At 38.5% G+C, this 239,974-nt stretch overlaps 3 protein-coding genes, 1 long non-coding RNA gene and 1 pseudogene across 15 annotated transcripts; 2 read left to right on the forward strand and 3 right to left on the reverse strand.

The window, feature by feature from the left end:
* Positions 1-371: 371 nt before the first annotated feature.
* On the reverse strand, positions 372-48,677 carry NUCB2 (nucleobindin 2). 11 transcript variants are annotated; one of them, XM_078058341.1, is made up of 16 exons: positions 48,546-48,677; positions 46,261-46,378; positions 45,366-45,593; positions 43,426-43,578; positions 23,244-23,387; positions 22,556-22,663; positions 18,747-18,873; positions 10,310-10,413; positions 9,087-9,272; positions 8,805-8,895; positions 8,143-8,201; positions 7,954-8,046; positions 6,804-6,893; positions 1,827-1,997; positions 1,242-1,323; positions 637-749 (listed from the first exon to the last, which is right to left on the reverse strand). In XM_078058341.1, exons 5-16 carry the CDS (start codon positions 23,385-23,387, stop codon positions 742-744), a joined length of 1,263 nt encoding a protein of 420 aa, XP_077914467.1. In that variant the 5' UTR covers positions 43,426-43,578; positions 45,366-45,593; positions 46,261-46,378; positions 48,546-48,677; the 3' UTR covers positions 637-741. The 11 variants fall into 11 exon arrangements, with proteins under 11 accessions (XP_077914461.1, XP_077914470.1, XP_077914467.1 ...); XM_078058340.1 differs by lacking the exon at positions 46,261-46,378; XM_078058342.1 differs by lacking the exon at positions 46,261-46,378 and having other exon boundaries at positions 45,428-45,593; positions 48,527-48,677.
* A 36,520-nt stretch (positions 48,678-85,197) lies between these two features.
* LOC118553295 (uncharacterized) lies at positions 85,198-87,824 on the reverse strand. Its single transcript, XR_004925937.2, has 2 exons — positions 87,528-87,824; positions 85,198-85,440 (listed from the first exon to the last, which is right to left on the reverse strand). It is a non-coding gene; the product is annotated as an uncharacterized LOC118553295 (long non-coding RNA).
* Positions 87,825-121,188: 33,364 nt separating this feature from the next.
* PIK3C2A (phosphatidylinositol-4-phosphate 3-kinase catalytic subunit type 2 alpha) lies at positions 121,189-216,326 on the forward strand. 2 transcript variants are annotated; one of them, XM_036098635.2, is made up of 33 exons: positions 121,189-121,327; positions 147,033-148,164; positions 160,301-160,404; positions 165,806-165,963; positions 167,852-167,972; positions 168,704-168,815; positions 170,722-170,801; positions 170,932-170,995; positions 175,124-175,267; positions 176,432-176,480; positions 176,561-176,771; positions 178,508-178,630; positions 179,771-179,938; positions 184,590-184,701; positions 185,067-185,212; positions 187,004-187,192; positions 188,036-188,129; positions 188,569-188,663; positions 189,014-189,194; positions 192,710-192,814; positions 194,196-194,288; positions 196,259-196,388; positions 200,103-200,239; positions 202,704-202,873; positions 204,282-204,438; positions 205,084-205,193; positions 207,916-208,123; positions 209,331-209,455; positions 210,595-210,712; positions 210,798-210,870; positions 211,211-211,320; positions 211,405-211,530; positions 213,174-216,326. In XM_036098635.2, the coding sequence occupies exons 2-33, from the start codon at positions 147,091-147,093 to the stop codon at positions 213,354-213,356; spliced, it is 5,070 nt and encodes a 1,689-aa protein (XP_035954528.2). In that variant the 5' UTR covers positions 121,189-121,327; positions 147,033-147,090; the 3' UTR covers positions 213,357-216,326. The 2 variants fall into 2 exon arrangements, with proteins under 2 accessions (XP_035954528.2, XP_077914472.1); XM_078058346.1 differs by lacking the exon at positions 121,189-121,327 and adding an exon at positions 144,735-144,849.
* LOC118539805 (peptidyl-prolyl cis-trans isomerase NIMA-interacting 4 pseudogene) lies at positions 190,925-191,333 on the reverse strand (annotated as a pseudogene).
* A 7,275-nt stretch (positions 216,327-223,601) lies between the features above and the next one.
* On the forward strand, positions 223,602-226,852 carry RPS13 (ribosomal protein S13). The gene is made up of 6 exons (XM_036098651.2): positions 223,602-223,758; positions 223,903-223,951; positions 224,136-224,214; positions 225,429-225,598; positions 226,057-226,157; positions 226,775-226,852. Exons 1-6 carry the CDS (start codon positions 223,736-223,738, stop codon positions 226,806-226,808), a joined length of 456 nt encoding a protein of 151 aa, XP_035954544.1. The 5' UTR covers positions 223,602-223,735; the 3' UTR covers positions 226,809-226,852.
* The last annotated feature ends 13,122 nt before the right edge of the window (positions 226,853-239,974 follow it).

The raw sequence follows: 239,974 nt of genomic DNA on the forward strand, positions 1-239,974 counted from the left end.
TGAGGATAGCAGAACAGAGAGGTAGGAACCTGGACACCACCTACCTACAGATTTCCTTTATGGAAGAGGGAAGAATTCCTATTTAGTTTAAAACACTGTTATCTTTGGTTTTTCTGGGTTTTTGTAGCAGAACCTGATCTTAAGCAATAGAGTAGAAAGCAAAAATATGAACCAAAAAATGACCTGAAGTGGTAGCAAAAGCTACTCAGTAGAAGAATTTCTAGCAGGTAAGGTTTCTGGAAGTAGGAAGAAGTTACCAGGAAACACTGGGGGAAAGTGCAATCTTCTCAGAAGAAGAATTATTAACATCAAAGAGAGACTTTTATCGAGAGAGGGGCTGATAAGCACCTATAAAAGACTATCTTTATGAGTAAGTGACAACAATATAAATTTACTTTAAAGGCAATACAGAACTTTTTCACTTAAACAGATACTGATAGTTTCATTAAATTATGGCATAATTATGGCCACTTAATTAAATCATTAAAGGAGAACAAATTAAAAAGAAGAGAGGTATGAAAGTGAGAGCAGATACTGAGTTTGTATTCTTCCTGGTTGTGGTGGACTTCAATCCTTAAATATCTGTGTCCTGAAAAGATGTGTTCTCATTTAAAAAGTATCTTCCTTTATTCCATATATGCTTTAAAATATTTATTGAGCAGAAAAAAAGGAAGGGTGGTAAAAAGATGACACAGATGTTGATTTAACAGTTTTCTTCCAAGTTCTGGTGGACTTCGGACTTTAAATGTCTGTTTGAAAAAAAAAATGCTCTCATTTTAAAGGTATCTCCCTTTATTCTGAATCTCCTTATATATATTATATATATATAATATATATATAATATGTATGCTAAAATTAGTAGATATATATATGTAAATATAAATATAAAGCATTTTTAAAATACGCTTAGCTAATCATAGATTACAATTAAGAAACCATGTTCTCTGACAATACCAATAACTGATTAGAAAGAATTGTGAATAATTTGAAATAAATCATTTCACATAGAGCTATCAAATTATATAGCTTTTGAAATGTGCTAATGCATAGACATTTTAGAAGGCTTGTTTCTGTACGTTTTTCTGTACTACATTTTTCTGTAGTATGAGTTGCACTAGTTCCACAAATATATAGTAAATACCATAGATATTAATGATTTGAAATTACATCTGTAATAAACGTAGATTTCAATTTATTCAATTTTTTAATTTCCTTAAACAAAAAAAAATAAAGTTACATACGTGGCTGGAACTTCAATTCTCCACCAGGCCCTGATGGAGGAAATTCTTGTTGTAATTTTTTTTGTTCCATCTGCAGTACGACCTAGTGCGTGGAAAAAGAATGTCTTAAAAGTAAGTATTCTTTTATTTTCTCATGACCTTTGACAAACCACAACAAACTAATTGAAAACTGTTTTCCAAAATGAGATATTCAAACTTCAAACTTTAGATTAATATTCAACAAAGCAGTTTTTAAAATACTAAAATTTAGGGGCGGCTGGGTGGCTCAGTCGTTAAGCGTCTGCCTTCGGCTCAGGTCATGATCTCAGAGTCCTGGGATCGAGCCCCATGATCCCATCGAGCCCCACATAGGGCTCCCTGCTCCACGGGAAGCCTGCTTCTCCCTCTCCCACTCCCCCTGCTTGTATTCCCTCTCTCGCTGTCTCTCTCTCTGTCAAATAAATAAAATCTTTAAAAAAAAAAAAATACTAAAATTTAAAATACTATAGCTAATTGGACATTGAAATATTCTATTACAAAAAACACACGCTTTTACCAAAACACCTAAAATTCTTTTTAATGCTGCAATCATTTTATAAATACCACCTGATGGTATTCCAGCTTCTGAGCCTCAAGTTGGTCATGCTGACGCTGTAGCTCTTCCTTTTGTTTCTGAAGTTCATCTGCCTTTTTCTTAAGTTCACTTTCTTGTAAAGAGATAAGATTTTCATATTCTTTCAGTTCTTCCTCTGTGAAGACCTGTTGCTGATCCAGTGTCTAAAAGGAAAAAAATTGAGGAAAGAATAATCTTGGCTATACAACAAGGTTTGATTCAGCTTTTAAAATTCTATGATTAGTAAAGTACAAGAGTCTCTATAGTAATACACCTTTTTGGTAAGAAAGGGGAAATAAAAAATATATATTTATGTATTTATTTGAGCAAAAGGAAAAATCCAAGGCTAATGAAATGGGTTACCTACAGAACAATGAAGAGAACTGGGTAGAAAGGACAGAGAGAATGTGGGAAAAGAAATCACATTTCTCTAAATACACCTTTTTCGTACAGGTTTGATTTTTAGAAACTTGTCAGTGTTTCATATACTCGAGAAAAGAGAAGAAAGAAAATCCACAAGGACAGGAAAACCCAAATTGACTATAAACAAAAGAAAATAAATTATACTTTTATTTTAAGTGAATAAAACAGAAGGGGGAAAAAAGAACTAATCAAGAAACTTTGGATCAGAGTATTCAGACTATATGCTCAGGTTAAAAACAACAACAAAAATCTAAACAAATAATAAATTCTTTTTTGCAGAGTTTAGCAATCTGAAACACTCTGACCATCCTAGGATTGAGGAAATAAGTGGAATAATATTGTGGAAAACAGGAGCCAGGTTTCATATGAAATATGGAAAGAGGAAGAAATAGGATGTTGTACAGGAATTGGAGGCATTGGACTGAAATTTCAGGAGGTAGCAGTGTGAACTCATTAAGTTTGTGTTTTGTTTTTTTAAGATTTTATTATTTACTTGAGAGAGAGAGAGAGCGGGCATGAGTGGGGGAGGGGCAAAGGGAGAGGGAGAAGCAGACTCCACGCTGAGCAGGGAGCCCCCACACTGGGCTCTGTCCCAGGACCCTGGGATCATGACCTGAGTCAAAGGCAGATGCCTAACCAACTGAGCCACCCAGGCGCCCCAGTGAGCTCATTAAGTTTTAATATATATTGATACCTAAATATACCAGGATGAATATGAATGTAAGTATATCTGTGTATGTATATAATACATGCATATACAGATAGACATAATACAAATATAAATATATATATATAAATATACACATACACACTTAAATGTTTTTGTTTGTTTGTTTGTTTTTAAAGATTTTATTTATTTATTTGACAGAGAGAGACACAGTGAGAGAGGGAACACAAGCAGGGGAGTGGGAGAGGGAGAAGCAGGCTTCCCGCTGAGCAGGGAGCCCGATGCGGGGCTCGATCCCAGGACCCTGGGATCATGACCTGAGCCGAAGGCAGACGCTTTAACGACTGAGCCACCCAGGCGCCCCACTTAAATGTTTTTTAAATTACCCAACTCTATTATCTGACAAAGCCTAGAAGCAAAGATTCTCTGGTAGCAAGGAACACATCCAGGGCCCCAGATCCCAGTCTGTGATAACGATCTCCACTAAAAGGGACCAGTGCTCCTCAGAAAAATGGCTGATTCCAGAGGCGGGATGGAGAAAGAACAAGATGAGCCTTGAACATCATCTTATTATGCTAATAAGAAAGGAAGTCCTCAAAGAATGATAGGTAACATGCCAAAAGGATACAAAAGTCAGTTTGAAGAAACTCCCACTAGCCAAATCTGGAGCAATTTGGGCATCGAAATAAGTAGTGATAGTAAGGTTCAAGCTTATTGAATAAAATAAGCCATGAATCTACACTCAAACAAACAGAAAGGGGGAAGGGATAGCTTTTCCTTACTGCAGCAAGCCAACTAATAAATGTAGAAGGAATGATGATTAGAAAATCACCATTTGTCAATAGTCATTGTAATAACTGATTCTGGCTAGAATCATCAAGTATGCTAAAATTAGTAGATAATGAATCTCAAAGTATACCCTCGAAGATGCTTTAAAAAAAAAAAACAGTGGTAATGATGGTAGTGTAAATTGGTACAATTCTTTTGAAAAATACTTTTACAAAATATATCAACTGCCCTAAAAAGATTCCCTTGGTCTTGGTAGTGCTACATTGAGAATCCATCCTATAAAATAACCCTAAACACATAATAAGCTTTATATAAAAATGTGTTTATAGCAGCACTACCTTTTTAAAATAAATAGTAAAAAAATGGGTGTCTGGCCCTGAGAAAACAGTTAAGCACTTCCATAACTATTAAAGTTATGCTTACAATTAATATTTGGAAATACTTTTGATATGATGTCAAGTGATATTTTTTAAATGCTGACTTCTGATTCTGGCAGTATGGTGGATTAGACAAAATAAGAGTTTAAGTTACAAAAGAGAAAACAGTGAGGAAACGTGGTAGACAGTCTCTTAACCAAATAATCAAAATTAACATTGCCAGTTATGAAATTAATCAGCAGCATATGCTTCATGATATGATGCACTTAGCATCACTTTGGTGGTATTCCTACCAAAACCAGAAATCCGAAAGCAACAGCAGACTGATTCAAACTGAAGGATATTCTACAAAATTACTGGTCTGTACTCTTTAGAAACATGAACGCCATGAGATACAGACTTGGGAACTGTTTCAGATTAAAGGAGATTAGGAAGACATTACAACTAAATTCAGTATATGATTCTGGATTTTCTTTTGCTATAAAGGACAGTATTAGGAAAATTAACAAAAATCTCAATAAAGTCTAGAGAATGGAAAAGAGTTTTTTGTGTGTAGCCATAGATAATTTTACTGTGGTTATGCAAGATAAATCCTTGTTTGCAAAAAATACACACTCAAGTATTTAAGGTTAAAGCAGCACCATGTGCCACTTACTCTCAAAAAAATTATGTATGTTATATATAAATACACATATGCACAGATTAAAAATAGAGAAAGAGATAAAGAGAATAACTGTAGTAAAATGAGAAATCTGGAGGAAGGGTATTCAGGAATTCCTTGTCTATTCTTATAACTCTTTTGTAAAAAAATCTAAAATTATGTTAAAATGAAAAAAAGTATGTAATTATCGATTGCTCTACTTCACCAGAAGCAATAATGGGAACGCATGTTCAAGCACCTGAGGATTCTTCTTCTTCTTCAACAAAGGGCAGAAATATTATAAATATTAGGGAAAAAATAACCAAAAAAGCTGATTTCTTTAATCTCGAACTAAGATGATAAACTGTCATACTGGGACTGTTCTCGTTTCAGCACTAAAAACTCCCACATCCCAGGAAACTCCTCAGTCCAGGCTACACCAGGACAGTTGGTCACCCTATCTCAAACTATTTTCTGAACAATTAAAAACCTAATTGAAATGGTAATCTTTTAGATTTTGTATAGAAAATGACAATTTTGGGCCGCCTGGGTGGCTCAGTCGTTAAGTGTCTGCCTTCGGCTCAGGTCATGATCCCGGGGTCCTGGGATCGAGCCCCGCATCCGGCTCCCTGCTTGGCGGGAAGCCTGCTTCTCCCTCTCCCACTCCCCCTGCTTGTGTTCCCTCTCTTGCTGTGTCTCTCTCTGTCAAATAAATAAAATCTTAAAAAAAAAAAAAAATGACAATTTTTTTTTCAATCTCTTCTGGTTGCTACCTCTCAACTATTCTTTTAAAAATGTGTATGCACAGTAAACTATGGAATAAATTGGTATACCTCTCGGGAGCAATTTGACAAGACGTATTTAGAAACTAAAAATGGTCATAAACCTTGAGAATAGTTCTATTCCTAGGAATTAGTCCCAGGGAAATTATTATAGATGCTCAAATATGTATGAACAAGTAGAGTCATCATAGTGTTAATTATTACAGTAAAAAAATTGGAATTGACCCAAATGGCTAAATCTGTTCAAATGGTTATATAAATTATGCTATAATCACACAACTGCATGCTAAGGAGTCATTTCTAAACTCTGTTTTTTGAGGAATGGCATCATGAAATATTGTTAACATTAAAAAACACAGAATTTCCCAAACATACAAAGACATTTATACAGTATGAAGCCATTTTAAGACTATATAGACAGGATGGGGTGCCCGGGGGGCTCAATCCAGTAAGCCTCTGACTTCGGCTCAGGTCATGGTCTCAGGGTCCTGGGATTGAGTTGCATCAGGCTCTGAGCTCAGCAGGGAGTCTGCTTGTCCCTCTGCCTCTCCCTCTGCCCCTCCCACTACTCATGCTCTCACACTCTCTCTCAAATAAATACATAAAATCTTTTAAAATATACATAGAGAGGTAGGAGTTTATGTGTATACGTAAATTAAAAATGGGACAGGGGTGCCTGGGTGACTTAGTCGGTTGAACACCTGGCTCTTGATTTCGGCTCAGGTCATGATCTCGGGGTGGTAAGACTGAGCTCCACATCAGACTCCATGATGGGCATGGAGCCTGCTCAAGATTCTCTCCCTCTCCTTCAGCCCCTCCCCCTCATTTGCTCTCTCTCTCATAAATAAATAAATAAATAAATAAATAAAATAAAAATGGGACAGTACACTCTATATTGTGTGCTATATATGCATATACTAAAGATACAAACTATTTCCAAATTGTCATAATACAATGCATAAATTAAGTGTCTACCTCTGGATGGTAGAATTATAGGTAACTTCTCATTTATTCTTTAAATGTATCTATATTTCTAATTTTCAAGAACGAACACTAGAAAAAGTAAAATTTTAAAAAGACTTCTAATTATATGTAACATGATTACAAATAAGAGGTCAATTGACACAAGCTTTCCAAAAAATCAAGTTCATTATTTTATAGTGACATTTTATTGAAAAGCCGAGACAGTAAGGCTCTACATGCAAACATAATGGGAAATAAAAGTTAAAAGTAGAATGAACTGATGTAGAATTTCTTGAACCATACATCCCATTTCAAGTAGGTTTTATTACCTCCCAGCTATCTGGCTCCAAGAATTCCTTTTTTTCTGTAGCTTTCAAAAACTCGTCTAGAGTCACTAATCGGTCTTTGTTAGCATCAACCTGATTAAAAAAAAAAAAATGTATATGTAAAATAAAATAACTCTCATATTACTAGAAATTGTCTTCTAGACAATTGCTATATATTTGTGTGGATGGTACTACACAAATGTACAGCAATTAAGGCTAGCCTAACATCCACAGAAAGGGGGGTGGAGGGTTGGAAGGAAGAAAACCAGAACACTCAACATTATAGTAGAATCAGAAAATAGATACTGCTATCTTCTGGATTATTCAGATTTGAAAATACAGTGAGATATCTATACTCCTGATACTCAAAGATCATCACGCTTGAGTCTGCTGATCCGACTGGTTAGGCTATTATGGTCTTCCTCCCTCACCACACCGTGTGGAATCCCAAGAAAAATAACCTTTCCAGAAAGAGGACTGTGTTAGCCAAGAGTAAAGGAGTTTACATTAAAATGCTCTCAACATTTTTTCTTAAAAACAACTAATAAATCAAAATTAAAGTTGACAACCACTCCCAATCCTCTTCAGTGGCTCTTACAGCCATTCAGTTGCAAAAGTGAACTCCATAATGGCCAAAGAAATTCATTTGACACTTGGGATGCCAGCAGTCAACAGAAATCCCAATTCATCACCAATAGCTCAAATATCAGGTGAAAATCACTGACGCAAAACAGTGGGTGTTAGTTACTGGCCTCTGATGTCTATGACCAAAGTTCTCAGCTTAACAATGTCAACAAGAACTAAATACGTTGTTATAAACCATTACTGTATTAGATTTTTTGGATTTTCTTAATAAAAACACAGCCTTTTAAAATATCAAATCTTGGACTACATTATCTTTTACTTCTAAAAGACATGCAACAGCATCTTAATCTCTTAAATAAAAACCTTTTAAATTTTAAAATATTTTAAAGTAGTTACAAAATAATTTTATCTACACTAAGGGAGTCTACCGAATATTCTGGATCAAAAAATGCAAAATTCAATTAAATAACTACTTTGTGTATTTATTTTCCACTTTATGGTAAGATTTATTGCAAGAACTTGAATAATCCATTGAAATAACATATAATCTTAAAATTTTAAAACATACCTCATTCATTACATGTTCCCTCATTCTAAGCCGTTCTTCCTCCATTTCTACCATATCATCCTCCTCATTTTTGGGGTCATATACTTTCTCCAACTAAAAAGAAAAGTTTAAAATGAACATAAAAGGAAGGAAAATAATAGAAGGAAAAAAGAGAGCAAAAATGCTGAACACTTAAATGAACTCATTTACCTCTTTAGTAAATAGGGCTTCTAATTCTTGTTCATCCAGGAAGCCATCATTATTGACATCTGAAGTTTAAAAAGTCACAAATGCAAAAATTGATTTTAATGCCTTCGAAAATCAATAAATAAATTACAACTCTTCACAACTGCCTTGCAGAAGTGATACTAACATGAAGCATCCATGTGCTACATAAAGATGTTTCCTCCTTTTTTATGAAGCCTCACATCAGTCCAACTGATAACAATTTACTATTAATTTATAATTCACACTAGGTTTTTTTTTTAGAAAAATATATCTTAACCAGTTTTTTCAAAAATATAAAGTGAAACAATACGCGACAGGGAAAAAAGTAAATTTTAGTATTATAGCATAAAGTGTGCTAGATATAACCTAGCTAGTCACAGAAATACCTTCAGTTTACAGAGAACCTTACAGTAAGTCGTAATGAGTCAGCAGTTAAAGCAGGTAAAAGACACAGCTACTGACTTAAAGTATTTTATGCTGCAGGTCAGCAATAAAGACTATTCTATTACCCTAGAGAAAAATTCTAAACATTTAGTGTCAATAGGACTCAATAGCAGACCTTGACAAAAACCAGTTAAGAATAAAGCAACTATAATCTTTCAAACAGCAGACATAAATATTAATATTTGTATCAAATCTGTTACCATGTAATTTGAAAAATGTCTTGGGGTCAAAGTCATTAGGATCCAATCCATCAGTCTCTTCCCATACCTCTTTTAGTTGATCTTTGCTTCCCTGTGAATCAATTTTTAAGAAATGCTCAAAACAAAATATAATCTATGTATATAGACTGAAAATAAAACACAAATTTGAGAAACTATGCAGAATTAAGATTCTAAAGTACTAATAACTTATGATAAAATTCTATCTGATACTCAAAGAAGTATCTTCATCTAATTATGGTTTCTTAAAGTCATAATTCTTACTGGATGATTAACTTTGGGATGATTTTCATGCTTTTTCCTCATTTCTTCAAATTTAGATTCTTCTTCTTTTCTCTTTTCTTCATTCAGTGTTTTTAAATATTCTCTTCTTTCATGTTCCTTCATCATTTCATATTTTTTAAATTCTTCATGTCGAGTCTTATCATAGTGTTCCAGATCACTTGTGGCCTATAATGGAATATTTAAACTAAATAACAAGGAGTATTTGAAAATATAAATAAGGGCTTTCTTGCATACAGCATATTCTAACAGAAGGTAGTATAAAAGGTCCAGAAAACACTGGACTCCTCTTTTAAATTCTGCCATTTTATTTTAGTCATTATTATTATTACCAGAATGTAGGCATTAAAAGAAACTCATAGTTCAAAGCAAGCCTCAACTTTAGAGAGTTCTTCATAAGTAAGTAATATATAAATTGATTTTAAAAAGAAGGAAGGGACTATATCAAATCTATACAGTATAGAAAACTAGAATTGTTTCTTTTTTTTTTTTTTTTTTAAAGATTTTATTTATTTATTTGAGAGAGAGAGAATGAGAGACAGAGAGCACGAGCGGGAAGAGGGTCAGAGGGAGAAGCAGACCCCCCGCTGAGCAGGGAGCCCGATGCGGGACTCGATCCCGGGACTCCAGGATCATGACCTGAGCCGAAGGCAGTCGCTTAACCAACTGAGCCACCCAGGCGCCCACTAGAATTGTTTCTAACTACTTAACTAAACTCGTAGCCAGGCTACAACATGCATTTTGGTAACTCCATACAGTACAACATGAGAGGCCTACAAACTCTTATCTAAAATCCCAGAGCCCAGATATGTTTCAGGATTTTCTAGTTTTCAGAAAAAGAATATGGCATTTATGCCATATTGTGTAATATCCTTGCAGAGTCTATAATCAAACAGATTAGTACTTCCTCAGCAAAGCCTATGAATATTCACATTATGTAGGCTAAATAAAAACTATAAATAGCCTTACTATAACTGAAGCCAGATTTCAGCTTTTATAGTGCTTTGGATTTTGGAATTGTGGGCAAGGGGTTACAGACCGTTATGGCCATATTATTATCTGTAGTAATAAATGTTAAGCTATCTCCCTTTAAAAATATTCTTGAGAGTATCTAAATGTTATATTACCACTTCATTGAATTTACTTATCAAATGACAAAACCTCAAAGGCACAACAATGACAACATTGTTTGGAATTATTCTCACCGCTTTGATGAGCATATCTAAATCTGTAGATTCAAACTTGTCAGGATTCAGGTGGTTTAGGTGATCAAATTGTTTTAGAAGAGCATGGTGGTCTATGCCCGTATCTGAAAGAAAATGAGAAAACTGTAAATGATAAAGTACTAAAAGCTAGAAACATTAATATAAATGATATATAAGCATAAGTATTCATATTTATTCCTATAGGATTTTATAAGAATATTCAAAATTTTAGATTAAGCATTCATATTTTTTTAGAATATTGTACATATTGTTATTCTAGGCAATAGTGATATCCTTGAATCCAGAAAGGAATACAACATAATATGTACACTTTAATATTATTTCTAGAGGGGTGCCTGGGTGGCTCAGTCGTTAAGCGTCTGCCTTCGGCTCAGGTCATGATCCCAGGGTCCTGGGATCGAGCCCCGCGTCAGGCTCCCCGCTCTGTGGGAAGCCTGCTTCTCCCTCTCCCACTCCCCCTATTGTGTTCCCTCTCTCGCTGTGTCTCTCTCTGTCAAATAAATAAATAAAATCTTTAAAAAAAAAATTATTTCTAGAAAGGCTAGTTGACTATCAGTATAATTAATAGTAAAAACTTTTTTATTATTGTAAAACTACCATATTTCCTACTTTTAATTAGATAAACTCTAATATACTGCCCTCATCAGAGATCTAAGTAGAGGGGCGCCTGAGTGGCTCAGTCAGTTAAGCTACCAACTCTTGGTTTAGGCTCAGGTCATGATTTCCCGGGTGGTGGTATTGAGCCCCACACTGAGCAGCATGTCGGGGCTCTGGACTCAGTGAGGAGTATGCTTGAGATTCTCTCCTTCTGCCCCTCCCCCAACTCATGCTCTCACGCTCTCTCTTTCTCTCAAATAAATAAATCTTAAAAAAAAAAAAAGGACCTAAGTGGAATTTCCCTTTTTTTAGTATTTTATTTTTAAGCAATCTCTACACCCAAAGTGGGGCTCAAACTCACAATCCTGAGATCAAGAGTCGCATGCTTTTCCAACTGAGCAACTCAGGTGCCCCCTACATAGAATTTCTAAAAAGAATTGCTCTAAAATTTATATGAAGGAATTTTTTGTATGCTGCTCCAATGAATCCTTTATGGAACAATAAAAATATAATTTAGGTAAATTCATTTGGATTAGGACTTATTTTTAAAGACATATCAATTATTTTTCTTTGTGAACATTTTTTTTAAAACAAGCTACAGTTTGGGGCACCTGGCTGGCTCACTTGGTTAAGCATCTGACTTTTTTTTTTTTTAAGATTTTATTCATTTATTTAAGAGAGAAAGAGAGAGCAGGAACAGGGGGAGGGACAGAGAGACAAGGAGAAGCAGACTCCTCACTGAACAGAGAGCCCAACAACATGAGGCTCAGTCCCGAGCCAAAGGCAGCCATTTAACCTACTGAGCTACCCCAGGCGGCCCTAGTGTCTGACTCTTGATCTCAGCTCAGGTCTTGATCTCAGGGTTGTGAGTTCAAACCCCATTTTTAGGGGCGCCTGGGTGGCTCTGTCATTAAGCATCTGCCTTCGGCTCAGGTCATGATCCCAGGGTCCTGGGATCGAGCCCCGCATCGGGCTCCCCGCTCAGCAGGAAGCCTGCTTCTCCCTCTCCCACTCCCCCTACTTGTGTTCCCCCTCTCACTGTGTCTCTCTCTGTCAAAGAAATAAAATCTTTAAAAAAAAAAAAAAATGGGGGGGCTCCACGCTGGGCATGGAGTCTACTTAAAAAACAAACAAACAAAACAAAAACAAAAAACAAGCTACAGTGTATTGTAGTTGAATAGGTAGAGTGAGTCTGGACTATTTCAGTTGGATTATAGAACTGAGCAAAATAGGTACATGTGTTGATTTGTTTAAAAGTCAGAATTCTCACTTAGGAAAGAGGAATGTACAAGTATGGAATCATGGAAGGCAAGAAAAAAATCTCTGACTTGGCATCAGGGAAATACAAATCAAAACCACAATGAGATACCACCTCACACCAGTCAGAATGACTAAAATTAACAAATCAGGAAATGACAGATGTTGGTGAGGATGCGGAGAAAGGGGAACGCTCCTACACTGTTGGTGGGAATGCAAGCTGATGCAGCCACTCTGGAAAACAGTTCCTCAAAAAGTTGAAAATAGAGCTACCCTATGACCCAGCAATTGCACTACTGGGTATTTACCCCAAAGATACAAATGTAGTGATCCAAAGGGGCACCTGCACCCTATGTTTATAGCAGCAATGTCCACAATAGCCAAACTATGGAAAGAGTCCAGGATGTCTATCGACAGATGAATGGATAAAGAAGATGTGGTTCATATACACAATGGAATACTACTCAGCCATCAAAACGAAATCTTGCGACTTGCAACGATGTGGATGGAACTAGAGGGTATTATGCTAAGCAAAATAAGTCCAATCAGAGAAAGACAATTATCATATGATCTCACTCATATGTGGAATTTAAGAAACAAAACAGAGGATCATAGGGACAAGAGGAAAAAATAAAACAAGATGAAATCAGAGAGGGAGACAAACCATAAGAGACTCTTAATCATAGGAAACAAACTGAAGATTACTGGAGGGGAGAGGGGTGGGTGGATGGGGTAACTGGGTGATGGACATTAAGAAGGGCACGTGAAGTAATGAGCACTGGGTATTATATAAGACTGATGAATCATTGACCTCTACCTCTGAAACTAATAATACACTATATGTTAATTAATTGAATTTAAATTTAAAAAAAAGAAAGAAATCTCTGGAAATAGATGAGAATTAGCACTGTGTGAACTTATTTCTAAAATATGAATATGTACATATATATGTATGTATGTTTTATAGGTACACATACGTGTGTGTGTGTATACGCACATATATTTACACATCCAAAAATGTGTGTGCATGTATATGTCGATGTATATAGACATACATAAATCTCCTACCTCTGTCCAATGAAAATGTCAATAAGAAAATATATTCCAGGGGCACCTGATTGGCTCAGTTGGTTAAGCATCTGCCTTCGGCTCAGCTCATGATCCCAGAATCCTGGGACTGAGCCCCTCGTCAGGCTCCCTGCTCAGCAGAAAGTCTGCTTCTCCCTCAGCCTCTGCCCCTCCCCCCTGCTTGTGCTTCTCTCTCTCTCTCTCTCTCAAATGAATAAATAAAATCTTAAGAAAAAAAAAGAAAAAAAATATATTCCAGAAGCAATGAGCACACCTAGTGCCAGTCTTTGGTCTGGAATATCATTTCCCACTAAAAAGAACCAGGAATCCTCAGAGAAATAGCGCATTCCAGGCCTGGGGCAGGATAGGTACAAGATGAGCCTGGAACATTTTGTTATACCAGAAAGTAAGAAACTGCTATATTTAGTTAAATTAAGATTTCGCTGAATTCTTTGTATGGCACTGTACAAATTTTACCTATGACGAAAAGATTTGTCATAAGACCCAGGCCTAAAAGATACAACCGGACAGTGAAATACATGAAAAGATGCTTAACCTCACTCAAAATAGGAGAAATGCGTATTAAAACTATGCTATTATACTATCTAACAGAATGGTAAAACTCTTAAAGTCTGAAGATACATACTATTAACAGGATGTGAGAAATTATAACATAAGAGTATGTAACATAAGAGTATGTATTGATACAACCTCTGTGGAGGTGGCCATATCTATAAAACTTACAAATACATATATATAGTTTCTCCGTGGGGAACGTGTCCTACAGATAATTTTACACAGATATACAATGATATATGTACAAGACTGTCCACTAGAAATAACCCAAATACTCATCACCAGAGGCCTAGTTAAATAAATTATGGCATATCCATATAATGGAAATCTATGCAGCTATAAAATAAACTTTTTTTTAATGAAGATGGTCTCCATGTACTAATACAGAAAGATCTCCAAATATGTTGTTAACAGAAAAAGACAAAGTACAAAATGTGTATTATATGCTAACCTTTTGCATAAAAAGAGAGGAAAAATAAGGACTTTTATTTGTATTTGCTTATATAAGAATGAAGAAACAGAAGGATCATGTTTGGGGGAACTGAGAGGGCACAAAAATATCAGAGCACTTTTGCTATATGCCTTCTGTAGTTTCTGGTTTTCAGCCATGTGAATGTATTACTTACTTTAAAAATTACACCAAAAAAAAAAAAAAAAAAAGACCCTTTAAGTCTTTCTTCAAATTATCAGAAATTTCAATTCATAAATTCTGAATCAGTAAGAAAACATTCATAAGTTTTCTAAGCATCAGACAGTTTTCTTTAGATAATGAAATTCAGCCCCTATTTGGAATAAAGAAAATATTGCCAAGATTGAAGGGATGGAGGTTGTCTAAGAGGAAAGTAATCTCTAAACACCTTAGGCCCAGGGGCACCTGGGTGGCTCAGTCGTTAAGCGTCTGCCTTTAGTTCAGGTCATGGTCCCAGAGTCCTGGGATCGAGCCCCGCATCGGGCTCCCTGCTCCGCAGGAAGCTTGCTTCTCCCTCTCCCTCTCCCCCTGCTTGTGTTCCCTCTCTCGCTGTCTGTCTCTCTGTCGAATAAATAAAAAATAAAAAATTAAAAAAATTAAAAACACCTTAGGCCCAGCTTTAAGGATGGAACCTCCTTCTATGTCTGACCACCTGAAGTAGTAGGGTATGCGCTCACCTCTCATTGATTTCCTTAAATCTCAGGATAAGGAATACTTAGTACTTGTTTTCTATGTCTATTCACCAGCAAGGAGTTTAATGCTCTACACAAACATTTCTCCAATATGATCCACTGACCAGAGGCACATGTTTAAAATGCACATTACTCACCCCCAGAATCAGAAACTCTAGAGGTAAGATCCAGTTAACTGCATTTTTAACTAGCTCCCCAGGTGATTCCTATGCAATCTGAAGTTTAAGAACTACTGTTCACCAGGAGTAAATGTTGAGATGTTGATTAAAATGCCAATGAACCACCCGGATAACTAGCCTATAGGGACATGTCACAAAGACAGGTCAGCCAGCTGGAAGGGTCTCCCACTTGTCAAATCTAGCCTCTTGATTTTGTTTCATAATTAGAAAGGCCATTCCAAGATAATAAAGAAATTCACCTATGTCATCATCTAGTGCTTTTATGGTATTATTTTCTACACCGATATCTTTGATTCATTTGTACTATTCTGATGTAAATGAGATAGAGCTCTAACTGTACCTTTTTCCAAATGGCTACCCAATTGTACCAACATTATTCTTTTTAAAAATCTATCTTGATCCTACTAATAATGAGATACCACCTTTAATTCAAACTAAATTCTAAATGTATTTACTTTTACTTCTGGTATTTCTATTTAGTTCCACTGGTCTTTCTACTTATATGCCAAAACTATACAGTTCTAATGACTGAGGCTTAGTGATATATTTTAATACCTAACATATCTATCTAGCCCGTCATTGTTCTTTTTCTGAGGTATGTAGCTTTTTTACTTCTTTTTTCATATGAACTTTAAAATTAACTTGTCTAGCAGAAAAAAAAGTACATATTTTTCTTTGGATCATGTCAAATTTATAAATTAACCTAAGGAAAACTGACATGTTTATAATGTTGAGTCTTTGTATCAAAAAGATGTTATGTCTTAAATCATATGACCTCACTGATATGAGGAATTCTTAATCTCAGGAAACAAACTGAGGGTTGCTGGAGTGGTGGGGGGTGGAAGGGATGGGGTGGCTGGGTGACAGACACTGGGGAGGGTATGTGCTATGGTGAGTGCTGTGAATTGTGTAAGACTGTTGAATCACAGACCTGTACCTCTGAAACAAATAATACGTTATATGTTAAAAAAAAAAAAAAGAAGATAGCAGGAAGGGAAAAATGAAGGGGGGGAAATCGGAGGGGGAGATGAACCATGAGAGACTATGGACTCTGAGAAACAAACTGAGGGTTCTAGAGGGGAGTGGGGGGATGGGTTAGCCCGGTGATGGGTATTAAGGAGGGCACGTATTGAATGGAGCACTGGGTGTTATACGCAAACAATGAATCATGGAACAGTACATCAAAAACTAATGATGTAATGTGTGGTGATTAACATAACATAATAATAAAAAAATAAAACTGAAAAAAAAAGATGTTATGTCTTCTCATTTTTTTCAAGTCTACTTTTGCATCCTTCAGGAGCATTTTAAAGCTTTTTGTCTGTAAGTCCAATTTCTTAATAGGTTTAATCTGAGTATTTTATCTTTGTTGGTATTTGTAAATGGAGTCTTTTCTTCCATTATATCTTGTAACTGGCTGTTGCATATGAAAAATACTGATTTCTGGATATTAAGTTTACTTTGCTGAATTTTCCTGTTCTTTGTTATTTTTTAGTCAATTATTTTGAGTTTTCCAAGTATATAATCCTATCACCTGCAAACAGAAATGGTTTTATCAACTCCTTTTCAGTTACCTTATCTCCAGTTTTTTTTTCATTTATGTAATTGTTTTGGTTAGTACCTCCAATGCTATGCTAATTAGTAGTGGTGATTGTGGACATCATTGTCTTGTTCCTGATTTTAATTAGAATACACACTTGTATTTCCCCACTAAGTATGATGTGGCTGAGTTAGACATACCTGATCATGTTACAGAAGTATCTATTGATTACTATTTTATTACTTTTTTAAAATTAAGAAGAGGTGTTAAATTTTGTCAATTGCTCCTTTTCTGTAGATATAGAGATGGTCATATGATATAGGAGATTACTTTCTTATCTGTGGATATCTTCACATTTCAAAAATTCTACTTGATAGCTATTTAATATTCTCACAGTCTAAAATTAAAAGAATATAGGAGCATGAATAGGCAGAGCACAGAGGATTTTTAGGGCAGTGAAACTATTCTGCATGATATTTAATGGTAAATACATATCATTATAGATTTGTCCAAATCCTAGACTGTAAAACACCAAAGTGAACTCTTATGTAAACTATGGACTTTGTGATTATGATGTGTCAATGTAGGTTCATCAATTGTAACAAATTTACCATTCTGGTGGGTGATGCTAATAATGAAGGAGGTTATACATGTTTGGGGGGCTGGGGGTATATGGGAAATCTCTGCACCTTCCTTTCAATTTTGCTATAAACCTTATACTGCTCTAAAAGAATCAAATCTTAATTTTATTCATTTATTTGTTTATTTTTTTATTTATTTTAGAGAGAGTGTGTGAATGGGGGAGCGGGGCTAGGGGTGGAGGGAGGGGTACAAGGAGAGGGAGAGACAATCTTAAGCAGACTCTGCACTGAGCTTGGAGCCCCATACAAGGCAGGGCTCTATCTCACAACCCCAAGATCACAATTTGAGTCAAAACCAAGAGTTGGACACATAATCAAATGTGCTACTCACACACGCCAAATCTTAATTTTAAAAGAAGTTTCAAAGATTTATTCTAATTTATCTTGTCCTTCGACTTCTTGATTTCTTTTGTCACACCAAAATTTTTTCTATTACTATTCATGTGATTTATAGTATTAGATTTCTTAATATTAAGTCAATCTTGCATTCCTAAAATAAATCCACTTGCTATTATATGGTATACTTTTGACATAAAATAATTTTGGTTTTGGCATCAATACATATTAAGAGTATGAAAGCTTTCCTTTTTTTATGCTCTGGAATAGTTTAAATAGCACTGACAATCTGTTCTTTAAAAAAAAAAAAAAAAGATGTATTTATTTTTACTTGAGAAGGAGAGAGGGCAGACTCCCCACTGAGTGTGGAGCCCAACACGGGGCTCGATCTCACGACCCGGAGATCATGACCTGAGCTGAAACCAAGAGTTGGACACTTAACCAACTGAGCCACCCAGGTGCCCTGACAATCTGTTCTTTAATAGTTTAATAGAATTCCTTTTGACACTCTCTGGGCATAATATGGTTTTTTTAGAGCAAGCTCTCTGACGATTTTCTATTTCATCTATGGAAATTGTTATAATTAGATTTTCTCTCTTTTGGTTTGCTTTGATGTTATTCTTCCTCCTTTATTTTTTTTTTAAAGATTTTATTTATTTATTTGACAGAGAGAGACAAAGCGAGAGAGGGAACACAACAAGCAGGGGGAGTGGGAGAGGGAGAAGCAGGCTTCCCACTGAGCAGGGAGCCCGATGCGGGGCTCGATCCCAGGACCCTGGGATCATGACCTGAGCTGAAGGCAGACACTTAACGACTGAGCCACCCAGGTGCCCCATTCTTCCTCCTTTAAATCAGTGGCTTAATTCATTACTTTTCATTGATATAATAATTTAAGGCTAATCATTTTGATTTTTGAATGATGTGATTACCTATTTTAAAAATTAAGAGAACGCAAATCAGTGCTAACATTAAATTTTGACTAGGAGAACATGGTATGCGCCAATATAAGCTGACCTCAACAACCAAATACTGAAACTTTCCTACTTTTTTTTAGCACTTACCTTGAAGGGAATCCAATTTAGCTTTAATTAGCATTCTTAACCTTGCCACTTCTTGCCTTTTCAGTTCATCAAGTTTTGTCCTCACGTGGTGACTTACTAAATCCAGTTCTTTGCTTAGCCTCCCACTCTGTTAAAATTAACAAGTTAGTTTTATTTATTACATTCCATTTTTAGACCAGACACAATATATTAAAATTAGGGTTATGATGAAGTGATAAATACTTTTGACTAATTTAGATAAATTTGGCATTACAAAAAGCATTTTTTTCAGAAGATACTCAGTTTCTAACTCTAAAGTCAAGATGTGTAAAAACCATATATTATGGAAAGAGTCCAAATGTCCATCAAGTGATCAATGGATGAAGAAGATACGTATACATATACAATGGCATATCAGCCAGCCATAAAAAAGAATGAACTCTTGCCATTTGCAATGACATGGATGGAGCTAGAGAGTATTATACTGAGCGAAATTAGTCAGTCAGAGAAAGACAAATACCACAAGATTTTACTCATATGTGGAATTTAAGAAACAAAACAGATAAATATGGGGCGGGGGCAGGGGGGAAGAGAGGCAAACCAAAAACAGACTTAACTATAGAAAACACACTGAGGGTTACTGGAGGGGAGGTGGGCAGGGGGGATGGGTTAAACAAGTGATGGGTATTAAGGAGGGCACTTATTGTGATGAGCACTGGGTGTTGTATGTAAGTGATGAATCACAAAATTCTACACCTGAAATTAATATTACACTGCATGTTAACTGGAATTTAAAGAAAAATTTGGAGAAAGAAAATAAAAACCATATAATTGAAAGCATAATTAAAGCACAAAGAAGAAACTCAAAAAGTAACTTGAATTGTAAATTGGCACAGCCACTTTGAAAAACAATTTGGCAGTTCCTCAAAAAGTTAAACACAGAATTACCATATGACCCAGCAATTCCATTCTTAGGTATATACCTAAAGAATTGAAACATACGTTCACATAAAAACTTGTACCTGAATTTTCATAGCAGCATTATTCATACTAGTATAAAAAGTAAAAATAACCAAATGTCCATCAACTGATGAGCTGATAACCAAAATATGGAATATCCATAAAGTGGGATATTGTTCAGTCATAAAAAGAAATGAATGTATTAATATAAGCTACAATACAATGAACCTTGAAAAACATTATGCTCAAAGAAACCAGACACAGAAGGCCACATATTGTATAATTCCATTTATGTAGAATGTCCAAAATAGGTAAATCCATAGAGATAGAAAGTAGATCAATGATTGCCAAGGGATAAGAAGAGGGGAGAGCGGGGGAGTGATGGCTTAATGGGTACAGGGTTTCTTTTGGGGGGAAATGATATTGTTTAAAAGTAGATAGTGATAAATAAAATCTTTAAAAAAAAAAGAAAAGGGGGCGCCTGAGTGGCTCAGTCGGTTAAGCGACTGCCTTCGGCTTGGGTCATGATCTCAGGGTCCTGGAATCGAGCCCCACATCGGGCTCCCCGCTGGGCGGGAAGCCTGCTTCTCCCTCTCCCACTCCCCCTGCTTGTGTTCCCTTTCTTGCTGTCTCTCTGTCACGTAAATAAATAAAATCTTTACAAAAAAAAAAAAGTAGATAGTGATGATGGTCACATATAGATATACTACTGAATTATATGCTTTAAAGGGGCAAGTTTTAAGGTATGTGAATTACATTTCAATAAAGTAATTTTAAAAAATAACTTGGCCACCTTAAGCTTTAGTAGTTACATATATAAATAACTTTTCAAAATTCATCTTTTTTAGGTTGTCTCCTTTGATTACTTTTCTCATAGATGAGTACTTAGATAAATGTTCCAAAATTTAAGAAACAAAACAGCTAGTAGCTTACTTTCTCTTGTTTATAAATGCATTTGCAATCACAAACTGCAAATCTAACTAGCAATCAGGCAGACAGACCTTTTAGGACTGAGTCAACGGGGCTCACTGAGGAAGGTAAAGAAAAGAAACCCCCTACAAGGGAGACCAAGAAAGAATGTTCAGAGGTAAGAAGGCGAACTAGGAGAATTTGCTATTATAGAAGCAAAAAGAGTGATATACTCAAGGAGAGAGTAGTCATCATTATTACATACAACAATGGTTCTCAAAGTGTGGTCCCCAAGTAGAAGCATTAGCACCAACTGGGAACTTTAGAAATGCAAGTTCTGACTTACTGAATCACAAAGTCTATAGGTGGGGCACAGGAATCTGTGTTTCAACAAGCCCTAAAATCTGAGAACCACTAAGATAATAAAAAGGAGTCCAGTAAGAACAGGAATAAATAGTATTCACTGGATTTGGCAATTAAGAAGTCACTGACATCCTTCATGAAAGTATATTCAGTAGCGTGATATGGGCAAAGCCATAATCTTTCCAGTCAGCAATATTTGGGAAGTGAAGAAATGCAGTATGATTCCCCTTTCAAAATACTTGGCTGAGGGGCACCTGGGTGGCTCAGTCTGTTAAGCAGCTGCCTTCAGACGCTTCTGCTCAGGTTATGATCCCAGGGACCTGGGATGGAACCCCACATCAGGCTCCCTGCTCAGCTGGGAGCCTGCTTCTCCCCTCCCTCTCCCTCTGCCTGCCGCTCCCCCTGCTTGTGCTCTCTCCCTCTCTCTCTGTCAAAATAAATAAATAAAATCTTTAAAAAAAAAAAAACCTGATCAAAATATTTGGCTGAAAAGGAAAGGACAAATTTTAAATTTTTTCTCCCAGTTTTATTAAGCTAAGAGTCTTTGCGGAGCTATTTATAATGATACCATTGGCTTGAGTTTTAGTGTCTATTTTTTTTTTTTTTTAAGATTTTATTCACTCATTTGACAGAGAGAGACACAGCGAGAGAGGGAACACAAGCAGGGAGAGTGGGAGAAGGAGAAGCAGGCTTCCCAAGGAGCAGGGAGCCCGATGCGGGGCTCGATCCCAGGACCCTGGGATCATGACCTGAGCCAAAGGCAGACACTTAACGACTGAGCCACCCAGGCACCCCTTTAGTGTCTATTTTAATTCTTATATCTTTTTCATTGAATAACTGTTTAACTTACTACATTTTGTCTCCCCCTGCCCCAAAAGGGAATAGGATTGACTGTGAAAGGCAGACAGTTATAAAAGTATTCCCATACCAAACCAGGATTACCTCTCTATTGTACTTCCTATTATCTACCTTTTCTGTTACCCACAAATAATGTTCTTTTTTAAAAAAAAGATGTATTTATTCCAGAGAAAGAGAGAGAACAGGGAAGGGGCAGAGAGAGAGGGAGAGAGAGAATCTCAAGCAGATTCCACACTGACCGTGGAGCCCAACGCATGGCTCAATTTCACGACCCTGAGATCTTGACCTGAGCCAAAACCAAGAGTTGGACATTTAACCCACTGAGCCACCCAGGCATCTTGCCACAAATAATGTTCTTAATCCTAACTTAAGTAGATAAGAGACACTGAAAGTTCTACATTAAATATTATTCAGCCCAGGAAATTAGATCAAATTAATTCCTCAAAGGAAACATAAGATTACTCTCAAGATAATTCAGGGAAATTATTGGCATGATGCTCTTACCTCTATCAGGAAAAATGACTTCCACCTTTCCCCACTGCTGAACTATGTGTCTCCACTAGGCATCTCCAAAATATATTATATCCCCATCATATATTCATTCTAATAAACTTTTTCTAGATATTATTTATTCAGAATAAATAAGAGCTTGGAAAGAGTCTCATCTTTGTATTCCCAGTACTTAACTCAGTGTCTGGGATGTTCTAACGTTTGTTAAATAATTATTTAATTACATTTACCTTTATTTCCTCTATGTCTGCTTTCTGGAGCTTTTCTCTGAAATGATTATCTGTTTCCAGCACATCAATCACTTGCTTAAGATACTCGTCATAATAAAGTCCAGTATCCTTCAAATTAAGAAACAAACAATAATGTTTCTGAAAGTTTTTCTTCCCTGCATCTAAAGATCTCAATCCTAAAAAAAAATTTTTTTAATTAAAAAAAAAAATAGACTAGCAAAATGGCATTGAGACGTATCTACTTTGATAGCTGGGACAAAGTTAAAAAGCTATATTTCTCAAATGAAGAATTTTATATCAGAACCAATATAATGTTTTATTGTTACATAAAGGTACATATTCTATATGGCTTAGACAATGAGGACTTAACCAATAATATTAGTTGGTTGATTTTGCTCCACTGTCACCTGTCTCTCCTCATTGCTGTATCTCCTTTGAATATAATACAATGTTTTCTTGGCTAGTGAGCTCTCCACTGGAAATGTATTACGATTAATTCTCCTGTGCATTATTTAATATATGAACTACATTAAATAAACACTGTCTAATATTAAACAACATGTTTATCCAATATTCTTTTACTGCTATTTCCGAAATAGTTCCTAAATGTACAATTTTATAAGTAATAAATATTAGCAACATTTGGTTAAAATTCTTCCTACAAGGTTATCTTTATCATTTCACTTACTGGTGGTTCTATCTTTGCGCTGTCCACGGGTTGAATATTTTTTACTTTTGTCTTGTCTATGTCTATAGGCACAGCTTCAAGAGCAGTAAGTAGACAGGAAACCAAGAGAAAACAATATTGTAGTAAGACGGTCCTCCACCTCATCTGAAATAAAGGTATAATTATGGTAAGGTCCTGAAAAGATGTCTTCAAACTATATATACATGCATTCCCAATGCTATGTTAATAATATATCCAATTTCAAGAAATTTAATACAACAAAATAGTTCTAAAAAGAGGTTTAAAATAGACTATAGCTTATCAAAATAATGCTCAAAACAGATGACTAAAGAAAATCAGGGGAGAAATGCTTTTCAACTAAAATTAAAAAGAAAAGGAAACAAATTTTAAAATTTAAACAGCTTATAGTGTAAGAAAACATTTAGTTAATTATAAAAGCTTCAAATAAAAATGATAATAAGGGTCTCAGAATCTTAAAAAATTAATAGCCCAAATTTTAGAAAAGGAGAAGGAAAAACTCTATTTTTTCAATTAAAATACTAGGAAGGCAAAATTTTTTCTAGATATATTTAATTTAGCTTCAACCTAATTTTGAAAGTAAGTTGCTCCATAAATGTAAGTTGATTAAAAGAGACAACTAGATAAAATATTCTCTTAGCCTTATAAACATCATTTTATCATAGTCAGTAGTCGTTTGCTAAAATTCTTTTTGGTCAATAATTTTTCAAATAAATAGGTCAATAAAATATCAAGCTTGAAACAAGAGAGGAGCAAGTATTGTTATTTCCACAATATTATTCAGATTTTGTTTATTCCACTCCATACGGATCTTTAGTAGCTCTGGAGGATCTACTACAAGAATTAGAATGAGCAAAAATCTCATATTTAATTGATTTTATACATACAGACTCATGTTAGGGTCCAAGTCAAGAATATTGGTCTGACCAGCAGTGTGGAATATGCATTATTTAACTCAGAATCTCCCAAACTTAGCTGACTATGGACTTTTTTCTTTTCTTAAGTCACGTTTTTATCCATAGAACACAATTTGGAAAAGAGTATACTGCCTCATTTTTGTCACAAACCCAGGTAGTAGATAGGGCAGTGACTTGTTTTACAGATGAAGAAAATTTTAATTAAAACAATTCACTCACAGAGCATGGTCTTGCATTACAAAATCACTAGAACTCACATTTTAGTGCTATTTCTAACATATCAAATTTTTTAGCATCTCTATTGAGATATAACTCACATGCCATAAAATTCACCCAGTTAAGGTACAGGGTTTGTCTATTCTGTAAAGATGCTACTCAAAGTTTAGTTCTCAAACCTGAAGGATCAAATCACCCGGGAGCTTGATTCTCAGGCTGCACCCAAGACCTCTGAAATCAGAATCTCTGGGGTGACGTCCAGAATCTGTTTTAAGAAACTTTCCAGGTAGGGGCGCCTGGGTGGCTCAGTTGGTTAAGCGACTGCCTTCGGCTCAGGTCATGATCCTGGAGTCCCGGGATCGAGTCCCACATCGGGCTCCCTGCTCAGCAGGGAGTCTGCTTCTCCCTCTGACCCTCCCCCCTCTCATGCTTTCTCTATCTCATTCTCTCTCTCAAATAAATAAATAAAATCTTTAAAAAAAAAAAAAAAAAAGAAAGAAACTTTCCAGGTAAACACACTATGGGTTGCTGGAGGGGAGGAGGTGGAGGGATGGGGTAACTGGGTGCTGGACATTAAGGAGGGCATGTGATGTAATGAGCACTGGGTGTTATATAAGACTGATGAATCACTGACCTCTACCTCTGAAACCAATAATACATGTTAGTTAATTGAATTTAAATTTTAAAAATGTAAGGAAGGAAGGAAGGAAGGAAGAGAGAAAGCTTTCCAGGTAACTCCTACATACATATGCTCAAGCCCAAGATTCATCCTCCTCTAGGATACTTTAACATGATCACTGTGAGTAAACGTTTTTCAGGATGAAATGTTTGGGAGATGATGGCTCAATGAAGCTAAATAAAGTTTTCATCATTGCAAGACTTTCAGAACTTGTGATGGGCTACTATGCATTATGAATCTTTAATAGAAGGATGATTTGTTTCTCCACAGAAATTTTTCTCCTCTTCCCACAATTATTTTTTTATGACAACCAAAGTTTCTCATTCATGCTTCATGCCCATTACAGGTGTATCTTTCATTTTTGATTTTCGTTTTTTGAAAGATAATTTACATACCATAAAACTTACTCTCTGAAATTGTACAATTCAGAGGATAATAGTATATTCACAAGACTGTGCAATTATCACCACTATCTAATTTTTTAGAACATTTTCATCACTCCAAAAAGAGCCCCGTACCCATTAACAGTCCTCCCCATTCCCTCATTCTCACAACTAATCCACTTTCAGTCTGTATAGATTTGCCTATTGTGGACATTTCATATATATGGACTCATATAACATGTAGCCTTTTGTATCTGGCTTTTTTCATTTAGCACTGTATTTTCAAGGTCCAATTATGTTGTGACATGAATCAGTACTTCATTCTTTTGTATAGCTTTTGTATACATCACAATTTGTTTATCAATTCATCAGCTGATGGACATTTGGGTTGTTTCTACTTTTTTGGCTAGTTTGAATAATGCTACTATGAACATTTGTGTTCAAGTTATTGTGTTACCATGTTTTCAATTCTTTGTTACATACCAAGGAATGGAATTGCTGGGTCAATTTGGTGACTCCATGTTTAAGTTTTTGAGGAACTGCCAAACTATTTTCCATAGCACCATTTTACATTCCCACCAGCAATATATGAGGCTTCCAATCTGTCCACATCCTCAGCAACATGTGTTATTGTCTTTTTTATTATAGCCAACCTACTAGGTGTGAAGTGGTGTCTCATTTTGATTTTGATTTGCATTCATTGGCTAATAATGTGAGGCATCTTTGCATGTATTTATTAGCTATATCTTCACCTTTCTAAAAAAATTAAGTATCATTGAGTTAGTTGTTTTTCTTAAAAAACTCTAAATTGAAACTTTTGTTACCTTTGCAAGTCCTGTGGGTCCCTGCAAACAGGCTGACCATATGACCATTAAAAAGGATAATAGTTTCAAGTGCAATCATGGCCCAAAAGCCCAAATTATGACTTAACTGCTCAAGTCAACTTTGATGTTTTCTACACAATTTCTAAAGTTTAACTGAGTCTCCATGGTTCCTAACATGGTACACATGTAGTTGGAAAATGAATAAGTGCTAACATTATTTGAATAGTCTTTATATAAATGTGCACGCAGAAAGTCAGCTGAGTGATATACCTCTATAACTTCATTTTGCAGACCTCCTCAGGAACTGTGACTAGCCCTGGATATGGTCAACCCAGAGTTTAGAAGAATCTTTCACATAGACTCCTCCCCTCCACCCACAGTACCTCCACTATCCTATTCTCTCCTTCTACCACATAACACACACACACAGGGCAATTAATAAGCAGTTCTGTCTCCACAATTGGCAGCTGTCACATATTTTGAAATATGCTCTTTTTTTTAAAATAGTGTCTATCTTTACTCCAATATACAATAGAAGCCTGAGATTAATAAAAGTAAATTATCGTTAAATTGAATCTTGGAAGTGGAATCCCTTTTGCAATCTGTTTCTTCTCACACTGTTCTGCTAGGTTTCCCATAAATGAGAAGGAAAGGCAAGAAAGGAATATGTTTGTACATATGAATGTGTGTATGTGTGTGTGCACACACACATCTCAGCATCTCAAAATGACGAAGTAACAAAAATTGTCTCTGGGTATCTACTCTAAAGCTTTAACTGAATTTATGGTTCATTAACTTTTAATTGGGACCTTTTTTAAAAAGGTAAAGATATAGCTAATAAATACATGCAAAGACTTATTATAAATAACAATAGAAACCATCAGTTGAGTGTTTACTATGTACCAAGCAGTATGCTAATTTTTTTTACATTAAGTAATTAATTCTTACAATGACTCTGTGAAATAAATATTATTATTGCCATTTTAAAGTACAGGAAACTGAGAGGTGTCAGTTAAAAAACCTGATCTGGGGGGTGCCTGAGTGGCTCAGTCATTAAGCATCTGCCTTCGGCTCAGGTCATGATCCTAGGGTCCTGGGATCGAGCCCCGCATCGGGCTCCCTGCTTGGCGGGAAGACTGCTTCTCCCTCTCCCACTCCCCCTGCTTGTGTTCCTCTCTCGCTGTGTCTCTCTCTGTCAAATAAATAAATAAAATCTTTAAAAACAAAACAAAACAAAACAAAAAACCTGATCTGGGTCACACAGGAGTAAGTCACATAGCCAAAAGTTTGGGCCTGGGAATGACTGACTCCCAAGCCTAGGACTGTTTTTAAGCAGTGCTTCTCAAAGTGTGATCCCTGGGCCAGCAGCAGCAACATCAGCTGGGAGTTAGTTAGAAATGCAAAATATCAAGGCTTCCTCCAGACTTCTAAATTGGAGACTCAGGGAGGGAGGGGCATAATCTGTTTTAACAAACCCTGTAGGTGATTCTAAAGCTTGCTAACATTTGGAAACAGACTGCCTCCCTTTGCTCTATTATTCATGAACCTCCTCTGCAAAGAGAGACAAAAAGAATGCTTATCTGAAGAGTAAATTTAGATCCTCAAGGAACAGAGAAATGGGTGTTACATCTAAGAAGAGTAAGGCAAAATTAAATTTAGGTCTATATTCTAATTCCAGCTGCATCACTCACTTGCTATGAGATCATAGGTCAGTCAATTAACTTTTCCCGCTTGTTTCCTTATTTTTAAAAATAATGGATTTTTTTTTAAGGGGGATTTAACTAGACCTCAATATTCTTTAAGCTCTTAAATTCTATTACCAGGTTTTTTTCTTTTTGTTATAAAGATCTTTTTCTGTTACATCATCGGAAATGATGGGGCACCTGGGTGGCTCAGTCGGTTAAGCATCTGCCTCCGGCTCAGGTCATGATCTCAGGGTCCTGGGATGGAGACTGGAGTCAGGCTCCCTGCTCAGCGGGGAGCCTGCTTGTCCCTCTCTCTCTGCCCCTTCCACTCCCCACCCACCCCTCCTGCTCTCTTGCGCTGTCTCATGAGCGCTCTCTCTCTCTCAAATAAAATCTTAAAAAAAAGAAATGCTAATAAAATTGCTTGCACTCACACCAATTGTATGAAATGATTAAGTTATATGGTTTATAAGTCCTTTAAACTAAATATTGCGTATTCAGCCAGTTTAAAATTATATCGGTAGAGCAAGTAGAAGATCTGGGTGCTGGGATACAAAGAATACAAAAATTAACTACCAAAGAAACTTTCTATCTACATACAATAAAAATGAGGTAAAGCCAGAAACATTTCACTTTTGGATACCAGGTGCCCTCTGATCAAACTTACACCTTACTACTGGAGGAGAAAGTTCCTCCTTGATTTCAGGTTTAGAGATTGCCAGACTTGTATTTCATTCAAGCTGGATTTATTTTTACTTTTGCAGGAAGGAGATAATGACTTGTGGACTGCCATTTCAAAACCGAAAGCAGTTTCAATTTTTGATAATTTTAGAGGACAAAAGACTGAGAGTTCGAGGAGAAACTTATTTGCTTTCAAATCAAATACAACATAACTGATTAAAAACAAATATAACCAGATGCAAAACAATGCATATTATGATTCTATTTATATCTAATGTCCAGAATAAGCAAATCCATAGAGAAAGAAAGTAGATTAATGGTTGCTTAGGACTACTGGTGGGGGGGGGGGAGGGAGGGAGAAATGACTGCTAATGGGCATGGCTTTCCTTTTTGGGGTAATAAAAATGTTCTAAAATTAGACAATAGTGATAGTTGTACAACCTTGTCAATGTACTAAAAATTGTACACTTTAAAAGTGTGAATTTTATGACACATGAATCAAATTTCAATTTTTAAAACAGTAATGAAAAACAGCAAAAAATCTGAGCTTATAAAAAATGTGAACATAAGAGGGCACCTGGGTGGCTCAGTCGTTAAGCGTCTGCCTTCGGCTCAGGTCATGATCCCAGGGTCCTGGGATCGAGTCCCACATCGGGCTCCCTGCTCGGCAGGAAGCCTGCTTCTCCCTCTCCCACTCCCCCTGCTTGTGTTCCTGCTCTCACTATCTCTCTCTCTGTCAAATAAATAAATAAAATCTTTAAAAAAAAAAAAAATGTGAACATAAGAAAAAGAACAAATACAATTTATAAACCATCATTAACCTATGGATGTATGGAAGTATAAACTAGCCATTCACTTTTCATAATTATCCAATTTTTATATTCTTTTTTTTTAAGTGGGCATGGAACCCAATGTGGGGCTTTAACTCATGACCCTGAAATCAAAACCTGAGCTGAGATCAAGAGTCAGACACTTAACCAACTGAGCCACCCAGGCGCCCCTCCAATATTTATATTCTTAATAATTTTTGTCTGCTTAAACTATCATTACTAGAAAGTAAAAATCTTGTTGTATGATTTTGGATTTATCTGTTTTCCTTATAATCCTGTCAATTTTATTGAGAATTTTGAGGCTATGTTACTAAATGTACACAAATTTAAGATTTTCTAGCTTTTGGTAGATTTACTCTTTTATACCTTTGAGTCATCTTTATGCACTTTGCCTTAAGGTCTACTCTATTTGATAGTAATATAGCTAAATAGTTTTCTTTTCTTTTCTTTTTTTGAATTTCAAATTAAGCTCTATTTTTTTCAGCTTAACATTCTTATTTTTGTTTTTTTTAACTTAAATTCAATTAACCTATAGTATATTATTAGTTTCAGAGGTAGAGTTCAGCAATTCATCAATCTTATATAATACTCAGCGCTCACTACATCACATTTTCTTTTGATTAGTGTATGGAGATACACACACTTTTTAATCTAGCCTAATGATCTCTGTCGTCTAACTGGAGTTTTTTCTCTGTTTATATTTAATCAAATAATGTATTTAAGCAATTCCAAAATGCACAATTTCCTGAGTTTAACATCTCAGAAATCAAAGAGCGCTTTTCTAATGGAATATTAAAATCATGATTCACCAAGTGGCACCAGCAACATTATCTTTACTGTCTGTGCATGAAACTTATCATAGCTATTCTTACTCCCATTTCTTAGGATTGAGTTTTTCCATTGTTGGTGCCTCATAAATTAATCGCTATTTTTAAAGGTCTTCGAAAATAATTATGATTTGGCATGGAAATAGAGTTATTGCATAAACACAGAAATGAAGCAGCTGATATTAGTGAAGCAAATATTTGATACTAAAGGAATAACAGCAACTTAAGCCTTCTCGTAAAGAACAACTAAATGCTTTACCTGAGGTTAGACAGGAAGACACCACAAGTAGACAAAACTGTTATACTTTGTTGCTGAGATGCAGTAAGGTTACCCTTGAGTAGCCAAACAATGCAAATGAAGATAGTAGAAACTAACAATGCCGCCAAGAATTTTTTTTAATTATATGGAATATGAGGCTGATTTGATGGATTCATGCATGGCTAAGACAAATGTCAATTTGTCAGAAACTTGCTATGAATACTGAACAGAAGCTGCATGACTTCCATGAAATTTGAGGAAAAAACAAAGCTGAGTCAGTCTATGGAAAATGCTGACAAACCCGATGCTCTTTTATATACCTGAAAATGGTACACCAATGCTAAAGGCGCTAACAAAACTGATATCCTAAAAACGGGTTAGAGAGTAGCATATGTAACACTACGTGTAACCTAGTGTTATAACTGTAAAACTATGCATGGACACCTATGGCCGAAAGTCGCTGCCATATTAAATTTTAAACTACAAAATAATTTCCCCAAAAATGCTATTGTATGCATAAAAGGGTGGGAGAGGGGTGATGGCTGAGCTAAAGGAAGGCTGGCTAAATCTGGTTTGAATGTCCAAGAGCCCTCCATAACCTGCTAAGCGTATTCGTCTGGCTCTTGATACATTGTGAGGCCATGCATCTAATTATTTAAAGAACAGGATGCCTGAAAAGTAACACAACCTGATGTTATTCCTGATGCCATGTCTAGACCACCGCAATCCTCAGTGATTCAGTCAACAAACCACTGAAGGACGCGTGGGGGAAAGAAGATATATCTGAAAACTTTCCTTTGTCACCTTTAAGAAGCACTGGTATCAAAGCTTGCAAAGTGTCAGAGGCTTAGAAGAAATTCCAGGCAAAGGGGCTTGAAGAATTTCCCAGAAGAAAATCACCCTCAGTCTCCATAGCAGAAAGAACAATGTGCAGAAAAACAGACGTTGACAAGTGTGAATCAAGAAAGTGTTTCAAAAGAATCAGACTATGAATATGCAAAAGCCTTAAGAATACTTTAATCAATTTCATTATGTATGCCCAAAGTGATATGAGAAAAATCTCTATGTCTATGTGAATCTAAAAAATGCACTTTCATAAACATAAAATGAAGTTGTGACAGAGCATAGTGTCATAGTTTAATTGCCAGTATTTTTTTCTATATGATATGTATTGATGTGGCTTAATATCAGTGAAGTCTTAGAGTCAATGAGATAGCCTATCTTGGGTTTTAAATCTACCATCTTCTTTCAGATTTTCTATTTATTCTGCCTCTTTAATATTTATTTCCTCTTTCTTCCCTTTTTGTTTGTTTGTTTTTTATTAGTGGAGGATTTAAAAAATACTTTTTTCCTTCTGATACTTTCTAATCTTTTAGTATTTATTCCAGAAGTAATTAAGACAACTAACTGAAGTCTCTGAAGTCTAAAGCGAATTAAAACATTTACTTCTTTTAAAAAAAAATTTTTTTTTAATCCAGTATAATTAACATACCATGTTATATTAGTTTCAGGAGTAGAATATAGTGATTCAACAATTCTATGTATTACTCAGTGCTCATCATGGTAAATGTACTTTTAATCCTTTTTACTTATTTCACTCATCTCCCCACACACCTCCCCTCTGATAACCACCAGTTTGTTCTCCATATTTAAGAGTCTGTTCTTTTGTTTGTCTTTTTTTTTCTGTTAAAACATTTACTTCTTAATAAGGGTTCAAGAATATTAACTGTTATCATAACAAAAGAAGTGGAAGATGTTCTAACACATGAGGTAGAAAAGTAATGATACAAAAATTTCTTTAAATACCAAGATAGTGTCAAATGTGTCAGATATACATTTACAGATTTTCATAAACCTGATAATATGCAAATGTCCATACAAAATAAGGAGAGACAAGTATAAGGAGAGGTAATGGGAAGATGGGGAAACTAACCTACTTTTCTTCCAATATCTGGTCAGTAAAAATGGCCTCCTTTCCTTTATCACCCTCTTCTTCCATAAGAAGAAAAGAGATCCAAAGAAGACCCTGGGTGGAACTGTGCTGAAACAGTAGACTGATCCAACCAGGATAGGCAGATAATTTATGCTCTAAAGTCAAATGATCTGAAATTTTAAATCAGGTGATCTCAAGACTGCATGGAAAGCATTGCACCCAAGGGCATCAGAGCCTCAGGCAAAAATACAAAGCACAGTTCTGAAACCTCTTCTACCATTCAGTAGATACAAAATAGTTTCCCTAAATTTCCAAGTCCTAAAAGGAAGCTTATCTCTCTTCTCCTGTCTCCAACAAACCAAAATTCCCATTCACACAGAGGTGGATTTTTTAACTATTGATTCATACCAGTAGTTAACCAAATTAAGTTTACTTGGGGGGTGGAGAGTGTGCACGTGTGTGTGTGTGTGTGTGTGTGTGTGTGTGTATCAGAAAGTTTCCTGTTTCGATTGCAGGGAGAGATACTGTTAGTGGTTAAAAAGAATGGTCATGGGTAAGAGGGATGAAGAATACAGAAAACTGAGAGTAGCTTATTTCTTCTTTTCTTGTTTCTCTATTCCTCCTTCATCTACCTTTTTCTCTGCCTTTCAACCCTCCTCTTTTACTCTTCTTCGTTTTAAATTGAAGTGTATTTCCTTAAGCTATTGTATGTATTTATTAATTTAACAACTATTTATTAGGTACCTTCTATGTACCAGATATGCTGGATACAAAGGTAAAAACAAGAAAGACATGGCCCCTATCCTTATAGGCCTCCCAATCTACTGTAGAAGGTAGCCTATAAAATACACAATTGCAATTTGATACTACCCAAAGCAATCTACACATTTAATGCAATCCCCATCAAAATATCACTAACATTTTTCACAGAGCTAGAACAAACAATCTTAAAATTTGTATGGAACCACAAAAGACCCCAAATAGCCAAAGCAGTTCTGAAAAAGAAAAACAAAATGGGAGTCATCAAGATTCCAGATTTCAAGTTATACTACAAAGCTGTAGTCATCAACAGAGTATGATAAGGGCACAAAAACAGACACATAGATCAATGGAACAGAATAGAGAACCCAGAAATAGACCCACAACTATAAGGTCAACTAATCTTCAACAAAGCAGGAAAGACTACCCAATGGAAAAAAAGATAGTCTCTTCAACAAATGGTGATGGGAAAACTGGACAGCAACATACCGAAGAATGAAACTGGACCATTTCTTACACCATACACAAAAATAAATTCAAAACGGATGGAAGACCTAAATGTGAGACAGGAAATCATCAAAATCCTAGAGGAGAACACAGGCAGAAATATCTTTGACCTCAGCCATAGCAACTTCTTACTAGACACATCACCATAGGCAAGGGAAACAAAAGCAAAAATGAACTATTGGGACTTCATCAAGATAAAAAGCAAAGGAAAAAAAGCACAGCAAAGGAAACAATCAACAAAACTAAAAGGCAGCCTATGAAATGGGAGAAGATATTTGCAAATGACACATCTGATAAAGGGTAGTATCCAAAATCTACAAAGAACTTATCAAACTCAACACCCAAAAAACAAATAACCCAGTTAAGAAATGGGCAGAAGACACGAATAGACACTTTTCCAAAAAAGACATCCAGATGGCTAACAGACACATGAAAAGATGTTCAACATCATTCGGCATCAGGGAAATACAAATCAATATCATCTCATTGTCAGAATGGCTAAAATTAACAACACAAGAAACAACAGGTGTTGGTGAGGATGCAGAGAAAGGGGAACCTTTGGGTTGAAGACCTATATGTGAGACCTGAAACCATAAAATTTCTAGAAGAAAACAAAAGCAGTAATCTCTTTAACATCAGTTATAGAAACATCTTTCTACATATGTCTCCTTTGGCAAAGGAAACAAAAGCAAAAATAAACTATTGGGACTGTACCAACATAAAATATTCTCACAGAGGGAAGGAAACCATCAACAAAATAAAAGGACAATCTACTGAATGGGAGAAGATATCTGCAAATGATGTATCCAATAAGGAGTTAATATCCAAAATATATAAAAACTTATACAACTCAACACCAAAATAATAATAATAATAATAATCCAATTTAAAAATGGGCAGAGGAGGGGTGCCTGGGTGGCTCAGTCGTTAAGCATCTGCCTTCTGCTCAGGTCATGATCCCAGGGTCCTGGGATCGAGCCCTGCATGGGGCTCCCTGCTCCACGGGAAGCCTGCTTTTCCCTCTCCCACTCCCCCTGCTTGTGTTCCCTCTCTCGCTGTGTCTCTCTCTGTCAAATAAATAAAATCTTAAAAAAAAAAAATGGGCAGAGGACTCAACAGATATTTTTCCAAAGAAGACACAGAAATGGCCAACAGACACATGAAAAGATGCTCAATATCACTGATCATCAGGGAAATGCAAATCAAAACAATGAGATATTACCTCACATCTGGCAGAATGGCTAAAATAAAAAACACAAGAAATAACAAGTGTTGGCGAAAATGTGTAGAAAAAGGAATCCTCATGCACTATTGGTGGGAATGCAAGCTGGTGCAGGCACTGTGGAAAACAGTATCGTGGTTTCTCAAAAAAATTAAAAACAGAATTACTATATGATCCTATAATTCCACTGCTGGGTATTTATCCAAAGAACATGAAAACATTAATTCAAAAAGATACATGCACCCTTATGTTTACTGCAGTATTATTTATAACAGCTAAGATATGGAAGCCACCCAACTGTTGTCGATCCATTGATGAATGGATAAAGATGTGAGATATACACACCATGGAATATACACACCATGGAATATTACTCAGCCATAGAAAGAATGAAATCTTGCCATTTGCAACAACATGGATAGACCTAGAGGGTATAAGGCTAAGTGAAATAAGTCAGTCAGAGAAAGACAAATACCATATGATTTCGCCCCTCTGTGGAATGTAAGAAATAAAGCAAACAAAAAAAGAAAAAAGAGACAAACAAAAAAAGACCCTTCACTATAGAGAATAAACTGGTGGTTGCCAGAGGGGAGGTGGGTGGGAGGATGGGTAAAATAGGTGAAGGGGATTAATAGTACACTTATATTGATGAACACTGACTAATACATAGAATTGTTGAATCATAATATTATACATCTGAAACTAATAGAACACTGTATGTTAATTATACTTGTTAAAAAAATAAAAAATTTAAAAAGGAAAAAATAGTGAGTTTTTATACATGTAAGTCCCTTGACTATTTTGTTTATTTGGGGTAAATGGTTCTAGAACAGAAAAAAAGGGAAATTGAAGCACTATTAGCAAAAGAATTACTGAACTTTGTGCCTAAGTAGTACAAGGAAAAATTCCAAACCTTGCAAAAACACAAACATACTTTGTAGAAATAAAATCTTCACTTGCTCCTTATCTTGGTTGTAATATCACTAAGAGAGTGATTGAATCTAGATTCTCCTCCCTCCCAATTTCCATTTCCTGAATTTCAGTCTCTTCCTTGAAACTTTATTTCAGTTCACTTTCTTTACAGATACAGTGGCAACTGAACCACTTAACATGACAAGTATAAAGTATATTTACATAATATTTACAAAGAAAATTCTGGAAAGGAATAAAATAGTGATTTATCTAAGTAAATTAAGGAAAGGCTAGTAGTTGGGGCACCTGGGTGGCTCAGCTGGTTAAGCGACTGCCTTCGGCTCAGGTCATGATCCTGGAGTCCCAGGATCGAGTCCCGCATCGGGATCCCTGCTCAGCAGGGAGTCTGCTTCTCCCTCTGACCCTCCCCCTCTCATGCTCTCTATCTCATTCTCTCTCTCAAATAAATAAAATCTTTAAAAAAAAAAAAAAAGGAAAGGCTAGTAGTTAAGAGGAAATTTTAAGACAGGTAACAAGAGGTTAAAAAAACCAGATACATAAGGAAGGCAAAAGTGGGCCTCATGTGACAATACTGAACTTAAATGTACCTTGAGATGGATTATACTTTCACTGTGCTCACCCATCCCCCGCCCCCCTCTAAAACCCTGTTTGATTCCTGGAGTCCATAGTCTCTCATGGTTCATATCCCCCTCTGATATCTCCCCCTCCATTTTCCCCTTCCTTTTCCTAATGTCCTCCATGCTATTCCTTGTGTTCCACAAATAAGTGAAACCATATGATAATTGTCTTTCTCTGACTTATTTCACTTAGCATAATCTCCTTCAGTTCCATCCATGTTGATGCAAATGTTGGGTATTCATCCTTTCTGATGGCTGAGTATTATTCCACTGTATATATAGACCACATCTTCTTTATCCATTTGTCTATTGAAGGGCATCTCGGCTCCTTCCACAGTTTGGCTATTGTGGACATTGCTGCTATGAACACTGGGGTGCATATGCCCCTTCTTTTCACTACATCTGTAGTGAAAAGGCACGTACTGCATGGAGCACTGGGTGTTATATGCAAACAATGAATCATGGAACACTACATCAAAAACTAATGATGTACTGGATGGTGAATAACATAATTAAAAAAAATATATAATTAGAAAAAGGAGATGTAGGCGCCTGGGTGGCTCAGTCTTTAAGCGTCTGCCTTCGGCTCAGGTCATGATCCTGGGGTCCTGGGATCGAGCCCCACATCGGGCTCCCTGCTCAGTGGGAGGCCTGCTTCTCCCTCTCCCACTCCCCCTGCTTGTGTTCCCTCTCTCGCTGTGTCTCTCTCTGTCAAATAAATAAAATCTTTAAAAAAAAAAAAAAGGAGATGTATTACACTTTCAACATAAATTTACTTCCTAATGATACCATTAGGATAACTTATCTGTCTTTTTAGTACCTTGTATAAGGCAAATGGCTCAATTAATGTTAGCTCTTTTTAACACATCCATAAATTGTACAAGAAACATCTATTGAGCATTTATGAGTAATTTTAAAAACTAACCAGACTTCTAAAGGAATTAGAAAAAGAAGAGCAAAGCCCAAAGTTAGTAGAAGGAAGGAAATAATGAAGATCAGAGCAGAAATAAATGAAATAGACATTGACAACAAAAGGGTTGAGGTGTGGGGAGAAAGATCAACAAAACCAAGAACTAGTTCTTTCGTAAGATTAACAAATTGATAAACCTTTAGCCAGACTCATCAAGAAAAAAAGAGGGAGGACTCAAATAAATAAGATCAAAGATGAAAGAAGAGAAATAACAAGCAACACAACAGAAATATAAAAGATTGTGAGACTAGATGAAAAATTATATGCCAACAAACTGGACAACCTAGAAGAAATTGATAAAGTCCTAGAAACATACAATCTTCCAAAACTGAATCAGGAAGAAATAAAAAATCAGAACAGACCAGGGTGCCTGGGTGGCTCAGTCAGTTAAGCATCCAACTCTTGATTTTGGCTCAGGTCATGATCCCAGGGTCCTGGGATCAAGTCCCACATCGGGCTCTCTGCTCAGCAGGGAGCCTGCTTCTCCCTCTGCCTGCCGCTCCCCCTGCAGGTGCTCACTCTCTGACAAATGAATAAATAAAATCTTTTTAAAAATTTTTAAAAAATAAAAAAGAGTTAATACCCATTCTTAAAAAATAGAAGAGGAAGCGGGTGCCTGGGTGGTTCAGTTGGTTAAGCATCCAACTCTTGATTTCAGGGTCACGATCTCAGAGTTGTGAGATCAAGCCCCATGTCGGGCTCCACACTCAGTGGGGAGTCTGCTTGAGATTCTCTCTATCCCTCTCCCTCTGCCTCTCCCCCTGCTCTTTCTCTCTCTCTAAAGTAAATAAATAAATCTTAAAAAAAAAAAAAGGGGGGGGGACACCTGGGTGGCTCAGATGGTTAAGTGTCTGCCTTCGGCTCAGGTCATGATCCCAGAGTCCTGGGATCAAGTCCCACATCAGGCTCCTTGCTCAGCAAGAAGCCTGCTTTTCCCTCTGCCTGCCACTCCCCCTGCTTGTGCTCTCTCTCTCTCTCACTCTCTCTGGCAAATAAATAAATAAAAGCTTAAAAAAAAAAAAAAAGAACAAGTAAAAAAAAAAATAGAAGAGGAAGGAAAACTTTGAAATTCATTCTATTAGACCAGCATTACCCTGATACCAAAGCCAGACAAAGACACCCTAAAAAAAGAAAACTACAGACCAATATCCCTAATGAACACAGATGCAAAAATCCTCAACAAAATATCAGCAAATCAAATTCAACCATACATTAAAAGGATAATTCACCACTACCAAGTGGGGTTTATTCCAGGGATGCAAAGATGGTTTAATATCTGCAAATCAACCAACATGATACACCATGTTAAAAAAATGAAAGATAAAAACCATACGATCATCTCAACAGATGCAAAAAAAAGCATTTGACAAAATTCAACATCCATTCATGATAAAAATTCTCAACCAAATGGGTTTAGGGGGAACATACCTCAATATAATAAAGAACAGATATAACAAACCCTCAGCTAACATCATACTCAATGGCGAAAAACTGAAAGCTTTTCCTCTAAGATCAGGAACAAGACAAAGTATGTTCACTCTTGCTACTTTTAGTCAACATAGGAGTGGAAGTTCTAAGCAATCAGACAGAAAATGAAAAAAAAAGGCATCCAAATTGGTAAGGAAGAAGTAAAACTGTAACTATTTGCAGGTAAGATGGCACTATATGTAGAAAACCCTAAAGACTCCACCAAAAAAATATTAGAACTAATTAATGAATTCAGTAAAGCAGCAGGATACAAAATTAATATACAGGAATCTGTTGTTCCTATACACAAAGAATAAAGTAGCAGAAAGATAAATTTAATAATAAACATTTACAGTTGCATTAAAAAGAATAAAAGACCTAGAAATAAATTTAACTAAGGAGGTAAAAGAACTGAACTCTGAAAACTGTAAGAAGACATTGATGAAAGAAATTGAAGATAACATGAACGGAAAGATATACCATGCTTATGGATTAGAAGAATTAATATAATTAAAATGTCCATACTACCCAAAGCAATCTATATTCAATGCAATCCCTATCAAAATACCAATAGTACTTTACACAAAACTGGAACATAATCCTAAAATTTGTATAAACCCACAAAAGACCTTGAATAGCCAAAGCAATCTTTTTTTTTCTTTTTTTTTTTAATTTCAGAAAGAGATAGAGAAAGAGCACAAGCAGGACGAGGGGCAGACGGAGAGGGAGAATCCCAAGCAGATCCACGCTGAGCGCAGAGCCCCATGTAGGGCTAATCCCAGGACCCTGAGATCATGACCTGAGCTGAAATCAAGAGTCAGATGCTTAACCAACTGAGCAACCCAGGCACCCGCCAAAGCCATCTTGAGAAAGAAGAACAAAGCTGCAAGTATCACAATCCCAGATTTTTATGCTATAGTACAAAGCTATAGTAATCAAAACAGTATGGTATTGGCACAAAAATAGACACATAGATCAGCAGAACAGAATACAGAGCCCAGGGGTGCCTGGGTGGCTCAGTCCATTAAGCATCTGCCTTCAGCTTAAGTAATGATCTCAGGGTCCTGGGTTCAAGCCCCTCATCAGGCTCCCTGCTCAGCAGAGAGTCTGCTTCTCCCTCTCCCTCTGCCCCTTCCCACTGCTCATGCTGCCTCTCTCTCTCAAATAAATAAATAAAATATTTAAAGAAAAGAAAAAAAAAAAAGGATACAGAGCCCAGAAATAAACCCATGCTTATACAGTCAATTAATCTACAACAGGGATGCCTGGGTGGCTCAGTCAGTTAAGTGTCTAACTCTTGATTTGGCTCAGGTCATGATCTCAGGGTTGTGAGACTGAGCCTCAGGTCAGGCTTGTGCTGAGCGTGAAGCCTGCTTAAGATTCTCTCTCTCCCTGGGGTGCCTGTGTGGCTCAGTTGGTTGAGCAGCCAACTCTCAGTTTAGGCTCAGGGCATGATCTCAGGGTTGTAAGATCAAGCCCTGCATTAAGCCCTGCATCGGGTTCCCCGCTTAGCGGGAAGTCTGCTTGAGATCTCTCTCTCTCTCTCCCTCTCCCTCTTCTCCTCCCCTGCTTGTATGCATGTGTTCTCTCTCTCTCTCTCAAATAAAAAAATAAATTAAAAAAAAAAAATAGGATCTCTCCCTCTCCCCCTAACCCCCACTTGCATACACTCTCTCTCCCTCTTAAAAAAAAAAAAAAACTAATCTGTGACAAAGGAGACAAGAATATACAATGGGGGAAAGACAGTCTCTTCAATAAATGGTTTTGGTAAAACTGGACAGCTATATGCAAATGAATGAAACTAGACCATTTTCTTACACCATACACAAAGATAAATTCAAAATGGATTAAAGATCTATATGTGAGACCTAAAACCATAAAAATTCCTAGGAATAAAAAAAACAGGCACTCTTCTCTTTGACATCAGCCTTAGAAATATTTTTCTAGATATGTCTCCTTTGGCAAGGGAAACAAAAGCAAAAATAAACTATTTGGACTACATCAAATTAAAAAGCTTTTGCACAGTAAAGTAATCCATCAACAAAATAAAAAGGCAATCTACTGAACGGGAGAAGATATTTGCAAATGATATATCCAATAAGGAGTTAATATCCAAAATATATAAAGAACTCATACAACTTGATAGCAAAAAAACAAATCGGATTCAAAAAAGAGCACAGGACCTGAACAGACATTTTTCCAAAGAAGACAGACAGATGGCCAACAGACACTTGAAAAGATGCTCAACATCATTCATCATCAGGGAAATACAAATCAAAACCACATTGAGGTATCACCTCACACCAATCAGAATAGCTAGTATCAATAAGAACAAGTGTAAACCAAAATGTAGAGAAAAGGGATCTCTTGTGCACTGTTGGTGGGAATGTAAATTGGTACAATCACTAGAAAAACAGCATGAAGGTTCCTCAAAAAATTAAAAATGAAATACCACATGATCTAGTAATTCCACTACTGGGTATTTATTCAAAGAAAATGAAAACACTAATTTGAAAAAACTATATGCATCCCTGTTTACTGCGGCATTATTTACAACAGTGAAGACATGGAAGCAACCTCAGTGTCCATTGATAGATGAACAGATAAAGAAAATGTGGTATATATCCTGGAATGTTACTCAGCCATAAAAAAGAACAAAATCTTGTCGTTTGCAACAACATGGATATACCTAGAGGGTATTATGCTAAGTGAAATAAATCAGATGAAGAAAGTCATATCCCATATGATTTCACTTATATGTGGAATCGAAAAAACAAAATGGGGGCACCTGGGTGGCTCAGTCGGTTTAGCATCTGCCTTTGGCTCAGGTCATGATCCCAGGGTCCTGGGATCAAGCCCCGCATCAGGCTCCCTGCTCAGTGGAGAGTCTGCTTCTCCCTCTCCCTCTGCCCCTCCCCCTGCTCGTGCTCTCTGTCTCTCTCTCTCTCCCTCTCTCTCACTCTCGCTCTCTATCTCAAATAAATAATAAAATGAGGGGCACCTGGGGGCTCAGTCATTAAGCGTCTGCCTTCGGCTCAGGTCATGATCCCAGGGTCCTGGGATCAAGCCCCGCATCGGGCTCCCTGCTCAGTGGGAAGCCTGCTTCTCCCTCTCCCACTCCCCCTGCTTGTTGTGTTCCCTCTCTCAGTCTCTCTCTCTCTGTCAAATAAATAAATAAAATCTTTAAAAATAATAATAATAAAAAATAATAAATAATAAAATGAAATCTTTAAAAAGAAAAAAATAAATAAATAATAAAAAACAAAATGAATGAACAAACAAAAACAGATTCATAAATCCAGAGAACAAACTGGTGGTTGCCAAGTAGAAGGGAAGTAGAAGGATGGGTAAAATAGGTGAAAGGAATTAAGAGATACAAACTTCTAGTTACAAAATAAATAATCATGGGGATGAAAAGTGCAGCACAGGGAATATAGTCAGTAATAATGTAATAACTTTGTATGGTGAGAGATGGTAAGTACACTTATTGGAGTGAGCACTGGGTAATATATAGAACTGATGAATCACTATGTTGTATACCTGCAACTAATAACATTGTCAGTTATATTTCAATAATAAAAATAATAGTAATAACCAGAACAAATACTCAATAAGACAGGAAAGCTTCTATAATGAATCACAGGCTAAAAGTAAAAAAAAAAAGAAACATAATTTATTAGATTAAAGTTATTCATTCTGAAGACAATGATCAGACAAAGCTCTTCTGTGGCAATTACAGAAGCTTCTGCAAGTGGTTATCATAGCTTATAGATCTCAGAGATGAAAGAGAAAAAAACGGTCCATAGTATGGCAGAGACTCCGATTTGCCTGCCAATATCCAAATCGTCCCTTCCTTCTCAGTAACAAAAGCCCAATTTTATTCAGGGTAGCTATGTATCCAGCTACATTTCCCTGCTTCCCTGGTAACCTGAGCTTTGGTTTGGGAAGTCTCCTTAAAGGAAGAGGATCCCTCTTTGTCTTTGCCTTGCTGCCTGGAACTGGGTTGTGATGATTAGAACTCTGGCAGCTATCCTGGACTACAAGGACCAGTGCCACACCTTAGGAATGGCAGATCAAAGAACTGGGAAAAGCTTAGGTCCCTGATAACTTTATGAAACTACTATACCTATCCTAAACAACCTACTTCAAGAATTATTTTACATGAGGGGCACCTGGGTGGCTCAGTCAGTTAAGCATCTGCCTTCAGCTCAGGTCATGATCCTGGGATCCCAGGATCGAGCCCTGCATTGGGCTCCCTGCTCAGTGGGGAGTCTGCTTCTCCCTCTGCCCCTCACCCTGCTTGTGCTCTCTCTCTCTTTCTCTCTCTCTCTCATTCTCAAATAAATAAATAGAATCTTTAAAAAAAAAATTATTTTACATGAGAAAATAAATATTGTGTGTTTAAGCCATCATTAAATCTGTTTTTATTTTTTGCTATCTTAACTGATCACTTACCTTCAGATAAGTAAAGAATTTTTATCTCCTTTTTACAGATCAGGCAACTGAGATCCAGAGAGGTAAGATGACTTGCACAATATCAAATTAGTGAAGAGGTGGGTCTTGGCTCCTAGGTCAATGCTTTTTCACTAAAAACTGACTCAACAAGTTCTAAATGTAAAAAAAAATGAAATAAAAACAGATTAAATATAAACATAAATTTAGCCTTATTACAGTGGTAATGGCATATGATAGTATATATATTTGTCACATCCTATATATAGAAAAAGTACCAAATTTTTACGATGTGGAAGGAGACTAAATTATATCAAAATCCAGTGGAGAGGGGAGAGAGAAATATTAAATAAACAGAATCAAAGACCACAATAAACAAAGATTTGGGTTTAAGATGCCAAGGCTTTACCATATCACTCCCCTTGTAAATAAGAAGAATTCAGACTAAAAGCTTATTTTCCTCAACAATGAGACTTCAAGATATAGGTTTTCTCCTTAGAGCCTTAACTGAAATTTTTCTTAAAATCCTTAACTAGAATCTTTCTTTACTCTTACCACCACTTTAAAAAATTAACCTTGGCCCCAGTCTCAGTCACAGAGATCAGTAATGAAGCAAAATAGCTCAAATTTTCTTTTTTGAAACCTCACTACCTGTCAGATAGGTAGTTGGCTCATGTGCAAACTCACTGGTGAACAAAAGGAATTATTTCTAAGCATTCTATAAAGAAAATAAGCAAATAAAATATCTTCAGATTTTAAGAAGACATATTTTTCCTTCTTTTTATGGTATATTAACATAAAATCATCTAAGCCGGAGAGTGATCATGCACGTTATATGTAAAAAAAGGCATATGACTTTTATTAACACAGCATGGTCAAAAATAAACCACAGATTGAATCCTTATCACTCCCAATTACTGGCAAGCTATTTGCCTCTCTGATTCTCAAATTTTCTGCCTATAAACTGCCTATAAACTGAACTAATACTTCTTCATAAGTTTTTGATTGGCTGAAATAAGAATGAATACATGGTAATTAGCACAAAGCATGGCAATCATAAATGCTCAGTAAATATTAATGCCTTCTGTGTCTTGAAAATGAAATAGCTATAAAAAGTAATAAAAATCTGTTCTGTAAACACACAAAGTTATAAAACCTAAAGAGCAATATACCAGTTTGACATACAACCTTTAAATGTCATTTTTGGCAAGGCTGCATTAGAACTCTCCTCTGAGCATTGCCACAGCCAAAGTCCTGATGCAGCTGTAGGCCAATGACAAGAATACATCCAACAAAAGAGGAATACAATCTCTTCCTCCCCAGGATTAAAACAAGAGTCCCAGGTTTCTTTCTCCAAGGCACTGCCCTTGGCCAGGAAACCTGGGTTGGTTCTTCTTCCTGTCAATGTCATAATTCTAACTGTGAAAAGGAGCAGGGTGGAGAAAAATAAATGGCTTCTGAGTTTCTCAATGGCAGCAGTGATGAGGAACACCAGTACCCTAGTACTCAACTCCATTTTTCCCCTTAAAAATGAGAGTCCACAGGAAAGCAAGATTCAAAGTAAAGTATCAGATGTATGACCAGCTGAGCTGGACTCCAACCCTTCCATGAATGAAGACATTAGTATAGATATTCAGGTGCCTGGCTGGCTCAGTCAGTGGAGCATGCAACTCTTTATCTCGGGGTTGTAAGTTCGAGCCCCGCTTAGGGCATAGAGATTACTTAATTAAAAAAAATTTTTTTTAAATGAGAGTCCAAAGGAAAGTGAGATTCAAAATAAAGCATCAGATGTATGACCAGCTGAGCTGTATCAAGACATTAGTATAGATATTAATGTCTTTGATGCTCTTATCTGTAGAAAAGGACACCAACCAAGGACACCATCATAATGCTTTTCTTTTTTCAATCTTAATTGGTTACAGTATCCTTGATAATAGACTTACTTAATGAAAGCAGATACTGTTTCTCATCTGTATCACTCAATAAACAAATGTATTAAAATTACAATGTCTCGGGCGCCTGGGTGGCTCAGGTGGTTAAGCGTCTGCCTTTGGCTCAGGTCATGATCACGGGGTCCTGGGATCGAGCCCTGCATCAGGTTCCCTGCTCAGCGGGGAGCCTGTTTCTCCCTCTCCTTCTCCTGCTCCCCTGCTTGTGCTCTCTTGCTCTCTCTGTCAAATAAATAAATAAAATCTTTTTAAAAAAATTTAAAATTACAATGTCTCCATTATTCATATATACTGTACTTTGGATAACTAAAATACAATATGCCAAAAAGCTCTGCCAAATTAAAAAAAAATAATTAAAAAAAATTTTTTAAAAAGCTCTGCCAAAAATAAAAGCATACAACTGCTATCTCAATTTCCACTAGGTTGCTTAAAAATTTTTAAAACAGAATTCTGGGACCAGAAATGATCTCAGAGGTGGTTTGGTTCAGACCCAACTTTTACAAAAGGTTATAAAGCATAAGGAAGCTAACTGACCTCGCCAAAACTATTTGACAGAGCCAGGATTGGAATCTGGCCATCAAATTCTAATCAGGAATAATTTTCACCATTTCATGTTTTTTTTAACTTTGGATTGAAAATCAATAAGCGATTGAGATTTTTTCCTTAAATAAATTATTTGAAATTGTTAGGAGTCTGTTTTTTAAAGTCTATAAGCTAATTGCACATATCCAACATAAAAATAACAAATGTCCCCCTTCTAGACCTTCAGATATTTAGTAAAAGGCGAAAGATTTATGCGTTTTGAAGAGAAACCGGAGTATTAGACCTTCAGATATTTAGAAAGAGTTAATCATCTATCATACCAAATACAGTCAACTCAATTACTCACGATACTTAAAAGATTATCCACTTCAGGGATTACTTTCAATGCATGTTAAAATCCTATATTTGATTCCTCCAGCTACCCAATATTTAAAAGGGTATTTTCCTCATTCATCAAAAGGACCCTTAGAAAGTAGAAAGCAACTTAAATATTATTCTAAATAACAAAATTAATTAGATATATCTATAGAGATATACAACATATCTCCAAACAAAAAGACACTGGTATTGATTATGCTGATAGTCTATATTAGCAACCATGATTAATAACTAGTGTTTTGAAAGGTACCCTCATTGTTTTCATTGTGCATTTCGTTTTAACTGGTATTTACAGGGCACAAACCAACTTGGCAAAAGTTGAACAGTAAGTACCGATGGGCAGATTAAGGTGAACAGAGCAGGGACTTAGGCCATGCAAGATGGGTATATTAAGATTGCTGGAAGAGAACAGCACTAGTAACCACAAGGAGGCGGAAATGAATTTTTCACTAACAAGTTAGACCGGATCATGGAGAGTTTAGAGAACAAGATGAGAAACAGGAGTTTCCATGTTCACCCCAATCACAAGAGTAATAGTATTTGAGATTTCTCATTCTAAATTTCCTTTTTTTTTTTTTTTTAATTTTGGGCCCTATTAACTGAGGAACATTTGTTGAGACATTTGTTCAGCATTTATTGAACTTGCTGATCAAGTTTTATGAAACAAGAACTTGCATTCAACTTCAATCAAGATGAATCCTGAGATAATATCTATGAGGGACAAGATGCAAAAATGTAGATATTGCCTAAATATTCAACAGAATTCACCAGGGAAGGCCCTAAGAAACAAAAATTTAAATAAATCATAAAAGAATCTATAGGTTATAGGATCCAAATCTATTATACCTATAGTCATTCAACTTTTAACTAATTCCTTAAAGCAAATGTTTCCTCAATTCTTTCAATTCTTACACGGCAAGTCCAGAATCTCCTTCAAACTATCAGAAATATTTGCATCAGTTCCTCTATTAACCATTCTACTTTTAATAAATTCCTTAAAGCAACTGTCTCAGCATTCTTTTTTCCGATTCTTTAGAGAAAGTCCAGAATCTCCTTCAGACAGAATTGACTATCAGAAATATTTGCATTTAACCTCCTTCCCCCTTTTTTAGCCAAGATAATAGTAAGTGGTTTGATGTTCATATTCATCCATGGATTTAATAGCATTAATAAAAGGCTTAGATGGGAGCACTTACTTATTCAATTGTGTAAATGTATATTATCCAATTTAGGAGTTTAGTGGACACTCTGAGAATCTCAAGAGGTTCTGTCTCCCAAAAATCAGAATAATGGTTCAAGGGTCATGTTCATATTTTCTCCCTCCTCCTTTCCCTCTCTCTCTGTTCCTGTCTCTGTCTCCATATTATAAAATATCTGAATATTGTGGGACGCCTGGGTGGCTCAGTCCGTTAAGCGACTGCCGACGGTTCAGGTCATGATCCCAGGGTCCTAGGATCGAGCCCCATGTCCCCATGGTCCGGCTCTCTGCTCAGCGGGAACCTGCTTCTCCCTCTCCCTCTGCCTGCCGCTCCCCCTGCTTGTGCTCTCTCTCTCTGACAAATAAATAAATAAAATCTTAAAAAAAAAAAATCTGGATATTGTAAAATAATTGCCACCCAAGACCAACTGCCAGCACCGACCACAACAATAACTACATTTGTTCGCGGAGTTACCATTTAGCAAGTGCAACAAGAAAGTGTAAGTACTATCTCCGAAACAGAAAGAGCTCATCTCACAGCAATTATTTCTCACTTAAGGGAAAACAATACCACAGCTGACACGAACTTTCTCTAAGTGTCAAGGGTTACGCGGTTAACACACCGGCAGAAGAGCAGGATTCGCCGGCCTAGTTTTGCTTGACCGCTCCGGGGGTGATGTGCATCAGCAGGGAACTGGTGGGTACACCCCCCTTCTCAGTGGGCACCTCCTTCGCCCATCGACCTGCCAAGGCGAGGCTGGACCCTGTCGGGGTCTCGGTCCTGCACTCACCCACGCCTGCTCCCGGCCAAGAGTCTACCACCTTCAGCTACCCCAAAGAAAGCTTGAGTGCCCTGCTGCGAGTGGAGTGGAAAAAGGGACCCCACGCCTCGGGTTGCAACTGCAAGCGCCCCTCCACCGGTGCCCGCCCACTGTGCGGTTTCCCCCGCCATTCTCACTGCAGGGTAGGGCAGGCGAAGCCCTGAGCCCTATCTCAGGACCCGCTCCAGCCTCCCGCCGCGCTGATCCGCACCCACCTCGGGTCCCCGGCCTTACCAAGCCGGGTCTCGGCGCTCGAGGCTCCGCCTGCTGAATGCACGCAGTACATAAACCTGTCTCTCCAGCCCCCCGCCCGCGTTTTTGCTCTGGACCGCTGTTGACCGCGCGCTCCCGCCTCTTCGCTGCCTTGGCGACAGCCCCCGCCCCTCCGACAGCCTCTGATTGGTCCGATTAGGATCGCGGAAGTTGCCGATTGGCGGGGGCGGAGACGAGGCCGCGCCCGCTGGCTGAGAGGCGGGCGGTGTGGAACTGGAACGCGAAGGAGCCTGGGGGGCCTAAGCCAAGAGGGACGTGGCGCTCTGCGACGCGGGCGGGGAAGCCGCGCCCCTTCCCTCTCTAGCTTTCATGGAGAAGCCTGCGAAGCAGGAATTTGGGCGGGTGAGGTGCTGTGCCGGGATCGGGACAAAGCCCCAGGGATCGCCTCCCCCTTGGCCGCTGGCCTGCGCCGGCAGCGCCCAGACCGGTCAGAGATAGGCTGCCAGGCCCATTTTCGCCTATAGGCCTCGCTCGGGGTGACTGACACCCCCGGCCTCCTCCCGGCGGGAATCTTTTCTGGTATCCGCATCCTCACCAACCGTGGTGGTGCATGCAGGGCCCTCGGCCACCGAGCTTGATTGCTTTTTACTACCCCTTCTCCCATCTCTCACACCCTTCTGCGCACATTATCTCTTTTCTCCACAGCCTCCGCTCCTAGAACTGAGGCGTTACTCCACTCCCCCTCGCTTTAAAGGTGGGAAAACAGGCTCAAAGATATACGTGGTTCGAGGGTTAGAGAAGCTTTTGGGACCCTCGTGGCTGATTCCAAAGCATGTCTGCCAAATAATAGTACCGCCCAAAACAAGTTTTCTAGCTTGCAAAAAATGGTATCTATCTCAGAGTTGTTAGTGAAGATTAGATGAGTAAAACATTGCAGAAAACCAGTACAGAACCTGCTGCATGTATGTTAATCATGGTTGCTTCTATTTACCAGGAAATAAAGGCAGGTAGTAACTAACTGCACCAGTTTGGAGCCAGACTGCCTACGTTGCAAAACCGGATTCAGTTTACCATACCAACTCCAAGTTACTTAAGCGCTTTGTGCCTCGGTTTCCTTGTCTGTAAAATGGGGATGATAATTGTACCCTCCTCCTTACAGCATAACAATTAGTAGAAAAGTGACTGGCACATACTAAGTGCTCAATAAATGTTAGCCATTCTTACCTTAGTGGCTGAACTAGGACTATAATTCAAGTCTTTGGACTTCAAGACCAGTAAACTTTGCTCCTACACACTTCTCATCGACATACTTAACAATGCCTCAAACCTTTTTAAGATTCAGTTAGAAACACTTGTCCATTTTCTTTAAGTCAAAATCTTAAACTATCTCCCTTATCATCATCAAAGTCTTAGAATGTTGTGATTCTGCCTCTAATGAAGATTTAATGGCAGAGGCAAATGTAAGGAAAATAATCATGTTCTGTTCCGATGGATAGATTGAAGAGCGAAAGCACTAGAGTAAGAATATTCAAGAGGTGATGTAGGAGCACTGAATTTCAATTTGAAGAACATGAGAAATATTATTGTATATTGGTTAGGTAACATTAATAATCAATATTAGTGTCAGATCAGGGGACAATACCACATCCCAACACTGGAAAACACTAAACTGTAAATACATCTTCCACATTTTTCTTTAAGATTTTATTTATTTATTTGTCAGAGAGAGAGAGAGCACAAGCAGGGGGAGTGGCAGGCAGAGGGAGAAACAGTCTCCCCACTGAGCAAGGAGCCAGATGCAGAATGCGGGATTTGATCCCAACACCTGGGGTCATGACCTGAGCCAAAGGCAGATGCTTAACCAACTGAGCCACGCAGGCATCCCCATCTTCCACATTTTTATTACCCATTATCTACCAGAGGGCCAAACACATAGTGCCTTATCCAGGCACTAAGATTTGGGATAGACCCTTTAAGGGGACACCCTGAAAGATCTGGTAATAATGTATCTAGATTATTGATAGTAATCCAATGGAGATGAATAATGGAAAATAAGAAAATTGGATTAGTCCAATAACAAGAGGAAAAAGATAATGTACACTAGTGTGGTGACTGAGATGTCAGCATTATTCTCAACAATATTCTGGCATGAACAAAAAAGAGAAGACAAGGAAGACAGGGCAAACAAAGATTAAACAGCAAGATCCAGAATTAGGAGAAATTGCTGAGGAGAATATTTCAGAATGTCATGTTCATATAAAGCAGGCAACAGCATCTCTTATACTAATAAAGATTGTTTTGTGGTAGGGAAAAATAGAGATGTTGATAATGAGCCCTGGAAACATGCTATGATCTGAGGGACTAATAAGGAAATGTTACTTAATAGGTAACCCCAAACTTGGGGAGTTTAGCACTGATGGAAAATCTGATGGGGAGGAGAACTGGAGAACATACTATTATTACATTGTACAAGGGAAAAACAAGGTTTCGGAGTCAGAACAGGATCCCATCCTGTCTGGATTAAAAACCCAGCTCTACCTTTATTAACTGAATTTCCTCTGGAAGTTACTTAACCAGTCTCCATAGCGTGGTTTCCCCATTTCTAACATGGAGGCAATAATGGTTCCCCCTCATAGAGTTCTGAGGGTTAAATGAGTTTTTATTTGTAAAGCAGAGCAGTGCCTGGCATACAGTAATTGCTATATTAACGTTTGATAAAATAATGATTTCAGTTTCTCCATCTGTATCCTGGGGTCATAATACTGGACTTACTGTAAGGATTCAAATGATGTATATAAAGTGTTAGAGAGGAGATGCTCAATAGATACTGTATCTCTTCCCCTCCAGGACCCCCAACCTCCAGCCTGTTACCTTTGAATCCCTCTCTGATTACCACTGCCACTGCCATCAAGGGGCTGTTGCTCAACGCGGTCTATGCAAGGATAGAATATCTTTTCTTGATTTCCCTTGGCTCAGAGGAGAAGCTCAAAATGAGTTTACTGGAAGCCAGGAGAAAATAAAAGGGAAACAACTCTAAAGAAACAGCTGATGTAAAGCCTGCCCCATAGTACATCTCTTGGTACTTTGGGCAGAAAAAAATGATGTCAAGGAGATTCTGGCTTCCTAATACTTCAGTTCTCCCCCTTCTCACTTCTTCTAGGATCCCATAGAGCATCAACTGGCCAAGTTCTTCATTGTCTTCAGAAGAAGAGAGAGGGAGGCAGGGGAGTATTTACTGACAAGAGACAGTAAGTAATCAGAACAAGAAAACTCAACAGTACACTCTACATGGGAGCCAAGACTTACTCATTTTACTAAGGTTTAGATCAGGGGTCAGCAAACTATGGCCCTTGGACCAAATCAACCAACTGCCTGTTTTTGCAAATAGTTTTTTGGAAACAAAGCCATACTCAACAGTCACACTCACTTGTTTATGTACTGTCCCTGGTTGCTGTTGTACTATAATGGTAGGGTTGAGTGGTTGTAACAGACTGTTTGGCCCTCAAAGCTAAAAATACTTACTACCTAGCTCTTTACAGAAAAAAAAAATTTTTTTTGCTAACCTCTGATTTAAAAAATTCTGTCAGAAGCATCTTTTCAGCATCCCCAGTGCAAAAATTTTCACCTTTATTAAATCCTCTTCCCAGACCTTAATGTGCATACAAATCATGTGAGGATTTCGTTAAAATGCAGATTCTGATTCAGTAGATCTACAATGAGGCCTGAGATTCTGCATTTTTAAGAAGCTCTACAGGATACGAGTTATCTCTAGATCAACTTGATTTCATCAGAGTTTTTTTTTCTTTATTGAAGTATAATTGACAAATAACATTATATTAGTTTTGGTGTACAACATAATGTTTCAAAATTATATATTCAATATGTATATATTGTGAAATGATCACTACAATAAGTCTAGTTAACATCCATCATCACACATAATTACAAATTTTTTTCTTATGATGAGACTTTTTAGGATTTATTCTCTTAGTGGGGCAACTGGTTGGCTCAGTCAGTTAAGCATCCTACTCTTGATTTCCACTCAGGACCTGATCTCAGGTCATTCTGATTAGGGTGGTAGGATGGAGCTCTGCATTCAGTGGGAAGTCTGCTTGAGATTCTCTACCTGTCCCTCTACCTTTCCCCCCAGCTCTCCATTGGGCCCCTGTGCTCACTTGCTCTCTCTCTAAAATAAATAAATAAACACTTAAAAAAATATTTACTCTCTTAGCAACTTTCAAAAATGCAATACAAGATTTTTTAACTATGGTCACCAAGCTATCCTTTATGTCCCCAGGATTTATTTATTTGACAACTGGAAGTTTGTACCTTTTGACCACCTTCACCTATTTCACCCACTCCCCACCTCCTGAATCTGGCAACCACCAATCTCTTCTATGAGTTTGTTTTTTATTTTTTTTTAATATTTTATTTATTTATTTGAGAGAGAGTGACAAAGAGAGGGAGCACGAGTGGGGGGGAGCGGGTGGGGAGAGGGAGAGGCACGCTCCCCACTGAGCAGGGAGCCCGATGCAGGGCTCTATCCCAAGACTCTGGGATCATGACCTGAGCTGAACACTTAACCGACTGAGCCACCCTGGCGCCCCTGTTTTTGTTTTTTTTTAGATTCCACATATAAGTGAGATCATATGGTATTTGTCTTTCTCTGTCTGACTTATTTCATTTTGCATCTCGCCCTCAAGGTCCATCCACGCTGTTGCAAATGGCAGGATTTTCTTATTTTTATGGCTAAATAATATTCCATTGTATATAGATACCACCACTTCTTTATCCATGCATCCATCAGTGGATACTTAGGTTGTTTCCATGTCTTGGCTATTGTAAATAATCCTGCAATGAACATAGAGATGCAGGTAGCTTTACAAGTTAGTATTTTCATTTCCTTGGGATAAATACCAGTAGTGGAATTGCTAGATCAAATGGTAGTTCTATTTTTAATCTTTTAAGGAACCTCCATATTATTTCCTATGGTGGATGCACCAATTTACATGCCTACCAACAGTGTACAAGGGTTCCCTCTTCTGCACATCCTCTCCAACACTTGTTATTTGTTATTTCTTGTCTTTTTGATAATAGCTATTCTATCTAGGTGTATCGATGAGGTGATATCTCATTGTGTTTTGGGTTTTTTTTAAGATTATTTATTTATTTATTTGACAGAGAGAGACACAGCGAGAGAGGGAACACAAGCAGGGGGAGTGGGAGAGGGAGAAGCAGGCTTCTGGCAGAGCAGGGAGCCCAATGCGGGGCTCGATCCCAGGAACCTGGGACCATGAGCTGAGCTGAAGGCAGACGCTTAACGACTGAGCCACCCAGGCGCCCCTCGTTGTGGTTTTGATTTGCATTTCTCTGATGACTAGTGATATTGAGCATCTTTTCATGTGTCTCTTGACCATGGGAAAGAAAAATTAAGAAAACAATCCCATTTACAATTGCATCAAAAAATAATAAAATATCTAGAAAATAAATTTAATGGAAAATGTCTATTCAGATCTTCTGCCCATTTTAAAATTGGATTTTTTTAGGTAATCTCTGTGCCCAAAATGGGGCTTGAAGTCATGAGCCTGAGATCAAGAGCTGCATGCTCTACTGACTGAGCCAGCAGGTGCCCCTATTTTTTGCTATTGAGTTATATGCGTTCTTTATGTACTTGGCTATTAACCCCTTACCAAATATATGATTTGCAAATACTGTCTCCCATTCCATCGATTGCCTTTTCATTTTGTTGAAGAGTTTCCTTTGCTCTGCAGAAACTTTTTAGTTTGATGCAGTCTCATTTGTTTATTTTTGTGTTTCTTTTTTCTCTTTTTAAGATTATTTATTTATTTATTTAAAAGCACAGAGAGCACAAGCAGGAGGGAGCAGCAGAGGGAGAGGGAGAAGCAGGCTCCCTGCTGAGCAGGGAGCCTGATGCTGGGCTCGATCCCAGGACCCTGAGATCATGACCTGAACTGAAAGCAGATGCTTAACTGACCCAGCCACTGAAGCACCCCTATTTTAGTGTTTCTTGCCTTTGCTTTTGGTGTGAATTCCAAAAAGTCATCACCAAGACTGATGTTAAGGAGCTTACCACCCACGTGGAAGTTCTTCTAAGAGTTTTATGGTGTCAGGTTTACATTCATGTGTTTAATCTATTTTGTATTGATTTTTGTTTCTTGTGTAAGATAGTGGTCCAGTTTTTCTTCGGCATGTTGCTGTCCAATTTTCCCAACAGCATTTATTGCAGAATCTGTCCTTTCCCATTGTGCATTCTTCATAAATTAATTATTGACCATATATGCATGGGTTTATTCCTGGGTGTTCTGTTCCATTGAGCCCTTATGTCTGTTTTTATGCTAATACCATATTGTTCTGGTTACCGCAGTTTTGTAATATAGTTTGAAATCAGGAAGTGTGACGCCTCTGGCTTTGTAATTCTTTCTCAAGATTGCCTTGGCTCTTTTGGGTCTTTTATGGTTACATATAAATTTTAGGATTATTTGTTCAATTTCTGTTTTAAAAATGCCACTTGAATTTGCATTGAATCTGTAGATTGCTGTGGGTAGTATGGACATTTTAACAATATTTGTTCTTCCAATCCATGAGCATGGGATATCTTTTAATTTATTTGTGTCTTCTTAAATTTCTTTCATCCATGTCTTATAGTTTTCAGTGTATAGGTGTTTCACCTCCTTGTTTAAATTTATTTTCTAGGTATTTTATTATTTTTGATGCAATTGTAAATGGGATTGTTTTCTTAATTTTTCTTTCCCATCATTTTTTATTATCACTTCTCTCTCTTTTTTTTTTTAAAGATTTTATTTATTTGACATAGAAAGAGAGAGCACAAGAAGGCAGAGTGGCAGGCAGTAGGAGAGGGAGAAGCAGGCTCTCCGCTGAGCAGGGAGCCAGACGTGGGGCTCGATCCCAGGACCCCAGGATCATGACCTGAGCCGAAGGCAGCCGCTTAACCGACTGAGCCACCCAGGCGCCCCTATCACTTCTCTCTTGTTATTTCTTTCCTCATTATCTAGCTTAATTTCTCTTGTTCATCAGTAAAATAAGTCCCATATAAACATCAACTCCCTTATCTTTATTTCCTTGTATTGCTCTTACCTGGAAAAAAAACCCAGCCCTGGATAAACCCAAAATATTCCTTTTCCTTGTCTCTACCACTGTAGTTCTATATTGCTGAGATTGAGCCCCGCATCGGGCTCCCTGCTCAGCGGGAAGCCTGCTTCCCCCTCTCCCACTCCCCCTGCTCTCTTGCTATGTCTCTCTCTGTCAAATCAATAAATAAAATCTTAAAAAAAAAAAGTAAAGCAGGGTTTCTCAACAGTAGCACTATTGACACTTTGAGTCAAATACGTTTTGTCGTGGGGATTGTCCTGTGCATTATAGATGTTACCAGCATCCCTGGTATCTACACTCTAGATGCCAAAATTACCCACCCTCAGTTGTGTCAACCAAAAATATCTCCAGACATTGCAAGATATTCATTAAGAGGCAGGTTCTTGTTGAGAACCATTGGTTTAAAGCAACAGAAACCAATTCTAGCTAACTTTAAGAAAAGGGGGATTTATTGAGAGGATAATTGAGTAACTCGTAGACAGACTAAGAGGGAAACAATCCCAGGGGCAAGAGATCTTGGGCCTTCTTTCTAGAAGGGATAATAGATTATCTCCTTCTGCCTTTGGGTATTCCTAATTAAGTTTAAAATTTTCAGCAGAAAGAATCCAAGTTCTGTTTAGATCAGGTATTTATTCCTGTGGCCTGGGAATAGAGTCTGTAACCAGGATCAAGATAGGAAGAGGTGTTCAGGAGAAAAAAAGGGATAGGCACTGTACCTCCCTCATATTCTGTATCTATACTCAGCTAAAGTGACATAACCTGACTACAAGGGCTTCAGTGAATTGGAGTTTATTTTTCCATGATAATAATAAGCCTGCAGGAGACAGTGGTTGGCATTGGTTCAGCTGCTAAACAGTATTATCATATTGCCTACCTCTTGCCTTCTCTCAGCTCTGGCTTTTCATCTTCAAGTTTACTGAAGGTTGAAAGATGGCTGTCATACTTCCTGCATCATGAACTTGACCACATTCAAAAATAAGAAAAACACAGGAGTTGGATGAAGGCAGCAAAAGGACCTTTTATATGAGAAGTTCCCTCCCCTTTTCTCAGCAAAGGAAAAGCTTTCACTGAAGCCCCCTCAGCAAACAACCCTTAAGTTCCATTGACCAGAAATAGGTTCTATGGCCATTCTCTTAGCTGCAAGATATGATGGGAAAGTTAGTATCTGGCAAAGGGGAATGCAGTAGTCGACTGGCTGAGACCAACCACTATTAACTCCCTGGGTCTGGGCCAGTGGTGCCAAATTTTGGGTTCTATTAGCAAGAGGAGAGGGTCTAAGCTGTTAGTTAGGCAACAGTGTAGTGTCTGCCACATTTTCCTACTATCAAATCCACAAACCTACATGATTCTGTAACCATTTCCTCTTTCTTTCCTCCTGTAACAATAAAAGGCAGTCCCTTTACCTGAATCCATTCCCCTCAGTTCTCAAGGACTTCATTTTTCTCACTTGGCCATCCCCTGTCTTCCCTGTATCATTAATCTCCCCTAGCCATCACACTCTAGGCATACAAACATGCTCTAGGAGTGTTTTCCATTTTTAAAAATCCCTTCCCTATGAATAGATAAAAAGATGTGATAAAACAAATAGAGTAACGTTTTTATTATAGAATTTAGTGATATTTACTGTGAATTTCATTCAATTTTTCTGTCTGTTTAAAACTTTCATAATAAAATATTTGAAATAAAACCCTTACCTTGATTCCAAATCACCCTATAATTTGTTCCTCTGGTTATAATGTGTGCAAATTCCTTTAAAAATTCCTTCCTCAGAGCACCTGAGTGGCTCAGTCGTTAAAGGTCTACCTTCAGGGGCGCCTGGGTGGCTCAGTCGTTAAGTGTCTGCCTTCAGCTCAGGTCATGGTTCCAGGGTCTGGGATCAAGCCCCGCATTGAGCCCCACATCGGGCTCCCTGCTCCTTGGGAGCCTGTTTCTCTCTCTCTCCCACTCCCCCTGCTTGTGTTCCCTCTCTCACTGTGTGTCTCTCTCTGTCAAATAAATAAAATCTTTAAAAAAATAAAAATTCCTTTCTCTACTTGCTCCCCTCCCTTTTATTCTCAGCTTATGCCAATCTGGCTTCCATCTCCTCCTCTCCTCTGACATTTCTCTTATTAAGCTCACCTGTGACTAGACAATTTTCTGTCCTCATCTTAATTAACTATTAGCAGAATTCTTTGCTGCTAACTTCTCTCTCCTTGAAACACTTTGCACTCTTGGCATCTGACACCATTCTCTCCTAGTTTTCTTTCTACCTTTCCAGATACGCCTTTTCAGTCTCCTTTGAGACATTTTTCTCCATTACACAGCTTCTAAACGTTGGCATGTCCCAGGGGTTGGTTCTGGAACCACTTCTCTGTCTATAGCCAATTTTCCCACAAGGGCACTATTGGTGTTTTCATTGGACACTTCTTCATTGGGCAGGATTTCCCATGCATTTCAGGATGTTTTACATCCCTGGACCCTACCTCCTTGTCCCTCTTGTCAATGTGACAACCCAAATTGCCTCCAAGCAGTCCCCAGAAAAATGATACCTCTCAGGGTTAAAAATGATTTTGCCTTTTATTGGGTGATCCCAGCCAGTCCATGACCTTAAATATCATACATTTGCTCATTCTCAAGTATCTCCAACCCAAACATCTCTTTTGAAATCCAGACTGCCTGCAACTATGTGCATGGTATTTCTTTTCTTTCTTTTTTTTTTTTAGATTTTATTAATTTATTTGAGAGCGAGAGAGAGAGCATGAATGGAGAGGAGGGGCAGAGGGAGAAGCAGTCTCCCCGCTGAGCTGGGAGCCTGACTCAGGGCTCTATCCCAGGGTCCTGGGATCATGACCTGAGCTGAAGACAGATGCTTAACCACTGAGCCGCCCAGGCACCCCTGTGCATAGTTTTTATATCTGAATGGCCTATTACAGAAACCCAGTAAGTATTTGATAATCAATGATATAATTAACTAACTGCATCCCACTCTTGTTTAAAACTAAATTCTTGATCTTCTCCTACCTACTGTTCCCTGCGGGAGCCATGTGGATGTGCTTCTAATGCCCCCCTTCAAAAAAGCCTGGCTGCCCAGCTGTGAGGAGTGTGGTTAGCTGACAGCCTCTCTAGCTCTTACTGGCTTCAGGGTCCACCTCAGCTTTTAGAGCCAAAGGTACACTCTTCTTCTGGTATAAAGTGAGAGCATACTCTTCTTGGGGAGGCTCCCAGCAATGAACGAGCAAGGCGGTAGGACAAGGGCCTAGGCCAGTGTAGAACTCCACTAACTCGCCCACCATCTTTCCCCGGGAGCTCCCCATTGGGCTGGCAGAGACTATCAGATTTGCATCGTTGCTGGTGACCTCCCCTTTCACATTTCTGCTTTTGCCTCTTTTCCTTTCAGAAGTGTTATTCCCTGATAAACCTTTTGCACATCTAGCTCTGTCTTGACATCTGCTTCCCAGAGGTACGCACCCAGTTGCTCAAGCCAAAACCCTGTGAGTCATCCCTGATTCTTAGTTTCCCTTCCCACTACCTACCTAATTCATCAACACGTTCTGTTGATCCTACCTGTAAAATACATGACTACTTTCTCTCTCCTGCGACCAGCCTCAAACTAGTGTCCTACTCCCACTCTGATCCCCTCTAATCCATTCTCCACACAGCAGTTGGGGATGATCTTTAAAACATAGCACTGTCAGGGCACAGTGGGTTAAGCATCCTTGTCCGTCAAATTCTTGTTTTCTGCTCAGTCATGAGGTTGGGCCCCATGTCTGGCTCTGCACTCAGCGCAGAGTCTGCTTGGGACTCTCTCCCCCCCACCACCCCCCCGCCGATCTCTCTCTCTAAAATAAGTAAATAAATGTTTTTTAAAAAGTAAAATAAAAAATAAAACATAGCAATGCTCTACTTGAAAACAATGGCTTCTCATCCAAACTCCTTATTCTCTATCAAGGCTCTTCCTGATAGCTCCTGTCTTTCTGTTCAGCCTCGTTTCTCATTACCTTCTTCTCAGTCACTATGCTCTAGCCATGTTGGTTTCTTTGTTCTTAGAAACCATTCCCAGCTAAGACTTTTGCCCAAGCTGTGCCCACTTCAGTAGACCACTATTACCCCTATATTTTACATGACTAAATCTTTCTTATTTATTAGAACTCGAGGGCTACTGGCTCGGAAAAGTCTACTCCAACCACTCAATCTAAAATAACTTCCTTCTCTTCCTTTCCATTATCCTCCCTGATAGGATGTGTGTATATGTGTATGTATGCACATATATGCACAAATTCATTTACATATACAGATATTCACATATATCTTTCCTTAATTATTTTTCTCTGTCTCTCTCATAGACCATAAGATCCATGATAGGATAGACGATATTTGGTTTATCACTGTTTACTGAGAGCTTAACACAGTGTCTGATGCATATAGTAGGCAATCAATACATATTTGTTGAATGAATGAAATAAAATCACCTAATTATGTTAGGTCATGACGTTGTTAGGGATTTTTTTTCTCAGTGTTTTGGCAAAGGGATTTGATTTTTATTTTTGTCTTTTTTTCTTTAAAAATAGAATGGAAATTGTATCCTCTGCCCACTGATATTACAGTGACTAACATACAGGAGATAAATACTAATAACCATAAATCATAATATCTAGATCCATGTTACAATGACCATAATTTCAAGAGCCTCTTACTTTAAAAATTAGTCTATCCCTGCCCAAAATGTTTTATAATATCCTTAAAATAATAATCCTACTCCCACTTAGCCATCTTAAAAAAAAGGAAAGAATAAACTATTTCATACAAAGTAGTATGAAAAATCCTGAGGTATATATTCCATGGATTATAAAAATTTAGTGAGAATAAAATTCACCCATGCTGCAGTAAGGAACAGTATCAAATAAATATTATGGGCTACATTTATATTTTTTTTCCTTCCAGCAAAAAGCCTTAAAATGTGCAATGACTGCAGTTATAGAAATCTTATTCCTAATCTCTGGATTTTCATTCCGTGAAGTTAAAAAAAAAGATAACCTCTCACTCCACCTAAGAAATAGACACTATATCCAGAGAGCAAAGTCTCTTTAAAGATATCCTATAAAACTCCACTCTGGGGGCACCTGGGTGGCTCAGTCGGTTAAGCGTCTGCCTTCGGCTCAGGTCATGATCCCAGGGTCCTGGGATGGAGTCCCACATCGGGCTCCCTGCTCGGCGGAGAGCCTGCTTCTCCCTCCCCCTTTGCCTGCCTTTCTGCCTACTTGTGCTCTCTATCTCTCTGTCAAATAAATAAGTAAAATCTTTAAAAAAAAAAAAAAACTTCACTCTGATAAAAGTTAACCTGAAATACTTGGAAAACTAATTTTATACTTCTTATTCATTCTAAAGCGATCTAAATCACAGTTTTTAAGCATCCTTCCCTAAATTTTTGATTCTTTTTAAAATCTTCGTTAATGCAGACATTGTCTTCTGACACCATGAACTTTTCCAAACAACCTCATCCTTTTGTGATGCCATACAGATTGTATCTTCCAATCCCCATCCCAAGTTGCAGTCCTGGGATGAGGTTACTCATCATGACACAGGGGGATGATCAAAGAAATGTGCAAAGGATTGCCAAGGTATGAATAAATGATTTGTCATTCCAAGGTGGTAAGGCCATTCATGTCATAAAGGGCATGACCAGGCAAGAGTGAAGGGGAAGACTATTGGCATAGTTCATGATATCACAAGGAGAGGGGTAAAAATTGATGTTTAAAGGAGTGAGAACAGGGTGCCTGGGTGGCTCCGTGGGTTAAGCGTCTGCCTTCGGCTCAGGTCATGATCCCGGGGTCCTGGGATGGAGTCCTGCATTGGGCTCCCTGCTCTGTGGGGAGCCTGCTTCTCCCTCTCCTACCCACTTGTGCTCTCTCTCTCTCACTATCTCTGTCTCTCTCTCTCAAATAAATAAAATCTAAAAAAGAAAGAAAGAAAGAAAGAAAATATAGGAGTGAGAACAGTGGAGAAATTACTTCCCCTCACCATGCTCTCCTAGCACTAAGAAATAACTCCTCTATTAGGCTCTCATAGAGTTTTGAAGATACCATTATTAAAGAAGTTATACCTTTGTTATAGAACTGCAGTAGGCTTTTTTTTTTTTTTTAAGGTATTAATCTCCTTTGGTAGAAATAAAGACAGTGAGTTACTTAAAGGCAGGTGCCAAATAGTACTTAGAGGGTGGTCCCAAATAGTGCTCCACAAGAAGAGGACGGTGAGTCCATATTTGGGAAATCAGTAATGTCAGAAGGAGATGGAACAGTCCTTCATTGCTTCAAGTATGATATCACAGAAAACTAGGAAAGTTTCAGACAAAGTCTCACAAACTAGAGCCCAGGAGTAGAACCAGGCCCATAGACATGTTTTGTTGGCCTGCTTAGAGGGTTGTTTTTTGTTTTTTTTCCAACTAGTTGCCAAGTTGAGAGTTTCCATAATAAAAGTCAGAATTTCTGGCTTCTCTTGAAAATGTTGCAGTTCTGACAACCCTTAGCCTGCATTCCTACATGGCAGTGGCTGGCTAGGGCAAAATAGCAGCTTCCTTCTTTGGGCGAGGCAGACACTCTTAGTTTACCGGTCCCCACTCAGCCAGTTTTACTCATATTATCCACCCAGCACTTGTAGGCATTTACGTTTGTGACACTGGCTTGGGGAACTCCATATAACAAAAAGGTGAGTCGATGTTGAGGAACTATGTCGTAGGAGGGAAAGGTAATCTATGACATAGGAAAGTACGCAGACCTTGGAAAATTCATGGTGACAAGGATAGAAGCAGCAGAATATTTATATCCTGCCCTTTTAATTCCAAGAATATTCTTTCTGAGCCTGCCACTCTCACCTCAGAGCATTTTGCCCCCATGATGTATTTGAGAGCTTTGTAGTCTATTCATTAATCAAGAAATTAAACTGGATCAGTGGAATTTAATTCATAAGACTTTCCCAAAAAATTCACTAATATTGGCATAATTCTTATTATATGTTTGCTGTCAGATATCCTTGGTGTCAAACATCCTTGGGTCAGGTGTAGAATAAATCCCATTATCCTGAAGTGGTTTTAACCATTATTATCTTCAAAGAATAAGGTATTCTATAACATCACCAATTATTTGTCCTTGGAGCATCCTATTCTCCTTACAGCCTACATGCCACAGCTCAGACTGCTTCTTTTCTTGGAATGTCTTTCTCTCTCACTAAACCTGTAGTCATTCTTCAAGGAACAGTGGAGAAATCACTTCCCCTCACCATGCTCTCTTAGCACTAAGAAATAACTCCTCTATTAGGCTCTCATAGAGTTTTGAAGATACCATTATTAAAGAAGTTATACCTTTGTTATAGAACTGCAGTAGGCTTTTTTTTTTTTAAGGTATTAATCTCCTTTGGTAGAAATAAAGACAGTGAGTTACTTAAAGGCAGTATTTTTGTGTCTCCAGGACTTAGAAATCTAAAGACATTGAATAAATATTTGTTGAATGAATGGTCCTAAGCAGATATAGAAATCTACTAGGTCAAAAGGTTATGGGGTGGGGACATGATGGGACTTGCTATTACATAATAATAAATTTCCATAAAGGGATGAAGCAGTATATGATGTCATGTGAAAATTCTGTGAGAACTTATCTGATGACGCTGGTCGGGAAGTGTTAACTACGATAGAAAAAGAGCTAGACTGTGCATTTAGGTGACTAGGGCGATGCAGGCCTCTCAGGGGTCTTCCCATGCCCAGATAAGCATTAATACCTACCACAGTGCCTGGAGCCTAGTAAGCCTACAATAAACCCGTGTTGAATAAATTAACGAGGGAATGAGTGTGGAATGAGTTAGCATATACTGGGCTCTGGGCCATCCTAAACCAGGCTTTGGTTCTAACCTGGGTTAGTCAGGAGTGACTTGGTTTCTTTGTCAAGCTGAACTGGCACATGCCTATGTTCTGAGTTGGGCTGATCTCTTAGCTGAGGACAACATGGTTGTTTATCTAGGTCAGTATCAATCTGGGTAGCACGTTGTATTGAGATGGTACTGGCTGGGATTCTGACTGAACTGTAAACTGCTTTCTGAACTGATATACTTGGACTTGTCAACAGGTTTGATCTTAGATATGGGCTCCAGTTTGGGCAGGAGATTGGTTTGGGATTTTCCTTGGCTATGCAGTTAGCCCATAACTCAAATCATGAACTAGGTGAAACCAGAATGTGGTCAAAATTCAAAGATAAAAGAAATTAGTAACTCGAGTAACTTTTGAACACAGTATTTTGACATATATACGCTAAAGACCAAAAGAAGTATAAGCAAATTTTTTTTTACTTTTTTGCGCTACTTTATTGAGCTATGATTGACATATAAAAAGCTATACATATTTAACATGTACAGCTCAATGAGTTTGGAGGTAAGTGTACACGTGTGAAGCCATCACCCCCCTCAAGGCCACACGTATCCATCACTTCCCAAAGTTGCCTCCCACTCTCTTTACTGCTGTTGTCGTTGGTGTGTGTGTGCCTGTGTGTGTATGTGTGTGTGTAGTAACAGCACTTAATGTAAGATCTACTCTGTTAGCAAATTTTTTAAAAAGATTTTATTTATTGGAGAAAGAGAGTGAGAGAGAGAGAGAACAAGCTGGGAGAGCGGCAGAGGGAGAGGGAGAAGAAGACTTCCCACTGAGCAGGGAGCCCGATGCGGGGTTCAATCCCAGGACCCCCGGGATTAAGGACACTTAACCCCCCGTGAGCCGAAGGCAGATGCTTAACTGACTGAACCACCCAGGTGCCCCTGTGAGCAAATTTTAAATGTATAATATAGGATTATTAGCTACAGGCACTATGCTGTATAGTAGATCTCCAGGACTTATTTATCTGGAATTTGACCCTTTGACTATCACCTCCACAATTTCCCCTCTCCACATCCCTGGTAACCATCACGCTACTCTCTGCTTCTATGAGTTGAACTATCTGAAATTCCACATATAAGTAAGATCATTCAATATTTGTCTTTTTATGTCTGGCTTCTTTCTTTTTTTTTTTTTAAGATTTTATTTATTCATTTGAGACACAGAGATATAGAGAGAGAGAGCATGAGCAGGGAGAGAGGCAGAGGGAGAAGGAGAAGCAGACTCCCCGCTGAGCCAGGAGCCCAATGTGGGGCTCGATCCCAGGACCCTGGGATCATGACCTGAGCCGAAGGCAGATGCTTAACCATCTGAGCCACCCACGCGCCTCTGTCTGGCTTATTTCACTTAGTGTAATGTCCTCTGGGTCCATCCCATGTTGTTGCAAATGGATTTTTTTCCCTGTTTAAAGCTGAATAATATTCCATTGTTTATATGTACCACATTTTCTTTATCCATTCATCTATTGATGAAAATTTTTATTGTTTCTATGTCTTGGCAATTGTAAATAATGCTCCAATGAATATGAGAGTGTAGTTATCTCTTCAAGATCCTGATTTCAATTCCTTTGGGTAAATATCCAAAAGTGGGATTGCTGGATCATATGATAGCTCTATTTTTAATTTTTTGAGGAACTTCCATGCTATTGTTCATAATGGCTATACCATTCCATTCCCACCAGCAGTATACCAGGGTTCCCCCTTTTCCACACCCTCACCAACACTTGTTATCTTCTGTTTTTTAAATAATAGCCATTTTAGGGGCACCTGGGTGGCTCAGTCGTTAAGCGTCTGCCTTCGGCTCAGGTCATGGTCTCAGGGTCCTGGGGTCGAGCCCCACATCGGGCTCCCTGCTCGGCGGGAAGCCTGCTTCTCCCTCTTCCACTCCCCCTGCTTGTGTTCCCTCTCTCGCTGTGTCTCTCTCTATCAAATAAATAAATAAAATCTTTAAAAAAAAAATAGCCATTTTAACAGTTGTGAGAGTCCACAGATTGCCTTTTCATTTTGTTGATAGTTTCTTTTGCTGTGCAGCCCAAATGGACACAAGGCAAATAAAATTAACTTTTTAAGTTTTGTCCTTCACTACGCTCTTTAATATTCTGGAATAAATGGACACTATAATTTAGGTCATTGGTTCTCTTTCAGATCCATGAAGTCAAAGCTATTTCATAATAATACTAAGATGTTATTTATTGTATGTTAACATGCAACGGAATCATCATTGCTAACTTTACAAAATCAATAAAATTGATTTTAAAAGTCTTTAAAATTTTCTTGGTTTGATTTCCAATATGATAAGTATGAGTGAAAAGGAATCTGGAGACTAAAAAATTTGAGAATTTCTTCTTTAGAACAAAACCTATTCTTTTCTCCTAAACAACAAAAAGACATACATGGTTATATTTCTCTGTCAGTATTGCTCCTAGAATAGTCTCAACCACTTATATTGACTAACATTTAACCGAAGTAACTAAATTCTATTTGACAAAGAAAACTGGGGGGATGGATAAATGAGAATGCTAGCAGACTAGCAAAGCTCCTGAATACATGTAATACAACTTTTATGTATCTTTTCAACTTCTTAAAGTAGCAAAAGCAAACATGTTTACATGCTTATTATAGCTTCTCTATAGCATATAAAAATAAGAAGCAAAACTATGTACACCTTAATCTATGCTTAGTAATAACCAATGATGCAGTACTCGACATTACTTAGAACTTATCTAGGTATTCGATGATTGTCATTTATTAACTTAATATCAGTCTCATGCTTTAAGTTTAAAAACTTGGAAATTGGGGCACCTCGGTAGCTCAGTCAGTTAAGCATCTGCCTTCGGCTCAGGTCATGGTCCCAGGGTCCTGGGATCGAGCCCCACATCGGGCTCCCTGCTCAGCAGGGAGCCTGCTTCTCCCTCTCCCACTCCTCCTGCTTGTGCTCTCTCACGCTCTCTCTCTCTCTGTCAAATAAATAAATAAAATCTTAAAAAAAAAAAAAAAAACTTGGAAATTAATTAGTTTACTACAAATCATGCACATGGCTAAATATAATTACTAATGAAATAAAACATTTGTCAGTTTAATGATTCAATTTAGTTGAACATGATTTTGTATTTCATAATCTTAAACATTATTAATGACCACTAGCCAGAGACCACTAGGAACACTCCTGTGGTTGAACCAGTTTGGTTTATAACTCACTGTAGCAGGAAAGAGCATATATGATAGGCAACCATGGGGTGGCTCAGTAAAAGGGTATTAGAAAGTACTGATAGGACTTAACTTTGGTTGGGTGATGTTGAAGAAGGTACAGGAAGAGAGGGTTTACTCTAGGTTGGGTGTTGTCAGAAAGTAGGGACAATTCTGTGAGTATCTCAACAAATCTTATTCATAAGGAGGACAAAGTAAAGCAAGCCTAGAGCTTCCCCTTTTCTTCCTCCAAGCCTAAAGCAGCATCAAGCACTCATACTCACTGGTATAGGAAGATATTTGGTATTTTATGGCTTGGACAATGTTCCTGTTTTGTCTGTGTTCAGACATGATTATTGGAGTGGGCTTGTTTTTGTCTTAATCCATCATGGTCACAGAGTGGCCTGGCCTTATCTGATGTTGATGTTCTGTGAAATAGTTCATGTTCAGCAGAAGATCATCAAGCTGTCCCTGTGAGGGCCGAGCCAGCTCATAGCAACACTGAGGCCCAGCAGCTGATAGCATCCGGCCAGTTCTTAGATGTCAAGGGCTGCTTTTTTTTCTTTATTAGCGTGATATAGAAGTAGTGTTAGCTCATTTGGTCAGTGAACCTCCTTATGTTTAGGAAAAACAAATCCAAGTAGAACAAAATGTACATTTATATTTTACTTAACACTGATAAATCAGAGAAAAGAGAAATCTATTTTTTAAAACCAAAATTGTTAAATGAGTCTTGAAGGGATTCAGAAGATGCTACCTCAAAATATGCTGATTTGGCCTACTGATTATTTTGAGCTAAAGGCACTTGAAAAACAGTAGCTACAAGAAGGGCACTCACTCTGACTTCCCCTTTTCTTCCTGAAAGCAGGAGATAAAACTCCCACGTGAAAGATGTCCTCTCTGTATCTGGAGGAAAAGAACATTCCTATCACCAGAGATAGGAAACTGAGGTCACAAAAAATCTGTACAAACAAACCTTATTAAAATAACTCTACCTTCCTTGAGCTTCCCCAAATATTTTTAGTTACTTTTTCACAATTGCTACTCTTTGTTCAACCTAGTATAAAAGCACTTAGGTCTAACCACTTTTTGGGTCTTTATTTTCCCGTAATGCTTCTCATGTACATATAAAAATAAAATTTATATGCTTTTCTTTTTTTTTTTAAGATTTTATTTATTTATTTGACAGAGAGAGAGACAGCAAGAGAAGGAACACAAGCAGGGGGAGCGGCAGGCAGAGGGAGAAGCAGGCTCCTGCTGAGCAGGGAGCCCGATGCTGGACTCGATCCCAGGACCCTGAGATCGTGACCTGAGCCCAAGGCAGACGCTTAACTGAATGAGCCACCAAGGCACCCCTGCTTTTCTTTTCTTAATCTATGTCAACTTAATTCTCAAGCCAGCCAAATACCCTAAGAGGGTAGAGGAAAAGTTTTGCCTCATCTACAGTCATTTGTCAAAGATTTACCTTAATTATGTGAACTTGGATTCTTAAAATGTTCCTGAGTTAGTTTCTTTTAGAATTATTTTTAGTCTGGCACATTTAAAGTAATAGATGTTTGATTTCCTTATTTAAGGGAATTTTAGGAATAGTTGATTTATATGGGTGCTTATTTATCTCTATAAGCCAACCAGAACAGAGCTCTTTTAATTTAGAAGACTTTATAATCAAATTTATTAATATCATCCGGAAATAGGAAGACATTTCACACTTCTACAAAGAGAAGTAAAGGGCTTTCTAAATTACATACAAGTGGATAGACAGAGATCTAGATTTATAGCTCTAAATCTGTCATTTCAACTACTAGTCAAGAGTAAACACAGAAATGCAAAAACTCACTACTTTAGATATCAAAGAGTTGTTACCCCTCCTGGTGAGAAACTGTTCTCCTTTGTGGTATGCATGGTCTTAAAGTAGACGAACAGACAAACAAGTAAGACTAACAAACCAGACCTCTGTTTCTCTCTTACCCAACAGAAATAGATAGGTATCGTCCATCTGCATATTTCACCAAATAGTCAGACCTTGATACCACATTCCCAATCATTGCTGTCAAGTTTGGAGACTAACTTCTCAGCCATAAGCAAACAGAAACAAAAAATAAAGCACAATACTAGTAGAGGTGAAAGTAGAGAAACAGAGAGTCAGCCAAGTTAAAGTTCTATGGCCAACTAGCATTCACCTCTACAAGCCAAAAAATAAGTATCTGGGCTTACGCCACCCGTGAGCTATACTTCTCTAGCAGTGTAATTTACCTGGCCCTTTCATGTGAATCCACTGGACATCCTGGCAGATAACCTCCAAAATAGTTAAAAGTATGCATTTTTGGAAAGGTAAAATCATGACTGATACAAATATAAACATGTGTCAAAAATTTTATTTGCGGGGCGCCTGGATGGCTCAGTCGTTAAACGTCTGCCTTCGGCTCAGGTCATGGTCCCAGAGTCCTGGGATTGAGCCCCGCATTGGTCTCCCTGCTCAGCCAGGAGCCTGCTTCTCCCTCTCCCATTCCCCCTGCTTGTGTCCCTTTCTCGCTGTGTCTCTCTCTGTCAAATAAATAAAATCTTAAAAAAAAAATTTTTTTTATTTGACTCATTAATTAATTAGGGAACCAATAAGATGTTATAATGAGGTTCAAAGAAGAATAAACAATGCTGAAATAAATTTTACAATTAGATACAAAATTGGTCTATCAACTGGGCAATAATCAATTGCATTCCACCAGACATAATTCATTTCCATTTCTCTGGACAACAACATCTGCATTATCCTCTGTTTTCTACAATTTACAGAGTTATAAACTAGTTCAAAGACAATGAAGGTTGGGGTAACTGGGAAGGGTGCATTAGACAGGCACTAGTAATCTTTTTGTTAGTCCATTTAAAATTTTTTCACAATTTTTCCTGACAGATCCCTTTTTTAAAAACATGTATATATATGTATGGATAGATATAACTAAAGAGATTTTTGTAGAGGGGTACCTGGGTGGCTCAGTCAGTTAAGTGTCTGTCTTCAGCTCAGGTCACTATCTCAGGGTCCTGGGATCTAGCCCCACGTTGGGCTCTCTGCTCAGCGGGGAGTCTGCTTCTCTCTCTCTCTCTCCACCTCGCTCTCATTCCCTCTCTCAAAGAAATAAATAAAATCTTTTAAAAACTAGATTTTTGTAGGATTATATAAGTAATAAAATATTTTGAAAGACTAGTTTGTTAATATGGCTTGGGGGGTTTAATATGGGTAGAGGTAGGAAAGGTAAGATAAATAAAAGAGGAGTCAAGAAAAAGGAAGAAAAAAATGTGTTTTAAAAAAATCATTGCAGGGACCTGGGTGGCTCAGTCAGTTGTGTCTGCCTTTGGCTCAGCTCATGATCCTGGACTCCCAGGATGGAGCCCCACATTGGGCTCCCTGCTCGGCGGGGAGTCTGCTTCTCCCTCTGCCCCTCACCCTACTTGTGCTCTCTCATACGTGTGCTTGCGCTCTCTCAAATAAATAATAAATAAAATCTTGAAAGAAAGAAAGAAAAGTCATTGCTTGAGGAGCTCCTGGCTGGCTCAGTTGGTGGAGCATGCAGCTCTTAAATTCAGGATTGTGAGTTTGAGCCCCATGTTGTGTGTACTTAAAAGTAAAATCTTTTTTAAAAAAATCATTGCATATATTACCATATTTATACATTCCAGGTTTTTGTTCTAGGTGATAACACATGTTTGTTACATTTTTTTCAGAACCATTAGGTAGTTATTTTTTTTCCCCCCAAATAAAATTTAAAAAGAAAAATAAAGTCTCAGACTTCAACTCTTACGGGAACTGGGATGTGGTTTTCAGTTAGCCAGGCTAGGGTGGTCTGGTCTTTGCTTCTTGTTCTTAGTTGTCAATGATCCTCTCTTAAATGTTTCCAGTGTATGTTAAATCTGACTTTATTTGGCTTCTTTGTTCAGAAACTGAACCCCTCCCAAGCTCTTCCCTCTCCCTGTAGTCCCTTCCCTAGGGCAAGGAGCGATAACCAGTTTCTGATTTTGGAAGTCAGATAAATTTAAAGTCAAAACTCATTTACTGGGCCAGAGAACTGAGTTCATTTGGCTATGGAAAACCAGTCTACCCAGGTGAGGAACATTATGGCCAAATACCCTGAGAAACTTCTTCAAAAACCTTCCCTAGAGAAGTGCCACTGGGATCCTGAGCAGAGGCATTGCTTGGGAATGATCTGACATAGAAGAACAAACCCACAAGCTGCAGGTTCAGACACAGCTGAAATATCCCTTGCAATAGGGAAGGACTGAGATGGCCAGACTCTGGAAATACCTTCTTTGATATGTCAGGGTCCAGTCCCCCAAAACTAAGAGCTCTTGACCCACCCCCACTATCCACATCCAGCCTGTCCCATAAAAATAACAGTGAGTTCCCTTTATTTAAGTCAGCCTGCTAGTGAAACTGAAACAATTTCCTTTCCTGACAAATGCTACTAAAGCTTACCATAAAAATAAAACTGAAATCTAGATCTTACATGCTGATTATAGTCAGAAACTTATTTTTACCAAACATCACTTACTTGTTCACAGTGAACAGATTTATCTACTCACTACAGATTTACCTATTCATTATCTAATCCAGCCTCACATATCTATAGCAAGAACAAAACTACCCAGTTCTATTTAACTCTTCATATTTCAAATCACTTGGATTCTATTACTTATTAGGAGATGCTTTTTTAAAAATCATGACTCTCATACAAATATAAAATGGACACATACCAAAAACTTTATTTAATTCATTTATTAATGAGGGAACCAATAAGATGTTACAACTGTGAAACCTAAACCAGCTACCTGGCAACCCTCATACTCAGCTGGACACTGAGAAAAGGAACCATACCTTACTTTACTATAACCGTGTACTATTCCTGTCTTCATTAGCATGAGTTTGTTATTCTCCTGTCTTCACTTAGCATCACTTAATTTTTCCTGGAGTCTCCTGCCCAGACAAATGGTTTGATTGTTTATTACAGGAACTTCCTGAAAGAACCATCGACACTTTAATGGAGAACATCAGTAGTTTGCCCCTTAGGATTCTTTGAATCCTTTCCCTCAAATCCACTTCTTGGCTGTTTCTACCAATCCTGAACTATTGTATCATGATCCTGACCTGATCATAATTAAGTCTTTATTTTAAAAGTCACCCTAAATCAAACTTCCAATTCTCTGTAAAATTCTGTCTTTGCCTTCTCCCTCCAAAATACTCCAAAGCTTTGTGAAGTGGTGTTCTTCCTTATCATGGTAAGCAATAAACTCTGCTTCATCCTATAACAGATTGTGTTGGTGATATTAGACAGCTAGTTTAGAGAGAATCCAAGGAGTATAAAAGCCATCAGGATACTGAAAAGAGTTTGCTTAATAAATGCAAAACTGATTTCTTCCACAGTGAGGGAGGGAAATCAAAGGAATCTCTGCCAAACAAAATTCATTTGCATGTCTTTAGACAAGAGTCATTGTACTGGTATCAGTTATCTACAATTTACAGTGTTTTAAATAACTCAAGGACAACAAAAGGCTCGAGACCCCATAAAATCAGAAAACCTGGAAGTGTGTGCTAGACAAGACCTATTTTCCATTGAAGACGCCAATAATCTTTGTGGTCTCTTTCAGTCTCTTACAATTTTTCCTTATATGCTACACATGGCTGTTTCTTCAGAATTATACCACACTGTTTAAGTAACAGAAAACATTCTCTTCTTGGTATACCTGGTTTGATTCTCATGCCTACATGCCTCAATTTTGCTATGTTAGTAGTTCTTTCATCTCTGGACTTAGAAACCCAAAATGGTTCTATAGTGACTTCAAAATAACTATACACCAAAGCAAACTCTTTTTGAGAGCCTTGAAGATTTTCTAATAGCTGCCACCTCCCTTCTCAATCTTACCAGCTCCATTGTTTTTCTTATTGTTTCAAGCATCTTCCTCTGCTGTAAAATCTTGTCTTTATGTGCTGTTAAAAAACAAAAAACAAAAAACAAAAAACAGGTCCCAGAATGGGATTGTGCTAAGCCAAACCAAGGCTTAATACCTAACCTAATTACACTTTCAACCTTCTCCAGGAATGTAGTCTTTTTCTTTTCTTTTCTTTTCTTTTTTTTTTTTAAAGGTTTTTGTGGGTTTTTTTATTTTTTAAAGATTTTATTTATTTATTTATTTGGCAGAAAGAGAGACAGGTAGAGAGGGAACACAAGCAGGGGGAGTGGGAGAGGGAGAAGCAGGCTTCCCGCTGAGCAGGGAGCCTGATGCGGGGCTCGATCTCAGGACCCTGGGATCACGACCTGAGCCGAAGGCAGACGCTTAACAACTGAGCCACCCAGGTGCCCCTTTCTTTCCTTTTTTTTTTAAGATTTTATTTACTTATTTGAGAAAGAGTGAGCAAGAGAGAGAACATGAGCAGGGGGAGAGGGTGGGGTAAAGGGAGAGGGGGAAAGGGCAATGGGAGAGGGAGAAGCAGGTCCCCGGACTTAAGAATCATGACCTGAGCCGAAAGCTGACACTTAACCCACTGAGCCATCTAGGCACCCCTCCAGGAATGTCGTCTTAGCTAGTCAGTCTGGAATTTTCTGGTCAGCACCAGTGACATAATCTGCCACATAGACCCTTTCCATCCCACAAAGGAAGGTGAGGTAATTTGCTCTTTCCTTATTTCTTACTCCTGCCTATGAAAGCCTTCCATTTTGTACAGCTCCTTGGAGCTCCTTTCTGCTTGCTAGATGGGATGCCGCGCAATTCATGAATTGTTGAATAAAGCCAATTAGATCTTCAAGTTTACTCAGTTGAATTTTTTTTTATTTAACAATGCCAATCTTGCTTATTCTTCCTTCTCTTTCCTAAAACTTACCTTTTTGTCTAAGTTCTCTCTACTCTTCTATTAATTCATATTCTTTACATTTGTCAAGGCTGAATTAAGAGTTAGTCTTTTGCAGGAAGTCTTCCTCGAGTGACTTATCCCAAAACCCTCCTCTGTATTGCTCTTGGTAACCTCTCACTTTGTCAAATCCAGCCTTTGTGCAATTGGTGATCCTTCTTGGCCTCTTGGCAGCATTTAATGCTGCTGGGCAGCCTCCCCTTGACACTCTCTCCTCCTTGGCTTCCTTAATAGGGTATTCTTCTGTACTTCTTCCTCTTCCCTGACCTTTTCTCCTGTCTCCTAACCTGCCTCCTGTCACCTAAACATAGGGATTCTCCAATGATCTCTTTGGGCTGAGCAGACTTATTTATCTGCAGTGCCTGCCACCTGCCTTACCTTCCCTGCAGTATTGGCGCTATTTCCAATGCCACACTTATCTGCCAAGGAAAGAGGTGGACTAAGGAGAAACATGGACTTCCACATGGGCTCTGAGGCCCACAGGTGTTGAGACCTGCCCTGAAAGATGCCTTACTTAGCTCTGGTCAGGGCTGCAGTGTGGTGTACATTGGCCATTGGGGAAAACACAGCATCTCTAGGGGAGGAAAAAGTTTCCCAGGATCCCTGAGAGGGTCTGAAAGTTAAACCAACAAAGGCAGATTAATAAGAGAAAAACATATTAATTTATTTAAGTTTTTATGTAACATGGGAGCCTTCAGAAGGACATGAAGACTTGAGCGTTTTTTGTTGGATTTAATGAAGAGTAGACAGTATGGAGGAATATGGTAGGTTAAGGAGTATGAGTTAAGTATAGTAAACTGGGGGAAACTTAGCAAGGCCTATTAGGATTTTTCTTGACATCCTTTTGTCTTCAGAATGAGGGTGCTCCTTTCCTCTGGGTATAAGGAGAGCATCTCTCACATGAGGATTTTATGACTTATTTCAGGTGAGAAGGGGAAGGTTGGAGTGACCTTCCTTCTGCCATTTCTCAAAACTTCTTCAGCTTAAAATATTCAATATGGCAAGGTACGCTATTTTGAGGTAACGTGTCCAGAGCCCCATCATCTTCAGTGGACCACTTGGATGTTGCCACAACTTCCCAGAATTCCAATAACTCAGACCTCCGACAACTCTGGTAGTCACTCAGCCAGAGGATGTGGGTCTATGCAACTCCTGGCACTCAGACTGGGGAGCTATCCTCAGAGTCAGGTAAGCTGGAGGGCAGCAGGCCTGTGTCAGCCCAGATAACTTAGTTCCCTAGAAATCGTGAAAGTTCTATCATATCCAATTTTGCCTTTTCCTTCCGTTAGTAAGAGAATCCCTAGACTTCTGGTTTATATGAGATACTGTGATCAAGGAAGGCATATAGGCCTCCCAGAACACCCCCTTATCTTTGGAGGGAAGGACAAAGCTCCATCTGTGAGCCTGGGAAAGCTCCCACTGGGAGGGTAAGGGGCCTTTGGAGTTCCTGCTAAAACCCTTAATCTGAAAGGACATCAAGCAGTGGCTTTCAGTCAGAGCTTCTGTCTTGGACTTCAAAGGCATTACATGATCCCCAGATGGGTTAGATAAATAAGTGTGTGAAAGATTTTTTTTTTAAAGATTTTATTTATTTATTTATTTGAGAGAGAGAGAGCATGAGAGGGGGGAGGGTCAGAGGGAGAAGCAGACTCCCCGCTGAGCAGGGAGCCCGATGTGGGACTGGATCCCGGGACTCCAGGATCATGACCTGAGCCGAAGGCAGACGCTTAACTGACTGAGCCCCCCAGGCACCCCTCACAGATTTTAAAAAGATATGAGCACATACTGTGTGTTAGACCCTATACTAGACATCTGAGTATGTGTGAGAGAAAAGTAAGTTAAAACATTACCTATGAACTTTGTTCACCAGTGGGGCTTCATTTCCTCTTAGGAATGAGCACGCTCATATACTCTGCAGATAATAGAAAGTATAAAGCAGTCTGATATGTAATAATCTCCAATATGTATTATTCAGTGAAAAAAGAAAGAAGCAGGGGAGCCTAGGTGGCTCAGTCAGTTTATCATCTGACTCTTGGTTTTGGCTCAGGTCATGATCTCAGGGTCATGGGATCGAGCCCTGTATGGAGCCCTGCGTTGGAATCTGCACTCAGCGGGGAGTCTGCTGGAGATTCTCTCCCTCTGCCCCTCCCCCTACTCAGCGCATTCTCGCTCGCTCTCTCTCTCACAAATAAATCTTAAAAAAGAAAAAGAAAAAAGCACAAAACTATATACTATATGTTCCTATTTGTGAACACACACACACACAGATGATCTATCCAACACCTTAGTTTCTCGGTTTCTTAATTCTTTGAATTATAATTATCTTGTATGAACATGACTGGAGAAAAATATACAATTATGCTAATTGATCTGATTTTAAAATTTCTGACCACAATCCTCAAGTGGGCCCACAGTGGTACCCAGCAACCCTGCTAATTTCCCTAGACAATTCACATTCCCACTCCCCTAATGTATCATTTAATTCCTCCTCCTTCTCAGGCCTCTACTACCCTTTCCCATTCCTACAATCAGATGATGACCGGCTTTTTATTTCACTGAGAAAACTGAAGGAATCAAAGAGAATTGCCACATCCTCTCACCAATAAAGTCTACTAACTGCCCTACCTCTCCATCTCCCTGTATGTTTATCTTCCCCGTTAACTGTGAATACTTTATCCAAGCTCCCATCTAAGGCGAACTCTTCCATTTGTGTGATGATGGCTGTCACCTCCTCTTACCTAACTGGTTGGATTTCAGATTCATTAAATAGAATTTGAGATCCAGTAAACTCTGAAAACTGAGAATTGTAATAAAGCACGTACTACAAAATAAGGAAACTATGAGTTGACTTCCAAATATAAGGCAGGTGTAGAGGTCCCCAAGAATTTTCACAAGAAAATCAACTGGGCTAAGAATCAAAAGGGGTTTTGCTGGAGGGGTTTTGGAGGTTTTAGTATGGTCATGCTACTGGCTGTATGAACTTGGGCAAGTTACTTAGATTCATGGACTTGGGAAGGGTGTGGGGACCACAGACAAGGCCAGCAAAGCTGCCTTTTGACCCTTGGGTTCCTTCTATAACAGTCTCTGAATTAGGATCTCACAAGCAGCAGAAATCAACTGAGCTAAGTGGAAACAGAACTTTATTAAAAGGATGTCGGTGGTTTGCAGAATCTCTAGGAGTGCTGGGAAACCAGGATTGGAGGTTCTGCAGCCAGGACCCAAGCCCACAACACACCCTAGAGCTAATCTGGTGGACACTGCAGCTTTCACTAGGCCCAGACACTACAGCTTGTCTCATGGATTCCCCCCAACCTGATCCTGGACACCTGCCTCCGGGTCCACTGCCACTGTTACCTCTGGGAACCAGATGGAGCTGTGGTCACTGCAGCCACTTTACTAGAAGAGATTCTACACAGCCCCTGCTTCTTCACATCTCTAACTTCATACTGACTATCTTTTTCTGAGGAAGCTGCCTCATCCAGCCCTCTACTGCGGAAAGATGTAGGAGCCAAGCTATTGTAAAAACAGAAATGGCTACCGGTTGGACTAGCCACGGGACTTGATTCAAGAGATACAAATCCACAGACCAGCCTGTGACCTATGACTTTGCTCCATGGTCAAAGCCCTGACCAATGGATATGATAAAAGTTATTTAAGTCACTTTGGCTCTCTGCTTCTGAAATTCGAAATTTGAGGAAATACTGAAAGATTCACTGGCAACAGGGGGAGATATGAGAAGACCACAAAGAGAAACAGAAATTAGACAAAGAGTCTCATTAACAATCAGATTATAGTGCTCGCTTCGGCAGCATGTATACTAAAAACAATCAGATTATAAATAACAAGGGATAATCAAATAACCTGAGCCCTGGGCTAGCCTTGTATTCTGAAGGATGGCTGCTCTGAGATTTCTGTGAAATTCCCTTTCCCTTAGTGCTACATGGATCCTGCTTGAGTGGTGACTACAAAAATTATTAATGTATTGGTTCAAAACCTTCCCCTTTCTCTTGCCCTCTACGGGAAGTTTTCTTTTTCCAGTCTGGTTTCCAGGGTTTTGCATCACAAAGAGTAGAGAATCAGATGGAGGATGAGGAATGTGTTTCTAAGACTGAAATTTTCTCACTGGAGAGAATGCTGAAGACAGAGTGGAGGAAAGGCTAGGGTCTGCCACTCCACAAACTAGGTCTCGGTTGTTCTGAGTTCAAAGTCGAGGGCAAGGGGAAAGTCAGGGAGTAGCTGTCACGAGAGTGCTGCAGGTGGCAGAGATACGAAAAGGAAAATCTAACCATTTTTTTCTCTGTATGCTTTTCACTTCTAAGTACATTTTGATTGATAGATTTGTTTCTTATAAAGTGCCATGCAGAGACCAGGCTAAATCAACCAGGATGAAGTCTCATTGGCTCAGTGAGACCATGAAAGACTTCGTTAGCTGGTTTACTGAAGTCCAGACGCTCTAAACTCCTGATGGACAGTTCATTAGGTGGTTGTTGTAATGAACTGAATTGTGTATCTACTTAAACTCTCTCACTTTACAGTGGCATGTTCTTGTACAGCTTACCCACTCCGACGCCAATCTCCTCCTCTGTTATTGAGAGATTACTCTGTTCCAGTGCTATGGTTTACCCTCTGTTGTCCTGCATCATTCTTGCAACAATCTGAGAGACAGTACTATTATTATTCTCACCTTACACATGAGGAAATTGAAGCACAAAGAGGCTAGGCATCTTGCTCAGAGGTTAGATGCAGGATTCAAAGCCAGGCAGTCAGTTTCCAAAACCCACCCACCACTAACACTCTACTCTCTCTTTGGTGCCTAAACCAATTCCAGCACCGTGCCCACTGCAGCGACCGCTGTTTCCAGAGAGGGTTTTCTGTGGTTTCTTTGTTATCATTAGCTCCAGATTCAAACTAGTTTGTGTACCTGAACGCCTGAGCTAAGAGTGTGCTGCAAAATGAGTGTCTGCCATTTTCAGCTTTTAGAGTGGGAGGTGACAGCACCTCTCTCGGGTCTCACCGGGATTCCCTTAACATAAAAGGTGGTTTCAAAAGCCAAGCAGACAAAAGAAGAAATGACGCTCTCACCACTTGTTTTGTGGTCCTTTCCTAAGGAGAAAGCAAAGTGTGGGTTCAGGAGAAGACCACCTGGGCTCTGCCACTTCCTAGCTGAATGACGTTGGGCAAGTTGTTTGTCCTCTCTGTCCCTCAGTTTCCTCATTTGTAAGATGTAAACTAGTACCCTCCTCATAGAGTTGTTGTGTGGATTAAATGACTTAATATTTATTTGGAAAGTACTTTTAACAGAGCCTGGCATATTTCCAGTGTTGAATAAATTTTACATAAAGATATGTGAATAATCTCACCATCTAGTTTTCCATTTTCAAATAATATGTCCAGGTACACTAATATATAATAATGTTAAAATGTTCTCAAAGGAAGAAGAGTGGGGAGGGACAGGGTATACCTACAAAAAAAATGGATGTGATTTATTTTTCTTCACCATCACCCCCTTCCACATCCCCTAGTTGTGTGTTGATAGGGATATCTGACATCCCTTCTCATGTGCCTGTGCAGAGGGCAGACTCTTGTTTGGAGTCCATTGTAAGATCTCTTTCCTTAGTTTGCTTGGTTCTCCTGAGAGTATCATCCCTTTCGGATCCCCTCTCCCTAATGCTGCAGATCCACTTCTTTGCCCCACAGCCCTGCACTAGTGGGAGAATCTCCTAGCTGCAGAGTGCCTGCCTTGCTAACTGCACAGATGGACCAGGCATGGCCTGTGCCCTCAGGTCACTCACGGACCAAGAGGACCAGTACTGTGTAATCTTGAAACTATCCATTCTGCTATATATGAGAACTTGATCTGCTTTCAGGTGGTTATCTAGCATAATTTACATTCATAATTAGTCAGTTACAATTTGTATTAAGCCACCCAGAAAACTAACACTTTCCACAGAGGAAATTATGTTAAACCAATGTCTTCTATGGTTTATTCTGGTGCATTTTCTTTTTAATAGCAGGAACATTCAACTGTGGAAAGAATTTCAAGTGGCATAATATTGTAGAAAGGGTCCCTAGCTAGAAGTCATGCATCTTGCAGTTTAACCAAACTCTGCCCCTGTAATACTTTTTCACCTCTCTGGGTTCCCACTTACTAAAACATTCAGTGCTATGGGAAATGGCAAATATTTTTTGATGCTCTCACAGTCGAAAGTGGGCTTCTACTAAATCAATGGAACATAGGGACTGAATACCAACTAGTCTAATTCTTCATTTTACAGAGGAGAAATGAGGCTAAGAGCAATCAAGTGACTTCCCAAGGTCAGACACCTAGCTGAGATCAAAGTCAAGACTACGTGGTTAAGAATTGGGTGCTCTGTTTGCTAGACCCAAGCCATTGTGTGCCTATTGGTTTTTTCTGTGGCAGCAAACAACGTTATGCTTAGCTTAATACACAATTTTCTTCCTTTATTTAGACAGTTCCCTTTGAAGGAAATAAAGTCCTTCCATTTATTGTGATTTACTTTGAGGGATTACAAACTTTTATCTTATGTTGTTGGTCATAATAATTAAATTTTGAACAGCTTTAAACACTGTGTAATACAAAAAAGTTAAGTAAAACTTTCTGAAAGACAAAAATTTTCCAATTTTATAATTCAATAAGACATTTAACATGCAGGAAAAAAGGAATATTAAAATGCCTTCATTCAGACTTTATAACAGCATTTTCCTTGTTAGAAGAAATATTCTACAGGGACAAGGTTTCAAGACTTGAAAGTTCTTTGATAATTAAATAGTGGTAGTTAATTTTCTTCTGACATGTTGCACTTTATTTTTGTATAATACCATTCATATAAAGATTATAGATGAGTTTTAATCTTGCTTCTAATTAAGTTTCACATAATCCATTAATTTTATTTCTCTGTTTTCAGATGAGCAAATCAACATTTTTAGAAATAAGATACCCTCAAAAAGCTCCACATTGCCAGTCCCTTATTTCAGCAAACTCAAGTCTGAATATGGCTTGTAAGTGGCCTTTGGTTCAAATTTAGCCTCACCTGTCGCAGAAGTGATGATATTATCATGCTAGCCACCAGTTCACACTCTACCAGATAAGCTGTGGTCTCCTAGCTCCCAAGCAGTCACCTGCCACCATCTCTTCACTACCCTCTTTCCGTCTCTTCCCACTTAGCTAACCTGTTTTGCTTCAACTTTCCCTGCTTTGCCTTGGGCTTCCCCAGGACCTGTGATCAAGTACCCTTTTCCCTCTCTCTCAGCTTCAGTCTACCTCAGACAGGATACCTGGACTATAGAGGAAATTTGTCCCATCTCCTGTCCCATCCCCATTTGGGACACATTATTGTCCATCCTGCCCTCTGTCTAGGTACAAAGGAACAAAACAAAGGAAGTAAGTCTGAGGCTTATTCCGGTCCTTAGATGCAGAGTTTTTGGATAGCAAGCATTAGGTTCTGAGTTAGAAACCTGTGACCCCCAAAAGAAGGAGAGGATGGTAAATATTGCTGGTGAATCCCTGTTGAAAGTAGAGGTGTAACTGGAGGTGGTGGTGTGTTGTCTGTAGCTTTGTTACTCAAAGTGTGGTCTGGGGGCCAGCCGAATCAGCATCACCTGGGAGCATCTCAGGCCCTAACTTAGACCTAACAAATCCGAATCTGCATTTTAATAAGACCTCTAATTGCTTTGTGTGCATACTGTCTAAGGTCAGTCTGGCTTGATCTGTCTTTCCTGTGAAAGACCTCAGAGTGACCAGGGCCTGCAAGACAGACTTGGGCTACCCAAAATGCACAGGAGCCAAATGCTAATTCAGTTATCCACAGAGAGACATCACTACCGCTGGACTAACATACTTACCTGTTCATTTCTCCCTGTTAGCAAACTTAACCCAGGCAGCTGGAGCCTCTCTAGGCCACCAGGTGAGCCTGGGAATATTTATTCTCTCTCATAAATGATCCAGGATTTCTCTAGATACATTATTGCCAGCCTGAGAACACTTAGTTTCCTTTCTCAGCTTCAGAAAGGCAGTCTTACTTACCTCATTTTCTCAAGCTTGGGGGACATTTCCTGGTAACTCCCAAATAATTTTAATCATTGTAACTCAGTCACATGATCTCATTTAAGCCTCATAACAACACTATGCAATAGGTACTATTATCCCCATTTTACAAATGCAGAAACTGAGGCTCAGAGATGTCAAGTAATGCATTCAAGGTCCAGGAGTAGGGGATGGGTCAGAACTCTTGCTGGCGCCAAAGCCTGTGGTTTTAGGCGCTGCAATGTGTGCACCACCTCTTCAGCCTTTTCCTCAGGCAAACTCCAAAGCTGCCTTGGAAGCTGCTATTTACAGACATCTAACTGACTTGTTTACCTGCTCGTTCATGTGGTTTATATGTCATATGTCAACCACATCATTATAATTACTGTCATTTCCATCATCACCAATTAATATATGTTGAAAGCTGTCACAGTGCTGGGTGCTATAATTTTAATTCCCTACATGCTGCTTCTGGCTGCATACCCTTCCTTTTAAATAATCCCATTGCTAGGAAATACAGTATTTCCTTTTGAAAGTGTGACAAACTGCAAACAGGTGCAGGGGCCTTTGTTTTAGTGCTGGAAGCTGGAGAAGAAACATTAGCTCAGTTATTCACCATGCACAAAGTCTGAACAATTGATGCCCTACTTTCACACTTCATGTTTGATGACTTCAAAGATCAAGATAAATCCTTTCAACCGGAGAAAAAATAAATCTAAAGGAACTTAATCTGCACTCTATTCCTTCTCAATGTTGAATACCTATGCTTTTATTCTGTTCTGATTTTTCCTTCTAAATTTTAAAATGCTAAGACTATTTATTTAAATTTAGAGTTTTGATGCCTAACCTTCAGATCATAGATATTTATATCAGTCAGCAAATGGCAAGGTAAAAGAAGTCAATCTTATATTTGAATTTTGGTTAATACTAGCTGGGTCACTTTGGGAATGTTACTTAACCTCACTGAGCCTCAATTAGTCTACCTATTAAAAGAGGTTAATAAACCCTTAAAAGAGTTCTTATCTTTTAGAGATACATACTGAATGAAATTATATTATGGCTGGGATTTGCTTCAAAATAATCTAAGCGTGGGCGAAAGTGGATGGGTATTGAAACAAGACTGGCCACGTGTTAATAATTATTGAAGCTGGGTGCTGGGTACCCAGGGATTCATTATACTATTCTGTCTACTTTTGTATATGTCTGGAAATTTTCAATTGAAAGAATGAAAAAAAAAACCTTGTAGATCTTTGCAAATGTTAGAAAACATATATGAAAGTGCTTCAGTCTGGAATAATAGCAACCTTTTTCAAGCATTTGTTAGGTACCAGATGCCATTCAGAACATTTTACATACATTATCTTGCGTAATTATCTCAACAGTTGCATGAATAGGTATTATTATTATCCTCCTTTTAGAGCTAAGGAAAATGAGGCACAGAGAATCTGAGCAACATTCCCAAGGTCACGCAGCTCAGTACCAAAGCCAGGATTCAAACCTCAGTTGGCATCCAGGGCCCATGTTACATTGTCTCTCACCTGATAAGCATTTTAGCAAGAACCAATAGTAGCTACCATTTTTTGAGTTCCAAACCTATAAAGCATCATCCTAAATGCCTCTTCTACATTATCTCTAATGTGTTCGTTTTTTTCCTTTTATTCTTTCTGTCCACCATTTAAAAGTATCTGTCCTAAAAGTTGAAGAAACAAGATAATCCCCTTGAAGCCATTAGTTAACAATTTAAGAGTATTAATACAAGGCTAGATCAAGAATATGTATATTTTCAGGGTGCCTGCGTGGCTCAGTTTGTTAAATGTCTGCCTTTGGCCCAGGTCGGGGGATCAAGCCCCACGTGGGGCTCCCCACTGGGTGGGGGGGGTTGCTTTTCCCTCTGCCCCCTCCCCCTCTCTCCCACTTGTGCTTTCTCTCTCTCTCAAATAAATAAATAAAAATCATTTTTAGAAAAAGAATATGTATATTTTCCAGGGAGGGAAAGATCAGTAAAGCTTGAAGGAGTAAGAAAAACCCTTTTAGACCCAGAACTTCAGCATACCTCCTCTGAGAAGTTGATGAAATCTCTAGTTTTCTCTCACAAAGCATATATGTACATATATATATACACAAAATTTTACATTTCTCTTTCAGAGGCTTGTGAATCCCCTGAGAGCCATCTATGAAACTCTGGCCTAGGTAAGAGGAGGGAGAATATTGCAAGTAGAGGTCACAGGACTATTAGCAGCAGAAAGGTGAGGGGAACAATCTGCTGGATGGACTAGTGAAGGTAAAAGAAACAGGGAAACCAGACTGGAGAGGCAGAGTAGGAACCAGTCTCCTGAGGGCACTGGAGAGCACACTTATTCTTATACTTTGATCTCACCCCTGGGGATTTACCTTAAAGAAAAATTCATATAATCATTATTTACAACACTAAAATATTTACATAAAATAATACTAAAATGCCATCTAATATAGTAAATAAGAAAAAAATGGAAACAACCTAAACTTCAATAATAAAAAATATTAGGGGCGCCTGGGTGGCTCAGTCAGTTAAGTGTCTGCCTTCGGCTCAGGTCATGATCCCAGCATCCTGGGATGGAGCCCGCATCGTGGGCTCCCTGCTCAGCGGGGAGTCTGCTTCTCCCTCTCCCTCTGCTCCTCCTCCTGCTCATGCTCACTCGCTCTCTCAAATAAATTTAAAAAAAAAAAATTCTCTCTAAAAAATAAATAAAAATTTAAAAAAATTTTTAAATAAAAAATAGAAAAATTAGGGTGTTTCAAATTGCTAGAATAGTATACAGACATTTAACATTGTAATTATAAAGCCTTAGCATAAACAAGTGTCTAGAAAAATTTGCCAAGATTTGAAAATAGGCAAAAGAGATTACTGGTGTCCTTTCAGTGGAGTGCTAGCCATTGTCTAGTAGACCAACTGGGGATAATTTGATTCTACAGGGATGTGCCCTGGACTGTCTTTCTTCTAACTAGGTACTTTATAGTTCTTTGGGAAGTTAAATTGTAGAAAACTGATGGTAATACGAAAGATTCTTGTCCACAGAAATACACATGAATTTTGTCTGATGGAAATATAATTAATTTCCAGTTTGTAAAAAAGATGACCCAAACATTACATTTTATTGTCCCATAAGATATTAGTCAGATTTGCATCTCTTAGCAAATTTATTTCACTGTTTTTAATTGCCTCTATCTATTCTCAAAATTCTCATTTGGTCTTAATGTCTTACCAATTCCCTTATTAATTAACTAGTTGAATAAAATCCTTAGCACCTGCATCAGTAATCCATGGCTTCATAACAATCCCAAAACTTAGTGACTAAAACAGCAGATATTTATTTATTTAAGATTTTATTTATTTATTTGACAGAGAGAGACATAGCGAGAGAGGGAGCACAAGCAGGGGGAGAGGGAGAGGGAGAAGCAGGCTTCCTGCGGAGCAGGGAGCCCAATCCCAGGACCCTAGGATCATGACCCGAGCCAAAGGCACACGCTTAACAACTGAGCCACGCAGGCACCCCTTAAAACAGCAGATATTTATTATGTTACAAGTCCTGTGAGCCAGGCATCTGCAAGTATCTCAGCTAGGTGGTTCTGGGTCAGGATCTCTCATGAGGCTGCAGTCTTCTCAAAGCTTGGCTGAGGTGGGATTTACTTCCAGGCTCACTCACGTGGCTGTTGACAAGCCCCAGAAGATCTGCTTCTACACTGACTCACCTGGGCCTCTTCACAAGCCTGTCTCATTAAATGGCAGCTGGCTTCTCCTAGAAGTGAGCAAGCCAAGAGAGAGGGAGAAAAAAAGAACACACCATGTGAAAAACACAGTCTTTTTTTAACCTAATACCAGATATGACATCATCATTTCTGCCATATTCTATTCCATATGAAGGGGTCCACCATAAAAATTACTTTGAGCTGAAGGTGTTTAAACATGAACAGATAAAGAGGCTCCCCATCCCCTACCCCCAAACTCTTATTATATGCCTAAAAGCAGAGCCTCCTCAAAGAACTCAACTGTCATAAATCATCTCCCAAGGAGTTTCTTAACCAGGGAAGTTTGACCTTTAACACCAGAGACAGATGTCAGTACCAGGACAAGAGATGACCTAAACAGACATTGTCACAAAACTATTCTATGTCCCATCTATTTTCCTAAGGACTCATTTATCTTTCCTGAAAGTCATTTGTTTTCCCATAAGTGCCCTTTCTTTATCTCCCCTTTCCCTATCAAAATGGTATATAGGCCCCAAATTCTAACTGACCCTTTCAGTCACATGTTTCTCTGTGCTCCTGCATATTACATGAATTAAAAATTTGTCTTTTTCTCCTGTTAATCTCTCTTTCGTCAGTTTAATTCATAGGCTCCCAATTACTAAACCTAAGAGTGGAGGAAAGATTTCCCCCTCCTACACTTAGAAGTCAGTCAATAAGAGCAGCCCTGCTCAAGGGGAGGGGATTGCACAAGGGCATGACTAGTAGGAGGCAGGAGTCATTGGGGCCCTCTTAGAGGCTACACCATGACACATTTGCACAAATGCCATGCACGCTTTTAAGTCGTTGAAAATTACATTGAACACAAAGAAAAGATTTATGATATTAAACTACATAAAAAGAACAGACTGTAAAAGTGAATATATACCATATATTATATATATAATATATAAATAATATTTTGCATGTGGACAAATACTGGCAGAGAGGAAAAGAAAGAAAGAAATGTCCAAGAGTATAATAGCTGAATAAGGATGGACTTGAAAATCTAGGGTGGTTCCTTTTCATTCATCCGTTCTTTTTTTACTTTAAAATCATCTCAAATATTATCTTGTGTTTTTTCAACAACAAAGAAAAAGAAAAGAGGGCTTGAACTTACTGGGATACAAAATATGAAGTCTTAAATTCATCAAATGGAAGCTAATGAGGATGAAAGATTCTTTAAAGTGTGTAAAAAAAGAAATTTCTTATTTCAGGAAAGCCATCAAAGCGTAGTCACGTGAGATTTGAATGTGAAAACAGAAAAAGTTTGATGTATTATAGCAATCTTCCTTAGCAAGCTTACTTTAGTCAGAACTACAGGCAAACTGGATTAGTTGAGAGGTGGGAGATTCCCTGACTCAGAATGCTGAAGCCGTCAGCCCCAGCACCCCGGTGAGCCTCCGACACATTCTCCCACCAAAGCTGCAACCGAAATCTTGAGTGGGGGGGGGGTGGGAAGATGGGGGGAGAGTAGGAGGACCCTAGGCTCACCTTATCCCAAGAATACAACTAGATAACTATCAAATCAACCTAAATACCCCAGAAATTGACCTGAAGACTGACAGAACAAACGCCACAACTTAACGTAGGGAAGAGACCACGTCGAAGAAGGTAGAGGAGAGGCACGGTTTGGGGGAAAAGTGGATCGTGGCCGCTGCGGTGGGGAGGGAGCCTCAGGGTCTCGGAGAAGGGCAAGAGACAGACTGACACAGAGGGGAGTGCAGGGGGACGATGAGTCCCCAAAGCAAAAGAGGGGCCGAATTTCATGGATTCTCGCAAGTGCCGGGGCTGAAAGTCTGGAGTTTTAAAGATCCGCATGCCTGGCTCTGAGAGAACTTGGGAGGACATTGGGGTTGCTCTTAAAGAGAAGGCAGGCAGGGGTGCCTGGGTGGCTCAGTCGTCAAGCGTCTGCCTTCGGCTCAGGTCATGATCCCAGGATTCTGGGATCGAGCCCCACATCGGGCTCCATGCTCAGCGGGAAGCCTGCTTCTCCCTCCCCCACTCCCCCTGCTTGTGTTCCCTCTCTCGCTGTCTCTCTCTGTCAAAAAACAATCTTAAAAAAAAAAAAAGAAGGCAGGCGAACAGCCCGCAGACATACAGCGTGGAAACAGCAATCTGAAAAGTGCCTGGGGCACTCAGTGGGGCTCCTGGAGCGAGTGACAGCCTTCATAGAGAGACCCCTCCAGGAAAAAAGGAAGGGGCAGGCGCCACTTCCCTCCTCGGCGCAAGCACAGGGCCACCTGCGGGAACCAGCACAGCCCCGACAGCCGCTGCTTCACTTGCTTACACCAAGCCCCGCCCCTCGCTCTGGTGGAACCGCCCTCCTAGTCTTGCTAGCCTCAGTCCCCGGGCCTCCTTCGTTCCAGGGGCAGCAGTGGCAACAGGTCTCGTTTCACAAGCAGATCAGAGCATATCTAGTTAAAAACCACATTCAGGCCAGGGACCAAACACTGCCCACAACAGGCAGAGAGCCCCTGTGGACAGCGGCCTGAAGAATGAAGTGGCCAGGACGCAACAGCAGAGTGCCTGCGGCGCACACTGGAGAGACTCCCGGAAGCTCCAGGCCCTGGGGAGCCAGGGACACTCCACCGCAGGGCACTACAGGACCTTTTCTTCATAAAGCCATTACCCTCAAGAACAGGATGCATAGCTGACTTTTCTAACACACAGAACCGGGCACAGAGACACAAAATGAGAAAACAGAGGAATTTGTCCCAAATGAAAGAACAGGACAAGGCCATGGCCAGAGATCTAGCCAAACAGATACAAGTAACATGCCTGATGGAGAATTCAAAGCAATGATCATAAGGGTACTCACTGGACTTGAAAAAAGAGTGGAGGACAGCAGTAGGAGCACTGACAATACAACATTATATTAGTTTCAAGTATATAACATAAGGATTTAATATTTGTATATTCCAAAGTCAGTTGTTGTGTTGTTTTTTTTTTAATTGAAATATAGTCGACACACTCCAAAGTCAGTTTGTTTTTTTTTTTTTAAAGATTTTATTTATTTATTTGAGAGAGAATGAGAGACAGAGAGCATGAGAGGGAGGAGGGTCAGAGGGAGAAGCAGGCTCCCTGCCGAGCAGGGAGCCCGATGCGGGACTCGATCCTGGGACTCCAGGATCATGACCTGAGCCGAAGGCAGTGGCTTAACCAACTGAGCCACCCAGGCGCCCCAAAGTCAGTTTTGAAGAAAGATATTTGCTTCAGTTTCAGTTACATTTTCTCTAAATTTACAAACTAAGGCAAATTTGGAGCCAGGGTGACTGAACACTCTGACTTTTGAAAAATTGACGTGCTCCCTAGCCCACACATCAGCAATGAAAGGAATGCTAGTTCGTGGTTAACAACTGGTTTTCTAGAGAAAAGTCTTGATTAGTAGCATTTGCAGGGATAAATGCTTCTAGCATGGCCAATTTTGCAGTGTCACTGAGTGCAGACCAGGAAAGAAGTGTGGTTACTACACATCATTATATAGGATTGCCATTGTATAGATACGGTAAATGACCTCAAGAACATAGATAATAGTAAAATGTGGCAAAATAAGGAAGTGATGAGTGATCACTTTTTATTGCCTTTGTTCTTAATGTAATTTATTTAATTATAAGTTTATGTAAGTTAATTTTTAATAATGGCATTATTTAACAACTGGCTCACAAAATTCCTGAAAGCTGAACAGTTAACACTCCTGAGCTGGTATCAGCGAGCTCCAGCATAACACTAAAGGTCAGAAGTTTGTCCTCAGTTAAGTAATAGTGAAAGGTAAGAAGTTATTGCCAGCTAACATTATTGGCTTAAAAATTAGAAATCTGTGGATGTGAGTTTTATCACTAACTTTCATTTCATTCAGAATTAGCTTCCCAAGTGCCATAAATACAAAAGGATAATGGGTGATCTGAGATGTCAGTTTGGAGGGATCTGTGAGTAGAGACATGGATGACTCTAGGAAGGGGTAATTTCTGCTCAAATCTAACAACCAAATGACTCTAACATTCAGCCCATCGAGAGATTTGAACAGACAATTCATAGAAAAGAACCACAAAAGAACTATGAAACTATAATGGCTCTAAAAAAAAAAGACTCATCTTTCAGGAGACCGAGAAGACAAACCACAGACTGGGAGAATATATTTGCAAAAGATATATCTGATGTAGGACTGGTGTCTACAATATATAAGAACTCCTAACACTCAACAATAAGAAAACAAACAACACGATTAAAAAATGAGCAAAAGATCTGATAGACACCTCACTGAAGAAGATATAAAGATGGCAAATAAACATATAAGATTCTCAACATCATATGTCATTAGGGAGTTGCAAATTCCATCAACAAAATTCTCCTACACGTTAGAACGGCCACGATCTAAAAGAGGTAACACTAAATGCTGACAAGGATGTAGATAAACACTTTTATTTATTATGGTGGGAATGCAAAACATTAAGCTACTTTTTGGAAGACAGTTTGGCAGTTTCTTAAAAAACTAAACATACTGTTACCCTACTATCTGACAATTGCACTCTTTGGTATTTAGCAAAATGAGTTGAACATTTATGTTTGTACAAAAGCCTGCACACAGGTGTTTATAGCAGCTTTATTCATAATTGCCAAAACTTGGAAAGAATCAAGATGTCCTTAGATAAGGTGAGTGGATAAATAAATGTGGTACATCCAGACAATGGAATATTATTCAGCACTAAAAAGAAATGAACTATCAAGCCATGAAAAGTCATGGAAGAACGTTAAATGAATATCACTAAGTTAAAGAAGCCAGTCTTAAAAGTCATACAGTATGACTCCAATTGTGTGACATTCTGGAAAAGGCAAAACTATGGAGAGAGTAAAAAGATCAGTGGTTGTTAGGGAATAGGGGAGTAGGAGGGATGAATTGGCAGAGCACAGAGAATTTTTAGGGCAGTGAAACTACTCTGTATGATACTATAATGGTCAATATGTGTCATTGTAAATTTGTCCAAACCCAGAGAATGTACAACACCAAAAGTGAACTTTAATGTAAACTATGAACTTTGGGTGATAATGATGTGTCAATGAAGCTTCATCAGTTGTAATAAATGTATCTCTCTGGTACAAGATTTTCCTAGTGTAGTAGGGTGTGCATGTATGGGGTCAGGGGGTATATGGGAACTCTGTATCTTCTCAATTTTGCTGTGAACATAAAACTGCTCTAAAAAATAAGCCTACTGAAAAAAAGAAAAAATCCTGGGGCACCTGAGTGGCTCAGTCAGTTAAGCGTCTGCCTTCGGCTCAGGTCATGATCCCAGGGTCCTGGGATGGAGCCCATGTCAGGCTCTCTGCTCAGTGGGGAGTCTGCTTCTCCCTCTCCCTCTGCCTGCTTGTGCTCACTCTCTCTCTCTGCCAAATAAATAAATAAAATCTTTAAAAGAAAATTCTTCCTGATTCATAATAATAGACATACAAATTAGACCCACTGAAATGTTATCTTCCACCATCTGATTAGCAAAAAATGGAGAGTTTGGAAACACTGTTGGTAAGGCTGTGGGCCAACAGGTACTTTCTCAACTCCGCTGGTAAGACTGGCAATTGCTGTAACCCCAGCGGAGGACAGTTTGGCATTATGTCTCAAATGAATGCGCCTCTTGATACAACAGCTTCATCTTGGGAAACTTATTCTAAAGAGGAGAAATGTGTGAAATGATGTGTGATGTGTGAAATGACACGTACAAAGCTATTTGTTGTGACGATTTTTGTTGTAACAAAAGATTGAAAACCGATAAAATATGCATCGTTAAGTACAGTTCCAACAAAGCTGCCCTGAGAATAAGGACGCTCTTTTTTTAAAGATTTTATTTATTTGAGGGAGAGAGAGATGGCACCAGTGGGCAGAAGGACAGAGGGAGAGGGAGAAGCAGACTTCCTGCTGAGCAGGGAGCCCGGAAGTAAGCCGAAGTCAGACACTTAACTGACTGAGACACCCACACAGAAGGATCTCCCAGATGTATTAGTGGAAAAGCAAGATGCAAATCTTCATGTTTATCTGTTCCCCTTAAGTTTAAAAACGAAACACAAGAATATTTTCACTTTCTTATGTACTCTGGAAAGATACACAAGAAACTAATAATAGTAGTTACCTATCAGGAGTGTGTGGGAATTGAACAGATGGGACAGAAAGGAGACTTTTCCCTCGGTTATTTAAAAAAAAATTTTTTTTAGGAGAGCCTGGGTGGCTCAGATGGTTAAGCCTCTGCCTTCGGCTCAGGTCATGATCCCAGGTCCTGGGATCGAGTCCCACATTGGGCTCCCTGCTCGGTGGGGAGCCTGCTTCTCCCTCTCTCTTTACTGTCCCCCCTGCTTGTGCTCTCTCACTCTGTCAAATAAAATCTTTAAAAAAAATTTTTTTTAGCCATGTGAATGGATTACATATTCTTTTCTTTTTTAAGATTTATTTATTTATTTATTTGAGAGAGCAAGAGAGCATGGAGGGGGGAGAGGCACAGGGAGAAACAGACTCCCTGCTGAGCAGGGGACCCTGGGATCATGACCTGAGCTAAAGGCAGACGCTTAACTGACTGAGCCACCCAGGCGCCCCTGGATTACATATTCAATAAATATATAAGCACATAACACAACCACCACAACAAAACAAAATACAGTTCATGCCCAAGCCATAAATATATACGCCACTCCTAGTTAAATGGAAAACATCCCAAGTATCAGTTTGCTTTTTTTTGGATTTTATTTTATTTTTAAGGTTTTATTTATTTATTTGAGACAGAGAGTGCGAGTAGAGGGGAGGAGCAGAGAGAGAGGGAGAACCAGACTCCCTTCTGAGCAGGAAGCCCACCCCACCAGTGAGGCTGGATCCCAAGACCCCAGATCATGACCTGAGCTGAACGTTTAACTGACTGAGCCACCCAGGAGCCCATTTTGTTTGAATTTTAGACTTGAAATTTTAAATGATTTTAATAGAGCTATGCATCTATGCCATGCACACATGTACACACATACATACCCACATATATATATGTAGGTATTGAGAAAGAAAAATTGCATCCTTTGACATCGAGGAATTGGCCTGGTACTACCAGTTGCTGGGCCTTGGAGTTGCTATAAGCTGGCCTGGCATGCACAGGTAGGTCTCGGTGTTCTGTTGAACATGAACTATTTCACAGAACATCAACATCAGACAAGGCCACTCTGTGACCATGATGGATTAAGACAAAAACAAGCCCACTCCAATAATCATGTCTGAACACAGACAAAACAAGAACATTGTCCAAACCATAAAATACCAAATATTCCCTGTACTGGCTGGAATGACTGATGCTGTTTTACTAATTACAGCTTTAGCCTCGCTCTAGTCTGTCCGTCCTATAAAATTTATTGAGATATTCAGTGATAGAACTGTCTCTACTTTCTACAAGCACTCAATCTAGAGTGAACTCCCTCTTCTTTGTAGCTTCCTCAAACTCACTCAACCAAAGCTCAGTTCCTAAATGAGTCCTTTCTACCACCCTCTTACTGAGATGCTCTGCAGTCCCTCATGGCATATGTTCTCTCCTGCTGCAATGATTTATAAACTAAATTTATTTAACCATAGGAGTGTTCCTGTTGGTCTTCAGCTGAAGGGCATTGACAATACATACAGAAAAAGAGCTACCTAATTTCCAGTTTAGCCTGGCATTTAAACATTAGACTCTGCTATAGGCAAACCTGGATTCAAACCTGTCAGGCTAAGACCACAGGGACAAGCATACAGGTGACAAAATCAAGTTAATTGACTGCTTACTATGAGAGAGACTGCACACTGAAGGAGCCATCAGGCATTTCACCAAAGAAAAACAGAATTATTATAGAATCTGGGGAAAGAACAGAATTTTAAGTGTAATTGAGGGAAGCAGTGTTTTGATTAGGTTCAAAGTGAAACAGGGCTATTTGTAAATGGGTGAATGTCAGATTTGGACTGCTAGTGGACCAAAGGTCCTGTTTCCTTGGATATTACAAAGGTAAGATAGATAAGGAATGTTGTGTGAAGAACTTATCCGCAACTCTCATCTAGGTTGGAAATCAAGAGAGCCTCTCTGTCTCAAAGTGACTTAGAACCTTTAGGCAAAAGTAGGGTGCTTCCCTTTTACTGATATAATTTCCAACAACAAAGCTTCTGATACCCTAGGATTTTAGAAAACAAGGTTTTTCAGTGAGTAAGAAAACAGTAGTCACTCAATGAAAGGGATCATTATGATACTGTATAGCTTTAGTGTGTCCTTGGAAGAAATAATAGTTCTTGCCTCTTTGTCACTAGCTTTATCTGTCTGTCACCACACTCCCTACCCAAAACGCCTTGATGAATGGCATGGTAGACTTTTACTTTCTTTCTTTTTTAAAAGATTTTATTTATTTATTTATTTGAGAGAGAGAGAGAGAGAGCACGAGTGGTGGGGAGAGGCAGAGGGAGAAGCAGGCTTCCCACTGAGCAGGGAGCCCGATGCGGGGCTCAATCCCAGGACCCGAAAATCAGGACCTGAGCCGAAGGCAGATGCTTAACCGACTGAGCCACCCCGGACGTCCCAGACTCTTACTTTCTTGAATTCCATCTGTGCCTCTTTCCTGTGCGTTTTCATGCAAGTAGTTCCACTTCTTATACCTCAGTTACCTCAACTGTAAACTGGGGATACTAGTAATACCTACTATTATAGGGTTATTATAAGAATTAAATGAGATAATGTTTATAAAGAGTCTAATATGGTACTTGGATATAGTGCTCAGTAGATGATCTATCTCCATAAAGAGATAGATTTCCTAGATCAGATGAGTTGTTTCTCCTGGTCTAGGATATAAAAACAAATCCTGTCTTAAAAGAGTCTGTTAGATTTCATCCTGTTGTATGATACTCCAATCATTGAGTGCCTACACTGTTGGGAAAATAAAGATGCTCCATATTGGAAAAACAAAGATGAATAAACAGTAGTTACCACCTTCAGAAAGCTCACTGTTAAAAAGATGCACTATTTGCCTTGTGGGATTTAATGGGGAGAGAAATTTTGTAACACAAGGAGGGGGCCCAGCCCTTTATTGGAGCCAGCAATGCAGCCTGAAAGGTGAAAAGTTTAAGACTCAGGGAAATGATGGAATCGGGATTCTTTTTTTTCTTCCAGTTTTACTGAGATATAATTGACATATAACATTGTATTAGTTCTAAGTGTACAACATGAACAATATTCTGTTTAATAACATTTTAGCATATCCTCCAGGTCCTATGGCTATTAGAATTTCCATGATGCGCTGTTGTAATAATGTGTTGTGGAAGGAAGGAAAGAAGGGAAGGGAAGGAAAAGAGGAGGGAGGGAGATGATAAAGACAAGCCCAGAGATATGCTGTTTTCTTTGTGATGTGCCAGAGGACAGAGCACTTCTGAACCATGAGGACTGATAAACTGTAGCATTTCTGAACCATTTTGTCTGGTCATCTTCTAAGACTTTTGATCTTTCTCTTTGTCCTGAACTGTACATAATTAAATCTAGATGGCTAACAATCTAATGCCCTAGTCCTAGCTGCATTCAAATATAGCCAGTAAAGACAATGAAATGGATCATGATCATTTAGGTTTAAGAGTTTCAGTCTCTGAATACACATCCTCAAAGAAAAATAATCAAGAAAAAAAATCTTTTAGCTTTAAAAATGTTTATATCCTTTGACCTAGTAAAAATCTATCTAAAGGAAAGAATCCCAAATATGCAAAGATTTACTGACAAAATATGTACCAAAACATTATTTATAATGGTTGAAAATTGGTAACAACCTAAAGCTGCAACAATAGATCTATTAATTATGGTATTTCAACTGGATGGGCTATTATGTAGCCATTTTTTAAAATGATATTTCTGAATAATTTATAAGCCCCTAGAAAAGCATTTATATAACACTATTATTAAAAATGCAGGACATAAAATTGGATATACAATATGGTCACAACAACAACAAAAAAATGCAGGCCGAAGAAAAAGATGAGAAAGAAATAGACACAGATGTTAACAGGGATTATCTTTTATTGTGAGAATGTGAGAGGGTTGGGATTATTGTCCCACATTGTTTTCACATTTTTGTTGTTTTTCCAACTTTTTGATAATGAGCACACTGTGTATTTTCCTCTAGATGCTTCTTCATCTGTTCTTATTACCCTTATGTAACTGTGAGAGCCCTGAGCAGTAACACCCTCAAGGAGCTGTGCTGTGAAGGAAGGAGCATCACACTGAAGAAATGGAGGCCAGAACTCACCACCCAAAGAACTCAAGTAGGATGCACCCAAAGCTAATTACTGTCAGACATTGTTTTTCACATGAAATTTTAATTTGCTTAGAATTTTTTTAAGTTACTGGAATTCCAACTCCCAGAGGGTATTGGAAGGGAAGTCCTTAAACAACTATATAGCAGGCTTAGAAAACAACACGTCTAGGTTGGAGGTATGTGAGGACACTCCAGGAGGAGCATCTCTAGGAAGATGTGGAGGCCATGAATCGTGTGATATGTTGGACTATATAAAAGCTGTAAAGAGAAGCTGTTGGGGTATATGGAGAGAATTAGCAATAGATATATAGAAAATTGAGGAAATTAAATAATGAGGCAATTATTGAACCTGGAGAAAGCAAAAAAATATAGAAGGAAACATGATCTATGTACAACACGTACTCAGTAGTAAATTACACTTAAGTCATATTGAATTAACTAAATATCTTTACATAATTATATTGGGAGAACGGGAAAAGTGGAAGAAGAGAATGGTTTAACAATGCTAAATCTGTGTCTGCCATGATTACAAAATTATAAAGACTGAAAAAATAATAAAAAATAACAATATTAGCATATTAATTAGGACTACGGTCTCAAGGACCAGAAGAACAACTAAAAAGAGTTGAAAAAATCTGCCTCTGGAGAGCAGGATTGGGGGGCAATGAGGGATAGGATTGGGATGAGGACCTTATAACCCTTTTAGAACTGCATTATTTGACTTATTAATCTCATGCAGCCATTTTTAAAAAGGTTTTTGTTTTTTTTTTTAAGATATTATTTGTGAGACAGAGAGAGCACAAGCAGGGGGAGCGGCAGACAGAGGGGAGAAGCAGGCTCCCTGCTGAGCGGGGAGCCCGACACGGGACTCGATCCTAGGACTCTGGGATCATGACCTGACCCGAAGGCAGAAGCTTAACCGACTGAGCCACCTAGGTGTCCCTATGCCCCATCTTTCAAACCACACTTACTCTTACCTTTCTAGTTGACACATTATGTTTTGATAACTTTTCTTTGCAATCCCCCCTCCCAGCTCCTCTGGAGCTCCCATGCCCCATTGTTCTCATGGTTTTTTCAATTACACTTTTCTGCTTTTAGTTTTCTGAGTCGCCTTTTCATATTCTCAGTGGAATGCAAAAGTCAGAGGTTGATGTATTCACTATAAGTCACTTAGGTTCTTTGGTTGTGATTCAGTTTTAAAACCAAGAAAGTCTGGGTGCCTGGGTGGCTCATTTGGTTAAACGTCTGCCTTCAGCTCAGGTCATGATCCCAGGGTCCTGGGATCGAGCCCCACATCAGGCTCCCTGCTCAGCGGGAAGCCTGCTTCTCCCTCTGCCTGCTGCTCCCCCTGCTTGTGCTCTCTCTCTCAAATAAATAAATAAAATAAAATAAATAATAAAACCGAGAAAGTACTCCACAAGCTCAGTATTAGCAGTGTAAGTCCCATGTCCTGGGAACCCCCTTAACGCTGAGGTTGGTCATCCTAACTCAGCTTTCTCTTCTCATTGTCTATCTTGATCTTGTGTGTATGTGTTGATATATTTTTGTATAGTCAAGGGCTCAGCTGACCCAGAAGGCTGAGCTGCCAGATGGTCAGACTACTTGATTAAGATGACAAGGCAAAAATGACTAACACTCAAGCCTTTAATCACTTACTGGGACAGTATAAGCAAGAGGCTGAAAGCAGAGAAAGTTGTGACTCCCTCCTGTTGCATTTTCTCCCATGGAACAGGTGAATCAGCACAATGTGGATAGGGTTTAAAGAAGGGCTAGGAGTGGAAAAGTACTGAGTCAGAGCGGGAAAGTATTGAGTTCTAATTCAGAGAGGAGATTCAGAGAGGAGTGAAGTGTCTTCAAGGTTTCTCCCTCCCTTCTCTCCCACCAATAAGGAGGCCTCAACAGAGACCCCTGAGGAAGACTTCCAACTGAAGGCTCCTGGTCTAGATAGGTAGTTATGCTTACGACCATAGCTGGCCAGGGAGGCCTGAGTGTAAACTCCTTCAGAGACTACAGGGCACTGCTTGTTCCTCAAGTCTAGTGGGGGCAGTGATCCCCTGCAAGGCCTGCCCAGTTAAAGCTTTGCAATTGCCTACAGTTGGGCCTGGAAAATCACACATAGGTTTTTGGCCAGGAGCTGGAATATATGTATATATAAAGCTCAACAACCCAACAGAAAAATAAACAAAGGTTGTAATCAAACAGTCCACAAAGAAAGAAATGTTAAATAATTCTTGACTCATAACGAGGGAAATGCAAATTAAACCTGCACTGAGATAACAATTTTTCACTTAACACCCTTTGTTGGTGAAGAAATGGGAAAACACAGACACTCATATTGCAAGAGGGCGTTTGTATCAGTACTGCCTCTATTGAGAGCAATTTGAAAACTTTTATCAGAATTATAGATTCAGGTATTTTTGACCATCAAATACATTCTTGGAATCTATCCTGCAGATAGACTCACAGCTGTGGGAAATGACATATACACAAGAGCCTTTATTCATTGCCATTCATTGTTTTTTTGTTTGTTTGTTTGTTTGTTTGTTTTAAAAAGACTTTGAGAGAGAGAGCGCGGGCACAGAGGGAGAGTGAGAGGGAGAAGCAGACTCCCCGCTGAGCCAGGAGCCCAATGTGGGGCTCAATCCCAGGACCCTGGGATCATGACCTGAGCCGAAGACAGACGCTTAACCGACTGAGGCACCCAGGCGCCCTGCCATTCATTGTTTGTAACAGCAAAAGACTGTTAACCACCTAACAGAAAGGGACTGGTTAAACAAAATATAGTACACCCATACACAGAAATACTGTGCAACCTTTCCAAAGATATATCATTAGGTTTTAAAGATTTATTTATTTATTTTAGAGAGAGAGAGAGAGAGAGGGATAGAGCAGGGGGAGGGGCAGAGGGTGAGGGAGAGTGAGAGAAGCAGACTCCCCACGGAGCACAGAGCCCCAGGCAGGGCCCAACAGGGGTTCAATCCTGACCCTGAGATCATAACCTGAGCTGAAATCAGGATTCGGACACTTAAACATCTGAGCCACCCAGGTGCCCCTATCATTAGGTTTTATTTTTTTTTAATTTTTTTTTAGAGATTTAATTTATTTATTTGAGAGAGAGAATAAGAGAGAGAGAGCACGAGAGGGGGGAGGGTCAGAGGAAGAAGCAGACTCCCCGCCGAGCAGGGAGCCTGATGTGGGACTCGATCCCGGGACTCCAGGATCATGACCTGAGCTGAAGGCAGTCGCTTAACCAACTGAGCCACCCAGGTGCCCTATCATTAGGTTTTAAAAACAAATGCAGAACAGTGTGTATGGTATACACAGTTTGTGTGATAGGACAGGGGAATAACATATTTTTTTTGTTCGTGTATAGAAGGGCGTAATATCAAATAGCAAATGGGCACAATGATAGCACAGTGACTTCAGAGAGCGGCTGTTGAGAATTAAAGGAGAGAACACAGATCCATTATTTAGATCAGGTGCAGACTTTGGAGCCAGGCTGCCAGGGCTCAAACACTGGCTCTACCCCTCTCAAGTTGTGTGACCTTGGACAAGTTATTCAACCTCATTTTTCGTCAGGTTGTTCATTTAGAAATGGTGACAATAATCAGATTGTGTGAGGATTAAATTAGTTAATACTTGTAAAGTGCTTACAGCTGCATTTGGAACAGTATGTGCTATATAAGTGTTTGTGGAATATTAGATATCTGTTTAACACGAATATTGGTTATTATTGTTAGCTATTATCCAACACCATTGAAATAAACCCCACTTAAATTGCTTTTCCAGAATTATCTTACCTACCCACAACCATGCTCCTTTACTATCTATAATTCTACAAATACACTGTATCTGTTATTTGCTAATATTATTCCCAGAGTCTGGAGTGCCAATTCCAACCATGATTGGCTGAGGAATGCTGTCCTTTAAGATGCAATTCAAAGATCTCTTCCTCCCTGAAGGTAGTTGCTCTCTCCTATTTGCTGCCCAATCACCAATCACTAGTCTGACTCTTTCCTGCTCTGGCTGTCTCCTCTCCTGCCCCAGACCAGCAGGCAGGGTAAGCAACACTAGATAAATGGGTAATGGAATACTGACATTTTGTGCCTTCAAAAGAACTCAAGAAAGTGAAAGTTTTCTCTTGTGACATGTTTCAACTTTATTTTTATGTCCTAAGGTCTCAGAGAAGAAAGAAAGAACAGTCCAGGGACACTAAAGAAAGGTGGAAATAGAATACTTTGGAAATTAGAAGGCATTTTTTAGGGGATTTTTTTTGAGGGGGGTTTGTTTTTAATCAACATGGATCTGACTCCCCCTGCTGGATTTAAAGTAAAATGCTGCTTCAAAAATTACTTCCTTTATGTAATCAAAACAGTATGATACTGGCACAAAAACAGATACATCCATCAGTGGAACAGAATAGAGAGTCCAGAAATAAACCCACACTTATATGGTCAATTAAGACAAAGGAGACAAGAATATTTACAATGGGCAAAAGACAGTATCTTCAACATATGGTGCTGGGAAAACTAGAGAGCTATATGCAAATGAACGAAACTGGACCACTTTCACCAGACACAAAAATAAACTCAAAATGGATTAAAGACCTAAGTATGAGACCTGAAACCATAAGACTCCTAGAAGAAAACATAGGCAGTAATTTCTTTTACATTGGCCACAGAAAAATTTTCTAGATATGTCTCCTCAGGCGAGGGAAACAAAAGAAAAATTAAACTACTGGGACTACACCAAAATAAAAAGATTTTGTACAGCAAAGGAAACCATCAACAAAACAAAAAAGTAACCTACTGAATGGGAGAAAATACTTGCAAATGTTATATCTGATAAGGGGTTAATATCCAAAATATATGAAGAACTAAGAGAATTCAACACACACACACATACACACACACACAAAACCCACAAAAAACAAATAATTTGATTTAAAAATGGGCAGGGGGGTTGCCTGGGTGGCTCTATCCATTAAGCATCTGCCTTTGGCTCAGGTCATGATCTCAGGGTCCTAGGATCACCCCTGCTCAGCAGGGAGTCTGTTTCTCCCCCCCTCTCTCTGCCCCTCCACCTGCTTGTGCGCTCACTCTCTCAAATTAATAAAACAAAATAAAATTAAATTAAAAATATATGTAAATAAAAATGGGCAGAGGACCTGAATAGACATTTTTCCAAAGAAGACAGATGGTCAACAGACACATGAAAAGATGCTTAACATCACTCATCATCAAGAACATGCAAATTAAAACCAGTGAGATATTGCTTTACACAATGGCTAAAATCAAAACATAAGAAATATAAGTGTTGGTGAGGATGTGGAGAAAAAGGAACCCTGATGCACTACTGGTGGGAATGCAAGCTGGTGTGGCCACCATGGAAAACCTCCACCATGGAGGTTTCCTCAAAAAATAAAAATAGAAATACCGTATGATCCAGTAATTCCCCTACCAGGTATTTACCCAAAGTAAATGAAAACACAAATTCAAAAAGATATATGTAGCCCTATGTTTACTGCAGCATTATTTATAATAGCCAAGATACGGAAGCAACCCAAGCATCCCTCAATAGATAAATGGCTAAAGAAGATGTGGTATACATAGAGATGCAGTATATATATCGCAAAATATTACTCAGCTATAAAAAAGAATGAAATCTCACCATTTGCAACAACATGGATAGACCTAGACGGTATAATGCTAAGTGAAATAAGTCAGTCAAAGAAAGACAAATATCATATGATTTTACTCATATGTGGAATTTAAGAAACAAAACAAATGAACAAAGAAAAAAAAGAAACAAACAAAAAAACAGGCTCTTAAATGCAGGAACAAACTGGTGGTTCCCAGAGGGGAGGTTGGTGGGGGGGATGAGTGAAATAGATAAAGGGGATTAAGAGTATACTTATCTTGATGAGCACTGAGTGATATATAGAATTGTTGAATCATTATATTGTACACCTGAAACTAATATAACACTGTATGTTAATTATACTTTAATAAAAATAATAGGAAGGAAGGAAGGAAGGAAGGAGGGAGTGAAGGAAGGAAAGAAACACCTATGGAAAAAGGCTTGAGCTTTTCATGGAAGATCTCTCAAATCCATTTTGATTGGCAAATACAAAATTCTTTTTCAAAGGAAAAGTTTCTGCTGAGAAATATGCTGGCTACCATACAGTTTGTAACTGATGTTACCATTTCTTTAATGCCCTTCAAATCAGGTATCAGTTGGTAATAGACTGACTCAAAAATCTCTGCACCAAGTAAACTATATATCCTCTGGGATGTATAAGCTCAGATTTTCATATCTTAATTCTATTAAAATAGAAATGACATAAGGTTTCTACCTTAGACAAAGAAAAGTGAGTTGACCTTAGGGAGAGTTGGGGCTTCTTCCTCTGCCTTGGAACTGGAAAGTTCTTCTTGGCAGAGACCGAAGGAGATACAGAGTAACGGTCAGGACAGTGGTGATGCTACTCAGGCATTACTCAGGGAGCCTGTTACATGGGTAGGGGCAAAAGGGTATGTATGTGGGTGATTAATGCATATGGACCGAGCTGTTGCTGCACCATCCTCCTTGGTAAGGCAAAGGAGAGGAGCAGGAAAGTAATGAGAAACAGAGCCTTTGGCTTTCCAACTAAGGAGAAACTAATCAATGTGAAACAGTGGATCTAAAAAAGGGCAAACACTAAAAATACATGCTATGTTGTAATCAGAGTCCCATGACCCTTCCTGCCTGTTTGAAGTGCAGGTAAAGTGACTTCTCTCAAGACCATTTCTTCTCTCAGGATCCACATACGCTGCTACTGTATTCATCATGTCCTTCATAAGGCTTTGTACATTATTTAAAGCAAACTTTATTAGGGGTACATATTCTATCCCAGGCAAAGTACCCTATTGTATTTATTCACTAATCATTTGACTTAAAGAAAATCAAATACAGAAGATTTGAAAATACTGACATCCTGCCATGTAAAAATAGCCACTATCAATCATAGGGTATTTTCCTTCCAGTCTACCCTTCCTATGCAATATGTGTGTGTCCACTGAGCCAGTGGTGTCCATATGAGCACAAAGCATCCAACAAGTGGGAAGTTCATGACAGAGAACAGGCATGGAGTGAGCACTGACACCCTCTAACCCAACTGTGCAGATTTGCAACAAGGGGACGGACATCATATTAACATCCAGTTTTACTTTGAATTCCTATTTGCCACTGTTCCTTGGGTGTGTGCTTACAGGAGTTGAGCATTTCTAAGGCTTATGGTAATGTTATCAAATGTAATAAAATATCTCCCTGTTTCTTAAAAAAAATCAAGTCATTTATGTAAAGGTAGAGGAAACAAAACTTGTGGCCTATTTAAAATAGTATCTAGAGTTTCCATCAAGGTTCTTATTACAAGTGCCATAGTTGTCGCTACAGCTTTGCAGCATTCCTATAATGACTGGCTACGTAGCAACTAGTGACCTCACAGATTTGGAAGGAGAGGTGTGGCTTTGAAATCTAAGCCCGGGACTACAGGCCAAGAAGTCCTAAGTATAAATCCAGCTTTGATGACAACTGTAAAAAGTGGACTCTGGCAAAAAATTTAGCTTGTTTTTTGTGTTACTTTTTTTTTTTTAAGATTTTATTTTTAAATAATCTCTACACCCAACATGGGGCTCAAACTTACAACTCCAAGATCAAGAGTCACATGCTCCACCAACTGAGCCAGCCAGGTGCCCCATTTTTTGTTGTTCTTAATTTTTATTTTACCATCTGTGTAATGAGCATAAGAATGCTACTACTGTCTCATTACCATTGAAGCACTTGAATGATATCATAATCAATTGAGTACCCAATGTCTCCTGTGTGCACAGCAACACTCAGTGCCCGAGGGAACCCAAGAGCACTACAGTGTTCTCCCCTCAAGGATCTACAGGTCTTGGGGCACCTGGGTGGCTCAGTTGGTTAAGCTGCTGCCTTCAGCTCAGGTCATGATTCCAGAGTCCTGGGATGGAGCCCCGCATCGGGCTCCTTGCTCTGCAGGGAGCCTGCTTCTCCCTCTCCCTCTGCCTGCCACACCCCCTGCTTGTGATCTCTCTCTCTCTCTCACTATCTCTCTCTCTGTGTCAAATAAACAAATAAAATCTTAAAAAAAAAAAAAAGGATCTACAGGTCTTAAGGAACGGGGAGGCTGTGTATGGTGCTTGGAATGGTGCTTGACAAACAGTAAGCCCTCAACAAATGTTCACTCCTTTCCTTTTCCCACTCCTTGACTCTGCCTCTGCCCAGGGCTAGAATCCCTGACTCCAGGCCCAACAGAACATTTTCTGAAAGAGATTCCTCCCAGCCTCCACTAGACTGTCAATACTGTGAGAACAGGGACTAGGTCTTATTTACGTTCCATCTCTGGTACCCAGGACTATGCCTAGCCTGTGAAATTGTGCTCAATACATTTTGTTGAGTGAATGGCCTTTCCAAGGAAACTCATTCTATTCTTGACTTAACCTTATTATTAAAGAAGTGAGCTGAAATCACGCCTTCCTATCACTTGCATTCACTGGTTCTTGTCTTGCCTAATCTAAGCAGTTCTCAATATATGTAAGCTCCCTTTCTACCTCCCCAGTTCTCAATATATGTAAGCTCCCTTTCTACCTCCGCTTCTTGCCTTTCTGCCACCATTGCCCTCAGGAATATCACAAGATATTATTTAAATCCCTTACTGAAATCCATTTATTACTGACTATACCTTCAGTGTTCCTCTAATCCATTAGCCAAATTATTAAAAACTCACAATGTGATTGAGGAAATCCATCCTGAAACAGGAAACAAAGAGGAATCAAAGCCTTTAAATGTGGTGAGTGATTGTGGTCAGACAGAGTAAATTCAGGAGTTCATAAAAGGGAACTATCTTTAGAGTATAGAAGAGTCAGAAGAGATTTTCTGCATTTCTTGGGCTCGACCATTTATTCATTCATTCATCTTAAGACCTAGATGAAGCAAACAACACAGTACTTTCCCTCATGAGTTCACACTTTAGTGGAAGAGACAGATAAGTAGCAAATGAATTAATAAAACGAAGACAAGGTGATGCTATGAAGAAAAACACAGGGCGCTATGAAGGAGAATAATGAGGTGAGGTAGGCAGGGGACAAACATCAGCTTTAGAGAGAATGGGGGTTAGGAAGCCTCTCTGAGGAGACATGAAGAAAGAGCTCATCACAGAAGAACATTCCAGGCTGAGAGAGCAGCAAGTTCTGCAGCCTTGGAGGAAGATTTGGCAATGAGGAGCAGAAGAGGTGGGGAAGAGCTTAAGAAAAAGCAAGGGTGGCAGGGGTTGGCAGCATGGTTTGGAGGACAAATGTTAGAGACAGTGGAGTGTAGGGAAAGAAACATAAATTCCAATGCAAAACTTGCTTTTATGAAAAATATTCAGTAATAGTATTTAGGCAAACATCTAGCTCAACATCTTTTGTGTGCTATTCCAAATACTTGAGCATTACTTTATATACAGACATATACATGCAAATACATTCTCAAACATGTAAATAGTTTATATGTTCCCAAAAGGATTCAAAGAAACTTATAGAAATATAACAGGAAATAAATGAGTTAAATAATTGGGTGGAGGTGAGAAATTAAAGGCAAACAGGAGAAGGAACTATTATGAAATTTAATGTCCCTATAATAAAAAATGAAATAGTTCTTTTAAGAAAATATGTAGCTTCCTTGTACTAAGCTCTGAGAAAAATGTTTCTTCATTATGTGTCACCTTATGACATAATGGTCAAAGTCTTCAACAATATCCCTATAATAAATACAACAGCAAGATTTCTAGGGTCATTGCCTATAACTAACTTCAGTGTATAAAGCCAAAGTGCAACTCAGTAAAAGCAGTTCTACAAGTACAAGCAGTCCAGCCACACAGCTTATTCTAGCAGCTATAAATCAGGGATAACATTGAGAATGTCTAGAGAAATGGATGGATTACTTATTCTTCAAGTAATCCTCAAAGAATATTACTCCTTTCACTTAAGCTTTTTATGAGTAATGTGCAGTAGAGTTTGAAGTTGGTTCTCTGGCAAGAAACTAGAATGGAAATGATCTTTGCTGCTAATTAATAGTTGTTTCAACAATCAATAGAGCTGAAGGTAGGACTGACATTCTTCCAGAGAACTAAGAAATCTTACAGTGTGATAGTGTGAAAGGTAAGTTATCCTACTGCCATTTGGAAGTGGGTCTAAGACTGTCCTCAAAAAATAGATCTGGACCTACTTAAACACATAGACAGATGTCTATGTCAGGCCTTAAACTTCTTTCACAAATGTGTGTTCAAGATCATTCTAGCCTCGGGGCGCCTGGGTGGCTCAGTCGTTAAGCATCTGCTTTCTGCTTGGGTCATGATCCCGGGGTCCTGGGATCGAGCCCCGCATCGGGCTCCCTGCTCTGTGGGAAGCCTGCTTCTCCCTCTCCCTCTCCCCCTACTTGTGTTCCCTCTCTTGCTGTCTCTCTCTCTCTGTCAAATAAATGAATAAAATCTTTAAAAAAAAAAAAATCATTCTAGCCTCTATTAGTTAAGAGAATACCTTAGTTAATTAAGTTAAGAAATTAACTTTCCAGATAACTGCATAGTTTATGTGCTGTACAAATTTTTTTTGGCAATAAATCAGTTAAATGTTGGAGGACAGCTACCAAAAACAACATTTGGATGTAAGATGAGTTGATCTCAAGCCTAATGATATAGAAAGATTCAGAGCCTGCTGAGTGGTAATAACACCACGTCGTCAGCATAGAGGCAGATAATTATCTTTCCCTTAAGAAAAAGCCATGCACTAAGCTCATCTAAAAGTGGTTTTAGTTCCTTAAGGAGCATATTTTGAAAACAAATGGGAAGCTCTCTGCTTGAACCAAGAGACTTATCTGATTGTTGGCATGACAGAGACTGTCTAGCTGGTTATTAAACCAGTTTCCTTTCCCTCTGGGCCCACAGTTCAACTACATTTCCCAGCCTCCCTTGCAGTTAGGTGTGGGCAAGTGAGTTCCGGCCAGTGGGATTGGATGTAATTCACCTTTAGTGTGGTGCAAGACACCTCAGAGTGACCTTGGATGTGAGGTATTGAAGATGGTGCATCTTTCCATCAGTCTAGGTCCCTCAACACTCCACTCTTATTGGGCTTATGCAGGAGAGAAATAACTGTCTATTGTGTAAAGCCACCAAGATTTCAAAGTTTATGTTAGAGCAGCTAGGATATAGTCAATATAGCATTTAAGTAGAGTCAAGAATATACTTCTACGTCTCTATATCTCCATCTCCTCAACTGTAAAATGAAGATAATAGCACTTAGCTCCTAAGTTTGCTTTAAGAATTGTGCATATGTTAGTGCATATGAAGTGCTTCAAACTGTGCCTGACACATAGTAAACATTCATGTTAGAAATTGTTATTATTACAAAGCTTCCTAGTAATAGGAAGATACAGTTTCAGTATAATTTAAATTTCTTCTGACTATTCAAATTCTAGTAGTAAATGACGTCACATTTATGTTACTATCCACATTGTGCTGATCTGTGGCCCCATCACTGTAGGGCTTCAATATACTTCTGGTCACCTTGGGTTGTCCCACACATACTCTGAAATTGTTCTTCTCTGATCTCCATATTGTTGTTTGCTTACCACTTCTGAAGTTCCTGGGGAGTAGGGAGTGGCAGAATGAGTGTGCTGATCAACGCAAGGCACTCATTTGTATCAAAGCTATAGATCCTCAAGATGGCAAAAATAGACTCCTATCCATTTGTATTCGATTTTTTCCCAAATTTGCTTTAATTTTAAAAATTCAGGTAATAATGAACTCTATTTCAGGAAATGTTAGAAACACATTTAAGAAATTATTCTTAGGGGCGCCTGGGTGGCTCAGTCAGTTAAGTGTCTGCCTTCTGCTAGGGTCGTGATCCTAGGCTCTCTGCTCAGCGGGTAACCCGTTCTCCCTCTTCCTCTGCCTGGCCCTCCCCGTCCTTGCGTGCTCTCTCCCTGTCAAATAAATAAAATCTTTTAAAAAATTATTCTCAGATATCACAGAACAAGTTTTAATTCATTTAATTTTGCATTGTCAATCAACAGGCTTATGGGAGGTAGTGATCAGTCCACACTGCTGAATCCAGAAAGTCCCACTCAGTTGCCTAGCCTCTTCTTTAGCCACTTCTTATCCATACACTGGGTTACCACGGTATACCCAGAAACCGCTCCTAACTTTGGCTGACAGTGATTCTTAAACTGAGATCCAGAGACCTCCCCTCCCCCTAAGTAACCCACAAGAAATCCATTGGTGGAACTCAGAAAGCCTATGATGGCCTAGGATGGGGAAAAAAAAATTACATCTTCGGGTTGGTGGAATGACATTACAGCCCGCAGCAGCTAGCAAAGACCCTCCTGCGCCTGGCCCATCAGGGCTCACGGGTGGCGTGGGGTGGTCCTGGCCTTGGTGGTGCCTCTGCACCCACGGGAGCCCAGCCTCGCGGAGGCTACCATTCCGGTCCCTGCCCCACGTGGCCCTTGGCAGCAGTGCCTGCCCACTCTCCGCTGGCCCTCTGTCCCCACCTTTGGCCCTGAAGAGCACAGAGTGTTCATATACTGGACGGATCCTAGGGAACCTGCCTGTGGGTTGGGAAAGGCAGGCTCATGCACACTTTGTTATCACCATACCTCCTGCCTTGTCTTTCTACCACCCCTAGTCCCCACCTGAGGCCCCAGTGAGCCCTGAAGAGTCCAAACCTTGGGACCAATCCAAGGGAACCTGCCTGTGGTTTCATACTTACCAGGAAGACTCATCTTGCACATGGATATTACCTTAATACCCCAGCAGAAGGGAAAACAGCCAAGCAGAACAGCTCAGCCAATGAGAGATGGTCACAACTCAGACAATGAAAAGCCACTATATTTAGAACTCCCACTTTACACCGGCAGACCTATTGTTTCTGACAGCCTTCCCAACTCACCCCCCTTTCCTCTATAAAAGAGCAGTCCTCTCCTCTGCTCTCCAGACATGCCTATGGTTTTGCTGTAGCTTGCTTACCTAGATTTCAAATCACTGCTGTTCCTGAAAAAAATTTTTTTTTACTTATAAAATAACAGTTTTATTTTTAAGGTTGACATTACTTGGTGATGAAAAGGGATTCAGAGAAGACCCCCAACAACTCTGAAGCTGGTGAGCAAACAGGCGCCAGTACCAGGACCCACAGAGCCAGTTAGGTTCACTGGTTTCTCACCAACCTTGGAGTTTGAGGGTAATTCTTCTCCTGGCCTTTCAGGAGCCACTCTTTTTGTGTTTGAGCTCTCCAGGTTTTATTTGGGATCTGTTCTAAGGCTTTTATTTATTTTTATTTTTATTTTTCCTAAGAGTACTCATTTGGCATTTGTTCTGACTCCTTTACCCAATCTGATTGTTGCTGTTGGAACTGTGCTGGCCTTCTTCACTTCTTGTTTGGAACCAGACCCTTCCTATTTAAACTATGCTACCGTTTGGTCTGCTTCCTTCATAGCCAGGCTGCTCCTACTGAAACTGTGCTGGCCTTTGGTCTGGTTCCTTCTGGATCCAGGCTGTTTTTGTTGAAACTGTGCTGTTTTGGAATTTTTCTCTTTGCTCTGGAGAAAAACCTCTAGGAATTGGAGTCTTAGTTATCAAAATGCTTTGAGGGTGGCATCTATTTCCCAATTGGGACTCTGGCCAGTTTTATGTTTAAAAAACTATGATCCTTGGGGCACTTGGGTGGCTCAGTCGCCTGAGCATCAGACTCTTGATTTCAGCTCAAGTCATGATGTCAGGGTCCTGGGATTGAACCCCTTATTGGGCTCTGTGCTCAGAGTAGAGTATGCTGGAGATTCTTCCTCTCCTTCTCCCTCTGCCTCCTCCCCCCACTCATGCACACTCTCTCTCTAAAATAAATAAAATCTTTTAAAAAAATTAAAAAATGAAATAAAAACTATGATCTCTTAGCATAATACTCTCTAGCTCCATCCACGTCATTGCAAATGTCAAGATTTCATTCTTTTTTATGGCTGAGTAATATTCCATATATATATATATATATATATGCCACATCTTCTTTATCGATTCATCAGTCGATGGACACTTGGCTGTTTCCATAATTTTGCTATTGTAGATAGTGCTGCTATAAACTTTGGAGCTAGAGAGTATTGTGCTAAGTAAAATAAGTCAGTCAGAGAAAGACATATACCATATAAATCACTAATATGTAGAATTCAAGAAACAAATGAGCAAAGGGAAAAAGAAGGGAGAGGTAAACCGAGAAACAGACTCTTAACTATAGAGAACAAACTGAGGGTCCCAGGGGTGTGTGGGGGGTGCAGGGGGAGGTGGGGAGGATGGATTAAATAGGTGATAGGGATTAAGGCATGCACTTGTTGTGATGAGCCCCCTGGGTTTTATGGAAGTAGGGAATCACTATATTGTACACCTGAAACTAATGTTACACTGTATGTTAACTAATTAGAATTTAAATAAAAACTTAAGAAAAAATGACATCTTTATTTTTATTAACCTCTAACAGAAATTTATCAATTCCTTCCATTACTAATGTAGGCAACAAGTCACAGTAGCATTAGCAGTATCGGTGACTTTCTCACCAATAGATATCCCAAGAAATATTTCTATGTCACAGTATAGCAGTTAAAAATATCTTGAAATATCATATATGTTCATACTACTATGAATTTATGGTAGTCACTAGACCTGGTATTAGCTCTTACTTAGTATATTAATAAGGAAGCATGTATATTATTATAGCAAATGCTGACTTAATATTTTGAGATCTATATTTCAATGTAACTGGTTTCCAATTGTACTTTAGCTTTGCCCGTGAAAACATTAGTTCAAGAAAGAGTCTACAGACTTCACCTGACTGGCAAAGGGTCCAGGGTTCAAAAACAAAAAACCTGTGGGTTATCTGGTTTGACACTTCCCTCCACACCCCCATGTGTTTTTCCTTACCCTCCTCCGTAGTCTCAAAGAGGACTAGAGTGGTGACAAACAGTCATGCATATTGAAATGCCATCCCCTAGGAGAGCATGGTAGATGATTATGAGCTTGGGCACTGGGGTCAGCTTGCCCTGCTCTACCACTCCTTGTATGACCCAGGCAAGTTCCTTAACCTCTCTGTGCCTCCTATCTGTAAAATGGGAATTATAATTATTCCTTCCTCATAGGGTTGTTGTGAAGAATAAATGAGTTAATCCACTAATCCATTAGACTCTTAGAGTCTACCACACAGTGAGCTCTCAGAAAATGTTAGCTGCTCTTTCAAGTGTCTGTCATAGCTGTTTCTTTATGATATTTATAGGGAGGGGAGAGGAGGAGAGAAAAAGAGTAGGTTGGCTATTCCTCTTGTGAGTCATTGCCTACACATATAACTTTTATGATGCACAAAACTGATATCCTTTTTGAAGCACATGAAGGAAAGAGTTGATATTTCTTCCTTGAAAAGTTTCCAACTTAATTTTATGTTTTATATAGTAACTCTCAACGGAATCTTTTGTAATGCTTCAGTGGCAGTATAAATGCTCTCCACCCTTGGTTTACAAAGCAGGACTTCCATTTAAATAATATTTTCTTTCATAATTCACATTCACTTCTAAGTCCTTTAAGACATGGGTCTTAACTGTCCTTTTAACTGGAAGGGGGGAGATATTCAATATAAATAGAAGCAAATTCACTCATTCATTCAATCAATAATTATTAAATTCCTGCTCTGTGCCAGGCACTGCTCTAAATGTATATGAATTTGTGGTGAACAAGACAAAGCCCTCACTGTCATTGAGCTTACCTTCTAGTGTAGAAGACAAACATGAACTAAAATAAATTTTTTTTAAGTATCAGGAGGTGATTGATGCTTCACAGAGCATTAAGATAAAGTCATGTTATATACATGAGGACCAGATGGCTATTTTAGATTGGGCAGTCAGGGAAGTTCTCTCTAAGCAGATGACATTTTTTTTTTAAAGATTTTATTTATTTTATTTTAGAGGGAGAGTGAGAGAGAGAGAGCGCGCACGCGCGCATGCCTGTGAGCAGGGGGCGGGGCAAAGGGAGAGGGAGAGAATCTCAAGCAGACTCCATGCTGGGTGCAGAGCCCTGTGCCGGGCTTGATCTCATGACCCTGAGATCCTGACTCTGAGATCCTGACCTAAGCCGAACTCTTAACTAACTGAGCCACCCAGGTGACATTTAAGCAGAGATCTGAATGACAAAAAGGAGCCAGCCAAACCCAAAGGACAGCATTCCAGGCAAAGGGAACAGCTAGTGTAAAGTCATTAGAGCAGGACTGAGCTTACCTGTTCTTATCTACTTAGGAATGGAAGAAGGCCACAGCTGCTGAAACACAGTAAGCAAGGTGCAGAGCCACTCAGGAGAGGTAAATGGGGATCAGATAGTGCAAGGCTTTGTAAGTAAAGGCAAGGTTTATTCTCAGTGCAATGGGAAGCTACTACAGTTTTAGTCAAGAGTAAGGTGATCTGATTTACCATTTAAAATCACTCCAGTTACTGCTTGGAGAACAAACTTAATGGAGCAAGACTAGATAAAGGAAGGCCCGTTAAGATGGTAGCTTGCACCAGATGACAGCAATGAGATGGCAAGGAGGGTCAGCTTAGGCAGTAGGGTATATTTTGGAGGTAGAGCAAGTAGAGTTTACTGATTGAAATATGAGGAAATGAGAGGAATCAAGGATAACTCCTAACCTTTTGGCCTATGTAAATGGGCCGATGGTGCCAATTATGGAGATGGATGAGGGGATGCGGAGGTGGGGAACAGATGTGGGGTAATAATTGAGGGTTGTTTCTGTTTTTTTTTTTTTTTTTTGAAAGATTTTATTTATTTATTTCCAGAGAGAGAGTGAGAGAGAAAGCGAGAGTACAAGCACGGGGAGCGGCAGGCAGAGAGAGAAGCAAGCTTCCCACCCAGCAAGGAGCCTGATGCAGGACTCCATCCCAGGACACTGGGATCATGACCTGAGCCAAAGGCAGATGCTTAACAGACTGAGCCACCCAGGCGTCCCTATGCCCCATCTTTCAAACCACACTTACTCTTACCTTTCTAATTGACACATTCTGGAGCCACCCAGGTGTCCCATAACTGAGAGTTTTTAATCTGTTTCTTAATTTTGAGTTGTCCATCCAACATCCAAATGGGGATATCGAGTACATGGTTACACAAGTCTAGGCTTCAGGGGAGAAGTCAGGGACTGGAGATATAGATTTGAGAATCATTGGCCTAGGAATGGTATTTAAAATCATGCGACTTGATGAGATCACATAGTTAGAGAGTATAAACGAAGAAAAAAGAGTTGAAGACTAAGTCTTGGAGCACTCCTACCTTTGGAAGTCTGATAAAGAGGAAGGAGCTGAAAAGAGACAGATGCAGGCAGGAAGGTTGAAGGAAAACAAAGTGGACCTGGCATCATGAAAGCCTAAAGAGCAAAGTGTTTCCAGGAGGGAGTGATCACTAATGTCAAAAACTACTGAGTGGTCCAGAAGGATGAGGACAAAGAGTTGAGCTGACTTTGGCAAGATGCAGGTCAGCAGTGACCTGATAGCAGACACTTCAGTATATGGAGGGGATGAAAGCCCAGTGGGGTGAGAAAGCCAGCAAGTACAGACAGTTCTTCTGAGTTTTGTTATAGTGGGAAACAAAGAAATCAGGTAGAAGCTGGAGAGGGTATAAGGTCAAGGGAAGTTATACATGCAGGGAGTTCAGTGGGAGAGAGACTGAGTAGGGAAACTATGAGAAGGGAAAACATTTAAACTTTGCTTTCTGGGGGCGCCTGGGTGGCTCAGTTGGTTAAGCAACTGCCTTCGGCTCAGGTCATGATCCTGGAGTCCCGGGATCAAGTCCCGCATTGGGCTCCCTGCTCAGCAGGGAGTCTGCTTCTCCCTCTGACCCTCTCATGCTCTATCTCATTCTCTCTCTCAAATAAATAAATAAAATTTAAAAAAAAAAAAAAAACACTTTGCTTTCTGCCCTCACCGAGTTTATGATCTTGTCTGGGAGAAGTTGAGGATGGTAGTGGTAAAAAGTTTAGGCTTTGGACTAACTAAAACAGTATCTGTAATGCTGAACACAGTGCCTAACAGTAAGAACTCAATAGATGGAAGGAAGCTATAATTATAAAACAATTTGAAAACACTCTAAAATAGGAGGTAATTGAGGGCTAAACTAAGTAATTAGATGTTAGGATTTCAGAAGACAAGGAGATTACGGTCAGCTCAGTGACCATAATTAAAAATCAGGACCCATCATATGGGACAATGGGTTAAAAAAAATCTGTGAAAAAGTTTACAAAGCTCTACAGATTTTATTTTATTTTATTTATTTATTTATTTTAAAGATTTTATTTATTTATTTGACAGAGACAGTGAGAGAGGGAACACAAGCAGGGGAAGTGGGAGAGGGAGAAGCAGGCTTCCCGCGGAGCAGGGAGCCCTGATGTGGCGCTCGATCCCAGGACCCTGGGACCATGACCTGAGCTGAAGGCAGACGCTTAACAACTGAGCCACCCAGGTGCCCCAAAGCTCTACAGATTTTATGAATCTTTCAGCCACTGACTAAACAGTTGCCTTTATTGGAAATATTTAAATCCCATGTAGTCCCAAATATCCTGAGCCATTTTGAGTCCTCTGTACCAGTCCTCATGCTTTTCCCTCTGTCTGAAGCATCATTTCCTACCCTTACCTAATGGCTACTCATTCTTCAGAGCTATTTCCTCTTCTCCAGTGGGGCTGGGTGCTCCTCTGTTGACACCAGTGTGCAATTTTACCATAACTTTTACCACAGTGTGTTGACATTTTCTATTTGTGTACCTTTTGTGTTTTTTTTCTTTTCTGCTTTTGGGTTTACGAGACCATAGGCTTTTCAAGGGCAGGATCATATTGTATTCATCTTTGTTTCCCTCGTACCCAGCCTGGCTTCTGGCTGATCTCAATGAACATTTATTGAACCCGACTGAATCTAATATTAGGATTATGTTAGAAAACCCTGGACTAGAAAATCCTTGAAGGACTGATAACTTAAAACACCCCACCACAATCTTAAAATAGGTTTATAACATATGAACTAATCACAACCCCCATCCTTCATCATACCCTCTGAATCTACACAACTCCACATACTTATGTCCAAATCAACTTATCTTTTTGTCATTCAGTTTCTAATAAAAATTATTAGCATCCATTTTTCATGCCAAAATTACTAAGCTCTTATATTTTTCTCTTTTTTAATTTGAAAGTAATACATGCTCATGGTAACAAAATCAGCCTGTACAAAAGGAGTCTATAGTAAAAAGGAAGGCTCCCTCCTATATGCTGTCTTCCAGCCTCTCAGTTCTTCATAGACACAGACACTACTATCAATTTCTTGGGTATCCTTCCCAAGGTATCCTATTTTGTTACAACACACTCTAGTTTTTCCACATAAATACTAGCATTTCACAAATTATTTGGCAACTTGGTTTTTTCCTTTAACAGAATATTGAAGATTATTCCACATTGGATTTTTTTTTTTTAAGATTTTATTTATTTATTTGACAGAGAGAGTGAGAGAGCACAAGCAGGGGTAACAGTAGAGGGAGAGGGAGAAGCAGGCTCCCCGCCAAGCAGGGAGCCTGATGCGGGGCTCGATCCCAGGACCCTGGGATCATGACCTGAGCGGAAGGCAGACACTTAACCATCTGAGCCACCCAGGGGCCCCTGGAATTTTTTATCTTATCAGTCCATCTTTTTAACAGCTACATAGTATTCCATTTCCCATTTTATGACATACCATAACCTATTTAACCCATTCCCTATTGTTGGAAATTTAGGTTGCTTTTACTCTTTTCCTACTATATAATTATTATGGGTTGAATTGTGTTACACCCAAAATTCAAATATTGAAGTCCTAACCCTTAATATCTCAGGATGTGACCTTATTTGGAGATAGGTTCCTTATAATCAAGTTAAAATGAGGTCATTTAGGGTGGGCCCTTATACAATCGACTGGTATCCTTTTAAGAAGAGGAAAGTTGGACAGAGACATTTAAGAGGGAAGATGATAAGAAGACACAGGGAGAAAGCAGCCACTTACAAGCCAAGGAAAGAGACCCAGAACAGATACTTCCCTTATGGCTGTCAGAATGAACCAACCCTGGGCGCCTGGGTGGCTCAGTTGGTTAAGTGACTGCCTTCGGCTCAGGTCATGGTCCCAGAGTCCCGGGATCGAGTCCCACATCGGGCTCCCGGCTCAGTGGGGAGCCTGCTTCTCCCCCTGACCCTCTCCCCTCTCATGCTATTTCTCTCTCTCCCTCTCTCAAATAAATAAATAAATAAAATCTTTAAAAAAAAAAAAAAAAAAAGAATGAACCAACCCTGCCAACATGTTGATCTCAGACTTCTAGCCTCCAGGACTGTGAGACAATAAATTTACTGTTTAAGCCGCTCAGTTTGTGGTACTTTGTTATGGCAGCCCTAGCAAACTAATATGATAATGCTTCCATGAATATCCTTGTATATCTTTTTTTCACAAAGATGCAAGTATACAGGTAGAAATCATAGAAGTAAATTTATAGAAAGATATCTCTGTATCTTTCACATACCCTTTTCTTTGCCTAGAGTGCCCTTCCTCCTGAGATGTTCCTAAAAAATTCCAATATAACCACTTCAGTATAACCACAGAAGAGGTAGCTCTTCTGTGAAACCTGCTGTGGTAGCCGGCTTCTGGTGACCCAGTGACCCCCCACCTCCTAGTATTCAAGTCTTTGTATATGCCTCACCTTTGTGTATTCCCCTCCTCTTGAACATGGACTGGACTTATTGACTCTTCTAATGAATAGAGTATGGCAGAAGTGATGGGACCTCACTTCTGAGATTAGATTACAAAGACTGCAGCTTCTATTTGGGGATGCTTTCTCTCACACACTCTTGTTCTCTCTTGCGCTTTCTTGGTCATTCATGTTGGGGGAAGCCAGCTGCCATGTTGTGAGGCAGCCCTGTGGAGAGACCCATGTTTCAAGAGATCACAACCACATGAGTGAAAATGAAAGTGGATCTCTCTTCATTCAAGCCTTTAGGTGAGACTGGCAGCAGATAGCTTGACTGTAACCTCACTAGAAACTTTAAGGCAGAATTACTCATCTAAGCCGCACCTAGATTCCTGACCAAAGAAACTGTGAGATAGTTAATTTTTGTTGCTTTAAGCTACTGAGTTTTGGGGTAATTTGATATGCAGAAATAGATAACTACCTTCCATCCTCCCCTCTTCTTTCCCAAGCTTCCAAAGTTACTTAAAAATATCTCTAGTAATGCTTACTACATCATACTTATTTCTAAATCTCTCTCCTCTACTTGACTGTCTCCAAGGACAAAAGCCCTGACTCAGCTCTATATTTACTGTGTCTTATGCAAAGTTCAAGCCACCATCATCACTTCCCTAGATTGTTGCAATAACCCCCAAACTGAGCTGCCTAAATCCTCTGTAGCCTCACTCTGATACATGCTCTATGCTCCGTTCAACCATAAGAAATCTTTTTAAAATGCAACTTGGATCATTTGAGAGCTCAAACTCCTTCTCCTCGTTCTTAGGATAAAGACCTAAATTCTTAATATAACCTCCCAGGCCCGGCATGATCTGCTTGCTCCACCACCAAATCTAAAGCCACTTCCCTCTTGTTCCTAGTACAACAGCAACACTGGCCTCTCGGTTCCTCAGTTGAACTATGCTCCTTCCTCCCTCAATGTCTTTTTTTTTTTTTTTAAGATTTTATTTATTTATTTGACAGAGAGAGACAGAGCGAGAGAGGGAACACAAGCAGGGGGAGTGGGAGAGGGAGAAGCAGGCTTCCCGCGGAGCAGGGAGCCCGATGCGGGGCTCAATCCCAGGACCCTGGGATCATGACCCGAGCTGAAGGCAGACACTTAACGACTGAGCCACCCAGGCGCCCCTCCCTCAATGTCTTTGTACACACTGTCCCTCTGCCTGGGATGCTTTCTGCTTACTTCATCCTCAGTCATTTCTACTCATCCTTTAGATCTCAGCTCAACACCACTTCCTCAGGGAAGGCCTTTCTGCCTTCCATTTTAAAGCAAAGAACCCTATAGTTTTCCTTCATACCACTTACTACAATTTAGATAAATGATTAATTAATTACGTGTTTTATGTTTGTCTCCCCTGTTGGACTTGGACTCTAAGCTCTATGAGATCAGGGACACCTCATCTTGCTCACTACTGTGTCCCCAACACAGACAATAGTGCCTGATATATTGAAAACAGGGGCTCAGTACTTTTTTTTTTTGCTGAATGAATTACAAGGCAAACATTTCATATTCCTTCTACAAACTTCACATCCTTTCATTATCTACACATTTAATGTGGTCTTTTTAAATTTAAATTCTAGTTAGTTGACAATACAGTTCAATATTGGTCTCAGGTGTAGAGTTCAGCGGTTCATCATTTACATTGAACACCCAGTGCTCATCGTAACAAGTGCCCTCCTTAATACCTATCACCCATCTAGCTCATCCCCCCCCATCAACCCTCAGTTTGTTCTCTATCATTAGGAGTCTCTCATGATTTGTTTCCCTCTCTTTTTCCCCCATAGTGTATGTTCATCCATTTTGTTTTTTAAATTCCACCTATGAGTGAAATCATACGGTATTTGTCTTTCTCTGACTTATTTCACTTAGCATTATACACTCTAGCTCCATCAATCCACATCATTGCAAATGGCAAGATTTCAGTCTTTCTGTTGGCTGAGTAGTATTCCATTGTGTGTGTGTGTGTGTGTGTGTATACCATATCTTCTTTATATATATAAATGTATATACACATCATATCTTTATATATATATATATAAACACACATATATATACCATATCTTCTTTATCCATTCATCAGTTGATGGACATTTGGACTCTTTCTATAGTTTGGCTATTTAATGTTCTTAATGTCATTTCTCTATGACAGTGTTATCTGCCTTAGGTAATGATCTCTGAGAAGTAAAAACCATAGGTTTTAAGTTGTGTGGTATAGGACCCAGCAGGGTTGGGGATTCAGCATTGGGAAAGGAAAGTGAAGAACAGGTTTACTGATAAATGGCCTTTAATAGCTATTTTATTGCTTTTAAAATCTCCATGGCCTTTTGGGGGCCAGTGTGAAGGTAAAAGAGCATGGGCCTTACAGTTAGACCTGCGTTTGGATCCCAGTTGTACCATTTAGTATCTGTGTGACTACAGGCAAATTCCTTATCCTCTCTGTTCTTCAAATTTCTCAGCTACAAAATGAGGATATAATAATGGCACCACTATTTAAGGTTGTTCGAGGAACTCAATGACTTGTAAAGCACTAAGAAGAGGGCCCGACCTTAAATGCTCAGTAAATATCAGCCACTCTCTCTCTCTCTCTTTTTTTTTAACCTGTAGTAAAACAAGGTTGCCCATTTCTCATTTGGTTCTAGAAGAAGTTTGGGAATATTTGTGGTGCTGTTAAGTACTCTGTGGGAGGTTAGGATTGGAACACTTAAAAATATAATGCCTCCTCAATTCTTTTCTCTACTTTCAAATCTTAATATTGAACCTGGTAGGAGAGGGAGAAATGGCTGCCAGCTACGTTTTCTTTGGTTCCAAATGACAGCAGCACCAGTCTGTCCTAGAAATTTATGTTTCTCCTGCTGACACAACCATCCTCATACACCCTTTGCCAGAGAGATGAGCTGCTAAGAGAGGGCTACTAGTTCAATTCTTGACACCTGGCAATTTGTGAATGCTAGTTTTTTGGAAACTGGAGAACCATCAAACTCCCTTTCTCTTTTTATTGGGACCCTTCTGGTCAATCAGAGGCTACTAAGTATTGGCCATTTGAGAAGCATAATAAAATAATGAAGTTGGAACTACAAGAAATTCACTCATCAAGGGCCCTGTGCTTCTGGGACCCAGAGAAAATATTTCTCATAAGAAAAAATATAAGAAAGATAAAAAAAAAGTCAAACAGCTAATCTTCCCTCAAGACACAGTGTTCTCTCAAGGTCTCTTCCTTCTTTTCTGAAGGCACACTCAGTTCTGGAGCGGAAGCTAGGAAAGCAGCTGAGATAAATCGTTTTCCCCTCCCCTTTTAATCTTGTGAAAGAGCTGCCAATTCTAGAAATTCCTCCTTTGATGAGAAGATAAAGTAGAACAATGGTGTGGAACTAAACAGATTCCTAAGGGACATTCTTCTAGGGTGTGTAAAGTCTGCCTGGAAGTGGGCGGAGGGGAGGAAGAGATGGAAAGCTCTAGTAGGAAGGGTGGGTGGACAAGAGTTGGTAGCCACAGCCTCAAGGAATACAGTTGCTTCTAGGCTTCTCCATAGAGTAGCAACTCTGTCCAGTCTCATTTCCTGGGAGGTGTAGGCATGTTTATTAGAGTGATTGGAGGGCTTCATCCATTTCACATCCACCTTACCAAAAAAAAAAAAGAAAAAAAAAGGGAAAGAGAAAAGATTTCTTTCCCATTATTTGTTGGAGGTAAGTTCTACTTACAGCATTTACAATTTTAAAAAAGTGTATTGTTTTTGTTGTGGTTATTTTTTACTGAGAATTGAAGCCCAAATCAGTCTACCACATTAGATTGTAAGCCTGTGGAAGGAGCATGTCCCCTTCTCTTTACTGTTTAAGGGACAATCTGTTGTAAAATGCTACAGATTGGAGTCAGAACTGAATTTGAATCCTGCTCCTAGCTTCACTATCTGTAAATGGGGATAATTTTCCTATCTGCTTGACATGGTTATGTAATTTTAAAATCAGACATTTAAAGCCTAAACTTTACAAGCATAATCGCATTCAATTCTCATGAGGCAGGTATTATTTTGGAGATTGTATGTAAAGATATTTCGTCATGTAGAGAAGAGCCGTGTAGCTGTGAGTTATCATTGAGCTATCTTCCTTACCTGGCTGCTGAGGATTAAATGAGACACCAACGTGAAAGAGCTTTACGCAATCCACGTGATGGGCTAAAAACACGCCCCACAGCACCTGATCCACCGTGAGCAGTCGGTAAATGATGTCTGGAGTGCATGATTTTCTATCTTGCCTGTTCCTTTCAGTTTTCCAGTCACAAACTAACCTCGCCTTGGCCTGGGGCCAAAACCACGAATTTGGGAACCACAGCCAGGCTGGAGGAGACTGCTGAGTCCCTGGAGAGGGCACGGGAACAATAGAGTACTTCGGTGGTTAGCGGACGCCCGGCCGGAGAAGTGGCCGGCTAGGGTCCCCGAAGGTACACCCCCACCCCCTGGTCTGGTGCTACAGGGAGAGACGTCCTGAGGCCACCCGGCACTGCCCAGGGGAAGCGGCAGCCAAGCCCCCACTACCCGAGCTCTCGCCTCACGGGACGCGCCCAAGCCCCGCCCACTACCTCAGGTAGGCCGTCTGTACCAGCCAATCCACCAGAAGCCTGGGCGCGGAAGGCGGTGCTTCCCTGGTCGGAAGTGACGTGATTTGCTTGGCTGGCCGCGGAGTCCGCCGAGACTCTTGGCGGCGGCTGAGGCGGCTGGGAGGGAAATGGCTCGGACCGCGGCTGCTGCGGCGGCTCGGTTTGCGGTGGAGACAGAGGCTCGGGCAGCGTGAGGTGAGGAGTGGTAGGTGCGGCGGAGGCCGGTACCTGGGACCCTGCTGTCCAAGGGCAGCGAGGGACCCCGGGGAGCCCGGCTGGGAGGGTCCCTTGCTGCGGCCCCCAGTCCCCGGGTGTCCGCCTTTGACCCCCTATCTGGTACTTTTGGCGTTTCCCCAGCGGGTCTCACCTCCCCGGGCCTTGCTTCCACCCAGACCGTTTCTGACAGCCCCGCCTAAGGTGCGAGGGGCCCGCGCCCCCATTAGGCCCCTCTTGGCTGGGGCTGGGAGGTGGTGCGCCTGGGAGTTAGTTTTGTCCCAAGGGGGAGGGGAGACCACCCCCTTGTCCTTTGGTACGGGGCCGGAGTCACTGTGGCCGGTCCTATTCTCTTGTTGAATTGTTAGATTCTGGCGAAGTGTGTTGCACTTCTCAGTTGTGTAACCCCCCTCCCCCCCCACCTCCTTGTCCCATCTCCAGCTTTTGGGATAATGATTTTTTTCTTCTCACTTCTCCCGGTTTGCCTTTTTGCCGCGAATCCACTTGATTCGGGAAAACAGTATTATTTAAGTGTGTGTTTAACGCATCATCTTTCCGGGAGTGCAGTCAGATTAAAAATATTTGCTTAACTCTTCCTGAGTGACAGAGGAACAATACATAATTGAAGAAAAAAGTACATACTTATTTTCCTAACTAAATGGTTTGGCTTTAAAAAGGAGATTCTCTAGCTGTGGAAATTTTTTCGGGGGGAGCAGGGATTGAGGAGGGAAATGAGGAAGAAAACTAAGTGAGGAGGAAAGTCTGGGGATAAAGAACGTGGAAGAGAGAGCCTGTGGTAGTTCCTTCCCTTCTGTTAATTAGCCTGATAGAAGCTGAGGTTGTAATTATATTTTTATTTTGAACAGTGAGTGTTGAGAGTAAGGAAGGAGGTCTTCGTCTTTGAACAAGATTACCTATTAAAGAGGTACCCTGAAATCTTTCCAGGTGCGTGTCAGAAAAGCTCTGCTGGGAAAATTGTTTAATATATTGGAGTATCAAAGCCACAGCTTAGAAGAGATGTAGGAAAAAGAAAGCTATTAGGAGAGCTGTGAAGACATAGTATAAAGGGGAAGCCTGTTTGGAGGTCCGGGAACGCTGATTCCAGAAGAGACTTTGTACCTTTGCCTCCTTGGCTTGTGATTAAGTTTCTACAGGAGACTCCTTTTAGCATTGTGCCGTACTTGGTGTTAGTGCTCTTATTCACCATGGCAAATTAGACCTAGTTGAGGTCTATACAGTTCCTAGTTTAATAGTAAGACCGTTTTTGAGTACTGAAAAGCACTATGACTGAGACTAGATAGATTTTATTATTTAGCTCAAACTTAATTCAAAAGTGATTTTATATAGCTACCAAGCATATATATATTGAGCTACTTCTACAAGTAATTTTGCCTGAATTAATAGATTCTGAAGCATTTTTTTTTCTTATGAAAACCTGTTTTGTATGCATGTTGCTTTCAGTTTTTCTTGGCAAGCAGTGTATTTTAATGTTTTCATCCATAGGTTTCACAACCTTTTCACAACATCAAAGTTGATGTGCTTGCATTTAGGAGTTAGAAACTATAATATATATATTATATATATAACTATAAAATTATAAGTAATTAGCTGTATATTAAGCATCTGATTCTTTGTTTCTCCCTTCTGCCATGAATGGTTCTAAGATTTTCACTTGAAGATTGTTGCATCAGTTCCATGTCCAGGAATCTTTCTTTAATCTAGCGCAATGTTTTTGCACTTGTAAGCACATTCAATAAGTGAACTTATACCTAACGAGGGTGTTGAATTTCCCAAGAGTTCAGAGTTCTTATCAGAGCATCAGACCAAACTTTTCAGAGCAGCTGTGCAAAGCACTTTTTTTTAATGCTTTGTAACTTGTTACTTAATTTGCTAACATAAATTATCCATTTTATTATATTTCTCATGTTTCAAGAATAAATTAAGGCAGGTAAAAGTATCACCTGTGATACTACCAAGCAGTAAGATATTAAGCAAGCTGCTTACTTTGGTATCCATTTTTTAATTTGAGATTTTATATCTAAATTAATGCTGTCCAGTAGAAATACTAAATGAGAGCCACATATGTAAGATATTTTACTTTTTTTTTGGGGGGGGTACATCTTTGAAATCTGGTGTCCATCTTACACTTAAAACGCATCTCACTTTGGACTAGCCACATTTCAAGCACTCAATAGCTGCTTGTGGTTAGTAGCTACGATATTAAACAATGCAGATATACAGTATGAAAATTCTGCTTTTCTATCTTGGATTCCTGCTTGAAAAGGAAAGGCAACTCTTATGAGAAATGTATTACCAGTAATTGATAATTTCTTATCATTTTGATGGTATTCAGACATGAATCTTTTTTGATTGGAATTATGGTCATACTTGGGAATGATTGCTATAGGATATCTTTCAGGTTGTTTACAGGCTTAAGGTTGAGACTAGAAGAAAAATTGTTTTCCCTGTTCTCTGCTGGAGTTACAGTTTTGATACCTTTATTTTGTGCATTTACGTATATGTTGTATCCCTTCTTTTTGTCTGCAATCTGTTATTTACAAGTGATGGATTAAAAACACAATGGGAGAGTGCACATTGACCTTTTAGGCAGTTAAAAAGGAGTAGGGGTGCCTGGGTGGTTCAGTCGGTTGGGCGTCTGCCTTCAGCTCAGGTCATGATCCCTTGATCCTGGGATTGAGTCCTGCATCAGGCTCTCTGCTCAGCGAGGAGTCTGCTTCTCCCTCTCCCTCTGCTGCTCCCCCTGCTTGTGCTTTCTCTCGCTCGCTCTCCTGCTCTCTGTCAAATAAATAAAATCTTTTTAAAAAATAAATAAGGAGATTTGTACAATTTTAAACTACTTTTTGGGTTTCTTAAAATTTTTAATTTAGCTATTTGGGTACAAAAGCAAGTGGGATTTTTTTTTTTTTAAAGGTTTTATTTATTTATTAGAGAGAGAGAACACAAGTAGGCAGAGCGGCAGGCAGAGAGAGAGGGAGAAGCAGGCTCCCCGCTGAGCAGGGAGCCCGATGTGGGGCTCGATCCCAGGACCCTGGGATCATGACCTGAGCCAAAGGCTGACGCCCAACCGACTGAGCCACCCAGGCGCCCCTCGGATTTTTTTTTTAAATAAAGTTATTGTCCTCACTTTACAAATGAAGAATTTTAGGCTCAGGAAGACTAAGCAGCTGCATCATGATTACAGTTAGTGAATGGCAGAGCTGGTTTTGAACCCCAATATGTTGGGGTCAAGCCCCTTGTTTTGCTTCCTTGTCCCATGCTGGCTGGCTGTGTATGGGATTTTTAAACGCTCTTGATTTTAATAGATTTGAAAGCAATTATTACTGGCTTAGCAACTTTTTTTTTTTTTTTAATCTTTACACTCAACGTGGGGTGGTCAAGAGCTACATGCTCTACCCACTGTGCGAGACAGGTGCCCCTTGAGTAGAGTTTAGATCTTAAACTGTTACTGTAGGAAGAAGGTGATGAGGTTTCAGGGACAGAGTTATTTCAATGCACAGGGAACAACTTGGGGAAAACCTTAGATAAGAGAAAGTAAAATACAGGGTTAAGGAAGGATTTGTGAGTTCTGTTTGAAAAAATAAGGACAGCACAGAGGTGAAGTAAGAGATGAGAATAAGTAGACCTCTGTAATAAAGAACTTAGAGGCCAATGGTCAGAACTTTTATATTATTTGGGTGATTCAGGAAATCTTAGCACAGACTGTGAACTTGTGGCTTGAGTAGCATGGAAGACATGGTTAAGAGAACTGAAGGAGAAGTTGTTGACTATAAACGAGCAGCAGAGTAATGTTAGTTCCTGTTGTGAAATGAGTAGGGATTTGATAAGGAATTTGAGTATGAGAAGAGAAAGGAATAGGCAGTGTTAAGAATATTGGTTAAAAAAATTTGCAGTATGGGAAATCCTAATTGAAACAGGCTATTTTTTTTTTTTTTTTAAAGTATTTTCCTATAAAAACAGAAATTGGTGGTTTATCTTCAGAAAATATCAGTGGTGGCAGGGAGACATTAAGTATTAAAGTTCTGTTATGGGGCTGGCTGGCTAAGTCCGCAGAGCTTTTGACTCTTGATCTTGGAGTTGTGAGTTCGAGCCCCATTTTGGGTGTGGAGCCTACTTAAAAGAAAAAACTATTTAATAAAGTTTTGTGGAATGAGAGGGAAAAGCAAAGACAAAAGCCTCTTTCAAGATAAAAGGGCAGGGAAAATGAGAGGGAGACAATAGAGGGAAATCAATGCAGGTACTTTGCCTTCTGGTGAGGTGGGAAAAGAATGTGGATGTTGGAGTGATAGACACGGAAAAAAACACCTGTCTAATTAGGAAACAGGAAAACATTTTTTCAGATGTTTTATGTGCAGTTTAGGGAATTATGCGAAGCATGTATTTTCCCCCCAAGATAAGCTCTAAAGGAGACCCAGGTATACTTATAAACAAAACCATAGTGCTGTGAGTATCCGTAACCAAGTTGCTTTATTAAGTCCCTTTATATGTGTTCATAACGTGATTTATAACTGTTCTGACCTCTCTTTTTAGTTTAGTGTGTACATATCTTTTAGACTACAGTGCTGAGTTGGGAAAAGGTGGTCTTTGGCTCCAGGGAATGTAGCCTGGATCTCATAATGACATCTATCAGACTGGAATTCTGCCTGTATTGAAATGTATGACATGACCCTGTAACTATTTAGAGCTTTTTTTTTTTTAAAAAATCAGGTTTATTGTGATATAATTTAGAGTAAAATTCATTTGTTTTAGGTATCAGCTCTAGGAGTTGAAGAGAGTGACAGCGTTTAACTGCCACCACCACAATTAAGATACAGAATCTATCACTCCAAAAAGTATCCTTATTCTCCTTTATAATCAGTCTCTTTCACTTACCCTCCAGACAACTGATTTTTTTTTTATTCCTATAGTTTTGCCTTCCCAGAAGTTCTGTAAATTGGCATCATACGGTGTATTCAGCCTTTTTTTTTTTTTTTTTTTTTTTTAAACAAATGGTCATCTGCAACTCTGGGGAAGTCATACTTACCCCGTTTTTTGTTTTTTTTTAAAGGTGTTTTTGTTTTTGTTTGTTTTTGTTTTTAGTTATATACACTCAACGTGGGGCTTGAACTCACAATCCCAAGATCAAGAGTCACATGCCAGCCAGGTGCCAGCCTTTGAGTCTGACTTCTTTCACTTGGCGTAATGCTTTTGAGATTCAATAAAACACCACATTTTGGGGCGCCTGGGTGGCTCAGATGGTTGGGCGTCTGCCTTCGGCTCAGGTCATGATCTCAGGGTCCTGGGATCGAGCCCCACATCGGGCTCCCTGCTTGGCGGGGAGCCTGCTTCTCCCTCTCCCTCTACTGTTCTCCCTGCTTGTGCTCTCTCGCTCTGTCAAATAAATAAATAAAATCTTTAAAAAAAAAAAAAAAACACCATATTTTGTATATCTGTTTTTTGATGGACAGTTGGGCTGCTGCTACCTTTTAGCTATTGTGAGTACTGCTGTGATCATTAGTGTACAGTTACTCTGTTTTAATTCTTTTGGGTGTATGTAGGAGTGGAATTGCTGGGTCATATGGAAATTCTATGTTTAATTCATTGAGGAAACACCAAAGTGTTTTCCAAAGTGGCTGCACCATCTTATATTGCCATCAACAAAGTATGAGGGTTTCAGTTTTTCCACATCCTTATCAACACTTATTCTCCATTTTTAAAATTTTAGCCATTCTAGTAGATATGAAGTGGTATCTCATTGTGGTTTTGGTTTGCATTTCCTTAATGAGTAATGATATTGAACATCTTTCCATGTGATTATTGGTGATAAGCTTCCTTTTTTTTTAAAGATTTATTTATTTTATTTGGTTTTTTTTAAATATTTATTTGAGAGAGAGAGTGTGAAAGAGAGCACGAGCAGTGGGGAGGGGTAGAGGGAGAGGGAGAAGCAGACTCCCCCCTGAGCAGGGAGCATGATGCGGGGCTCAATCCCAGGACCCCGGGATCATGACCCAAGCCAAAGGCAGATGCTTAACTGACTGAGCCACCCAGGCGCCCCAAGATTTATTTATTTTAGAGAGCGAGTATAAGTGGGAGGGGCAGAGGGAGAGGGAGAGAGAATTTCAAGTAGACTCCACAGTGGGCACGCAGCCCAGTGCGGGGTGGGGTGAGGTAGGGGTTGCTCAGTCTCATGACCCTGAGATCACAACTTGAGCTGAAACCAGTCAGACACTCAACTGACTGCACCACTCAGGCGCACCAATAAGCTGCCTTTTTTTAGTGGTATGAATATATTGATGGTTCCAGTAATTGGAAAGATGTAATACATATATATATTTTTAGATGTCTGTATAAACTAGTCATTATATATATTATTTAAGCCTGACAACACAGATATGATCTTTTACAGATGAAAAAATTAAGACAAAGGGAGATTAAGTAGCTTGCTTAAGATTACACAGTTACTAAGAGGTCTGATATTTGAGCCTCAAGTCTTGCTACTACATCATTTTCTCTTCTTTGTTATCACTGTTCTATAAAACTACCAATTTAATGCAGTTGGTGTCATTTGAAAACAAGATTTTGTTAGCCATAGAAATTACGGAGTTTTGGGGGAAAATTCCAGAAATAATTCATGTCAGCTTTTCATTATTCATTATTCATTATTTCATTTTGGGGGGTTCTCAGTTGTAACTCAGTTTTATGTTTTCCTATCTTAAGCTATGTTGGAAATGGAGGCATATACCATAACATTTAGCACAAAAGCTTACTGTTATTTGTCATGTTGGAATTAGGGTAATGTCAGAGTATATTTAATGATTCATGTTAAATGAATGGACAATAAAGTGGTTCAAAGTTCAGTAATTATCTCCACAAAGCAGTGCTACTGTTAGGATTTTGAGTTAGATTGAAAACTGCTTTGTCTGTAAAATGTCTTTTCAACAGCAATCTCTTGCTGTAACTGTATTCCCCCCTCCATGTCCCCCTCCTAAACAGTGATACATATATACAGATATAGAATGCATTCTTGATGAATGCCCTGTTGTGAATCTTTTATGTATAGAATGTTGCTCCTAAGAGCTGAAAGTAGTATAATGACTGTCAGGGAGAATCAAGCCCTTTATTAATTGCTTATAGTACTTGGGCAAAGCATAATTATAAAGTGTGGTATGGAGGTTAAAGAATGTGGGAGCTGGCTAGGCTTATCCCATCTTTAAACTTGTGAAGCTTAGGAAGCTTAGGAAGTCGTGGCTTTTCCCATGACTCACCCCTTATGTCCAGGTTATCACTACAATTTCATCTTTTCCCTGACTATACCATTAAAAATAGTATCCCCCTCCCCACAACTAAATCATTCTTTATCACATCACTGTTTTTCCCCTAATTTCATTTACTGTCTAAACTTAATGTTTTTGTTTGCTTGTTTAAGAAAAACCATCCTTGGGGTGCCTGGGTGGCTCAATTGGTTAAGCGGCTGTCTTCGGCTCAGGTCATGATCCCAGGAGGGATCGAGCCCCACATCAGGTTCCCTGCTTCTCCCTCTCCCTCTGCCTGCGGCTCCCCCTGCTTGTGCTCTCTCTGTCTCTGTGTCAAATAAGTAAATAAAATCTTTAAAAAAAAAAACAAAACCATTCTTAATATTTCCATTGCTGCCAACCTAGTTCAAGTAATTACTAGTTCTCTTTTTTTTTTTTTTTTAAGATTTTTTATTTATTTATTTGAGAGAGAGAGAATGAGAGAGCACATGAGAGGGGGGAGGGTCAGAGGGAGAAGCAGACTCCCTGCCAAGCAGGCAGCCCGATGCGGGACTCGATCCAGGACTCCAGGATCATGACCTGAGCCGAAGGCAGTTGCTTAACCAACTGAGCCACCCAGGCGCCCCTACTAGTTCTTTTCTAGATTATTTCAGTTATTAATTGGTCTCCCGGTTTCCATTTTGGTTTTCCTTATATATTTTTTCTGCAAAGCAGATAGATATCTTTGAACGTTGTGAAGCTCACGTGACTGTCTCTGACACCTTTTTTTTCCTATCACACCTAATAATTGAATATACTAGTGTTTTTCCTCCTTGGAAATATTTAATTATAGAAAGTTCATATTGGTGTAGGTTTTAGATTTTTTTTTTGAGAATATTTTTGATTTTTGATAATTGAGTTTGGAGATTTAGCTTATTAATTTTTTAAAGATTTTTTACTGATTTATTTGAGAGAGAGAGAGTGAGCATGAGAGGGCGGGCCAGAGAGGGTGAAGGAGAAGCAGTCCCTGCTGAGCAGGGAGCCCGATGTGGGGCTCGATCCCAGGACCCCAAGATCATGACCTGAGCTGAAGGCAAATGTTTAACTGACTGAGCCACCCAGGCGCCCCGCTTATTTTTATTTTTATTTTATTTATTTTTAAGATTTTATTTATTTGACACAGAGAGAGACAGTGAGAGAGGGAGCACAAGCAGGGGGAGTGGGAGAGGGAGAAGCAGGCCTCCTCCTGAGCAGGGAGCCCGATGCGGGGCTCGATCCCAGGACCCTGGGATCATGACCTGAGCTGAAGGCAGATGCTTAATGACTGAGCCACCCAGGTGCCCCACCCCGCTTATTTTTAATTTTTATCAGAAAACATTCCAACCCAAAGAAAAAAGTTTCACTGAAAATCCAGAGTAAAATTAGGTTTAATTTTTTTTAATTAATTTTTTTTATTATGTTCAGTTAGCCAACATATAGTACATTAGTTTTTGATGTAGTGTTCAACGATTCCTTAGTTGCGTATAACACCCAGTGCTCATCACAACACGTACCCTCCTTAATACCCTAAAATTAGGTTTAAATAAGAAAGTTTCTTAAATAAGAAACTAGAAATATAGCTGTATATCTAACATATCTAAATTTGGAGAAAAGGTTAAAATTTACAAGTCATTATAGAAACCTCCCTGGTTTCTTTAGGACTAGGCTCTGTATATTAGATTCATTTGACTTCACGAATATTAGTAAGAACTGAAGCCACTTCTTTCCAAGTAGTTGTTTACATTACTCTGTGATCCCATTAGGTTCATTCTCTAGTATATTTTTATCCTGCTCGGGCTTCTAAACTTCTTAGATTTGTTTGGTTGATGTCTTTCTTTACTTGCAGAAAGTTCTTGGTCATTTTCTTTTCAAATATTTTTTCTCTTTTATTCTCTTCTATCCTCTCCTGGGACTCCAGTTATAAATGTTAGACCATTTGAAATTGTCCCACAGGCATGCCGATTTATCTTTCTCCTTTTTTTTCTGTCATAGTTTGGATGTGTCCTATTGATTTGTCTTCGAGTTTATTAGTCTTTTCTAATGCTTTCAGTTGATCTAATTCTTCATTTCTGATTTATTTTTCTAGTATTTCTGTTTGATTCTTTTTTGTAATTTGTATCATTCTGCTGAAACTGCCACCCCCTCCCTCCATGCATCTCCTTCATTTTTTCTGCTAGATCATTTAGTATTTTCATCCTAATTAGTAATTTCATCCTCAGTTCTTGTTTGATAATTCCAACATGTGGGCCATCACTGTATCTGCTTGTTTTGACTGTTTCTTTGACCATGGGTCACATTTTCTTTTCTTTTAAGATTTTCTTTATTTATTTATTTGATTTATTTGACAGAGAGAGCACAAGCAGGGGGAGCGGCAGGCAGAGGGAGAGGGAGAAGGAGGCTCCCTGCTGAGCAGGGAGCCCAAAGTGGGGCTCCATCCTAGGACGCTGGGATCATGACCTGAGCTGAAGGCAGATGCTTAACCGACTGAGCCACCCAGGTGCTCCGGGTCACATTTTCTTTGTCTTATAATCTTGGATTATATATTAGCACAACTTAAACGTACCTTATTCTGTCAGGCCACTGAACTGAGAAAGTCTGATTTATAAGTAAGATGGGTCTGTGCTTTGTTGCAACTTTAATTTGACTCAGTTTACCACTGGGTTGAAGTACTTTGGGTGGCAGTGATGACTTTCTCTTCAGAAGGATTTGGGATCTGAACACTGACTTGATTCTATTTTTTTTTTTTTTTTAAAGATTTTATTTATTTATTTGACACAGAGACAGCAAGAGAGGGAACACAAGCAGGGGGAGTGGGAAAGGGAGAAGTCGGCTTCCCGTCGAGCAGGGAGCCCGATGCGGGGCTTGATCCCAGGACCCTGAGATCATGACCTGAGCCGAAGGCAGTCGCTTAACCAACTGAGCCACTCAGGCACCCCCACTGACTTGATTCTAGAGGTTTGTTTTGTAGCCTAGCTGCTAGCTTTTTTTTTTTTTTTTTTAAGGTTGCTGGGAAGTCCCTTTGTTCTCTGCTTTCTCTGTTCTTGGCTTCTGTGTCTCGGGAGATCGTTGCCTTGCTGCCCTTAGCCCAGCCTCTGGAGGGCGCCTATCTTTCATAAAGGCCTAGAATGCTTTGGAGGGCTTTTTTCTCAGCTCTCCTGCCCCATCCCCAGCCATTGGTAGCTAAAAGCTTGGAGTGCCTCAAGTGGATTTCTTATACTTCAGGGGGGCCCACATACTTCAAGGGGGGATCTCTTTCAGCTCTTCTGCTCTGTCCCCAGCTTTCAGTGTGCTACCTATGCATTTAGTGAAGACCTGAGGGAAAGAGTTGGTGGAAGGGTACAGACTTGTTCCATGCCTGGGGCTCCTTATAATTCTTAATCCAGGGCTTTAGGCCACTCAGATTTACCTCCATCACACCTCAGAATTCTAATCTGTAATGGTAGCCTACACGTGGCTGTTAAAAGTGTTTATCAAAAGTCTAAGGTGTTTTTCCTTATCCCTGTCTGCAGTGCATTTTTCCTGCTCTTCTGTACCAGGGATGAGAATAACAATGGACCCGCCTCTCCTATGAGAAGTTTATCACTTTTGGGAATTTAAGTCATTAAGGTTTTGTTTTTTTTTTAAGAAGATTTTATTTATCTATTTGACAGAGAGAGCACAAGTAGAGGAGAGGGGCAGAGGGAGAGGGAGAAGCAGGCTCCCCACTGAGCAGGGGGCCCGACATAGGGCTCAAACCCAGGACCAGGGATCAAACCCAGGATCAGGGATCACAACCTGAGCCAAAGGCAGATGCTTAAGCAACTGAGCTACCCAGGCGCCCCTTCATTAGGGTTTTTAATGTGTGTCCTTTGCTCTCTGATGTCCCTTAAAAATATTTTTTTAAAGCTTATTTAGCTTGCTTTTCACTATTGAAGTGAGACAGTATCTTGCCACTCTGTATATCCTAGTAACAGGAAAATCCCTTTCCCTACCTTTGTTTTAAAATAGTAAAGCTTAGCTTACAAATGATGAAGTATTTAAAACTCTACCAAACTTTGGGTAGTGAAAATCTGCTTTCCACCATTGGCTCCCCCAGTCCTCCATTTTTAGTTATTGACCTAGTAGTTCCTTACCTTTATCGCCTCTGCTTTGTAAAATGTCTTCTCCTTTTCAAGACAGACCCTTCATCTATGCTTCTGATTCATATCCAGCTGTACCCAGTATCTAAGCTAGTGTGAATCTCCAGTCTTAGGTGTCTTTCTGTCTTTGTACCCTGAATTCTTGTCTTCAATCTACTATATGTTGAAGGCCTTTTTAAACCATTTTAAACAGCCATTCCTGACACCTCCTGTCTCTCTTAGTTCCCTGTACTGTCAATGACTTGAAAGAATAGTATGCCTTGGGGTGCCTGGGTGGTTCAGTCATTAAGCGTCTGCCTTCGGCTCAGGTCATGATCCCAGGGTCCTGGGATCGAGCCCCGCGTCGGGCTCCCTGCTCAGCCAGGAGCCTGCTTCTCCCTCTCCCATTCCCCCTGCTTGTGTTCCCTCTCTCGCTGTCTCTCTCTCTGTCGAATAAATAAATAAAATCTTAAATAATAATAATAATATGCCTTTGCCATTTGCAATTCCTTTTCCAGTTTTCTGCACTTCTCCAAATTGTTTTCTTTGAAAAATCACTACTGAGGGTCTGTGGGATGGGGAAAGGAGGAGGGACTGCTAATGGGTAAAGGGTTTCTTTTGGGGGTGATGAATATGTTCTGCAATTTGTTAGGGGTGATGGTTGCACAATTCTGAATATATGAAAACAGCTGAATTGTATGCTTTAAAAGAGTGAATTTTATAAGTTAATTATATCTCGAAACTATTATTAAAATAATCAAAAACGAGCTCTTAGATTTTGAGGGTTTTTTTTCTTTTTCAACCTTTATCCTGTGTCGCCTCTCTGTAGTTTCCAACACTACTAACCACATCCTTCTTAAAGGGATGTTGAATTTCCTTATTTCTCTGATACCAGTCTTCACACCTATTATTTTTCTCTGACCTTTTGTTTCCTGCTTAGATATTAGTGGCCCTTCTGATTTCCTCCTTGTCTCTCTTTTTTCTCTTCACGTTACACATTCTCCCAGGGCAATTGCAACTACTTTCATGACTTCAGGTCTTTAGTTTTATATAGGTAAAGCCTCAAGATTCATCTCTAGCGAAATTGCTCTCTTGACCCCAAGGCCTATATTTCTAATCAACAAGCAGACACGAACTACATTTTTCACAAGTACTTCAAAATAGTGATGTCTTTTGGTCTGACTAGAAAGGACCATGTGGCTCTGAAGAACAATTCTGAGAGTAACACACACAATTTTATTCCCTCAGAGAAAGAAATTAATGGTTTATAATTTGGCACATTTAAGATGACTTCCAAATACTTTAAATGAAAATGAATGCAACAAGAGTGGACTAAAAAAATCTATGGTATCTCTTAGTTTAAAATACTCATTTTGAGTAAGATATTTTTATGTAATTTTAAGTATCTTACTGAGTACCAGAGGCACTCTACAATGAAGAATTGCTTCCTAATCTGGTCCATATTAGATTAAATTTCATTTATTTGTTAACAAACATTTGAATGAAAGCTTGCTTGTTCTAGGATTGTTCTAGGTGCTGGGGATATAGGAGTGAGTCTAACAGATAAATCCCAGCTTCATTAAATTTATAGTCTAGAGGGGGAAAGCTAGACAATAAAATAAGTAAAATCTATAGTATACTGGATGGTACTAATTACTAAGGAAAAGGTAAGTAAAGTGCATAGACAGTGGAGTTAGAGAAAGTTGCAGTTTTAACTTGATTATCAGGGAGGACTTTACTCAAATGTCACCTCCTCAATGAATACTTGAAGGTGAGAGAGTGTGCCATTCAGCTATCCAGGGGAAGAGCAGTCTAGAGGGAACTGAAGAGCAAAGGCTCTCAGAAGGATAATGTATTTGAGAACAATAAGGAGGCTAGTTGGACAGTAGCAGAGAGGAGAGTTACAGGAGAGAAGTAATAGGGAGACCAGATATTAGAGTGCCTGGTGGACTTTTATAAGGATTTTACTTTTTTTCTGAGTGAAATAGGAACTGTTGAAAGTTCTGAGTGGAGGGGTAAGAAGATCGAAGTTTTTCAGTATCACTCTGTCTGCTGTGTTGAGAGTAGTCTGAAGATAGAGGGTGGAGGGTTTGCAGAAACAGATTGGGTAGCTATTCCAATAATCCAGGCAACAGATGATGGTTGGTATAGGATGGTAGTAGGAATATAAAGAAAAAATGCTCAGATTCAAGAAATATTTGAAGGTGGAGCCTATCAGATTTTATGTACATATCAATAACTATCTGATGGAGTTACCATCAAACATTGTTGCGTTCTTGACAAGCTATAATTCGGATTTTCTTTTTTTTTTAATTAGGATTTTCTAATTCAATTTAAATAAAATAAATTTGTTGGAGGGGCGCCTGGGTGGCTCAGTTAAGCATCTGCCTTTGGCTCAGGTCATGATCCTGGGGTCCTGGGATCGAGCCCCGCGTTGGGCTCCCTGCTCACTGGGGAGCCTGCTTTTCCCTCTCCTCCCCACTCGTGTGCGCTCGTGCTGTCTCTCTCTCTCGCTATCTCTGTTTCTCAAATAAATAAAAATCTTAAAAGAAAAAAATAAATTTGTTGGATATAACATAAATGGTGAGAGCGTGCAATCATCTCTCGCTGGTAGGAGTATCTATTTTAAATGTTGTATTTTAAAATGCAATGAATTTTTTTGACATAAATCATATTATGTGCAATGCCCATTAAGTGATTCACAGATGGTGAAAATTTGGGAAACCATAATTTGTTGTTTTCTTTTGCAGTCTTAATTACCCTTTCTCCATATCCCTTAATGAATGAGTAGTGTCCTTAATTTAGCCTAAAGATTGGCAAACGAAAAGGGACAATATTGCTCTTATTTGTATTTTTTATGACATTATTAAAAAGTTGAGCTTCTTGTGTTCATATAATTTGCCACACGTGAATTTTAAAAAAACCCCACATACTGTTAATTGCAGGTGGTGTTAATTTTCACATACCATGTATAATATGATATGAAAATATTTAAACTATTTGAATTTAAAATATGTGGGTAGTGGATTCTTTTTTTATTATGAAATAACTCACAGAAAAGTGCATAAAGCATATATGATTATTTAACAAGTAATTGTAAAATAAACACTTGTGTAACCACTCAATAGGTAATGAACTAGAACATTGCTTGTATTCCAGAAGTCCCCAATGTACTTATCCTTGGTCATGAATCTCTGCATCCCTCCATGAGTAACCACTATCCTAACTTTTGAGAATCCTTTCCTTTTCTTCACAGTTTTACCGTTATGTAAGCATTCTTAAACAATATAGTTTTTCATGTTTTTGAACTTTGTTTTTTTTCCTAAGATTTTATTTATTTATTCATGAGAGACAGAGAGAGAGAGAGAGAGAAAAGCAGAGGGAGAAGCGGGCTCCCAAGGAGCAGGGAGCCTGATGAGGAACTTGATCCCAGGACCCTGGGATCATGACCTGAGCTGATGGCAGACGCTTAACCATCTGAGCCACCCAGGCGCCCATGTTTTTGAATTTTATGTAAATGGAATCATTGTATGTATTTTTGTGTCCATGTGCTTGTCATGTTTCTACGTTTTACTCATTTTTTTCTTATAGCTGTAGTTCATTGGCATTACTGTATAGAATTCCACTGAATGAACTCTGATGTAATAAAAAATAAATATTTGGTCTTTGTGCCCGGTTCCTGTCATGCAACTCCTAAAGCCCTTGGAATTTCTAGAGTTTCTTTTGTATGCTAATGAGATTAATAGTGTCCGAGATCCCTAGATAGTTTCAGAATGGGGCTGGTCGCCAGAAAGACTTGAGGCATGTTTAGAGGATTGGAACTTTCAGTTTCACACCCCCCACCCCCCGCCCCACCCCCTGACCTCTGGAGATGAGAGCGGAACTAGAGATTGAGCTAATGACTACTTCCAGGTTAGTTCCTACTAGGGACTGTGGTGGGTAATGTTATTTGAAGGTTCTTACGATTATCTTTCTTTTTAGTTTGTAGAAGTTATTTATCTAGGATTTGAGTCCTTTGGTTATATGTTAAAGATCTCTTCCTTTTTGTGGCTTGTTTTTATCATCCTCTTTGGTGTCTTTTGATAAACAAAAGTTGTGGATTATAGTCAAATTTATTTTTTCTCTTATGGTTAGTGCTTTCTGTCTTGTTTAAGAAATTTTTCCCTTCTCTGATTCTAGTTTTTCCTTTCACAGTTAGATGTTTGGTTTGCCTTGAGTTGATTTTTGCTTAAGGAGAGAAGTAGGAATCCATCTCATATTCCCTTTATTTGTTGTAGCTTCATTTATTGAAAAGACAGTTCTTTCCCTGTGCTCTGATACACCACTTGTCTTCAATCAGGTGTCTGTGCAAGTGTGTTTCTGTTTTTGACCTCTTAGCCTGTTCTTTATTAGGTTTATCTCTTTTTGCATAAATAGCATATTATCTTAAATAAAATTAGTTTCAGAATAAGTCTTTAATGGGTAGAGCAAATCTTCCCACCTTGTTCTTTTTCAAGAGGGTTTTGGCTATTTTGGCCATTTTGGTTAGTGAATAAATTTTAGAATCACCTTGTCAAATTTTATTTTAAAAGTTGTTGAATTTTGATTGGGATTTCATCAAGCCTATAGATCTATTTCAGGAGAGGTGGCATCTTCATAAAATTAAGTTTTCAAGTTTGTAAACATGGAAAAATATCCCTTACATTCAGATACTCCTAGTATTTGTCAGTAAAGTTTTATAATTTCCCCCACAACTTCTTGTTACATGTATTGCGTTAGTGGGTTTTGTGTGTTACTGTAAATATTATCGTGTTGAAAATGGCCTTTTTAAACCATTTGTTGTGGATATATAGAAATACAATTGATTTTTATATATTAGAATCATTTCCAATAATCTTGCTAAAATCTAGCATTGCTATTATCTACATATTCTTTGGAATTTTTACTTTATCTGCATAATGTTTTGTTTCTTCCTTTTGACCCTAAATTTTCTTTTTCTTTTCTGTGCTGTCTAGGAGTCTATAAGGTGTTGAATAGAAGTGACTGTGGGCATCCTGGTTTTTGTTCATGGTCAAAGGGGGAAGCTTTTTTTTTTTTTTTTTTTTTTTTTAATTTTTTTATTGTAAAGGGGGAAGCTTTTAAGGTTTTATCATTAGGTATGATTTTTGTTGCTACTCACGGTCAAATAAGGAACTTCCCTTCTGTTCGTAGTTGGTAAATGAGATGAACATATGCTTTTTCTATTTTAATTCTTTATTGATGTAGTAAATTGAATTTTGTATTTACAGCTAAGTTTGGTTTGCTATTTTGTTTAGGACTTTTTGTATATTGTATTTTGTATATTGTATGAGTAAGATTGGTTTGTAATTTTCTCATCCTTGCCTGGTTTTGTTATCAGTTATAGTAGTCTCATAAAAAGTTTGGGGAGCATACCTTCTTGTTTGTTCTCTGGAAGAGTTTGTGAAAGGTTATTGTTTCTTCCTTATATAAAGCCAGTGAAGCCGTCTGGCCCTGCAGTGTTCTTGAAAACATTTTTGACTGCTAATTCAATTTCTTCCCCCCCCCCAAAGATTTTATTTATTTGACACACAGAGAGAGACAGCTGGAGAGGGAACACAAGCATCATGAGATGGATGCTTATTTCATTCACTTTTCAACCTTTCCACTTTTCTAGTATCATTTAAAACTAAATTTTTCGGGGCTCCTGGGTAGCTCAGTTGGTTAAGCGTCTGCCTTTGGTTCAGGTCATGATCCTGGGGTCCTGGGATGGAGCCCCACATTGGGCTCCCTGCTCAGCGGGGAGCCTGCTTCTCCCTCTCCCACTGCCCGCCGCTCCCCCTGCTTGTGCTCTCTCCCTCTCTCCCTCTCACTGTCAAATAAATAAATAAATAGATCTTAAAAAAAAAAAACTAAATTTTCCTTTATCTACTTACTGTATCTTACAGGTTTTGGTGTGATGAGTATTTTTTCTCTTTCTCTGTATATTATCAATTTAGTATATTTGGTATAACTTTATTTTATTTTATTTTTTAAAGATTTTATTTATTCATTTGAGAGAGAGAGCATGAGTGAGGGTGGGCAGAGGCAGAGGGAGAAGCATATTCCCTGCTGTGCAGGCAGCCCTGTGTGGGCTCCATCTCAGGAACCCGGAATCATGAACTGAGTGAGCTGAAGGCAGACGCTTAACAGGCTGAGCCATCCAGGCACCCCAAGTTTATTGTTTTTTCATTGATATTTTTAATGGTTAATTTTTTTTTTTTTTTAAGTTTATTTAAGTAATCTCTACACCCAATCTGTTGCTCCAGCTCAGGACCGTGAGATCAAGAGCTATCTGCACTTCTGACTTAGTCAGCCAGGGACCCCTAATGGTTAAGTTATTTTTATTTTGTTTTTCAGCATCTAGTATACACCCAATAATAAATATTTATTGAAGAAATGAATAAATTATGTGGTGCTTGTTTACCAAAAAAAATTTTTTTTTAAATAAATACATATTTGAATATTCTCTTCCTAGCTTTTGAATCCTATTAGGATGGGCTTCTTTATGCTGAGGTTAACTAGGAATTCCATGGGTTATTTTGGCTTTATGATTTTTTTTTTCCCCTATACTTAAATAGTTAATCTTTTTGTAATTTTGTAATCCTGTGTGGTCGATTGTAAACACATTTATCTATGAAATGTTAACAGTTTGCTAATTGTAGAACAATTAGAAATTGTATACTTTAAAAATGAAAAATTTATCAAGAATGGTAAGACAGACCTTAGTTAAAAGGCTATATGTCGTCTACAGAACTTAAACAAAATTTTTCTTCCCCAGAAAATTAACTAATAGACATTAGAGATATTTTATTGACTTGAGGGAAGGGATGATTTCCCTTTGGGAAGATAAATTTTTCCTTACCATCCAGAAATTAATGAGTTTGTTCACGATGCGTTTTGTTCCTTTCCTTATAAATTCTAACCGTTAAGTTGTCCATTAGCCACCTTTGTCTTTTGAGCACTTGAAATACGGCGAGTCTAAGTTTGAAATGTGTAAGTGTAAAATATATAACATGTTTTGAAGACAATATAAAAAAAGAAGATAAAATGTCCCATTCGTATTTTTATATTGGTTACCTATTGAAATGACAGTATTTTGAATATATTGGATTACATAAAGTGTATCATTAATTTCATCTGTTTCTTTCCGTTAATGTAGTTGTAAAAATTTTTAAATTCAGTATGTGGCTTGCATTCCATTCCTATTGAATAGTGCTAACCTAATCTCACCCAACAAACACCTGGACATTCTTCCATATTATCTTTTTTTTTTTTTTTTAAAGATTTTATTTATTTATTTATTTATTTTTTAGATTTTATTTATTTATTTGAGAGAGAGAATGAGATAGAGCATGAGAGGGGGGAGGGTCAGAGGGAGAAACAGACTCCCCACTGAGCAGGGAGCCCGATGCGGGACTCGATCCTGGGACTCGATCCTGGCACTCCAGGATCATGACCTGAGCCGAAGGCAGTTGCTTAACCAACTGAGCCACCCAGGCGCCCAAGATTTTATTTATTTATTAGAGAGAGAGAGAGATAGCAAGGGCAGGAACACAAGCAGGGGGAGTGGGAGAGGGAGAAGCAGACTTCCCGCCAAGCAGGGAGCCCGATGTAGGGCTTGATCCCAGGACCCCAGGATCATGACCTGAGCCGAAGGCAGACGCTTAACGACTGAGCCACCCAGGCGCCCCTTCCATATTATCTTTTTTTACGAAGTTGTATAGTGCCTAATACCAAAGTACTTGGTTACTTTGGTCAGATGAATTTTTTCCCTCCATGAATCATAGAGATAGGAGAATATTATCTTGTCTACTGGAGTTTTTCCTTTTAGAACAGATGAAGCTCCTCTCCTATTTTTATTTATTTGAGAGTTTTCCTTTAATCTCTACACCCAACATGGGGCTCAAACTCAAAACCTGAGATCAAGAGTCACACACTCCACTGACTGAGTCAGCCAGGTACCTCCTCCTCTCCTAATTTTAGTTTTCTGTTGCCATCTCCCCCGTAGTTTCCAAGATAATTTTTTCTGCCCCACTTGTTTATTCTAAACTCAACCACATGATTTTTCAGTTTTAGTTTTCGTTTTTGCTTTTTTTTAAGATTTTATTTATTTATTTGTCAGAACACGAGCAGGGGGAGCGGCAGCCAGGGGGCGAAGCAGGCTCCCCGTTGAGCAAGGAGCCTGATGTGGGACTCAATCCCAGGACCCTGGGATCATGACCTGAGCTGAAGGCAGACGCATAACCGACTGAGCCACCCAGGTGTCCCAGTTTTAGTTGACTTATTAATAAGCTCTTTTAGTCTGTTTTTTTGTTTGTTTGTTGCAGAATTTGAGCTTCTCTTTGATAAAAAGAACAGTGTCTTAAGTTCCCTAGTTGTTGAGACATTCATTTAACAACTACAGTAGAGTAGAAAAAGGGGATGAATAAAATAAGAATTCATATCCTCATTGAAATAATAAATTTGCTAGTCATGTGATAATAAATTAACTAATAAATTGGCACATGTTATAACTAAATAGCATTAATTGCTTCATGATAGAATTAAAACAATAAAATTTATTAATGCAGATGAGGTAACTAGCCTTGAGGAAGACAGTTGGTATTTATACAGGATAAGGTATGTTTAGACACTTATTCCAAGTAACTGTTAACATAAAAATATAGTAAATTAGCAGTGCCTGGATTTGAGTTCTCTCACCACTTGCTAGCTACTATGAACTTGGGCAAATTATATAATTTGTATCAAGTTTTTTCATTTGTATACTAGAGATAATAGCTACTTAATATAATTTATGAGGATTAAATTAATACGTTGCTTTAAGCAGTGTTTGGCATTTAGTGTCTACATATCTCTATGCATACAACATATATAGGTGTAGGTGTATGTATAGATAGAGATATGTAGATACTTGCTACAGTTTTAACAAATATTTTCCACGGTTATGCAGTGTTAATAATTTTATTTTTAATGGTGGCATAGTATTCAGTTCCATGGGGTGCCATTATTTAATTTTCTTTTAGATTCATTTTCATTTTAGATGAGAAATATTTGCATTGTTGAACTCAAATTATTTCTCTTTTTTTTACTTATCTTGAATTTTAAGATCAGAAAATATTTAGATGGGAAACAGGACTGGCTTGTTTTATTTTTTCTGAGATTTAAATTTAAATTGTAAATGAATGTCTACCACAGAAGAAGCCAAGAGCTTTTAAATTAATTCTTTTGGGTCTGCAAATGGTATCCCAAAGTTTAACTGAATAATTTAATTGCCCTCTTTTGAAGAATTTAAAGTAGCTACAGCCATGTGATCATCACTGGGTTACTCTATGTTGGGACATTTTGGCAGATGGCATACAATCATCATTCAAAAACTAGTTATATTGTCTTTTCAGCTTGAATTAGGAGAACATTAGTATTGAAGTTTGCATTTTGAATTAGCATGTGTGAAATTGTTTCCTGCTAAATGTTTGTCATCAAATGATGTTTTATTTCAAAAAATTAATGGAGCATGTCAGTGTAGCAGCCTCAGAAAAATAGCTGAAGCACTAGGTTACTTTTGGACAACCTTTTAAGTCCTTTATTACCATTTGAGTATACATGCATGATAATCTTTTGGGAAGCTAAAATATGGTAATTCAACTGTTAACAGAGTGCTTACCCTTACTACTTAGAGTTGAATTTACTCTAGCATATACTGCTTTGGGTTGATACTGGGGATAGAGCAAGCAAATGAATTGATGATGTGAAAAAATGCCACATTCAGTGTTAAAATATTTTTCGAACTATTTTATACCTTTGTCAGTAAATAAGAGGTAACATTAATTTGAAATATTCAGAATAAGTGTATTTGCTATTGAACAAACTGTATCTCAAACTCACTTAAAAAAATCCAGATTCCCTCTTTCAGAACGATGTCATATCATTACCAAATATGGTAGCCAGGAAAATGGTTAAATAAATTGGCAATATGCTTGTGGAAGATTAATTGCAGTTCAGTATCTTTTTCCCTTTGCAAAATTTGTTTTGTTCTAATCCATCTGATTTTGTGAAAAATAGACCATGTTGTGGTGTTCAATAATAGGCAGTTAAACTTAATTTCTCCCATCATATGTTCCGGTCATGTGCCATCTGAAATCTCTTCTTCAAAGTTGTCTGATAGCTCTTATTTCCTTCTTTAAAACACATGTTCATTAAATTAAGCTCCATATTAATTAAGCTGGGTGCTTTTAAATGTTGTAGGGAAGAAAGAAAGTAGGTCTCTGCACTTAAGAAGCTTATTCGTCTGTTGGGTAGACATAGAGTCTGTGTTAAAAGGTTTCTGGTTATTATGGGAGAAAGTAATTTTAAACCAGCTTAAGCAAAGAGAAGAATTTATTGGCTTACATAAATGAAAAGACTGGCCTTGGACATGGGTTGGATCCAGACACTTAATGTAATATCCAGAAATTATTTCAATTTATTTATCATAGCTCTGCTCTCTTCTGGCTTGAATCCGTTCTCGGGCAGCATCTTCAGTGAGTGGAGGCAAAGATGGCCACAGCAATGCCAGGCTTATATCCCAAAAGTTTAGCAGCTTCAATGATAGGCTTCCTTTCCACATAGTTTCAGAAGTCTTGGGATTAACTCTAATTGGCCAGACTTGGATCCCCTGGTGTGGTTGGGGGTAGGAGAGTGGGGAATAGGATGTTCCAGGCCTGTTTGAACTAGATGGAACAAAAGGGAAATGACGAGGTTCCAAAAAGGAAGTTACAGATTCTACTACCAGAAGAAACGATACTGACGAGGCAAAAACAGCATAAAGTCTATGAAAATTAAGATAAAAGTTTTATTTGAGCTAAAAACATAGTTTCTAATAGGAGCTGCTTAAGAAAAGCTTCAGACAGGTGGCTGTATTTGAATTGGGCCCTGAAGGACAATTACAATTTTTCCAAGGCAGAATGAGTAAAGAAAGGACTTTCTGGGTCACTCATTTGAGAAGTTTGGCAGTGAAAGGAGAATATTAAAATGGAAGCTACTGGAGTCTAAAGAGGAATGTTAAGATTTTTTTCCACCTCAGTATGTAGAAAATTTGAGCATTTTTATGGCAGTGGAGCAGAAGCAAGTAAGAGAAAATAATGCAGAGGAGGCAATCACTGATAAAGAAGTAGGGGAATTCAGTAGGATTAAGGATCATGTAGAAGGGGACAGATTTAGGGAGGAAAAGGGAACTGTTCATTCTCTGAGGACACTTGAAGGAAGGTGGTGGTGGCTGTGGAAGTTAAATTTGCTGTTAAATTGGTAAGTGGCTTCAATTTTGCTTTCTAAAAATGAGAAGAAAAGGTTGACCAGTTATCTATTGCTATGTAACAAACCATTCCAAAATGATTTTGTGGGTTAGCAATTTGGCTTGAACTCAGGCTAGGTGGTTTCTTCTGCTGGTCTTGCCTTGGGTCACTAATGTGGATGTGGTCATTTAGACTGTGGATGAATGGTCTAAGGTGGTGGCTTCACTCATATTTGGTGGTTGGTGATGACTGTTAGCTGGACCTTTTTCTCCTAGTGCTCTCTCATCCTCTGTGGGCATTCACATGGCAGTGGCTGCTCTCAGGAAGAGCTGAAGCAGTCAGGCTCTCATGAACTTGGAACTCCCACAGTGTCACCTCTTTCATATTGTATTGGTCAAAGCAAGTCACAGAGCCAGCTCAGATCAAGTAGAGAAATAGGCCCCACCCCTTTATGGGAGGAGAAGCAAAGTAACTTTATAAAGGGTAAGTGTGTACTGGAATGGGAGGAATTTGTACCTCTTCTTCCTCATCCAGCATTATATGAAAATTTTCAGTCATGCAGCCAAGTTGAAAGGATTTCAAAGTGAATACCCATATGCCTACCAACGAGATTGTTCTATTAATATTTTCCTGTACTTGCTTTATCACGTTCATCCACCTATCCCTCTCACAGCTAATTAACTTATTTTTTTTAAAGTTTTATTTATTTATTTGACAGAGAGAGACACAGCGAGAGAGGGAACACAAGCAGGGGGAGTGGGAGAGGGAGAAGCAGGCTTTCCACTGAGCAGGGAGCCCGATGTGGGGCCTGATCCCAGAGCCGAAGGCAGACGCTTAACGACTGAGCCACCCAGGTGCCCCAACTTATATTATTTTTTAATGAATTTCAGAGTAAATAGTAGACATCAGTACTTTCCTCTAAGTAGTTTGTGTATATTTAGTAAAAGTATCTGTTTACAGTTTTTCCTTGAGATGAAATATTTACATACAATGAAGTATACAAATTTTAAGTGTACATTGTGCCTAGTTTTGCAGTCTACCACAGAAGGGAAAAATTTGGAAAAGCTTTTCAGTGAAATGCCTCAGAAGTTCAACTGTAGTCGTATAAAAGAATTGCAAAGGCTGTCTTCCTTGAATATTTCTTTATGTCCTCATCACTAATAATTTTTCATTAGTATTACCTCAACACTTAGGATTTTCATTTGTGTTACATTAATTTGAATTCACTTTGAGTGTTTCCCTACCTCCTGTCATTAAACTTTTATTTCATATATACTTTAGAGAAGCACTGTGCTAGAAAAAGGATGTAAGTAGGAGCTCCCTTGATTTTTAGGTGTTCAAACTAGGTGAATCTCAAATCAGTTAGATTAATAATGTGATTTATTTAATGCTTATGCTCAAAGCCAGTGATAAGCACTTTTTAGTTGCGTTGTTTCATTTAATCCTTATAATATTGGGGATAGATACTTTTTCATTTTAAAAGTTAGGAAACTAAGGCTTGTGGAAATGTTTTCACTTGCCCAAGCTCTTACAGCCTCCTAAATCAAGCTGATGTGACTCCAGAACCCAAAATTAACCCCTGAATCATATTGATTAGAAGCAAGAAATGTGCCTTGTTACACAGTAGCTAACTAACCCTTTAATTGGTTATCTTGATTCAAAGGGTTAATTTTGATCTAAAATGTATTTATCTTAAATAGAAGACTACAAATTTTTATGAACTGATCGATGAGAAAGTTTAATGAACTATTCTGGTTTATGAATAAATATTTTAGCAATTTAAAAAGGAGAAATTTTAGTATTATAACTATTTTCTTAAACTCTGTGCCCAACGTGGGGCTCGAATTCATAACCCTGAGATCAAGAGCTACATGCTCCACCAACTGAGCCAGCCAGGTACCCCAGTAGTTTAATGATTTAACTACATATAATCCAATAGAAGTGTGGTCAAAACTGTGACAAATTCAGCCGTAATTTAACCTTTGAGTGGAGTATTGCAGCTTCTTGTAGCTTTAACACTCTTATTTTTCTAATTTATGTTACATTATACATTAATAGTTGTAGAATATTATAAACCCTTAATCAGTTTTTCATATGATGTTTTGTTTTTTTTTATTTTTTTATTTTTTTATTTTTTTTTTATTTATTTGACAGAGAGAGAGATAGTGAGAGCAGGAACACAAGCAGGGGGAGTGGGAGAGGGAGAAGCAGACTTCCTGCCGAGCAGGGAGCCCGATGCGGGACTCGATCCCAGGACCCTGGGATCATGACCTGAGCCGAAGGCAGACGCTTAACGACTGAGCCACCCAGGCGCCCTCATATGATGTTTTGATAATAGTTCCTTGATTTCGTTGACTAGATATTGAGTACTTTTATTGCTAATTGGCTTATGAGTTATTTAACAAATAGCAAAAGATTGAAACCATTTTGACTTGCTGTTTGCATAACAGTAAACCCTGTTCAGACTCTTGAAAATATGTGACTAGCACTTAGCCATTTTGTGCCAAGAGTCCTGCCAAAAGTGCTGTTGGTTAACAGCAGCCATTGTGACACCTGAAATTGAAGGTTCTTTAAATATTTTTATTTATTTATTTGACAGAGAGAGATACAGCGAGAGAGGGAACACAAGCAGGGGGAGTGGGAGGAGAAGCAGGCTCCCTGCTGAGCAGGGAGCTGGATGCGGGGCTTGATCCCAGGACCCTGAGATCATGACCTGAGCTGAAGGCAGAGGCTTAACTACTGAGCCACCCAGGCGCCCCGAAAGGTTCTTGAGTTCATTTACAGTGCTAGCTTTCCTGTTAGGTCAGGGAATGAGGTAAAATCATGTATGTCTAAACATATCCCTTAACCCAGCAGTGTGTAAGATATTTTAAAAATGTTTCTTCACCCAGATTTCCCACAACTGTTCATTTTATCTTGATTTGGTTGTTTATTTGTAAGTGGCTTTAAATCCTAAATCATAGGAGGTAAGTTACAAACAAAATAAATTTGTGTTTAAAAAAATCTAATTGAGTGTTATGTTTATTTTTATGTATAGGTCTTGCTATTTTGGAAGCTTCAAGAAAAAATAGATAAGGGAAGGTTTGGTCTTTTAAATGGACATGGCTCAGATATCCAACAATAATGGATTTAAGCAATGTTCATCACATCTGGAACCAACAAGAACAAAAGAAGTGGACAAAGAAGAAGCATTACAGATGGAAGCAGAGGCTTTAGCAAAACTGCAAAAGGATAGACGAGTGACTGATAATCAGAGAGGCTTTGAGTTGTCAAGCAACACCAGACAGAAAGCACAAGTTTATAACAAACAGGATTATGATCTCATGGTGTTTCCTGAATCGGATACCCAAAAAAGAGCAGTAGATATTGATGTAGAAAAGCTCACCCAAGCTGAACTTGAGAAACTACTGCTGGATGACAGTTTCGAGACCAGGAAAACACCTGTCTTGCCAGTTACTCCTGTTCTGAGCCCTTCATTTTCAACACAGGTCTATCTTAGACCTACTCTTCAGAGAGGACAGTGGCCACCTGGATTATCTGGGCCTTCCACTTATACTTTACCTTCTATTTATCAGTCAACTTATAGCAGTAAACAGACTGCATTCCAAAATGGCTTCAATCCAAGAATGCCTACTTTTCCGTCCACAGAACCTATATATTTAACTTTTCCAGGACAGTCTCCATATTTTTCATACCCTTTGACACCTGCCACGCCCTTTCATCCACAAGGAAGCTTACCTATCTATCATCCAGTAGTCAGTCCTGACATGGCAAAGCTGTTTGACAAAATAGCTAGTACATCAGAATTTTTAAAAAATGGGAAAGCGAGGACTGATTTGGAGATCACAAATTCAAAAGCAACAGTCAGCAATCTACAGGTATCTCCAAAGTCTGAAGATATAAGTAAATTCGACTGGTTAGACTTGGATCCCCTAAGTAAACCTAAGGTGGACAATGTGGAGGTATTAGACCATGAAGAAGAGAAAAATATTCCAGGTTTACTAGCAGAGGATCCTTGGGATGCTGTTCTTCTTGAAGAGCAATCACCAGCAAGTTGTCACCTTGAAAGAAAGGTGAATGGAAAATCTTCTGGGGCAACAGTAACAAGAAGCCAGTCTTTAAATATTCGAACAACTCAGTTTACAAAAGTCCAGGGCCAGATATCTCAGGTATAGTCTTTTCTTACTAACTTCTCAAACTTAGTAGTATAACACAGAATTCATGTTTAAGTATATAATTTATTAGGTAAAAGAACTATTTTTCATTTTGAATCTTGTTTTCTTTATTCTTAAATGTGCTGTGAATCTTAGATTGTGTGGGAAAGGATTAAATGTGTTTAGGTCAATTGAACAATTAGTTGCTATTAATATTTTTAATAGGATTATAAATTTTTAAAAAACCTAATCAAGGATCTGGCTGTCACTGATAGGCATTTAAGATAATTTTTATCTGTCTCTCCATGTTCTCTCATTATATATGGTCCTACTTTCTCTTCATTATCTCTTTAATTTTTCAGGGTAAACAAGGAATTTTGGGTTTTAACCCAATTATGGAAATTTTCCCATATAATGTTTTGTTGATTTTAACCATGAATGAATGGATGGATGGAATAAAGGGAGGGAGGGAAATAAAAGCCATTAAAGGACTCTCTTTAAACACCTATATTGATGAAAGTCAAGAATGTAACTATAGCCTATGTGGTGTAGTTGCTGAGTTCGTATTGTCTTACTATCTGTAAAAATTAGTTAAGGGTAGCTGGGAAAGGATATCTTCTTCCCTCAGAAGAAAGGCAACAGGGTTTAGACTTTTCCTTTGCAAATACAGTATATCATTGCAGATTTCTATTTTGCTCTTAAAATATCTGTGGATCTTGGGAATGTTTAAGCCTCATTCTCCCCTTAATGTGAATTACAGCATTCAGCTAATTAGATCAGCACTTAACTACTCCCTAGGCACTAGGAATCAACTAGCCTTTAGGGAGGGAGAAGCGAATTTTTTTTTTTTTAATTTCAATTCAATTAGCCAACACATAGTACACCATTAGTTTCAGATGTAGTGTTCAACAATTCATCAGTTGCATATAACACCCAGTGCTCATCACATCACATGCCTTCCTTAATGCCCATTACCCAGTTATCCTATCCCCCCACCCACAAATAATCGAATTTTGCATGATTTTTGATGGGTATATCTTGAATTGTGACTTTGAAAAGCCATTTTGGAGAAAGAAGCAGGTAGTAAGGAGACTTAGAAAAATAGATGAGGATATTTTTGGATGATGTTATCAGAAAAGAGGAAAATCTTAACTAATACAATGTTTTATAAGTGTATTTTGACTACAGCTCACACTAAGAATATGTTCTTTTAAGCTTTTCAATATTTACAAATTTAGTCACATAATCTCTTAATACTTTCAGAAATCACAAGTTAATTATACATTTTAAATTGGAATCCTAAATATAATGTCAAATTATTTTCTCTTAATATCTCTGTCATCTTGTGGTTTTTGTTTTTACAAAATAACAGTCATTTTCTAAAGTATTTAAAAGGAGAAGGGGGAACTTTAAGCCATGAGTCATCCAAAAAAAAAAAAAAAAAAAGGGCAGGAGCGGAGGGGGAGTATACCTAGAAAGAATTACCAGCAATTCCTCATGTTTAGCTTTTTGAGGCATTACCAAACTGCTTCCCATAGTGGTTGCACCATTTTACATCCCACCAGCAATGTATGAGAGTTGCAGTTTCTCCACATCCTTGCCAGCACTTGTTATTTTCCATTTTTTTGGATTATAGCCATCCTGATGGATATGAAACGGTATCATTTTGGTTTTGATTTACACTTCTTGATGATTAATGATGTTGAGTATCTTTTCATGTGCTTAATTGGCCATTTGTATATTTTTTTAGAGAAATGTCTACTTAAGTCATTTGGCTCATTCTAAAAATTGGATTGTTCATAGCAACTTTATTCATAATAGCCCCAAAGTGGAAACAACCCAAGTTCCCATCAACTGATGAATGGAATGAGTGGAATATTACCTACAAAAAAAGAGTGAAGTCCTGGTTTATAACATGGATGAACCTTAAAAACATTATAAATGAAAGAAGCCACATACAAAAGACCATGTATTGTATGATTCATTTTATATCATATGTCCAGAAAAGGCAAATCCATAGAGAAAGAAAGCAGATCAGTATTTTCTAGGGGTGGGGGAAGGCGGGAATGAGGATGATTGCTTTTGGGGGGGTGATGAAAATGTTCTAGAATTAGACCATTTCAGTGTTCTTACCATAGTGGTGATGACCACACAACATTGTGAATGTACTGAAAACCGTGAATTGTACATTTTTAAATAGTTAAAACAGCTAATTTTGTGTTCTGTGAATTTTACTTCAATTAAGAAAAAAAAGGCACTAGTCACCTGATCCTCCCATCTTGCTCAGGTCAGGTCACTGCTTCATTCACATTTGGGTCAGTGTTCCAGTGGAGAGATCCCTCCCTAAGTATGGGTCTCCTTTTTACCGGTGAAGCATCACAGCATGAGGGCATGGTGCCTGACACCATGTAGTCTGAATTAGGGATTTCAGCTGTTTTCAGGAGTTGTTTGGGAAGGGCAACTGCCTAGAACTTGGAGATCTATGGAGATCTTGGAGCTATGGAAAGTTGCAGTCTCTGCTATCAGAGAAAAGGAAGCTCGTAGTCCTGTAGGGAGCTAAGTGTAGGCTCAGTCCTCCCACTGGTAGAAGACAGAGAGCCCCTGATTGTCCATTCAGTTCAGAATGAGCATCCAGGTCACTTTCAAATAATCCTCCTTGCATCACACCTTTGTATGTATGTATTCACATCTCTACAATATATGCATTGTGACCACAATACATAGATTACCTTGAATTTAATAAAATATTTATAAATGACTGGTTTATTTTATTATCTGTCTCAAATTCTAACTTTCTCAGGATTGGAAAGTCATTTATCCACTAAGGGAAACATTATTCCAGGTGAGCTGAGATTACCATTCTAGATGAATTGTGGTTATCATCTTAAATTAAGGTTTCTGGACCACTGGAATTATTTACTGTCCAGTGATCCAAGATCAGAACTCAGAACCTAAGAGCTACATTCTTTTTATCTGTGTGTAGATGTTCAAACTGCACTTTTTTTTTTTAAATAATCACAGAGACAGTAGAGAGTTCCTAAGAATCCTATGAGGACAGAAAAACCCATACCTATTTTACAATTGAGGAAATGTAAAGAAGTTAAGGAATTGGGGCGCCTGGGTGGCTCAGTCGTTAAGCGTCTGCCTTTGGCTCAGGTCATGATCCCAGGATCCTGGGATCAAGCCCCACATCGGGTTCCCTGCTCAGCCAGGAGCCTGCTTCTCCTTCTCCCACTCCCCCTGCTTGTGTTGCCTCTCTAGCTATCTCTCTTCTGTGTCAAATAAATAACATCTTTCAAAAAAAAAAAAAGAAAGAAAGTTAAGGAATTACTAATTTTTTCATGTAATAATGGTATTGCAGTTAAATGAGCTCTTATGTTTTAGAGATGTATACTGAAGAATTTGCAAGTGAAATGTAATAAATTACTTTATAGTTTTAATAGAATGAGGAGCTGGGAATAGGGTGCTTATAGATGCAACAAGATTGGCTATATGTTGATAATTGAAGCTGATGATGGATACATGGTTGTTTATTATATTCCTCTACTTTTGTATGTCTGAAAATTTCCGTAATAATACATTAGAAGTTAAGAAGAAGGCCATAGAACTATTCGTAAGAAGAAAAGCTGGCTGGCATTCAGACCCGTATGACTCTAAAATCTAAAATCGTTCTTACCCCCCTCCCCCTTAATGAATAGAACATGCTATTTTGGAAGTAATAAGTTTCCTGTTACAGGAGATAGTCAGACATGGGTGAAATAATCAGCTTCCCGAACTTGTATGTCACAGTGCCCTGCAGAGGAGTTTGGGCTTATTCAATCCTGATTTTGTATGTTTGGGGGTGGGAAGAGGAGGTGAGATTTTGGAATTTGAGGGGAAAGATAACTTTTTTCAAAAATTTCCTTCCCTAAGTGATTCTGATACAGCTAACCTGTTCTCTTGGACTGGCATTTGGAACCTCTTGATTAGGTAACTTCAAATTTCGTTTCTTCATAACTCAGGAGCCTGTGAAATTGGGAAGATGACAAGACAAATAGCAAAACATAAAAATAAAGTACCCTGGAAATAGTTTCTTTGCAACTTAGGTTGTTAATACTTTTGCTACAAAAACCCTGCTTCCTTTCCCTTTTCCCTTCTTTAGTTTAGACTGGTCTCTTATAGTTCAACTCCTGTTTTCTCCACCCTTTCTTTTGGTGGGGTCAGGACTGTGATACCCATGTACCTTTCATTGTCTCTGTGCATACATCTTCTCCTTATTTTTAATACTTGTCATATTACCATCTTGATATTTTCCATATTTGCGGTGCTTTCAGAGAATATCTTGCAGGACTAATGAGGATAGGTAGTTTCCTAAAGATAGAAGTTTCCCTAGCAAGCTGGGAAATCAGATCACATGCAAGTTGCAGAGAACTGCTAGTTGCTCAGACTCTAAGAATTAACTAGGCTTCGAAGCATCAGTTTTAACAGAAACCTGTTAGATTTTGCTTTAAGTATGGGGCGGGGCACCTGGGTGGCTCAGCCAGTTGAGTGTCTTACCCTTCATCTCAGCTCAGGTCTTGATCTCAGAGTCATGAGTTTGAGCCCCACATTGGGCTCCATGCTGGGTGTGGAGCCTACTTAAAAAAAAAAAAAAAGTTTAAGTATGGGGGGGTAAGGATAAAGGAGTAAGCAAACTGTTTTTGAGAAACATGAGTATGCAAAACCAGGTAAGCAAAAATAACATGACTTGATCAGCTGAGTAGTCAGATTGGAGCTTGATTACTAGAATGTATATGTCAACAGCTTTGCTAAATGGCACAATTTCTGAACTGAGGTGGCTTAGGCTACCTGCCCAGGCTTAAAGGTGTCTAACTGCAGCCTGGCTGAGGAATGCAGTTGTTAATCATTCCGTTATACTCTGATCTATTAAAATCCCATCTAATAATTTTGTGTGAGCACCACATTCTAAGAGGGGCCACTGGCAAACTAGAGTGTGTCTTGAAAAGAGACAACTACAGTTTTCAGGATCTAGAAGCTATGTCCTTTAAGGAACTGTTGAAAAGATTGGAAATGTTTGGCCTGAGAAGAGAATTTTTTTTTTTTTTTTTGAAGAGAATTTTAATTGGAGATTAGTCACTCCCTGGATCTGAGTTTCTTCATCTATGAAATAAAGATGGTTATGTTGTGGGATCGTTGAGAGTGACAATCAAGAAAGAATTCTTAAGATGTTTCACGGTGCAACTTAGTTTGTTTAATTAGAACAGGGACAGGACCCATGGGCAAAAGGAGCTTGTATGAAGCTGGTGGTTATATGCTTAGTGCTCAAGGGGGAGGGGATATGCAGGGAGTATTAAATCATAGATGTCTTTGAATTTCTACTTGTAAAAATAATATTTCTCTGGTGCTTATCATTCAGTTTGATATTAATTATCGGTGAGATTTACAGGCAGTCATGAGACCCTTTAAGAACGTAGCAACCTTATCAAAACTATGCAGGTAGCGGTCAGCCTTCTGGGCTGAAGGTGAACATTTTTCTGCTTCTGTCCCTCATCAATTAGACTGGATGAGTTCTGGGATTCCTTTCAGGGATAATATTTAAAGATTGGGAAGTTCCCATGTAAGAGGAAGTGGTCTTTTTTCTTTTAAAGATTTGCATTTTGGGAGTGCCTGGGAGGCTCAGTCTGTTAAGCATCTGCCTTCATCTCAGGTCATGATCCCAGGGTCCTGGGATTGAGTCCTGCATCGGGCTCCCTGCTCAGCGGGGAGTCTGCTTTTCCCTCTACCCTTCCCTCCTGCTCATGATCTCTCTCTCTCTCACTCTCACTCTCTCACACTCTCTCGCTCTCTCTCAAATAAATAAAATCTTAAAAAAAATAAAGTTTTGTATTTTGGACATAGTTTCTCAAACCAATTCAGGAAGTAGAATAACTGAAAACGATAGTATTCTTGTAAAAAAGATGAAATAGTGATGTACTAAATTTCACAATATATTAAGTATGTTACCCTTGTGCTACAGTAAGTAGCATTTTGTGCTAATTATAACAGACAAGTGGTAGCAGGTGCTGAAAGTTTTATAGAAAGGTTAAAATTAATCAAATCCTGTTTATATTTTTCGATGTGAATTGAGAAGTTCAAGTTAGTAACTTAATTTTAAAGTCCATTGTTCCAGGGCACCTGGGTGGCTCAGTCGTTAAGCATCTGCCTTTGGCTCAGGTCATGATCCCAGGGTCCTGGGATCAAGCCCCGCATCAGGCTCCCTGCTCCGCGGGAAGCCTGCCTCCCCTCTCCCCCTCCCCTTGCTTGTGTTCCCTCTCTTGCTGTCTCTCTCTCTGTCAAATAAATAAATAAAATCTTAAAAAAAAAACATAAAGTCCATTGTTCCAGAAAATAGAACAAGGACCAATGAGGAAGAAAATTCAAGGAGGCAGGTATTATAGTTAAATATTGACAGTGGAACTTAACAAATAGCCATTTAATAATGATGGTTCCTGTCAAGTTATTTAAAAACTTTTCCCTGAGATTCATAGTTTTTTTGGAAAATAAGATTGCAGTGCCTATTCTTTATAATTACTTTACATGCTTAAGTATTCATTTCCTATAAGAATTTTATGCTTTGTGTTAAAAGAGTGTTTTTCTTCTCATTCAGCAAGCTTACTTCCTGTTTCCTTCTAGTGTCTTTTGTTAATAATAATCTAAATGCTTTGGTTCAAATTTTTGTGACCAGTACCAGGAAAAGGCAGCATAGAATTTAAAACTCTCATATGGCAACTTAAGTTTAAATCAGACTTTTAGTTAATAGCTATAAATTTAATTACTTTGAGCAGATTGCAAAGATTTTAGTAATAAATTATTTCATAGAACTGGCTTTGCAAAGTTCTGTGGGTATTGGTTCTTTCTAAAAGTCAACTGTATTAACATTATAAACATTTATATCCCCCATTGGCAGAAGGTCTATCATTAATTTTAAACAAGAGGTAATCTTTTTTTTTTTTTTTTAAGATTTTATTTATTTCGTTGGGGTGAGGCAGAGGGAGAGGAAAACCCCAAGCACACTCCACGCTGGGTTTGGAGCACATCTTGGGGCTTGATCCATGACCCTGAGATCATCACCTGAGCGGAAATCAAGAGTCAGATGCTCAACTGAACCACCTGGGTGCCCCTAAACAAGAGGCAATACTGAACAAAATAATTTTCATTGTCTAGCTGAATGTAGTAAACTATTTGAATAGCTTAGTGAAGTCTCTTTGTAAAACTGCTTAAAAATTCAAATAAGTAATTAACTTTGTTCCAAATAGTAACCGATATATACATATAACATAGACTTATATATACACACACACATATACATATAACGCTTAAAGTACATTTATTGAAAATTTGGTATTGTGTTCAGTCTAATTTCTGGGAAAGTATGGCATGAACCTTGCATCTATAGGTGTAAAGCTTTCCCATATTCTTAAAACTGCTTGGGGTACCTGGGTGGCTCAGTCGTTAAGCATCTACCTTTGGCTCAGGTCATGATCTCAGGGTCCTGGGATCAAGCCCCGCATCAGGGTCCCTGCTCAGCAGGGGGCCTGTTTCTCCCTCTCCCTCTCCTGCTCCCACTGCTTGTGCTCTCCTGCTCTCTCTCTGCCAAATAAATAAAATAAATCTTAAAAAAAAAATGCTTTACAAAGTATATACTGGTAGAGTTTTGTGAATTATCTCAAACCTTCATCACTATCCTTAATCCACCCTTTCCACCACCTCTGGTGGATGACCTTACTACTCTTTTTTTAACTACTGAGGTTAAGGCCATTTTTTGTATGCACTTTCCCACCTCAGATTTGCCTCTTCTTTCTGGTTTGGATGGAAGAGCTATTCCTTCACTTTTTCGAAACTTAACTCTTTCACCTCTTTTCTTGTTCTTGTCTCCCCAGAGTATTGTCTACCATTGCTCTTTAAAGAGGAATTTGTAGTTACTGCCTTTCCAGTCTCTCACCATCCTCTTCTGTTTTCATCATATTGCAGAAACTTGTTTCTGGTAATATGAATACTAATTGCCAATCTAGTGACCGTATTCACTGTCCAGCTCTTTTGCTTCATTTGCAACAGTTGACTGCATCCTTTCCTTGAAACTTCTCTTCTGTGGCCCTACTTAAATCTGCTTCCTAGTTTCCCTTCTGTAATCTTTGACTCCTTTTCCTTTGTCTAGCTTCTAAACATAGGCATTTCTCCAAGGTTTTGCTCTAGTTGCCTTTAATATTTCTTACCTGTACTCTCTTGGTTGGTGCTTAATTTTGAGGCTCCAAGATAGTTTGAAAGCTACTGGTCTACGCTCCTGCAATGATTTGACTCCTTGGTTCTCTGTGGTTGAGATGCTCTGATGGTTAATTTTATGTGTCCATTTGATTGTGCCTTGGGGTGCTCAGACATTTGGTCAAACATTAATGTAGGTTTGTGTGTAAGGGTGTTTCTGGATGAGATTAATATTTGAATCCATAGAATGAGTAAAGGCAGATTGCCCTCCCTAAGGTGGGTGGACCTCATCCAACCAGTTCAGTGCCTGAATAGAACAAAGCAGCTGACCCTACTTCTAATGAGGGGAAATTCCTCCAGCCTAGCTGCCTTTGAGCTGGAACATGGTTTTTTTTTTTTTTTTTCCTGCCTTTGGACTCCAACTGAAACATCAGCTCTTCCTGGGTCTTGAGCCTGTTGGACTAAGATGGGAACTATACCATTGTCTCCGGGGTCTCCAGCTTGCCAGCTGACAGATCTTGAGGCCTGTCAGCCTCTAATCACAGAAGCCAACGTCTTATAGTAAATCTCTTTACATATGTGTATATATGGGATACTGCTCTCTCATTGATCTTAATGGATGCCTACAGCCATTAGCAGAGAGAAATTTCCTAGTAGAAAATTGCAGAAATTAAATGATCTTCAAATCTATGCATTTAGCTCTGGAATAGAATACTTCTGGATGGTAACCAAACAACTACATGAATTTACAAACGTAAAATATTTACTAGAAAACTCACTATCTTCCCCCCACAGACTTCTTTCTTTGTTACATATATTAGATAATAGCATTAGCAATTTTTTATTTGTCTCTTTCATTGGTTGAAAAATATTTGAGGATACAATGTATGGGTTACAGATTAATCATTCACAGACCTAATCCTTAAAGAACTTGGGTTAGAAGGGAGAGACACCATGTGTGTGCATATAACTGCAGTACAAAATAGAAAGCCTTGAATGCTACATAAAGGTTTGTGCAAAATCAGTGGAGAAAAGAGATGATTTGATGCTTAGGTTGTTTGAGTGGAATTTAAGGGCAGGATTGGGGCCAAGAGTTGAGGGAATAGGTATAAAGTGTAAAAAAAAAAATTTTTTTTTTTTTTTAAGATTTTACTTATTTATTTGACAGAGACAAGCGAGAGAGGGAACACAAGCAGGGGGAGTGGGAGAGGGAGAAACAGGCTTCCCGCGGAGCAAGGAGCCCGATGTGGGACTCGATCCCAGGATGCCGGGATCATGACCTGAGCCGAAGGCAGACGCTTAACAACTGAGCCACCCAGCCACCCCTAAAGTGTAAAATGTAAAAAAAAAAAAAATTTGTTACAGAAAGAATGAAGAAAAACAAAAAACCTAATGTTCCTGTATAAGATGACACATTTGCAACTCAACTGTTTTTTACTTTGTAAAAACAAAATAAAAACAGAACTTTTCAGGTGTTTTTATCTTGATGTATGAGTAGAGAATTAGTTATAGTCTATTTCTGTCACTGTCAGTTGAAACTTATATAGAAAATTGCAGAAATTAAATGATCTGTGTGATCTATGATCTATAACCTTCTTGAAAGGAAAGACCTAGGGGCACCTGATATAAAATTCTACAAGAATGTAACATTCAATAAAATTAGATTATCTTCAAAGGGCTTTCACATTACGACAAATATAAAACAATGTGATGATATGGTGTTTGGTTCAGACTAAGTACTTAGAAGTGGTAGGAGGGGAGAATTGTTTCATGCTGAGTATTAAAGGACACTGTAGATGAAGTAGCATTTTGCTGGGCCTTAAAAAATAACAGATTTTGACTTGGGTTGTGAGGGCAGGTTAGGAGGAAGGCATTGAAGACTAAAAGATTCAGAGGCAGGATAGTTCAGTTTGTGTTTTATAGGAACAGGATATGATTTAAGCTAATTGGAACGTAGAAATCGTTTGGTAAGTTCTGGGAAATGCTGTTGGATTAGATTATGGCAAACTTGATATGTCAGACCAGAGAATTTATAGAAATATCAAATCCCATTTTCAGGGTTGTATGGTTTATTTGCTACAGTGCTCGTTTCTGTAACACAAATTAACTTACATAATTGGTAAATATTGGCTTGATGTCAGTAAAATGGAGAAGTGGCATTAGTTCAAACATAATTTTTCCAGCATGTAACATTTTAAAACAATCAAGAACAAACTTTCTCACAATTAAAGAGAAGGCCTTAGTAATATGAGAAAATATTAAAGAAAACATTGGAAATCCTGCAGAAGTGTTGTCTTCTAGTGAAGATGGTGGTTGAATGAGTGGCTTCAAGAACGACTTCATATTCCACAGTGTTAAGCTCTCTGGTGAAGCAGTAAGTGCAGACAAAGAAGGTGTGAAGACCTTTCTCTTTGCTTTAAGAACTTTCGTGAAGTTCCTAGATTATATTTTTAACTTCACTGAAATTGGTCTTGACTAGAAGCAGATGCCCTCAAGAATCCATATCACAAACGAGGAAGCAGGAGTTCCAGGGTTTAAGGCTTCAGAGGATCTAAGACCATAATGCTAGGTGCACATTCAAGTGGAGATTTAACTGTGCACGTATTTTTATAAGGACTTGTTATTTTAGTCGAGGCCTTGATTACAAAGTTACACTGATTTTGAATAGTTTGCCTTAACTCTGTTTTTTCCCATGAGCTGTGTTATTTTTAGTTGTGATTTTCTAGAACTCAAGGCTTGTTTTGTGTTTTTTTTGTTCTCCCCTTAAATGTGCATATCACATTCTAGGAGAAAGGGCTCTGACACATTGTAAAAGAAGGAAATTCATAAAGGAATTGTTGCCCTAAATTTTCAGTAATTTTTCTGACAAGGTCTTTTTGTGTGCCATGATCATTGAACTCCATTAGAATTCTTGAAATGTATGTACTGTATTCTCATTCACTTAATTTTGAATTGAGAATATTCCAATTTTAATTTAATTAATTTCAATTTAATTTCAAAGGAAATTTACATTTGAAATTTGTGTCAGAGTAAGTATTTTTATGTAATAAGTCAAAACACCTCTAAACGGGGCTGCCTTGGTGGCCCAGTCCGTTAAGCATCTCTTGGTTTCAGCTCAGGTTGTGATCTCAGGGTCGTGAGATCCAGCCCTGTGTTGGGCTCTGCGTTCAGCATGGAGTCCGTTTAACATTCTTTCCCCCTTCCTCTGCCTTCTCCTCTGCTCCCGCTGCGGCCCCCACCTCCACTCCCGGCGCCTCCCCACTCAGGCACTTGCACGCGCACTTTCTTTCAAATAAATAAAATCTTTTTTAAAAAGACACTTCCAAATGGACTCTGCTGTTCGGCTCTGTTGGGTAGTGAATTTATCTCGTTAAAGCATTGCACACAGAGTTTGATCAGACATAAACTTTTAAAGGACTGTCAGGATGTTTGCATAAGTTTATTAACATGGAAAATGCCTGCTCACTCCTAAAACTCATTGTCTTACATAAAGAACCAGCTGCTTTCTTGGAATTTGAGGCCAAAGTTGAAAAAATAGAATTCCTGGTTACTAGAGGAGTCCCAAATGGGCCTGATCTTTCCACTTTCTTAAAACAGCGTAGTCCTTTAATTTTATTCAGCTGTTAACTCTCTGAAGCATTTATTTCGGGAAGATTTTGAATGGAAATACCTTTAGCATTCCAGTCATGTTGACCAGTACAGAATATAGCCCACTTCTACTTTTGAGCAAGTAAAACCAATGAACTTCAAGGCTTATTAGCTGGTATTACTTTTACAAAGATAGAAATCTATTATATAAAACTTTGTTATTGATATGATTTATTTTCTCTCCATATCTTTGTACATACTTTTGTAAAAATGGGTTTGTGCTGTGCTTCTATTTAGCATTTGGGGATCTTTTACTTTTAAATTAAAAACATTTTTTTGGTTACAGAAAGACCCAAATGGGACCAGTAGTTTGTCAACTGGAAGTTCTCTTCTACAAGAAATTGAAGTACAGAATGAGGAAGTGGCAGCTTTTTGTCAGTCCATTACAAAGTAAGGAATTTTTCTTTATAAATTAAAAATTTTTTTTATTAAATACTCGCTTTGAAAAAGTTAACTTGAAAACAAGCTTAGTACTAATCTAAAATTTTTAAAATTTTAATTATGTTTTCCCTGTGGCTAAAATTTCAAGACCATTAATTAACACATTAACACCAACTGCAGTTGAACCTGTATCTTTACCTTTTTAGTTTGGGAGTATTTAGAAGAAAAAATTGAGGTCAGACAGTTAATTTCACTATTAACCATTGAAAACATGACTTAAACATATATAAGTTTTGGTACACTTAGAAAATGCCTGTTTTTGTTTTAGGGAGACTTAATTTTCTGTAAACATTCTGACATTCAAAATACTGTCCTCCTTTAAGAGATGCTTTAAAAGATTACAGGAGCAAATACATTTTCTGAAGATTAGGAAAATGTATTTCTAAAATATTCTTTTTATCTTAAATATGTCTAATACTTCTTATAGATGAGGAAACTGAGACTCAGAGAAGTTACCTACTAAAATATACTGAGCTAGCCAGCAGCATAGAGAGCCAGGTCTCCTTTGCTTCTGATTCAGTGTGTTTTCTTTCCATTGTATCACTGTATTAGTCTGGACTTCTGTTGTGAGTGCTAGAAACCCATCTTAAACAAGCTTAAATCAAGAACAGTCATATATTGATTCATAAACCGCTATAGCAGAAAGAGGAAGGATGGAGCAGAACTCAGTGACAGCAAGATCTTGGAATTCACACACTTGAATTGATCCCTCCTCCCTGTGGATTCCCCTTTCCCATTTTCATCCTTTCCTTCTTCCTGCTCTTCTTCCTGCATGTTGGCTTCGTTTTCTACTACTGCAGATGGGGTTTTGAAGGCAGGGAATATAGCCACTGATAGCTTAGACTTCATATTCTAATGGTCTTGCTATCAGAGACGAAAGGGAGTCCTCTTAGCCCACACCAGATACAAAAATCCCACGGAAGGAAAGAGTGGAATAACAAACATTGTGGCCAAGGGGTTGAAATCTATTATCAAAAGAAAGTATATCACCACTGAGGGATTTATTCTGAATTCACTATTTTCCTCAGTGTGGTCTGCTTTAAGCAAAACAGAGTTTGGGGTTCCCAAATCATTTTTGAGTATATACATCATTTTAATGTTTAAGGAGCTTATTAACTAGATTTTCTAGACTTTTGGTAGTATTTCATTAAAATTCTGTCTTTGTTACCTCTTAACCAGCATTTCTTTTCTTCAGAATACCTTAGGGGAGAAAAAGAAGAAAAATATCAGTAGAGCCACTTTTTCTTTCCTGCAAAATTTACTCTTAACTGGATTTTTAAAATCCTGTTTTTCAGCAGGCATTTAAGATGGAAGAGACATTTAGGTGACTTAGTATTCAAATTACGTGTATTATAAGTTACCTATGCCTTCATGTGATTATACCATGTGTGTGTGTGGTTAATAATTTGGAAATACTCTTTTGCCTTAATTGTTTGGAAGTAATCTGTTATGTGTTTATGTAGTTCCTTCAGTTTTCTCCCTAAATAAGCCCTATATGCTTTCTGTTAGACTGTGTTGAGTGACTATGGCATTTAAGCTTTGCAGGTGGAGAAATTAGGCTGATATCTACCTTTTCTCCCCATTTGAATCTTAAGAGTTATTTACAGACTCTGCCACTAAGCTAAAATGATTATTTTTATTTATGCACACACACAGTGGCTTACGTAATCTGAAACCCCAGATGAACTAAGGAGAGAATGTCTTCTTTTTGTAATTTTATTTCCATTAGTAGAGAGTGATTGCAACAAATATTTCAGAGAAGTAAGAAACAGAGGTGTTTTTGAAGCCATGTTCTAGGCTCCTCTTTTCCCGTGTGACTTTGGAGATTGGGGTCAGGAGGTGTCCCTTGAAGATATTAATGGCTCTATTTTTTCCAGTATGGTCATTTCTGCACTGGAATTTACACTCTTACTCCTTAAACTCCGTACGTTTTGAAATCTCCTAAAATGATTCATTTAGTCATTTTAACTCAGCTATGAAAGATTTGTCAGGATATTTGTTTACAATTAAGATTACTTGTGTAACAGACTGATACATTTTTTTTTCTTGTGTGAAATTAGGGAGTTGGATTAGTGATCTCAAGAGTCTCTTTTAGTTTAAAGGACTAAAATGGGGCTGCCTGGGTGGCTCAGTCGTTAAAGCGTCTGCCTTCGGCTCAGGTCATGATCCCAGGGTCCTGGGATTGAGCCCCAAATCGGGCTCCCTGCTCAGTGGGAAGCCTGCTTCTCCCTCTCCCACTTCCCCTGCTTGTGTTTCCTCTTGCTGTGTCTCTCTCTGTCAAATAAATAAAATCTTTAAAAAAAATAATAAATTCCAGTTAGTTAACATATAGGTACAATATTAGTTTCAGGTGTACAATATAGTGATGCAACACTTCCATGTATCACCTGTGCTCGTCACAATAAGTGCACTCCTTAATTCCCATCACCTATTTAACCCATTCCCTCACCCACCTCCTCTTAGTAACCATCACTTTGTTCTGTATAGTTAAGAGTCTATTTCTTGGGGACACATGGGTGGCTCAGTCAGTTAAGGGTCTGACATGATCTCAGCTCAGGTCTGGATCTCAGGGTCATGAGTTCAAACTCCATGCTGGGCTTCATGCTGGGCATGGAACCTACATAAAGAAAAAAGAGTCTGTTTCTTGGTTTGCCTTTCTCTCTTCCCCTCCCCCTTGGCTCATTTATTTGTTTCTTAAATTCCACATATGAGTGAAATCATGGTATTTGTCTTTTTCTGACTTATTTCTCTAAGCATAGTACTCTCCAGCTCCATCCATGTCATTGCAAATGGCAAGCTTTCATTCTTTGTTATGGCTGAGTAATATTCCATTATATATTCCAGTATTCCATTATATATATATATGTGTGTGTGTATATATATGTGTATATGTATGTGTGTGTGTGTATATATATACATATATATATATACACATATATATATGTGTATACACTATGTGTGTGTGTGTATATATATACATATATATATACACATATATATATATAAGTATCAATGGACACTTGAGCTATTTCTATAATTTGGCTCTTATAGATAATGCTGCTATAAACATTGGGGTACATGTATTCAAAAAAGGACTCACTTTAAGGAAAGGAAATGAAGGGTTCCCCCCTACCAAATCAAGTTCATTGAATATAACTTTTATCACTGGAAATTTTGTCTAATTAAATTCTTGAGCTATTTTTCTGAGCTATTATCAGGAATTTGAATGTCCTTTCATCATCTTTAAGGATTTCTAAAACTTGAAATCTTGCTTGGATATAGGCAAAAGTCTCTAATATTTCCTGGATTAGTTAATTATGTGATTTGCTATGAGCATCTATTTTATACTGTAGAAAACAAGAGAATACCTAGTAAATAAGAAACAAGAATCTTAGGCGAGGTCCAATAAAGATCTTGGTATTATGTTATGGAGGGGTAAGTTTGAAAACAATCAAATATCTGAAGATACTGTGTCCATGTATAAAGGTGCATTTCCAATATCAATGTAAACTTATTACTTATATTAGTTTTTTTCTTAAGATTTTACTTATTTGGGAGAGCAAAAGAGAGAGAAACAAGCTGTGGGCCAGAGGGAGAGGGGGAAGCAGGCTCCCCCTGAGCAGGAAGCCCAATACGGGGCTTGATCCCAGGACCCTGAGATCATGACCCGAGCCGAAGGCAAACACTTAACTGACTGAGCCACCCAGGCGTCCCAAAATCTTATTTACTTTAGAAAGAGTGCAAGCACACTCCATGCTCAGCATGGAGCCGGTCGAGGGGCATAATCTCAGGACCCTGAGATCATGACCTGAGCTGAAACCAAAAGTCAGACGCTTAACCAACTGAGCCACCCAGGGGCCCCAGCAGTTTTTTGTTTTTTGTTTTTTAAGATTTTATTTATTTATTTATTTGAGAAAGAGTTAGCGAGAGCTAGAACACGAGCAGGGGAGAGAGGGAGCCCGATGAGGGGCTCAATCCCAGGACCCTGGGATCATGACCTGAGCTGAAGGCAGACACTTAACTGACTGAGCCACCCAGGCGTCCCAGGATTTTATTTATTTTAGAGAGAGAGAGAGCTCAAGCAGGGGCAAGAATAGAGGGGGAGGGATAGGATGGGGGAAAGAATCTCAAGCACACTCCATGCTCAGCATGGAGCCGGTCGAGGGGCTTAATCTCAGGACCCTGAGATCATGACCTGAGCTGAAACCAAAAGTCACACACTTAACCAACTGAGCCCCCCAGGTGTCCCTCTCCTGATCCTTTTCTTTTTGTCAACTCAAACTATTTTATTCTATTCCTATGACTTGATTATTTTAATCTCTACAGAAGCAAATATACAATACTTCAAGCATTCATTCCATTTATATTCCTATGAAAAGCAGATAGGAGGATTTGATCTTGTCTTCTAACCTCCAGAAAAAAGTCAGTTAAAGGAAGGCTACAAGTTTAAATAAGGCATCAAATTTTCCTTTGTTTTCTGATAACAGAAGTGCTGTCTGGAGAAGAGCCATATATACCGTACTCCTGTATTTCAATTTACCAACTGTGTTGTTCCTGTGAATACCTTCACAGGCAATTCTTGCCATTCCCTAAGTTTTAGAATCACTTTGAGACAATAAAGGCCTATAGCACTGTAAAAACTGGTAATGATTTTTTATTGTTGTCTAACAACCCTCTGCCCCCAAAATGTAGGGAAAAGACTCTAAGGAAAAGATTTTTAAAAGACAACAGACTTTTTATCCCTCTCACAATTGCAGTTGAAGGTTACTTTGCCTATATTCTCAGTGGATTCATTAAAAGTATACATTTTGTGTAATTATGCTGTATAGCCAAAAAATCTGAAGCAGAAAACCTCATTTAATGCCTTGTATCCAGTGTATGCCTGGTTAATGTTGATAATGTTACCACAGATATCCTGGCAGTACTTAATCTCTTTTCTTGGATTCCTTTTATCTAAAAGGCAAATGCTGGGGGTGCCTGGGTGGCTCAGTCGTTAAGCGTCTGCTTTCGGCTCAGGTCGTGATCCTGGAGTCCTGGGATCTAGCCCCGCATCGGGCTCCCTGCTCAGTGGGAAGCCTGCTTCTCCCTCTCCCACTCCCTCTGCTTGTGTTCCCTCTCTCCCTGTGTCTCTCTCTATCAAATAAATAAAAATCTTAAAAATAAATAAATAAATAAAAGGCAAGTGCTGGTATTTGGAATTTGACTGGGGTCCATTCATTACAGTTCTCAAGAGCTGCTCTAGAATTGAACAAAGACACAGAATTGAATGGCTGTAAGCATGCAAAGTTTTGTTTAGGGCTCTCAAATGCAGCTTTAAAAAAATTTTTTATTCCTTCTTTCTTGTGAACAGATTGAAGACCAACTTTCCATATACTAATCACTGCACAAATCCAGGCTATTTGTTAAGTCCAGTTACAGTACAAAGAAACGTATGTGGAGAAAATGCTAGCGTGAAGGTCTCCATTGAAATTGAAGGATTTCAACTGCCAGTTACTTTTACATGTGATGGTAGGTTTATAGTTTCCCAACGATCTTATTTTGCTCTGATTAGGGAGAAATGTTTAAAATGTTAATTTTAATCATTCTTGACCCTGTTACCATTAGGTATCCTTTTTAGAAATTTTGTGTTGTGTGTGTGGTAAAATACTTAACATTCATTAGTTACCCTTTTCAAAAAATTGGCATTCATTTGGATAAATTTCTGGTTAGGACTAGTGGGAAAATAGTTTACCTTTATTACTGCATATTTCTCTGAAAAATGCTGAGTAATTTTGATTAATTGATGGCCCTTGGCCAAGGTCCCAAAGCATGAGATTGAAAGGCTAATTATAGTCCAATTCTTTTTTTTTTTTTTTTTCATTTTATGGCAAAAAGAATGCTTGTTTATAAAGAGTTGTCAGTGAAATCGAAATTCCAGGTATTTTGCTAAGCTCCTCAAAGAAGATAATTCTCCTTTGGTTCTAACTCTCTCTTCCAAATTTGGTGTGGATATCCTTTCTAGAAATGTATCCTTAAGTCTGTAGGAAATTTTTTGTCATAGTTTATTGAGTCTCATGACGTATATCGTTTTAATGGGATTCCAACAGTAGAGTAAGAGCCTCTATTTCTACAGTACTTTGGCCTAAAAATGATGCCATTTTTTTCTGTAATGGTTATGACTAGGAATATGTCCAATATTGGATACTTTCTTGTAGCTTTGCACTTTTCGAGGCTCTTTGAAAAAAATATGAATCTGAAACAAAAATGTTAGCCAACTATAACAATCATTCTTTTAGTTTCTAAAGGAAGAACTATTCTTATAAAGCATACTTTAAATTTTGATTTGGGGAATTATTTAAAACCCATATGTTGTAAGAATTACTACTAAAATTGAAGTAAAGAAAGGTCAGTAGGCCCCTTGATAGAAATAGTAAGCATTGATGACAAATGTTTTAATTTGTATCAAATTTTGACTTGATGTATCAAGATACTACTTTTCGAGAAAATATCTCAAAATGCCTATTGTTTGGTTCTTCATAATGTGTATATTTACAATGCACATCTCTGTTAAGAAACGTAACCATATTATGGCAGAAGTGTGTCCAAATGATAAATGTTACCATACAATTGACTGTTCAGAAGTGTACCCATTGCATTGGATATTTTACGGCCTTTTCTGCCAATCTGTTGATTTTCATGAAGTCTGAACTTAGTAATTGTCTTCTAAATTGAACATAGGAGCTCTAAGTATGAAATAGATTACTTTAAGAGGTTACTTTAAGTTTTCTAAATGTGTTGTAATCTTAGTATCCAGCTATTGTCAAGAATGATAATTGAACAATACTTCCTACTTGCTGTAGTTTTAGTCTTCATTGGAAAATTTATCAGGAACATGTCAAACATTTAAAATGGTGATTTTTTTTTTCTTTATGATTTGGTTTAAATCATCGTTTGCTAGATACTGCTAAATGTCAACCTTTTTGGAGGAGTCTGTAATAGGGAGGTGGCTTTCTTAGCTTAGATCTGCCCTATCTAAAACAGTAATCACTAGCCCAATGTGGCTATTGAGTACTCGAAATGTGGCTAATAGAGAGTGAGATGTGTTGTACGTGTAAAATACACAGTGGATTTCAAGGACCCAATTTGAAAAGAAATAAGATGTGTCATTGGTAATTTTAAAATGCTGGTTATATGTTGCAGTGACATTTTGGATTTATTAGGTTAAATAAAACATGTTGAAATTAGCTTCACTTGTTTCTTTTTACTATTTTTAATCTGGCTAGTAGAAAATCTTAAATTCTATATGTGACCTACATTATATTTCTGTTGTATAGTACACTCTTAAATGATAAGAATTACATTCTCAATAAGTGTATAGAGTGAAATGAGCAAAATGAAAATGATGCCTCTTTTACAGTGAGTTCTACTGTAGAAATCATTATAATGCAAGCCCTTTGCTGGGTACATGATGACTTGAATCAAGTAGATGTTGGCAGCTATGTTCTGAAAGTTTGTGGTCAAGAGGAAGTGCTGCAGAAGTAAGTATTCGTTTAACTACTAAGCAACATCTTCGGAAATTTAATTTTAAGGAGTTAAATGAGAAAAATTTCAAGTTAAATTTGTAATCTAAGACTACATTGGGTCCTACTAAATTGATTCATTGGATCAGTAAGCTTATATTGAGATATACTTTGTTTTAAGGTGTGTTTAAGACAGTGGAGGGTTATCAGACATAAATAAGAAGTCGTATTGCCCTTAAGCTTATAGTCTTAAATGGGAAGAATGATGGGTAATTGGTTGGTAAGTGAATTTAATGGCTTTTTTCTTTCTGCTAAGAGTCGATAGTCACATCATTATAGACTCCATTTTCCTTTTGTAGCATGTACTATTACTTTTCACACAGTGATCAGCTGTGACTTCCTTTTAATTGCCTGAAATAATCATTATAATTTTTTTCTGAACCAGATAATTTATTGTATCTAGCTTTTAGTCTAGTTATTTTACGGATTTCATTATTTTAGGTTACTTAAAATGCCCTGCCCTTATTTTTCTTATTTTCTGTTTCATCTTCATCTTCTTTCTTCTGTGCTGTGACTCTTCTCATGTAGAATTATTCTTTTATTTAAGTGCCCACACTTGGTTAAAAAACTATCTCTACATTTTACCATTCTCTTCAATTACTGATGCAGATACAAGTTATATTTTACTCTTACCTCTGTAATTTCTAGTTTGAGAATAACATTGATGAATAATTAATATATTTTAATAGTAACCATTGCCTTGGAAGTCATGAATATATTCAAAACTGCCGAAAATGGGACACAGAGATTAAACTACAACTTTTGACCTTCAGCGCAATGTGCCAAAATCTGGCCCGAACAGTAAGTATGTACCTTATAACTGAATTGCATTTGGTTGAATCTGAGTAATTCTGCTAATTAGCCAATTTGTAGTTTGTACATTCTGTAAGATATCTGGGTTGGACTGGTGAATGGATTGGAATGATGAACTAATTCTATCCACAACAAGGGTTTTAAAGCAGATGGGAGGAGCTTTTCAATCATGGAGTCTTAGGTAACATACTACTCTGAGCTGGGGGCATATTTGAAAATCAAAGTGGAGGAAATAAAAGTTTAATTTGTAATGGTTTTACACAAGAATGAAAACATTGGGGTCAGTCAAAGAGAAATGAGGAAGGAGGAAAGATTTTGAATACTAAATATGGTTTGGGGGAAGAAAAGATCCACATTGACTTTTGCATCAAACTGAGAAAAATACATTATTCTGCACCAAATGAAAACTACTTCTCTTTTTATTTTATTTTTTTTAAGATTTTATTTATTTATTAGAAAGAGAGCATGAGAGGGGGGAGGGTCAGAGGGAGAAGCAGACTCCCTGCCGAGCAGGGAGCCCAATGCGGGGACTCGATCCCGGGACCCAGGATCATGACCTGAGCCGAAGGCAGTTGCTTAACCAACTGAGCCACCCAGGCGCCCCTTCTCTTTTTAAAATACAGTACTTTCAGGCACCTGGGTGGCTCAGTTGCTTAAGCGACTGCCTTCGGCTCGGGTTATGATCCCGGAGTCCCGGGATCGAGTCCCGTATCGGGCTCCCTGCTCGGCAGGGAGTCTGCTTCTCCCTTTCACCCTACCCCCTCTCGTGCTCTCTATCTCTCTGTCTCAAATAAATAAAATAAAATCTTAAAAAAAAAATTAAAATAAAATAAAATACGGTACTTTCTTTTGAAGTTAAAGCAAATTAGAATGCAGGAAATTAGGCTGTTTTATTACTGTATGAACACTTGATAAATTTTAATCTTTATTCTTCATTTGGTAGAACTTGGATGGAAAAATAGCAGTCATTTCTACTTTATTTTCTTAGGTTTTGCTCCTATGTTTCATAGAATTTATTTCACTTGGGTGAAAACTATTTCATGAAATTCAGTACATTTTAGCAATCTTTAGTGACTTCTCTTCAGTTTCTTAAGGAATGATGTTTTTGAATATATTTACATACTAAGTATGGTAGAAGAGATGTTTTTGAATATATTTACATACTAAGTATGGTAGTAGATATATGGTAGAATATATTTACATACTAAGTATGGTAGAAGAGAAGTACCTTGTTTATTGGGGGTAAGGTTGGGGGACATTTGATTATCATTAGAAAAATAATGCAGACATTCAGATGATCTCTTCCCCATCTGCTCCAACCTCACCAACGTTCTCATTTAGCTGCCAGCCATCTTTAAAAGTGTTTTGTTTTGGAACGCCTGGGTGGCTCAGTCGTTTAAGCGGCTGCGTTCAGCTCAGGTCATGATCCCAGGGTCCTGGGATCGAGCCCCACGTCGGGCTACCTGCTCAACGAGGAGTCTGCTTCTCCCTCTCCCTCTCCCCCAGCTGTGCTCTCTCTCTCTCTCTCTCTCAAATAAGTAAAATTTTTTAAAAAAATAAAAATAAATAAAAATTGTTTTGTTTTTTAAAGCTCTCTGTTCTTTCCTTATAGAACAGAAGTAGTTATTACTTTGGGAGCTACTTATATATCAGAAACTAGACTTAAAAGCATTTATGTTTTTTTATTTATAAAATTTTTCAGAATATTGATTTACTTTTTTCCTCAGTTATAAATAGTATTTAATTCTGATAATATTTTAGCCTCTGTTCTGAAAAATCATTTTAGTTTCAAGAATTTATCATACGCTTAACCATATTTAATTTGGCAATAGAAACACCAAAGAATGGATTTTATTTTTTTGCTAAAAATGTGTGTATACATATGTTTTTTTAGGCAGAAGATGATAAAACACCTGTGGATTTAAACAAACACTTGCATCAAATGGAAAAACCTTATAAAGAAGTCTTGACAAGGTGTGGCATCTAAAGCATTAATTCCAGGTTTTCAAACTTTGCTTTTGGATGTGAATACCTTCATTTTGGTGAATAAAACAATCATTTGTGTATAGTATCCTTCAGTCATAATAACTGTTCTTTATTTCAGATACCCTGTTGACGAACTTTTAGATTCTTATCACAACCAAGTGGAACTGGCTCTTCAAATTGAAGTAAGTCTTAATTCACATTTTGGCATGATGACTTAAGGATTCTTGTCTTTGTTCTATCTTAAATATTAGTGTGGTGTTTGAGGAAATATTTTAGAAGGATGATTTAAACTATATGTTTGATGACTTTTTTTCTGACCCATCTTGTTAACCAAAGTTCTCAATATTGCCTGAGTCAGCACTTCAGTTCACTTCAGCTTTATTACTAAGGAGCCTTTAGTTCAATTCAAAAAGCATTAACTGAATGTTTACTATATGCTAGATGCTGGAGTTATGAAAATGAAAGACCTAGTCCCCACTTGCCAAGAACTTAAAACTAGTGATGGATTTAAACCAAATTTCAATATAGTATAGTAAATGTAGTATAGAGGTATACATTGGGTTCTTTGGGACATCAAAGAAGGGCACCTCTTCCAACTTGAGAGTTCATGGAAAGCCTCTAAGAAGGGAGTTTACCTGAGCCAAGTCAACAGTATGGGTTAGCTAGAAGATAGTTGGCAAGGGCATGTGAACAAAAGCACACAGGCGTGATACATATGTGGAAATATATGCACTTCTGTAATAGAGCACAGTGTGTGACAGGAAGGTTGGGAGAGGATGCTGGAGATACCAGATATAAGTTACCACCTTATAATCCATGTAAACTTTTACTCTGTCCTCTAGATTAGAGGGCCGATTTTTGGAACACAGACACAGCCATTAGTTTACATATTTTCTGTGACTGCATTTGTGCTCCAATACTAGAGTTGAGTAGTTGGGACAGATACTGTATATTCTGCAAAACCTAAACAATTTACTATTTGCTATTTTATAGAGAAGGTTTGCTGACCCCTGCTCTAGGCATTTAAGATATTTTTAGCTGAGGTTAGGGGGTGGGATGGGGTGGGTGACTTGTTTAGTCTTAAGCTTTGAAATCACTCTGGCCATACTGTGGAAGTTAGATTTAGTTCTGGCAGGATTGGTTTCAGGGAGACTACTTAGGAAGGTTTTTTATAGTAGTCCAAGTGAAAGATAATGAGTGTGGCCAAGGCAAGAAGGAGGGATCTGATTACCAATATTTAGGAGATAAAATTGGTAAGATTTCGTAAGTAATGAGATATAAGAGAAGAAATAGTGTAGGATGACTCTCAAATTTCTAGCTACTAATGCATTCTTGTCAGCATATAGACATATTTATTCAATAAATATTTGCTGAATATCTCTTCATTGTGAGGCCTGTTGTAGGTGCTGAGGATATGTCAGTGAGCAAATGAAACTATAATCCCAGCTCTTAGTTAACACTCCAGTTGGATGAGACAGACAATAAAACTAGCAAAACATATGCTACATCAGATAGTAAGCACTACAGAGAAAAATAAAGGAGGGTAATGTTGCAGTTTCAACATTTTATTCAGAGAAGACCTCATTGAGAAGATGAATTTGAGCAAAGAACTGGAGGAGAGAAAGAAGCTATCTGGTTATCTAGGGGAGGAGGAGGGTGCCTGGTATATATAAGGTCTGTCTTTCTAGCTAGACTAGAGTGAAGAAGCGGGGAGAGAATGGAAACAAATCAATTAGGAAGATGTTTTGCTAGCTGCAGAGGGTGGGTGGGGGAGAGAGGGGTGGGAGAGGGAGAAACCAAGAGAGGAGCAGATTTGGGTGGAAGATACGGAACTTAATTTTGGACTTTATATTTGTGATGACTTTTATTCACCTTAATAGCAATGTTAAGTAGGCAGAGCCAGATGCAGGGCTTGATCTCACAACCCTAAGATCATGACCTGCGCCGAAGTCAACAGTCAGATGAAGTCAGGAGTCGGACTTAACCGGACTTAACCGACTGAGCCACCCAGGCGCCTCTTTGTCCCCTTTACTTTTAATGCTCTTCCCCCAGATATTTGCATTGCTTACCCTTCAGTTTATTAAGGTCTACACTCAAATGTCTTATCACAGATGTCTTCATGACCATCTTATCTGAAATAGTGACTAAAAAATAAATTCTTTAAAATAGTGACTATTGGGGCGCCTGGGTGGCTCAGTCGTTAAGCGACTGCCTTCAGCTCAGGTCATGATCCCAAGGTCCTGGGATCAAGCCCCACATTGTCCTCAAGGGTGGAAAAGGAATGTTAAGTGGCATGCAGGTTCCTGCTGAAATTAGGGAATGTTGAATCTGTACAGCTCTGAGATTTTCTTTGAAAGTATTCAACTACCTGGTAGAAGAGGCAGAGAATAGAATCTGAGCTCAAAGACTTAGTTTAGTCAGAATGAATGTGTGAGAACAAAGGAGACTGTGATCAGAGTATGATATTGTAGTTAAGATTCTCATAGGGTATAGTTTTGGGGTTGAAGATGCTATGAATTTTCCACATGGACATTTATATAACTGAAGCTTATTATAGGATATAGGGTAGAAAGGTGAGTATAGAACAAGGAAATTTAAAGAGTCATTAATTAGTAAAAGGTAGTTAATTACTATAAAGGGTAAGAAAGGATTCTAAGGCAGGGTTTGGCATATTATGGCTTGCATGCTAAATCTGGCCTATTGCCTATTTTTGTAAATAAAGTTTTATTGGAACACAGCCATGCTCATTGGTTCACATTTTATCTGTATCTGTTTCACACCATAATAGCAGAGTTGAATTGTGACAGAGACTGTATGGCCCAAAAAGCTTAAAATGTTTACTCTCTGTCCTTTAAAAAGTTTGCCAATCATGTTCTGAGGGGTCCAGAAGTCATAGGTGTGGTAAAGCAGCTGTCAACTCTAGGTGGAGGAACAATGGATAGTGAAGGAATTCTAAGGAGTTATGATAGAACCTCCCCTCCAACCTCAGGCTGAAACCCAGCCTCTTCTAAGAAGGTTTGGCTATCACAGGAACACATAGGTTGCTTATAGCAAAGAAACTTGATAGAGTTGTCGGATTGGGAGACCATGGCCTGGGGGGGCAGCTGAAGCTGGTCTTTGAGGATCACTGGGATCTGAAGCTGAAGTAAAAAATGGAGGACTAGAACCTTGATGAGAAGTGTCTTCATGCTACTGTTGCGTGAGTGTCCCTTCGGTGCCCTCTATTGACAAAACCTAACATTGTGTCAGCTGGCAAAGGAGAAATGTTTATAGGTCTAGCTTCAGTATCACAAAGTGGAGCAAAGAAGGGTGGATTTGGAATTGATAGACAATAAATTGATAACTGGCATGTAAAAAATGATGGGGACCTGAGCCTCAAAATTGGAAAGGTTTTTGCATGAAGGTATAGGAATAAAAGTAAGCAGAAATATAAGTTATGTAAGCAAAAATGGGGAGCTAGAAAATAGACTGTTAGGCCCTGAGGACTGGAGGGTAGTTGCGTGTTTGAGAAAATGAGGTAGTTTCATTTAAGCATGAAGGTACAGGGAGCATTTAGATTATGGTTGCCAAGCCTCAAGGGTGGAAAAGTTTAAATTTTTAAGGGATGGTACAGTACTAAGTTTCAGCCCATTCTAACAGTACTTGGCATATAAATTTGGCTTAAATGTTTGATGAATTAATTCATTATGTAAGAACGTTTCTTAATGAGACATATACTTTAAAATGATGATGGAGGAATGGGGAGGGAGTTTTAAATATTCTTATCAGGTAAATGATTTTATAATATATTTGTACATGTATATTTTTGAAACATGGTGAAATCAACTGTGGTTGAATACTATGGAGGAATTGTCCTCAAGGAAGTTTTTTCATCAGACAAGACTTAAAAAGTGATGGTTATACAGATGTAAACGATGCTTAAAAGTTGATTACGTCTCATAACTGTTGCCCATTGTTATTAATATGTGGCCAACCTCTGAAGAACTTGGTTTTTGATACCAAATTTTTGGCAGGCAGGATTGGTGTTTTTAATGTGGAACTTAATCTCAAATGAGAGTAAAAAATAACTCCAGTTTTTTTAATGACTTAGTAATTTGTTAATAATTTATTATTCTAATATGAAATTAATGGCATTTGTGTATGAATAATTGTCTCAGGCAAAGTGAAAAATCAGACCCGATTTTTCCTATTCAGAATAAAATAGATAATTGAAAAGGTTATTTCTTCTTCATCACAAAAGAGGAAAGGATATCTGTTCTTAAGCACATCTAAAATGTCTAATTTCTGACTTCTACTTTTTATTTTTAAAGAACCAGCACCGAGCGGTAGATCAAGTAATTAAAGCTGTAAGAAAAATCTGTAGCGCTTTAGATGGTGTAGAGACTCTTGCCATTACAGAATCAGTAAAGAAGCTAAAGAGAGCAGTTAATCTTCCGAGGAGTAAAAGTGCTGATGTGAGTATTCTTTTAGTAATTAGCATTTTGTTAAATGAAAATATGTATTTCAGTGAGTATCTGTCACTTAAACTGGGAGATTTTTGCTTCTTCCAGACAAAGTGTTATTATTTTAACCTTGGCTTTCACTTTTGAGTTGATTTGGTCACTTGGTAAAGTTGGGAACTCCTAAGAAGAAATGGGCTGCTTTGGAAGAGCTTGTGAGGGTTGATACTGAATACATGGATGTCAAACTGTGAACCTTTTATGTGTGGAGGAGGAATTGTGGCATAAGAAAGTTGGTTGGAGGGTTCAAGGTGGATACTGAGCTTCAGAACCTGGGTCGTAATAGTTACCACTTGTCCTTCTGGATGGAAACGTCCATGACTGCCCATGGGAGAAGTTCTGCCTTGGCGATTCCTCTTCCTCTTGAAAATACCCAGAAGTCTCACTAATAGTGACTTATTACCTCAGAAACAACCAGATTGGGAGTCCTTTCTTGATATCATACTGTTGCTTTTAGTAAAAAGCTCTCCCTGTGGTATTTCCATGGGGATTTAAGTACCTCTGTTCATAGGGTTGTTCATAGCTCTGATGAAAGGATGAGAGAAGGTATATTACAAGACAATAAATTTAAGGAAGGAAAAGTTATATTGGTGGTTTGCCTTTCAACAGATATCTAAGAGATAGCTTTATCCATTCATTCTCACAGAGAGCCTATCCATATGGTATATAGAAATTTGGGTCTCTTCTCTTTTTTCTTTTTTTTTCTAAGAGAGGGAGAGAGAGGCAGGGGTTAAGCTAGACGCTTAACCGACTGAGCCACCCAGGCGCCCCAAAGATATTCTTATTATACTAATAGTAAAGCAACTATTACTAAGAATATAAACTATCATATTAGTGTATTTATCACTTTTGGGTTTCAAATCTTAATTACTAGACTGATTTAATGAGGCAGATTTTGTTGAGTTTCTATATTGTGCACTAATTTTCAGTTATTCTGGTTTTCTTGATAACTAAAAATCATCTTTATTTGGTTTGGGGTTTTCACTTTCTTCTTGCATTTTTGTTTTGTTTTATTCTACAGAAATTTTTGGGAGGTTTCCTTATATAGCATTTAATTTTTACCTTTAATTTCAGTACATCATGGGCAATTTTCTGACTAATTTGTATGTGTGTATGCAGGTGACTTCACTGTCTGGAGAAGGAGATATTAGTAAGAGTTCATCTAGGGGTATGTCTTTAAGTTCTTTAAATTTTAACAATAACTGTTGGTTTTTCAGGGAATTATATTAACAATTTCTTTAAATCTAGGATCTCTAAATCCTGAAAATCCTGTTCAAGTAAGCATGGACCAGTTAACTGCAGCAATTTATGATCTTCTCAGACTCCATGCAAATTGTGGTAGGAGTCCTGCAAACTGTGCCCAAAGTAATAGGAACATCAAGGAAGCATGGACAACAACAGAACAGCTTCAGTTTACAATTTTTGCTGCACATGGAATTTCAAGTAATTGGGTATCAAAGTAAGTAACTGTTTAAACCAGAATATGTACAACTTTACCCAGAAGCTGTTCTAATTCTATAAAATGTCAGCCATTCACTGTTCTCTTAATATTTAAATGGATGATACAAGAATCACCAGATACCTTTGTGGTTTTCATAAAAATTACAGAGATGTTTGAAGCTGTTGCAATAAAAAATATCACTCACACTACATGCAAAAAACAGGCAGGAAAATATATGTTTAAACTTACAAAGGCAAATGCTAATTAATAAATTAGTCAATTTATGACTGTTTTTCAGCCTTTCCTTTAGAATGAGGGTAATTTGAAACAGTGTGATGGCACTAGGCTCTAGCACATTTTTTTTTCCTCTTTAATAGTTTACAATTTACTGATTGCTAGGCTTTGAAGTCTACAAGAGTATATTTTTTCTATTGAATTTTTAATATGGGTTTTTCCTTTTTGATTTTTTTGTCAATGCCACAAAGTTTGCCAACTTCAGTTTATGAAATGACATATAAACTGAAAAGTCTGAATGTTTTTAATGAAATAGTTCCATAGTAACTTAATGCTATAAAGTAAAATAAAGACTAGTGAAGAGATACCGAACATAAATTCTGCTTAAATTGAGCTTTAGATTAATATAATAAAATACATAATTACTTGAAAGTGATATATTAACTCATTTAATAAATACTGAATATCATCTTTGGGCAATGTTCCTCATACTAGGGATTCAGCAGTAAATAAGGCAACAAAAAAATCTCTGCCCTCTTGGAACTTGGCTTTAAATGGGTACTACTACTATGTGAAGATATTTGATTCGTTTAAATGTTACAGGGGTAATACCTTCCACATCCTCCATACAGTTTCATATACACACACAAATTTGGGGACACTAATGGAAAACAAATACTTAGTAGAAGACAATACAGAAAACTGCAGTGATAATTAAGATGGAAAGAAAGTAAAATGCTGAAGAAAAGAGGGACAAATAGAATGAGGTTGAAAAGTAGTCAAATAGTTAACTAGAGCTGTTTTGTGAACCAGTGAGATGAGATTTAAAATATATTTCGAATGATTAATAGATTGTATATAGGAACGAAATGGTTAATGTGTAAGCCTAGCAGTAAGTTCGAATCCAGGAGAACACAGTTTTATTGAACCTAAGGCTCCTAGCCTGCAAGATTGCCTGACGGTATCTAACCAGCTCTGTACTTGTGACAATTAGGGGTTAACTCATTGCTGTCTAATGAGAATACAACAGCATGTATTCCATGGATAGAAGCCTCCTAATAGATTAGAAAGACGAGCTCAGTGCAAGTCAGGCCCATGCACCATTAATATGCTTAACTGACTCTTGCAGTTACTTAGCAAAGGAAAATAGCACCTACAGAAGATAATGTTTGTACTTTTTCTTCTAAGAATTTACCTAGAAATAAATAATTATTTAGTGCCATTCAGCTAAAATCTAAAGCTAGTAACTGAGCACAAAATTGTGATAAGGTTTCTAGCATGGCCCCCTTAGACTGGCACCTGGGGATATATGTTTCCTTCTGTACTCCCTCTGCTATACTTTTTTTTATTTTTGTAGAATTTGCAATAGTTCAATTTCAGATGCTTTCCAAAAATTCAAATGAATGGTGACCAAATAATTTCAGATAATAGTCACTTTTAGAGAAGAATGGCTAATGAAATGCATTTGTATTAGTTAACGAATTTGTATTATCCAATTAAAAAAATCTTTCTTTTCTCAGTTATGAAAAATACTACTTGATATGTTCCCTGTCTCACAATGGAAAGGATCTTTTTAAACCTATTCAATCAAAGAAGGTTGGCACTTATAAGAATTTCTTCTATCTTATTAAATGGGATGAACTGTAAGTGAAAGTTTTGGCTTTTTATTTTTTCAGTATGCCTGCTTTACTTTTTTCCATGTATGCATCCTAGTTTTCGTTTTTATCACAGTTTCCATTAAAATCCACTAAATTCTTACATCTTAAGGTCTCTTCTAGATACTCTATAGAAGAGACAAATTCTCATTTAAAAATCTGAAATACTGTTCTGAAAAATTACATGTTGTTAAAATTACAGAACATGCCATTAATTATTCTTAGACTTTTGTCAAGTTAAAACTGTAAATTTACATATAATTGTACATATAAACCATAGAAATACGGTTTTCATAACATTGCTTAGTTTAGTATTTATTCTGTAGTACTGTATATATGAAGTGTAGTTCTTGGTTAACATTAGAAAATTAAATCCATGTACAATATTTTTTGCACTGTTAATATTTTTAAAATACTGTCTTTAAACTAAGGGAATGCTTTCACTATTTAGGCAGGTATGTAATTGCAGAACTTTTTATTCTGCATTTATTAAGTGTTTCCCTATTTTTCTTTTATCTTTTTAAATTACAAAAATAATGCATCTTTGAAAACAATAATACAAAAATATGTATGGGTAAAAAGGGTATCATTTTATTTCCAACACTTACCATCTTACGACTCCTCAGAGTGACACTTTTGACCCAATGTATCCTTTCAGACTTAAAAATAAAATTTAAAAAGATAAACATATGTGTCTGCTTGTGTGTGTGTGTGTGTGTGTATACACACACACACACACACACATATATATACACACATGTATACATATATATAAACACACATATATGTACATATATATCTGAATCAGAAATACTCATTCATCTAGTTTTTCCTAAAGGAAATAAAAATGACTATTATTTTGCCTAGAAATTGACATTATCAAGTCTTGAGTAAAGGCACTAAGAAATTTCTTAAGAAATATTACATATTTGAAATTTTAATGAAATTTATTTAAGATTTTTTTTTATAGTACGTATTGGCCAAGTTTGCTACTTAAGTAAAAGTCGGGATTAAAGATTTTTTTAATAAGTCAAATGAAATACCTAAAATTGTCAGTCTCATTAAATGGTTAAATTTCATATTTGATCTAATTTGTTTTTTTCTATTAATACATTTTTCCCCCCTTAGAATCATTTTTCCCATCCAGATATCACAATTGCCATTAGAATCACTTCTTCACCTTACTCTTTTTGGAATTTTAAATCAGAGCAGTGGAAGTTCCCCTGATTCTAATAAGCAGAGAAAGGGGCCAGAAGCTTTGGGCAAAGTTTCTTTACCTCTTTTTGACTTTAAACGGTAAGTACTGAGTTGTGATGGTGAGTTACTGTGGACACATCTGCAACATCAGAATTGACTAGAGAATGGGGTGGGGAACAATGACATATATGAGATAATTTGCTTCTCAGTTTTTCCAGTGTGATAAAAGGAGGTTATTTCAGAGACACAGATCGGAAGAAATCACAAAGTTATTTTGCTATAGTTTGAACATATCTATCTGGGTATTTAGAGGATTGTTTGCCACTCACTATTCCAGGAGAAAAGCAGCAGCCAGTTCACTCTCTGTCATTTATGCAAAGTACTATGTTATTGACATAATAGTCATGGTCTTATAAGTTTCCTTGATACCAATAAAACAATTACCATTTTTCCTCTTCTCATACTTTTCCCCATTCTTCTCCAGTTTCAGAGTCTACAACTGCACCTTATTTCCTTCTCTTTACCTGACTGATATACCCTTACTGCTGTGGGCCCCTGGCCTTTAATCTCCAAAAGTCTCTCATGTACAAAACCTTATTGATCTTTAGGGGTAAGGAATTCCTTTTGAGCCTTGTGTCTAATAGCCACTGGGGTAGTGTAATCTAACTGGCCTTTCAACTGACTATTTTAATTATGTTTTAAGTAGTAGTATGTTCCATGAGACTGTCAAGCGTCTATCTAAATGGAAAAAAAAAAAATCAATTGAATAAGCTCCAGATATGTTTCATACAGTACATAGTAACATTTTGCCCAGTGATAGCACATTAGCATATTAAAGTATCTCTAAAGTTCTGCAGTCAAGAAGCCTATTGTGTTTAATAACAGTATTACTATAATGACAAACGCATAGCATTTATGCTATGCTATGTGAAGGAGGGAAATTGTGTTCTCAATTGTGATAAATTAGTGTCCGGGAACAATTATGTGAGAAAATTAAATGTAATTGCATCATTATCATTAATTTTTATAAATAAGTCTGTTCTGGGGCACATGGGTGGCTCAGTCAGTTAAGCATCTGCCCTCGGCTCAGGTCATGATCCCGGAGTCCCAGGATTGAGTCCCACCTCAGGCTCCCTGCTCAGCGGGGAGTCTGCTGTTCCCTCTCCCTCTACCCCTCCCCCCTGCTCCTTCTCTCTCTCTCTCTCACTCTTCAAATAAATTTTTAAAAGTAAGTTCTGAAAACCTTACTGAAAACCAGGGATCTTTGCTTCATTAAAGAAGTACCATCACTTTTTGCCACTTTTATTGTCTAGTAATAAATGGGTTGTTTTTTGTTTATTTTTTGGGTTTTTTTGATGAATGATATAACACTCTTTAAAAATTCAAGAGAGTAAGATGAAGGGCAATTGACTTTTGTTAGACAAATAGTTTGCATCCAGCACTCTGCTGTTAAAACAGTGAGCAGATGGCATTAAGCTTGAGACTTTGCCAAGTAGTGCAGTTGATCTAGGTAGGTCATGTTAGGTCTTAGCATTCAAAAAATATTCAAAGGGAAGATGGTTAAACATTAATATAAAGTGTTAATGATTTAATTGTTAGCTTACTGTAGTATAGTGATCAGAAATCCTGGTCTTGAAATTCTTTTTTTAAATGTATTTATTTGTTTGTTTGTTTGTTTGTTTGACAGAGAGAGACACAGCAAGAGAGGGAACACAAGCAGGGGGAGTGGGAGAGGGAGAAGCAGGCTTCCTGCCGAGCAGGGAGCCTGGTGCGGGGCTCGATCTTGAAATTCTTTTTAAAAATAACTTATGTTGGGGTACCTGGGTGGCTCAGTCAGTTAAGTGTCTGTCTGGCTCAGGTCATGATCCCACGGTACTGGGATGGAGCCTCAAGTTGGGCTTCCCTGAATAGCAGGGGATCCTGCTTCTCCCTCTCCCTCTGCTTGTATGCTCTCTCTCTCTCTTGCGCTCATGCTGTATCTCAAACAAACAAAATCTTAAAATAAAAATAATTTATGTTTAAGGTGCAACCTGCATACAACCTGATGAAGTCACTCTCGGGGAAGCCAAAAGACTTAGAGGCATTTCAGTCAGCCTCAATAACAAATGAGTTCTTAACTCATTTTTAAATAAACAGAATCAAGCATTTAACCTGCCTTTCCTTTACAGTTGTATCTCAGGGTTACCAAATAATTGATGTGAGAAAGTTAATAGAAAAATTCCAGCTAATAGATGCTCAAGAAATGATAGAATATCACAATTTTGTAACCCCTACTGAAATAATAGATTTGGGCAGGGTTCCTCAGTCTTGGCACTATTGATATTTTGGGCCAGATCATTCTTTGCTGTGGGAGACTGTCCTGTGCATTGTAGGATGTTTGGCAGCATCCCTGTCTTCTGCCCACTATTTGCCAATAGTACCCCCTAGTTAGCAACCAAAAGTGCCTCCAGACCTTGCTGGGGGCAAAATCACTCTTGGTTGAAAACCATTGATTTAAGCAGTGATTATCAATGCTTGCTTAACACCATTAAGTGATTAACTTTTCTGGAACTTTATAATAGGTAGTTTAGACTGACTGGGCCCAAACAGACTGATTATCTTAACTTCACAGAAAGAGAGAGAAACCAGTGTGCCTTTTTATTTGATTGATATAATAGGAAGTAGTATGCAATTCTACCTTTATTAAGTATTCTTGCCAGATAACTAAACCTGAATCAGATCAAGCCTCTAGATCTAACTACTATTTTATGAAAATGTAGGAGATAAAGGGACATCCTAAATGACACTAGAGGAATGCAATCAGTAAAATCCAGGATATAGAAAATTCTTAGAACAAAAGACCTGATTTCCTCAACAAATGGCGGGGATAAAAAAGAGAGGAAGAATGTATAGGTAAAAATAAGAGTCAGCAAACTTTTTCTGTAAAGAGGACCAGATAGTAGTTTAGGCTTTGCAGGTCATAATACAGTTGATGCTTGAACAGCATGGGGGTTAGCAGTGCCTTTCCTCTCCACCCAACCCCCCATGTGGTCAAAAACATGCAAATAACTTTGACTCCCCAAAAACTCAACTACTAGCCTGCTGTTGACCGGAAGCCTTATTGATAACACATAGTTAATTAACACGTATTTTGTATATTAATATGTATTACAGTGTATTCTTATAATAATGTGAGGTAGAGAAAAGATGTTATTAAAGTCATAAGAGAAAATACATTTATAGTACTGTATCAAAAAAACCCTTGTACAAGTGGACCTGTGCAGTTCAAGGGTGTTATTCAAGGGTTAACTGTAATCTCTCTCACAAATGCAAAAGCAAAGGCAAAAAGCAACAGTAATCAATATGTAAATGAGTATGGCTTCCTTCTGATAAAAGTTTATTTACAAAACCAGGTGACAGGCCTCCAGTTAGGCCCTTAAATTAAAATACACTTTGAAAGACATCAACCAAATGCAATGTTGGAAGTTGCTTGGATCTTTATTTGAACAACCAACTGTAAATAAATTTGTGAGACAATCGGGAAATTTGAATACTGACTAGATAACTGATGATTTTAAGTAATTATTGTTAATTATTTTAGGAGTGATAATGGTGGTATACTTATTTTAAAATAAAACTGTTTATTGTTTAGAGAGATATAAAAGTATTTACAGATGAAATAATATCAGAATTTGCCTTAAAATCTAGTTGGGGGTGAGGGTGGATCTGAAAAGAATATAATGTGTCGAATATTTAAAGGCTGTTAACCTTCAAGAGAATACATTAAGACTAGAGTCTAGTTTTGGAGAGGCTATTTGCTATTTGAATAAAATGAATAAAGTTTATAGTTTCCTGCTTTTATGTATCTCATGTTATTTTTCAGAAATTTATTCTGTGTAAAGATATATCAATGTCTTACTGATAAATATTTTTAATTTAAGTAGACCATAAATTGGTAGTCTAGGGTAAAGGTCAGCATACTCCAGCGCACTGCCTGTTTTTTGTAAGTAACAGTTTTGTTAGAACACAGTACACCTTTATTTATGTATTGTTCATGGCTAATTTTGCAGTATAACAGCAGGGTTGAGTCTGCAACAGAGATTGACGCAAAAAGCCCAAAATATTTGCCATCTGACCCTTTACAGAAAAGACTTGCTGACCCCTGGTTTAGAGCACAGATACAACTTCTCATCTGAAATGATTAGTGTTTTGCTATAAAGTGGGTATTGGTTTCCTTGGCATGTGGTTTGTTCTTAAGGTGAAAGTCAGTGAGGAGTTCTGTAATCCAAACTATTACCTTGAGATGTATTCCATTGTAGATGATCTTCAAAGACTGTTCTTCACCTTCCTATTTATAAAAGTTGCTTGCGGGTGGGGGCGCCTGCCAACTCAGTTGGAAGAGCGTTCAACTCTTGATCTCTTTTAAAAGTTGCTTTGGGGACAAGTGACTCTGAGTCTTTACCCTTTTGTGTTCTATCCTCAACCCCATTCCTCCCAAGATACATTATTTCATTCTCCCCTCCCTTTGTCCCAACCCCCACTCTTCAATACATTTACCTGAAGTATTAATACACTATGGAGAGGGACTCTTTTTGTCTAATGGATGCTTAATAAATGTTTGGAAAAACATTTCAAATTCATTACCATGTGATGTGAGTTTTTTGTTTTGTGTGTGTGTGTGTGATGTGAGTTTTGAAGCAATTTTTAAAATGAAAACTACAAAAATAAATAAAATGAAAGCTACAGTATTCTTTTGTCTACATTCATGAAGGTTTTTAACATGTGGAACTAAGCTTCTGTATCTTTGGACTTCGTCACATACAAATCCTGTTTCCGGAACAGTACCCAGAAAAGGGTATGTGATGGAAAGAATAGTGTTACAGGTAATGGTACTTCTTGATACATGGGGAGGTTGAAATTTCTTTTTAAGATGTATATGTATTCCATGATTTGGATTGTTAACTAAAGAAGCCTAATCGATCTTGTTTGATCTTAAGACCTGTCTTCAATTTAAATGTTAATAAACCATTTCCTATTTCTGAGAAATAGCAAAAAAATGAACTTGTATCCATCCCATGTAATATATGTGTATTACCAATGATGGTAATCACTTTCAGCAAAAGGACATTAATTCAATATTCAATCTAATAGTCACCCTGATGGCTAAGAATCAGTTTTCTCAAAGACAATGTGGTAGATATGTGGACTATTTAGCTGCAATCTGATCAACCTCTGTTAAATTTTTAAGGTTGATTTTCCTTCTCCTACATTTGATGTCATTTATACTACTCCTCAAGTTGACAGAAGCATTATACAGCAACACAACTTAGAAACATTGGGGAATGATACAAAAGGGAAACTTCTTGATATTCTTCATAGAGACTCATCACTTGGGTATGCTCCTTTGATTTTTGTTTTGCCTGGATATTTCTTACATTGTAAATCTCAAGTTAATAGTTTATTATATGCCCTGATTTAGTTCGTGATTTAGTAATCTTGGTATGGAAGGTTTTCTATTTGTTTTTAATTCTATAAAAAAGCCATATGACTACATAAAACTTTCAAAATTTGTACAAGTCAAACTTTTACATGATGAAAAGGCAAACAAAGGGGCGCCTGGGTGGCTCAGTCGTTAAGCGTCTGCCTTCGGCTCAGGTCATGATCCCAAGGTCCTGGGATCGAGCCCCGCATCTGGCTCCCTGCTCAGCGGGAAGCCTGCTTCTCCCTCTCCCACTCCCCCCTGCTTGTGTTCCCTCTCTCGCTGTGTCTCTCTCTGTCAAATAAATAAATAAAATCTTAAAAAAAAAAAAGGCAAACAACATTGAGAACTAAATTTACAGTAAATATGAATGTATTTTTTAAAAGTATATAAACTTTGTTATAGCAATCGAAAAACCAACAACTTAGTAATAGACAAAGAATATGACTAGATAATATTTTGGAGAAGAAATACAGTGCCTTTTAAATATCTGAAAAGAAGTTTGACTCCTCAGTAATCAAGAAAATGAAAATTACTACAAGATAACATTTAACACACATGACTTGGTTGAAAATTAAAATGTCTCATCATATAAAGTGTTGATGAGGATACAGAAAAATAGGAATTAAACTGTTGGCTAAGGAGCTTTGGGAGAGCAATTTGGCAAAATCGATAAAGGTCACAATGTACATAGTAACCTAGTAGTTATATTTCCATTTAATTATATATCTTAGAGAAAACCTTTCATATTTGCTTATGGAGTAAAGAATATTCATTGCAGTATTTGGATTATTGTAAAAGTGACAGGGAATGTCCATCAGGAAAGGTTAAATTATGGTACATTTATCCAGTGGAGTATTATGTAACTATTAAGAATGAACTTATAGCTATATGTACTAATATGTAAGATGTTAAATGAAGAAAGCAAGGAGCAGAATAGTTTATGTGATGTGTTACTATTTACATAAAGAAAAAAGAATCTACACATACGTATGTATATGCTTCTATACAAATAGACTATCTCTGGAAGGATATGCAATCTTATTAGGCAGTTGTCACTGGGAGGGAAACTGGAAGGAGAGACTTAACTGTGCACCTTTTTGCAATATTTGATTTTTTTTCAGGGCTCCACATGGCATGTATGCTTCAGTGCATGTATTATACACAAAAGCAGTTGGATGGGTAGTAAAACAGTGACTGTTTCATTCACATAAACATTTGTCATTAAGACTAAATTAGAGTCTCCCAAACAAATACTTCTTATTTTGAATGTTCCTCATTTGAGCTGTACAATCATCTTCTAAAATCATCTTCTAAAATGTAATAGCATTTTTTTTTTTTTTTTGCATGACATTTGTTTTACTTGTATAAAATGGATGAAATCCTTAGGGTGGTTTCTGCTTATTCAACTCTGATTTCTAGTGCTTGGCATCTGGTTAGAGCTCAATAAATTTTTACTATACAGAATTATCCTTCATTTTTATAACTAAGACTTTTATCAAGGCAGAATGATTTCTTTCTATCCCCCAAATTAGAGTAAATTAGTAGTGTTTGCTGTACATTGCATTTTTCTATTCCAAATTAGTATTAATGATTCTACCAAGAAGTGGCTGTCCTAAAATGAATAAATTTTTTCTTTGTATTTTTAATCATTGAGATTATAACTCATTATGATATCATTGAGAAATAATTTGTTATATATGCAGACTTTCTAAAGAAGATAAAGCCTTTTTGTGGGAGAAACGCTATTATTGCCTCAAACACCCAAATTGTCTTCCTAAAGTACTAGCAAGTGCCCCAAACTGGAAATGGGTTAATCTTGCCAAAACTTACTCACTGCTTCAGCAGTGGCCTCCATTGCACCCACTGACCGCGTTGGAACTACTTGACTCAAAGTAAGTTATCCATGACTGAATGTACTTGCTCTATTTGCCAGTTTTTCCAGTAAGGTGTATTATGTTGCAGGAATACTTCCCTTTGTTTTAACATGAAAGCAATTCAGTGCAATATAATGCAATATACGTAGCAATTCAATGCAACATACTTTTTGTGCTGGGGTTATTAAAAAGAGATGTCAGGGGCACCTAGCTGGCTCAGTTGGTAGAACATGGGACTCTTGATCTCGGGGGGGTCATGAGTTCGAACCCCACGTTGGGTGTAGAGTTTACTTTTAAAAACAAATTAGAAAAAGAATAGAGATGACATGTCATTTAAAGACTAACCTAAAGGGGCACCTGGGTGGCTCAGTTGGTTAAGCATCTGACGTCAGCTCAGGTCATGATACTGGAGTCCCTGGATGCAGCCCCACATCAGGCTCCCTGCTCAATGGGGAGTCTGCTTCTCCCTCTGCCCTTCACCCTGCTCGTGCTCTCTCACCCTGCTCGTGCTCTCTGGCTCGCACTCTCTGGCTCTTGCTTTCTCAAATAAATAAATAAAATCTTAAAACAACTAACCTAAAGAGGGATTTAACTTCTAAATTTTGAATAATTTGTTATATTTTTATGATGTAGCTCAAAATTTTCATAAGCTTAAGGTTTCTGAACAGTCCTGAAGTTGAATTTGTATAGTACAGTAAGATTTTTCTTCCTAAAAAAAAAAAAAAAGAAACACATTGCATTTGAATATAGAGCTATTTGAATATTCTTTGTCAGGTATAGATGAAGATTGTGTTTCTGGGAAATATAGCTTCACTAGAAAGAAATCACCGTCAAATCTTGATTTTTATGGTACTTCTCTAGATTTGCTGATCAGGAAGTAAGGTCCATAGCTGTGACCTGGATTGAGGCTATAAGTGATGATGAACTAACTGATCTTCTTCCACAGTTTGTACAGGTGAGTTTTTTACTAGGTTACCTGTCCACGGTACTCCACCCATTTTTTATGAGTAGGGAACTTGCTAAAGGATCCCCATTCTGTTTTGATTAAAAGTACTTTTGTGGGAATGTTGAGGTACCTTACGTTTCGATGTAGTATGAATTTTTTTCCACTATTGTTAGCTGCCCCACTTGAGTATTATATATATGTACCTGGATTTTTAATTCTCACATTTTTAGATTCTCAGAACAAATCAGACTTGAACTTTTCTTTGATTTTTCTTTACTAGCCATTTAAACATAACTAATGAATCTTATTCCCAAATCTACACTTTTCTGCTTGATTTCATAACATATATAAGTTAATTCATCTGTTTCATTTTTATCAGTGTTTTCTCTTTCCTCATAATGGAGTATGGGTTTGACCACTAGTAATTCTTATTTTCCTTTATGTGTAGGCTTTGAAATACGAAATTTACTTGAACAGTTCATTGGTGCGCTTCCTTCTGTCCAGGGCATTGGGAAATATACACATAGCACACAATTTATATTGGTAAGATTTAAACTTTTTTTTAAGTAATTTATTTCCATTCCTAGTATTTATAGAGATGATATACTCTGAAAGTCTAAATGGTATGCTCAGACTGCTTATTATCAATACCAGATGTTTGATTAAGGGCATTATTAAAGAAGCCAGATTTTTATGTCCTTAGAAATAAAACCAAAAATAACAAAACTCTTTATTGCAAAGATATTTGGCATATTAGAGCTCCATAATAATGAGTTCTTACTTACATAGCTTAAAATAAATTCCTAGATACCAAAAAATGAACCTAAGTTGATATTCAAGAGACATTCATCCAGTTTTCAGAAGTGGCTGACATAAATATTTTGCTGTATTAGGCTCCTCAAGGATGCCCTGCATGATGCACAGTTTGGTGCCCGATACGAACATGTTTTGGGTGCTCTCCTCTCAGTAGGAGGAAAAGGACTCAGAGAAGAACTTTTGAAGCAGACAAAACTTGTACAACTTTTAGGAGGAGTAGCAGAAAAAGTAAGGCAGGCTAGTGGATCAGCCAGACAGGTATGTACCCAAAAGAGGGAACATAAATATTTTGATGTTAAAGGATCTCTACAGTATTAATGAGTTATTATTCTTTACCAGTAGGCATCCAATAGACTCTAACTATACCTATGCTATTTTGAACAGATGAATTCAAAGGTTGTTTAAAACCATAGGAAAAGATTTTACAACCTAACTCAGAAAATTAGTGTTTTTTAATTCCCATGCTTATGAATTCCTTCCTGGTCACAGTTGTTCTCTTGAGTTTCTTTTTCATTATTTTGTTTTTTTACTTTTTTGTAACTGTAAAAGTAATGCAACTATGAGTTGTTGCTAATGTTTAAAAAATCCAAATAAGAAATTTATAGAATAAAAATTTTTTAATTAAAATTTTAAATTAATTTAAAAATTAAAAATTTTCCAGGTCATTTTCTCCCCATTCGGTATCTATTATTCAGTTTGCTTTATGTCCTTTCTGGTCTTTTATATGACTTTACACATATATATACACTTTTATATATATATATATATATATATATATAAACACAAATGTTTGGATTTTTAAAAAATTTTTATAGAAATATACACATACATACACACACACACACATATTGTTGAGATAAAATTCACCTATTCATTGTCTTTTAGTACATTCACAATGTTATGCAGCCACTACCACTAATTCCAGAACATTTTCATCACACCAAAAAGAAAGCCTGTACCCACTAACTTTTCACTCCTCATTCCCTCCTCCTCCCAGGCCTTGGTAAGCATTAATATGCTTTCTATTCTATGGATGTACCTATTCTGGACATTTCATTTAAATGGAATTATAAAATATGTGGCCTTTGTGTCTGGTTTCTTTCACTTTGCCTAATATTTTCAAGGTTCATCCATATTCTAGCATGTATGAGTACTTCACTTTTTTTATGGCTGAATAATGTTCTGTTGTGTGGATATACCACATTTTGTTTATCCATTGATGGACATTTGACTTGTTTCCATATTTGGCTACTATGAATAATGCTGCTATGAACATTTGTGTGTAAGTTTTTGTTTGGATACCTCTTTTCACTTTACCTAGGAGTGGAATTACTGGGTCATAAAGCAATTTTATGTTTAGCTTTTTGAGGAACCACCAAATCTTTATCCAAAGTAGCTTCATCATTTTATATTCCTACTAGCAATGTAAAGGATTCCAACTTCTCCACATCTTCACCAACATTTGTTATTTTCTGCCTTTTTAAAAAAAATTACAGTCATCTTAGTGGGTATGAAGTAGTATCTCCTTGTGGTCTTGATTTGCATTTCCCTAATGATCAATGATCTTGAGCACATTTTTATGTGTTTGTTGGCCATTTGTAATCTTCTTTGAAGAAATTTCTAAGTTTTTGGGTTTTTTTGTCTTTTTGTTGAATTGTTCTTTATGTATTTGGGATATTAGACCCTTATCAGAGACACTGTTTGTAAATATTTTCTCCCATTCTCTGAATTATCTTTTATTTCCTCAATAGTGTCCTTTAATGCACAAAAGTTACTAATTTTATGAAGCTTATTTTTCCTTTTGTTGCTTGTGCATTTGATATCTAAGAATTTGTGGTCAAATCCAAGGTCACAAAGATATACACCTGTGTTGTAGGAGTTTTATGGTTTTGCTCTTATGTAAGTCTTTGATCCATTTTCAGTATTTTTTTATATGCTTTGAGGTAGGGATTCAACTTTATTCTTTTACCTGTAATTATCCAGTTGTCCTAGCACCATTTGTTTTTTGTTTTTCCAGCTTTTTGTACAATTTTATTTTCTCCCTTCATGATGATATGATAGCCAAATTTTGTCTTAACTGGAGGGTCTGTAAACACTGGCTTATCCAGCCCACTTAAAGGCAAGGCAAATCCTGCTTTCTGAAGTGGTCCCACCATGGAACCCCTGGTCATCCAACCCACATCACTTTATCTTCACTATAATGTGCAGCCACTTTATTTAATCTCATTCCAGACTTTAACTTTTCCACAGGTTCCATGATTTTCCCATGTTTTTCCACACAGAATGTGTCTGCCACCACCTTTGGCGCGCTGAGACTTCTGTCAGAGCTGTCACTCCCAGAGGCTGCTCCCCACCTCCCCTCTCTTTTCCAGAACTGCTTTTTCCCTTGGGCAGCATCTTCAAAACCTCTCAGCACCATTTGTTGAAGAGCCTGTTCTTTCCCATGATGATCGCGGCACCTTTGATGAAAATCAGTTGACCATTGACATATAGGTTTATTTCTGGACTCTGAATTCTATTCCGTTGATCTATAAGATTATCCTTACGCCATACTGTTTTCATTATTGTAGCTTTGTGGTAAGTTTTGAAATCAGGAAGTATGAGTCCTCTAACTTTGTCCTTTTTCAAGGTTTTTTGTTTTTTTGGTCTATTCAGAAGTCCCTTGCAATTTTGTCTGAATTTTAGGATTATCTTGTACGTTTCTGCAAAAAGGAAGTTGGAATTTTGATAAGAATTGTGTTGAGCCTGTGGAGCGCCTGGGTGGTTCAGTCAGTTAAGCATCTGCCTTCATCTCCGGTCCTGATTCCAGGGTCCTGGGATCGAGCCCTGCATTGGGCTCTCTGCTCAGCAGGGAGCCTGCTTCTCCCTCTCCCTCTGCTGCGCCCTGTGCTTATGCTCTCCCTCCCTCCCTCTCTCTCTCTCTCTCGAATAAATAAAATCTTTAAAAAAAAAAAAAAAGAATTGTTTTGAGTCTGTAGGTTAATTTGGAAAATACTGCAATCTTAAATAATACTAAGTCTTCCAGTTCATGAGCATAGGATGTCTTTTCATTCATCTAGATCTTTAATTTCTTTCAGCACTTACGTGTTTTTTTGTGAGTTTTTGTTTTGTTTTTGCAAATTGCTTTTTTTTTTACTTCATCTTAGAGAAGTTGTGTGAAGATTTATGTTACACTTCACTTCATGTTTCATGTTACACTTCATGTTTCTTAATGGGTACATAATATTACAAGGTATTGTAGCGTAAATTGTGAACCATTACCTCTGTAGGTTGTTTACACATTTTTCTTTTTCCAGTCCTACAATGAACTATAGTGAATAAGTTTTTGCCCCTTTGCTACTATTTCCTTATATGATACTACTGTGGGTGAAATAGCTGAGTCAAGATCTGTGTATATTTTTAGTTCTATCTTTTTCTCCACCAATATATTACCAAAATATCTTTTCCTGCCCTGTTGCTGGGACTGGGTGTTACCTTAAATTTTTAATCTGTTAGATGAAAAATTGCATCTCATTTCTGTTTAATTTCTATTTATTTGACTGTTAGAGTTTTAATTAATATGTTAAATAGACCATATGTACTCCCCCCCATGTTTATAAGCTTTTCCCCATTCTATTTTTATAGTAAAAATTAACTCTTTAGCAACAACTTGTTTTTGACTATTTGACAGTTGGGCATTTTAAAATTTGGGTTGGTCCACATCATAATTTTTTTGTCTTAAATATAGGTCTTCATTTCCATTATGTACTTACAGTATTATTCTCTTTTCCTAGGTTGTCCTTCAAAGGAGTATGGAACGAGTACAGTCCTTTTTTCTAAGAAATAAATGCCGTCTTCCTCTCAATCCAAGTCTTGTTGCAAAAGAATTAAATATTAAGGTGACATATACTAATAAGTTCATATTACACTTCAAAATAATTTGTAGGAAAAAAATGTAGGAAGAAAGCAGATGGGCTGATATACTTAAGGCAAATGAGGATAACATCTGCATAGGTTGGTTATAAGTATTTTGGATGTCTGTGTAAGATCCATATTTACCTCAGTATATATATGTATTTTTAAAGGTTTTATTTATTTATTTGACAGAGACATAGCGAGAGAGGGAACACAAGCGGGGAGCAGGAGAGGGAGAAGCAGGCTTCCCGCCGAGCAGGGAGCCCAATGTGGGGCTCAATCCCAGGACCCTGGGACCATGACCTGAGCCGAAGGCAGACGCTTAACGACTGAGCCACCCAGGCGCCCCTACCTCAGTATATTTTTAGTTAATCACCTTTCCTGAAAGAAAAAGCAATATAAAATTATTTGCTGTCTCAAAATAAATTATTTTTTACTATGGTATATTAGCTACCTTGTAGGCATATGTTGTAATTCCAGTCACTGATAGCATTTTCTTTTCCTCCCATGTGAATGGTCAGAAAGACTCTTCCCAGGTTTATAACGCTGTTTAGAGCCATCAAAAAGTAGTTGAATCATCAGCACTGAGTAATTATATTTCAAACTGGGCCAGTAGTTATACAAATAGTGGATTTTCTCTTAATGAATTCAGCAAAAGCAACCAATTAATTCATCCATTAGTGTTTGTGGTTTTGAAAGGCTAGGGTACAAGTATCCATAAAGGAGTCTTTGATTTCTTTTTAAGTTGATATATGGCTTCTCTTTACTGAAATTTAACAGTGGGTGCCTGAGTTGTATGTCATTGGCGGGGGCCAGGGGGTCACATTTTCTCCTTGGGTTTTGTTTGTTGTTTCCCTTAATTGGTCTATCTTAAATTAGTTTTTTTAACCAGTTTCATATTAAAATAAGATTTGATCTTTGCTAATGAAATTTTTAAATTTAGTGTCACTATTTGATTGCATGGCTAATTATAAATTATAAGAGTACCAATATAGAAGAAGTAGAGATCTCATCCCAGATCATACTGCTTTAGAGGAAAGATAAGAATATACAGAATTTTGTGCTCTGTTGAGGAATTAAGATGCTTTTAAAGCTCAAACTTTTAATAACTTTTGTCTCAAGTTTTTAAGGTTTTGCTTCTCGTCTAGAGAGTAGTAGATATTTACTTATGCTATGTTTAAGTTTCAAAAAGTATTTTTAAATACCTCTTGTTTGCTGGATGACCTAAAAAGCAGTTCACATGTATTATTTCATTTGCCACAGTTCAGAAGAACAAGTGAAAGGAGAAATGCTTAGGACAAAAAATCTTAAACCCATTTTTATTCCAGTGTTATTTTTCTAATGCATAGCGTGTTGTATTTGTAGTCATGTTCCTTCTTCAGTTCTAATGCTGTGCCCCTAAAAGTGACAATGGTAAATGCTGATCCAATGGGGGAAGAAATTAACGTCATGTTTAAGGTGAGCAAAATAAGGTTACTTTGTTTTTATTTTTTGTTTTATTTTTTTTAAGATTTTATTTATTTGAGAGAGAGAGAGAGAGCACAAGTGGAAGGGAGAGGCAGACTCCCTGCTGAGCAGGGAGCCCAGTGCGGGTCCATTCTAGGACCCCAGGATCATGACCTGAGCTAAAGGCAGACACTTAACTGACTGAGCCACCCAAGCACCCCAAGGTTACTTTGTTTTTAAATGGTATTTTAAAAATTATTTTCTCAAATTCCTTTTCCAAATTGCAAATGTAGTTTTATTTAATATTTAATTAAATTGAATAATTATGTGAAAATTATTGCTCATATAAACTGTTCCTAGGAACAAATGCAACTCTGGGCTAGAGCTGCTACATATGGCCATGCTGGTTGAGCTACATATGGCCATCGTAACTTCAGCAGGCAGTGCCTTTCACACAGATTATGATGTGAATGGTACCCCCTAGAGTTGTGCAGCGTGAAACTGCAAAACTATGAGCAATGGCTCTGGTTTTTGGAAACATATAACTTACCTATGGGAAGCAGTAGGAGTGGAATAGTACAGAGTAATCTGTTACCAAAGTTCTGTGTGTTGTGATCATAATTTGTATATTTTTAAGAAAGAATGGAGAGTTTCAGTTAATTCAATGAGTTCAGTTAGTGCAGGCTCATATATGTGTGTGTGTGTGTATATATATATGTATGTACATATAAATGATAGCTCAAGAGAAGCTATCTTTATGAATACATATAAATGTGTATATATGTAGGTATATTCTATATATGTGTGTGTATATATATAGCAAGTTCTCATAACTCAAATCTGGTTCTGGACTATATTTTACTGATGTATTTGCCTTTTCCTAAAACCGTACCATCTGTTTGAATACAGAAATTTTATATGTTAAGTTTTAATATTTGTTAGGGCTAATCTCCCCTAATTTTTTTTTTTTTGTAATTTTCTTGACTGGTCTCAAAAAATATATTCATCATTATGTGTTCTAAAGTTATTTTATCCAATTTAAAAAAGAAAATGAAAAATTGATGTGATTCCAGTTAGAATTAATTCATTTTGGGAGGGTTAACTTTTTAAAAAAAATTTTTTTAAGTAAACTTTTAGAGATAATTGTAGATTCAGTCTGTTGTAAGAATTTATACAGAGATCCTAGGTATCCTTTTTTTTTTTTTTTTTTAAGATTTTATTTATTTGACAGAGAGAGAGACAGTGAGAGAGGGAACACCAGCAGGGGGAGTGGGAGAGGGAGAAGCAGGCTTCCCGCAGAGCAGGGAGCCCAATGCGGGGCTCAATCCCAGGACCCTGGGATCATGACCTGAGCCGAAGGCAGATGCTTAACAACTGAGCCACCCAGGCGCCCGATCCTAGGTATCCTTTACCCAGTTTCCCTCAATGTAACATCTTGCAAAACTGTCATACAATATCACATTGAGGATACTGGCATTGATACAGTCAAGGTAAGGAATATTTTGATCATGACAAAGATCCTCCATTTGCCCTTTTAAAAAATTGAATATGATTCACATACCATAAAATCCAACCTTTTAAAAAGTGTATAGTTCAAGAAACCGAGACATGAAGAGGTGAAGTAATTTCCCCTGGAATGCTGTAGAAAAATTTCATCTCATTCTTCACTCTTTCTCTCATTTCCCCTTCCTCCTGCCTTTTACAGTATGTAATGTATTAAGTCTTTTGGAGGGCGCCTGGGTGGCTCAGTTGGTTAAGCGACTGCCTTCGGCTCAGGTCATGGTCCTGGAGTCCCAGGATCGAGTCCCACATCGGGCTCCCTGCTCAGCAGGGAGTCTGCTTCTCCTCTGACCCTCCTCCCTCTCATGCTCTCGTCTCTCGTTCTCTCTCTCTCAAATAAATAAATAAAATCTTTAAAAAAAAAAAAAAAAAAAAAGTCTTTTGGAAAGGTACAGGTTTCATTTTGTTTCCTTGATTTCAAGGTTGGTGAAGATCTTCGGCAAGATATGTTAGCTTTACAGATGATAAAAATTATGGACAAGATCTGGCTTAAAGAAGGACTAGATCTGAGGATGGTAATTTTCAAATGCCTGTCAACTGGTAGAGATCGAGGTAAGTCTCTCAGCTCTGTCTTGGTGTCTTATTATTTCTTTTCTATGAACTTAGCTCAGAGTATACCTGTCCTGAGGGAGTCCTGCTGCTGGTACACTATGATCTCAGTTGTTTCTTACTTTAATTTAGTGTTACTTTACTGATTTATTTGTTCACAATTAGATAACTCATTGAGTAGCCCTAATAAATGCTTTGCAGTAACCAGAGGTTCCCATTGATTGACTGAACGAGGATTTTATGGTCTTTACCTTTTAATTTAAAATTAAGATGTCTAAGTTAAACCAATTTTGATTTCATTTCTGCAAAATAAAATAATGGTTTCAAAAATTTTTTCTACTTTAGCAGAGGCTTCATCTTATTATTTTATTGAATAAGTTTTCTCCCTTACCACATATGTTTAGTGTGAATAGTAAAAGCCCTACACACAGAAATATTGTGATAATTAAAAGATAATGAATGTAAAACACCCCAGTATGTGATATGTATTAGATGCTCAATAAATTGTAACCATTATCATTACTCTTATTCAACAAATGTTTGTTGTTGATCTACAATCTACAAAATGCTAATAACATGTAGTGTTTATATTTAGAGGGAAGCAATTAAAGACATATAAAGTAATTTGACGATGCTTAATAAGCTAAAAGCTCTAAGAGAATTTTTAAAAGATATTTATTTATTTATCAGCGAGAGAGAGTGAGAGAGAAAGAGAGCACAAGCAGAGGGAGAAGCAGCCTCCTCACCGAGCAAGGAGCCCGATGTAGGACTCGATCCCAGGACCCTGGGATCATCATGACTTTAGCCGAAGGCAGACACTTAACCAACTGAGCCACCCAGGAGTCTCTAAGAGCTCTAAGAGAATTAACAAAGGCAGTGCCGTGGGGTTTTAAAGGAGGGGAAGATCATTTATAGTTGGGGGAAATGAGAAATGCTTCTCAGATTCTAATCATAGACACTAGAAAGTCACCTGAAAAATTATCTAGTCATCCTTATAATATTTGCCATTCATTTTATGCTTAACTGCCTATACTGAAGGAAATTTACTGCATTTCAATGTAATCTTTTCTATCCTGGATAGCTCTGATGGCTGTAGAGTTTTTTCTTGATGAACGGGAACTGACTCCTAGTGTCTTCTACCCATCAGTTCCAGTTCTGTTAATAGACTTTCATATAATTCAGTCAAATCCTTCTTTGTGATGGTGAATATTGTGGCCTCAGATCCTGAGTTCCAAATTCTTCAGCCATTTCTCATATATGACTTTAGATTACCTTATTATCTGATTATTCCCATTGTAAAGGGCTCAAGTGATCCAGTCTCTGAGAATGGCACCTGAATTTTGTAGAATGCAAAGTAGGCAAAGTGTTGCACACACAGAACTTACTCACAAATAAAACCATCATACTAGCTCCTGCTAAATCATGTCTTGGCCATTCTGTACTTGTACATTTTGTATCTTAGACCCAAGTATAGGACCTTACCTATTAACTTTCTTGTTACATTTGATCCATTATTTTTCAGCCTCTTGGATTCTTTTTAAAATCTGAGTTTGTTATCTGTCATTGAACCTCTTAGTTTGTGTCGTGAACTGATTTGAAGAACATATATTCTGTAGCTTCTGCTAAGTCATTGAAAAAATATGTTTACTAAGAGAGGACCAAGGACTGGGGCGCCTGGGTGGCTCAGTTGGTTAAGCGGCTGCCTTCGGCTCAGGTCATGATCCCAGAGTCCTGGGATCGAGTCCCACATTGGGCTCCCTGTTCAGCAGGGAGTCTGCTTCTCCCTCTGACCCTACCCCCTCTCGTGCTCTCTCTCTCTCTAAAATAAATAAATAAAATCTTTAAAAAAAAAGAGAGAGAGGACCAAGGACCAACCCTTGTGTCATGTCACTAGAGACGTGAGATTTCCTTTCAGGTGATTGCTAAATCTTTAGGTACATGGGTACTCATCTACTTCATTGTGTTATCAACTACTCCACATTTCTCCATTTTATCCATCAGGACAGTATGAGAGCCTTATCACTTTCCTGTCCCAGTTTAGCATGTACAAGCTTTATCTTGTCAAAAAGGAAATCAGGTCAATTTAAGAATTCTTGCTGGGAAAAAAGGATTCTTGTTGGTTGGGGGTGCCTGGGTAGCTCAGTCGGTTGGGCCTCTGACTCTTGGTTTCTGCTCAGGTCATGATCTCAAGGGTTGTGGGATGGAGCCCCACATCAGGCTTTGCACTCAGCAGGGACTCTGCTTGAACATTCTCTCTCTCTGCCCCTCTCCCCACTCAACATGCATGCACTCTCTTGCTCTCTCTTTCTAAAATAAATAAACCTTAAGAATTCTTGCTGGTTAAAAAAATTCTTGCTGGTTGTTTTTCATATAAATCTTGTAAATGGAAGTTGTTTTATTAAGTAACATTCCTCAGTGAGAGCCTGCCATTTCATTAGGTTGCCTTTTCTGTCACCACACTTACTTCATATAGTTGTACATCCTCTTTCTTCTTACGGCATTCCATGTAACTTTGGAGGCAATCAGATTCCTCTTGTTTTTTATGTTGTTTCTAACTAATGGTTGAGTGCTTACTTTGTGTCTTGCCCTGGCCTAAGCTTTTCATTTGTGTTATCTCACAAGTATCCTTATTTTTCAAATGAAATCACATCCATGTCTTCTGTGAAGTTTTTACTAGTATTTCAGTGTTTCTAGTAATCCCTCACTTTTTCAGGCTCAGTGATTGTCTTTAAATATTCACCAGACATTTACTGGTGTATCTCCCCACCCCCTGCCCCGGATTGATTTTAAATTCCCTCAGGGTAGGGACCATATCTTACGTAGTGAGTAGTATATTGTATATTTTATGAACTTTGGTCCACTGTTTTAGCACATAGTAATTTATATGTATGCATATTTGATTATGAAATTAAAACTTGTATGTATATTAAAAATTTGGTTAAACGTAGTCATAGAATCAAGGTATAGGTACTCATTGAAAAAGGATGTCACTGTGAACTCTAAACTAGACGATGCAACCAAAACAACGTAAAAGATCCAAATGAATTCATTGTTCATTGTGTGACCAGACGACTAGGATTATAACCTGGCCCTGCATACTTTCTTTTGGGGTGGTCTGAAGGCCTTGGCCAACTTGGTTTCTTCCAGTCCTTTGGCTGAAGCAGGTCTCTGTGTCCTTATCTTTTATTTTGACACCAGTGCATCTCCTTGATTTTGAAAATATATAAAACTAATTTTTTGATTATAGAAATAATACATGCACATAGTAAATGTAGCATGTAGTAGAATTTATTTATCTGAAAGCACGAGCGGGGGGCAGCAGCAGGGGCAATCTTAATCTGTTCTTCCCTTTGAAAGGGCTTAGTGTACTCTGAAACACTCCATCATTGCCCAAATACATGATCAGAGTAAGTTTATTAACTATGTAATTTTATTAACTAAGTATCATCTAGTTTGTAATTAAAATTGTTATTCTTGGGGGGGGGTCGCACATGGTTGTACAGATTATGGAACCTCAAAGTCAAATTCAAATTTTGGGTACTTCTAAAAATAAAATATTTTGATTGCTCAAATTTTCTAGCATGGGCTACCAGACTTGATTTTTTTTTTTTTTAAATCCTAACTGATATCTTATGTCAAAGATTGAAAGCTATAAGTTTTTTAAAGTCTTAGTTTTGGGGAGATATTTTTGCATAGCTTAATGTTTTGTTGTTAAAGGTATGGTGGAGCTAGTTCCTGCTTCAGATACCCTCAGGAAAATCCAAGTGGAATATGGTGTGACCGGATCCTTTAAAGATAAACCACTTGCAGAGTGGTTGAGGAAATACAATCCTTCTGAAGAGGAATATGAAAAGGTGATTGGCAAGTCTCCTTATTCCAGACAACTTTGTCAAAAATGTATTACATAGGCCATAAGTGCTTTCATTTTCCAGCTCTGGTGACTAGCCATGTAGTCTAAGTTGTGAAAACAGTGTCTTTCTCTAAGTTAAAAAAAAAAAAAAAAAAATTATATATATATATGTTTATATATAAACAGTGCACTTAATGGTAAGAATCTGAGTGAAACCAATGCTAAATTACCCCCAAAACATTCCAAGCATGCATTTAGAGGCCAGCAAAATAGAGGTATTTTTATGACCCAGAATATTATATTTCACAAAGATCTTGGGAAAAGTTATGGAAATGAGTAAGAGTGGCTGCATTGTGTGGAGATGAGAGGAAAATTATGGCCAGACTCTCTGATCTTGGACTTAGCACCAGGTATTGAGCCTTAGGCAAATTATTAACCTCTCTTGTGCCTCAGTGACCTGGGATATAAAATAGTATACATTATAGTATTATAGTATTTTTTTTTTTTGGTATTATAGTACATATTATGGCTGTAAAAAATAATAGCACTACAAGGCTATTGTAAGAATTAGATGAGTTTATATAGAAAGCCCTATACAGAGTAAATTCTGTAGTTGATAGCTGTTATTAGAAGTGTCAGTTTTTTGTTTTAGCATACTTTTGAATTCTGTAATAGGAAAGGGAATCTCAGGGTGCCTGGGTGGCTCAGTCGTAGTGTGTGCCTTTTTTTTTTTTAAAGAGAGAGTGCATGTGAGTGCCCCAGTTGGGGGTGGGGGGGAAGGTAGAGGGAGAAGGAGAGAGAAGGAGAAGGGAGAAGGAGAAGGAGAGAGAATCTTTAAGCAGACTCCCCACTGTGCAGAGCCGAATACAGGGCTCAGTCCCACCACCCATGAGATCATGACCTAAGCTAAAACCGAGAGTTGGACAATTAACCGACTGAGCCAGCCAGGTGCCCATGACCTTAGGGTTGTGAGTTTGAGCCCCATGTCAGTGGGGTTGGGGTGGGGAGCAGAGTTTACTTAAGAAAAAAAAAATGGGGGAAAAGGGAAAGGGAAATCTCTTAGGACATAAGGCCTCTAATGATCCTAAAGTGGTCTAAGAAAGACTCAAGAACACTTTTTTTTTTCCCCCAAGAACACTTTCAGTGGCAATGTAAGGAAATCTCGGTTTTAATGTCATTTGCCTGCCTACTATATGTCAAGTCATTAATATATTTACAGATACGTACCAATTCTGTCTGTTGACCTAAGAAGGTAGAGGAATTTTGCCCTTTGTTAGTCTTTTAAACTGTTTAAGGTCACTCCCTTTTCTTACTTGTGGTGTGGGGAAAGCAGTGCAGCAGAAGCCAATACTTGTTTATAGTAATGTTGGCTCTTTTGTGGTTCTGGGAAAGTGGTTTGACACAAAATAATTGTCTAGTAACACACATTGAGTGCCTTTTATGCATTTGACTCTTAATGCCCTTTACTAAGAGAGAATATAACATAAAAGAGTCACATTGCTTGGGGTGAATCTTGGGTCTGCCACTTAACAATTATGTGATCTTGGGCAAAGAACTTCTATGTTTCAGTTTCCCTCGTATGTAAAATGACAATCATAATCAGACCTATGTCGTATAGTGTGCATATGCGTGCATGTGTGTGTGTATAGGTGTGTAGAAAGAGTAGTGTAGTGCCTGGTTTGTGATAAGTGCTGTGTAAACATTTGCTCTTAGCATTAGCAGTAATGATTTCTGGGGAGTTATGAAATAACCACATGGACACATAGAGCCATATGACTGCTCCATTCAGAAATGTAGTTTCTTGAGAATAAACTAAATGCACATGCTTTAGCTAAAACTCATTATATACATCAATATATACTCATTATATACAGCAAGATGTATATAATGATACTTCTATATGATACTATGTTAGTAATTTAATCCCCAGGGCAGGAAAGACTGAAGTGAAAGAAGATCTCCAGCTTTGAAAAACTTGGAGATGAAATAAGGAGTCAACAAAACACATTAATTATATTATTGTATGTTTAAAGATACAAGCTGACTTTCTTCATACATGCCCTCCCTATATAAGCCAAAAAAGGGAAAAATATTCTTTTATTCAGATTAATCTTTGTCACAGTGTTACCACCACTTGTACTAAATAGCAGAGCCTGTGAGGAGCAGAGTTCCACAAAGATGATTCTTAAAAGATGTTCAAAGGCAGCACATACCCTAAGTAGGGACTGGCAGTATCTGCCTGTTAAAAGACAATACCTAGAGATACGGGGCAGTAACCACCGTTAGAAGGGTGTTTTGTTTTTGAAATACGACAAGGCTGGCTTTTGTTACCATAACCCAGTTTATAAGTTGTTGAAAAAGTGAATTACAATACTTTTTTCAAAGGGTGATGAATTACTTTAATCTTTATAACCTGCCTCCTTTAAAAATAATTTTTTTTCTAAAATAATTTTATATCTTTATTATAGGCTTCTGAAAATTTTATATATTCTTGTGCTGGATGCTGTGTAGCCACCTATGTTCTGGGCATCTGTGATCGACACAATGATAACATAATGCTCCGAAGCACAGGACACATGTTTCACATTGACTTTGGAAAGTTTTTGGGCCATGCACAGATGTTTGGTAGCTTCAAAAGGTACTAATACTGTTATCGTTGTTGCTAAAGAAAAGGGGGCACATTTTTTTTTTTAAACAAGTACCCCAGGGGGTGCCTGGCTGGCTCAATCAATAGGGCATGCAACTCTTGATCTTAGGGTTGTGAGTTCAAGCTCCACTTGGGTGTGAAGCCTACCTTCAAAAAAGAAAAACAAGTACTCCAGGTAATTCTGAAGCAGATTTCCACTTTGTGGATCACTTTTCAAAAGGTATTAATAAAATTATCTGTATCCATCCATCATGTGTATATATATCTGGAAGAGTTTCCATAATTTTACTTGAAGGAAACAGAAATAGACTTCTCTTACCACACAATGGTTAAGTTTTTGATGATTTTAATGTCAGTCTCTTTACAATCTAAGTATTCCTTCTCTGTCCACTTTTTTCTTCCCAAGAAAGCTGAAGTTGTTGGTTTGCTTTCTCAGATTAATTCAAGAGGTCATTCATTGATTTCAAGTTCAGTCATTTCAAGTAATGCTAAAGATGTTTTCATTTCGATAGGATCAGAATATTATTGAAGATTGATATCTATGTGTATTTTGAGGAACCTTTCTTTTGATACATTTAGCCATAACATTGATTTTAATTAGTGGACACAACTATTTTATTTAAAGATTTTATTTACTTGACAGCACAAGCGGGGGTAGGCGGGGAGCGTCAGGGAGAGAGAGAAGCTGATTCTCTGCCGAGCAGGGAGCCCAATGCGGGGCTCAATCCCAGGACCCCAGGATCATGACCCAGGCCAACAGCAGATGCTTAACTGAGCCACCCAGGTGCCCCTGGACACAACTTATTTTTTTTTAAAGGCAGTTTTTCACAAATTAATGTTCCCAAACTTGCCTCTTTTCTTGTTGTTCTTTGCCTTGTAGTTCCCATTGAGTATGACTAGGGATTAAAAAAGACCCTAAGAGATGACTTGACCATGTAGTAGATAAGAGAGTGTGTGTGTGTGTGTGTGTGTGTGTGTGTGTGTGTGTGTGTGTATGTAGTAACCTTTGTTGAAATGAATTAAGGTGTATTTAACTAGTTAGTGGTACATATTAGAAATGTTCCCATTTGTATAATGGCAGTGAGTGCCAAATTTTTCTCTCTGTATGTTTGTAACTACTGTTTGATCTCTATTTGAATGTGTGGGTTTATAGATATCATCTTGGAAAAAATTCATGTATGTGTTCTATCTAAATAATGAGATTGATTATATGATGGCTTTCCTGAAAATGCAAAATTTATAAGTTTTATGCAGATTCAAACCTGCCTGATTCTAAATTTCCCAGTTGGAAATTGTTATGGCTCAGATAGCTTAGTTGAATAACCATGTGGTAACAAAAGCACTATTTGAATATCTTCTGTAAATAATACTTCGTGTTGTGTACTTTCTTTTTAAATAGGGATCGGGCTCCTTTTGTGCTGACCTCTGATATGGCATATGTCATTAATGGGGGTGAAAAGCCTACCATTCGTTTCCAGTTGTTTGTGGACCTCTGCTGTCAGGCCTACAACTTAATAAGAAAGCAGACAAACCTCTTTCTTAACCTCCTTTCACTGGTAACTATGTTCTTTTACAAGCCTTTAATTAATTTACATTAATGCTCTGTGTTTCAATATCTAAAGAAGGATATTTTGGAATAAAATTTACTATAGTCTCAAATATCAGAAATATTATTACCAAAATATTCAAAAATTGCTGCTATGTAAAATATGCCAGACACCATTTATATAAAATACAAAACATAACTCAAATCTACTGTGGGGGTGAGGAGTAAAAGTAACTGAAAGGGACCCTGAGAGAGTCATCTGGGATGCTGGAACATATTTTGTGTCTTAATTTGGGTGTGTTCAGATTTCTATACTTTTCTGGATATGTATTAAGTTAAAAGTTAAACTTCTGCTAGGATTATTGTGGCTGAACTTGATTAAAAAAAAAAAAAAAAGGACTAGACAAAAGGTCTGGATTTCACAGGTTTTATTCCATAAACTGGCTTCATGACTTCCAACAATTGACTGACTTGACCTCGGTTTTTCTCATTTATAACGGAATCACTTAGGTCCTTATAAGACTAATATAAATTCCTCAAAACTTTGATTGTTTTATTTGCTTTAGTTCTAATTACTTGGCCGGCTTTTAAGGGATGGGTGGGGAACAGACTTTTAAAAAAGTTTAACTCACAAACTCCTTTTTCCTTTCTATAGATGATTCCTTCAGGGTTACCAGAACTTACAAGTATTCAAGACTTGAAATATGTTAGAGATGCACTTCAACCGCAAACTACAGATGCAGAAGCTACAATTTTCTTTACTAGGTAAGGCATATTTAAATACATTAGAGAAGGCACAGAGCTTTGATTTGTTTTCCTTAGTTTAAACAAATGCTATATATCAAAAATCTGATTTTAATGGGGCGCCTGGGTGGCTCAGTCATTAAGCATCTGCCTTCGGCTCAGATCATGATCCTGGGGTCCTGGGATTGAGCCCCGCATCGGGCTCCTTGCTCGGCGGGAAGCCTGCTTCTCCCTTTCCCACTCCCCCTGCTTGTGTTCCCTCTCTCACTGAGTCTCTCTCTGTCAAATAAATAAGTAAAATCTTGAAAAAAAAAAAAATCTGATTTTTAGGAAATAATTGTGATTCACAGTGTTAGCATATAGTGGGTTTATCAAAAGTATATTTTATGTCAGAGGGTTATTTACTGAATAAATGTAAAGGATTTGCAGTAACACTTTTAAAAATTTATTTCTCTCGGGGTGCCTGGGTGGCTCAGTCGTTAAGTGTCTGCCTTCGGCTCAGGTCATGATCCCAGGGTCCTGGGATCGAGCCCCGCATGGGGCTCCCTGCTCCGCAGGAAGCCTGCTTCTCCCTCTCCCACTCCCCCTGCTTGTGTTCCCTCTGTCGCTGTGTCTCTCTCTGTCAAATAAATAAATAAAATCTTTTAAAAAAATAATAAAATAAAAAAAAAATTTATTTCTCTCAAAATGACTCGTTTTATTTAGTATATGACTTGAATTATAAACATCTTATTTATGAACTATTTCTGCAAAGCATATTTTCGATAGTGCTAAGTACAAGTTTTTGGTTTTTTTTCTAAAATAATATCTGTACTAATCTTTTTCAGGATTTTGCCATAACAATTTTCATGGATACCATAAATATTTAAAACTGCAAACTCTGGGACACTGCTATAGTAAATTGTTACTATATGACGTAGTACTTAAAACACATATACTAATTATTGGCATTTGAACTTGTCATTTTTGCTTTAAAAGCAGATCTTCCTGGCAAATACGTTCTAAAAGTCTGGTGACCAGGTTGGTCACTGTCTAGTGGTACCACCTCATTATTATGCCACAGCAGGGAGGACCCATGAGCTCATGTTCTTTTTTCTTTTTTTCTTGCCTTCTTCCTCTCAGTGGAAAAGAGATAGAAAACTGGACTGGACTTCTCTAGTCTCAAGAGTCTGGGCTGAATTGAATTGAAGGAAGCTGACTTTTGTATAGCCTTCCAAACTAATCCTGATAATTTGGGTATTGATGGGTTTTGTTTTTTCAAAAGAGATTCATTGGTTCCTCTGGGGAAAACTATATAGCAGGCATGTATTAGTCTGCTGGAGCTGCCATAACAAAATACGATAGATGACATGGCTTAAACAACAGACGCTTATTTTCTCTTAGTTGTAGAGGCTGGGAAGTCCAAGAACAACGTGCCAACTCATTCACTTCCTGGTGAGGGCTCTAGCTTACAGACAACTGCCTTCTCATTGTTTCCTCACAGGAAGGAAGGAGATAAAGAGCAAGAAAGCATAAGTTTTCTTGTCTCTTCTCATTAGAACACTAATCCTATTGGATCAGGGCTTTATCCTTAAAACCTCATCTAATCTTCATTACTGACTCCATAAAGGCCCTATGGGGTTGGGGCTCAAACATAGGAGTTTTGGAGGATACAGATACTCAGTCCATAGCAAAGCAAGAACCTTTGTGTGAAGTTCTAGACTTTTCTTTTTGAATCTCTTTCCTCTTTCTGGATTTCTTTATCCTGCTTCTGAGACTTCTTGTTTTTTTTGCATGCCTAAAATGTTTTATCCAAGCCTGCTTTCCAGATTTATCACCACCAAACTCCCTATTCTGTCAAAACTTCTTTTTCCAACTGAGGGAAATGATGATTATCTGAAGAAGGAATCTGATACCAGATTCTACTAGTATTTGTTGGAGAAGATTTTATTAAATTTGGGTTACTTTTGATGCTTCCTTCTATACTTGTTTAGTTGTCAACTTCCCTGTTTATTAAAAGGGAATTAAATAATGATCATCTTTTTTGGCATTATGCCAATCATCTTCTATCCCTAATAGTTTTATATTAGTATTAGATCCGACAGAGTTCAAGAAATACAGCATCATTTCTTGGGAGACAGTGGGATGGGATGGAATAGAGACTTTCTTGTGCTAAACTGTTTTGTTTGGGTGGAATATTTTTTCACGGGTTTTTGGCCTGAAGAACAAAGGAAATCCTTGGCAAAGTGAGAATCTGCTTAATATTTTAAAAGGAATGAAAATGGGGGTGCCTGACCGGCTCAGTCAGTAGAGCATGTGACCCTTAGGATCGTGAGTTAAAGCTCCATGTTGGGCCTAGAGCTTACTTTTTTTGTGGGGAGGGGCGGAGGGAGATGGGGATAGAGAGAGAATTTTAAGGAGGCTCCATGCCCAGCTTGGAGCCGGACACAGTGCTTGATCTCACAACCCTGAGATCATGACCTGAGCAGAAATCAAGAGTCAGATGCTTAACCAGCTGAGCTGCCCAGGCACCCCAAGGGCCTAGAGCTTACTTTAAAAGAAAATTTATATATCTTGATTGATAGATAGATAGATTTAAAAAAAAAAAAAAAAAGAATTTAAGGGGCTCCTGGCTGGCTCATAAAATCTTAAAAAAATTTTTTTAAAAAGGAATGAAATGTTTTTATCCTTTATTATGTTCAAAGAACTGAACATGTTTTCTCATGAATATTTACTATTAACATATTTTCTGATTATTTTGTAGGCTTATCGAATCAAGTTTGGGAAGCATTGCCACAAAGTTTAACTTCTTCATTCACAATCTTGCTCAGTTGCGTTTTTCTGGTCTTCCTTCCAATGATGAGCCCATCCTTTCATTTTCACCCAAAACATACTCGTTTAGACAAGATGGTCGAATCAAGGAAGTCTCTGTTTTCACCTATCATAAGAAATACAACCCAGATAAACATTATGTAAGTTTGGTTTTGGTATTTGTAGAGACTCATGCATGCATTATTGTTGTTTTTTTCATACTTCTTTCCTCCATGGATGGTCCAAAAATAAATAAATATTTGAGGAATCCCTAATTGTTTTTTGGTATTTATTTCTTGGCAAATTTGCTCCCAAACCATGGGGGACAAATGATATTCTTCCTTCCAGAGACAAGGCTTAAAAGGTGGTGCTATTTTGCTTTTTCTCTTTTCTTCAATTTGTTCTTAATCTTAAGGTAAAGCTTGCTCATTGTAACAAATTCAACCTATGTAAAAGCACATAAAGTCTTCAGTTCTCATTCCACTTTCTAGGGATGAAGTATTATTAAATAGACACACACACACATAAAATTCATCTTTGAACAAAACAAGATCTTTACTATGCTTCCCACCACCCCATGGATAGCACTATTATCTGTTTTATTATTGTTTTTCACCCTTGTGCTAATATTTTTATTTGGAAATACTTTGCAGCACAGTCTTTAAATTTTATACAGACTGATATTTTAGAAAGCAACTTTATTATTTTGATTTTCACCTATTGTTAGTAAATTTTTGTAAGTTTATGTAGTATTTTATCCTAACACCATTTTATTGAATATTCCATTCTTTCCCCCAATGATTTATAACAGTATATTACATTATGTTGTAGATATTATAATGTTAGCATATTTAAAATGTACTAAATTTATATATATCCGTGAATTTATTTCTGGTCTTCTGTAGATAAATATGACTTTTTTCTACATCAGTATTTTACTCTGTAAAGTACTATGACTTTATAATACTTTAAATATCCAGTAAGACAAGTTTTCCCTCATCCTCCTGCCACCATAAATTTTGCCTTTTTCATTTACTCTTAAATGAACTTATTAATGTGTTCATTGGAAATGTACTAAATTTATAAATTTCAGGAAGTACATTTATTGTATTTAATCCTGGAAATAAATGACTTTCACTTTCTGGTTCTTGTTTATATATCTTACAGTGGTTAATATCACTCTTAGATACAGTTAGATGTCTATAAATACAATGACTTTATATATGCTGTTTCCTCTCGGTGACATATACATTACTAAGTTAAAAGCACTTGGACTGCATAGAATGGTCAAGCTGTAAATTTTCTGTCGGGAAAGGTTTTTTTTTGTTTGTTTTAATCTAATATGTTTGGGGTGTGGTTTCTTTTCAGATTTATGTAGTCCGAATTTTGAGGGAAGGACAGTTAGAGCCATCATTTGTGTTCCGGACTTTTGATGAATTTCAGGAACTTCACAATAAGCTCAGTATTATTTTCCCACTTTGGAAGTTACCAGGGTATGTTCCCATTTTTGTGCATTAATCCTTTTTTTATAGGAAACAATTTCTTACCAAGTGTCGGTTAAAAGCTTTGTGTAAACATTTAGTAGGATACAGTGGACCATGTGTGACTTATTTTCCTTTGTATCACAAGGGCTTGATAAAAGTACTGTACATAGAAAAGGAACTATAAGGTTTTATTGAATGAATAAACAGTGAATAAATGATCAAGATCCTAAACTTAAAATTGGGGATTTTCTAGTTTTCTAATTTCAGTTGAAGCTTTTTTTTTTTTTTTTTTAAATCATACTGGGTTAGGTAAATCGTTACTTAAACTACCTTTACAGTGAGATCAAGTGAGATCAAGGAACTTAGTTGAATCTTATAATTTGTTGTCTCTACCATAGTCTGCAACATAAGATAATAATTTGGAATCTTGGTTTTAGAAAAGTCGGATTTTAAGTCACTGCAGAAATAATTATGGCCATACCAAGCTCCTCTAAAAAATAAGCTGAGGCATTGAGACTGTTGGTTAAAATCTTAGTACTTAGCTTTGTATCTGTTACCCTTTCAAAACCCTCATTTTTAACATAGCTAATGACCAATAGATTTCCTGTTTCGGGTTGCTCATATTCTTCTCAGACTAGATTTCAGAAGTAGAGTCAACAAAGTGTGGTTATCAGAGTTTATTTCCACATGCAGTATCATTTTTCATTGGCAGCAAAATAAGCAGAGTTAAGATTATTCTTGATTTGGGCCCTACGTCACTTGTGGACACAGTATTGACCGGGTATGGGACTGATATCAACAGTAACTGTGGCTGATTGAGTAATGATTATTTTGGAGGATAAGATATGCATAAAATATTTGTGAATGGATTAATCTTTAGAAAAAAATAGTAGAAAATAAGTAATAAATAGCAAAATAGTGTCTCTTTTGTACCAAGGTTTATAAAAGGCTAACACGTACTTGAACTATTTCTTCTCCAGTACTCTGAAAAGAAATTACAAAAATTTACTTTCTAGAAGATTAAGATTCCACTTTGTATTTAAGTATATATTTTTAAAATATATATATTTCTAAATAAATATTGTGCTTAATTCTATAAATACTTCCAAGTGAAATAATTTAAATCCCACTTGTGTTTTCTTTTGTAGCTTTCCTAATAGGATGGTTCTAGGAAGAACACACATAAAAGATGTAGCAGCCAAAAGGAAAATTGAGTTAAACAGTTATTTACAGAGTTTGATGAGTGCTTCAACAGATGTAGCAGAGGTGACTGTCCTAATTGAAAAAGAACATACTATTTTTTGTGCTACATGATATTTAAATTAATAATTTTTTTTCTCTTCTATCTTAGTGTGATCTTGTTTGTACTTTTTTCCACCCTTTACTTCGTGATGAAAAAGCTGAAGGAATAGCTAGGTCTGCAGGTAAGATTATTTTTTTTCTTTATTGATAATTCATGGCTTCCCTATGATTTGCAAGTTACCATTTCTCAATGAATGTGGTAGAGTGACAGTGAGGTTACTGACTATACTCCAGTGGGAATGAGAGGAGGGTATTCCTTCTAAGCCCATCAGTTTCTGGATAAACATAATTTTCCTAATAGAATGTGATTATTAAAGACCTATAAATCAGTGGCCTACTAGGTTATTTACCTTTTCCTTTCCCCATATATGATGATCCTGGAATTAAAGCAAAAATTGTTTTGTCATAGTTTGTACCACTGGGAGCAAGATAAAATAAAGATGAACGTATTTATACTTTCAGATGCAGGTCCATTCAGTCCTACTCCAGGCCAAATTGGAGGAGCAGTGAAATTATCTGTCTCTTACCGAAATGGTACTCTTTTCATCATGGTGATGCACATCAAAGACCTTGTGAGTGATTATAAATAATGATTGTAGAGAAAACCTATACCTTGGTAGGAAGCATTACTATTAAGGGAAAACTTTTCTTTATAGGTTACTGAGGATGGAGCTGACCCAAATCCATATGTCAAAACGTACCTACTTCCAGATACCCACAAAACATCCAAACGTAAAACCAAAATTTCACGAAAAACTCGGAATCCAACATTCAATGAGATGGTAAGTTAAAATCATTTCTAAAGATGTCCTAGATTTGTTCTTTTGAGATTTTAAATTTTAAACACTTTAAATTTAGAATTTTTAGGTACCAGTTGCAGAACTATTTATTGTACTAGTAAAGCCAATCAATAGCAATCCAGTGATGATTTATCAAAATGTTGTGCAATTAAACCTGCCGTCATTGACCCTTAGGTTTTAAAAAGATCCTAGGGGTTATCTTCAACCACCTTTCCAGTGTTTGAACCCCCTCTACAACATTTTCAAAAAGTGGATGTCCAGTCTGTGCTGAAATACTTCCAGTCCACCCACTTTGTTTTGGGCAGTTCCAGCTCTTACATTTTTTTTTATACTGGGCTTAAATCTTCACGGCCTGTAGTTTGCACCTGTGGGTCTCAGTTGTACTGCTTGGAACCACACAGAATTTACTCTTTTTCTCCTGTGTAGCAGCCCTTCAGATAGCTGAAGTTCTCAAAAGCCCTTCCTTGTTACCCTTTTAAAACATCTTCACTACCTTTACCTTTGTTTGATAGGATGTAGTTTCAAAATCATCCTCCTTCTAAGTCATTTTAATCTGTCAGCAATCCACTTCAGATAGGGTGCTCTAAGCTAAAAGCAGTAAGCAAAGCATTAGCTGAACAGGATGGAGCAGAACTGTGACTTTCCTGAGCTACTCATGGTCAACTTATAAACTTACTCATCTATTAAAACCTGCTAACCCTTAGTCAACTACTTTTTTAGGATAAACACCACATTATTTGTGTACATTAACATTACATCCACACAAAAATGTCTGGATAGAGATTTGGAAGAAAATAAATGTGGATTTTCATCAGGGTTATAAGTTTGTTAAAATCGCAGAAATAGCCTTTTAGCTTCTGAAAAGCATATACAATGTTTGGTGAAGAAAACTTGGTGTTATTCTCAAAAAGGAGTATTGGCTTTTTTCCTAGTTAGTAGCGTTGTACTTCCAAGAAATAAAATGTAGTCAGTTTTTAGTTTTTATTAGTAAAACAGTGAGAAGGACTAAATTAAAGAGATGTTTCTCAGAAGTTATGATGAGGCCTTGTTGGGAAAAAAATTCTACGTGTTGAATGTGGTGTGTCAGAGAGCTTTTTAGCATTCCAGATTGGCTGTAAACCGTATCGGTAGTTGGTGAATTTGCTTTAAAGTACGGATAATCAGAAATTATTTCATGGTATATAAAATCTTAACAGAAAAAAAGACAACAAAAAGAAATTCTAATCCCTCATATTTTGTAAAATAGTTATGTTTATCCCCACTTGCTTCTTTCCATTCTCTTTCCCAGGTTATCAGATCATCTCAAGGCATGCCGCCTTATAATTGCTTTTCCCTTCCCCATACTTCCATCTCAGAAAATCCTTGTTTTCAGTTGTTAGCTAATAATAATTTTCTCCTCTGTGCATTTCTATGTCAGACACTCAGAAGGATGATAATAAAATCCAAGGCTCCTGAAATACAAAATGTGCATCTAAAGTATGAGGCAGATTCTACCAGATGTGGCATAATTAATGTCATTATCTCTTTAACTACTGATCTCACTTCTGTTTTTACTTAAAATAATCCAAGAAACCAAACAAACAAAAAATTTGTAACTTACTGTTTTCTTTTTACCTTTGCTGTAGCTTGTGTACAGTGGATATAGCAAGGAAACTCTAAGACAGAGAGAACTTCAACTCAGTGTCCTCAGTGCAGAGTCTCTGCGGGAGAATTTTTTCCTGGGTGGAGTGACCCTGCCTTTAAAAGATTTCAACTTGAGCAAAGAGACAGTTAAGTGGTATCAGCTGACTGCAGCAACCTATTTGTAAGCTGGTGAATTTCTGAGCTTTGAAAGCAAGGACAGTTATAAACATGTATACACACATACACACTTGGGAACTTTGTATAATATTTTTATACTTGGACAGAAATTATAAAGTAAATGTACTTAATGCATTTCAATACATCTGTTGGACCAACAGTCACATAATTAACTTTTATGAACTTGTTGAAGCCATTGCTGTTTTAAAGTCATATAGAATGCTATAAACCCTAAACTTAATATATAATAAGTCCTGAAAAAGACTTTGAGTTGGTGAAGGATTTAATCCTTTCTTGAGTAATTCAGAATAATAGCTTTAGTTTGGTCTGATAGTACAATGTCAATTCAGCCATCTATTTTGCATTGTTTCTTACACAGACACAGCATGTTTTCCTGTTTTGCACCTTTTATAGCCTTTACCACAGTGTGTGTTCACAAACACCAAAGGAAAGGAAAGGTGCAGGATGTTACCAGAAAATACAGCTGCTATTCACAGGGCCGAGAGCAAAGCACAAATAATAGTTATGTTCAGAACTACTACGTAGTTTATAGAAGTAGGGGAAAATAATACTGCTTTTTGTCACCCATGTCTTTAAAACCTTTTCAGAGTAAGTGCCAATCACTGAAGTTGTAAATACTGGTGCCTTAACTTCATATGCTTCCCTGGCACTTCATTCTGATTTTTTCCTGACTTGATAAATAATTAGTAAGTAGTTTTCACTCACTTTCAACTTACTAAAGAATTATGTACATTTACTAATGTTTTTCCCACAGAAATATGATTTTTTTTCTACTTCTCATGTGACTTAGACATTTGATTTATGTTTTTGTTGCCCCGTAACTGAATGAGATTCATCGATGTAACTGTATACTCAATGCCATCATTCCATTATAATCCTTCATTTACTCCCAGGAGTGTGAATTAAACTTTGGTAATCCACCTCCATGTATCTATACTCCACTTACTCATTAAGCAAGTGAAAATTGTTCACTCATGTACCCATTCCTGTTTGGTAGAACTCCATGAATAGGGCAGACTCTTCACAGGAGGCCCAGGACAAGACTTCTAGGGTCCAGACTGAATATTAATGTAGACTTTTATAGCAAAGTTGGTCTTGTAAGGTGTCTTATATTTGTAAACATTATACATTCACATGAATTACTTTCCTAATACAGCGGGATTCAGAATCATAAGGGACATGATTGAAATTATTCTGCAGTAACCATTAAGGATAAAATTCATTTTTATTATTCATTCAATTGCACACATAATTTTGTGTTTAGTTGAATAAATATGTTGATATATTAATTCTCATGGCTAGAATGGAATTTCAGACACTTTTTAAATGGTAATAGAGATTGTAGTAATCTAGTTGCTGTGAGAGAACTGACAAAATATGCAATGAAGAATACCAATAAAGGACAATCTCCAATTCAGTCGCCCGTAACATAATCTTTATGAACTGTGCAGATGTTCAATGTAAATGGGAAACCTGTAGAGCAGAAATAGAACAGTTGAGGATGTATCAGTGAGATAGGTTTAAAAAAAAAAAAACACTTGAAATTTTTGGTGCCTAACACTAATGGTCCATTTGTAGGAAAGCCCGTTAGTATGATATATGAATGTCTTTTTTTTTTTAATGTTCAAATGTATTGTATATTTAATAATTTAATTAAAATGCAAATCAAAGCACCACCGTTTATTTACTTTTTCCACATCCAGTTAACATTTCCTTAAAGTGTGTAAGTACTTTTGCAGATATAAAGAAGTGTTAGATATTTTCACTTAAGCTTTTGAGACCTAATTCCATTCCATGAATTGTCACTTAGCCACTGTTAAAAAAAACAAAAACAAAAACAAAAAAACCCCAAACCTGTCTTGGTAAAAGGTCATTGTTAATGGGACGCAGTATGTACTGCCTATTTGCAGTCTGTTACAGCAGTGTCTTTTAGCACAAATAACAGAGCTAGAAAATGTGATGTCACTTTTCAATTATAAGAAATCTGGATTTCTTATCTAAAAATGTATATTATGATTAATACTGTACAGTTAACCAGAGTTCAGGACAAGTGGTAATGTTTTTCTTAATTTAACTCATTTTGTGCCTTCTTTGGTCATTAAAAATATACACATATTTTACATATATTTTAATATAAGTTATTTCTTTGTAAAACGCTAATCTTCAGCCCTTACCAAAAAAAAAAAAAAAAAAAAGGACAGAGGCGCCTCTTTGCACTACTACTTTAAGTAGATTTTAAGTCAGTTTTTTTTAAACATTTTTTTAAAAGCTTGCATTAAAGTACATCTGAAGCAAAGGTTTAAACAAACTGGCCAAGACACTAATTTTTATGTATAATCACAATGTTTTATACCTATCTTTACCGAATAAAAATAATTATGCTACATATAAGTCCTGCACCAGAATTCTTTCTTCTTGCAGTGTTTTGGGATTCGAAAATAATAGTCTACTCCAAGAACCTATTATTTTCTCTACTGAGGAACCCAATGTAGAACTTGCACTGACATTTTTATTACTGCCTTTATAAAAAACTATAGGTAGCTAACTGTTAAGGCATGTATGATCTTTGATAAAGTATTCTTTTATCTTTTCAAATCAAAGTTGTATAAAAGTTTCAATATCTTGCCTTAAATTGGTTGACTGTTCTTTCTAGGATTCAAGTATTGTGGCATTTAAAAAAAATATATTCAATTTTGATACTTTAAGAGACTTCAGATCAGAAAGGACTAAAAGCCCCACTACCATAATCCATGGATTTATTTACATGCTGTTTGATTAGCAGTGCAAATATGAATGAATATGGCAAATAGTCTCATCTGTAAGAACCAAATACTTTAATTATATTAAGATAGTGAGTAAAGATGTATAATATTTTTATTAATACCTTGAATATATTCAGTGGATTGAATGTGACTCATAACTGTACTATGATTGTATTAAACTATTTCTGGAATAAAGGAACTCTGCTATCATTTCTTTCCTCATTAACATATTAACATTTTTGGTTCTAAACTTTGATAGGAGCTTGGGGAGCCTGGTTGGCTCAGTTGGTAGAGCATGCAGCTCTTGATCTTGGGGTTGTAAGTTCAAGCCCCTCATAGGGCATAGAGTTTACTTAAATTTAAAAAATTAAAAAAATAAACTTTAATATGAGCTCACTGTTGTGTTCTTTGTATCTCACCCAGGAGTTTATTAGATTCAAAAATCCTGAATTTCAAAGCCGGCCTGTCAGTTGCCCCTAAAAATGACAAATCTGACTTCTACCTATGGTTCTTTGAAACCAAACCATGGTTCTAGGTTGCCACTTTGCCCCATCACCATTTCATATAATGGAATGATGAAATAATGCAACATTTACAGACTTCTGTAAGTATGGTCCCTGGCCTTTGGTGGTTTACTTAAATATTATAATAGTATAGCAAGAACATGTTCTATACCTATCTACAGAACAGAGAAATGTAGATTCTTTTTTTGTTTTTTAAAGGTTTTATTTATGTATTTGTCAGAGTGGGAGAGACAGAGCACAAGCAGGGGGAGTGGCAGACAGAGGGAAAAGCAGGCTCCCCGCTGAGCACGGAGCCCTGTGCAGGATTCTATCCCAGGACCCTGGGATCATGAGCTGAGCCAAAAGCAGATGCTTAACCAGCTGAGCCCCCAGGCATCCTGAAATGCAGATTCTTCTAATATTTTACCTCCATCATTCCAGAATGATACCAGTGTGAGGCTATGGTTCTCTGGCCCTAGAAAGAACATGCAAAAGGGCCCAAAGACTGTGGAAGAGTAATAACTTAAACAATTAGAGCTATTTCTTGGGGGGGTTTATCACCTCCATCAAAACCTGGGTTTCTGTCAGAAAAACAAAAAACCTTTTATTTCACCCTTTTTTGAAATACTTTATCATGCAAATTTTAGACATATACAAAATTAGACAACAGTGTAATGAATTCCATGAATGAATCCATCACATACCTTCAATAGTTATTACCTTAGGGCTAATCTTGTTTTATCCATATTAGCTAGGATGGGCCTAGGTATAAAAATCTTTATTTTTTTAGGATTCGCTATTAAATTTTTCTTCAGTTCTGAATAATTTATTATGACTTCCTTTCCAATTAACGACTTCTTTCTTCAGCTGTTTAACTCATCCATTGAGTTTTTAATTTTGGTTGTTGTATTTTTATTTTCTAAAACAACTATTTGGTTATTTTTGTTTGCATCATGAACCAGGAAAGACACAAGACTGTCACTCATCGATGGGGAAAGAGGTTTTTCAACAAATGGTGCTGGGACAATTAGCTAACCACATGCAAAAGAATAAAGTGTAGGACTATAAACAGCATATACAAAGATTCAAAACACATCAAAGACCTAAACATAGTTAAAATTATTAAACTCATAGAAGAAAACATAGGACATCTTTGTAACCTTGGATTAAACGAGTTTCATGAGGATGACACAAGAAGCCCAACCAACAAAAGAAAAAATAGATAAATTGGCTCATCAAAATTAAAAACTTTTGTACATCAAAGGTTTTTGTTGTTGTTGTTGTTTTGGGGTTTTTTGTTTTTTTACTGTTTTTACTACTTTTTACTATTAAGGTAAAAAGTTCACCAAATGAGAGAGAATACTTGCAAATCATATATCTGATAAGGCTCTGGTATCCAGAGTATTTAAAGAACTCTAAAACTCAACAGAAAGCTAACCTAATTTAAAAAATGGGCAAAGAACTTTAAATAGACATTTCTCCAAAATGGCCAACAATGATATGAAAAGATGCTCAACTTTATTAGTCATTAGGGAAATACAAATCAAAACTACTATGAGGGACACATGGGTGGCTCAGTCGGTTAAGCGTCTGCCTTTGGCTCAGGTCATGATCCCAGGGTCCTGGGACCGGGTCCCACATCAGGCTCTTTGCTCAGCTTGGAACCTGCTTCCCCCTCTGCCCCCACCCCCATGCTTGCTCACTCGCTCGCTCGCTCTCTGATAAATTCTTAAAAAAAAACCACTATGAGATACCAATTCATACCCACTAGGATAGCTAGAATTAAAAAATGTGGAGAAACTGGAGCCCTCATACATTTCTGATGGGAATGAAAAGTGGCGCAGCTGATCTACAAAACATTTGGCAGTTGTCAGAAAAGTTAAACAGTTACCTATGACCTGGCAATTCATAATATAATTATATATAATTTCCAAGAGAATTGAAAACATGTACTCAAATACTTGTACACGACTGTTCATAGCCATTATTCATGATGGCCAAATAGTAGAAATAGGCCAAATGTCCATCAACTGATGAATGGGTGAGTAAAATGTGGTATATCCATGCAGTAGAATACTATTTGGCCATAAAAAGTAATGAAGCATGAGACCCCTGGTTGGCTCAGTCACTGGAGCATGTGACTCTTGATCTCAGAGTCCTGAGTTCAAGCCCCACATTGGACATGGAGCCTACTTAAAAAAAAATAATAAAAAGTAATGGAAAACTGATAGATGCTACAACATGGATGAACCTTGAAAACATGATAATGAAGAAACCACATACAAAAGGTCACATACTGTATGATTCTGTTTATATGAAATGTCCAGAACAGGAAAATCCATAGAGACAAAGCAGATTAGTGGTTGCCTGGAGAGTTAATTGCTTAAAGAGTACAAGGCTTCTTTCAGGGTGATGAAAATTTCTGGAATTAGTGGTGATTAATTATACTGTGAAAATACTAAAAGGCACTGTATTGTACACTTTAAAAGGGTTAAAATATATTCTATAGTATGTGAATTTTACCTCAAAAAAAAAATCTAAAAGTTCAATACTGGGGGGCCTGGATGGCTCACTTGGTTGAACATCTGGCTCTTGATTCAACTCAGGGTCGTGGGATTGAGCCGTGTTGGGCCCCGGCGCTCAGCAGCAAGGCATCTGCCTGAGATTCTCTCTCCCTCTCCCTCTGCCCCTCCCCCCCTTGCTCGAGCACTCGTGCTCTCTCTCTCTCTCAAATAATAAAATCTTTTTTAAATAAAAGTTCAATCCCTAGGGGTGCCTAGATGGCTCAGTCAGTTGTGTCTGACATAAGCTCAGGTCATGATCCCAGGGTCCTGGGGATCAAGCCCACCTTGGGCTCCTTGCTCAGCAGGGATTCTGTTTCTCCCTTTCCCTCTGCCACTCCCCCCACTTTCGCACGCTGTCTCTCTCAAATAAAATCTTAAAAGTTCAATCCTTAAAAGCCATTTGATCACTGAACCCCTTTTTTAATAATTGTGTTAACAATCTTTTTAGATAGAATTCTTGTCTTTAAAAAAATCAGGTTTTGGGGCGCCTGGGTGGCTCAGTCGTTAAGCGTCTGCCTTCGGCTCAGGTCGTGATCTCAGGGTCCTGGGATCGAGCCCCGCATGGGGCTCCCTGCCCAGCGGGAAGCCTGCTTCTCCCTCTCCCACTCCCCCTGCTTGTGTTCCTGCTGTCGCTATCTCTCTCTGTCAAATAAATAAAATCTTTAAAAAAAAAATCAGGTTTTGATTTACAAAAGATTTCAAAGTATGCCACATATAAAGGCAATAGGAGGGGCGCCTGGGTGGCTCAGTCGTTGGGCGTCTGCCTTCGGCTCAGGTCATGATCCCAGGGTCCTGGGATCGAGCCCTGCATCAGGCTCCCTGCTCTGCGGGAAGCCTGCTTCTCCCTCTCCCACTCCCCCTGCTTGTGTTCCCTCTTGCTGTCTCTCTGTCAAATAAATAAAATCTTTAAAAAAAAAAAAGGCAATAGGACATGCTATAATAGAAGGTAAACACCATTTGATTAACATTCAGCACACACATTACATTTTACCTTTGATACTACTGAATCTACAAACAGCCAGATAAGGTTAATTAAAAACTGGTGGAACGGGACATCTGGGTGGCTCAGCCGGTTAATCGGCTGCCTTTGGCTCAGGTCATGATCCTAAGGTCCTGGGATCAAGTCCCCAGGGAGCCTGCTCCCTCTGCCTGCAGCCTGCTTCTCCCTCTGAAATAATAGTTATAATTCCTATTTCATGAATATTTGAGTCAACATTCCTTATTAGAAGAGTTATATGGTCTTTTTAGCAACTGATTCTAATGATTCTTGTTTCTAACCAGAATGACATTCTCAAAAAACAATCTATCTAGCATTACTGTTGGTTATATCAATCCCTCAGTCAATTCCACTGTAAGACATAACTGTGATGGCAAGTCAGGGGCCTCAAGGCAAATCATTCCAGCAATGCTTGAGGGCTTAAACTCCCATGTGACTAAGTAACTGACCTGATCCAAATCACATACAGATGTATTGTGATCTGGTCTAGTTTGCCAAATCTTAATTCTTCTCACTATTTTCTGCCTCCTGAAATAAAGTTAGTAGTCTAGACATCTTCAAATGGGGAAAAAAATTATTTAGGTTCATTCAAATAATTACTGAGTGCCTAACTTCCTGCCTGCCAGGCACTGTTCTGGTTGCTGGAGGCAATGAAAAAGGATTGAACAGTCTATTCTCAGCGGTTTTTTTTTTTTTTTTTTTTTTTGGAGGCTGACAACCAAACAACTAGAAGGAAAATGTCAGAGATTTGTGCACTATGAAGATAATAGGATGTTATGTTGGAAGGGAGGACTACTTTAGATGGTCTTCCTCAGGAAAGGCTTCTTTTGAGATGACCTAGAGGTCAGGATCTGAAAGGCAGACCTGAGAAAACCTTGGGAAAGAGCAGTTCAGTAGTGGCAACCGCAACAGCAAAGGAACACTCCTGTTACCTCGGAGCGTCAGAAAGGCGTAAGTGTGGCTGCAGTGTTTAGAACCAGTGGGTGTGGCAAGATCAAGGGTTTGGATTTTATTCTAAATGCACTGAGAACATAGGAGTGATTTACTCAGAAGAGTAATAGATTATCTGATTTATGTTTTTATTATTTTATTAATTTATTTGACACAGAGTGCCCAAGCCCAAGCAGGGGGAGGGGCAGAGGGAGAAGCAGGCTCCCTGCTGAGCAAGGACCCCCCCATGTGGGACTTGATCCCAGGACTCTAGGATTGAGACCTGAGTGAAGGCAGAAGCTTAACCGACTGAGCCACGCAGGCCGACCTCAATTTATAAAGATCACTCTGCTAAGGGCGCCTGGGTGGCTCAGTTGGTTAAGCGTCCTCTGCCTTTGGCTCAGGTCATGAGCTTGCGGTCCTGGGATGGAGCCCGGTCCTGGGATGGAGTACGGCCCCGGGCTCCCCGCTCAGTAGGAAGCCTGCTTCTCCCTCTGCAACACCCCCCTCACCCCTGCTCGGGCTAGGTCTCTCTCTCAAATACATAAATTCTTTTTTTTTTTTAAGATTTTATTTATTTTTTAACAGAGACAGACAGACAGTGAGAGAGGGAACACAAGCAGGGGGAGTGGGAGAGGGAGAAGCAGGCTTCCCGCTGAGCAGGGAGCCCGATGTGGGACTCGACCCCAGGACCCCGGGATCATGACCTGAGCCGAAGGCAGACGCTTAACGACTGAGCCACCCAGGCGCCCCTCAAATACATAAATTCTTAAAAAAAAAAAAAAAAAAATATATATATATATATATTTTTTTTTTATCACTGCTAGGTGGAAAATGGGTTGCATTTGTTTGAGGTGGAGACATGAGTGAAAGCAAAAATAGCTGGGATAGCACTGAGTTGCCCAAATGAAGGATGATAGTGGCTTGGATTGAAGTAGCAGCAGGAATGGAGAAGTGCGAATGTATTCATGATATATTTTTGTGGTAAAGCTGAGATGACTCTTAATGGGAACAAGACAAAAAGGAAAAAACGAGATTCCAAGTTTTGTGGTTTAAGCTAATGGGTAGTGTTTAACTGAAATCAAGGGGTTTGGAGCAGGTGGCTAGGGATGGGGCTTAGGAATTGGAGCCTTGTTCATTTTGAGATATCTGTTCCATATTTGCACTAAAGATGTAAATTTGGCTAATGGTAAGAATGCATCTTTGCTAGGAGAAAATAGATTACCTAATTTGAATGGAATTCCTAATGCTTTAGAAGAAAATTACTCATCAGTGATAGGTTGAAAGAGCGGAGGTGGATGTTTTAGTACTTTCTAAGTCTCACCAGTTACTTTAAACATCGACAGACGTTTCCTGATTTGACTTCCCTCCTTCCCAGAGCCATGCTGCTTTTTGAACAAGCCCCTTCATTTGCCCACTCTTTCAACTCATTCTCCGTACCAGCACTGAGTCAATCTTTAAAGTTTCAGGGGCAGTTCCCTTTTGCCAGGAAGTTCAATACCTGTTTTGCTTTCTCGTCCTCCACACTTCTTTCATCTCTACACCCAGCTCCTGCCTTTGCAATCTTGTTTTCCAAACTCTTTCCTGTTTGCCAGTCTCTCTCACCGGGGAACGGAGCTCTATGAGGATCCGCCCAACACGCCCCCCTGCCCAGCCAAGCGCCGCACAGCCCGTTGTAGGGGAAAGGTGGAAGTTTACCAGGTGGAGGGGCAGGTAGTGGGTAGGAGGTCCGCCCCGGCCTAGTTCCAATCCCTGGGTTCTTCTCTGTGGTCAGTAATCTCTCCCCAAGAGATTAAATTAGGATTAGAAATAAGAAATGGGGGGTGCCTGGGTGGCTCAGTCGGTTAAGCGTCTGCTCAGGTCATGATCCCAGGATCCTGGGATGGAGCCGCTGACCGGGCTCCCTGCTCCGCGGGGTGTCTGCTCGTCCCTTCCCCCGGCTCCCGCACGCGTGCTCTCTCTTTCTCTCTCTCAAATAAATAAAATCTTAAAAAAAAAAAAGAAATCGTAGCGGTGGCTGGGCGGTAACTACCACGACTTCCAGTATAGCACTTATCAGCATGGTATTTTACCAGTGCATTTACTACGGGCAGGGACAGACTTTGAGGTAGCTAGTCCCAAGACAAGACCTGGCGCTGGTGGATGAATGAACAATTGTGTGTGGTTGAACTTCAGGCACCCAAATTCGCTGAGCGGCGGTGTCGCACATTAACGGCCTTTCTAGGGCAGGGACCAAATCCACCAACCCCTGCTGCCGTAGCTGCTCCACGCTCTCTCCCAGGCCGGGATTGGAACCTGCACGATTTTAGCGCAGGCAGCTCCTCCAGAAAGTCCGCCGGCCGCCGTCTTAAGTTCCCGCTCCGGCCACGAGCCTCCTCAAAGACTGACGCATGCTGGGATGTGTAGTCCTGTCGATTGAGGAATCTTGCAGTACAAACCTGAAGTGCACTTCGGGATATGCAGCCAGCCGGCGCCGGGGGCCACGCAGCGTAGCTCCGCCTCCTGCACGCGAGAAGCGCGGACGTGTGTGAGGTCACTTCCTGTGTGCTGGGTGATTTCCTGTGGCGTTCCTACCCTCGCTCTCTTTTTCGCTGCCTGACCGCCGCCATCATGGGTCGCATGCACGCTCCCGGGTGAGTTCGGGTTTCTGAGCGGGTTGCAGGGCTGGGCAGCGGGGTCGGGAGGAATGGAGAGCGTGTGGGTAGCGGGTCGAGAGGATGATTTTCTAGGCTGTTGTGGCACTGACCACCTCATCCGGAGACTCTTTCTCTCCCCAGGAAGGGCCTGTCCCAGTCGGCTCTGCCTTACCGCCGCAGCGTCCCCACCGTAAGTAGCGTGCGGGGACGCGGGAGAAGTCGGGGGGGGGGCGCTGCCGTCCATCCCTCGGGAGACTCGGTGCCGGGTGGGGCCATGTGTGCCTGAGGAGCGCCGCTGAGGATGGCGAGGACGGCTGAACTTCGGTACCATCCCTGGTTTCTCGTCCTAAGGCCAGTTTCTTTTCCATAAACAGTGGCTGAAATTGACGTCTGACGACGTGAAGGAGCAGATCTACAAACTGGCCAAGAAGGGCCTGACTCCCTCACAGATCGGTGGGTGTTTCTGTGTAACGTAGTTCCTTCCGCCTGCCCTCGTGCAACTCGCTGGAAAAGTCGCTGGGGGTAAATGTGCCGCATATGTGCTTTGAACACCTTTTGCTCGTTTCCCTGCCTTTATTACCGATGACCGGGGCCTAGTGCAAGTTCTTATGTGGAAGAGGAGAGAATTAGTAAAATGCTCTCCAAAATAATAACGAGTATTTACTGTGGGCTTTGGCGCTCTCCTGCCTGAATGGTTCTAAACATTTTACATATACTGACCTCCTTTCGTTCTGACCGCTGTACTTTGAAATGCGAAGTTTTTGCCATCTTACAGTTGAGGAAACTGAGGCATGGGGCAGCTATACAGCTAGCCCCAGATCACTCACCTATTAAGTGGAGGAGTTGGCATTGACAACTCAGAGTACTTGTCACACTCTTACGTTGTGGTGTGAATCTCAGTTATGTGTAACTTTGTGCAAGTGGTTTCATTCAGCAAATGTTTGCCTGCTGCGTGGTTCTGGACCCTGAGAATACAGTAGTCCGGAAAAGGGCAAAATATGTGCCTTCTTGGAGCTTATATAGCCTAGCAGAGGTATTACAGGCTATAAGAAATAGGTAAGGGGCGCCTGGGTGGCTCAGTCGTTAAGTGTCTGCCTTCAGCTCAGGTCATGATTCCAGGGTCCTGGGATCGAGCCCCACATCGGGCTCCATGCTCCGCAGGAAGCCTGCTTCTCTCTCTCTCACTCCCACTGCTTGTGTTCCCTCTCTCGCTGTGTCTGTCAAATAAATAAATCTTTAAAAAAATAAATAAATAGGTAATAGGCTGTCAAGTATTCAGATGGTGCTATTCTGAGATTTAAAAAATAATGAAGTTTTTACAAGAATGTCTAATACAATTTCTTAATAAATGCTGGTGGGTTTTAGTTATTGAGTAAATATACATAGCAGGAATCTCATTGATTTCTTTGGTGGCCTATAATCCAGCAAGTTTGCTGTGATGATGGTCTTCCAGCATTCACAGTTTCTTCCAGAAGGGTTTTTCTTAGTGTTGGGTAAACCAACCTTGGATGACTGAGCTTTGCGTGCATTCTCATGTTGGTTTCTGTGATACATAAGTAACCCCATTTTACAGAGGAAAACTTGGAAAATGACTTGATCTCAGAGCTTTAACATCACATGCTTCAGCTGTGTGTTTGGTGGGGGAATTTATATTACTCCTTTTTCAGGTGTGATCTTGAGAGACTCCCATGGTGTTGCACAAGTACGTTTTGTGACAGGCAATAAAATCTTGAGAATTCTTAAGTCCAAAGGACTTGCTCCTGATCTTCCTGAGGATCTTTACCATTTGATTAAGAAGGCTGTTGCTGTTCGAAAGCATCTTGAGAGGAACAGAAAGGTAAGGGAATAGAATTGCTTATATGAACTTAGTAAAGTATAATGCATCTTATGTGAAAATTACCTAAAGAGGCTTAAAGCACAAACTTGTCACACTCCAGTTGCTTTGAAATAAATTCTACCAGAAGAAATTGGGGTGGGGGAGCGGCTTTTGCTCCACTAGATGCAGTATATTCATTTGGTTGGAAATGTTGAAGTGTTTATTTGCAGAGTTTTGTTGCTGTATTTTATTTTTTTTATTTGCAGAGTTTTGCAAATCATTCATGTTAAGATTTCTGGAAGCCTTAAATTCCCTTAAGGACTTAATTCTAGCCACATGAACCCTAGTCTCTGATTCTATTACAGGGCATTGGGTAACTTCATTAGAGTGCATGGTAGCTATACATTCTTTTGTTAAAATAAAATTTGATAATGTTGTTTTGAGTGGTTTTCTTGAATTCTGTCTATTTTTATTTTTAGGACAAGGATGCTAAATTCCGACTGATTCTGATCGAGAGCCGTATTCACCGGTTGGCTCGATATTATAAGACTAAGCGAGTCCTCCCCCCCAATTGGAAATAGTAAGTATTAACCTTTTTTGTTAATAAGAACAGACGTTAGCCATATAGTAAATAGAGTAGTAACTGTAGTAAAAGGCCTGTTAGTAAATGTTTTAGGTTGTGGCTATGTGGTCAGCTACCCTTTCAACTCTACCATTATTAGGAGGAATACAGCCGTAGACTGTCCATAAACAAACGGGCGTGGCTGTGGTCCACCGAAACTTTATTTCCAAAGACAAGCAAAGGGCCATGGTTTGCAGATCCCTGATTTTTAAAACACGAATAAGCCCTTTGACTCACTTCTAGATAGTGGGTAGAGTTTCAGTTCATACCTCTGCTCCCTGTGTTTATGTTGTCCTCAGTTTTGCGTAGATGGCTCACTATAATAATTTCCAAACATTCAGTTTTCCACCAGAAGGGCTTTTCCTTATGTTAGCCAGTTCTCCCTTAGATGAGTGGCATCTTCATTCCTATGCTTGAGCACAATGAACTAATACAGGAACTTTGCATTTTCGTGCATTTTATATATCTGTGGTTTATTTTAACTGTTTGGAAGTAGCTCCATTAGGTGTGAGTCTGTGAATGAATATGGAGGACCTATTTTAATGAGCTCTTCTTCTCCCTTTCTTCCTTTTCAGCGAGTCATCCACAGCCTCTGCCCTGGTCGCATAAATTTGACCATGTACTCAAGCAATAAAATCATTGTCTAACTAGAAGCATATTTTGTATTTCTTTCCCTAAAAATAACGTATCATTGATTAATATATGTTGATCTTTTTTGATGTGGAAGTGTGTTAGCACAATGAGAAGCATGTGATTCCACAGGGAACAATGAGATAGCACCCTTCTTTTTCCATCCCTTCACTGCTCAACTAGTTAAGCAGTTTATAACTTCATGGGTGGTTGTTAAATGGGGAGGGGGGTGGCAGGACTGGAAGAGAAGGAAGTCGTGACTTAATTGTTTTGATGTCATGACAAAAATGTTTCTAAGTATTTCTTTTTAAGATTTTAATTTAGTTACTGAGAGAGCCCAGGCAGAGGGAGAGGGTCAAGCGGACTGAGCGCAGAGCCTGACTCAGGGCTCCATTCCAGGATCCTGAGATCATGACCTGAGCCAAAGTCAGACAACTGAGCCACCCAGGTACCCCGTTTCTAAGTGTTCTTGATACGTTTGATGTTAATACTGAGCTGGACCTGGACGCCTGGGTGGCTCAGTTGGTTAAATGACTGCCTTCGGCTCAGGTCATGATCCCCAGATGGAGTCCTGCATCTCTGACCCTCCCCCCCATGCTCTCTATCTCATTCTCTCTCAATAAATAAATAAAATCTTTAAAAAAAAAAATTGAGCTGGACCTGTGATAAATGTCATCCAGGTAGTGTATATAGTAGTATAGTCTAGTATAAGTTCCTCTGCAAGAGGAACATCTTTAGTATGGAGGGACCTCAGGAAGAACTGGTATTTGATCCCAGTCTTGCTGGTGAGGCTTAAAGATGAGGAAGAAGGAATTCAGGTAGTAATAAGCACAGTTCTTTTTTCTTTTTTTTTTTTTAAAGATTTTATTTATCTGACAGAGTGAGAGCAGGAACACAAGCAGGGGGAGTGGGAGAAGGAGAAGCAGGCTTCCCACTGAGCAGGGAGCCCTATATGGGGCTCGATCCCAGGACCCTGGGATCATGACCTGGGCTGAAGGCAGACACCTAACGACTGAGCCACCCAGGCGCCCCAACAAGCACAGTTCTATCTGGAGCAGAGGGAACCAGAAGAACTGTTTATGAGATAAACTCAGGTGACTGAACCTTGTGACTTCTGGATGCGTTAGAATGTACTCATCTGGGTGTTTTCAGAATATTTATTCTTTAAAACAACCTAATGAGGTACGTGGGTATCCCTGTTTAAAAGAGGCAAGTCTTGGGGTGCCTGGGTGGCTCAGTTAAGCGTCTGCCTTTGGCTCAGGTCATGATCCCAGGGTTCTGGGATCGAGCCCCACAGCCAGGAGCCGGCTTCTCTCTTTGCACCCCTGCCCCGCTCATGCTTGCTCGCTTGCTCTGAGATAATAAAATTCTTTTTTTTCTTTTTTTTTTAAAGAGGCAAGTCTTGAACGAGTAGGATTTTAAGAGTAAACTAAAAAGCTTCTTAAGTTTTACCCTAAGCAATAATCAGACGAGTTTGAAATCACACTGTTAGGCAAAGTCCCTTGTTTTCAAGAGACCAGTATTAGCCAGCATGGATAGCCTTGTGAGTGCTGTGCTCTGGGGGTGCAGACCCTAAGTGACTTACCTTATTTCTTAGGGCACTTCCTATATTCACCTACCCTGCACTGTGTGCTCTGTGCTGGGTATGCAAGCTGACTCAGTCCCCCTTCCTCATGGGCTCACAAATAATGGGAAACCGTCTAAGTATTTTAATTCTTACCTGGTGTTAGATTTTTAAATCCCCTGTGTTTGTGTTCATGTCTTAGAAGTGGCTAGCCATCATAAACCAGGAATTAAATTGACTAATAAGGCAAACATCTCCCAAGAGTGATGAACAAGTAAAACAAGGTAACTCCCAGCATGGTCCTTTGCAATCCCTAGGTAGCTATGCAAATGTTGCATTGATGCAAATGGTATTAGTGGTTCTGGACCAAAAAGTAATCAATAGGTGGTGAGCATTTGATGTTTCAAAGCATAACTAGGTTTCTTTTTAATTAAAAGAAGTATTTGTGGGGCTCCTGGGTGGTCAGTCGGTTGAGGGTCCCGACTCTTGATTTCAGCTCAGGTCTTGATCTCAGGGTCATGAGTTCAAGCCCTGCTTTGGGCTCTGCATTGGGTTCCACACTAGGCACAGAGCCTACGTAAAAAAGCATTTGTGTATTTGTGATTCTTGCCATCAAGCCAATAGAATTACTGCAAATATTAGATACGACCACATGGGGGAGGTTTTTAATGCCTTAAAAAATTAGTATACTTGATAGTAAATGTAAAAACATATGCAGTCCTTTTAAGTAGTGGGCAGAGGGGGCTAAACTTAGGTTTTCAGCAATAGCCCTGCCACTTAAAGGCTGTGCGGGTAAAATATCTAGAATCTAAATTACTGTGAGGATTACATGAGGTACTTATTTATTTATTTTTTTTTAAAGATTTTATTTATTTATTTGAGAGAGAGAGAGCATGAGAGGGGGAGGGCCAGAGGGAGAAGCAGACTCCCCGCCGAGCAGGGAACCCGATGCGGGACTCGATCCCGGGACTCCAGGATCATGACCTGAGCCGAAGGCAGTCGCTTAACCAACTGAGCCACCCAGGCGCCCCTACATGAGGTACTTAATCCGTGGTAATAGTTAAATCATTCAGAGAGAAAATTTGGTGAACATTCCTTCAGATAACTACCTGTTTAGATATTCACAAAGACATTCTTGGTACATGGACATCATACTACATGTATCATTCCATTATCATTTTTTACTGATTTTGTCCTGGTTTTGCAATTCCATAGGTGTCACCTACTGTAATTTGCCTTGTAGTTGTCTGAAAAACTCAACAGGAATGGGAACTTTGGCATGTATCTTTTATATTTTGTATATTTTGCAAAACTATATATCAAAAGTCTGATAAAGTTCTCAAAAAGTGCATGAGAATGTCATTTCTTCGCATTCTTTCAAAATTGGTTTTGAAAGAATGATACTGTTTTTATTTTGTTACACTCTGTTTTACTTATTTGATTAATGAATATCTTACATTTCCTTTTTGGGAGCTGCCTATTCATGCCTTATTCTAGTTTGTCTCTTTTGGAACATTGTAATTGTTAACCCTTTATCATGTGCTACAAATATTTTTCCCAGTTTTCTCTGTCTTTTCATCTTGTTTAGAAGTTTAAGAATTTTATTGGTACTGTCCCTAATGATTTTTCTTACCTGTTTTTAAAAAATGGATCAGTCTAATTAAATTGATTTTTTTTTCCTGCTTCCACTTCTGTTTAATATGGTCTTCATCTGTCTTTCAGACTTAGACATTTATTCATCCTTTTTATTTTTTTTATTTTTTATTTTTTTTAAAAGATTTTATTTATTTATTTGACAGAGAGAGACACAGCGAGAGAGGGAACACAAGCAGAGGGAGTGGGAGAGGGAGAAGCAGGCTTCCTGCAGAGCAGGGAGCCCAATGTGGGGCTCGATCCCAGGACCCTGGGATCATGACCTGAGCCAAAGGCAGACACTTAACAACTGAGCCACGCAGGCGCCCCTATTCATCCTTTTTAAACAAGTTTCCAAATGTCTTTTCTTTGTAATATCTTTTCTGACACAGTTGGAAACAGCATATGCATACTATTTGTCCATATCTACCCATATGTGAGCAGCTAGGGTTTGAAGGTTTCCTTCAACAACTGTTCTCTTCATTTAAAAATCATCTTTTCTTTGGGATGCTTGGCTGGCTCAGTCGGTAGAGCATGCAACTCTTGACCTCAGGGTCCTCGTGAGTTTAAGCCCCATGATGGGCATAGAGTTTACTTTTTTAAAAAAAAGCAACTTAAAAATCATCTTTCCTTCAAGTGACAGCTGTTCATCTTTTTTTAAGTAAATTCTATGCCCCACGTGGGGCTTAAACTCATACGGGACCCCCAAGATTAAGAGTTGCATGCTCTACTGACTGAGCCAGCTAGGCGCCCCCCTCCTTACTATTTTTTAATCAAAGTTATGCATATGTGTGGTTTTAGAAGTATTTTACAAGACATCTAAAAACAATCTCTTCTTTCGCAGTCTGAACTCTAGCCTTAGATATGCATCTGCCTATTCAACATCCCTACTTAGATCTCTAATAAACACCTAGACTTTTTTTATCCCAAACAGAACTCTTGAGTTTTGCAGCCCAAACCTGCTCTCTCCCCAGACATCTCCATCTCAGTAAATGGCAACTTATCCTCAGACCAAAAACCTAAGTCCTTGACTTTTTTCTCTCTTAACACCACATATACTTGATCACCAAATCCTCTTAGCTCTACCTTTACAACATATGCCGACATTTAACACTTAGGACCTTTACTACAACCACCCCAAGTCACTTTCTACGCTTACTGCACTAAAAGCTGCCTAAGTGTTCTCTTTCCACCTGTGAGCCCCACTGAGGCATTCTGTACATCCAGCATCTAGAGTGATCTTTTAAAATGTAAGTTATTGGGGCGCCTGGGTGGCTCGGTTAAGTGTCCAGCTCTTTTTTTTGTTTTTAAGCGTCCAACTCTTGATTTTGGCTCAGGGTCATGAGATCTGAGCCCACATCAGGCTCCGTGCTGAGCATGGAGTCCCACTTAAGATTCTTTCTCTCCCTCTCCCCCACCCTTGGCGCCCCCTACTCACGCACATTTTATTTTATTAAAAAATAAAATGTAAGTCACATGATGTCTCATAGGTTCAAAAACCTCCAGTGGTTTCCCATCTCATTCAGAATAAAATTGAAAATCCTCATCTTGCCCTATAAGGGAGTGTTAGGATCCTGGTGGAAAACAGATGGATGTCATACTCACATTGAGGAATTTGGAGAGAATCTACTAAAGGAACGTTTTACAAAGATGTGAGTGGGGTTTAGGGAAGCCACAGGGCATACTGCCTATGATTCCCTCGAGCTAGCAACCTTGGGGAAACCTTAGGCATTTCCACCCCTAGTCTGAAGACTGCAAGGGAACTCAGAGCTGGGGAGGGTCACCTGACAGAAGCTGTGAGCCTCACTAAGGACTGCTACCTTCTGATTGAATGCAGGAGCTTTCCATTGGTCAAATCTCACAGGAAGCCAGAGGTCAAGGGGGCCTATTGATATGGTACATGAACATCAGATTCCCAGGCAGCAGAGAACGGTGGAGAGTGGGTCTGGAGGGATAAGAGGAGAGTATCCAGCACAAAGGGCCCCTGTTACCTGGCCTCCTCCAGCCACCTCTATTCATCTACCACCCTTTCATGTCCTGGTGGCATGATTTCAGACACTTCCCAGAGCCATTGCACTTGTTAATTCCTCAGCCTGGAAGGCTCTTACCCCAGCTATCCACGTGGCTTGTTCCTTCCTTTAAGTGTGTTCAACTGTAACGTCATAGGCCCTATCTAAACCCTCCCACCCAGCACTCCTTCCCCTTAGTCCTGCAGTTCAGAGTACCGATTACTATGTGACACATTATGTTGATATTTTCAGATTATAAGACCCATTAGATCAAGGACCTTGTTTGTTCACTGCTATATCCCTAGTGTTTAGTATTATAATGTCTGGTACGTCCTAGGTTCTCAATATTAATGCACATAAATGTTAACTGAATGCACACGAGAGTAGAAAAAAATTTTTGGAGATCTTGGAAAAGGGCTTTTTTTCAACCCTCAATGATGATTGATAGAGAACCTGACTTGGAATAGAATCTAGGTGGGAAATTTTTCCTAAAAATTTTTAGCGATTATTGTATGTAGATTAAAAAACTGCTGTTGAGAAGTCAGGTGTCATTCTGTCTCCCACTCCTTTGTTTGTAACCTGTCTTTTTTCTTTTTTTTTGGACTCGCTTTTAGGATCACCTCTTTATTGCTTGCTTTTCTCAGTTTTGCAATAATACCTTGGTTTTATTTTTATTTTTTTTTAAGATTTTATTTGACAGCACAAGTAGGCAGAGCGGCAGGCAGAGGCAGAGGGAGAAGCAGGCTCCCCACTGAGCAAGGATCCTGATGTGGGGCTTGACCCCAGGACCCTGGGATCATGACCTGAGCCAAAGGCAGATGCTTAACTGACAGCCACCCAGGCGCCCCCTCAGTGAGCTATTTCAGTCTCAAAATTGCCTTGCAGTTCTGGGAGATTTTCTTGAATTATTCCTTTAATGTTTCTTTCACACTATTTTCTGTGTTCTCTTTCTGGAAATCATTATTTGCTCAGACATTCTGGACTGATCCTCTTATTTTTTCATCTTTTACCAACTATTGTTCATCTCTTTTCCTACATATTTTAAATTTCCATGCCAGTGGTATATTGTTAAGTATTAAATGTATGTCGTTGTGTGTATACATATGTGTGCATACATGTATGTTGTGGGTATACACGTGTGTTGTACACATGCATGGATGTTGTATGTTGGCGAATGTTTAACTCTTGTGAGGGAGGTGACAACCTGATTTGTAGTGTTTACTACTTCTGTGGTGTAAAAACTCCCACTATAGCCTATTTCAGGCTACCAGCGGGCTGTCATGATGTGGAGTTGGGAAGAGATGCTCAGTAGTAGACCATTATATAGGATTTTCCCTATACAGAAGCAATAAACGTAAGTGATTTCAAGACCATGGATAATAGTAAAACTATAAAACAATCAGGAAATAATAGCTTTTGAGTATTCATTATATTTGTTTTGAATATAATTTATTTACTTTTGAGTTTATATATTTTATTTTTAAATAATGCCTGTGTTTAACTGGCTTGCAGAATTCTTGAAAATTTAACAGTTGGCTCTTGTGAGCCCTTATGAGCCAGATCCAGTTCACCACTGCTCAGAGCTCATTTTTGTTCCTTTAATTTTTTTTTTTTAAAGATTTTATTTATTTATTTGAGAGAGAGAGAATGAGAGACAGAGAGCACGAGAGGGAAGAGGGCAGAGGGAGAAGCAGACCCCCTGCTGAGCAGGGAGCCCGATGTGGGACTCGATCCCGGGACTCCAGGATCATGACCTGAGCCGAAGGCAGTTGCTTAACCAACTGAGCCACCCAGGCGCCCCCTTTAATTTTTTTTTTAAGATTTTATTTAGGGGCACCTGGGTGGCTCAGTTGGTTGAGCATCTGCCTTTGGCTCGGATTCTGGGGGTCCTGGGATTGAGTCCCACACATGGGGCTCCCTTTTCCGTGGAGCAGGGAGCCTGCTTCTCTCTCTCCCTCTGCCTGCTGCTCCCCCTGCTTGTGTGCGCTCGCTCGCTCGCTCAGTCAAATAAATAAATAAATAAAATCTTAAAAAAAAAAAAAAGATTTTCTTTATTTGAGGAGTGCCTGAGTGGCTCAGTTGGTTAAGCGTCTGCCTTCAGCTCAGGTCATGATCCCAGGGTCCTGGGATCGAGCTCTGCATTGGGCTCCCTGCTCAGTGGGGAGCCTGCTTCTCCCTCTCCTTCCTATCTCTGTCTCTTTCAGATAAATAAATAAAATCTTTAAAGAAAAATCTTAAATAAAATAAAGTGCTTATAGTTGCACATTTAAAAAATATTTTATTTGAGAGAGCGCACAAGCAGGCAGAGCAGCAGGCAGAAGGAAAGGGAGAAGCAGGCTTCCTGCTGAGCAGGGAGCTTGACTCTTTCCCAGGACCCCAGATCATGACCTGAGCCACCCAGGCACCCCTAATTTTTTTTTTAATAGAAACCTGTTGTTTCATAGGTATTTCTCATTCTCAACTCTTTCTGCCTCTACATGTTAGGTTTTGCTGTTGCTTGTTTGTCATTTATGTTAGAGAGCTTCCTCAAATACCCAGTCGTCCTTGCAAGAAATTGAACTGTGATGCCTATAGCGTATAGTGTTTGAATTGTACCCTGATGCAGTTACTCTTTCTTGCCACCGGGTGGCACATACTGTTGTTGCTGGTGCTAACACTTACCCTATAATCTGTAGCTTCGTATAATTTAAATGTGCTTTCACATTTATTATTTCTTTGATATTCACAATTTCCCAAAAGTTAACTTCAGATATTCTTGGAAGGAGGCTTGGCATAGATTCAAAAATACATATATTCCATTTTAAAGGTAGGGAGGGGCATCTAGGTGGCTCAGTCTGTTGGGCATCTGACTCTTGATCTCAGCTCAGGTCTTGATCTCAGGGTTGTTAGTTCACACCCCACATTGGGCTCTGCACTGGGTGTGGAGCCTACTTAAAAAAAAAAAAAGATGGGGAAATTGAGGTTCAAAAAAGGTAACTCAAACCAAGACCATTAGGAGGTCTAGTGTTCCTATCACTATACCTCGATGCCTCTTGCAATCCTTTTTTTTCAAGTGTTTTTGTTTTGTTTTGTTTTTGTTTGTTTTTATGAGGAGTGCAAATAATAAAGACCCATGTTCAGGGCACCTGGCTGGCTCAGTCAGTAGAGCATGCAACTCATGATATAGGGGTCGTGAGTTCAAGCCCCGTGTTGTGCATAGAGATTAGTTAAAATAATAAACACATACATACAAAGGTTTAAAAAAAAAGATCCATGTTCTTCTAGACAAATCAACTTAAAAATTATTAATAGTAACATTTTAGCTAATTCCTAATGTATGGAAATATATCCACTAGAGAAATCAAATTTATTTTATTTTTCTCTGTAGGTTCCACACCTAGTGTGGAGCCCAGTGCCAGGCTTGAACTCACAACCCTGAGATCAAGACCTGAGCTGAAATCAAGAGTCAGATGTTTAACCGACTGAGCCACCCAGGTGCCCGAAAAATCAACTTTTAAAATCTCCAGACATCTAAGTGAATTTAGGCGCTGCTCTCTTTTATATTGTTTCTCTCTAATTTTGTTACCTATAAGTAAAAATTCACATTCTCCTGAGCTAAGGATAAGAGTTGCCTTTCTGCTCCAAGCAAGTGTGTTGCCAGCATTCCAACCTCACCTGCACTCACTGCTGCTGGCGTGTTGCTGTAGCTCCAAATACAGTGACATACGTAGTGGTAGCTTGGGAGTGATAGCCCCACGTCGGGAGAGTGGTGCCTCTAGCGGGGAGGAGCTGAGCAGGATTGGGCAGGGCTGTGCAGACAGGTGCACCTGTGTCCGTAATGCTTTTATTTTTTTTAATTTATTGTTATTTTTTAGATTTTATTTATTAGAGAGCATAAGCGGGGAGAGAGGCAGGCAGAGGGAGAGGGGGAAGCAGGCTCCCTGCTGAGGAGGGAGCCCAACGATGCAGGGCTCCATCCCAGGACCCTGGGATCAGGACCTGAGCCGAAGGCAGATGCTTAGCCGACTGAGGCACCCAGGCGCCCCTGTAATGCTTTCTTTTCTAACCTCGGTTTAGGTACAAGGGGTTTTTGTTACAGTCTCTTTGTCTTTTTGTATGTCCAACATAAAAAGTCTCTGTGAGGTCTACAATTATAAAAACAGTTTGTTCACTCAGTAGATATTTATTGAGCACTTCTGGGACAAATATTCTTCTATACAGCAGTGAACGGCAGTCTAGCTAGGGTCTGGATTCATCGCTGATTCATTCACAACGCACATTGAACGCACCAGATGCTGGTAAGATGACCCATGCCTGGTCCTGCTCTTTAAAGGACTTGCAGACTAGTATGGGGTGGGGCACATTATCCATGAAGTATGCAAACCTCACAAGACAGAATGAGCTTCAGAAGAGAGATGCCGATAAGTGTTAAGGAAAAATCACAGAATTTGGAGGGCTTCACAGAGGAGATGAGGAGATGGCAGTTAAGCTGGGTCAGGAAGGACATGTTGGGCAAGCAGGGAGGGGGTGCACTGCAGGCAAAGAGCCTCCTAAGCAGAGGGAACAGCATGAGCAAAGAATGGAGGTGGAGAGTGTGCAGTGTGAGGGTCCAGTGAGTATTTTACTTTGATTGGTGAACTTAGTAGTAAAGTCTGGAAAAGGAGTTACGTCAACTCCCAGAGGGCCCAGGTCCAGGCCAAGTTGCTAGACTATTCTGTAGGAGACCTAGAGCTATTTGCTGTTAGTAAGGGCCGATAGGGCAGGGGAATGGCTCCTGGGTGGGCACAGACGGGACCTGCTGAGACAGGTGCAGGTGGGAGATGGGTCACAGGAGTAGAATCCACAGGACCTGGCAGCTGCTTCAGTTTGGGTTGGGAGTGCTCTTCCCAGGTGGTTATTCAGTGTCTGCTTGAACTCGTTCAGGGATGGGAAGGTCACCACGCACGATTTGGGTTTTTACTGCTGGATAGTAGTCCCTCATTTGTGTACTAGGTCTCACATGGAACTCTACTGCACAGGAGTGCAGTGAGGGGGAAGGAGGTAGAAGAGGAGGAACTTGGAAAAATAGAAAGGATGCTATCTATCTCTGCAAGGGACTGTCCTCTCTGGTTCTGGTAGTCAATGTGCCTGAGGGTGAGCCCAGCTGGGACTTCTGAAGGGGGAGAGGCTGCTTTGGGGCTGTGTTCCTTTAGTCATTGACCAACAGGCTGGAGGTTGTGGCTCGTGGATTGCTTTGTGGTGCCCATAAGGGGATGCCATGGTGCTGGGATTGGTATGCCCTACCTATGGGGTTGGGGGGGGGACTTGGGGCAGAGAGACCGTCTAGTACAGGAGGTGGGCAGTCTTGTGTCATCCTGGGGGTCCTGCTCTGCTGGCATTTCCTCTTTTAGTCTCAACTGATCTGGGATCCTCTCACCATGAGCCGTCACATTGGCCCTCACACTCCACCAATATGAGTTTAGGCTCAAAGATTGGTCTCCTAAGGAAGACTGATAGGTAGGTACCCTTTGAGGGTCATTAGAACCTTCCCCGTTGCCCTAGATCTCTCCAGCTAACTTGTTGCAGTGCCTGAAATCCCTCACCAGAGAGGCACACACATTTCCTAGAGGGTCTGGCACATTATTTGAGAGCCTACTTTAGTACACTTCTTTATTAACAAGTTCACAGATTTCAAAGGGTGTGGTTTTTGTAAATTGTAAAGCCCTACTCTTAAGTAAAGTGTCATCATCGATGCAAATCATCCCTGAGCACTAACCACTCCTAACTCAGGATCAGGGAGTTCTGGATTATAAAACCTTTTGCCTCCATAATCTCACTGCAGCTTTATAGCAACCTTGTGCTGCAAATTATTAAACTTCTTTTTGCCTCAGTTTCCTCCTGTAAACTGGATATAAAGTCCCTGGCCCAAGGTCATATGACCAATATGAGGCCACAAAGACTGGACATTAGATTTTAGAAACAGAGGGCTTATTTCTTCTTATTTTCTCAAAGCAGCCTGGAGTGTGACACTCTCAACTCTGTTGAAGGACAGGTCTCCGACTTGTGAAAGCCCGGTGAAGAATGGGTGGGGGCTGGAAAGGGAAGCCATAGTCATCATGGGTGGGTGTGTGAAGGCATCCGGACATCATCGCAGGAGGTCACTGAGGAAGTTGAACTGGGACTTTGGAGTGTGGTCAGTTAGCCATTCAGGTGGTGAGATGTAGGTCCCACTACCCCAGGGGGAAGAGCCTGGGCTGGAGAGTCTGTGACTAGCACAGTCAGGATGGCCCCTGGTCTGTCAGGGCCTAAGCCCAGTTTTCTCCATCCCTGCACTGCCTCCCAGTGGTGGCCAAGTCTCACTGCTGGGCTGATCCTTATCTGGAAAAGGAGGTTGGACCAGGTAGGCATGCTAAGTTCTGGAAGCAGGTAAAACTATTCAAGTCTCCAACACCTCCAGAAGACAGGCGCTGGGGCAGGAAGAATGAGTGTTTCCAGTCCTAACGGAATCACTTTTTCCTCCAGCCTAACGGATGCCCTTCTGGCCTTGCATCTGCCTAAAGGTTGGAAAATCAGGTGTATTGTGAGTCATCTGGGCTCTGCCCAACCTGCCCATTTCTTCACTCAGCTACGTTCTCTAAAGGCTTCCAATGGCCCTGGCCCCTCTCCTCCCCTCTCCTCCCCTCTCTCATTCATCCATCCATCCATCCATCTATCCAATCAACAAATATTTATTGAACTATGTGTCAGGTAATGTTTTAAGGTTTAGGATACAAGAGTGAACAAAACCAGACATAGTCCCTACCCTCATGGAGCCTGCAGGGTTTTGGAGGAGAAAGGTATTCAAATAGTCACCATGCAAATGTGGATGCCAACTGTAACAAGTCCTACAAAGATTTGCCTGGTGCTCCAAGAGCCTACCAAGGTTGGGTGGGTGAATCTCACCAGGTAGGCAGAGAGGTCTTCTCTGAGGAGGTAACCCTTGAGCGGTTAATCTGCAGGGAGGGGGAGCAGAGTGGGCATTGCTGGCACAGGGATATGAAGGCCTTGTGGCAGAGGGAGCACAGTGAGCGTGGGGGAGGGAGAGTGGGGCTGGCGGGAGGGAGAGACTGAGGCAGGACTTTGTGGGCCTTTTAAACAACCTGCCTTTGCTTTAGAGCAACAGGGATAGAGGGCGTTAATCAAGGGGAGTGACATGATCAGCTTTACATTTTGAAAATATTCTGTCAGCTTGCTGTGTGAAGAATGGATGTGGGTGGATAGAAGGGCCTAGTGAATTTGCAAGACCAGTAAGGAGGCCAGAGTCCAAAGGAGAGATGACTGTAAGCTTGGACTAGGTGTTAGGGTAGAGATGGAGAAGAGTGGAAAAATTAGAGAAACATCTAGAAAGTAAATTTGTCAAGACTTGGGTTCAGGTTGGCTGTGGGGAGCGATAGAGAGTACGAGGTATGAGAAATGACCTCCAGGCCTCCGACATGGGCAAGAGGAGGGACGGTGGTCCGTTCCTGCAGGTAGGGGACACCAAGGAAGGGGCAGGCATGGGCAGCACATTATGAGTTCAGTGTTGGAGACGCTGGGTTTAAACTGTCTTTAAGATCTCCACACAGAGATGCCAAATAATAACTACCACTCACTGGGCACTTACATGTGTTAGGCTTGAGGCAGAGAGTATCAGCGCCTCCATTGTTCACAAGGACACACAGGGAGGGGTAGAAACTGAAGCCATGGTCAAGTGGAATTGCCCCTGGAGAGGAGTCCAGCTTCTTTCCTCTCTTACTTCCACCCCACCTCCAGCAGGGCCCCACTCAGGGTTGCCCTCCCGTCCTGGGCAGTAAATGGGGTGCCTGGATCACCCCGGGTGTGGTAAATGGTGTCAGAGATGGCCACAACGAAACCCCCTGTCCCACTTGTCTTCTTGGAACCTTACTCTTCTGCAATCAAGACGTGGTGTCTAATCATCCTCCTCATCAATCTGGCAGGCCTGT

This window comes from Halichoerus grypus, chromosome 11 (assembly GCF_964656455.1).
Source record: "Halichoerus grypus chromosome 11, mHalGry1.hap1.1, whole genome shotgun sequence".
In the NCBI taxonomy this organism is placed as follows: Eukaryota; Metazoa; Chordata; class Mammalia; order Carnivora; family Phocidae; genus Halichoerus; species Halichoerus grypus.

Coding starts and splice junctions, on each gene's coding strand:
- NUCB2 (XM_078058335.1), bottom strand. CDS start 23,387: ATGAGGTGGAGGACCGTCTTACTACAATATTGTTTTCTCTTGGTTTCC. Junction 22,664..23,243: donor GCGCAAAGATAGAACCACCA/GTAAGTGAAATG, acceptor CTTAATTTGAAG/GATACTGGACTTTATTATGA. Junction 8,047..8,142: donor AAGCCCTATTTACTAAAGAG/GTAAATGAGTTC, acceptor TTTTCTTTTTAG/TTGGAGAAAGTATATGACCC.
- PIK3C2A (XM_036098635.2), top strand. CDS start 147,091: ATGGACATGGCTCAGATATCCAACAATAATGGATTTAAGCAATGTTCA. Junction 188,130..188,568: donor TTCTTCCACAGTTTGTACAG/GTGAGTTTTTTA, acceptor CTTTATGTGTAG/GCTTTGAAATACGAAATTTA. Junction 211,321..211,404: donor TGATGCACATCAAAGACCTT/GTGAGTGATTAT, acceptor TTTTCTTTATAG/GTTACTGAGGATGGAGCTGA.
- RPS13 (XM_036098651.2), top strand. CDS start 223,736: ATGGGTCGCATGCACGCTCCCGG. Junction 223,952..224,135: donor ACCGCCGCAGCGTCCCCACC/GTAAGTAGCGTG, acceptor TTCCATAAACAG/TGGCTGAAATTGACGTCTGA. Junction 224,215..225,428: donor CCTGACTCCCTCACAGATCG/GTGGGTGTTTCT, acceptor CTCCTTTTTCAG/GTGTGATCTTGAGAGACTCC.